Source organism: Chrysemys picta, chromosome 23, assembly GCF_011386835.1.
Source record: "Chrysemys picta bellii isolate R12L10 chromosome 23, ASM1138683v2, whole genome shotgun sequence".
In the NCBI taxonomy this organism is placed as follows: domain Eukaryota; kingdom Metazoa; phylum Chordata; order Testudines; family Emydidae; genus Chrysemys; species Chrysemys picta.
In genome coordinates, this window is record NC_088813.1 from 18,209,731 (window position 1) to 18,498,088 (window position 288,358).

Sequence of the window (288,358 nt, forward strand, 5' to 3'; positions counted from 1 at the left end):
AAGGTGTTTGTCTCCAAATAGAAACTAAGGAAAACTTTCTGTGTTCTCTGCAAGAGATGAAGTGAGTATAGTTCAGTGAACAGAGCAAAGAGACTACAAATCAGGATTGCTCCAGCCTTTGCCACTGATTTTCTATTTCCCCTTCAGCAAGTCATTTAACCTTTTAGTATCTCAATGTCCTCATCTGTAAAATTAGGGTAGAGATATTTGTCTGCCTCACAAGGCTAGTATGAATACTAACTCTTATTCACTAAGCACCTTGAGACCTGAGGTGAAAGACATTGGATAGATACAAAGTATTCTTTTTATTGTGGTTCATTTTTACCATTATTCTTTATTATTAAACATCGATGTGAACTAGCTCATTAGCCGTTGGTGTCAGAATGAAAACAAAAGCCTCTTCGGTCGGGAAGGATCCCTTCCCTCTGTCCATACCCAGAGGACAGTGCATATTTGCTCCACCCCATTCCCCACGCAGAGAAGTCAGCACAAGGCTGGCATTGCTTTTCTTCCAGTGCAGGACTTCTCGGCTGCTGCTGTGTAATGTGAGTTGTATCCCAAAGTCACTTTGCTAACCAACCAAAGCTATTTCAAGACGCATTATGCACAGAGCACATATGTTACTCAAGTGCTGCCAAAGGAATTCTTGTTTACTAACATCTTGCTTCACCTTATTTCCAGAGACTGCTAAATGGCCCCATTGACACCTTTTATCCTAAGTGATATTAAAGCATCGGCTGCTGTATATAAACTCCCCTGCAGACAGCTACGCATTTAAAGGCCTGGTTTTCAGAGAGCGCAAACGCTAATGCCTCCAATGGGAACTACGGGGGCTCAGCACCTCAGATACATCAGGCCCAAACTTGTTAATAGTCTGGAACACGTCTTATCTTGTGGACCCACCTCCTGTCCCACTGGTGTCAGACAGACCACCCCTCCCCCATGAACATCCATGGGGCAGCCACAGCATTGCTCATATGGCCAAAAGTAACATTAAGAACATATTTAATGTGTTTTTAACTTCCAGTGGCTGGAAACAAGGAGGACAGCCAACACCCCTGTGGCCACTGGCATCCAAGTATGTCTTCACAGTCCCCCCCGACCCCTCCTCTCTCCTCCCCGTGCAGATACTGGAGTCAGATCCTGTTTATGTAATATTAATGAATGATTCATGCTGTAAACAGCTGGTGCAAGAATGGCCCCTCCTGGGGCTGTGAGGAATGGGGATGGAGCCATTTTCTTCTGTTCATGTCTCATTAGCGAGATTGCTTCCCTGGAGCAGCCTGATGTGGCAGATCCCTGCAATGGCAGTGCAGTCCTGGGCCTGATGTGAAATTCAAATTTGCCTTCACACCCCATAAATCTCCCCTTGGTGTTGAAGCTGAGCCTCTCGCGAATGGGGAATGGAATCCCGCTGCCTTCCCCACCCCCAGCCTATTCATCAAAACTCGCTTTCATTCGCTTTGCCTTTGAACAGCGTGGCATGTGTTTTGGGGGCAGGACCTGGGCGTGGGTCCCTTCTGCCTTCCCAGTCCCCGCTAGGGTCAGAGAATGTATTACAAACTAGGAGATGACCTACAGAGAAGGAGGGCAGCGTGGGGGCTGTGCCCCAGCTCTGGAAACCCACCTTCCAGTGCCAGCAGGCTGATTTTGGCCCTGGGTCCATGTGTGCTTCAGGAAGTCGATGGTATAAAAGCTTCCAGAGGAGAGGTGAATAACTGAGCTCCTGTCCTCTCTGTCTAGACATTGAGTTTTCGAACAGTTGGAGGCCCCCTGAGTATACACTGAAAGGATGAAATTCTCTCCTGGGCAGAGAGCCAGAACAAGGGCAATGCACCATGTAAATACAAGGACTCACCATCAGAGAGGCCTTGTGCTAGTGCTCTGCATAGGGGACAATTTCAACAACCATGACAATGCATCCAAAGAAGGTCATGTTCATTGCAACTGGCCAGAAAAGTAGCCCGGACACACGTCCAGTGAGCCATTTAGCCCTTCTGTGGTTCTGTAGTGGTATGTAGAGCTCCAATGAGTTCCCACAGGACATAGAGCTTCTGCTCTGCCGTGTTCCAGCTGTTGGCCTGTGGTCCCATCTTCCATCCAGAGACAGCATCATTTCAGTAGTGGATAAACCTGTGTGCACGGGGAGCCATCAGGATGAAAGTTCACTCCCTCAACCCGAGACATTCCTAGTATTGAATACTGGGTCCTGGGCAAGCCTGTTTGTGTGCAGCCTGTACTGGGCTGGGAAGAACTCCAAGAAGGGGAAACAGTCAATAGTAAATTATTATTAAATGAAGCTGTTGGTTTTACCTTGTGGGGTGCTGGATGTCAGGTTGGCATTGAATGATGGGCCTTGTCTGGCCTCCAAGTTCCTGGCTGGCTCTCGCAAAACTGAAAGACAATTTCTCCCGAAAGTGAAAAGGATCAAATTTGACCCCATATCGAATTCGTGACACTCTGGCTGGAGAATCCCAGATTTCACAGGTTGCTGCTTCCAGGGCAGAGGAAGTGGCTGTGCATCGAGGAAAAAGCAGGCCCAGACTTCCCAGAATTGTTGTCCCGGATGAAAGAACAGTTTGACATTAGGAATACTTTAATAAGTAAAAACCAGGATGGCTGCTCTGTCCACAGAGTCCAGACATCCCCTCTAGGGGTGGGAGTTCAGGGAACAGCTGATGGGAGGGGCAGTGCCTATCAATGTAAAGAAAATTCTGCCAGTGCGGCCTGCTTGTATAGATGAGGCTTTGTGGGGTCGAAGGAAGGAATGACGGACTGAGAGGGACTAGCAACAGGCAATCAGGTTAGCCAAGGAGTTAACGGGAAGTTAACTATAAAGCTAGAAATACTTTATGCTGCTGTACTGCAGGAGGGGCCCAGGGAACAAATTCCAGAAGTTTATGTCTTAGCTATTTCAGGTGCTGTCTGCAGCGGGAAGAATCCAAAAATCGTGGGGTGTTGCCATCTTCCTGAACTGCTGTGTTCTAGAAACCTACCTGGGACAGTCGCTAGAATGGCTTTTGTAGCTGGACTCCCGACACCGTCTGGTTACAAACAGGTGTTTAAATATACAAGTCTGGCCTCCTGAGAAGTCTGATATTTCAGCTCCTGGCTCAAATATCCAATTCAGAGGCTGATGGGTAATTTGTTAAAAGGAAATGTCACCAAATGTTCACAAATGTCACAAGCAGATTTGGATTTTGGTTGAGTTGCTAGCAAAGGTGCAGCTCTGTTTTAATTTCATTCAAACTGGTTTGTCCAGGCCAACAAAATTCTGCTCCCTGGAGTTTAGATCTTAACAATTTTGAGTCATGGGACATTTCAGGCCCAAGTCTGTGCTCAAATGGACAACTCCCTGTGACTAAAGAGAAAATTCATCCAGTTTGTCCCTTTTTGCTCCTTTTCCCGTAAGAAGTCCATTGAATGTTCCTCCCCTTTTCATTTACCGTCCCGTTGCAGACAAGTCAGGTCTTGGTCAGTTTTGATCTGAAGACCTCCAGGTAACACAACAGGAAGGGAAGCTATCCAGTGCTTAACGCAAAGGCCTGAGAGCCTGTAGTTCTGCCACCGACGTACCGTGTGGCCTGGTCAAGTCACTTGGCCTGAATTTCCTCATCTTTAAAACAGGAGTTAGATGCTCCATGGGCCAAAGTAACTCCTGGTGTAATATTGTCAGTGAATTCACAGTAGGGATGAATTTAGTCCAACAATATTAAACTACCTTGTAGGTCCTCAAATGCAAGGGATTGTACAAGTACAAAGATACTTTAATTGTTATGCATATTTACAGATAGTTGCACTGTATCTATTACTATCTGTATTTAAATGTAATAAACCACCTCTTGCTGCCTGGCCTCTCAAATGCTCTTCTTACATGAACTAACCTCACTGAATTTTTGACCCTCCCCCCTAGGTTTTCACTGTCTTCCAGAAAACCAGGCACGTTCTGCTGTGTCCGTCAGAGGTTGGTCAAATCCTTCATAACTGAAGAGGGTTTAAAAGCGAGAAAGAACAGGGCAAAACATAACGTGACAGCAGAGAATGACTGAAAATCCAGCTGTCCTTTTGCCCTGCACAGGTATAATGGCACATGCTGAGCAGTGGCAGAACAGGTGGTGCAGGCGGAGATGTGAGGTGGAATCAGATTTTCTGAGCTTCAACATGAGGCAAATACCCTCCCAGACATAGAGACAAACACCTGGATGCTACCTTCGAAAATGAGACTTTGGTTAAATAAATAAATAGGCATTACAAAAAATTGCTTTTCCTCATCCTCTGAAGGGATTTCCAAAGCTTCCTGGTTGAAGAGAGGGAAGTGGGAAGATAGATGGGCAGCTTTACCCCCTCCCCTGTCGTTCCTTTGTTCCCCCCTCTCACTCCCTGGGACTAATTGACACCAAAAGGTAATGAATTTTCCCTTTTTGTGAGTGAAATCTATTGTCAGAGTAATTATTCATGCCTGGCATGATTGGCAGTTTTGAGGTGGCAGGTTCATGGTCAGTGAAAGGTGATTCATTGAATGATAAGGTTAATTGCTGTCCCTCGTTACAGGCCTCCTCCGACTAACGATTTATGTTGACAATTTTTCATATTATTAATGTGGACATGTTTGCGTTGCTGGCTCAGACAAGGTCTGCCTGGCCTAGCCGACTTGTGCTTTTCTAGTAAAGAGAAAACAGCCTCTTCCCTGATGCAACCTACACCATGTGCACGTGGATTTAGCTATCGAACACACCACTCTCATGCTAGGTTATGTAGCAGGAGCCTTGCAAAAACATCTGCTGCTTTCTCCCTTTTTTGATATATTCTCTGCATATTGATCAGAGTTCAGAACATAAAAGTGACTCTCTGCCATCCTCTGACACACTCATCTGGGCACAAATTTCAAGGCTGCTGTTTTCCAGGTGCTGGTAGAGAATGGAAATGAGAGAAATTTCTGAGGATGCCCCTTAAAAATAATTAATATGGAAAGGAATTGTTTGTGCATTTCCAGCGTACAATAAATGAAGGCTTTGTGGGGTTTTTTTTAATGCATATGCATTTAATGCATATGCATTAAAAAAAAACCGTGTGTGCGTAAATTGTTGAACTTATGACCCAAAGAAAACCACTGTGGGTAACATTTTCAAAGGTGTGTAAACAACTTAACAGCCTAAATCCCATTTTCAGTAGTGACCTAGGGCACGCTTGGGCAAGTCCCATTGTCTGCCTATGATCCTCGGGCTCCTGAGAACCTAAGTAACATTTGAAAATGGGACTTAGGCTCCCAAGTCACTTACGTACTTTTGAAAATTGGACCCTATGCCTACTGTCAGGCCTCTACTCATGACAGAGTAGAGCCTTCCTCGGAGAAACGTCTCCGCAGAGAACTTCTCAAGATTGTGGCCTATCTTTTCAAATGCAGCCATTCATCTTATGTGAGCAATTTGAGACCCTTAAGGCCTGACCTTCATAGGAGAGAAGAATGGCCTTGTAGGTAAAGCACTGAACGGGGCCTCAGGAGGTCTGGATTCCACTGCTGACTTTGTTGCATTTATGCCCCAACTAACTTTGCATAAATGACTGACTCGCTCTGTGCCTCAGTTTACCCACCTGTAAATTGGGGTGTTTTTTTTGCATACCCTTTTGTTTTTCTTTTCTCTTTAGACTGTAGGCTCTTTGGGGCAGGGACTGTCTCCCACTCTGTGTTTGTGAAGTGCCTCATACAAGGGGTTCACATCTCAGTTGGAGCCTCTAGGAGTTAATGGAAGTGATAGTAATCTTGCCTCCAATATTCTCCTCAGCCTACACATGCAGGGTTACCTGTGGCACATTTCACTCAAAATGTCAGAACTGAGATGCAATGTACAGATATGAGAGTAGAATTTCCCCCCTTAAATGCTGAAATCTAAGCTCCCTGGCTTAATATAATAAAGCAGAACTGTAAAGAGTTCATACTAATAAACATTGGCCTTTTGAGTCCTTTAAGCCTTTATCAAGCTAAGAAGATTTTTAATTGCCATTAGACTCACATCAAAGAGGGGAAGATGTAAACAGAGGTTTTCTAAGACTTGGAGCCCACGGGGAATCTGTGTGCCTTTCCTAGACTCGGTGAAGCTAGCATCCGTTCAGAATGAAAAGCACAGCTTCAGTCTGAGTGCTATGTAATACAGGGAGCAAATGTTTACAGGCAGTTCCTTGTGAAGCATCAGGACTTTATTACCTACCCTGCATAGCACTTTCTCTAAGGAAGGGGGGTTAGGGCACGTCTTCACTACCCGCCAAATCGGCGGGTAGCAATCGATCTATTGGGGATCGACTTATCGCGTCTAGTGAAGACGTGATAAAATCGATCCCCGATGGCTCTTCCGTCGACTCCAGAAATCCACCGCGGCAAGAGGCAGAAGCGGCGTCGACGGTGGCACGGCAGTGGATACGCTATTCACGTAGCTGAAGTGGCGTATCTTAGGTCGACCCCCTCCTGTAGTGTAGACCTAGCCTTAGACCAGGTATGTCCGATCACCAGTTCATGTCTCACCAAACATAGGGCAAATGTGGGAGTCTTTCCATTGATTTCAGTGGGCTTTGGAAACAGGCCTGGATGTCCAGTTCTCCAGGCTTTTCATCAGAGCACAAACCCCTTTGATAACTCGAAGAAGAATCATAAGGAACGTCCACGGGCTGAATTCAAGCTTTTTATGGCAGGGACCGTGGGTGCTTCTGTTCCTTCTGGAGTCCAAAGCACAGTGCTCCGTGCTTAACATATACGGATCTAAAAGTGCAGCGCAGCACAGCCAGTTGGAAAACACGCAGTATGTTCTATGAAGAACTTCCAAAGAAATACAAAATGTTCCTATTTTGAGGAAACTTTTTGCTGATTTTTTCCCCTGATTATTAACTAAACAAAAACTGCAGGAAAAAAACCCATCTGTTTTCAGTTTCCCCTCTCCCAACCTCCTTCTTTTCCTTATTGGAAAATGGAGAGTAAAAGGAGAGAGAAAAGTGGTTGATTTTTGGGTTTTCATTGAAAAAATTTCAGAAAAATATGGCTGAAATGAAAATGTGCCACTGGAATTTTCATTTCAGGGTAAAAAAGCCATTTTTGGTCCCCCCCCCAATTTTTTTTTTTTTTTGAGGAAATATTTTGACCAGCTCAACTCTGCATCCCCAACCTGCCCACACGTGGCCTGTGCAGGCGTGTCTTCTCGTGCTGTGGCTTTTACCCTTTGGGGTAAAAACGCTGCTTGGGGTGGGTTTTGTTTTTGTTTGTTTCTTTGTTACAGGTTTTTTAACTGGGGGTGGGGGAGAAGAGAGGAGGGAGAACTATCTGTCTAGATGGGGAATAGATTAGAGAAGCCATTAAACAATGTAGTTGCTTTTAAGACCCAGATTCCAGCAAGGCTAAAGAGGCACCTTTAATACAAACAGGCACAAACTTTTTTTCCTAAAAATTATTTTTTATTTAAAATTTAAAACCATATTACCTCATACAGCAAACTGTGCACTTTGATATATCACAGTGTCTTAAAAAGGAAAATAATCAGAATTTTTTTTCTTTTTTTTCCTGGAAATTTTATTTACATCAGCCTAGAATGATCAGCAAGTAACACAGTTACTATGAAACCAAAATTGTTACAAAATGTTTACAAAAAACTATATTCATAGAAATTCTGCATGTCCACAAAGGAAAATCCCCTGAATGTCACAGAGACCAGTTTTTTTGAGAAACATGTCAAAGAAAATTATAGACAGCAAAGGGCATTCTACAACAATGCTCAGAAATCCATATCATCCAGGCAGACTGGCTTTAACTTGCAAGGCCCAGTCATAACTTTCCAGAGCAAGGGAGCTGTGTTGAGTATGTTTCGACCTGGTCTCTCACAGCAGGTTGGCACAAGCACGTGGCTCAACTTTGTGAGATCACGAATGCTGCATAATGACGTCCAGTGCTGGAATTCAGCTGCCAGAACTGCACTGATGTCTGCTATAGGGAGAGATACTGGGGCCCAGACCGGGCAGAAACCTCTACCATGGAAACATACGATAACATTTCTGACCCAACCCCCCCACACCTCTGAGAGAACAATAGAGATCTTGAAACATATTCCCGCCCCCCTTTGCATATTCAGTCTGTTGGCGTCTATGTAGGCTGAGTGTTGGGTGCTGGAAATTTACACTAGAAATTAGCCAAAAACAATTAAAAAATGAACCAACTTTTACCATAGTGAGAGTTTGGAAGATTTTTAACCATAAAAAAACCCAAACCAACCCATCCTCATGTTACTTCATTGGTCTTACAAGAGACTAAGAAGGAAACATTGAATACTGTAAGAGTGACAGTGAACTGAAACAGCAGCATTTTATATCAACCTTTTTTCCCATGCCTCCCCCCCACCCCAAATTTGTGTGATTGATTTCTATGCAGTGGAAGTTAATTATTTTGTGACATGTATTTAAGAAAAATGTATGTGCTGTGAGACAAAATGATTTGCAAAGGATTTTTAGTTTGTATTAAATTTTCTACCCATCCCAAAGTTTCCTTTCAAATGTATGTTTAGCTCCTAGTTCACCACTTCTCCACAATCAGAGACTGCCTGGTGCACACTTTACCTTTGCTAGCCAATCCAAAGACCTGATGCACCTCAAGGATTAGTGGAGGCAAGGGGATAGATTCTGATCTCAGGTATACCAATCAAAGGCAGCATAGCTCGAAAGCAACTTTAGTCAGATTTATACCAGTATAACAGAGATCAGAAATTGTAAGGCCCCATCCCTAAATTTTGGTTGAAATGAACCAATCTAACTGAGGGGACACCCCACCCCTCCGCCACAAATAAAGGCAATGGGTCAGATCCTCAGCTGGTGTAAATTGGTGCTGTTCTTTGAAGTCAATGGAGTGAAGTTGGTTTACACTGGCTGGAAATCTGGACCAATATACGTAGCTCAACGAAGGGAATGGGATTAATCGGTAACAATGAGGTGCAGCCAGGACATTCAGAGGAGCTTGAAGTTGCAAGCTGCTAAACCGATTGGGTTTGTACGGCCACCTGGGACAAGAGCGGTCACCATCCAGACTCCACAAACTGCCTCCAGCCCTACCCGAGGTCCCTTTGTGTTGGGGTGGGCAAGGAGGGTGGAATGGCAGGAGACACAGAGACTTCTAACCTGTCCACTCTTACTGTGGATTTTGTAGATCATTGCTAGATGGCATTAGAAAAATATGATGGCATTCTGATAATATATACAGATAGTATTTAAAAACCTTTGTATGTGTATCATATACTTTTAACAATATATACTTTTAGGCATGTGCGCATGTCTGACTCTCTCTATATATGAATGAGAGCAGAGCGTATGGGATGGTAGTTGCAGTGAGAAGCTGATTGCACAGATGTGGGTGGGTATGAAAGACCTCCACCGCGAGGAAACCTATTTGGCGTTTCTGTAAAGGCCCAGGAGAATCTGCGTTAGAGGCGGCGAACAGCCCGTGAGGAGGTGAGGTCTAAACTGCTGCTGCTCGTGCTGTGGATTACATGAGAGATGTCACCCCCACCTTTCAACAGTTACAGAGTCACTCATCTATAGTGAGTGCCCTCCTCCTGGCTTTGAGCCACCCACATCCCCCTCTGTGCACTCCACACCGCCCCTTTTCTATTTACACTGCTGGATCCATATGCCCCCCTGCTGGGGACACACGCCAGCACCTTTAGGACTTCACATGGGTCTGCTGTCCGTTCTGTCATTAACCTGTATGCCCATGTGTGTCTGGCTTCTGGCTGTTCCCTCTACATTCCAGCAGGACTTTCAGCCCTACAGAACAGGTGCTTGCTGCAGAATACGGAGAAAGTTTTAATACTCAGGATTTTAAACATTTAGAAGCGTGAAATGGGCTATTCTTTCATGGCCAATTTACTGTAATTGTGGAGATACAAGAGAAGGTTAATCTGGTAATTCCACGTGGTCTCCTGTAAATTTGGGACAACAGTGATAGAAACTCACTCGTCGCATTGTTTGTGCTAAGTAAGTGGTGTTGGTTAAATTTTATTCTTTAAAATAATCTTCTAAGGAGTGAAATGGATGCTATTTGTACAGACTTGTTACTACTCACCCTGTTGGAGCATTTAGAGAGAGGGCACTTTTTTTTTTTTTTTTAAGTCCAGCAGGGTTTTGGCTTTGCTTTTAACTTCCCCTTGATTGCGAAATCTATTTCTAAGAGCTTGGAAAGCCCAGAAGAAAGTGTAAAAACTGCCTGTCTGAAATGCCGCCAGATGTGCAAAGAGATGGAGAAGGAACATAATTAGTTTTGGGAGAGGGAGGTACTTTTTTCACCCCACTTTCTGCTCTTGGCACATTTCTTCATGTATTGTTGTTTTAGTGACAGAGATGATGTTGCTGTTGGGATCCAACCCCTTTGGATCAAACACTGAATTTGAAGTTAGCCAGTTTTCTGGAAGACAAACAAAAGAGGTTTAAATTCAGCTTGAGTCAGGCTGGGAATGGAGATAGATATGAGGGTAGGAGGTGGCAGGGGGAAAATGGCTAAGTCACCTACATTGTCACAATTAAAGGGAGTTGCTGTCTATGAGTCAGCAATCGGATTGGTGCCTATTGCTCTTGGGATGGTGTTCCCCCCTCTGAAGGAGGCTGCCACAAAGCCTTGGCCCCACTTACGCCCCACTTCAACCCCATTCTGCCTGGTTTGAGGGCCGAAGAGGGATTTAAGTGGGGTGTGGCCCACTGCACTGGGGTGAATTTCACCCTTGGTCACCAAACTCGGAGGAGTCTGACACCCAAGAGAGTTGGCAAGTTTCACCTCTAACTTGTCATGGCATCTACGAAAAGAAAAGGTGAGAACAGTGGCAAATTCTCTCCCAAATGGCTAATTTTTATCAGGGTCATATGCAAGAAAAGCTACCATTTTATTTCAGGATAAAACATTGCCTTTTTTCATTGTGAGAAGAAACCAAACCAAAGTACGCTCTCTGGTGAAAAACAGCCACAGTTCTCCCTGGAGCAAATGCGTAATTCAGCCCAAACTCCACCACCCTAAAAACTAAAACTGAGCAAAGAAAAGAAAGAGAAGGGGCAAAACTGCAAACGGATTTGTTCCTTTGGGGTCATGCGAAGTCTTTAAAAATGTTTCTAAATAAGAACATGAAAAATTGGATTAGTTTAGCAGCTGACTCCTGCTGTAGCCATAAAATCTTCCTAAACTCACACTATGTAGGGTAAGATTTACCCCGTGAAGAGACCAAGCAGAAGGCATTACTTAAAGCCCTGCTAAAGCCCTCAAAGTAGGACTTAAATGGTGTATAAGCTTCATGTTGGCCCTGTATGTGGGAGGGAACATCAGCCTTGAGGATTAGCCTCTGTTCTGATGGGAGAGAATGGAAGGTGCAGTGAGTCCCTATGGCAGATCTCTAGTGATTTTGCATTAAAGGAGGAAGCTGAGTATCGTTTTCCTCCACACTAAATCCTCCCCATAATCGGGCAGCGTCAAATCCCTGAACTCATTTTTTCAGCACATTCCCCATAACGTTTTAGAAAAGCATCTCTGCATGTTGCAGCCTATCGCTGGTTCTGCAAAGGGCCAGGAAGGAAATGAGCCAGTGAAATGTCACGTTGAACGCTGTTGGGTGATGCTCTCGGGGGGCGGAATGCAAAAAAACCCCCAACAACAACAACAAAACAAACCGTACTCAAAGATAACCCTAAATCAGCTCACACGTCTTTGGTAATTCTGACTGAATGCATCTGCAGGACCAGCCTTATGGGACAAGCAACCCGGGGCGCTGCTGAAAATCTGAGTGCCATTCATGGAGCATGTTTTAAATGGGAGTTTCTTGTTTGTTTGGTGGGTTTTTGGTAGCATAGAATGGCAATACAGTTGTGGGGTAGGGCAGTGAGTGCACTGGGAGAGCAACAGTGAGTGCCACATTCTGGCTCATCCAGGGTGCTGTTTGACCCAAGACTGGTCCTGTCTATTTGGACCAAGATCTTCTTTGCAAGTCTGGGATGTCCCACAACCCCCCCAAAATTAAACATTAACTTTAAACCAGACAAACAACCCGACTCTCCCGGCCTGTCAGGAATATGAAACCAACGCAGCCATAATTCACCGCCATCAAACTTGCTGGAGTTCGTGTGTCTACACTGCAATGTAAGCCCAGGGTTTGAACTCAGGCTTCAAGCCTATCCCCGTTCGGTCTACACACAAATCGCACGAACCCAGGATCCAAGGACCGCATGGAGGTGGAGGGTCCAAGCCTGAGTCAAGCCGGGACCCAGGGTCCAAGCCCTATTGCTCTGCAGTGTAGACGCAGCCCCACTGGACTCGTACTCTGGGAGTCTGCCAGAAATATCCCACAATCCCATAGGCCGACTTTCTTTGTCCTCTGGACAGTCGAGTTTTCCCAAACTGCACTACGAACAAAGGGCTAGAGTGGCTGCGAGGAGGTCTGGGATATGGGTGGTTGGACTCGATCCCACGTAATGCAGTGTAGATTCCGGAGCCCCAGGTTGGGACCCCAGGTTCAACAATTCCTAACCTGGGGTTACAAATGAGTGTAGACACTCAAGCCCTAGGTTAACAAACTTGAATTCTATAAATCCTGGGCTTACATTGCAGTGTAGACTTACCCATTAGCTTCCCAGAAACAGCTCCCTCACTTTCCCTTCATCTTAATGCTGTAGTCCATAGATTTTTCTAAGAGGAACGTGACCTTCCCACAGGCTGTGAAGTAGCTGGTGACCTGAAGATCACAATCCCACCTTGGCATTGCAGGGGGAATTGGCACAGGAGGATTTTGTTTTGTGTTTTCAGATGGCAGCAGTTTCTGGTGCACGACCCTAATCCTATGCCCTGTGTCTGGGGGTCCATTAAAGATCACTTGCCCCTTCTTAGCCAGCTGTCTGACTCCGATGTATTTCCATGTGCCTTTTTGCATCACACGCACACGTGGACTTCGCGCTCTCGGCGACAATAAGCCAGCAAAGCATTGAGGTAAAAGGTCATGGTGGACTGCTTCGAGAGAAGGCAGCAGCTTTGACAATCGTTTTATTTATTTATATTTATTCCCCTTCCCGGTCATTCTATCCTAAATGTGCTGTGTACGTCAGTTCGGAATAGATGCTCACATGGACTGTCATTCACTCCACATCTGTACTGTACTCACAAAATGTTTCTTTTTTATTGCCATGCTAAAGGAAGCCTGGGGTTTCGGGGGGCTCCTCGTTATCCACTGAAGGTCAGTCCGGCTTGATTCTCGCTTGCCTCCATGTGTATTCAATATGTAAACATCAGACTCCTGGATGTGTAGTGTGTTTGGACTCCATGAGGCCTAGAGGATCTAGGCCTTTTTTAAAAAATAAAACCAGGTTACAGTCCATGCTTTGAAGTTCCCGTTCCTGTTCCGGCGACCAATGGAGTTGTGTTAAAGGCCTTGTTCTTGAAACTGAACCAAACCAGGATTTTATTCCTTCCTCCCTAGTGGAGAGAGCATCCGATCCCATCTCCAGCAAGTCCCTCCCTCCGCCCCAACCCCGGTTCCCTATGGAAATACGGGCGTCAGCCCAGTATTGCACGTCATGCTGTCCTTCCCTGGTAGCCGTCGGTCGTTGAACGTGTGCATGTTGATCACAGCGTCCGTCTTCACCATGATGGGTGGCTGGGCTTTGTGTTTGACCCTCCGCTGGCAGGTGAGCGACAGCCGGATCTCGTCGGCCATGGCACTGCAGAAGGAGCGCTGGGGAAGAGTGGAGGCAAAGGATTTTGTTACTCCCAGGAAGGTGTTCTGAGAACTGTCTGTGCAGAGGGCCAGCATGCGGGCAGGGGACTGGACTCAATGACCTCTCGAGGTCCCTTCCAGTCCTAGAATCTATGAATCTATGAATCTATGCTTCCTACGCACCACTCTGCACAGGGCTGTGGAGGCCACTTGTGGGCCCCTATGCACACAGGTGAGATTTCCCCTTCAGGATATTGAGACTGGCTAAAGAAAAAGCCTAGGTTACTATAATAAGGGCAGGGGCATTCCCTGTTCCCTGGGAGTCAGAATGCTGCAGCCTGACCTGGGCTGGCTGGTTTACTGGGTTTTGCTTATGCCAACTTATTTCAGTCTCTGGTTGTAGAAGTTATTCATACACACCATTATTATGTTGTGTGTAACATCGCTGTATACGCAGCACAAGGTAAAAGTGTCTGAGGGGTGTAAACCCTCTTCCATCAAGGGCATAAGGCAACCATGAGAGGTGGCCTGGCCACACTTTCTGTTAAGATTCCATTGATAAATACACCTCTACCTCCATACAACGCTGTCCTCGGGAGCCAAAAAATCTTACCGCGTTATAGGTGAAACCGTGTTATATTGAACTTGCTTTGATCCACCGGAGCGCGCAGCCCCGCCCCCCCCCGGAGCGCTGCTTTACCACGTTCTATCCGAATTCGTGTTATATCGGGTCGCCTTATATCGAGGTAGTGGTGTAGTGTATAAAGGGTTAATAAATGAGGAATAGCGCAGGGAATACTATGCCAGTTCCCTGGTTTCGCCAGACTATTGCCATACCAAGGCAGGACAACGTTTAGTGGCTCCTTTACCGCTCGCGGAGTTGCAGCTCGCCGAGCCCATTTTGGGGACTGGGTGTCTTGTTTCCCTGGGAGATGCATATTGCATTGGCTACAGGGCTGCTCCCTGCAAGTCACTGGCCTTCTCTCCCCCCCCTGTTTTCTGTCCACCTTCTTCAGCACCAGGCCATACCTAGCCTAAGGCAGATACAGTCCGTCATCCCCTCCCTGGAGGCAACGTCCTTCCAGATGGGGGATTTGGTTTGGGCATCCATGGGGAGAGGAGCTGTGAGTCCCACCCTATGGCATCTTCATTTTATCCCTGCTGTGGGCTGCCAGGACTTTTCCCCAGCAGAGCTCAGGGCTCTGACACCGCCAGGGTCCTCCTGAGCATGCTGCAGGTGGCAATGCTTCCAGCAATCCGAGCTGTGTGCGCCCTGAGCGCAACTCCCAGACTCCTGCGAGAGGCCAACCCCAGGATACGAGCTAGGCTCAAAGCCTGCAGGGTGGGGGCTGGGACACCGACGGTGCCAATACCTGCTCACGCTCCGCTGTTTTGCGCAGCTTGTAGACGAACTCGATCATCGCCACGAAGACGGACAGCACCAAGCCTGCTGCTAGGACAATGAAAATCCCACCAATGTTCTGTATCCCCAGAGCGCTGGCCTCTTTGCTCTCCTCCTCAGGGCAGCCGTTCCCCCGCCACCATTTCTCTTTCATTATGTGCAGCTTGTCTTCCTCTTGGAGCTGGAGGATAGCGATGGTGATCTTATCCCGGTACGGTGAACCTGCGGGGGAGGGAGAGCGGCTGCCGTTACACACGCAGCAGGGAAGGAGGACAAAAGCCACCAAGTGCAGGCAGCGTGTCTGTGTAAGCAGGGCTGTGCATCCCCGTTGACCCAGCAGATACTCCTGGGTGTTTTATTCAGAAATATATGGCTGGGAGTGATTAGCTCAATGCCAGCTGTTGTGTTTATGCTAAGCAGCCCCTCTCCAGGCGTGTACACAAACTGCACCATTGTCACTTACCCATGGGAGTTCCAATCCCATAGCCTTTGGAGTCAATCAGCCCCCCAATCTGGGTTAGGTTGCAGTTCCTTTGTGTGATATATTCAATAGTGGTGGACTCCATTAGGAGGGCGTATTCTGCAGTGAGGGCTCGCTGGATTCCTTCCTCGTTATTTTTAACGAGTGCTGATGGCTTGCTGCTCATGAACGCCCACATCTTTTCGAAGGTGGAAATTTTGGATTTCTGGAACAACAATAACAAGCCGTCCCCCCACCAGAAATAAATTAGTCTTTTATTCCTTTGCTGCTAAACACTGTCTGGAAACTTCCAAATTGTCACAAGGATACCAATAAAGTTAAAGCCACAGGAGAGAACCAAAATGTACAAGTATCAGAGGGGTAGCCGTGTTAGTCTGAATCTGTAAAAGCAACAGAGGGTCCTGTGGCACCTTTGAGACTAACAGAAGTACTGGGAGCATAAGCTTTCGTGGGTAAGAACCTCACTTCTTCAGATGCAAGTAATGGAAATCTCCAGAGGCAGGTATATATCAGTGTGGAGATAACGAGGTTAGTTCAATCAGGGAGGGTGAGGTGCTCTGCTAGCAGTTGAGGTGTGGACACCAAGGGAGGAGAAAATGTACAAGAATGTCAGTGGCGGCTTTGGGAAAGCCCATTGGTTAATGTTGCCACCCTTTTTGTTAAAGGAAAACCAGAGTAACTTTGCGGCTGTCTGACTCACCAGATATAATCACAACTATTACTAACAACAATGAGGCTTTGCACTTAATAACATTTTTCATCTGAGGATCTCCAGTTATTGTGCAGTCATTAATTAACAACCATTAGCCCCATGAGTGCCCCCAATGCCTCTTTTACGAAACAGGTAAACCGAGGCACAGATGAGCTAAGTAGTTTTCCCATGTCCTAACTATCAGTATCCTGACTGACACTAACACTACGGGAACGCCCTTGCATTATTTCCCATTTATACTGAGGTAGCGCCCGGGAGTCCCGGTCACAGACCAGGACCCTGTTGTGCCAGGTGTTGCACCAAACACACAACAAATAGAGCATCCTTGCCCCAAAGAGCTTCTCACCTAAGAAGTATAAACATGTATTTGTCCATTTCAACAATGCACAATCACACCTTGCTTTGATGCCTTGCAGAAGTTGCTATTATGATAGACTCCTGTCCCAATATGTCTGTTAAATTATTCTGAAGAATAATAAACTGAATTCTGCTTATCCCTTTCTACACAATGACAGAGGAGAGAGAGTGTTTTAGGGAATATGTTTCACTCTCTCCAACTTTCAAGCACCACAGGCAATCTGTGTTCCTTCTGAGATATGTTTAACTGTCAAACAGGTTTTACATTTTTACCTAAACAGATGCACAGAGACATTAGAGAAGCATCTACTATATTTTGCTATAGCTAAGAAATGGGGACTTTTTTTTTTTTTTACCGTTGGCAGACATTCCACTGGAATGGGGACTACACATTTTCTGGACTGGCATATGATGTGAACTTTTGTCTTCATTTGCTCATTCAAAAATCTGTTAGGATGGAAAGAAGTAATTCTGTTTTCTTTATAACATGATCCCAACTGGCTTAAGATCGCCTTTTGAAGTGTCTTTTACACATGCTGTAACAAAAATTAGTTAAGCATATGCATTGGTTTAGGAAGGTTCCACAGAAACAGATGCACATACGAATCCTCTTAAAACAGTGGGTTGGTTAATCTTCATTTCATGGCCAGGTACTCGGTGCAAGGAATAAATTGCAGCCACGAGTGTGTATTTAAAAGGCAGCCATTTTTTCCATGAATGATGAGCCCTCACTCGGGGATGTCCGAGCTCACCCATTTGTATGCTTAGTGGAGGTGCTAATTAACCCAACGCATCAAACAGCCACTTTGCCAAACGCTTTAGCAAAAGAAATAGAAATATATGACATGCCAAAGCCACATGGGCAGGCCCTTCACTTCAGAAGTATTACAGGAAGTGTCCTGTGATGAGTGCTACTGGAGAAGGAGGGTCTGGGTCAGGTTTCAGGGTTGAATTTAGTCTGGTGGGGCCCCAAGGTGCTCAGAAATACAAGATGAACCAGGTTTCTACCAAACAAACTAGAGCTTTGGCATGTAACACTTGTCTCTTTGCATGTGCATTACAGATCTATTTCCTACACCTCTGGGCTAAGGAAAATTATTCCCCCTTTGTGAATGGATCACCCAAGGACCATAGCTCTTTTAATACTGCAAGGGGCAAGGGATGGGAGGAATCTCCCAAGCTCTCCAATGTGAGTGCTCTTTTGAAGAGGCATGTAAGGGGGCAGTGCTTGCTCAGTCTTGTCATTTATTTTTTCCATGACAAACAGTTGGAGAATCTCTCTCCTCAATCTCCCTTCCATATGTTTGCACAAGATAGCAGCATGCATCATCCAGACAGATACCATCAGCCAAGCAAGAAGGAGCGGATCTGGAGAACACATCACAGGCTCGGTGTGTTTCTTTGATGAAATTTACCATGTGTTGGAGAGGATGAGGATGGAGGGTGTCAAAAAATTCTGTCCTCACGCTGGATGTGACAGGAATATAGATTTGTCTGGCAGACAGCATATGAAGCAAGTCCACAATACAGTTTAAGCCATACCTGGCTTGTTTGTGCTTCGGGCTCCTTGTTGCACGGGATGCATGAGAAGGCCCAGTACTCTGGGACTGAGGAGAAAACGTTGTGCTCACGGTGCCTGAGCATTCTCTCACTATACCCGTAATCTAAATCCTTCCATTACTTAGGCCAGTCCCTGACACCTAGGCAAGGCAGCAGACGTGGGTCTCAGGAAGAGAGGCACAGAAGGGAAGGCAGTGGTGGCTGTGCAATGCGTTCTGAAGTGAAGGGCCTCCCCATGTGGCATTGCCATGTCATATATTTCTATTTCTTTTGCTACAGCATTTGGCAAGGTGACTGTTTGATACGTTGGGTTAATTAGCACCTCCACTAAGCATACAAATGGGTGAGCTCGGACATCCCCGAGTGAGGGCTCATCATTCACGGAAGAAATGGCTGCTTTTAAATACACACTTGTGGCTGCAATTTGTTCCTTGCACCGAGTACCTGGCCATGAAACGAAGATTAACCAACCCACTGTTTTAAGAGGATTCGTATGTGCCCCAAAGCCAATTTCCTCCTATCTTAGGTACCAATGTGGGCCACATTGCCATAAGATGTGAGCACTTCACAGTCTTTGCTGTGCTCATCCGCCCAGCACCCCTGCGAGGAAGGGAAATACCTGCCCTGAGGGAGCCGAGGTAGAGAAAGTCTAAATGACACAGGGATTCCATGGCAGAGGGGGAACTGCACACCTGTCTCCTATGCCCCAGGCTCGCACCCTAACCCATACGTCCTCTCCAGCAAAAGCTGCCCTTTGAGCAATCCTGTTGCAATGGGCCAGATCCTCAACTAACATCGCTCACCACAGGATTCGGTGGAGGTATGGCACTTTACTCCAGCTGAGGATCGGACCCATGCCTGGAAGTACATTTGGGGCAACTATTGGACCTCAAAAAAGCAGCAGGAAATTTAGGCCACCGAAGACTATTAAATATCTGTACATTACAATGCATAAGTGACGTGAATAACACTCTTTCTTCCCCGACAACGACTTGTTTAACACTTACATAGTTCACATCAGAGACCTTTGAGTTCACAAGCATTCCCTTTCTCTCTCTCTCTCTGCATTTACTGCCCCTGGGTGCTGACATGGTGCTCGTTAACAACATCAGTGTTCTCCCAGTTTAAAGCACACAGTGAAGTAAACTGGCAAAAAATCAATCGGCTGCATTTAGAGACGCTAATAGGACTTGCATGAGGCAGTGTAGCTCTTCAGGCAACTTAAATTACATGCGACAAGCCTCTCTTCTACAGCAAAGCCACTTTTCTCCTCTCTCCTCCTCAAATCACTCCCTTTGACTGAATGAAACGTAAGAGTAGTTTGAAATGCCAGGGCAGCCCATTTCCCCCCCACCTTGGTGACCCCGCCCCCCCATGCCCATCACATGATCTCATTTGGTGCAGGGGGGAATGTGTACTAGAGCAGCAGCTCTTCACTTCAAATCGTGAAGTGTGAACCTGGGTCAATAGCAAATGCTCCCTTCTCTTTAGATCACACTTTGATGAGTGCACTTCACTTTGCAACAGCTACTTACAGTCACTCATGCATGCCTAATGCACCAACAGAATTAAAGACCCAGCAACACTTGCTGAGCCACTTAAGAGAGCAAATGTGGCAATAGGTTCCCCCAAACAGAGCCATAGCTTGAAATTCATGAACACAAGCTCCTTCTGCCTCTTCTGTTCTCCTCCAACCCATGCTTTTAGCGACCTCACAATGTGTCAAGGCCAAAATGCCACTAGTCACATTGGCCGTATCTTCACTAGGGTAAAAGGTGTTTTCTTACTGTGTTAGCTAACACCAGGTAACTAGGAGGAGCTAACATGCTGGTGAAAACAAGGCAGAGTTTAATATAAGGTACTGCTACCTTGTATAATATTATCTTTTTTCTAAATAAAAGAGAAAAAAAACCAAAGCTGGCTATCTCTAACTAGCTAGTTACTTGCTTGCACCTGTCCCATCACAGATATAGGCCAATGTAAGAGGGGAAAAATAAGGGCACTGGACTGTAAAACGTCAGTGCAAACTGCAAGTGGTAGCCACTACCCCTCCACTGGTATGCAGTTGCCAGAGGCAGCGAGCATCATTGCAGATGGGGAGGTGTGCAGTCGTGGCCTTCTATTGAAAAGCACTGAGTTCCTGTGAAGATGGTGCTCCCTCATCCTGCAAGGCTGGAGGAATTGTAAAGGTCCAGAGAAAAAACTTTCATGGGCTCATGCTCTTAATCCTCCCTCCCTGTGGCTGAAAAGTCTCCATTCACACTTCAAAGAACGTGTTCCAGTTAGGATTAGATTGTGATTAGAAGCAAATTAACTCCCACTTAAATTGTTATAGCACCTTAGAGAGTGTATTCTTCGTAATCAAAGAGTTCTTGAACATGCACAATAATTGCCTGGTATGAAACTGACAGTCAATAAAGAAAGGAGTTAATTGTGCCTGCTTCAGAGGTAACCGGATATTTGTCACCTATTGATTTAAAGGCTAAATGATTATTATAAAAAAAATTACTGGGATTCATCAACTATGCTAAATGGACGCTTGTAACACAGTGGTTGGATGTTAGTAACATATTCTTACTAATGAATTGCCATTTAATTTTAATAGGATGTTTTGTTCAAATTAATGGAAGTGTCTGAATACAGAGTCAATCTGAAGTGATGTCCATCTGCTACCTTGATATTCAGTCCCACTGGTAACACGCACCATCTGGGCAGGTGGGAATAATGGAGGATTTCTGACACGTGGTGTAGCCCCAATCCCCCAGATCAGACCTGCTGCAACAGGTCAGTGAAGAGAAACTGCTCAGTTGCTTTGGCGTAGTAAGACCTGATATTAAATGACCATCTTCCGGCTGTGAAGTGCCAGGGAACGCTGGATTGTCAGAAATGCCTGACTAGAAAGGCAGGGATCGCCTGCCCTATGGGATCTCTAGGTAAAGAAACACATTGGCCAGACCACACCAAATGTAGCTCTACTTAAATCAGTACAACTACGTCGATTTACACCAGTGGGGTAAACGGGTGTGGCTGTTTCTCAATGGAACCCACCTTGTGTTCTGAACCGAACGTATTTACAATTAGCTGCACAGCAAACACACTGAACGTAGCAAATGCTGTGAACATTGCAAATGACTCTGACTCTGTTCTTTAGAGTCACCGCTCAGGAGCTGCCTGTAATAACCAGTGTTTCAAGACCAGTCACCCAAATACATTAATGGAATAGTGTAGAGGAGCCAAAATAAAGGTGCCTTGCCCGACATGTATGCTTTTTTATCAGTGAAATTGGCAAGAAAGTAACTTTCAGGCTTATGCTTTTCAATTCCAGGCCATATAAAGAAATAAATTGATTTTCACCAACTGAAGATACTTAATCTTGAGAATTTAACATTTCTGTACAAGGAAATATATATGAATGCTGCAAAAGGCACATTAAAACCAGCATTTTTGTTCCGAGAGAGATAGCATCCTTCTTAACACATAACCCAGTATTTCTGGTATTTTCTATAATGGAAACCAGATACTGCTATTAAATTAATTGATTTCTTCCTGGAACCCTCATCTTCCAGCCTATCTGACCTGCATTCCCTGGCAGTAAATGGCTTCTCATAAGTTCTTTCCATGATGAAACCCACCAATGAAGTTAGCAAAACTCTCTCTTTGCTGTACATAGGCAGCAGCTAGCCAGGTTGGCAACAGAACAAGGCCATGGTTGGGACTGACTGATCGAAGCATCACTGACCTGAGTCAATAGGACATCTTTCCAGTGTTTTCAGTGGGCTTTTGAGCAAGCCCTGCAAGAGCTGTGGCCCACATTTTTCAAGCTATTTAGGTATTGCTGTACTCAGTGTCGACTCAAGTGCCTAAATCCCTTTTGGAGATATAAGATTTAGGCTCTTCACTCAATTGGGTGTTACGATGGTGAATGCAGCAACACCTAAAAACCTTTCGAAGTCTGGGCCGATGTCCCCCCGCCTACAGATAGGGACATCAGCTGGCAGGAGGAGGCGTTTGCCTTCCTTTTCTTTATGCTTCCATTTCCTCCACAAGTGACAACACCTTGATCGTGCGCTCCTTGCAGCAGCAGATGTTCCTGTCCTGGCCCTCATCAGCAATTCTCTATGACATTCCTACAGGCTAGAGAAGCTGCAAACCAAAGTGACATATTGTGTCTTCATAATGCAGTTAGCAAACGACAACGCTAGCCGCAGCAAACCGGGCAGCAGAGGAGCTGGGAATACAGATTCCCAGGCTGAGTGGAATTTTTAGAGCTAGTCACGGAGAAGAGGAGGGGTGATAATCTCAGAGGGGGATCTCCTATCAATCAATCATGGGGCATTTTTCCTGCAGCGAGCAGGATGCGATGTCTGGTTCCCTTCAAGGCTGGTATGCCATAAAATAGACATCAGAGGCTGCACTCCTCTGTTTGTCCAGAAGATGTTCTGTATCACACAACTCGCATGCACTTGGTCTCCAGTTGCCCAGGAACTTTGTTCCGCAGGACCCCGTGTCTCGAGAACGGCTGCCACAGCATCATCCCCAGTGAACAGAACCAAGAGCAGGTGTCTTTGCAAACACTGGGGCAGATCCCCAGCTCGCGTACACAGGCATAACTGCACTGACGTCATGGTGGGGGCTGATGAATTACACCAGCCGAGGGTCTGGGCCAGAGTTTGGGGTGGGAGCGTCTGGATGACAATTAAGGAAACTGAACCACATTTCTCTTTCCAGGAACGACAAACACACAGCGTCCCACAGGAGCATTTCGGCTGCTCCAGCAAACAAAGCCCATGTCGGGGGGGAACAGCCCTGAGAATTCATCTCTTTCCAATCGTAACACAGAAAAATAAAATATGTGGTGAAACATAAACAGACTCTGCCAGGTGCATGACAGGAACCAAAGAATGGGTGGGATGGAGACGGCTAAGAAGCTATAAAGATACTGGACACACACACACACACACACACACACACACACACACACACACACACACACACACACACACACACACACACACACACACACTGTTATTTCCACATAGAAATAAACATGAAGGTAACACGATATGGCTGTTCATGCTAAAGAGGAGCTTGCATACGCGGACTCTGCTGCAAAAAGCAGACTGACACCGAGTGGCTGGAGTTTGAAATTCTATGCAATGTTTGTACTGAAAAAAAAAAAAAAATCCTATTTCCTTATGAAGGCACATCTGCTGCCTGTCAAACTAAGCACGGGCTTTGGAAAGTGTAACTTCTGGCCACCATTGTCATAGCCAACAGCAGGCTGTGAATCTGCAGGGAAATGTTCTGCTCTTTCTTCTTGTTAAAATTCAGAGCACCAGCTCCCTTTAATGAGTCTTGGCTATTAAACTGCTGACTGGCTAATCTAAATGCTATTATATTGCACCCATTCAGCATCTTACAGTATTCCAGGCACAACCTGGCTTCTAAGATGTGAAATATTTTGTGACGTTTTGGTCCATGTATTTCCAGCTGAATTGAAATGATAGGAAGGTGTAAAGGGGTTGGGGAAAGGTACATTTCTCACTACTGTTAGCTTGCTAACCAGATCAGAAAAGCAGTCACATTTTCACCATCCAAACCATCATTTCTCTGAATCCTGGCATCTCCCTGCTAGCAGGGAATTCATGGCTTACCCACACAGAGCACTCACCCTTTACCTTACATTTAATGTTTATAGTGAGCAAGTGCAATGAGATCCTTGGATGGAAATCTTTAAACAAGGGCAAAATATAATAATGATAATATTTGTCATTCCCTCTTCAAGGCTATAATTCTGTGCTTGACTATATAAGATCAATCACAAATCTGGTTCTTTGCCACATGGTTTAATCGGCAGCTGCGCAGTATTAAAAACACCTACACCAGAGTAATCCATGCAAATGGTCTGTTATGTGATCGGAACCGGCTGGAGTGCTAGACTGGGACTGAGGAGACCTGGTTGAAATTCCCAGGTCAGCTGTGGACTTTCTACATGAACTTGGGCAAGTCATTTCACCTACGCTGGGCCTCAGGTCCCCCCGCTGTGAAAACGGGGATAGGATTTCCCCACCCGAGGGGGTGTTATGAGGATAACATTCACTAATGATGGCAAGGTATTCAAACATGATAGTAATGGGGGTTCGGTAAGTGTCAGTGTGATCCCAGTGGCTGGATTGGGATCTCCTTTTACACTGGCCACCAGACAGACAGTCATCAGAGCTAACAACTTTCCCTTTCTATGCTCTGATGTGCTTTGGTGAATCGGGGTCTAACATCCCCTCCTGGTTGTGACTGATACCAGTGGCACAGAGTAAAAGCCTACATTCTCCAGTCTCAATCTCTTCCTTGCAAGGGAATATTAAAAAATCATCCTCAAAACATAAAAACCAGGTCATGTTCGCAAAGGAGGCTAATTCCTAGATAAGTTCCTCCCCATTTCCCACTCTCCTTTATCATCTCTCTCTCTCGTTTTTAACACATACTTTTACAACCCAATTGTGGTTTCAAAGACTTTTTTAAATCTCTTAATTAATTTTCATCTTCTAAGCAGCAGTAAAAAGGCAACAGCTCTTTGCATGTTCTCTGCTGTGTCGGACAACTTCTAAAATTAATTTCCTTTTAAATGGAAGGAATTCATGTAATTTGCCTTCCATGACGTGGTTGCAATGTATTGGTGGCATTGCACTGCATGGACTTTCATAGGTGTGGCCTAAAAGCCTTAACATGGAATTGCCAAGAGACAAAGCAGGTATCAGATTCCTTTTCTCTGGTTTGTTTTCTGCTTGGGTTTGTTATTTTGTTTTCTTCCCCTTTCCTTTGCCATGGGTCTTTTTCTCCAAGGCGCTTAGTGCTTGATAAAATATTAACACAGGTTGAATGTATGTCACAGTAGCTAGTTACTCTCTGAGTCCTACCAAAGATGCTATTGTTCTATTATTTCCTGAATGAAGGTATCTGTTGGGTTCCTGTTTCTTTAATATGCTTCATATTAGAGCAGGAAATTACTTACTCTTGCTATCTGTCTGGATTTGAGAGAGAGTGTGATGGAGAGGGTGGAAACCCCAAAGGTCTATTGTTAGGCAGAGTAAAGTTCTTCCATGCCACTTGGACAATGCTTCTCCAGCAAGTTCAACATGTGCTGAACCTTCTGTTTGTGTCCCAACAACTGTTATTTTGACTGAAAACTGGTTGATGTTTGTTCTCCATGGCTTGTGTCCACCCTGTGCCTTTAACATTAGTCTTGGGAACATGATCGTGCTGTCAGTCACACACCAGCTAACTTGTAGACTGGGGTTTAAATGTGCATCGTGAGACACCTTCATGGGGCCTGGTTTTCAGAAAGCGTTGAACACCAACACACTCAGAATCAGGCCCCTTTAAGGTGGTGCTCGTCAGTTACCCCAAATCACTAGTCACACCTGAAAGTTCAGTTCTGGGACAATGAATGGGTCTACATTTGGCATGTTGTATTTCCTTGCTCCTCCAAAACAGGCAGGAAGGAGTGGGCAGAAAATTGCATTAAATTGTTTTCTGAAGACCATGGTGGAATGATCCTGGAAATATTCTTGCTCCTTGTGATTCCTAAATTCCAGCTCCGCAACCCTGTTGACCCTAGCATAGATGAAATATTTGGCCCAATGTATTCAGAGATGGGGGAGGAATAGTGTTATAACAAAAACCTTGTAGCAAGGGAATAACCGGAGACTATACAAGCTTTGTATGTAATAGGCCCAAGGCAGAGATAAGGGTCTTTTACTTATTAGCAGTCCACAAAGTAAGTTTATCTGATGACTTTAATCTCTTTGCGTCTGAAAACATGATTTTCTTGAATTTATTTATGCTGTTTATTCTTATGATTTATTAAAGATGTAACACCATCAGCAGGTGCCCATCCTGTGCTATAAAAGACCTGATAACAACTACAAATGGACAGTTTCATACCGTAACAAGGAACAGACTATTTATTCCAACCTAGGCAACCTACTCAACCCCAACCTAATGCTCTTACGAGTAAATAAAAAATCCTCCTCTGTGCAAACCGCCCCCTCCCTCAGCACCTGTGAGAAAAATGGGCCACAGAAGGTTAGCGGATCTGAGCCTTCTCCTGAACCACTTGTCTGTTCTTCAAAATTATTCCCTGTGCTTTGTTTCATTCTATTTGAGCTGTGTTGGTTAGTTGCGGTTGGTCAGATCAGGCACGAGGTGTTTCTGTTCCTTGCCTGGGCGAATGTAACTCTCAGGTTTCTGGTCTGAAAGTTCCAGAAAGTTTGAAATTTGCTATTTGAGAACATTCATGCTAGTAAGGCATGCTTATGTGAATATTTCAGTGAATGTACATGGGGCAAGAGACGTTGCTTAAAAATGCAAATAAAAAAAAAGGTGGAAAGGTGTTTGCAGCATTTGTCCAGCTCTAGTTTTCATTTTTAATCTCTCTCCTCTTGATTCTGAATTCATCTAGAAGCCTATCAGTTTGTCTTCAAGGGCTTCAGGGCATTCTCATTGAGCCGGAGGAGGAGAGGGACTAGGGGAGTTGTGAAGGTCTGGAAGATGCCTGGGGAAAATAAGACTTTCTGGAGGAGTTTAGTATAAGTTGCACAGAAGCTCTTCCTTGATTTGGGAATACACCTTCCATCTGGAGCGTCTGAGCCAGCATTACCCAGTGTCTTTGTATCTCTGAAGCTGTAAAATCAATGCCATTTAAAATTTCTAACACCAATTAGCATCTGGCAGAAGCGAGCTATGGATGTTTCATAGCCTGGGTGACTTTGAATGGGTGTGGACAAAGTCCTAGCAAAGATGCAAGAGGGAACAACCTTGCATTAAGAGGAGGGGAAATGGACTACGTGATATAACTAGTTTTTCTCTGCTCTTATTCCCTCTGGTCTGAGAACATTGCTTTGGTACCATTCCTTGTGTGTTTGCATTTCTGCCTCGAGGGTGGAATGCATATGTTTGATCTCACCTTGAAGAAGGTCATGGTAGCTCCATCCTTCACAGCTCCATACTCTATTTTCGTTTGCTTTGCCAGATCATCTGCCGAGTCGATGGGGGATTCCATTCTCTCCACAGTCAGGAAGGCAGCAAGGTTGGCTGTGTAGGACGAGATGATGATGAGCGTGAAGAACCACCAGATGCCGCCAATGATCCGTGTAGACAGAGCTTTGGGCATCAGCTCAGACCCTGGGAGAGTAGGAAAAGCAGCTTAAAGGAATTGGAAAATAAAGAGAGAAAAGAAATAAAAAGGAAACAGTACATATTCCAAGCACTAGGTCACATTGCTGAACTGTAACAACTGCACAAATTAAGCCAATTGTTTTTCATGCAAATTACCCAGACGTCTTGCATACAAGGAAATCTGGATTTTTTTCTGTAGCATTTGCAGAATTTTCTCTCTTTATTGCTGACCTTGGGTACAGTGCACAATTTACAGGAAACCTTCAAAACTGAAGTAATTAACTAGGCTGCTTTTATGAGATTTAAACAGCAAGCCATGTATGAACTTTTATGAATGTTTTGCTCTGCCATTTAAAAAGCGCTTTGCTTTTATATGAATTACTTCTCAAAGGCCTCATTCAAGGGGGAGGATTCAAATACACAAGGCTTTAAAAAAATCAAACAGTGCAACAAAGAAATGATCAGGATCCATTACTTTGAATAGCTGCGGGAGGCAGAAAAGTAGGAGACACTCTCCAGCATGAAAGGTGCAACATGTCTGGAATGACTTTGACTGAACGGAGATGAAGGACTAAATGGGCTGTGCTATTTTTGCAATCTCGTGAGACACGGATTAAAAATGGGGAAAGTGGCTGGGTTTGAAACAGCTGCAGTCAGATGACATTTCTGATCTGGAATTTGCATGGAAAGTTGGATTCTGCGAGGCAATTTAAGGAGCGTGGCATTAAAGTGTGGTACATAATGCAGCATTTCCCCCACATTAGGTGCCTGAGGAAGCAAGGTTGTCTCATCAAGAGCTTATTCCTGCTCCATTCCATCTCATCTTTTGGTGCAGCTGAAGGCTTTGAAAACCATTTTTGAATTAGATGTAGAATGGAGTTAAAAGCCACACAGGGGACCTCTAAATTAACTGCATCCAGTAAGGGAATGATTCATCCTGCTACAATGTCTCCCTGGATACTGACCTTGTCCAGCTCTGGGAAGAATCGTTATTAAATGATGCTACAGTGCCGGCGGGGGGGGCACAACAATATTTCTTGTGGGTGTCACTGAACTCATGCTTTGGGTTCTTTTAGTTTCCCTGCTGTGACTATAAGTGGATCTGGGTGAAATAATTCATCATTAATCATGTGCGCGATACATTTCATTTCTCCATTCCGGAATTGTCTGCAACCAGATCACAATTTTCTTGAATTTTATTCCTGACTTAAAAATTACTCACCAAACAAATCCTTGCACTGGGACTCCCTTGTGCCTAGTTCACTGCGTGAATGCCACCTTTGAAATTCACTGTTTTGAGTGAACAGCCAGTTCACATGGTATGTCCTCGTTTGGGCAAGGGTAACTCGGAGGAACAAGCCTCTGGTGTAAATGGTCACGGCTATGAATCCAATCGGAGCCTTTTCATTGGCTCTGATGGGCTTTGGACCAAGTCCTACGTGAAATTAGTTGGTGAGACAAGTTTCAGCTGAGCATGAAGTTTTCTTTCTACAGAAAAGCTGGCAGGGTTTATAGCCCTAGTAAGTCACAGAGCCATCCCTGGCACCTCTCACAATCTGAATCCAGCCACTCCTTTCCCTTTCGAGCTCCAGCCTCTCGCAAACAGACTGTTTGCGCCAATCTGGGCAAATGTTAAAACCAGATGGTGCTTGACAAGCAACTGAAGAGCCCAAATGGAACAGCAGAGGCTGTAAAGGAGCTGGGACCAGCCGAGGGAGCCATACCAGGAAAAACACCTTGCATGGTAACACGTGGGATGGGAGTGAGTTTCCCGGGCTCTCCTAGGGCACCGAGGGCCTGTGGAGCTGTGCCTGCCTGCGCTAGACATGAGCTGCACCCACAGTGTGCAGGGCAGGGAGCAGAGTAGGATTCAGCAATGCAGATACAGCCTTTTGTCAATGGAGGTTCAGGGTCTTGGAAAAAGCACTAGACACTTTCTGTACAAACTTTCTCTTTTCAACTTAAAAACCTGCTTGGAAGAACCTTTTTTTTCCCGAACCCACAAACGTGTGTCTGTCTTCTCTTTCACTTCTCTCACTTACCCCCCACCCCCCAGGTCTCATTCTGACAAATGATCAGATATTGTTCTTCCACTGGCCCAGTGTCACTCTCATTCCTGGATATGCAACCAGACCAATGACACCCAAGTAAGGCAGGGGACCGCTGACTGCTGAGCCCCAAACTCCGCTCTGCACAGACACGTACCTGGGTATTTCTGAACTCATTTCAGTCATCCCTCTCAAACAGCCCCCATTCCAGTCCCAAAGCTCCTTGGCGGCCTCTCACTTGACTGCAGAAAATTATTCACAGCAAAGAATAAAGCATCCTGAGACTGAGGCTATAAACAGAGTTGGTCACACTAAGTGAAGGGATCCTGCCGCTGTTTGTTTCCTGCCTGGGTAATTCTTTTATGTCCCACACTCTGGGTCTCTGCCACGTACTGTGCCCCACTGCTGGGCCTTGGCAGATCATCAGGTCGAGTTTACTTACTTTTAAAGTTTGTTTTTGAAATTTGGAAGACTCTAATTAAAAGAAGTCTCCTGTTGAGCCTCTGCTCTCCTTGAAACAATTCTGCTCTAATCCATCCATCCTGTTTCTAAGGTTCCTGTCACCATGGTATCAAAGAACCCCTCAAACAATCACTCATGCTGATAGCATCAAAGGGCGTTTTGGGAAAGCGCCCTCGTATGTTTTGTCAAATGGTGCACGGCTTCCTCAAGACTGGGACACAGATGGGATGTGGAGAAGACATGTGGGAGAGGAAAGACACTATAGACTGTACTTTCATTATACAGCTCTCCTTAGGTGATGAACATTTACACTGCTAGCTAAGGAAACAGGTGTTTGAAGGTACTTTCAACTGGACTTTATTTAATTGGCAGCTATGGAGTCCATCAAAATGAGTGTTCCAGCAGGAAGCCCTATTACCATCTAGGAGTATTTTATGAATTACCTGTGCCAAGGATCAGTGGATGTGTTTGTAGTTTTTTAACTTCTTCTCATTTCACTGAGCTGAAACCCATCTGATATTTTGGATGCGGTACCTAGTGAATGACCAAAGCCTTACTCAGAGGGTTCTGTTATTTTAGGATCTGTCCATTGTCTGTTCTCCCTTCAGTGCAATGCTAGGATGGAGTAACCACATGGGAAGAAATGTTTATTACACTCTCAGCCACATGCATTGTGTGAGAGCTGATTCTACTAATGACCAGTGAATGGTGTGAAGCAGGTTAGATCTTCCTGAAAGTAAATGAATTGCTTAAATTATGAAAGCTGTGTCACCAGAGAAAGAGAGATGGGGGGCTACTGCCCCACCTAGTGAATTTAAGCAGCTGAGATGGATTGTAACATAATGTATCCTCACACACATATACACACACACACATATAAACACAAAGATGCACCTCCAGCTGATCCTTTAGGGGTATATTTTCAGATTTCCTGTTTCTGACATAGTTTGTGCACCCGTATTGTTGGTTTTTTACATGTGTCAGTAAGTTGCCGGGCTGTCTAAATGCGAGATTCCGCATCCACAATAAACTACAGGCACAAAGATAAGGGGTGCAAAACTTCACTCATACAAAGAGGCTGGGGCCTGGCTGACCCCTAAGATTTAGTAACCCAGTTTATTTATTCTTTATATCGATTTAGGCCTCCTGGTAACTCTACTCCATGCTCTGGGCATAGGGTGACCAGGTGTCCAGTTTTTGATTGGAACACCTGGTCGAAAAGGGACCCTGGCGGCTCCGGTCAGAACCGCCGACTGGGCCGTTAAAGGTCTGGTTGGTGGTGCTGCGGCGCTAAGGCAGGCTAGTCCCTACCCCAAACCCCTGCCCCAGCCCAGTGAAAGTGAGTGAGGGTGGGGGAGAGCGCGCCACCAAGAGAGGGGGACTGTAGTGAGTGGGGGGCGGGGCTTTGGGGAAGGAGAGGGGAAGGGGCCTCAGAGAAGGGGGCGGAGCCTCGGGGAAGGGGCAGGGCTAGGGTGTTCGGTTTTGTGCTATTAGAAAGTTGGCAACCCTACCTGGGCACTCTTGGCAACTGTGTAAAACTCTGATGTCAAGCTCCATGTGACACTGGAATTGCCAAACATAAACCATCCAAAGCAGCAGCAGTAGCTGTATTTCCTTCCCCCTGCCCTACTGAGCATCATCCAGTCACCCATCACAGGACTAGAACAGCTTAACACTGCCACCAGACTTCCCACCGGACCCAAACCTCCTTCGGGCCTACACCAAGGCCGGCTCAGACAGACGGGCTGTGCGACGTGCCCAGGAGGTCAGCAGGTCCAGGCGATTTCAGAACTTGGAGGGTAGGAAGAACATGGCAATGGAAAGGGGGCTTTTTTATAATGAGAAGGATGAAGCTGGAGGTCTCTGCTGACGGCAGATTGGGCAGCATGGCTCTAACTGATAGTCCTCATGGAAGCGCTTATTCCATTCTGCGCTAGCTCAGCCTATCTTACCGCAGGGCAGGCGCTTCCCCAAATAAATTACAGCAACTTCTACAGTGGGAACAATCTCTGTTTTTGATCATTCAGAGCAGGAGGTGAGCACTCTCCTGCCTCCACCGTCATGAGGAAATAAGATGACAAAGAACACGCCGGTCTCTGTTGGGTGAGCAAAGAAGAATCCTCCAGACCCAGCCTCCTGTGACAGATGAGGAACTTTTCAGTCTTTCTGGAGTGTCTCAGTGCCAGTGCCTCAGGCTGAGGCATCTGGATTCATATCTCAGGCTGGGTTAGTTCTTTGCCACACTGGTTTTAATGTCCTTTCTCCCCTATTTCCCGCCAGCTACACAAAGCAGCGAACAGAGTCTACAAACGAAACGAAAATCATTGCAAATGAATTATGCCCTACATAGTCCCCAGGACCTGCCTGAGCTCCAAGTCATGGCTGGTTTCCATTGATCAGATTAATTCCACTTAGGCATTTATCTAATTAACCCCTTTCTGACCTTGTTTGCTCTAGGCTGACTGGCACATGTGCAGCTGGATAACGCAAAGCCCTGGATTGTATACAACACACACAAATCCAACCAACTCTCCGGAGAGTTGCTTCTATCTGAGCGAGCCACATGTGTATGGTACATCTCAATCAGAAAGAGTAACAGGAGAGACAAATATTTCATCCCACGGTGGATACCATGAGCAGTAAAACTGTCAGCGGAGAGCTATCTCCCAGTTCCTGCAGCTAACTGCCTATCCAGCGTGGAGACAAAAAGCCGGTGTTGACAAGCACTTCTGTAATTGTTAAGAGACAAACTCCACAATTTCAAACCCAATGTCTGTGCTTGTCAGCGTGCAATGACATAGCTCGTCTCCATGGCTCCAGCGCTGTGTGACAACCAGGGCCCAGGGCTGCCACATTATTCTTTTTGCTACAGTCGGTTATTTTTGACAAGCACAACTATGTTTTAACTTGCTCCTGTCAAAAACCAGGCACCAAACAAAACCTCTCTTGGTCACAGAAAATAGCAGGGTGTGTATGTGTGGTGGGGGTCAGGGTGAGCCAGCCGTACCTTGCTGCATTAGTGCTCCCATTCCAAACCAGAAGCTGTTGAGCAGGGTGAAGTTATTCTCCACGATGTCTGAGCCCGGGTTGCAGGGGTGAGCGTCATACCACTCGTACGGGCTGAACCTGGGGAAAACAAGATCGTGTTATTTGCGAGGTTGCATGAGAAGGGCCTAATGGGCCGGGAAAGGCAGAGCTGTCATGCACATGGAGCTGCTCCAGGGCGCCCGCTGACCCCTGACATTTCTATATCGGAAACCACGGGAGAAGCGTGGCCAAGAATTTCCAATGTGATTAGTGGTTTGGGGAACTTCAAGTTTGGGAATCCCCAACAATAAAGAGGCCTGCATTTCAGTCGACAGGCACTCAGCACTAGGCCCCTTTATGGCGTCTCAGGTTGGGCCTAGGGTGACCAGATGTCCCGATTTTTGGGTCTTTTTCTTATATAGGCTCCTGTTACCACCCACCCCCGTCCCGATTTTTCACACTTGCTGTCTGGTCACCCTAGTTGGGCCCCCAAAGTCATCAGCCCCTTTTGAAAAGCATGGCAGAGGACTTTCCAGTCATACACAATCAACAGAAGAATGAGGCACAAACACAGGCGCTTCTCTCGCACCTAGTATGAACAAAGGGCTCTTCTGTCTCCACCGAGCAGACTCTGCAACAATTTTTCAGCGTTATCTCATGCAAATTGTAGTATTTCAAAGGACCCTGGGGAGCTTCTTTCCCCTGGAGCACTGGAGGATCTGTTTGTGTTTTAACTGCTGTTGGAAGAGGAACATTTTGCAGAAACACAAGTCTTTTGCAGTGGGCACAACAGCACATTCAGAGGAACCCTGCACAGCCTCACAGTGGAGGTAGGGGGTGACTGCATCTCTCCCACTGGAGTTATCCCTTTTCCCCCTAGAATAACTTTGCTGTCAAGACTTGCCTACGCTACTGAAATATGCCAGGCTAACTGCTGTTGTCCCCCCTAAAGCAATTATAGCACCCCTGGCACCCAAGCACTAGTACAGATGTGCTCACGCTGGTTTGCAAGTCTGCTAATTGCCGTTTGGAGAAGAATATGCTTCACCAGGGTTAAATACTGACTAATTCAGAACTGTTTTCATGCCAGTGGGTGGTAGATGAAACCACTGAACGAGCTGCTGACTCAGTGTCCCACAATGCATCAGTGGCCTTGCAAAATCTCCCAGAATGCTCTGTGTCCGACAGATGTGCTAGGAACTGTGGGATAGGTACTTCAGGCAAGAGTATAAGGAAGGTATATACAAGATGCTCCATTTCAGGCCCTAGCAACCTGGGGAGGTGTAACTCCTCTTCCCTGTCATTGGGTTAGTTCTGCAAAGACTTACTTGCAGCTGAGATGAGCTTAACACAGCAAACACCGGCTGAGCCAGGGGAGGTGCCAGTGGGCTACTTAACAGAAGCACTGTCTACAGCCCCAACAAGTATTGCAGCTTGCAGCTTGGCTCCAGCAAACGCAGACCCGGTGCCGGCAGGTAGGGAATGTAGGAGTCTGTAATTGCACAGGTCTGTTCTCGGGCCCAGCCCATCAGTTGACAAACAAAAATCAACAGCATGTCGCACTGTCGCCTCTCTGCACAGTAGTCACAGCTGAAAGCCCTGCCTAAGATGGATGGGTAAATACAGCTTTTAATGGAACTCACTCAGCCAGGATCCTGAGGGGACTCTCGTCAGGAGAGATGCTAATATTTTTAGAGCTGTTTATTCACTTTGCTAAGAGTCCCAAATTTTGCAGTGATTAAATTAAAGACATAATTGGCATAATTGCTTTTGAACCAGACATATTAATTATTATCAGCTCAGCTTCCTTCAGAAATCCCTGTAGCTTCTGCCTCAAATCCTGCAGCCCAGCGTTTGTATTAGGAGAGGTGTTTTAAAATAACTTGTAGGTCTACACCAGGTACTGTGCTCTTCGGGGAGATGTCCCATTTCGTTTTATTGGGCGTCCTCAATCGGAGAGGGACAGATGTCTTTGGGGGGTTGGGGAGAGGGGAATTCAGACTTTAGGCACTGAAAGGAACCTTATAATGGTGCTTTTGCAGAAAGTGGCACATCTTCACCTTTGCACATATAGAACATTAAATATTAAAATTGGAAAATTAAAAACTAGACTGATCAAAGCACTAGAAAATACCCTGTAGGGCAGTGTTTCCCAAACTTGGGACTCCGCTTGTGCAGGGAAAGCCCCTGGCGGGCTGGGCCGGTTTGTTTACCTGCCGTGTCTGCAGGTCCAGCCGATCGCGGCTCCCACTGGCCGTGGTTCAGTGCTCCATACCAATGGGAACTGCGGGAAGTGGCACGGGCTGAGGGACGTACTGGCCGCCACTTCCAGCAGCTCCCATTGGCCTGGAGCAGCGAACCGCGGCCAGTGGGAGCCACAATTGGCCAAACCTGCGGATGCGGCAGGTAAACAAACCGGCCCAGGCCAACAGGGGCTTTCCCTACACAAGCGGCGTCCCAAGTTTGGGAAACACTGCTGTAGGGAACAATCCTGAATTGCCAGAGGTATGGACTAAATGGGGGCATCACAGGACTTTGTACTTCACAAAATCTTGCAAATTAATTTTGAGTATATTTGTGCCATGTGAGAGATCTGATAGATAAATCCATCCATTCCTCCATGTTGGGAAGTTATTTTTTCCCCCTGTTAATGACCGTTATAGTTTTCATCAGAACATTTTCAGTTAATATCCAAAAATGTTGAAGAAATCTGGCAACTGAAAATGAATGATTTCCCCCCCCCCAATGAAAATCCTCCAAAGATCAATGAAAATGGAATTATTATTATTACTACAGGAACATTTGTTTGGTCAGAAATGTTGTGATGAAGAGCTTTGTCCATCTCTGTTCTCCATGTGCCAGTCAGTGCAATACGTAAATTCCTATTCCGGAGACCACATTCCTTCCTGCATTTTCACTCACATGCACGACTGGCAGCAGCAGTGCAGGTTCCCTGGCTCTGCCCAACTAAAGTGTCTCAATCCCGACCTGCCAGAGCCACCCTTGGGGGGGACATAGATGTCTCCATGACCCATTGAATTGTAGACATCTCTGCTAATACTGCCAACAAAGGTACAAGTGGGAGATTCTTGTGACATGGACCCCAAATTACTTCACACACTGTTACTGCACTCTCAGCTGAGGGGACGGAGGATCTTGACTCTGGAGGTCTGTGTTCAATTCCTGGCTCTGCCACAGAGCTACTGTGTGACCTTGGGCAAGTTACTTCTTTTCTCTGTGCCTCAGTTTCTTATCTGTCAGATGGGGATAATATTCCATCCTTCCTCTCATTGTTTGCTTGGTCTATTTAGATTGTGAGCTCGTTGGGGCAGGGGCTATCTCTTACCAGTGTTTGCACAACACTCAGCACCCTGCTTTGGTTTGAGCAGTACAATAATACTGGTCTGTCTAGGTATTGATTGGTTTATCCCTTTAGCCATCCTTCTGCTTTAAAAAAAAATTAGAAAGGAAGAAAAAATTGTACTGAAATCAAAGTCAGCTTTAAATACTGCCCATTTCTTTAATGGCCTGGGCTCAAGTGTGCCAGTGCTTTAAACTGAGAGTACATAAAATATAGTGAGCAAGCCAGACCTATTGACTGAAGCCAGAGTTGAAAAATTAGATAAAAACTTTCTCCGGCTGCCAACTGAAAGAATATAAAATGGAAGAGGAATTGGGAAGATCAAATAAGCCCAACAAGATGACACGCTGAAGAACTTCAAGGTCTCTGAGTGAGAACCTGGTAGTGCTGCTCAAATTACAGAGAAATATTCAGGAGACTGCAAAGCAGGGGCAGTGACTTCAGTGCTTGAAAAGGCTCATGGGACCATGAAAGCAAAAGACACATAATGAAGGCATTGAGGGGTTCATTCCTGGCCTTCTCTCTCGCTGGAGCCGTAATAAATGGGGGCTGCTAAGGATTCATGAGGGCGCAGGCTTTCCTTCCCCCTCAACCCCCTCCATGTGAGGAACAGGTTTCAAGTGAAATAGTTCATGAGAAAATACAATTTTTTTTGGTCTTTCTTTGCAGGGAGAGTGGGGAAGCATTTCAAAGAAGGCTCAAGTAGAAAGCAAGGATCTATCCCAAAGTACTTTGAGGCTAAATTGCATCTCCAGAGAAGTCTGTCATGGGTGGCATGGCCCTTGTTAGGATTAAAATATTTAAAAACCTCTGTGCATGATTCCCTGATTAGCAGTGATTTGGGGATCATGTCACTGAGAGCAACAGGTGACCATTAGAAGGGAACAGCCAGCTGCACTGCTGGCTTGGATCTTTGTACAAGTGTCACCAGACAAATTACTGCCATGAAGCCGTTCTATATCTCTAGCATTTATGGCTCTCTGGGGAGCAGGGTGGTTGGAGGCAGTGGCCCCATCAAGAAGCAGGAAAGACTGATTAAAAGTGGTGATGGATCAAATACATCCTTCGCCTGCCCCTACATAGTCCCCGAGTCAGTTTTAAGTGTCATTGACCTACGATGATCGCTCCGACAGAGGCCCCTGGTGCCTAGTCTGGGAGGCGCATGTCTTTGAATTACAGTTTGACTATTTTGACTGTTTTTCTTCTGAGACTAGAACTTCCAGAGGCTTTGCGAGGGTCAGGAACAGGTATTGTTTCCATTACTTCTGGAGACCATAAATAAATCCAGCATTTTTCCCGTGATATCTCTCGCTCTCCATCTGCATCTGTTAAAGGATCATTCCTGTACAACTTTAATCACACTGGATGCTAGAAATTCCTTAAAAGGGCACTAGGGCAGAAGAAAATGGCAGAAGCAGAACCTATTATTAGAAAGAGGAGGCAAGACGGAAACTCTACGTGCAAAGGGGCCTCTAAATGATTGCATCCAAAAATGCCATGTTACATTGCAGGCATCATGACGTGACTCAGGCATTAGCTTTGCTACAAATCTGTACATTTTATCAGTGCAAACTAGACCGAAGGAGGCTGGATGGAAAGCTAGGGAACAGCAAGTGATAAATGACATGGAAGCATTGAATGTTAACCCATTTCAATTCCCGGATTTCGGCCATGTAAAGTGAGACCAAACCTGCCACTTCACAATGGGGCCAGGCTTCAAACTTTTCTGGGGCTGAGACCCTCAGCCTGAGGAGATACGGACACTCTGACGGTGGACAGCCAGATTCATTGGAGACTTCAAGAGTTCAAGGTGCTCTGGTACAATCCGGTTGGCAAGCCGAGCTAAATGGAAGGAGTTCCCTCATCATTCTGGCCCGGGATATGCAGTGCACCGTGAAGTGCATTTGAGCATCCAGAGCGTCCCCTTTGGAATCATCAGGTAGAGTTTAAGAAGGAGCAAATTGCAGCTTGAATTGTGAACGTGCGTCGCTCCTGTAATCTCAGCGACCAGACCAGTGACATCTGTCAGCGCTGAATAGAGACGTTACTGGAAATGAAGCAGCACTGATGGCCACGTGCTAATTAACTCTGGTAATTAGGATCCTGATCCTTGCCATTCAGTGATACACGTCGTTATAACATTAATGCAGGACGAGATGACGGGGCGATAGGAATAATATTAACAGCAGCCGGGGCTCTTTCATGTGTAGGTTCAGTTCTGATGGCAGCCCATTCCAGCCAGGAACCAGCCCCTGGATTGCTCCTGGGGGCTGTCTTAGCTCTGTTCAAAAGCAAAACTGTTTCTGTGGGTTCCTGAGACAAAAAGGCACCCCAACCATTTCTCCTCAATGGATAAACCACACCCAGCCACCCCTGCAGCTTTCCAGTCACCCAGCCCAATGTACACAGCCCTATTAGCACTCTGCAGCAACCCTACAATAACAAACCCTACAATAAAACTCAGTCCCACCAGCACTCAAGAGCACCCTTTTAGCCAAGGCAGCTAAGAAATGCTGGGTAAACTTGGCATAGGGCAGGGTAGCACTGTGGGGGGTTCCACTCTCCCACGTGCTCATTCAGCAGGAGATGCCGCAGGTCATTCTAGCCAAGACCTCCAGAAGAGGTTACTCTGCAATGGGGGGTTTGCCCAGGGAACCGAAGGCAGTCATCAAAGCTGTTCTTTTCTCCCATTTGTCAAAGTGTCAGAAAAAAAATAGAGTTAATGCTGCTACCCCCTTTGCAGGATCTCAGACTGCATCACAGACACGCTGTTACCATTTGACACCTCTTGCTCTCGGTATTCATATGGCCCTCTCACTTGCAGTGCCACACCGGCAAAGCGGGCCTGAGAGGTGCAAGTGGCCTGCCCTAGATCCCAAAGCGGAGCCACAGAGAACACAGGTTTCAGAGTAGCAGCCGTGTTAGTCTGTATCCGCAAAAAGAACAGGAATACTTGTGGCACCTTAGGCCTGGTCTACACTAGGCGTTTATGTCGAAGTTAGCGCCGTTAAATCGAATTAACCCTGCACCCGTCCACACTGCGATGCTATTTAGTTCGACATAGAGGTCTCTTTAATTCGACTTCTGTACTCCTCCCCGACGAGGGGAGTAGCGCTAAATTCGACATGGCCATGTCGAATTAGGCTAGGTGTGGATGGAAATCGACGCTAATAGCTCCGGGAGCTATCCCACAGTGCACCACTCTGTTGACGCTCTGGACAGCAGTGCGAGCTCGGATGCTCTGACCAGCCACACAGGAAAAGCCCCGGGAAAATTTGAATTTGAATTCCTTTTCCTGTCTGGCCAGTTTGAATCTCATTTCCTGTCTGGACATCGTGGCGAGCACAGCAGCACTGGCAACGATGCAGAGCTCTCCAGCAGTGATGGCCATGCAGTCTGTGAATAGAAAGAGAGCCCCAGCATGGACTGATCGTGAAGTCTTGGATCTCATCGCTGTGTGGGGCGATGAGTCCGTGCTTTCCGAGCTGCGATCCAAAAGAAGGAATGCAAAGATCTACGAGAAGATCTCTAAAGACATGGCAGAGAGAGGATACAGCCGGGATGCAACGCAGTGCCGCGTGAAAATCAAGGAGCTGAGACAAGGCTACCAGAAGACCAAAGAGGCAAACGGACGCTCCGGATCCCATCCCCAGACATCCCGTTTCTACGAGGCACTGCATTCCATCCTCGGTGCTGCCGCCACCACTACCCCACCAGTGACCGTGGACTCTGAGGATGGGATACTGTCCACGGCCGGTTCCTCAGACATGTTAGGGGACGGGGAAGATGAGGAAGGAGATGAGGAGGGCGAGGCAGTTGGCAGCTCTCACAACGCTGATTTCCCCGACAGCCAGGATCTCTTCATCACCCTTACAGAGATCCCCTACGAAGCGTCCCCAGCCATTACCCCGGACACAGAATCTGGTGAAGGATCAGCCAGTAAGTGTTGTAAACATCTAAACATTTATTTTTAACAAAACAGGAATATTAACAATTAAAAGAATGGGTTGTTCATGATTAGTGTGCCCTAGGCGCTTAACGGTTTAGTAAGGGGCAGTGCAAGTTTTGAAAAGAAATCTAGCAATGTCCGGTTTTCAGTGATTGTCCTGCACAAGCCGCTCTACTGTGTATTCCCTGCTACTGCAGCTACAGTAAAATGCGGTCTATATGTGCGGGGATAGAGCAGTAATCCTCCTGGGACATCTCGATGAAGCTCTCCTGGAGGTAACTTGAAAGCCGTTGCATGAGGTTCTTGGGGAGAGCGGCCTTATTGGGTCCTCCGAAGTACGACACGTTGCCGCGCCACGAGATTATCAGGTACTCGGGGATCATTGCTCTGCACAGCAGGGCGGCATACGGCCCTGGTCTTTGGAGGCTTTCCCGGAGCATTCTCTCTTTGTCGCTCTCGGAGATCCTCATCAGGGTGATGTCGGCCATGGTGACCTGCTTTTAATTAGGTAGGGGAATGTTAGTGTTGGGACTGCTTTCCCGTTCCTTTACAGAACTGTCACCGCTGGTTTGCAGCCACGCGGTGGAGGCGGGAGAGGGGCAGCCGAAAGGGATCGTTCCCGGGGACAGCCGCGAGGGGGTGGGACAGGGGCAGAGTTCCCGCTTGCCGGATTGCTGGCAGCAGGGACTGACATTGATTTAAATGTGAAATGAGGCCAGTGGTAATATAAAAGTTTTAAACTGCCACAAGTGTACGGCTTACCATGTCTGCCTGCAACAGAAATTCCGTTGTGCTGCCTCGCTTCTCAAATGTGCTGTTCAAGACCCCAGGCACAGAATGCGAAGGCCGAGAATTCGACCTTGTGCTGAGTGCGCATGTGAAAGGTGCTGTGCATGGTCTTGTTCACAGAGAAAGACTATGTTCTTTGTTCACAACTACATTTATCTTTCAGAGGAATTCACTCCCTTTTTCCCATTTCCACAGCCCCGTCTGCGACTGTCTCACAACCTAGCCTGGAATCACACTCCCAGAGGCTAGCGCGGATTAGGCGTAGGAAGAAGAGGACACGGGAGGACATGTTCTCTGAGCTTATGGCCTCTTCCCAAGCCCAGGCAGCACAGCAGACCCAGTGGCGGGAGAACTTGACCCGAATGCACCAAGCCAACATGGATCGGGAGGAGAGGTGGCGGCAGGAAGACCAGCAGGCGACTCTAACGCTGCTTGGACTACTGAGGGAGCAAACGGACACACTCCGGCGCCTTGTGGATGTTCTGCAGGAACGGAGGCAGGAGGACAGAGCCCCGCTGCAGTCCATCTCTAACCGCCCTCCCCCGCCACCAAGTCCCATACCCACCTCACCCAAAGTGCAAAGAAGGAGAGGCGGCAGAGTCCCTGCTAACTCTCACTCCACCCCTGCAGAGAGCTCTAGTAGCAGAAGGCTCTCATTTCCCAAAATTTGAAAAGTTCTTTCCTTCCCGCCTGACACAAGCCCACGTCCAAGTTTCACCTCCCAATGCCATGTGTAGTTGATAATAAAAAATTCGTTTCTGTTAACTACTGTTTCAATCATGTTCTTTTGGAGGAGGAGGGGAAAGGGGGTTGGAAATTGGACAGGACAGTCTCCTTTGGCAGGGTACATAGTCGGGGGCAGGCACAGCAGCAGGGCACATACACAGTGCAGTGATGCAGTGACTAGTTGCCCCGGTTAGTCTGGGAGGTTGTTTTGATGTAATGTTGGGGGGGGTGGGTTGCTCTGTGACTTTGTGGCGGGGGAGGGCAGTTACAGATCTTAAGCGCCGGTCCTTAGACAGGATCACAGAGCCACACAGCATGGGATCTGTAACCGTCCTCCCCCTGCCACAAAGTCAAATAGACCTCCCATACACACAGTCCCGATCAGGAGGGGTGACAGGCTCCGTTGAAACAAGCATCCCACCGCAGCGGAGCCTGTCAATCCTTGAGTTTAGAAGCTGCATTCGCATCACAACACTAGACCCGCCCCGCACCACAGTCTGCGTCCCAGTTTTAAAAAATTCCCGCTAAAACAGTATTAAAGAAAACGGTGTGCTTTAACAAAGTAGAACTATTTTTATTTCGACACGTGTGTTGGAGGGGGGGTGAAGGGGGTATGTAACTGGATAGGATAGTCAACATTACCTGGGTAAAGAAACGGGGGCAGGTTTAGCTTCTCAGTACACAAACTATAAAATCACAGGTTACCCTGCTCACTCAGGAACTTTGCTTTCAAAGCCTCCCGGATGCACAGCGCTTCCCGCTGGTCTCTTCTAATCGCCCGGCTGTCTGGCTGTGAGTAATCACCAGCCAGGCTATTTTCCTCAACCTCCCACCCCGCCATAAAGGTCTCCCCCTTGCTCTCACAGAGATTGTGGAGCACACAGCAAGCTGCTATAACAATGGGGATATTGGTTTCGCTGAGATCACAGCGAGTCAGTAAGCTTCTCCATCTCCCCTTGAGACGGCCAAAAGCACACTCCACCACCATTCTGCACTTGCTCAGCCGGTAGTTGAAGAGTTCTTTTTCAGTGTCCAGGGCGCCAGTATAGGGCTTCATGAGCCAGGGCATTAGCGGGTAGGCTGGGTCCCCGAGGATGACTATAGGCATCTCCACATCCCCAACAGTTATTTTGTGGTCCGGGAAGTAAATACCTTGTTGCAGCCGTCTAAACAGACCAGAGTTCCTGAAAACACGAGCGTCATGAACCTTGCCCGGCCATCCCACGTAGATGTTGGTAAAACGTCCCCTGTGGTCCACCAGTGCTTGCAGCACCATGGAAAAGTATCCCTTTCGGTTAATGTACTGGGTGGCCTGGTGGTCCGGTGCCAGGATAGGGATGTGAGTTCCATCTATGGCCCCACCGCAGTTTGGGAATCCCATCGCTGCGAAGCCATCTATGATCGCCTCCACGTTTCCCAGGGTCACTACCTTTGGCAGCAGTACATCAACGATTGCCTTCGCTACTTGCATCACAACAACCCCCACGGTAGATTTGCCCACCCCAAACTGGTTCGCGACTGACCGGTAGCTGTCTGGCGTTGCAAGCTTCCACAGGGCTATGGCCACTCGCTTCTGTACACTCAGTGCAGCTCGCAACCGGGTGTCACTGCGCTTCAGGGCAGGGGACAGCAACTCACAAAGTTCCAGGAAAGTTCCCTTCCGCATGCGAAAGTTTCGCAGCCACTGGGATTCATCCCAGACCTGCAGCACTATGCGGTCCCACCACTCAGTGCTTGTCTCCCGTGCCCAGAATCGCCGTTCCACGGCATCAACATGACCCATTGCCACTGTGATGTCCTCGGCGCTGGGTCGCCTGCTTTCTGACAGGTCTGTGCTACTCTCAGACTTCAGGACATCACCGCGGTGCCGTAGCCTCCTTGCCTGACTTTTCTGCATCTGCCTCAGGGAAACCTTTATGATAAGCTGCGAGACGTTGAGAGCGGCCACAACTGCAGCGATGGTCGCAGCGGGCTCCATGCTCGGAGTACAGTGGCGTCCGCGCTGTCAATGACTGGAAAAGCGCGCGAACTGTTTTCCCGCCGGCGCTTTCAGGGAGGGAGGGCGGGAGTGATGGACGGATGACGACAGTTTCCCAAAAGCACCCTCGACTCATTTTGTTACCCAGAAGGCATTGCCGGCTACACCCAGAATTCCAATGGGCAGAGGGGACTGCGGGAACTGTGGGATAGCTGACCACAGTGCACCGCTTCGAATGTCGACGCTATCACCGTTAGTGTGGACGCACAAAGTCGAATTACTGTCCTTAGTGTGGACACACACGTTCGACTTTGCAATATCGATTACAAAAATTCGATGCAAGTAAAATCGAACTACTCTCGTAGTGTAGACAAGGCCTTAGTCTCTAAAGTGCCACAAGTACTCCTGTTCTTTTTACAGAGAACACAGCTCTTCAGAGTCCCCCTCCCGTGCTCCGGACACAAGCCCCAACAGATCAGAGCATTCAGATCCTTTCCTATCTATACGTGTCAGAAAACAAGAGAGAACTCCCCACTTCGGAGTGTAGACACATGCGTGTTTGTGTGTAGCAGATGCTGCAGCCAAATTCCCCCATCTGGATGGTGAACAATTCCCCCTCTAGTGGCAAGCAGGGGCCAGTGCGTGTCACTGGACAATGGAGATCTCAAACTTTATTCTGTGTGGGACTCCTATCAGCCTTTGTAGCAGACAGCTGCTGAATGCAAACGCCCCTGTGGATAACACAGAGGTTCATCAGTGCATTTGGGTAAGCAGCCCCATCCATTTTACAATACACCATTTGGCCCAGTGCAAGAATCATTCAGAATTTCCTCTTTATAAAGGTCAACTCCCTAATTCCATTCCACCTGTGGGTGAGCTGGCAGTTCATTTCCAGTTTCCTTTGTGCCTTTCGTCACAGTTCATTGAAAAGGTTTTTCTGTTTTAGGTTTAATCAATATCTTTTAAAATGTCTAGAAAGGAAAAACAGGATGAGCTTTAGGGATTTTTTGGTCCCCACTGTGAAGAAGGAAACGTAAACTCATAAATCTAAAAATGTATTAGAATTCTAATTTCAAACCACACAAGAAATCAAACACAGTCATTATGTCAATAGAGTCCATCTAGCAACGTTCCGCATTGTTAGCAGAGACAGAGAGCAGAGATAATGCTATTACTCATCACAGCGACTACTTCGCTAATCATAATTAGCCTGTGTTCATCTTCTCAGATGAACATCTCATTCCCTGCTAAGTGTCTGGTAGCATCTCTCTCTGGCACTGCAAAACTGCTAAGGAGCTGATCCTGCTCTCAGTGGGATCAATGACAAAACACCCACTGACATCAGGAGGTCCAGAAGAGAGCTGCCAAAGCAAAATTCTGCAGATCTCTAGCACGTTTTTCTGTAGTTCTTCAGCCATGCCACCTAGTGCGGTGAGGCTACCAGTTCCCCAAAGCTAAGGACTGAAATGCTTTGGTCTAATTAAAGTCTTTGGGCTCAATGTTAGGGGTATAGAGGTGAAAATTAATAGACTGTGATATACAGGAGGTCAGGCTAGATGATCTAATGGTCGCTTCTGGTCTTAAACTATGAAGCTATAAAAGCACTATTGGTAATTCAGCAGCTGGTGTTCTCTTCTCTGGCTCTACCTCCATAGCTCCCCTGCAGTTTCAATTAGATACAGTACTGAATGGAAGATATTCCTGGAAGTGAATGACTGCTGTGTTGTGTTGCTATGTGATACGTACAAGAATCCCCGTGGTACAAATGATATACAGGGATCCTCATCCTCCCATGATTTGCAGCTACCTATGGGATGAAATTCACCAGCTGTTTATTAATTTTCTAATAGGGACTGGCTCATAACATCACCTTGGGATCTGGACCCAAATTTTGTGGCTGGGTCCATGTCTGAATTGTAAATTCCTTGGGTTATTATTGAGGGTGGATGGCGTTATATAAACGTACAGCCATTATCACTTGTGACCTCCTGGGCAAGGTTCCCATTGAAGTCAACTGCAGCCTAACATGTGGAGTTAGCATGGGAGTAGAAGCCAGAAACTACTGAGTCCTGATCCCACCTCGGTCAACCTGTGCGACCTCGGACAGGTCTGGAAAATGGTTGGAAAATGGCATTCAATTTTCATGAAAAAAATGTGACTCTCCATCCCCACCAAAAATAAATAAATCTGAATTTCATTTTTTTTAAACCAGCTCTGCCTGTTGCCTCATCTGCAAAATGGGGATAAAGCTATGGATAATTATTACCCTTTGTTATTTGCATTGCAGTAACTCTAGGAGTGTCAGTCATAGACCAGAACCCCAATGTGCTAGATGCTGTACAAACAGACAATCCCTTTCCTACAGAGCTATCGTTAATGTCTGCAGAGTGACGGGACACTGTGAAGGGTTAGATACACTCTAAGTACTGTCACTTGCTAGAGATTCATTGGGAGGACTGGTAAGGAGAATAATTCTCATCGTACAACTAAACCTTTTACCTACCCTCCAAGCACCCTGGGCCTAGTTACGTCTTTTGATGTCAGTGGAATTACCCTTGATTTACACAAGTGTAAGAAGAATCAGCTGTTTCACCAGCCCAGATGTTCTGGAGAGAACAAATATTCTGCCTGCTAAGCAGAGTTTACTTTGACAACTGCTTTACGTGTAATTAGGGTATTACATGCTAAACCCAGGTAATCGTTTCTAAATGCTGCAGAGAACCCAGGAGGGCTGCAAACTGCAGCAATGCTGGAACATCGGGGTTAATGGAGTCTGGATACTGCAGTTTGATAATTAATCTCTGCTTTGAATATCTGATTGAAATGTCAGTGGATTAGAGGCAGGCTGCTCGTTTTGAAGGACGCTTTAAGGAAAACACCTTTCCATCCATCCTAGGAAGCAATCAGACACTAAGGCCTCCCCGGAGAGCTGGTGCAGTCCGGGGTGCTAGAGATTTCTCAAGGCACAAATGACAGTGAGGTCCCTAACTCGCAATGGGACTCGGGCACCGAACTGCTATTTGTCTCAGGCTGGTCTCTGGGACACAGATGGTCAATGACTTCCAAAGGAAATGTAGCCCATCAGGATACTATCGAGAGCTCTTCTAGGTACTGGAAAAAAACCCCACAGCAAACTCCAGCCGCATGGCACCAGGCAGAGTGGCACTTCAAAAGCACAGCCACAATGGAGCAGGCTGCTCTCCACGCGCCCAATTTATGAGCTTTGAAATGATAAACAGCAAAGCGTGGCCATAATAGCTCATTTATGTGCTGCATTAAGCACCCCTGAGGACCCCTTCAGACAACCAAAACAAGGCTGTCTCTGTGTCCCATAAATATGGATGAGTGGCAGGCAAAATGGAAGCAAAGCCATTACAAAATGGCTCAATTAAGGATACTAATCAAAAGGCGAGAGAGGGCTAATGGGGACTAGTGCCTCCAAGAGGCACTTCCTGTTGCATGGAAGGCCCACAAGCTTATGTATGGCCCATTGTCCAATGGGAGGGACGCGGACACTTCGCCTGTGCACATTCTGAAGCGGCCCCAGACTGTGCATCTCATCAAACAAAGACTGTATGAAATTAATAACGCATGCAAATGTATGCAAATGTTGCTGCTTTTAAAGATAGGAATGGGTTTTAAACGTGAAGATTAGCGGCATGTTAATTTGTAACCAGGCACAGTGCCAGGGCCATAGCAACAGGCTTCCCAGTGTTGTGCCAGTGTCTAGACAGTTTGGGGGATCGCTTGCAGAGGGTTCGGCGAGAGAAGGTGAAAGTGATTGAGGCTCTGGGGCGATCTGTGCTCGAGAGAGTGGGCCTGGTTAGAGATGAATGAGAGGTGATATGAAAAAGGCCTATTCAGTAATGGACGGCACAGAGAAGATAAATCAGGTGCAACCGTTACACTTCATCTCAACTAGGACACAGTCAATGAAATGGAAAGGCAACAGGCTTCACAATGACAAAAGGAAATACTTACAAACAAACAAACCCAAACCACATCATTGGCCTGGGGAACTCATTGCCACAGCACATCATTGGGGCCACGAGGTTAACGTGATTCAAAAGAGGCTTACACATGAGAACACCCACATCTACTTTTTGCAGGGTAAAAAAAATATCTGAAACGCTATAAACCAGTCTCTATCTGATGTGGGGGGAGTAAAGGGGGTAGAAGGAACTGCTATGGGCAGCTAACCCAACATTTTAACTACAAAGTTTCTGGCACCTCCAAGCAGCTGGAACTGGCCAACTGTTGAGACAAGATATTGAGCTAAATGCGCTGCTCCCCCTGCCAATTCCTGTGTTCCGTGGCTGTTTATTTCCATCGAGAAAAGCAGCAGGCACTGCTAGGGACCCTACAAACAGCAAAGCAAAGAGCACAGCATGATACCACTGCTAAGAAATCCCACCTTAACTGCATAGCATGGTCAGCCCTAACGCTGATAGGACATCTTACTGTATAATAACAAACCACCGTGCCTATGAATGACTGACCCTACAGGAACAAACCAGTGGGTAGAGACGTAATCATCAATCCGACAATAACAAAGCCTGCTTATCTCAGTGAGTGATCCTACAGTAAGTAACTCAACCCCATCTCCCAAACAGCAGACCTGATGATCATTTCACTCACAGAGTAAACCAGGAGTAAATTCATTGATTTAACTGGAGCTGCCATGGTGTGAAACCCGTTTAAGTGAGATCAGAATCAGGCCCTATGAAGTAACCCAACAGTACAATAACAAACCATGTACACTGTCTGAATCATGAGCAGCCCTACAATAATAACCCAGCCCGTCTCTGTGCAATGGAGGAAATGTAATTGAATTAAGGGAAGAACGGGTTCAAGTTGCAGGCTCTTGGGAGTGGGACATCAAGCAGCAAAATGATTCTGAACTCGGCAAAGGGCAGCAAGCGTGATGTGCAGTGGCAGTCTGGAGCCGTGGCATCGGAGCGCCCCTTACCTGGCTATGACAAACAGCACACAGCTGACCCCCAAGTAGGCGAGGAGAATGTACATCCAAATGTCAGGAGACAAGGGGTTGAGGAAGGAAAACACACTGGGATTGGTCCCGTTGGGCTTCCGGTACAGAATGCTGACCCCCAATGTCATGAAAGGCTTGGAGAAGTCTATCGCTTTCTCCCGGACGTGGGTGATCGTGAGAGGAGCAACGGCCAGATCAGCTTTCTGTGCGGCAACACAGAGGGAGAGAGAGACAGAGGGAGAGAGAGAGAGAGAGAAGCCATTAGAAACCAAGGCACTTCCATCCCCAGCTAAGCACACTGCCTCCTCAGACCGGCCGCCCTCCTGGGAGCCTGACTTCACGGCGCTCAGGGCAGGGGAGAAGCCTACCGAATGCAGGGAGCAGCAGCAAGTGTTTGGTAAATTCCCTCTGATGTTTATTCCAACTTGGGGCAGGCCTGGCCTCACCCAAAGCAGAAACACACCAGCCCCTTCTCGGCTTCCCCCTCAATCTGAAGACGACGACGATACCAGGATCTTAGGAAGCAGTTTGGGTCTCGATGGGTGGAGTTTGGGCTAGCGCCACAGAAATCGGTTTATACCAACTGTGGATCGGCCCAAGGGTTGCAGAGTCAGGGACGTATCAGAACTGAGCGGACGCGAAACATTTAGCGATTTGTTCTTCACGCTTTGACTCAGTTCACCACGAAACTCACCCGGGCCAGTCCACAGGGTCCCGCGCCCACCCTGCTCAGTGACACATCCCGGGGGCGAGGGGGGGTTCGGACAAATCACCAGCACTCAAAGCACAGTCGGCCAAAGGGCTCAAGGCTCAGGGCCAGAGCAGGTTTACCTGGCGACAAGGGGGAGAGACGGAAGGGGGGAGGGGGGAGATGGAAAAAAGCACATAGACATATGGCGGAGATGCTCTTTCCCCCAGTTCGTGTACACACGGGCCATTAGTTTATTACTATTCATTTGTATTACAGTAGCACCTGGAGGACCTGACTGACACCAGAGGGAGAGAGAGAGTCCCTGCCCCCAAGGGTATGCAATATAAACAGCCACGGATGGGAGGGGAAACTGAGGCACCAAGCGCAGCAGTGACTTGCCCAGGTTGTCACAGAAGGTCGGTGGGAGAGGCAGGAATAGAGCCCAGGTCTCCCCACCCCAGCCCCGGGCTCTAACCCCCCGACCACACAGCCCCTCAGTTAGGGTCACTTGGGTTTGCAGCACATGTTGCCTGGAGACTAGAACCTAAAGCTTGCTAGCTCCACACCAACCCAACCCTGGGCAGGCTCCTTCTCCCGGGGCATGATCCTGTGTGGTGCTAAGCACTGTCCAATCCTACTGCAGGTGCCATGCTGAACTGGGCCTAAACCACAGGGCCAAATTCTAATCCTGGCCCCTCCGGGCAGATCAGCTCCAGGATTTTCCTCTTCCTTTGCCTGTGGGATCTGTCAGGAGTACGCAGCTGCTGGAGGAAGAGGAGAAATCTGCCCCCCCCGTGCAGCTTTTCACCCTGGGGAGCCTGGCCTGCCCTCCCCTCTGGCTGTGTGTCCGTCTAGCCATCACCTACATCTGTCCTGGTTCTCACACCAGTGCCCAGGGAGGCCACACAGAAATCATCATCCTGAATAATAATGGCCATAGCCACTGGGCATCTGGGTCTTGCAGTGCCCAGCCCTTGGCGCGGCAAGCAGCTCACGCAGAGAGAGGGATTTGTGATGCAGCTTCAACTTATTATGCTTCTATTAATCCCAACAAGGCCACAGGGAACTCCTTCCTTTTAATTATTCAGTTTACCCCTTCCCTCCCCCCAACCCCTGCACTCCCTCCCTGGTTCCTGCTTCTTTCTTCAGCCCATTTGTTTTGCCCCTTGGGAGGTCGAGAACCACCATATTTAGGGAGGGTCTCGGCTCCCATTAATATGGCACGGGGGGGAGAGGGGGCGTACTGCTGCTCAGAAGCCCCCGTGATCCTGCTCAGCTACTGTTTTCCTCCTCGCTGGGTGTAGGCAGGGCTACGATGCTCACAGGATGGCTCGTTATGGCTTCCCTGAGCAGGGTCCCCCCTGAGCCTGCAAAGTGTGTGGGGGTGGACATGGGGGCAGAGATGGGGGGGCTCCACTTATGCTGGTGCCCCATGAGTTGTAAGTCCTTCTAGGGAGTCTAGCTGGCGATGAGATGCTTCCCCAGAAGATATCTGCACCCTGATCTGCATTCAGGGCCTGGGTCAAAGTCCCCTGAAGTCAACGAGATTCCTAGTATCTACAATGGGGTTTGGATCAGGCTTGGACCATACATTAACCATGCAGATCCCAGGGGGCAGGCAGAGGGTGAGGTGGGCAGGTCTTGTGGTAATTATAAATACCTTCCATGGATAAAAAGAAATGCAGTTGGATGGTGCAGAACCTACTTAATGCATTGGGCCAGGGTCTGTATGAGGTGACACTGGTATAAATTCATTACCCTCAAGGAAGTGGCTTCAGATGTACGCCAGCGTATCGGCAGGCAGAATTTGGACCACCTTGTTTAATAATTACAGTCTATAACTTTACTGCGTAGCTCTTCTGTTGATCCTAGGTACATAAACACTGTGCTTACCAGCGGGAGAGGTTCTGTTCTGAGGGGGTTTGACCCAGCTGTGATCTGCCCAGGAATGAGTATGCATTTTTAATAGACTTCATTATAGATCCAGAGACAATGTATTTTAAAATGTCCTAACCCGTGGCTGTGACCTTGCCTCCTGCAGCAACACTTAACAACCAGAGATTTCAGCGTGCTGCAAATGCCATCCTACATAGAAGGCGTATTTTTTGGCCTTCGTTTCAATGTTGCTTCAAGTACAGAATGTCACAGAGGGAGGCCATCCCAGAAATTAAGGAGCAGGAAGTAATATTCTAGCAGCATGAGGTAGAGTGTTCATTTTCTTTCCCCACAGTCGACTTCACGGTGAAACTTGATAGGCTCTCCGTGGACACCCCAGAGAGTCAAAGAAGTACCAGAGCTCTAGGATGCGGGGGGGCGTGTCTCAGTGCTGAGTGTGAATGAAGGAGGGGACATTTTGTACTATGCTTCTGTTCCTCACATCTCATGTCTTACTGCAAACACCCCCAGTGATAGGCTTCTGCTAATTCTGCGTGAAACTCAGAGCACATGGCCTAGGCACCACCTAGTATGTAAGTGGGGCTTCACAGGGGTCACATCTCTTCTGCTGGATTTCTGCACAGAGGGACTTTCACCTGAATGTGGGTACTTATAATTTCAGTGATTGGACAGGCTGGTTTGGCAAAGCCCTAACCTTTTCTATGGGTCTGTTTGGGGTAGCATGCGTTACTCCTTGTACGTGCGTTTAGAGTTCAGGCAGGCACATTTAAAACAAATATAAATAACTACAGTTAAGCCAGTTGGCTGAATGGCCGCTAGGGAATGGCAAATCAGTTCAAATCAAATACAAACCAGCCCTGAAGCTCAAACCAAATGGAAATGGAAGCTTTGTCCAGGGCTCAGAACAGTCTCTTATTGATTTATTTTTGATGCTGTCCACCTCCCTCTTTCCTGGTTTTTGACTTGAAGCAGAAATACCAGTATGCCACACAAATGGCCGTTCATGCGATATCTCCAGCTTGTCTTAGGCCGCAAGCTTTGTGGGCGGGGCCCCTCTCTATATGTATGTATAGCACCTAACATAATGGGGCTCCAGAAGGCCTCTAGGCACTACTGTCATACAAATAATGGTAATAAACAATGAGAAGAGAGATTTTCAGAAGTACCTAAGGGGATCAGGAGCACAAATTGCACTGAATTATAGTCTAGCTCAAGGATCGGCAACCTTTGGCACGCGGCCCATCAGGGAACGCTGCTGGCGGGCTGGGACAGTTTGTTTACCTGCAGCGTCCGCTGGTTCGGCCGATCACAGCTCCCACTGGCCGCGGTTCGCTGCTCCAGGCCAATAGGAGCTGCTGGAAGTAGCGCGGGCCGAGGGATGTGCTGGCCGCCATTTCCCGCAGCCCCCATTAGCCTGGAACAGCGAACCGCGGCCAGTGGGAGCTGTGATCGGCTGAACCTGCAGACGCTGTAAGGAAACAAACCGTCCCGGCCCACCAGTGGTTTTTCCTGATGGGCTGCGTGCCAAGGTTGCCGATCCCTGGTCTAGCTGAGCTCAAAGGTCAGGAGGCCCCGTGGCAAACAGTCCAGCATGAAGCCAGAGAAGTGTTTAGTTCAACATCTCAAAATTCACCAAAACTCTGAACCTGTCACAGTTCTGTTTCCTTTGGACTCCTTTTGTCTCAGCCTCAAAAAGAGGGTGAAGTTTGAAATCTTTATCCATCCACCAAGACCGAGGATGAAACCAGCAAATTCCACCTGCTACTTAAGCAGGATTTGAACTCTGGTCCTGGCAGTTTAAGGAAATCTGTTGCCATGTCAACAACCCAGTTCACTCAACAGAGGTAAATGCATCATGTGCCCAAGATACACACTCGACCTTTTTCTCGTCTAGTCTATCTAGGTTCCTAGACCACACTCATCACCCTAGTATCTGCGCATAGGGAGTCACTAGTGCATCAAGCAACATTACTAACGTCTGTCGCACCAATGTGCAAACTCGGGCACACTGAGGTTGCAACAAGGCACTGCCAGAGCTGCCTCAAAGTGCTGGTGGAACAATCTCCGTTCTCCGACAGGCAGTTTACTTTCCCGGACACGCTTTATAGTAATTTGTAACAGCTGAAAGCAGTGTTTATGTCTGAGTATAAAATATCATGTATCCAACATTTCCACAGCTTCTGACAGAGCTCACCAAAATCCAAAGCTTTTACAACCAATTTTTCATCATGTGCAAAACCGGCTACAACCCCAGCGACACATGTAACCCAGGTCATTTAGGCACACAGGGTCACATCCTTCCTCATCCTTAACACGATTTCTTGATGCAGTCTGGCATTGCCCTGGCTTTTCACTTCTTTTCCCTGTCAGACGGAGTAGGACGGACCCAATGTGCATCTTTAAAACCACTCTCCTGTGCAGCTTTGCTGGCCAGCAATGAACAGGTGCCTGGCAACAAGAAATTCACCCAGCAAGTTTAAGCCCTGCAGGTAGAAACTGCAAAACATTCAGCTGCTCTGGATGACTAATGATAGCATTTCAAGGGTGCGCCAGACACCACAATCCTTGAGGCATCTCTGTCATGTGGAAACTGAGCACATACGCTGCTGTAAAACCCACCAATGGGAAACACAGCTGTCCTGGGGGAGGGAACATGTTCTACCCTACCTCACTGGACACGTGCTTCAGCTCTAACAGACCATCCTGGGCAGCATCCAGTAAAAAGTCTTATAAATGCAATCACAGATCAACTTTGTTTGTATGAATGTAACACTGCACGCTCCTCAGGGAAAGTGCTGTGTCTCTGACTTGACTTCGGTCTTGTTCAATGTCGTGCACACATAAGAGATCCATCTGATTTATTATTTATCCTGTATTTTTTGCCCAGCATTTGCTTTTAGAAATTATGAAACCACATTAACCATTGGAGCAACTTACCTAAGGATGCTGTGGATTTGCCAGCACTGGAAATCTTTCAATCAATGAGGATGTCTATCTGAGCCAGACTTTATGGGCTCAAAGCAGGCGTCACGGGGGGCGGGGGGGTTCTGTGGTCTGTGTTATCAGGAGTTCAGAACAATAATCCCTTCTGGCCTTAAAAGAATCTACGAAAATTCCCAATGAAATCGTTTCAAAGATGGGGATTTAGGGAATTATTTCCCTCTAGGTGGGCAGGGCCGGCTTTAGGAAGTGCGGGGCCCGATTTGAACAGTTTCGACGGGGCTCCGGGAGGGATGACTAAAAAAAAACACGTAAAAAAAAAATCACATGAGGCTTGTACTCACCGGGCCGCGCTCCTAGTCTTTGGCAGCGGGTCCTTCACTCACTCCTGGTCTTTGGCGGCACTGAAGGACTTGCCGCCAAAGTGCCGCCAAAGACCCGGAGCGAGTGAAGGACCCGCCGCCAAAGACCCGGAGCGCCGCCGGGTGAGTAAAAATTAAAAAGGCGCCTCTAGCCAGGGAAGGGATTCTCTACCACTTGCCCCACACTCTGGGTGGCCCTGCCACTGGGTACGGGGCCCTCTTAGGCGCGGGGCCCGATTCGGGGGAATTGGTGGAATTGGCCTAAAGCCGGCCCTGTAGGTGGGGACTCCCTTATGATCCTCTATGGAAATAATCAGGTCCCTGCTCCAAACCACAGAGGTGCTGGAGCTTCTCAACAAAACAGTTGTCAGAATTTTTTAATATGGGAAAAACTACGTATTTCCCCAGCCTTGTTATGGGCAATGGCCGAGCCATTTTTGCTGAAGTGTCCCAAACAATGTCAGCCTGAAGCAGACAACCAGCCTGGAAACGCTAGCTGGTAATGGTGGTCATGGTAATACAGAGCTGCGCTGTGAGATCCTTTCTCATCGATGCAGATTTTTCAGAAGGTGGCTTCTAATTAAGGATTTGCTGATCACAAGGGTCTAAGGCAAAAACTAGCAGGGGCAAAGCTTTCATTTGTCGCGTTCTGACATGACAAACCAGGACGTCACTTACAGCCTCTGAATGTTTCATCCACTCACCCCAGAATTTTGCATTGCTGAATAGCAAAAAGGCTTTTTATTATAGCCTCAGAATTATTGCAAGTACCAGCTGTGCAGGGGCCTTGACTCAGCAAAACCACTTCAACACATTGGGGACTTATGCATCTGCTTAAAGTTAAGCAGATACCTAAGTGCCTTGCTGAATCGGAGCCAAAAGCAGAATTTTGTCCAGCAGACTGAATGCCAAATGAGGAACCTTCCCCCGCCCCCAGTCTTTAAAGGGGTGTGAGTCTGCTCTCCCATACACGGATTTTACCCCACTGTGAGCTCAGTGGAGTTAGTCCTGGTTTATACCAGTGCGAGTGGATGGAGAACCAAACTCTGAGCAGAGATGTTCGGCGCCTATTAAAACCCTTCGGTCCCCTGCAGATCTCTCAGCTGTGCAAGGGAATGGGGTCAGGGCAGCTCCCAAGCAGCCACTGTCCCCTCGCAAGGGTCAGCGTAGCCAATGCTCATTAGTCCAGAGCTGAGGCATGTAGCAGCCATTCACAGCCTGTCTGGCAAACATGGGCCCAAGATACATATTTATTCAGGAAAATAGAACACCTCCATGCTTATTTCACCAACCGGAGCTAGGTATTTGCATAAACTAATTATGTGTGCATTGCCTGAGAGACAGGTAAATAATGCATATTTTATTTAATGAATTAATTGTGCTTTTGGTGCCTGACTGACAATGCCAGAGAGTGCAGCTCTCGATTCTTCCTACCAAGGACACATAAAACACGGCCACTACAATGCTTCATCCTCTCCCACCGCTCTGACCCGGTCACTTCTCTTGCCTGGTTCCATCACTGGCTTCTTCTCTCTTCCCGTGGCAAGCTCGATTTGTGCCTTCCCCATCTGTGCCCTGCCTACATCTCTGACCTAGCTTCCTCTCACACTCCCTTGCTGTCCATGCTGCCCAAAGCCTCCCTCTGTTGCCTCCTTCCTCTCCTGTCTGTTCCTCCATGCTGTCCTGTCTGCTTGGCACCATCTCCTTCCTGCTCTTCCTCCAAAACCTGCTTCTTCCATGGGGGTGATGCACCCCTGAAGACACCTGTCCTGCTCCAAGACTGCACCTGTTGCCAGTGCATTAAGTGCCTGGGTCTGATTCATACCATAAATTCCCTGGGCCAGGGACTGCATCTTCTTCTATTATTTGGTGAGCACCAAAAGCATCAAGGGTCACAACCTGGGCAGTAGCTGCGTAAGTTACTCACCCCTATGCTCCTCCCTGCCAATGAGATACAGCTCTGACATTGGGGAACCAGCCCCATGGGCAAGAGGAGAGTTCTGGCTCTCCCGGCATAGGCTGATCTCACAGGAGGCCCATTATGAACAGGACTAAGACAACCAGCTCATTTCACAGAGGCCACCAAAGAACTGAGAGATGATATGCATGGCTGCAGCCTGGAACTGGAAGAGGTCGTTATGCCTTCGAGCACTCCACTCCCCTGTCGCTAGGGTGACCAGATGTCCCGATTTTATAGGGACAGTCCTGTTTTTTGGGTCTTTTTCGTATACAGGCTCCTATTACCCCCTACCCCCTGTCCTGATTTTTCACACTTGCTGTCTGGTCACCCTACCTGACTGCTCAGCGCAGAGCCCTCTGTGAGCGACTGCTCATTCTGCTTATCTAATCCCTCAGCGCGAGAGCTAATGTTTGAATAGCGGCGAGGTTGTGACCCGAGCCGCCCTGAACGCATTCCACTCCCTGACATCATGTGAGTCTCTGACCCCTCTGGCTCTTAATGGCTGTTCTTACAGCTTCATTTAGACATCGTGTTTGGCCAGTGAACTTATTTAACCTCAGTGGTGAAGCAAACACAGCCAGGGAGGAGCTCAGCTATGTGCTGTACATGGGAAATGAGCATCATCGCATCCTACCGGGTTTCTTGCTACTGCAATGGCTTCCTGCTTCTCTTTCCTTAATGGACATGTCCTGTTCTGCAGAGCGCTATCATTGTTTCTAGGGCAGTACAGCCAAGATTCATCCCCACCTGAGATGAGAGCCACATGGTGCTAGGCGCTGTACACACTTATAGAACGAGACTGTCCCTCCCCTGGAGAGTTTACAATCTAACTAGGCTTTACGGACAAGGGAACCAGAGGCTCAGAGAGGGGAAGAGCCTTGCATAAAGTCCCACAGCAACATGGTGATAGCGGCAGGAATAGAACCTAAGTCTCCAGTCCATAGCCCCATCCACAGGGCCATGCTGCCTTTCCATTGTGTTCACTAGATTTAAAAAGATGAATCCACCTGATTAATGACGCTCCAGCACACACAAAAGGCAGAAGCGCGGTCAGCCAGCTGGAAGCACAGCGTTTCCTCCTATTTTATGCCTTCTCCTTAATGCTGAATCCCTGCAGTGTAGAAATAAATATGAAATACACCTCGGGACCAAACAAATGGGTTCTTTCCATTCCTGAGGCAATGGCTTCCGAATGAATTCCCAGCTAACAGGCACTTGAAATAAACAGCCCCCTGGCACCCCGCGCAAAAGCATTAATCAGAACGTGGCCACGTGGTCATAATATGTAATTCCACCAGAATTTACTGTCAATAAATGTCCATTTATTGTGAAAGTGTTAAATCAACTGTTATAAATCGTCCCTGCGGACAGATATTATGTCTCCACTACACTTATCGGTCAGCAGGAATTTCCATTAGAAACCCTATTATTTTTCATGCCGTTCTATTTCCCACATGAAATTTCACACCAAGTGGAAATTTGGCACTTAGTTTCAGCCCAAGAGAAGTTTTATTTTTTTGTATGTGCGTGTGCAAAATTCCAAGAACAACCCATTTTTCTGCTGCTTTTATGTCCAAACAATGCCATGCCCCACAGTCTAGCAACAAGAGAGTTCAAGCTGCAGTTGTCAGACAGCTTGAGTTTTTAAATGAAATGTTATGGATAACTAATCCATAATGTGGGTTTAATTGCATTAGTTGTTGTTGATGTCTGGAGCGAGAGCGAGCGCATGCGCATTGCTGGCGAAAGGAGGTGGATTTGACAGCCATAAGGTTCTCTGTTTATCCAGAGAACCATGGCACTGAAAGTGTCCACCCCTGCACCATCAGGGCACCCCAAACCTTCCCAAAATGAGCTTTGTTCATGGTCTGAGATCAAGTTCAGTCCCCAGGGGCCAATCCATTCGTGGCTTCTCTGCTGAAGCTGCCAACCACGGGGCAATGGTGGTGGTGCTTTAATGTGATGAGAGTCATGTCCGCTCGGAAATGGTCTCAAGGCCACCAAACGCCTTTCACACAGACCATGCTTTTTGTTGTTAGGAGGGATGAAGATCACAGCAAACCCAGCAGGACAGAATGTACAATTTGCACCTCACTGTCGTAGGCTGTTCGCTACAGAACCACCTCTGGCCTTAAGCACAAGTAACAGCAACAGCAGCCCAAGCGACTCATGGCATGACCCTACCTTCCATCTCCCAGACTAGAACCAAGCCAATTTTACAAAGGTTTTCAGACGAAGCCTTTACCACCTATGGACAGCCCTGTCTGGAGCCGGGATTTCACATAGCTTCAAAAGAAACAACAAGAGACCATCAAGTAAACAGCCCGAGCTCTGTCGTACTCTGGAGTCTGCACCATTGCACTGCAGACTGCTGGGGAAATGACACAATGTGTATAAAGTCCAGACAGACATATAGATAATGACATGACGGTAGCGCGGCTCGTGCACATTCCTTCATTACAGATTTACTGCAGCGAGTGTCCTAACCCCTTCTCCTGAGCATCGCGGGCTCTGGCTGCAGCCCTAGAGGAGCTAATTGCCTCAGTCCCAGTCCTTCCCCTCCTCCCTTCCCTGAATTCCCTGGTCTATTCTAGTATCTGGGCATCTTCCATTAGTGCATTGAGCAACATGACCAACATCTCCCTTCTCCTTGGATACCTTTCACAACACACATGGAAGCTCAGCCGGGATGTGGCTTCTCCCGTGGGCTCTTCCCCAAAACCACACCGGCTGAATCCCGTCTCTCTGCCTCAGACATTTCCAAGGCAACCGCATCTCCCATCAGTCTCAGTCATTCAAGACACTAAACAATTCTTGTAACATTGCAGCCTCACGCCTCAGGAAGGGGGCGATTCGTCCTGTTCAGAGGGGCCAGGCACACCTAAGTCCTTGGCCTAGGCACCACTAACGTCCTACTGAAGCCCTGTGCACCACTTAGAGGCTGCACCAGGACATCAGCCCAAGACCCGTGCGCCCCACGTCTTCTACACGGGGTGAACGTTACCTTGGGTGCTCAGCGCCTCACAGGATCCTATGGTCCTACCTGACTCATGCTTCTCCCTTGATGCGCCCGCTTCACTGAGAAGGAGGTGGATGTCTGAGATGAAGTTGGGCCAATCCAAGCCCAGGTCTCAGAAGCCTTCACCCGATTGGCTTTCAGTGAGCACGGACTCCTAACCTCAGGGTCTCCCCCGGTGCCAATCAACTGCTGTTCCTTCTGTGCGTGATTTGCGGATGCTTCTCTGCTGAAGACAGGCCCCATCTGGTTGCACTCAAACAGTTTCCCTGTTTAATGTTTTACATAAACAGTTCTATAAAACGTAACGACCCGCGGATAAAATAAATAATGGCTTTAGATGGGGTTTGGGTAATACTGATAAATCACTCCAAGACAAGCACCCGCCAACCCAGGCCTGCTAGAAAGGAGGATTCAAAGAGCCAGCGGTGGTGCAGCTAAAACATCCCAGAGACCAGCAGCTTTGCTTTGCTTCCCTTCTATAAGTCTTCCAAACGCCTCTTCCCTTGGGCCCAAGTACTTAATTTAAGGCCTGCCAGGCCATGGGACTACTTAGTAGGAAGAGTGTTGCTCAATGAATCTCATGCAACAGACTTGGGATTTCAAAATGATTCAATGGGATATTTTCCCTTCATTGTGGGGCCGTCTCCGTCAATCATGCAGTGTGGCAGCCTGTATGGTGCAGAAACCCAGAGCGACTGTGTGCCGGGAGAGGGGATGCTAAGGCCGGTCTTCCATTAGAACGGTGCCTGCAGCGTCAGTATCACACAGACACAAACTGGGCCAGTGCAGCCACACAGACTGCGTCTCTTGCTCCTTCCGAGGGAATTATGGGAGCTAGAATGAGGCAGCAGGACATGTCCACACCCGAGACAGCAAAACTCAGATGTCACCAGGAGAATTAATGCTGTGAAAGAAACAGCCAAGAGCAGATGCTCTCCAAGTAGTGCCTGACATGCTCTGTTCTTTATTCAGCCTAGAGGGTCAAGTCTGCATCATTAGGGGAGAGTGGCCACTTATCTTCATGTTTCCTGCCTCTTACCCATCTCCAGCACTCTCCCATCATCACTCTAATGGGATTATGCCTTTAATTATTGTGTTGTTCTGTTTTACAGGGTCTGTTCCAGGAGGTCCCTGAAGTGAAATCAGCATGAAAGACACTTCAGTGAGTTGGCAAATTAGCATGTCAGATTATTGCATTTTTGTTTTTTAGTGGGGGTATCAAAGGCATGAAGTTACAATATTCCAAAGCATTGCACCACTTTCTGCACATTGTGGAGCAGATTAATGAGCTGATGGCTGAAATAAATTATGAATGGTTATGATCCTATTAATAAACACATTGGACCAGGTTTAACTGACCCTATCGGTATGAGTTAATCAAGGTTAACAAGGTCTCCCATATCAGCTCCTATTATTATTATTTATTTGTATTACCACAGGGCCTCAGAGCCTTGGTCAGGCAGTGCCCTCCTGCCCTGAGGCGATCATACTTTCCAAGATAATGATAAAGTCAGTGGTGGAAAAAGACCATTAGCATTGCCTAATATGAACCGAGAGGAAATTGTGTCTAGTGCAGAGTATGAGAGTGGGAATCAGGATTCCTGTGTCCATTTCCTGGCTCTGCCGCACACCTGCTGCGTAACTTTGGGCAAGTCATCTAACGTTTCCATTAAAAGTACCTTGCAGGGACGCTAATTAATGTTTGCATATTTATATACCCCCTTTATCTGAAACGTTCACAGCACTTTAAAAATTGTTATTATTTGCACTTACCAGCAGTGTGTCTAAAAACTCCAGTCAGATTTTAGTCACACTTCCAAACCATATTGTATAAAGTGAGATGTAATACTTTACCCATTACACTTGCAAAAGAAGTGCAGAGTAGGAGCACGTAGGTTGAGGTCCTAATGCCGCAGGAATACTGGAAGATTCTATAAGATTTAACAGAGCAGGTTTCTATCAAACCTGGGTAACAAAATCGTGTTTAGGGAGCACCTAAGTCTCAGTTGCTCTTGGTTCTTCCCTGTACCCCACAATCCAGCCATGCTCCAGCGAAATCCCCTTTCCTGCACTACAGCACAGCAAAGTTTCCTTTAGCTTGATGGGATTTGCTAATGCAGGGTCCCAGACACAGAGAGGGAAAACACAGGGAAATGTGGGGCACAGGGAAAAATATGGGATGGCTAGGACCCCTCCCACATTCCAGTAGATAGAAATGTAGCTTCGGACAGTCTATTCCATATTCATAGATTCTAAAACCAGAAGAGACCATTGTGATCATCTAGTCCAGGGGTTCCCAAACTGGGGGTCACGAGGTTATTACATAGGGGATCGTGAGCTGTCAGCCTCCACTCCAAATCCCACTTTGCCTCCAGCATATATAATGGTGTTAGATATATAAAAAAGTGTTTTCTTAAATGTATAAGGGGGGTTGCACTCAGAGGCTTGCTATGTGAAAGGGGTCACCAGTACAAAAGTTTGAGAATCACTGATCTAGTCTGACCTCCTGCATAGCCCAGGGGAGACTTTCCCTGAATTAGAGCAGATCTTTTAGAAAAAACATCCAATCTTGATTTTAAAACATCCAATGATGGCAAATCTACCATAACCCTTGGTGAGTTGTTCCAATGGTTAATTACCCACCTGGTGAAAAACATCTGCCATGTTTCCAGTCTGAATTTGCCTATCTTCAGCTTCCAGCCCTTGGATCTTCTTATGCCTTGGCTGGGATTTCTCAAAATGACTCCACACCAGACTGAGGGCATCACGGAATTCCAGGCCATAATCACACCCCACGCCCTCCCAGTGCCCAGAGCTCTCTCTAACGTTGGAGCTCTGGGGTATGCAGGAACAGAAATAAGGCTCTTTGCATTGTCAGGAATGGCTTTCTCTGAGGATTGAAAATTAGAGGTGACTAGTTGCTGCTCAGTGACTTCTGCCACTGGATAGATTTGGTTTTCTGGAGGGCCTCAGCTCTTGAGAAGCATTTAAGACCAGATCATGCAGTGGAACTCAGGGCAGGGTTTGACCCCTTACGTTAATTTTCACTTTTAATAGAAAACTCAGAATTGTTGTATGGAGGTCCAAAAGTCACAGTGAGTTTATATTGTGCTTCCAAATCATGTACCTTTACCCTCCCTACACTCAGCATGACTTGGCTTTTCAATCTAACCTTGGACTGATCAGAGCTGAAAAATTCATTACAGCCCTGTAATATCTTCCAGAACAAGGACACGATGTGGTTCAGCTGAGAGGTGGTCTGTCTTCTCTCGGCCAATTCTCTCGTCAATTGTCTCTGTCCGGCTTACTTGTTAAGGGATGTTTAGACCTTGTCTGCACTACAGAAGTGTTCTGTGCTAAGATCCATTGGTCCCCTTGCACATCTGTAATATTGTGCGCACGGACAAAAGTGCTCCACCAGATTACGTGTGCTGCCAACCAAGTAGACCATGAATTTTCAGGGCTAAATCCCTGTTTACTCTGAAGTAGGTTAGTGCCAATTTGGATACACTCTGGCTGAAATGGTTCAAACTAATTTTCCCATTACTGCTGTCCCTTGCAAAACTTCCCAGAATACCCAGCTTCTCAGAGCCGTGCTGCAAATTGTGGGCTACGCATAGCGGGCACTGAAACCCAAAGCACTTAGAATAGTGCTAGTGCAAATGTGCAATGGTCCTTAAACCAGTTCAGCTTCTGGTGCTCAGTCTGGTTGAATACTCTAATGTAGACAAAGTCTTTCAGAGCAGTAACCAGAAGGACCCTGCTGAGAAGACCAAGAACACTTTTTGCCTTGTTGAGTGCCCATGGTCTATGCCTTGTCCTGCCATTATGAGTGTGAATGGCTGATGTGTGTCAATACCTACTGTAGAAAGTCAAGGATGGTCTCTTTCCCTGTTCTCTGTACTGACTTCAGTGGATTCACTCTGGATTTACTCCAGTGTAAGTGAGAGCAGAACCTCTCCCAATGTGCTTCAAGTCAGAATGGTTCCATGTCAATGTTAAGCAGAGCATATACTGAACTTGGAGGCAAACAACACTTCTGCTGTGAAATACAGTGTCAGTAAGCTGTCTGTCCCCAGGGCAACATTCCTCCTTCCTCATAGGAAAGTCACTCTTTACGGTAGGTATATAAACAGACGTGGCTCATAATTAGAACTCCGCATTAGCTCTATTACCCCATCTCTTGGATCCTTGCAGAAGGAAAATTATTTTCAGATCATTTCTGTGAATAGTTTTTCCAAGGGCCCACTAGAATTTTGTCTGGGAAAGGTTGAAGACAATTAGTCAAACCATTTTTTAGTTATGGGTGTTCTCAAGTGACACTTAGTTCTGTATCTAAATATGCTACATATTCAAATTATGTTTCATTATCCAGCCTCCATTATCTCCTGCCCCACGGCCTGACCTTCTCCAGCAACGTATGTAACATTAAAAAAAAGCCTCAGAACACCTGCTCAGCTGTGTGTGTTGCATTTCAAAGACTGAGGTACCAGACAATTCCATTAGGGTATCATGCAGAACATGCAAAGAGGAAAAGGCTACAGAGCTAGACATCTTGGGTTAGGAGGCACAGACGAAAATAATTGCATAAAAGCACGAGGAGCTGGGCACGGTTAGAAAGCCAAGACACTGTCATTTCTTTTCTCAGTTTTTTTGTATTTAAGGAGTTCTCATCTTGCCAGCTGAAACGAAACAGGATTTTAGTTTCTCTAGCAAAATGAGGACTCCGTAATGTAGACTGACTCCGTAATGTAGACTGCCCAGCATACGGAGGCTACTGTAACCTCCCAAAGCACTAGCCACATAGGAAACCATCATAACCGACAAGGGTCACATTTTGTCCTCTGTGGACTTCACAGGGAGCACAAATATGAAGGCCAGATTTGAATCCAAGAGTTAGCTTATTTCCTGGTAAGCAGTGAGGACACATTCCCTACTGCAGCTACCTTGACATGCCCCTGCTCTACTTTTCACCTCTCCAGTGCTTTCCAGCTGAGGCACTTGAAGCACTTTACAAACATTAAGCCTTGTAGCACCTGTGTGAAGTAGGTAATTATTACCATCTCCATTTTACAGATGGGGGAACTGAAGCACAAACCATGTGAATAAGGTCATCCAGGGAGTCTGAGGCCGATCCAGGAACAGAACCCAGGTCTCTTGACTCCCAATCCTGTGATTAACAACAAGGCAATAGCCTATTAGCTATTCATAGAGAAGCTAATTTACTGACGTGAGTCACCCAGCAACTACATTCCGCTCACATAAGCTACAAGAGTACCGCAGCGGCTATACAAGTTATTTTGCTTAGGCAATGATTTCATATTGGCGCCAGGAACTTCAGAGGCAGTCTAGGAGGCTGAATCACTTGAAACAGATGCAAAATAGCTGTGATGCCAAAACCCCAGAGCTGCTTGTCTCGCTCCCCACACGGTGAGAAACTAGACCCCTTTGTCATTGCCACTTCTCCTAGAGACCCGATTCTGGGAATAAAAGCTTCACAAAAACGCAAGATTTCCTCCGCTGTCCGAGCTGGCTGTAGGGATCACAGCATGCACTGGAAGAAACACGTCTCGTTAGGAAGTTGAGGGACCTCTGGCCATGAGTTGAGGTCTCAGACAATTTGCCTTTCTGGCTGCTTTGGGACTCAGTAAAGCTGCCACTGGAAATGCACTAGCGTTTAATGGGCTCTTTTAAATGGCAGTGGAAGCAAGAACGCAGCTGCTCTGGTTGGTGACGTGGTTTCCCCCCCCCCCGCTTTCTGTGAGTCAGATGATTTTAGAAAATAAGCTGAATTTATAAATAAATTAAATTGTCCCCTGCGCACCTGCTCTCACCCTCTGTTCCACTGAAGGGACATTCCATAAAGCATGAGAGCAGATCATTAGAAGCAGGTAATGCCTCTGGGACTCAAGACTAGAGACGAGCCTAATCATTCACAACTGCCTGTTTGTTACACATGCTAGACAGAGCTGTAATACTGTACAGGTTCATCTGTAGCAGACATTTGGCAGCTCTCGCTTGGAGTAGCACTTATTCACCCCAATGAACTCACTGAGCGTTACTCAGAGGAGTGAAGCTTGCAGGATTCTGGGCCCTTTGCTGATGGGCACACGGTACATCAATGGCAGAATCAGAACCCAGTCCAATGCCCCATCCACTAGAGCATAGGGAAGGAAAGCAAAGTCTTCATGCCTCAATTTCCCTGTCTGTAAACAAGGGACAGTAGCCACTGGGGTGATTTGCAGAAGTGTTGTCGTGAATGCTCGTAAAGCAGTTGGAGGCACTGGGAGTAGGTTGCTGGAGAAGTGCTAGATATTATTGTTATATGTTGCAGGAGTGATCATTCCTTCACCTAGGAGGCAGCACAAGGTAGTGCTGCCCGTAAATAAGCATGCCACTAAGCCAGAGACATAGAAGATATCATACTTCTGTGCTCACCAGCAATGAAGGAAACAGCCAGTGAAACAATAAAAATAAATCATGCTGATGTCCTATGGCTTTGGGTCACACATTTAGCTGCCCTGAGCTTTAGTGTGAGGTTCACCTGAGTCAAGCCAGATAAGGTGATCTGTTTCTGTAGTCCCCCACAGGGGTTTATTTACTGCATCAGTTTTCTGAATGTACTGCTGAGGAGCGGGAGGGAAAATGGGTGATAGAGCCCAGCTGGGCTTTTCCAGAGGGCGCTGGCTGCTCAGTTTTAATGGGAGTTGGAAACTTAACTCCTTGCTGCCTCTTTGCAAATCCCAGACAGTGTCTGGACAGTTCCCTGGAGCCTTTCCCGCAGAAGGCTGTGAAGGGTGTAAGAGTGCAGGGGAACCACACACAGGAGTTTAGGATGGGAAGTGAGGCAGAATAGTATCGAAAATGCCCTCTGTGAAGTTAAATAGCAGAACTAGAATCAGGTCAGGACACTGAGGTTAATGCCTCCCCAGTCTTGCAAAAAAGTGCAGTGGAATTTATTTCATGTCTACAAATGGGCCTAAAATTAAGTCTCCTCTGGAAGATAAGATTTAGGAGGAATTTGATTGTTTTCTCTCTTCTGCACTGCTGGGCGGCCTGGCAAACAGTTGTGTGAGAGCGAAAGCATGCCTTGTATCTAACAATTTCCCACCCTATTACCATGCAAGCACACACACATACACAATTATTAATTACCCATTGGCAGAGCCCCCATCACCCTGATCACAAGCATGGAAGAGGCCTCTTTGTATTAAGACTGATGACTACAGCATCACAATCACATTACAGGATTTTCTCCAGGAGCTGTGATCAACTAAGACTTTCAAATTACTGGCAGCAGCACAAGGACAACTGTGGCGGATTCTGAGTGACAGGAACGCTGGGTGGAAAAAAACATCTAGGAAAGTTTAGGAGGTATAATCAAAGATTAAAGCAGGCTGAATGGACACCCTTCTGCTTAATAGCTGGTGGCATGGTCAGCGCAGCCAGTCGTGTGTAGTGCTTTAGTGAAGGGCAAATCGTTTGCTTGGGATCTTTCAGGCAGGGGTGAGAAAAGGGATCAGAGCTCAGTCGCATTGTTTGTTTCTCAACTGATGCAGCAAAGCACTTCAGGGTGTGTTAACTGTAGGCGCATGCCTGAGTCCCATTGAAGTCTGTGGGATAGAAGCATACGCTCACTGATAAACATGTCCTTGCTAAGCCAGGGCCAGTGATCCCACAGCTGTAGGGCAGGCACAGGAGACGATGGTGGGGGTGTTGCACACCACCAGCCCGGGGCATTCTGTGGCACATAACGAAGCAGGTCTCTGCATAAGGGGATTAGCCTTCTTTGGGATCGTGCTTTTTGCACCCTTTCAGACTCAGCATGGTTAAATGATGGAGCCAAGCGTGCAACACGCTTGTCCGCGCTACCCCAGGCTGGCGAAACACTGCCCCTGCACTGGGGATCATCTGCCCAGTTGGTTGATTGCTGTACATTTGTTAGCCCAGAGGACAGGCACCCGGGAAGGGAATAGCTCCATGTCATACTGTCATCAGCAGATGATATTTCAGAACTGAAGACACCAGGTGTTGTGGCCTACTCCCCTCAGCACCGGTGCTTGAGGTCAGGGTGTCATCGGGGGCTTGGCCAAATAACAATAAGGAGAGGGAGGGAAAAGGGATGTAGCCACTGACTGTGCAGAGAGGAACCCAGCAAATGAACTCCTCTCAGGAGACAGTCGCAAGGCAGGCTCCACTCAGCTGTGACTAAATACCAGGAAAGGCTGCATGCCCGCTCGCTGAGGCAGGTGCACTTAATCCTGCCTTAGCATGGGCAGGGGTTGGACCAGAGGACCTCGTAAGGTTCCTTCCAGTCCTATGACTCCCTCTCCTTGGTAAGAACATTTTCTGGGACACACATTTAAATTCGCTTGGCCAGAATTCCCCTCCCATTCAAACACAACTTTACACCGGACACTGAGGACGAAATGTATGTGAATGTAAGGCTGAGGTTCCGATTTTCATCCCCTAGAAGTGACGGTATCTCCTGGGAACCCTATTGCCCACATAGGGGGCTTACCGCTCCTCGCACTGACGTTGGTGGCAAAGCTCCCCTTTAGTTCAATGGGAGAAGGACAGGACCCTGTTCTGTTCTTCCACACCTCCACAGAGCTCTCCTTAACTCCAGCTGGGGTGGCTGTGCATACCCAAGGGAGGGACTTGGACCGTCGTGTATAATGATGATATTTAATAGCATGACGTGTATCCAAAATACTTGATAACCACGATCCTCAGGTCTGCTCGGGCTGTGCTTTGTGCAAGACTGAGGGCACAGGGTCTAAGGCAGCTGGTTGTACCCCGGCCTGTCCCCATCCACCCCCCAGGCCCAGGAGCTGCGGAGGGATGCTTCCACCCCAGGTGTGACTTGACAGCCACCAGGAGTTTCAGCAGCACTGAGGCAAGTAACAGCCCCATGGGTCATGACGTTGGTCAGTGATGTCCAGGGCATTGCTGCACTCTGGCAAAGCCCCCGGCACTGGGCATGCCCCCAACATGTCCCCTGTGCCAGCAGCTGGAACTAGAAGGGGTGGTTTAGAGCCAGGATGTTACCCGGCTGGGGCAATAGTGCCCCTGGTCCTACACTGACGCAAAGGAAGAAATCTGTTGGTGGGGCTAATTGATTTCTTCTCTCAATGACCCTGGAAAAGCTGGGAGAGGCTCCTGGCAATGATCAAGAATATTTGTACTATAGAGTATGTTCAGTATACACCGGGGAAGATACAGAGCTCTGGGATGCCAGAGCAGGGGGGATGTCAGCCCACTCCAGGTGTCCTGACCCACAGTTCAGGCTGCAGCATGGTTTATCCCCTAGTTACCAGTAGCTTTACACACACGTGTCTTACTCACATGGTCAATGAGTTCCTTCATCATGCCGTTCCACTGCCCCTTCTCATCCTGTGCGCCATACTTCCCGTCCTCCACCAGCCGGATATCATAGGTAAAGCCCAGGATGTGTGATAGCTCCTTCAGAAGGTCAATGCAGTAACCTTCGAAGCGGTCGTTCCCGAAGAGGGCTGTGTCTGACTTCCGAAACATGACGAAGGGCTCTTCCTGCGCAGCCGGGAGAGAGCGGAGCAAAGAGCCACGGTTAAGGGCAGGCTGCCAGTCCCATTGCCAGCAGAAAAGCGATGAAAGCAGGTGGCTGTTCCTGCAGGTAACCCTGCGCAATGTGACACGCATTATGCAGGCAAGGTTGGCACCACAACATGTTCGGAATAAATTAACTTTGCATGGTGCATCAGCTAATTAGTAACCTTGTTTACCCCACTAAATTTAATTTTGTCTCTTCTGAGCAGCCAACTGTTTTCCATTCAGTGAGATTTCAGAGAGAGAGAGAGAGAGAGAGAAAATAACCATTTCATACTCTGCAAATGAAAACAAGGGCACTGAAAAATAAAAATACATAGAGGGAAAAAATTCAGCCACAAATCCCAGGCACTAGAAACACAAATGAACCGATCCCTGGGGATTGTTGTGGACTCAGCACCATCAGGGTTCTTAAGAGCATTTGAGTTGGGGGTCTTGCCAGGACACCATGCGTGGCTAGTGGCCGGTATAGGGTTGGCTTTATTTCTTTATGCCCCCGGGATAGGTGAACAAGACAAGACAAAGAATGAGGCAGGGATTCTAGTGCTGGCCAGAGGTAAGTCAAAAGGAGACCAGCATGTGTCTTAGACCTTTTCCTTTGTAACACACCAGCACCCACACCCATAGCAGGTGCTCCTGAGAGCACAGGTCTGTACTGAGAGGAGGAGGTGCCTAAAAGCCGAACCCGAACCCTAAGCAGGTTTCCTGCGAGCTGTTCCAAAGGGCAGGTGATCCACAAACACCTGGATCTGATCATGCCCTAGAGTATGCCAGGAACATCCCCTCCAGTTCTGACCCACAGCTTGATTCTGGCCATAAGGCAGCGGAACTGACTGGCAGAGGAATTGCCCTGTTCACTAGCCTAGTGCCCAATATAGCCCCACCCCCACTTTGGCTGTCGGTGCAGAGGGCATGCCCAAGAGTTAGGGGGTGCTCTGCCACTGGGGTCAGAGGAGCAGGCATAATTTACAGCAGCTCCAGGATGGCTCTAACTTATGCTAGCCAGCAGCGGTACTGGTGGCTTTTGGCATCTTTTCCCACTCCCATGTTGCACTGAGATCAGCTCAGCCGCAGCCCAGGATCGGGGCCCAGGACTTTTCAATAACCAGGCATCACCCTGGCCTCTCAAGCAACAAACCTGTGGTTCCAACCCTGGACACTTGCAGTTAGTGTGCGGTAGATGCCCATGCACTGTGGGCATATTGCATGGAGCGGATGGTTTCTAGCAAGCTATGGCATATTACTTCAGGAAGGGCACAGCAAGCTAGGCTAAGTACCCCCGCCATGCTATCTTGGGGCCTTCTCTCCCCCTCCTGAACTGTTCTCATTACTTTTGTATTTGGAAAAGCCTCTGAAAATTTAACAAGCTGCAGCAAAGTGCTGCCTTATTAGCTAGCAGACTGCAGGCAGCGCCAGGAAGCATTGTAAGTTATAGCACATCTAAAAGGAATGTTCCACGGTGAACTTTCTGAAACACTCAGAGGGCTGCTCTCCTCTGAGTCCAAATGATTGCACTTCCGCTAATGCTCAAAAATAGCCATTCTTTTTAGTTTAAAGATGTCCAGCTTGGATGCCTTGAAAGGTTCAGAGATATCAGGCTGATAACCCAGCTCCTGAATCCAGAACGGGCCATTACTTTTCTGAGAAAATCATGTCCAGATGCAGAAAGCAAACTATGGTTTTTTAATCGATTATTACTATTCCATTCCACACTGAAGCATTGATTAATGCCCAAGATATATGGCACACCAGGAGATTCCAGAACCACTGTTTATTACAATAATCAAATTGTCTCATTGTTACCTTGTTCTCCCTTTCTTTGCTCCAACTAGTATCTCTCATCCTACTCTTAGACGGTGAGTTTTGGGGCCAGGACCCTCTTTTCATTATCTGTGGGTACAATGCCCAGCACAATGAGGCCTTGAAACAGGCCTCCAGGTACTACCACAATTCAAATAATAATGTACTGATATTAGCAGCCCTATAACAGGCTTCTACACAGGAACGTTCCATCTTTCTTCTCATCTCTTGTGATGAATGAGGTCATCATATGCCAGTGAAGACAATAAAGTGTGCAATAAAAATCATAGCCTTTCACAAAGCAACACGTTTGGGCTGTCAGTCATGGCAACAGAAAGGGACCAGGAAGATGTGGGAATGGCTGGAGAGAAGAGATACGTAAGGGGAGTGCTGAGAAACTCAAGGGACACTATCCAACAGGTGAGCGCTAGGAGACAAGGGCGGGACAGGAGACGGACCTGAGGAAAAGACTATTTATTAGACTGAACCATTGGATAACGTTACGCACAAGGCTACAGTCCTAGCTTGGAGGTGCCCCAGACCTCGCCCTAGTGCGTGGAGGCTTTGCTGGAATTCCAGCAACATCCCTGCCTGTGCCTCCTGCCTTGAGGGATCCACGCTCCTCCAGCACCCACCGTGGACAAACCTAGGCCATTCGCGTATGGCTGTGCAGAAGGCAGTCCGTCCTGCTCTGGGTGTTGGTGGGGAGTGGATGAGAGAGAGCACCTGGGTCTGGGTCTGCTGGATGAGAAACCAAGGCTGACAACGTCATGCCTATGGCGTTAGTGTGGTGCATGCAAGCCCATTAAACTCCCTCTCTCTCCAGTCTCCTCGGCAGCCCTCTCCCCTGGAATTAGTGCTTTGTTTGTGAACCAGCTGAGTCTACGGATCTTGGTATAAATACACCAGCTCCAAAGCAGCCATAAAATGCTATTAATTTTGGGAAGCACTATAGGGATAACATACATATTTAACAGCCAAAGCGCTGAACATTAGGATGCCACTCGCTCCGTAATGTATCTCCTGGTCTCAAACGTTTCCTAGGGGGTAATTCTGATCTCTATGAACCACTTATTCACAGACTATTTCACAATTTATTACTGAAAATGGCCAGACATCCAATTCACAAGCTCCCTCGGCTTGCTAATCGATTTCTCAGTGAAGGTGCCCTCAATTTCATAACTTCACAGTTCTTGTATTGCTCAGGGAGAGTGGCGCTGGCTGCTGGGGTAATATTTCTCTTCCAACAAGTCACCGCAATATGAGCAAAAGGCAGCGGGGGGGATGGGGAGGAGAGGGGTGAACAACCTTTCCTGCTTTTCCTTTTAAAGATCCCTCCTCTGGCTTTTCTACTGTCATTTACACCTACGGAGAAGACACAAAGGGCAGCAGCAAACGTCAATAAAGTTCAGGGTTGTATTTTACTTCTTAGGAGCCAATTTATGAAAAATGCATTTATTGCACAACTCAGTGTGCCAATCCCATCGTGTCCCTCACGCCGTGAGTCACAAGGCTGCAGGTGGCTTTGCATTAGGCATGCACGCGCCCTTCCAGCACACACAGCCGAGCAATTAGAGGGTGGTGATTTGCTCTATTGACGCTTTCGAACTGGAATGTGAGCAGAAAGCTTCGGGATCTTCGCGGCAGTAGAACTGCTAGAGCGGAGAGATTCAAGTGCTGGCTAGAAACCGGCTTCCTCGCTCTGCGGATGCACCTCACTCCTGCCTTGCGCCACTCCCACTACAGCAGGGGTTCAAACTGGGGGTCAGGACCCCGCAGGGGGTCATGAGGTTATTACATGGGGGGGGCGTGAGCTGTCAGCCTCAATCCCAAGCCCCGCTTTGCCTCCAGCATTTCTAATGGTGTTAAATATATAAAGAAGTGTGTTTAATTTATAAGGGGGGTCGCACTCAGAGGCTTGCTGTGTGAAAGGGGTCACCAGTACAAAGGTTTGAGATATTCCAGATCCAGACCTTGGCTCAGCTCTACCAATATGTCTCGCTTCTGAGCTGACGTATCTCCTCCTCCAGCATTCCTCAGTCCTGCCCCTGCAGCTCTCACTGCTGCTCCAGCCTTCAGCCTCACACACCTGGGCTGGTGCATCATTTCAGTAATACCAGCTACCCCCATCCAATAATTTCCCCTAGTGGCACCGCGCTACGTTTTAATTAGATACAGATGGACGAGGGCAGGGCGGGAATGAGTCTCTCCTCAATCTCTTGAGAGTTGAAATAACCTCGGGTAATTCCCCCACCGCTGACCCCTGGCCTCCACCTAGGGTTCATATCACTGTGCATGGCATTTATTTTGTATTATTCACCCAGCTCTATCTCCCACTTACAGGGACTGGCTCCAGCTCACATAACCTTGCAGTCTTTCTGCTGGGCCTGATTCAAATTCCTCAGACCAAAATTTTCAGAACAAGCAAAAAAAAAAATGTAAATTCAAAAGAATAAAAATAAAACAAAACAGATGCCCCCCGCCCACCCGATGGCCGGAGGTATCCCTGCAGCACCCTGCCTCTACCTCTCCTGAAAAACTACACGGTTCATAGCATTTCAGACATAACCCTTCTAGGGTCCAATTTATTCAGGCCTGAGTTCAACACACGAGTTCAGTGTCTTTCTCCCCCGTCCTTCTTCCCTGAGCTGGGTCCAGGTCAAGTCACTCCCAGGCTTGCCCGGACTGGAATTCAGCCTCCTGGCTCTGACTTCTCAATTCCCCTCTGTCAGATTCTTCCCTGCAGGAGCTTTTTTCACCCCTGAATTTCCCTCCTCCCTACAGCTTCCTGCTGCCCTTTATAGGGGAATGAGCCGTGCTCCATCAGACCCCGTCGAGTCTCGTGGCACGGGTGGGCCAGAGCCATTCGGGCAGTAATGGGGCTTTTCTGCCTGAGGCCTCCAGCCCATAAGGCCAAAGCCACCCTGTTACATTGTGCAAAAACTGACCCTGCTCCAGGAGCCTGAGTGAGCGGGAACTGCCAAAGTGCCTTTTGTTCCAGCATTTCCCCATAGGCAGTGGTGGGCAACCTGCAGCCCGTCAGGGGAATCCACTGGCGGGCTGCCAGACATGGTTTACATTGGCACGGCTGCCCGCAGCTCCCAGTGGCCATGGTTCGCCGTTCCTGGCCAATGGGAGCTGCGGGCGGCCGTGCCTGCGGGCCCCCAATGTAAACACTGTCTCGCGGCCCGGCAGCGGATTCCCCTGAGGGGCTGCAGGTTGCCCACTACTGCCCTAAGGGCTCTGCAGTAGCTTCTGACGGGACCATGCTTTTGAACAACTGTAGCCAGTGGGATCCGTTGTTGTTGCTCCTGATGCTGATGCAAATGGCACCAGGGTGCTTTATCTGTGCAGAGATATCTCTGCGGGGGGGAGGGGAGTGTGTGTGTGTGTGTGTGTGCGCGCATGCACTCCTGGAATCAGTACAGTATGACACTTCCGAACAGCGTGGGGGATGGGGGGGGGGATAAGAGGAGAAAATGACCATCTATTTTCACTCTGCAGTCTTCCTTGCAAAGCCAGGCATGAAAGCAGCATGGTATGGGCTAAAATAAGACAACCAGAGGCTCCTGCAGCACATTCACACCCGGGCGTTTGAGCAGAGCCACTCAGCTGAGAAAACGTGTTGTGCCAACGAGCACAGGGAAGATGGAGCCGCTGTGTGCCAGGTGTGGGTTATTTTGATGCTGGGTGGTGGTTTCATTTTAGGAAGTCAGGCCTCATTACCCAAGTGGTCCATCTAATTCCATTACCCAGCCTCTTAACATGCCAGACCAGACCATTGCTCTGTCAAGTCCAGTATCTCCCATCCTTTCTGCTGCAGTGGATCAGGTTACAGAGCGACCTTGTCCAGCCTGTCGGGAGATGTGATTACACAGGGGTGTTACTGGATAGCAGTGTCACAGCACGAGTGCATCATTTGCAAGATAACGATGGAACAAATGTTTTTTAATGACTACCTTCCTTAGTTTTTATCACTCTTGGAAGGAGAGGGCTATCCCCCAAGCAGAGCAAAAGTCAAACATGAAGAACCCCAAATGATGTGTTGTGCCTTGGTCAGAATGATGTTTCAGGGACTGGAATAGCAGGAGCTGCAGGCTGGGAGCGAGGTGCATTGGCAGAGCTGTGTGTGAGCTAGACCTGGAATGGGAAGGGGTTCTTCAGGTGAGGCTCGAGGTGCATGAACAAAGAGATGGGCAGAGGATACATTTCACACTGCTTGTAACATGGCACTGGGACAAACACTTGTCCTTCTCTTTTATGAATACCCAGTTCACATGCACACATTCTTTTAGGAACCCTAGACAATATGTCGTAAAAGACGATACTCGCTAAACCCTACATGACCTAGCAGTTCTTTCCCATCTCTAACATCCATGATTCTTTGATAGAAGAGGCTCCTTGAAGGCACTGCATGGAAATTGGCCAGGAAAAATTATTGGCATAAACAGAATTTCAAACCTGATCTACGCAACCTGCCCAAGTTTCGTTATAGTTTATTTGTTCTAGGTACTGCGTTATTTCCTGTTGCTGCCGATTGGCATGGCATGACCCAGCATTGTGTAACACAGCCAAATACAAACCAATGCGACTAGTCATCATTCATTAGATGTTAAATAAAAATTCATTCTGATCTGATGCCTGCTATCAAATCCAATAGTGAAGGCGAGAATTAAATACAGTGTGACAGTTGGAGACAGAGAAGATCGGTTAAGTATCCATGGTTTGCTGGATAACTCAATTACTTTTGGCTAGGTTGTCACATACGTAGTTATGAGGGGAAAGAAACACAAGCGCTGCAGTTATAACCCGTGTGTATAAATGAATTCCGGGATAGTGAGAAGTGACAGATCGGCAGCGCTGGAGCATGAAGTACCCGCAGAGCGGGTACAACACAGGCAGTGGCGGGACAAGGACCCCGGTGGTACCCACCCCACCTCCTGGCACGGAGCTTCAACTCTGACCTTGAAGGGCCTCATCTAGAAGCAAGAGGAGGGTTCAGTCTCTAAGGCCCATGAAGCCACTGGTCTCTCTGCTAAGATTGACAGCAGGGCGGCTAATTTGGGGCTTTTGTGCCTTTGGAGTTATGGGGGCATCTGTCCAATAGAAAATCTGCTGAGACTGACAAGTCACTTCATAGATGGCCACTGAGTAGCCACCTGATGCTAAGGGCAATGTGCAACAGAATGTGCCCCTCCTTAGATCAGTGACAGAAAGAGGAAGAGACCCTCTAGCCCCTTCTTAATCCCCCGAGCCACCAAGGCCCCAGAAGGGAGGATACTGAGGCATGTGTTTGCTCTTATTTTTTTGCTGTAACGAGAATAGTTACATCTGAAGCAGACACCCGCCCCTCTCCACTGCCTCTCCTGCTAGTCAGTCAGGCCCTTGCACAGCCTGTGCGGTATGCTAGTTAAGAGCCTTTCTTGCGCCCAGTGCATGCAGCCCCTCGCTGGGCCTTCAGCACGCACCGGGTCAGAGAACATACCTGAGATTCAGCACAAGAGTTGACGTGGAGGTTAAGAAATGTGCAGCAGGAACAAGAAGCAGCCTCGTGGCTACTGGAAGTGTGGTGGCGTCTAGCCAGCAACACACTGAATCACTTAGTTGTTTGGCACGTGTGGACAAGGAGCAGCTGTTTCTCGGGAGTGTGGGAACAGCAGGAGATGCTGCAACTTAGCACCTTACATATGCATTGGCAGAGCTGTACGTGGGAGTTTGTGCAGCACCTGCTTGCGCCCTGTCTCAGCCCAGCCAGCACGCTCGCACTCTCTCTGGGCACCAAATTCCCTCTCCTCCTCGTCTTCCTCGTCCTTTGAGTTCCATTGCCTAGATACACAGGTATTGAAACGCCTCTGGGTGCAGACAGAATCGCCATTCATTCCGCACCGTGTACATCATTTCTAGACAGTACCAGCTAGCTCCCACAAGTGCTCTGTTCAGTCACGACAGCAAGGAAGTGCCCAAGTTGTGGAGTGACAATGGTGCCATAAACCCAGGCCTGCCTGCCAGGCAATGAAAGCAGGTATCTCCACCAGGTCTGCTGTGTGCCTGGCTGTCTGGGTAAGCATTCAGTGGGCCAGATTTTCTCTTGGTCTAAATCATGCTGCTGCATTGATGTCAATGGTACCATTTTATACCGACCAGATTGACTCAATATCTTTTATTTTGACCACTCATGCAAACCCCGCCCCCAGCGGTGAATTCTAACACCGATGAAAATAGTGCAGGATAGTCACCCTTTATAGTGGGCTCTGCTGCCTCAGAGCCATTGTTCAGCATATCCACCAGCCTTGGCTTCTCTTCAGGTGGCTAACGTGCCCAGAGCAGCAGTCCCTGCATTAAATGATCGCCCCAGCACACTCCTCAAGGCTTGATTTCCAAAACTCCAACCCCAGACAAACCAGCTCAAACTACTGGCTACAAAGCACCCGGGGTCTATCCCGCTCCAGCCAGGTGGGAGGAGAGAGAACACACCTTTTCTCCATGGTAGCCTCCTCTGCACTAGCTTCCCCTTCTCTTTTATAACCCCACCCAGATCAGCCATGTGCTAGCAGGTGCCTGGGGGCCATCACACCTTCTCATGGGGCAGCCACGGGAGGTAAAATGTTGCTAACTAGTAGAGGGTAATTGGTCACCATGAATGAGCCAATATTTGCCAACCGTGTGCACGTGACAGTACCTAGGGCACTGAAATCTCAGTGACTCTTTTCTCTCGTTATCTTAAGTAAAGCGAAGAGCTGTGGTGTCTCAGGTACTGCTGTGTGGCAACTGTTGGTGCCTTGTTGGTGACCAGCGCAGGTTTCTGACCTCGCCAATAGCACAGGGAGCTAGGAGAGAGCCCCGAAACATAAGGCCAAAAGCAAAGGGACTGGCAAAACTACTGCGGCATTGTAAAGCACCAGAGAAGTCACACATTTCCAGCCATTTATATACGGATGAGAAATACAAGCCTGCAGCCTCCTACCAGGACAGTGGTGACAATAAGAGATCTGTTGGTTAGTGAGTCTGTGACGTTGGGTCCTCGCCCCTTGGAAATTTCCGTGATGTTCAAACCATCAGAAGGGTTCCACACTCCAACCTGAAATGAAGCAAAGAAACAAATTACTAGACACTTGACGTGTTGTTCAGTCTCTTCCAGGATCCCACAGGCCTGGCTGAAGGGAAGATAGTTCTGTCTTCTGCTGCACAGGCAAGCGAAGCTGAACAGACCGTGTTGGCCAACCTAAACAGAAGAGAAAGTGACACTAATCCTGCACTTGCAGACCACTCCAACAGTCACCCATGCAGAGCAGACATTACAAATACCTAACGCTTTTCCTTTTTGCTGCCCTCTAAATGGGGGCACTGATACCTGTGGACAAATATGGAGGTCCATGATGTCTAGAATTCAGGAATTCATTCAACAGTGGACAATAGCGCCATGCAGTACAGGCGCTCAGAATACACTGAACAGTGAACTTTGGCCAAACCTCACAGTGATTAGAGATATTCCTGAATCAAAGATTCCCCAATGCAAGTGTCTTTGGTGAACAGCAGAAACCCCAGATTCTAACACTTCCAAACTTATGAAGAGTTAAAAAATTAGATCATAATTTTGCAGCTTGGGCCCATCTCCTGTAGGAACCAAAAAGAGGTCATGGGATGTATTCAAACAACATGCAGGCTTTGGCTGCACACAAGGGATGTGTTCAGACAGTATTTAGAGTCATTTGTGTTGGAAGGAGTCTTGTGGGTCATATAGACTAGAGGACAGGGGCTGCGGTCTCGATCACTCGATCCTTCCCATATTGTTAAATGGGAGAGCATTGCAGCTAGGTGGGAGGAAAATTCTGGTATGGAAAAGGTTGACAACACAGCTGGCTGGAAAATGGTATTTCTGATGAAACTTTTAAAAAAAAAGAAAACATTTTGGGGGTAGTTGCTGGAATTTGGGGGGTTTTAACAAAAAACGGAGAAACATAATAACCTTGGTTGGTTTCCGTTTTCAGAAGTCTAAAAGTGTTTTCATTGAAAAAACAGCAAGTTTCAAAAGAAATAAAGAATTTCCATGAAAACTTGTGTTTCTTTAAAAAAATAAAAAACACAGCCAAATGGGATCGAAGTTTGCAGTGCCACTGCCCTGGTTGTACCTATTTTGTGGGCAGCATCTCCTAGGCTTTCAATCTGGCACCTTCTCTGCAGCACTGGACTCATAGGTGCAGGAAATAGGGGTACCGGGGGTGTTCCAGCACCCCTGACGAGACTTAGAGGGACATGGAATATCTGTGACTTGCATCACAATTCATAGTGTAGCCTATGTATTTCCTATCTGTTATGGTGTGAAAAATGTGTCTGGTGAAGTCGGGCTCTACCATACACACTAATAGGGAAACTATAACTTTATGAAATCTCCTGTCTGGTTTGCATGGCAGGGTTGCTATCGTTAGTCAATTCCCCCATGGATGGAGCACTCATTTCCGCCAATGGAGAGAATATTGTCCCTGGATCTAGCGCACAACATGAATGTGAGAGGAGGAATTTACTCCGGTAATTAATTAAGATTTCTCCATTCAAATAATTTTGTCCTAGGTGAGAGGGTTTGATTTCCCTGGGAGATCACAGTAGCCTTGCAGAGAGAAGTGCTGAGAGGTACTGGTATTAGAGAGAGAGTTCAGAAATATGAACTCCTGTAATACCCTGGATGTGGGCAGATTCCACATTCCACCAGTTCCACTCAGGGCAACTGCATCGAAGTCCCTGGAGGTCCAGACAAAGGGCATAACATTAGTGTCATGGAGTGGAGACCAAGCCCATCTGCATTTCATTTAGCTCCATTTTGCACCAACTTGAAAACTAGTAACATTGGGAATGAATATGAGCTGGACACAAAGCAACCGGCCAGGAACTCCCGGCTATCCACTTCTAACGGGGGACGATTACCCTACAACTGCCCATCAGGGAGTTCTTGCACCTTCCTCTGGAGCAGCTGGTCACTGTCAGAGACAGGATCCTGGAGTACATGGACCATGCGTCTGATCCTATCTGGGAATTCCTACGTTCCTTTATAAAGTGTCACAAACAGGGGCCAAGTGTTCATTTTAATCAGTTCTCTTCTGCTGAGAGATAGAGGGCCAGATCTTTAGCTGAGGTAAAATGTCACCATCTCTTTAAAACCAGGGGAGCTAGGACGATTTACACCAGCTGTGGAACTGGTCCAGCGTCATCACTGATATTTGGTCCAATCCCCTTTTAAACCAATGCAAACACACATGGCCTGCCTGCCCTCCAGCTGCAGGAATAGATGCGGCATGGGAGGATACAATTCAGCTCCCCTTTCTGTCCAGCCACTATCTATATTTTACTGTTGTTAAAAGCCTTTTAACAGCCCGACTGCAAATGCGAAAAAATAAGGCAAAGAGCCTTATTGGCAAGGAAACGCTTTCAGTAAAGCGCTATGTTTAACATCTGAACGCATGTTCCTTCACTTTCATGGATATAACTAGGTAACAACATGTTTGCCGTATTATTATTTATATTACAGTGGCGTGTAGCAGCCCTGTAGCACTAGGCGTTCTGGAAACAAAGTGTGAGACAGCCTCTTACCTGAGGAGCTCACAGTCCAAAAAAAACCCACAACAACACAGACAAAGGTGGAAGGGGAAGCCAAGGCCGTGAATTACCCATCATCACAGAGAAGCTTAACAGCACAGCTGGGACTAGACTCCAAATCTCCTGGATCCTGATCTAGTGCCCTATCCACTCTACCACACTGCCTCCCAATTTTAGACCCGACTGATCTTTTGTAGAGTCTTTCATACCGGGAGGGATCTCACACCACTTGACCAACGCTAACCATTGTCCGGTGAGACAGCATTTTACCACTGGGCAAGCTGAAGCTCTGGGAGGGGAAAAGGCTGGCGATAGCCACGCAGAGTGCCCCCGGAAGAGTTTGACTCCTGGGCCTACCTGGCATAAAGAACCGCTCCAGTGACGCCATTGTGCTGCGCACATTTACATCTAAAGATGATCTGGCCCCTCGTCGTCCGGCTGCAACTGCTACTCCGCACTCTCTCCCAGACCTCGAGAATGCAGGTTTAAAATCTCCTGGCATATTCAAACCTTGTGGCTGGTTGTCTAATGCTGCCCCTTTGAGGCTTGTTATGCCCCCAAATAGACAGAGACAGAGACACACCAAATAGGAACCACAGAATATACAGGTCGATCCATCTACGAGGCCACATGAGTAATGGAAACTTGAAAATAGAAAGTCCACAGACCAATCCCATTGCGGGGCTAGGAGCTTCAGATTATTTATTTAGTTATGTTTTTGTTTCCTTGATTGTTTTTCTTTTCTTTTCTATTTTTTTTTTAAATAATTCAATCTCCCCAGCAACCTCTGGCGAGAACCTGGTTTTACTGCATTCACAGAAAGGGTTTTTGAACAATGAATGCTGTTTGGCATGAACAGTATAAATTTTAAAAGAGTTTGCGTGAACTTTCTGAGAATCCCTAAATATTTTACAAAAGCCAGGCATTCCTCCATCCTTCCTTCCAATCACGCCGCAGTTAAAATGTCAGAAGATTATTACTGTTATAGGGAAGAGAAGCAATAAGATAAAGAGCCTTTGGCAGTGCTACCTACTCAGCTAAGAATCCCTTGATAAGTTTTCCTTAAGAAAAATGAAATACAGGGAACTCAAGTCTGCATTAATTAATTTAAAAATTAAAATAAAGAAAAAAATGCAAATATTCCATTAAGAGAACTGGGCAAGTCGGATAGTCAAACAACATGTAATTATGTTTGGGTAATACTGCTTTAATCCTCAGAACATCCAGGAGGTAGCAGGATCAGAAGCACAATCCTAAAGCTCAACAAATATAAGCTATTATACATAATGCAAAGTACATATTGGGCTTCACTCCGTTTGGCATTTCATTATTTCAGATTAGCTATTAACAGAATCTTAGTGTCCACAGAGATTTGACATCGATACTTTAAAACCTTTCCAGAGTAGACAAAAAGCTTTTGTTTTACAAAAAAAAAAAAAGCAGAGAGCTACAAAATCTCGTGACTAGATGGAGATTAAACATAAAAGCTGAACATCCTTGAGGAATATGCTTCAGGGTTTGGCAGTTTCCTGTGAGCATTATGTGCCACACAGTAGTAATAAATACCACTAGGGTCAGCAATTCTATCATACAGCTGAGGAGTACTACGTTGACTGAGAGGTATTTTGGCAGTACTTTAAGGTTCAGATTCACATGGTATCCAAAATGTCTGTCATTTTTGCCTATTACTCTTCCGGGATCATTACTGGTAAGCAGTCCACTGGCACAGGGAGCTGGGTGCGCCGATGTTACCAGTGGCACCAATCCTAGCAACCCACTTTGCAAGGTGTCAGTCGGCAACCCCCTAAGGGGAAAGAGCAATGAATCAGTCCCCAGGGTTTCTCCCATCCCTAAGTTTGAAGGCTCTCTAACCGTGGATAACTAGCTCACGGCACTATCCGCAGCCTGCTTTGAGCACAGCCCATGCGAATAGGTGACTCTTGGTATGCATTGTCCACGGTGCAGATCTTTGTTCTATTCAGGCAACTTGCTGCTCTGTTTTGTCCACTGAATGAACTGCTCTCCCCTTGAAAATGATGTTCTAGGAGTTTTAATGCTTTGAGTATTCTTTGTTTTTTTAAGCGGTCCATGAAACAGGAATGAAATCCCCATGAGCACCTGAGAATCAGACCTGCACTTCAGTGGCATTATATCCTTGTATCCAGCAGGGATCTGTGCTAATTACAAGGATTCTACACGGTTGTGTTTGTGCAGCTACCTTGCGTCCCCAGCAGCAGGATTGCTGCTGCAAAGACTCCACATCCAAATGGGAAATTTCCAATCAGGCCAGGAAACTAACCTGTCCTCATTTTTTTCATACCCTCTTCTCAGATATCAAAAAACAACAAAAAACATACATTATCATCTCCTCCAAAACTCAGGCTGCAAGTGGGCCAATCAGGGCTGTAACAAACATGGGATAGTTCCAGGCCTTAGGCAATTTTCATAGCAGGAGATCACACCGAGAGGGGGGCTTTAAAGAGCTGCTGTCGCCTCCGGGAAAACACTTCATAAACAAACTGTAGCATGTAGGCAGCACTTGGGTTGGGCTTTTTTCCCTCCCGTCATTGGCATGGAAACAAAAAACAGACCCCTGACTGCTCAGGAAGTTTCTTCTGCTTCTGCAGCTCCACCATTTCCCATGTGTGTTACCACAACAATCTTACATGGCAACTAATTGTGACAACTTGGGCTGCGGGTTCAGGTGTGCGAATGAGTGTGTGTGTGTGTACATCAGGAAACAGGAGCAGAACAATTCCAAGGCAGCAAATATCCTTACGTCGAACACAGAGGCAAATAGAGGAGCTATGAGGCTGATGCACCGTTTTCCAGGGGGCCTGAGTGGCTCTTTTGAAGGTTTCATAAACTCTTTAGCTAGCAGGAAGGACAAACTTTACTGACCTTTTCGAGACCATCTTCTTTGAGGCTGATGATGTCCAAGTCAAAATCTGTCCTTAATCCACTGGTTTTGTTGAAGACAATACGCCCAGTTAATCCTTCCCATTGGGCCTGTGGAAGGGAGAGAAGTCAGCACAGCAGTTACTGGGCTTCATAAATCATCATTTGCTACTGCTGTACAGTGCTTCATTTTAATTACTCCTCACACTGATACTCTCTCCCCGACGAGCATGATTAATTAATAATCACCTCCATCATTGCTCATGCTGCAGCGCGGGCTGGAGCATTCCATAAATTCTATTATACTCCTTGCCCTGATTTACATTTGCACCTTTTGTGCACAACATCGATCTCAGGACGTGTCCCTGGCACGCTGGGTCGGTGCAAAACTAGCTGTGTTTCTGCTCGTGTCTTTGCAGCTCTGACAACGTCTGCGGGAGTGGGAGGGGGGGGCGTCTTTCAGCATTGGACAATGCCACTGGAACACATGAACAAATCTCCCTCACCTGCCTCCATGCCGGGGTAGCGCAATGTTTATTTACCCTTTGCAAGGTGCTTTAGAGTTGAAAAGGGCTAAGTTTTTTCGCCTCTGTTTTTCAGATGGGGAAAGTGAAGCGCAAAGAGGCGAAGACCTGCTCGATGCTTGGAAGTTTGGGGCTGAATGCTCAGAAGGAGTTGGGCACCTATGTTCCAGGGCTGGGGCCACTGCAATGCATAAAACTCCAGCTGAAACCGGGCAGGCATCTCAACGCGCTCCATGCTTCAGTTTTTGCAGTAAAAAGCACGTCTCTCCCTCCCTTGGGCCAGTGAATGGCTGCAGAGCCTGGGGATTTGAGCACTCGCCCAGCATGGGGAGATCTAGGATCCAGTCCCTCTGCTTCAATAGCTCATTACTTATCCACAGTGCAACATCTTCAACAGGAGAGACTGCAGGACTCCCCTCATCAGAATATCCCACAGCTCTCACCTGAGAGGAGGCAGATCCCCGTTTAAATCTTTTTCCCCCTTCAGATGGATTTTGGGATCTTTTTCTTATATAGGCTCCTATAACCCTCCACCCCCGTCCCGATGTTTCACATTTGCTGTCTGGTCACTCTAATTAGACCTCACTTCCTCCTGGCTTCCAATCCTGTGCTCAGACCATTTGAATATATTTTTCTCTGAAGCCTGTTGATGGTAGCACCAGCCAAATGCATCATTAAATAACACCATTACAAAACCCAGCAACAACAGAACCCTCTCACTGCTTCCCACAAACTGTTTATTTCTTCTTTTAAAAAATAAACATAAATAACTTCAGATTCTTTGGACTTGGGAAGTCAGTCACGGAACTTCTCGGCCCCAGCTCAGAAGTCCTTCCCTGTTCAGCAAAGCACGTGAGCACACGCATAAGGGTTTGCACTGGCCCCCTGGGCACGCAGCTGTCTTGAACTGCAGCCCCCTTCTGGGGCGGAGGGATAGTCCGGCATGGTGGGGCAGGGAGATCTGCAAATGGATATGGAGCCAATCCCACTTTGATGAAAAGTGCAATGCGATTGTCACTGCCTTTCTGTCTCAGAGCGACTCTCCTGGTGTTTTAATAAACAGCAGCACAGAAATTAACCTCCCTGGTTTAAGGGGCAGGGTCTGAAGAATGGCTGCTGCTCCTGTAGGCTAAGTGGTGATTAATGTCACCGCAGTGTGCAGTGCTGGCCCTGGAACGTCTAGGGACAGTAAGGGGCAATTCTTCTGCTGTTTCTTGTGACATTTCCCTGAATGCAGGACACCCGGATACCATCCTCCCATACACACCCAGTGAAGTATGCTTGCCACGCTCTGAACTTTAGGCTGGTATTTCCCTGTTCCCTTTCCGAAATGCCAGACTGTTCGCATGCTTTCCTGGTTTGACTCATTCCACTTGCGGAGTTCATCTGCAGCATGCTCTTCTCTAACAAGTGTATGTCCCTGGGGGGATGAGCCAGAAATAGCCCCTGATGATGAAGGTGGCACAAGCTGGGGGGATGACTGGCATGTTTCCCAGATCAAACCCTTTCCACTCTCCCCCGGGACACGCCTGGTTAATTCCTGAAGGAATGCTGCTCCCCACCTCCCAGGCCTATTGCCCTGTGTGTTCGGGGCCGGCTGCACTCAATTTGCCGAGTTGAGCATGCAGGTGGGAACTACAGCTGGGACATTCTCTGGGACCCAGTGAACACACACGGTGTTCGAAGTACTGAGTCGGAAACAAACACAGATGTGTATTGAACGCGTCACCTCCTCGCTGAGGCTCTAACTCTCCTGCTTCGCCCAACGCCGGCAGTTGATGGAGCTGGCAGAGCAGGGAGGCGTCGCATTAATGCAATGGCACAAGGGAAACGGAGCGCAGGCAGGGGCAGCTAGAGGCAAGGAGAGCTCCCCTCCTTTCCCTGGCAGCCGTAGGCAGCGCTCCCCCACATCGCCCCCTCTTCCTCAGTCTGCTTTACCCCTGAGCCCAGAGACACGGCACCTGCCTGTCACCCAGGAGGGTCTGTCTCCCCTTTGCTTTCTCATTTCCAAAATAAATTGGGACAAGGAAGGGTCGGCTCAGCCGCTTCCCTCACCTCCCCTCCCCAGAGCGCCGACCGGGTTCTCCTGCCCTCTGCAGGGCAGGTTGTTCTGAAGCTCATTCGCGTTAAATCTCTCGCTGGTGCTGGCCTCAGGATGCCCTGTGCTTGGGAGGCCCTCCCATTTCTGGAGCCGTAGAGGGGGTCCAATGGGGTGGCACGGAGAAGGGAGGCCAAGGGAATATCGGCCTCACCTCCCTCTGCCTTGCCCATTGGTCCTGGCTTCCTGCTCCCCTACGAGACTCTGGTAGGTGATAGCAGCCTGCTAGCCAACGAGGCGACCCGCCTGGCTTCCTCTGATACGTCAGCAGGATGCTGAACTGCCCAGTCTCATCCCCGTGTCCTGTTCGGCTGCTGCTGCAGTGAGAGGTGCCCAAACCATGCCCAAACCATTCTCAGGGCGGCAGTTCCCACGCAGGACGGGATGCCCTTGACGAATGATAACAAGCCAGGCGATGCCCCTGGCGAATCACAGCTCTGAAAAAATGGTCTCTGCAGCAGGACATCCCTCTGCATTTGCTGTTTTGTCCTCAGAGAGCACAGTTATTATGTGTTTTGGCTGCAGCGGAGGAAGCTTATCCCTGCAACTAGCTGACAGAGTGCCAGGAAGGGGAACAACAGGCGGGCACTGGAGTGGAGGGCTCAGAGTAGTTTGCAAAAGGAGGCAACAAATGAAATTATTCAACACTCTCTTCTGGCAGCCAGCAGGAGCAGCTCCTTGCAGAAGGGAACAAACCGAGAGAGAGAAGAGGAGATTTTCAGAGCCTGCAAACTGGCAGTTCAATGTCCCAGTAAAATGGGGATAATCTTTCCTTTCTCCCGCCCTTGGTCTGTCTTGTCTATTTAGATTGTAAACGCGTCGGGGCAGGGACTTTCTCCCATTCTGTGTATGTACAGGCCCTAGCACAGAGGGACCCCGATGGGCCCGTAGGCACTACCACAATACAAATAAGAAATACACAATAAATAATGATCTTTTAATTGACTTTTCTGCCACAGAAACAAGAGAATTTAGTTTAACCATTGCAAAGCCTGGGAAGAAGAGAGAGAATTATTTCCACGGCTCCAATAATAGCATAAAATACTGTGGCCTGATTATACTAGTCCCATGTTAAAAGGCGCAGCCAGAGCAGTGTAAAGGGGCCTTTGTGTAAGTGAGAATCCAGCCCTTAATCCCAAAGATGCTTGCACCTATCTACTGGCAGGAGCACATCCCAGCCCCCCAATGTGCCCTTTGCACAGCACTAGGGAACTGCCGCTCACCCCTCACTCTTCGTTAGTGTTTTCAGGCTAGGATCGTCTCCCAGGGAGGTGAGCTACGTTACACTGGCAGGAGCCGAAACACAGCAAGTAAGCAGAGGACAGGCCTGGTAAGAAAGTAGCTCCCTGAAACATGCCCTGCACGGCTGCTCTCACAGGTGCGCTCCTGGCCACGTCTCGTTCCAGCCTCCCCGCAGGGCTGTGATTTGGTAAACTTGCTGCTCGCAATCACCAATGTTCCGCTGCTGCTTGCATGCGTAAGCCAAGCAAACAGTTACCTGGGCTGAACCCAGGGAATTTATAATTACACAAAACAGAGGAAATGAAGTTCCCACTTCACTTCCCGGACTCCCATCTTACTAAATCCACCGCTCTGCCAAAACTGGGCAATCAGCACATGGGCAGAAATGCAAGACACTGCCAGTTTTGCCACCAGACCTGTGTCAAGTGCTTTTTGTGGACACCAACCAACTGTTCCTGCAAAAGGCAAACAGCTCTCGCTCTGCTAGGCAACCGCCTTGTAAGGAGATCAGCCCAGAGCAGGCACAGGTGAGCGTCTGTAACAGCACTGGAGATTTTAGCTCATTTCTCATGTCTTGCTGTGACCCCACTGAAACTATTCTGAGGCTGTAAGTGAGATGTAAGTGGTGCATAAGCCTCATGCAAGCCTTTTGCACGGGGTGAAGATCAACCATCTGCAAACATTTAACAAGAATTGTAACTCACAGTGGTTTACACTATCAGTTTTTAGATCAACAAATGCACTTTTACAATTGGCTACTGAGAGGCCCCAATCCAGGCCTGGACTCTCATTCACAGACACACTTGGGGTAATGCTCTAAAATGCCTCCTGTAAAAATATTCCAGTGCACCCAAGAGCTCCGGCTGTGCTCCTGTTAGGAGTGGAGTTTTCACACTCTATTCAGCTGTATCAGGGATTTTTTTTTTTATACCAGGCCTCAACATGCACAGATCAAAGCAGCCCACCGATGGATGGGGCACCAGGCATCTCCAGCTTCAAATGGGGCCGACAACATGTGTGTGAGGACATTCAAACAGTGACAGCAGTGGCTGGAGACAAGACAGGCAAAGGGTACAAGCGCAGGGTCACACCTGAACTAGGAAGAGAAGTTGGGGTTCTTGCTTCCCAGTCCAGGATCCTATCTACTGGACCACTGTGACTGGTCAGGTTTAGCCCTGCTTTCTCTCCACCAAAGTCAGGGGTGTTTCACCAGGATTCAGGTTAGCCCAGCAATGTAAAGACTCAGGTTATTGGCCTTTATCAGATGAAAGCTACAAACGATCTGACTCCTGGATCCTTGCTCCCATCCATCTCTGCAAGGGTTGTCTGTAGTGCTCGTAAGTGCGTTGTCTAGCCACTGTGCAGCTCCTAATTCTGGGCTCTGAACAGCTGCTCCCCACCCCCACGTCGCCGACAGAAGGTTCGCATCAATAGGAAGGAAGCTTTTACCTCTTTTATAAAATTCATAAAGCGGCCCCCGAACCTCCAGGCTTTGTGTCGATGGCATTGCAGGGAGTTAACAGTCATCTGTGGGGCTCGCTGGTAGCACACTGAGACGATGTGAACTGCGTCGTACAACAGGGCAGCATCTGTCTAAAATAAAGGGGAACAGCATTTGGGTTGATAACAGTTCCAAAGCAAAGAGGCACTCATGCAGCAGAGGCAGCAACGAGTCCTGTGGCACCTTAGAGACTAACAGACGTATTGGAGCATTGGTGAATACCCACTTCGTCGGATGCATGTTATGCATGCATGCATCCGAAGAAGTGGGTATTCACCCACGAAAGCTCATGCTCCAATATGTCTGTTAGTCTATAAGGTGCCACAGGACTCTTTGCTGCTTTTACAGATCCAGACTAACACGGCTACCCCTCTGATACTTAATGCAGCAGAGTGATTTGGTGCTGGTTCCGTTTGGAAAACCCATGATCCATCTCACGCAAAGCTGCAAAAGCTTCTCTAAATTGTCCCCCGGTCGCCTCTGTCTTCTCACCTGCATCCTGACATCTTTCCTCCCTGGCGTCTGAAACACAATTGCACACGGCTTCCCTGGGGGCAGGGCTTTCGGCACTGAGGGGTTGCATCCTGCCGGCGGATCAGCCCGATGCTGCTGATCGGTTTGGGAGCTGCGGGCCAGGCACCCTCCAGCACACGCACAGTTGCCAGCAGCAGGGGGCTGAGAGCGTTTATGGGGAAGGCCTGGGTACAATGGTTTCATTGGAGAGCAGATTGATGGGACAGTTGGCACCACTGGTAAAACGGGGATAAATAAAAAGCAAAGCCCAACGCAAGAACAGGCTGACCACTGCAAGGACACTTACAGTCACACTGACTCCTGACTAATTGAGGGATCTAATCGTTCAGCCCTAGATGAGTGTAATCAAAGGCCTCATATCCGGCTCCCATTGAAGTCAACTGTAAAACTCCCATGGACTGAAAGGGAGCAGAACGTAGCCATATTCTCTAGATCGTTACAATGGTGAGCTCAACGAACTTCTAGAGAGTCATAGGTTTCAAGGTCAGATCACCTAGTCTGACCTCCTGTATGACACAGGCCATGGGAAACCTTGCTCCATGAGTCCTGCATGAAGCCCATAACGTCTGTTTGATCTATAGCGTATCTTGGAAAAACCCTGCATTATAACCAGACAAACAGGTCCTCAATTCCCCTCTGGAGGGTAGATTTGGAACAGTCCATTCTTTATCCAAACAAGAGATGATCTAAAAAAAGTAATAATGTTTCATGACTCTGTCCAAATCCAGAAATAATTCAGGAATAATTCCAAATGAAACAAAAAATCTCCCGCCTTCTCTGACCCTCCCTCCGCACAAAAAGGTTTTGGATAACATTTTTTGTTTTGAAATTTTTCATTTCATTTTGGTGGGGGAAAATCCCACTCCACATTTGTATGTTTTTGTTTCAAAATTGTGGAAGAAAACCCACCTTCTCACACTTTTTTATTCTTCCCTCCACCAGAGTTAAAAAAAGAAAAGAGTAATCATAACTGGTGGTGAGGCGAATTTCCCCCCTAATTTAAAAACTAAAAAAGTTGTCAAAAATTAAAAATTTTGGTTTAAAATCATTTTTTGTGAAACCCCTTTAAAAAAGGCAGAAAAAAATTCAACCACTCCTAACCCTTGTCCATCAGGACAGAAAATATGTCTTTGGCTGAAATTTCAGACTTCAACAGAACTTTGAAATAGCTACAGAACAGCAAATAGGTTTGCTTTTTGGGCAGAACTTGTGTTTTTGTTCTTTTCGTTTTGTAAATGGGTAATTGTTATGTACACAACAAAGAAATTCTTCAGAACAGGAGTTTTTTTCCAATATGTGTTAGGTTACATTAAAAGGCCATAGTCATCTTTGTAAATCACAGACTACGAGAATGCCATCTCTCTATCTACGTCTTTTTTAGGTATCTCTAATGCATCTACCAGTGTACTGTCTACATGTCACACAGAAAAGATTGCTAGTCCTTTTTAATGAAATGTCAGACAAATAGGGGATATAAAAAGGTTTTTTTTTTACTGTAGCCCGTTTTCTTTGAGGATCTCAAAGCACTAGCACCGAAAAATAGTGGTACACCTCTACCCCAATATAATGCTGTCCTCAGGAACCGAAAAATCTTACCACGTTATAGGTGAAACCACGTTATATTGAACTTGCTTTGATCCGCCAGAGCGTGCAGCCCCACCCCCGTGGAGCACCGCTTTACATCCGAATTCGTGTTATATTGGGTCGCGTTATATTGGGGTAGAGGTGTATCTCTATTTTATAGATGGGTAAAATGAGGAACAGAAAAGTTAAGTGACCAAAGTCATGCAGCAAGTCAAGTGCAGAACTCTGTTCTCCTGACTCTTAGTCCCTGTTAGAACCACTAAACAACATGGAGAAGTCAGAGCTTCCCTCACGAGAAAACAAGAGCAAAGCATCCCCATTTCAAGATGAAATTTCAAGATGAGGAGTTGGGCTCTGAGTAAAAATCCCCCACCACCCTGGTAGGTTTTCTTGGGCACTGGTGCCATGAAATCTTCACCCATGTGGCGATTCCTGACAGTCCTGCTTCCATGAAATATCCATGATGAAACTGGGAAATTTCAGGCAGTGGGGACAGGGGGCTATTTCTGTTCAAAGTGACTGCGAGTGGGGGTGGTGGTGTGGTTTGGAATGGCTTTGTGACACCGCACCCCACCTCCAGACACTGACAAAGTGGCATTTTTTTTCACTTCTAAAAGAGGGATGGGTCTTTGGCATCTCCTTTTGAAAATCCCACTAGTGAAAAACACATTCCTCGCTGGTTTCACAAAAGGAGATGCCAAAGACCCAAGAATAGCAGCCACATGTAAAAAATCAAACAACGTAGCAAACTACAGAGCAAATCTAACAGTGGAGAAAATGCTCTGTCCCGGCCTGGCAATCACTCCCATGACCTTATTCCTCCCAAGCGTGACGAGCAGGAGCCTGGCCTACATCCTGCTAGCGTAATTTGACAGCACTAAGGGACAGGATACTGGGTCTTGTAAGTCTGGGGGATACTGGAACACGTTTAAGCACACAGATGGTGTATAATTATTATTTGTTTTATGGTGGCCTGTTCGGGCCCCCGCTGAGAGTCCATTGTGTTAGACACTCTACAAACACATAGGGAGAGACAGGCCCTATCTCCAAGAGCAAAACAGACAAGAGAGGCATAGGGCAGGAGAGAAACAGCCACAGATCAGGAAAGAGACTTGCCCAAGCTCCCACTGTAGGTCCCTGGCAGAGCTGGGAAGAAAGCTGGTGCTCTCCCCACTAGACCAGGCTGCCTTTCTGTTCTATCGCATTGTCCTGGAATACTGGAGAGGAGTAGGAGACAGCACAATATTCTACTCCGAGCGAGCAGGGCAAGTTCACAGATACCTACAGCTAATGTGCATTAGTCATGAATTCTCATGTGGAGCCCTCTAGGGCAGTCCAGTCACCAAACCACACTAGCATGGAGAGCGCAGTGTAAGCCAACCCAAAGGTCACCAGCGGTAAAGAACCTACATTCCAAGAAAGGATTAAAGGATCTGGGCTTTGTTCTCATAGGAGAGGAGTGAGCCTCCAGGTGCCGTGGTAGAGGTTTCCAAAATTACAAAGGCAGAGCCAGGGTGGCTGGGGATAAACTCCCCGCAAAGCTGAGGGGTGTTTCAAAAGCAAAGGGCCAGAACGGCAGGTTCGGTGCTAGCCTCGGATTTTGCAGTCATGGTTTTCCACCTGCGAATAGCGCCTGCACTCAGAGTTTCATGCCTGTGATGGGTTATACCCACAAATCTGGGGCTGGGAGTTCAGCATCTGGATGCTACCTCATGTGCCTCTGATGATGCAAACTCAGTGAGCAAATTAAGGCGTAGCTGAAAACCAGACCCACCATCCAAACTGTATGTGGGAGTATAAGGAAATCAGGCAGCACATAGCCTGCAATAAGCTACCAGAGATGGGACCGAGTTTGAAAGACACCTGACTTAGCTGCTGGAGGAGAGGCTGGAAGGACATGATTCTGAAGCATGAAGGTCGGGTGAACAGCAGTTCAGACAGGGCTGGCTCGTTAAACCCCGTGGCCTCTGCATACTCCTAAAACGGCTTCTGTTCTTATCATCCACCACTACGGCAGATATTGCAGAGACGCAGTGTGCATTTGAGTAGAGTGCAGCATGCCCCAGTATGCTCGGGTAGCTATGGAAGATAGTGCACCCATTGCATAATCTAAAGATTGTTTAAAACAAAGAGGAAGCTCTTAAATCCCCAATGCTAGTATTCTGGAAGGTCATATTTGGTAGGGAGGAAGGACCCTAAAACCGGAGGTCAGAGAGCTTTGTGACCTTGTTATGGAGAAGAGATGGCAAACAACCAAATCTTAGTGCCCACATAACAAAGGGTTCTACTAACTGAGGTCTTGTCCTACATTCAGGGCAATAGTCTCTCTCCGGGGTCAGGCGAAGCTAGGGGTACGTGCCGTATATAAAAACAAAATAATTTAGAAGATATTTCTCGGTTTAGTAAGTGCTAACGATGCAGGAGGTGGGGGAAGGGAGGGTGTAGTGGGGCGGCTGCCCCACTCCCTGAATTTGGACTGCAGCAGGCCAGTGGGCCTGCGCAGACAGGGAGCCAATCAGGGAAGGCCTTACAGGGAGCCAATCAGGGCCCAGATTAGAGGGAGCCAATCAGGGCCAGGCTCAGCCCTATAAGAAGGCTGCTCAGGAAAGGAGCAGTCAGTCTGTCCCAGGCCTTTGACAGGGGAAGGTCTGTCTCCAGGCAGGGAGACTAGCACCCGGGACAGTGCAGTGCTGGGCAGGCCTGGGGGAGCAGAAGGTAACTCCAGCCCGGAGTCTGTCAGGCTGCAGGCCCTGAAGGGAAGAGCCTAGCCGGTGCTAGGGGCCGAAGGGGAAGTGGCCCAGGGACGTGGACAGATGGAGGGAGAGAAGGAGGGCAGGACGGCTGCCACTAGAGGGTCCCTGGGTTGGGACCCAGAGTAGTGGGCAGGCCTGGGTCCCCCCCTTTCCCCCTTGCCTTACACCCAGCCGACGGAGCGGCCATCTAGAGCTGCACCAACCCCCTGCCAAGAGGGGAGTGACTTTGAGGGTGCAGTTGGCCACATCGGCCAGGATGCAGAGAGGCAGCTGATTGACCCCCTCTGGAAGGGGGTGAGGATGGACTAAGGGGCACTGACGGAGGGCAGTGGCTCGAAGAGGACGCCGCGATTGTGGGAGCAACGTGGGTCCGGATATGCCAACCGAGGGCGAGATGACGGACGGGACACCACCAAAAGGGGGCACTCCACTGGACAGAGCTAATTCCCGAGACAACCAGTAGGAGGTGCCAGGTGGTGAGTCCCAACCCCGTCACAGAGGGTTCTGATGTCTTGGGCCGAGATGTCTGATGTTAGAAGGATGCTGCTCTTAGCTGCAGAGAGAAACTTTCAGCTCTGCTGGAAGGAGGCTTTCTAAAAAATTTATTAGAAAGCACACAGCATGCTGGTTCAGTCCTTGCTGGCGAGGAGAGAGGCTGGAAATCACAGCCAGCGTGCAGGCATCACTGCAGAGTAGCATTTTATCATAATGCCCCATATGTGACAGGCAGAGCAGGAGATTAACAAGCCATATTGAGGAGGGGGAAGGTCATGCCAGTGCCTCTGGTTATTTCCAACTGTCTTGCTGCAACGGTAGAAGTGCTGCTGCTGTCCTCATTTCTGCCAGCCGCCAGGCCGCGGGCTCCACTGTTGCCCCAGATGCTTGGCTCCTGATGTGCAGAGAGAGAGAGAAGTGTCTCACGAGGAGATGGGGCTAAGGAAGCAGACTCCTTATGGTCAGAAATTAAGGCCTGGTCCTAATGCATCCTTCCCTCGAGTGTTGGGAAATCCTCCAAACCAGCCACCAGACGTCTGATCCACCCTTGCTGGCTATTTCTCTCTGACACCCTGAGCAGACATGGACAGGGCGCTCCGGGGGGGATTTCTCACACTGCCTTTTTCTCACTGTCACTCCCCTGGAGGGCTCCATATGCAGAAATCGGCGTCTCTCCATTTTTCTCACCCTTCCTTGATGCACATGCTGAGTAATATGACCCAAGCTATGAAACGAGCCGTCTCTGGGTGCCCCTTAGAACACTGGAGCACTTCCTCCTCTGCTTGCCCATCCCTAACGAGTAGCACCATCCTGAAATGCACACTGTGAATGAGGCACCTTCTAGTCCCTCTGGAGTCTTGGGGCCCCAGAGGAATTGGAAGCCCAGAATGTGTCCAGTTGGGGATGTTGCTTGCTAGGGGCCGAAGGAGAATGGTGGAAGCCTCCACTCAGAAGAAACCCTCGGTGACAGGCGGGAGGCACTTCAAGGAGGAAAGGTCGCTAATGCACTGGTGAAAAGATCCTGGTAGGCGTGAAGAGGCAGGCCAGAAGGAAGCCAGGCAGCACTTATGGGGTGAGGCATCCTCCCAGTAGTAACTATTGGGAACGGAGCTGCAGGGAACCCTGGCTCCCAACACAAGCATGTCAACTCTGCTCCTATTCTCCAGATCACTCGCTCCAAACTGCAGGCCTTATCCTGCCAGGTACTGAGCTCCCAGGGAAGTCTGTGGAAGGCAGGGGTGCTGGTGAACCTCCCAGGAGGCATTCAGCATCTTATAGACTGAAAGACTCCTAGACTGTAAAGGTCAGAAGGGACCATTCTGATCATCTAGTCTGACCTCCTGCACAACACATCTTGCAGGATTGTGTCCTGTGAAATATCACACCACTGTCCTGAATCCAGCCCAACCCTCTGGGGAGTTCCGTGCAAGAGCTTGTCACAGCGGCAGGCACGTCCCTGGTGACGTGGCTCACACTGAATGGCACGAGCATTCCGAATTCCCAGTGCCTGTTCTCAGGAGCAGGCGCCCGCCTGCCCCAACCTGAAACACAGCTTGTGCAGAGCAATGAGGAGAGAGTTCCCTCCTTAGCCTGGGAGCGCCAGGGTTTGTAGCACATGCATCATGTACCTTTCCAGTTCAGCGAGCACTGTGCATCGGGCCGGCGCAGAGAAATCCAGGCATGTTCCAACAAGAAATACAGTATCGATCGGATTAAAGAAACAACTGCCTTCCTTTGCCTCTCGTTCCCAGCACATACTGTGTGGGGTTTACACTGCATCTAGTCGTGGTCACTGCATGGCCCAGCCATGCGGCAGCCTGAACTAACAGCTTCTAATCAGTCGATGTGCATCCAGATTTTGTGGAGGAGACATGAAAGGGGGGTTGCACCATTAAGATAAGTCAAATAGCTGCATGGAAGCTGTGGCCCCCGGGCATACTGGCCAACCCAGAGGGACTGTAATAAGAGTGGTACCGTACTGGGACTGAAGAGGTTAAACCATGGGAGCTTTGTTGTATTTAAGAGGCAATTTCAAGAGAGGGCAACTAAGTACAGGAGGAAGGATCCCTGGGATGGGGTGTCTTGGGACAAGTTGGCTCAGATATGAACCAATGAGTCTTTTATGTATGTTTGTACAGCACCCACTGGAGCCTCTGGGTGCTAGAGAAAGGCAAAGAATTACTGTTATTCATAAGAAATAATCACAAGAACAATAAGAACAATTAGAGCTGGTCAAAATGTTTCCAAATTTCAGAATTAAAAACAAAAAAGGAACAATTTTCTTGACATTTCCACAGTTTTCTTCCAGTTTTTTCTCCAAATTATAGGGCTGGTGGAAATTTTTACAATTTGAAAATATTGACACAAATGTTTGTGGGGGTTTTCCTGACTGGCTCCAATACCAATAAATAATGCTCAGAGCCATTAATGGACTTCTGCATGTTCAGCATAGGCTTCCAGGGGACTTATCTGCAGCAGGGGCAGCTGCAAAACCCTCAAGACACCAAATGTGCATTTCTCTTGTACTCAAATCCTTGTCTGTGGTAGCTTTGCACTGCTCACACACCCGCTGGCCAATAACTACCTTCAGATCTAGCTCCTGCAGGGGAGACCACGTTTAGCAAAATGAAAGTGCATGGAGGCTTTTTTGATTTTTAAAGTTGTATGAAACCTAAAAAGAGTTTTTTTTCCCCAATGGATCACCTATCCATCCGCTTTTGGGTTTTAATTAAACGCTGCAGCAATCAGCACTCAACTGCTGTATTTACGAAGATCAGCAGCTATCTTCACACATCAGCCTTTTATGGATGATGGGCCAAGGAGATGTAGCTCCCCTGCGATTGATACACATGCTGATACTCCAGGGTGAATATGGCCCGATGCATCTATGACAGGGATGCCCAGCTATGATCCTTCATTAAGTTTCAAAAGCAGAGAAATAATCAGCAGGAAATAAATGCCAATTATTCAGTAAAGTCCTAGAGAAATCCCTCCCTCCCCAGAGCCCATGCAGAAGCCAGAGCAGATATAACGGGAGTGGCGTCTGTGTCAGGGCAGGGACAACACACCCCATGTCAAAGGGATTTTAAAGTGACCATCGTACCATCATGACCCCATCGAGCAGGCCCGACTCCGTCCTGGGCGCGGCCTGCAGCCGCTCCATGGACCATTTCTCAGTGATGGCAGACACGTGAGGGTTCTCCACGTTGAGGATCCGGAAGCCAGTCAGGTTCACTCCAGAGTAGCGGTATGGCTCTAGGTCTAGTGCATAAAGATCCTTAAAAGAGAGAAATCGGTTTTAACATTTTGTGACTTTCTTTTCTTTGTCTCATTTCCTCTGTTTAATGTGGTGTCTTTGTGCTAAGCTGGAGAGTTCAGGGTTCACAGAAAGTGGGATACAGGATGCTGCCGTACTGAATGGAGGGTGTAGAGCTCCGTCCATATCATATTAGGATAGTACCCAATGGAATCAGGGCCCCATGGTGCTACATACATCTAGGAAAAGCCAATCTCCTTTCTAAAGATGTCACAATCTAAACACACAAGACAAACAACGAAAAACAACAACAACATGTTTTGTTCAACCCAAAATGAAATGTCTAATTTTCACATTTTTTTTAACTCAAAAGACAAAATCGTTTTGAATTGAAAAATCTTTTTTTTTCAAAATATTGAAATGAAACATTTCCATTTTGTTATGATTTTTGTTATTTGGCAAATTCAATAAGAATTTGCAAAATGGTTTGGTTGACCCAAATCTGAACTTTTCAGTGAAAAACGTTGACTGAAAAATTTCATCCAACCCTCGCCCTGAGACTGGCACCTGGCCACTACACCCTGCAGAACGAGGTCTTAAAAGGCATTGTTTCTGCATTTGAGTTTAATCCTATAAAAGTTCCCTACGGTTTTTCCTGGAGAATTTGCTTTGAGTGCTGAGTCCTGGACGGTGCCGTGGATGACAGAATAACTCCAAATTTGGAATGTCAATTTGCAGATCACTATAGAAGAGGAGCTAAGATGAATTTCTTGACATTAGGACCAGTCTACACAGTCTGCAAATGAATGAGTGTGCCCTTTATACAATAAAAAAAGAGAGAGGCAGAGAAGCCAGGCAGCCTTTAGCTCCACTGGCAACCCGCCCAAAGCTGTCACTTGGCAGGCAGGGAGAGAGGGGGTATTTGCAGTCCTTCGTTAGTGCACTTCCTTAATGCATCTCTTGGCTCTGCCACATCTGAATATTAACTTCAGTACAGGGAGGTCTGTAGCTCAAACCTCAGAAACAAATCGGAATGGGTTTTGGATCCGAGACACGCCAGGCACACACCACAGCTGTTCAGCTCGGCAAAAAACAAGAACAGCTCACCCAAGGGAACTGGAAGCTGCCTGGATGATGAAGCTGAACAAGGTTTCCTGGGAGTTCACAAATGAGGGAACCGTGAATGAGCGCGGCAGAGAACGGCAATCAGGAGGGGGCTTCGGTCCTGGAATAATCTGCTTAATGAGTCGCTTTAACCATATTTTATTTTGAACCGTTTCTGCAACTGTTATTGATTTTGTAATCCCAGGTCATCCCATTCCTACCATCTCTCTGTTGATTCATTCTCTAAAACAGATGAGAGGCAATAAAAAAGTAGTTTGCATGCAACCCATTCTCCTGGGCCAAATTCTAGGAAGTGCTGAGTTTCTGTTTTGACTTTTTGTTTCAAAATGACATTGTTTAGAAATTAAACTAGATTAACTAAAAACACCACAAAACGTGATGAAAAACACCCCAAAATGAAACAAAATGGTTTATTTTGTCCCAGTCATGAATTGTACACTCTTTGGGGTTGGGGCGTGTCTCTTTGTTCTGTGTTTGTACAGCGCCTTGCACAACAGGGTCCTGGGACAGGACTCGGCCTCCTAGGTGCTACTGCAATACATATCCATTGGCTTCCCTGCCGGATTCGATTTTACCCTGATATTGTCTCATCAAAGTCAGTGTTTAACTACCACAGTGTGCCACAGCGCTCGACCTGTCAGGGACCAGACCTGGGGTGAAATGTGAGCCGTGAAAAGGGTCCCTGCTGGGAAGTTAAAATGCCGCGGGGTTCCTTCCTTTATGGAAAATGACACTTTCTGGAACCTCAGCCCCATGATTCTTTATTACTGACTGCACCAGGGCAGCTCGTCCCTGAGGGCTGCAGAGCTGAGGCCAGCCAACCCCGCCTACTGACGAGGCACGCCTGGGTGGGGCCCTGGGTCTCCGGGTAGAGAGCAGTAGGGTGAAGCAGCGCACTGGGACAGAGGAAGAGCTCAGTGTGCGGCCAACTAAACCAGGCTGGGTATGAACTTTTGTGTTACGGGTACGGGGTTCCCTCTGGGGTCTCTCGGGGGATTGTTTGAACCATTTTGGTTATTAAGAATCCTCAGGCTTGTTTGAATCATTTCTGTTATTAAACCGTCCCCGGGTGGGGGTGCTGTTAGCCACAAGACTGACTGCACTGGAGTTCTCAAAGGGCCTGCAAGAGAAGGCTAACAGGGGCAGGCCGCATGCAAAATGACCCCTGGCCTTGAGAGGGGTCAGCTACACTGATGTAAATATAAGGTGACCGGATGTCCTGATCTTATAGGGACAGTCCTGATATTCGGGGTTTTGTATTATATAGGCACCTATTACCCCCCACACCTGCCCCGATTTTTCACACTTGCTGTCTGGTCACCCTATGTAAATAGTCTTTAACAGTACAAGTGAGGGGACCCCCAAGTTGTGTGGAAGGCAGGGAACTTTGCAATGACATGAGGTGAAGTCCCTAGATCTATGGGACATGTGCGAGGTGTGTTGATTTAGGGATTTACAAAACCCTACAAGATTAGATGAACAGCTTGGCTGACCCCCAAAGCTAACCCAACAGGTGTCTGGTTCTTTGTTCAGTGTCAAAAACCCAAAGTGCAAATTGGGGATGAGTTTGACACTAGGCTGTAATTTGGGAAGTATGTTCATCTCCATCACATTCAGTCATTCTCTGCCGCGTTATTCACACCGTATTCACGTGCAAAGCCCACTGCAGTATTTAGGGAAGATGGCAATTTTCAAATGCCTGCTCGACGAAAACTCCACGCACCTTTATCCCACCTAGCGTACTGTACCCCCTTCTGTGCCCAGATCGAATGGAGGAGTTTGTCAAAGGAAGTAGCCAAGTCACAGAATAAATCTTGCTCTGTGTCCCAGCAGAGCAGCGCCCGCTGCTTCCCACAAGCACGTGGTCCGACCTGCTTCAGGGCCAGCTGCTACTGCAGCAGGGGGTTCACATAAGCCGCTTAGAGAGCTCCCTGCTGAGTCCATAGTACAGTTGAGGGTGTGTCGCCTGACCTACAAAGGCCTCCATGGGAAGCGCTCTAGCTGCCTGTGGTTGCCTCTCCGTCCATGACAGCTATAATCCCGCACAACGGTGCAGCTCTACACCAATGGGGGAGACCCATGGGTGCAGGGGACCAGATGTTCCCAGGCTATGGAGCTCACCGCCCAGAGAAAGAACCTGGGATCCAGCCACTCTCAGGCCTAGAGACAAGACTCAGTTCTTCAACTTCAACAGTTTCTGCACGTACACTGTCTCCTGCACACGTACACAACTCACACATGCAAACACAGGGAGCCCTAGGAACTCAGCAAGCCATTTCTCTTTCCAGCTGGGAAGGGAGAAAGGGAGAGACTGTTGTTGTCATTTCTCCTCGTAAACCCTCTCTTATCGCTGTGGTGACAGGGGCTGTCTAAGGAGAGAGCATTTCTGGAATGTGGAGTGAATGGCTGTTCATGGGGGAATTTCCACCCTATTAATCCCAGCCTCAGTGTCCACCCACACGGGCCAGTGCCTTGTTTTCTGGCAAAGCTTTGTTATTGTGGGTAGTAATGAGGTCTCCCTGCTATGGCTCAAAGGGGCTGAAGCGATAAGGATGGGTATACGTTTATTGTTCCCAGAAGGGATTTTGAAAAGTTGGGTTATATTTTAACCGTTAATCGATCCCCTGCTGGTGAAGTCTCGTTTTTCTGTCTGATAGTCTCTGGCAGTCCCTGTGTGAGTCATCTGGCCCAGATTGCTTGTGCAATGAGGCAGGGATCACTGGGTGCACGTCTCAATACAGGAGAGAGATGGTCCATACAATATACCACTTCAGCCACACAATTCCATTCTGCCCAAGGGTGAGTTAAAGAATAGACCATCATGTTTCCTGCATTGGCCAGTGTGCCGGTATAGGCAGCATACTGCAAACACACAGACGCAGTTTGGGAGATTACTGGGCGATGTTAATAGCACACGTAGCAATTTGCTGGATTTTGTTAGCTGTTCAAGAGCAGCACTGGGAAGAGTTAGCGAGGCCAGAGCGCTGTCTGGTAAGGAAGCTTTGCCCAAGCAGGTATCGAGTTTAGGAATAGGCTTGGCAACTCCTTAAGGGGATTCATCCAGGAGACAACAGGGAATCTCTCAATGAGGAAGCAAGGACTGGAGATCTTTGTGCATCTTACTGGCGGGACACTGATCTCTCCTGACACCCAACAGGAACCAGTTTAGCTATGCAAATGTGGTTTTTGGTGAAGTCACAGGCAGGAGCAGCGCAAGGGTTTTTGCCGCCCTAGGCGGGGGGTCCTTCCGCGCTCCCGGTCTTCAGCGGCAATTCTGCAGCGGGGGGGGGGGTCCTTCCGCGCTCCCAGTCTTCGGGACACTTCGGCGGCGGGTCCCGGAGCGAGTGAAGGACCCGCCGCAGAATTGCTGCCGAAGACCCGGAGCGCGGAAGGACCCCCCGCCGCAGAATTGCCACCCTCCAAATCCTGATGCCCTAGGCGACTGCCTAGGTCACCTAAATGGAAGCACCGGCCCTGGTCACAGGCTGACCCTGTGTAATGACCCTGATGGCGCACTCTCCCGCTTGCAGAATTTGTAATTTATGGAACAGCTGACAGAGCATTGGCCCCAAATGCAGAACCGTAATCAGTGTGTGATAAAACCAGTGCATTCCAGACCTCTATGACTGCACGCTCAGTAGAAGAACTGGGAATTGTTGCAGCTTTTGGGCCTTAATAAGCCTTTAGGGCCTGCTTTTATTTTTAAATGCTGGCCTCCTATTTTGCACCCTCAAAGTGCACAGCTGATGCCATGTAGATGTTTGCAGGTCCAGTCACCAATCACACCCACAAAGAATTGCATTGTCCATTTTTCACCTGCAACATTTTAGGTAGAAAACCAGAGATCTAGTTAAAAAGCAGGCTGAAAATCAGACTTGAGCGTCCTCTCGTAAATGATGCCAGGTGACTGAACTCAGAGTGCGGATGTTTAATCGCAGCAGGGTTTGGATGGTTAAGATCATCTTTATCTCAGACTATGGGTTTATTAGTCTATTGCTCGACCCCAGGGGAACAGTTTTCGTATTCCTCATTCTTCCAGCAATCAGAATTTTTAGGCATAGAGTATCTGTTAGTGCTTCGGGAAAAGGTGATGAATTCATTTCTGAGGCAGCAGATTCACTTCCACAGCTTTAATTGTACATGACAAAGTCCATCCAGCTATCTCCAACTGACCTCCATGACCTCCTATCTCTCTGTTCCCCTCTATGCCATGCCTCCAGCACGGACCTCCTTTCTCACCCTGCCCATACTCTGGGTGTGACTATCTCCTGTTCTGCGTCTCTTGTAGCCCTTCACTTCTCCAAGGACCTGATTTCGCAACCATGGAAGCTAACTTGAGTCTTTTCACTCTCCTCCAGCCCATTTGAAATCTCAGCTGAAATCTGACTCTCCAGCTTCTAGAGACAAAAGGACAATTAAGAATTCAAACTGAGTTGCAAAAATTGCAAGGGAAAAAAATCACCGTATTAGTTCCTCCCAGACCTTCTGCTCCTGCCTCTCCTATATCTGCAACTTGGAGCATCTGTTTCCATTTTCCAGTTCATCTCCCTTTTCCTTCCATCACAGACTCTGGTGCTTCAGATTCATCCCCGCCCCCCTTCTCTGGAACATTGCTTTTCAGAGTTACTGAGCTGCTTTTACACCCCTGACATTTCCCAGCTAAAAGTTCCTAGCGGAAGCTCCACCTTCCACGACAGACATTGCTTCTTGAGAGTCTACACTAGCAGAGATCAGGGATCTATTGTGTTAGCAGCTCTGCAGACACACAGAAAGGGGCGGGGACTTGCTATGGTCCAAATCCAGCAACAACTGCACTGACAACCCCCATTTGACTTCAGCAGAGCTCTTTGGCTTTGGATGTCACCTAGCACCACGGGGCCCTGATCTTGGCTTAGGCCTCCAGATGCTACTGTAATAATAAGAAAGTCAGGCACCTGATTCCCTGTTTCAACACAACTAACTGATTTACATCAAAGTGACCTGTTTCAGAGTAGCAGCCGTGTTAGTCTGTATCCGCAAAAAAGAACAGGAGTCCTTGTGGCACCTTAGAAACTAACACATTTATTTGAGCATTAGCCCATGAAAGCTTCATGCCCAAATAAATGTGTTAGTCTTTAAGGTGCCACAAGGACTCCTGTTCTTTTTATCGAAGTGACCTGCCTCCCTGATGTGCTGAGTTTCACAGGAGTAGGGTGAGCTCAGCACCAGCTGAAAGCCAGTCCAGTTTAATTTAAATGCCTAATAATCAGGTCTGCCCCAAGTCTTCCGCTGTGCAATTTCCCACTCAGGCTCAGAGTAAGAGTCCTCCAGGTACTGAACTCACCCTTCGCAGTACACACGGCTACAGATTGCATCAGCGTGAAGCCTTAGCCCTCTTCCGAGCCGCGCAATGTGCAGCGGAGATCTTGAGCTCAGCTGGACGAGTGGAGTACACAGCAGAACGTCAGCCCTCTTCCCCCTTTATTCTAGCTCCTCTCCTGGTGCATGCGCCTACCTGAGACGCTGCCCTGCGCACGTTCTTTCACTCTGAGCTTGGTGCACAGATTCTAAGGACACTCCGTAGCTTGAGTCCCCAGCTTTCCTGAACTACCCTCAAACAGCTGCGTTAGGGAGACGTCTCTTTGTACGGGCGCTGCACAATCCTACAAGCTGCGGAGCCACTTCTAGAGGTGCCACGTCCCGCTGACCCCAACGGGAGCTGAGGGTGCTGAGCCCCGCGCAGGATCAAACCCTAACTCATATGGAAGCAGGGGCTATGCTTGACACCAGACAATGGCCTCGCGGGGCATCTTGCCGGCTCCCGGCTCCCATCTCTGTTAGACGGAAGATCAAGAGGGGGCCCGACATGTTGAACTCAGGTTGGCTGTTCGTCACAGTGGTGAAGCTGTCCATGCTAAATGGTGATCCAGTGCATTCAGCACTGATTAGGGACCTTTCAGAAACATTCCCTGTAACATAATAGACTAATTCATTAGCGCCCCATGGGTCTAGTACGGTCGAAGCTGGAGAATGCGCATTGTAAGCTAGGAAAACACTGCCTTCAGGAATAATAGATTAAAACGTTTCTCCCATGGTATAACTGTTATTTCAGGAAAGTGGCATTAATTGTGATTGCTTATCTATTAATTTATTATCATTTCCCCCCCCCCCCTCCAGGCTTTACCTACACATGAGATGTACTATAAGCTCAGCTGGGACTGATTAATAGGAGGTTATCTGGGAACTGCTTAAAGCTGCCTGGAATAGATAATGGCAGTAGGAGTAATTAAAATGTCTTTTGTATTTGAAAAATAAGTTTTGCAAATTTTAAGGGTTAGTTTATTATGTTTCTTTCCTAAAGGGGAAAGATACATGAGTCTTTTTAGCATCATGCCAAATTCAGGAGAGTCCCAGACAATAACACCCTAAATTAAAACAAAAACAAAACACATGCCAAGAAAAATGCCTCCTGGAGTCAGAGGGGAACTAGCCCATGTTTAACGAGACTGAAGATAATTTCAAGCTGAATTCTTCTCATGCAAAATAAACCTGCCGTGTCGAAATATCTACCAGAGCAAGGAGGGTTAGGAGGCGGTTCTCAAAAGAGCCTCAGCAGAGAGGTTCCCAACATCTGTTGAATTTCAGCACCCACAAATCCCATCCACAATGGCTAAGGCCCTTTGCTCACACACTGAAAGCTGAGCATGTGAACGTCGCACCGAGACCAAAATGATGGGAGGAAAAGAAGTTGAATAAATAGTGCGGGACTGATTCTCTTCTTGCCGCCCCTGGTGTATATGTGGAGTAACTCCGGACAAGTAAACGCAGTTACACTGATGAAAAGCAGCGTGCGTGAGAGGGGAACCAGCGTGTCTGTTAACATGAACGGTTATGTGATGCTTCAATGAGAAGGCCGGTTTAAATGAAAAAATAAATGATTTTAGACCAAAGCTAAGTGAAACCTCCTAGTCACTGTTCTGTTAATACAGGTCCACCCTGCCCCTCCAGGGTCCAGGAGCTGTATGACACACCCAGAAAAAAGCATTCCGTACGGCTCGCTGACTACATGCAGCACCTGCTCACATTTCATTCCCGGTGCATGGGGACAGGAAAAGGAGTTGCATTGATTTGATACTTTACCAGAGTAGTGAAGATGAAGTGGTAGTATTCCGTCATCATTCCCATTGCCATAGCCTTAAGAAGAGTGGGGGGAAAAGAGGGTTAGCCAGATGTCTGGTAAAACTGTCTAGAAGAAACAGTGAAAGAAAAACACCTGAAGGGCTGATACATGCAGAGAGATGAAACAGGAAACACATTTGGATTCTGGACTGATTCAGCAAAGTGCTTAAGCATGCGCTTAACTTTAAGTTCCTGGGACATAAGCATATGCTTACATGCTTTGCTGAATCAAGGCCTACAACCCCTGTGGCCTGTTTTAAACAGGTACTGAGCACATTCAGATCCCATTGACTTCAGTGGGGCGTGGCGCTCCAGCAGTGAGAAAAATCCGGAGATTTTACTACAACACCTGGGCATCAGGGCCGTAGCAACAAAGAACATGGCCCCCTCCGAATGGTGGCCCCCTCCGAACATATGTCCGGGTGGGGCCCCTTACAATGCAGAAACTGGAATGCGGTATTTATTCTGCCACTTTTAGGGGCCCCCTTCCTTGCGGGGCCCCCTCTGGTCGGAGGGTACGGAGGGTGCTCGCTACGCCGCTGCTGGGCATCCCCACATGTCCTATACCAGTGAAATCCCAACACTGACAATCAGCTGGCTGCTGCTGGCCTGGCTGGGACAGAGGGAGAAAGATATGGCTCTGTTTACTTCTTGAGGAAGGTCGTCCGGATACCATGGTGATGGGCAACATTATAGGAACCTAGGCAGACAAGCAGCCCACCACCTGAGTAATGCTGCCTTGTGTTGATCTTAAAAGGTGAAGTGTAAAGCTTTTTATTCCTTAAATTTGTATTGGCGTTGCTGTGTATTTCCATCTGTCGCGGCTAGTGTGGGTCTTTGGTGCCTACCACATTCATACAACTCATTTTTTAAAAACGGCTGTTCCCCTTTTTTTCTGAACATAATCAACGGAGGATTATAATTAGCATTTGGGACTCTAATTAGAAATATTTTGGGGGTCAGAAAAAGTCCAGGGGGGGAGGAGAATGGAGGGAAGCCACTCAGCCGTTCAGTATTATTCTATCAATGAAGTCAAATCAATTAGTATACATTTAAAACTGCTTGATGGGCTGAAAGGACTGCTCCAGAAATAGTCAGAGCAAAATCTGGCACCCGGGGCAATGTTTACTATTTCCAAGAAGCATTGCAGTAGATCTTAATAGTTGGCTGGAATGAAGGGCGAGACAGTTTCTGGCAGGAAGCAGGAGCTGCAGATGTCCAGAGAAACAAATAGCTATTTTTTTTCATAGCTGCCTTAGCTCCTTTAGTCTGGAGGAAATAGCATGTCAGCATCTTTGAAGCACAGGGTGTAAAGCAGTGTCCAGTTAATGGATGCAATATTTTAGTGTTTCCTTCTACAGCTAATCTTTGAGATGCAAAAGGGATCAGGGTAGACCAAGAAGCAGGAGTCCATATAAACAATGACTCCCACACATCATTGCCGTGATGGATATTAATGAAACTAGACTGAATGAATAATTCTACGATACATATCACTGAATCTTTTGGACCAGAAAGAGCCTGGAGTAAATCACCAAATCCAGTCCCCTTGCAACAGGGCACAGCCCTAATGTATCTAGGAAAGGAATCCTCCTGGAAATGTTTTCAAACAGAAGGGAGGTTTGGGTTTTTGACCTTGGGGGATGTTTGCTTCTCTCTGCTTTCTGTTTGGTTCTGCTACAATTACTAGGGCAGAGTTTAGCTCAGAGGAAGAGAAGGACAGTTTGAAAAGAAGCAGGGGGTTAGGAAACATGGGGAGGACGGGCCAATCCAGATCGCAGGGCCTAGAAACCCAGAATCCAAAGTTTTCCCTTAATTCCATTCCTTGACCTGGATGTCTTTAAAAAACATGATCCTATTAATGCAAAAATAACCAGGTCTCTGGTATCAGCAGAAGATTTCGACCCAGAGCAATGAGGCTGTAATTCTCTGAGTCATCCCTGATGATAAATGTTAATGTGCTGGGGCCCAATCCTGCCATCATATGCTGGTGTGATGCATGAGTCTGAAGGCAGAAAATGCCTCTGCTTTTATAAAGAAATAAAGCAAAAAACAACCCGCAGAACGGTAGAGAGGCTATCAACAAACACCAGGAGGAGAGAGAGTGGGAGCTGTAGTAAAAGTAGAACTGTGCAGAATAGGAGTTCCGCAATCCATTCACAGACAGCGGCAAAGGAGGAGGAGAGAGAAAGTTGGGAGTTCAGAGAACAGATGTGATTGTAAACTCGTGACCAGAAAGACTGAGACCAGACATACCTGGCAACAAAGCCTTTTGTCAAGTGAAATTATAGTGCAAGAGGATAAAACAGCAAATACTTTAACTCCCTGGTGCTATCCCAAGAAACTCCACACCTGCTTCCCGCGAATGGGATCGTTTTATATGTGCTATCTGTGTTATTGAAGCTGTTGGGATAGTCCTTCGTGGGTTAGTGGGGTTTAAAAGGATTGCCCAGGGTGACTATGAGTTGCCTTGATGCCATAATCGCTATGAGGACATTTTTAATGACTGTGTTAAATAGACTGGGACCCAGATTTTCAAATGTGACTCGTAATCCAGGGTGCCCAATTTGGGCCACCTCCGAGGGGCCTGAGTTGAAGAGAGCAGGTGTTCAGCACTTTCTGAAAATCAGACGGTGTTAAGGCATCTCACACTGGACACCCAAAAATCAGGAGTCACTTTTGGAAAACGTGTCCTATATCTATGTTATTTAATGGGGCAGCTTGGCAGGATTCCTCTCCTGCTTTGCATGCCAAATGTGTCCAGTGCAATAGGTGAACTCAGAGCAAAAGCTGTAGGCCAGGCTTGCGTGTGGTTTAATTGGCATGTTTGCTAAAGTCTCCCAGAAGGGAATAATACAGAAAAGTTGCTATTGTTTAACAGAAAGTGTCTGGTTCTGAATCATATCCCTTTTGCACAAACGTGTGACGCGTGATGCGCTGTTCCTGTATCTTGCACAGTCTTCTTCCCCTCCCGCCCCACTAATTCAAAGTGGGAACAGAACCCTACCGTTCTAATCTGGTGGAAATTGACAGTCACTCTGCACTGGTGCAAAGGCCTGCAGAAGTTGCAGGGGACGAGCAGATTGGACTCACGGTCTCCATAACCCTTCCTACAGAGAGCAAGGCTCCATTTCACCAGTATCGTGCCAGATTCAGACTTGCTGCCAGTCAGAAAAGATGCAGGAAAAAATTGGAGCTATCACCACTCCTCAATCCACCCCCCTGCCCCCCAGATATGAGCACTGACTGTGGCAGACGCCATGGGGAGAGCTTGGTACACAGCAGGGGGCTTTGCCAGTATTAAATAAGTGCTCTGCAAAAACACACAGATGCCAATTGAGGTGTGGGTGGAGAGGGGTTGTAACATTTCTCCAGAGCTCTTAAGGTCATTTGGTGCTCGATCCTGGACAACCAGCAATTCTCGTTGGCAGTGTTTCTCAAGGCCAATCAGCACACAGCTGCAGCCCATGTGACATCCTCAGGGCCACACAGGTAATATATATTATTATGCGGATGCAACCCCCATAACACATAGAGAGCTGCATATGCAGCCCACAATGGTAAATAGGTTGAGAACCACTGGTCTATGGATTATAAGTAAATACCCCTGTTTTTTGTTTCCTAAAAAACCCCACATACAAGAAACCTTTCATGCCCCCGTCCCCCAACCTCCCATTATTCTTTACCCACACTGATGAGGAGAGCAGATGGCACAATAAACTATCAAAAATTGCATAATAAGTGAACAGCACCAAATACAGCCAGCCTGTTAAGATAATAGACAGGAGATGAGGATTCCTTTCATTGCTTCGTTAAATAATCCCTCCCTGGCTTTCTGATCTCTGGACACTTCCCCTCATTTTGTAGTAGCACAGAATTCCCTCTTCGGTGTGCTGGGCTGCTTAGTCCTTCAAGGGCAGAACGTTTATTTAAACAATATGTTGGGTCTCCCTGGGCTGGGATAAAAAAAAATCAGCAAATACAAGTGTGATTTAACTCTCCTAGAGCAGACATTTCTTACCCTAATGGCATGTACCTAAGGGGGAGAGGAAGGGGTGAAATCCAGGCCTGCTGGCATGTGAGAGACACAAATCAAGGAGTAGAAAAAAAGCTGGTCAATGGGAAATCACTGACATCTAGGCTCACACTTGGAGAATTACCCAACATAGCAATAAAAAGACCCAGAAATGTGGCAATCTTGGACTTTCCATTGTGACCAAATTTGTGGTTTCGTGTGTGTGTGTGTGTGTGTGTGTGCATGCGCACACGCGAATATCACAGATCTTATCCAAAATGTAGCTTTCTACAGAATGTTCTTAGCTGTGTGTGTACATGCGTACCTCGTAGCAGTTCTTACCAAAATGTAGCATCTCGTGTAATGTCCCCGTGTGTGCGTGCTCACGGGGCCTGCGGCAGGACAGATGGGAGAGATGACATGAAACCAGGAAGTAGTACAACATTTGTGCAGGGACGGGGCTAAATGAACAGTGACAGAAGTGGCCAAGAGCAGAATTCGATTTGATACATTGGCTGACAAAGGGAGAAACAAGTGCTGCACTCACGCACTGAGGGCTGGAGAGCCGCTTGCGTGGCACAGAGGAAATGGTATGTGATCATATAGTTAAAGACTGAAGCCAAAGCAGCTGCACCCACTAATACCAGCTGAGGATCTGGCCTTGTATCCTAACTAGAGCTGGTTGGATTTTTTTCCCTCCCTGAAGTGGATAACTTTTACTTTTCATTATTTTGGGGTTTTTTTCCCAAAGAAAAGTTGAAATTTCCTGCAGAAATCAGACACTTTCCTGAAAATTTTCATTTAGTCAAAAAACTAATTTTGCAACAAAAAAGTGTTGACAGCAATTGTGTGGCCAGCCTTAATTTTAATACCAATGCACAAGGGAGCCGAGTTGGGGTTACCAATGGAGCCCTAACTTTGGTGTTCTCTGTGTGCTCTGCACTGCAACCTGACCCTTGTAGCATAGTTCTTTGTACAAAACCTGTATTCTCAGATGTAAAAACCATGTGTAGGGGAAGTCGCTTTAACTATAGCCTCAGAACATTGCCCAAAAGAGCCTAAGCAAAGCATTTGCCACTGCAAAAGTCCCATATTTATTGTAAAGGACGTTACCTGCAGGGGTACACCACAGATGTCTCAGCTGAATTATCATCCTTGCATGAGCATGAATTCCCAGGGGCTTCCCACCTTCCAAAGGACCCCTCCTGCGGCAGCCCCTCCGGAGCTCACCTGTTTGAGAATCTGAGCTGCCATCAAGTGGTTGCAGTCGAAGATGATGCGGAATTCCCGGCCTCTCTTCATCTCCTTCAGCAGGGGCCTGGCATCCTCCGTGTCGATGGGCAGCTGGCGGATCTTCAGCCGGATGTTGTACCTTGATGGGGCCATGATAAGCTCCTGCAGCCGTATCAGGCCTTAGAGAGCAGCATTTCAAAAAGACAAAACCCACAGCATTATCAGGGCGGGCTGCTCTTGCCAGCAGCGGGTCCCTTCCACATCCACTGGGCTCCGGGTTCCTCCACACACTTTTACTGGGCAACTGTTAATTTTCATTCACAATTTGATTTCACAAAATAATTTCCCTTCCCCCCTCCACCCCCCAATATTTAGCATTTTTTAAATGTCTACCGAAATAAAGGATGCAGCTGGGCTGCGGTTTTAAATTTCAACCACATCTACGGCAATTGTTTTCCAACTTTTACTGTATCAGAAACCCCATTCCTAATAACCCACCTTCCATCTAGCTGAGATCTAACCAGGATGCGCCCTTCCCCCTACCATTTGGCCATGTGGCATTAGCAGGACAGTCATGACCCCCTACAGCTTTGGGGTCATGCCCCTGCAAATTAAGAGCCTGTGTTCCAGGGAAAAGAGAGAGCTTGACAACCAGCCAGCCAACAACTCCAAAATCTGTTTCATTTACTGTGTATAGATTAAAAAAGAAAAAAAAGTCCAATTAACTGAGACTTGGGTCAAACCGAGTCTTTAGGGGCAATTAATTCCAACCTGAAGAGAAGAATCTTGTCTCTATCATATTATATTACGGCCATAACTGTGGGCAGAAAAAGAAAATAATCGGAGACTTTCTTTCTACCCATGCACTCATTTCTTTCCTCTGGAGAAAGCACAGCGCCGTGCGGGCCACAGCTGGTTAAAGTTAGTGGGATCTAGCGGTGCAAGAAGAAACCCAATAGAAGGCCGTTGCAAAGGAGGGAGAGACAATGACAAGTGTCCTCGTGCAAAATGGAAGACGTGCATTTGAACATGTCACGGAGGGGAATATACAGGGAGCCACATTAGTCAACAGCAATGTCACACGGCATTCTTCTCAGCACTTCCCCTAAGGAAACTAGCTGGTTTCGTGAAATTGTCTTGAACAAGCGACCCAACATGATTTTATCTTTAGAACAGGTGCTTTGCTGGGCTTTGTTCCCCTATCATCAGCTCCCTCTACCTGCAAACGTCTGAAAGGTGCATTCTATGGTATGAGCCAGACAACAAAGGCTTTGTAGGCTCAGTTATGCCATTGGCGGGAGCTTTGTGCCCTCAGTGGCAAAACTACCTGCCAAATTCTCTGCTCATGTAAATTGACACTGCGCCGCTGCCTTCAGTGAAGTGGCACCAGTTTACACTGGCAGAGAACTTCATCCTTCATCTGGCCCTCGTCAGCAGCCGTGGTGATGAAGGCTAGCCCCATTGACAAGTCTGTAAAAGCTTTAGACATATTCCAAATAACCCTGTGCGCTTCTGCTGTGAGTTCATGAGGAATTCGGATCTGTCCGTGAGGACTCGTCTCACTGCACATAACACGATTTTACTCCACCAGGGCACATGGGAAAAGTCCCGAAACCGAACCCACAATAAATGAGCTGCTTCGCTCCCCCTTCACCTACCTGTACTGTCATCATAAACAACGGTAGCTGACCTCCATTTCAAATACTGTACAAGGTCCAGAATGGCCTGGCTGAGAGAAGCATAGTCGGGGTAAAGGTTGACATAGAAAGTGTCCTTGTTATCCAAAGGGTGATGCTTCCACCGAAGTTGTATATGGGGGACTTCCAGTGCATTGCAAATAGACTGAACAGCATTGGTGCAGGAGCCTTGAGAAGGCCCGAATATTGCTACAACCCCCAGGGCGAGCTGGTCACAGGCTGGAATAGAAAGGGATCGAGGCTGTCAATACACCAGACAATATCCCTCCTGGGACTGATTAACACTGGGGGAGGCAAGCCCATGCAGAGCGTGTCACTAATTCAGTCCTGTCACAAACAGCAAAACTCTGGTGCTCTGTCTTGGCACATGGAGAGAGATAGAGCGGCATGTATGGGGATGGATGGACAGACAGACAGAAGCCTCTGGGTACCAACCAAAATATAAATATTAAAAAAGAAAGGAACAGAGAGGAGAGGCAGAGAGGCAGGTAAGGTTCCATAGACAGACGAGAGATGACAGGTCAGGTTCTAGATCAAGGAATGATTATCCAAGCCTGATACAGCTGAGGGAATGTACAAAGTCTTGAGATTTTCGGGATTTTTTCCTTACGCACAAATCTTTCATTTTTTAATCCCAGCTCTGCATGGTAATAACATTGACTGGTCTTTAGTTAATGGCACTATCCTATCAACAGCGCTGGGTCACAGAGCCCTCTCCTATCTCATAAAGAGTGACCATAAAGCCAAGCTCCAGCGATGAGACATTCTCCGAGGCCTGACTGCCACCTTCACCTACTCCAAGCAGCCCTTAGCAAGGAGTTCCGTTGATCTTTGCAGAATTACTTGCAGGAGTAATTACTACATAAGGCGATTGAGAACAGAATTAGGCCCTGCAGTGATGGTCACTTGGGCAGCGACTGGTATAAATATAGAGCTGGGCAAAAAATTCCCACTGAATTGTCTTGAAAATGAAAATTGGCTTTTTGACAAAACTGAAATTTTCATTAAAAACGTCAATTTTCTTCTAAATTTTGCATTAAAAAAATTGAAAACCTAAGATATGGGAGTTTGGGGTTTGGGATTTTTAAAGAAAAACCTGAAATTTTCACAGAAAAAGAAACCACTTATTTCCCAATCAGCTCAATATGAAAAAGGATTGATTCCTATTTGCATGATAAACAATGCCCGTTTTTCCAGGCTCCCTACTGGTTTGAATCCCATGCGACTGAAACTTACCATAGCCATTGGCGGTCTGGAAGCATCTCCCCCACACCTCTCTTTCCATACAAAAATGATCTGTGATTTATTCAATATATTTTCAGTGGCCAGAAAACAGGGGTGGATGGCTGGTGAGATTTTTGGATTTTGGTTTGTAGGTTTCATTTAGTTTACTGTGAATGCATGGTTTAAGCTTAAAACCCAGATATTTTGCAGATGCTTAGCATAGACTGGGGCTTTGACGCCATCGTTACATTAAATAACACGCAAATTATTTCATTCTGAAATGCATACAGCAATTACTTTTTAAAAATAAAATATATTTATCTGTGTCAAGCTCAGCAGTGACCATGGTTTAGACTGAGAGACTTACTAACACTTACAGGATTAACCCTCTAGCCCTTACACACGTGAACAGCCCCTTTCTATTGGGATGCCAGCTGACACGGAGCTCAGCGAGGCCAGTCACCCCGCCGGAATATCAGGCCCTTGCTTGCATGCTTTGCTGCATGGGGACTGGATTGAGGATTGAGCCCCATAGCAAGGTATTGTACTCCTCCATCCTGCTCTGCTCCGAGAGTTATCAGATATATGGTGACATCCTGACTCCACTGAAGCCAGAAAGTTTTGCCACAATGGGGCCAGAAATTCAATCATATTTGGTATGGAAGTGACACCAGGGGTCACCAGAGGGGACAGAACTCCAAATCTTCAGTACAAAAAGCATAAGGCTCAAAGGACTAGGTCTGCTAGCCGTTGGCAGTACTAGGTTCTTATCCTCTGTGTAGGGAAACCACTAGATAAATTACCAAATGAAATAAGCTGGCCTTTATGGGCCTGGTCCAGTACGAGCATCTCAGACAAAAGGCTCTCGGAAGTCAGTGGAAGTTCTCTCTGGTGTAATGATTGGGGTGCTAATGAACTGAACGTCATCACCTGTGTTATAAACATCGCACCGAGACTGTGCAGAAGCTTGCATCTTGTGGTGTACAAGCTACATTCCATTTGGTAAGGCAGAAACCACACTGCTTCCTGCCAGGTAGGGAGTGTGCGCACATACATGGTCACTTGCACACTCACGTATGCACGCGCACAAGTGCCCCTCCTTGGTTCCTGTGTGGTTTAACATCCAGCAAAAAATTAATGCTTCAGTGAAGATAAACATGATACTTACACTTCAGCCTAGCACAGTGCAGGGGTCACAAAACCTAGGGGAACTTCCAAGATAAAACCCCCTGAAAAAAGCAAATATCAGCCTTGATTCCTGGTAGACTCTGTGACAATCAGTTACCAGCTTTGTCTATTGATGCCGCTCTGGTCTGTGAATTCGGACAGAGTCATACTTTTGCTGAGCAGGTTTCCCCCACCCCAACCCCCCCCCAGCTGAAGCTAATCCATCACCTTCACAAGCTGACAGGTCAAACACAACCAGAGCACTTGCTGTGCCATTCAATTTCTCCCTCCCGCCCTCCGGACCTCACTCCCTCGCAGCTCAAATCAACTGGCATCCAATAACCAGAACGACTTGCGGCGGTGGGGCGAAGGGAGGTGCAATCCCACTATACTAGAAATAGGTGGTGGGCAGACCAACTCTTCCATGTTTATCCAATTTCTAAGCTTTTAGGGTCCGCCATTACTATTCCACACTTCTGTGCTTTTAAAAAGTTCACCAAACCGTCACCTCCAACATTATAGCACATCCACACAAACCACAACAGGCAAGCAGCATTTAATAACGGCACAACCCATCATTTCAATGCTCATGGTTTACCCTTCTTTTTGTGTGTGTGTGGGGGGGTGGGAGGATAGGGGGACTCTGTTTCATTGGATAGAGTTCTCAGTCTTTACCTAGCAATGCAAATGCACCAGGAAGTGGCATATTAATTAAACATGAAGGAGAGGCTTAAAAACATAACTTTATTTACTTGTCATAGTCCATTAATATCACGTCTAAGTGGAGCTGCTCAAGAGCCTTGCAAACTTTCGAGTTGGAAGAGAAATAGGTTAGCTGCCTAGGGTTAGCGGGTGGAGGAGTTGTACAGTCTAGTGACCGGCCTAGAATAAGGAGCTGGGAGATGCATGGCTGAGCGTCTGATTTACAAGGCTTTTGATCTGGAATTCACTTGACCGCTTGGTGCCTCAGTCAACTCAGCTGTAGAAACAGGCAATGGACCTGCACATACTGGGTGCTACAATGGTCCTGAGGATTCTAGGAAAAGATATTCATAAAATCCAGTAAAGTGGTGGCCACTTTCCACCTGAAGTGGGAGAATCCCGACGAGTGAGAGTCAGGATTATTTTAGTTTCTGCCATCAACACCTTTGGTGGCATCTTGGAATTTCCTATTGCAGGAAGTTCAAGTACATGGAAACATCTGCATGAAAAATACAGTGGGCTTCAACACCTGTTCCTTTGTGTGTTTGTTTTAATAAAGAAACTAGTGCACAGGCTACAGAAGACAAGGAAGCTCGAGTCTGGCTGGCTTGAGGCTCCTGAAACTGTCCACCTTTTCTCACTGTGGTCAGGTTATTTCAAAAATATGGACCTGTGTGTAAGCCCCAATTCAGAGAAAGCAATGTGAGCAGCTCTGAATGCAGTGATTACTCAGATTCCTCTGGGAGATGCAGGGCCAAGATTTTATGGGGTCTACCTGTATCAGTGGAACCCAGTGTTGTTAACCTTTGGCACACTGTTATAGCATTCCAGGTAGGTTCTAATCTCCCTCCCTGCCATGCACACCAGGTCATGTACTTCCAGGAAGGATGCTGCCAAAGGTGGCATCCAAGTGGGTATATGCATGATGTCTCCAGCAGTGCCTTGTTACCATCGCTGATCGCAGTACTCGTAAGAGATTTATTTTTGCCACATGCATATATCAGTCACTTGTAGGTGATCTGAACCTTAGCAGCTTCAGCTGACATGGAGTAAAATGAAAATGGGTAGAAGAGATGACATTTTTAAAATAAATAATTAAATAAAGCCGTTAAAGACCTTCAAGCTCCTGGCTACATGTTCAACAGGTGAGCAGAGAGCAGTTGGCCTCTGCTCCAGCCAATTCTTCACCAGATGGAGAAACATGCTATCTACTTACCTTTCTTAGTGGCTTCAAAGCTGTCGTGGAAGTGTATCCTCTGAATGTCATAGGTTAATGTTGTGTTAGGCAACAAAGTTCTATTTCTATTGATAATATTGGCAGAAAATCTAAAGGCTTGCTCCTCGGCACTCATAACCTGGGCGTTGGGGCCATCTGCATACTCGAAAATTCCTCCTGCAAGACAGGACCAAAATAGTTACCAACAACATGAAGGTTCAGGAGCACCCTCTTCCACAGCGTGTCCAGAGACAAACTCCTGGGAAAAGCCGACACATTTCAAAGCTACATTAGGGCTACCGCCAGTGGTAAAAAAAGAAATAGGTAAACTAATCTCCCTTTACCCGCATTTATGCTCAACTACACTACTGGCTACAGCCATGTCTCCCCTGGATTTATCAGCGAGTGGGAACTTCCATATCTTCCAAACTGCATGGGGGGGCCTCTCTCAATTTCCCTAGGAAGCTCAGGGGAGTTTGGGAGCCCAGCCGCCCACTGCTGTGTGCATGATTGTGCACATTCTGTTTTGACTTGAGCACCCAGCCCAGAGACGGCAGGCAGGGAAGCCAAGTCAGATTCTGGCGACACCTAAAAACAAGAAACGGGGCCTCTCTGGGAAGGAGGGTTTCCCTGGTTCCCCTTTTACTGCTGGGGAGATGCTGGTGGCTTATGTTGGGGCTGAAACCAGGAATGCTCCGAGATAGTAACAATTCTGGAAATATTTTGTCGTAAGTTTCTCTCTCCCTATCCCGCCCTGTTTTGCCATCCCCCACTTTCCTTCCCCTTCCCCTTCCCCTGACTAGCTGAGAGGTTGAAATTTTTTTTCCATTTAAACAAAAGGCATTTTGACTACTATAAATATTTTTGTTGGACATTTTTGATTTGGTCAAAATATTTGTTTTTTCATGAAAAACTGGAAACTGCAACATTTTCAGTAATTTTTTTCAGTTTTTGATTTAAATGTTTGGTTTTCACAATCAAACAATTACAATTTTAATACATTTTTTGTTTGTGATTTTGGTTTTCAAAATCTGCTGAAAATTGAAACATTTTCAAATGAAATTAAGAAAAACACATTTAAGAAACCGTCCCATCAAACAGAATTGATATTTTCCAACCAGCTGTTGCTAGGAGGATAAGTGGGTGTGGAGCATAAGGAGAGCTGGTCAGGAATTTTCCAACAACATTTTTTTCTGCTGGAAAACACCAATTTGTCAAAACCAAAACTGTTCAAAGGAAAGGGTCAGTTTCACTGAATCTCCAAATTTGAAAAAAAAAAAAAAAAAAAAAAAAAGTTTCAAAGTCATCAAAATGGGAAATTTTGACATTTTAAAAAATAATTTTTTGCTTTTCAAGTTGTTTTGAAACAACATTTTGTTTTGAAATTTTAGCTAATTTATACTAAACAAGAGTAAACTTTTTTTAAAAAGGTCAAAATTAAACCAAAATGAAATTTTGTTCACCTTATTGGTTCACAATTTTTTTTCCTTTTAAGATTTTGAATTTTTGTCCCCATTTGGAACAGAATTTTTTTTTTTCTCCTGAAGCAGTTAAATCGTTTCCCACCCTGCTCTAGTGCAGAGTTCTGGGAACAAAGTCTGGAGCCTTTAAATTCTAAGTCACCAATTTGAACATGGTTCAAGTTGACAGTGACCAGGAATTGCTGCCTTGGCTTCCCCTTCTGGGCCCTATCTCCTGCCATGCTGTGATGTCTTATGTCTTAGATTCTCCACCAATGAAGCAATCAGTGTGTTGACTTTTACCATACACCGTTATTGTGAATAATGCAGAATTATAATTAATATAAGAATTGGGAGTGAAATCTCCAGCTGCTTTCTGCTCATCCTTAAGTTCCCTCTTTGTCATTCCTTATTTTTAGTTTCCTCTGCCCCATCTTTTTTTGTCCTCGTTGAATTTGGCTCTCCAAGTCCTTAGTTCAGACAAGCAGAAACTTCTGAGTTTGCCTACAACTACAGCCTGCACTGCTCAATAATGCACGGCTTGAACGCATGCTCTTCCATGTTTGGAAATTGTTAATGCCATTACATTTCCCCAACGGCAGCGAGCTCATGTCATGGTATCGCTTGCTTTCTTGGCTCTGCATTTGTAAGTCTTGTCCTCAATTCCCCACTGGCAGCCTCTCTAATTGAAGTGACTGAGTGAGGGCGTAAATTATGTAATTGTATATCCTTGTCTCAGCAATGTAGGAACAATCTTTTGCCCCTAAAGAGCCCTGGTAAGACACACAAACCTGACTCTGTGTGATAACACGCAAATCAAAACACTTAATGAATGAATGAGCTCCGCAAATGCAGCTGGTAACAGATGGTCTCCAGGTTCAATAGCTGGAAGCAAGCCTTCCTCTTTGATTTAGGAAAGCCTTTACAATGTTTCGTTATAGATGGCAGACACCTTATCAGCTCTATTGGTATTTAAGAAACTACATGCCTCCTCCTTCCAGGTCCAAACCACACTGTCTATACATGTTTATATTAATTTGGTGCTGGTCAAGAGTGCCAGGCTGATGGCAGCTGGGACTGAAGCCCCTAGGAAGATGTATATACAGCAAGTAAACAGCCCCTTAGCCTGAGTCAGCAGACACAGGCCAGCCCCGGGTGTTTAATTGCAGTGTAGACATTCCCTAATTCATCCACAGGCCAGTAACTTAACAGGTCAAACTTCCCCCACACCATGTTTAAAATGGATCAAGGGAAAGATTTTTCTGCACAATATACTGTGACAGACCCAGACCAGTGGGGTACAGGAGTCTGGTAGAGGCAAATATACTGGTCACTGGATAAGTAGTTTTCTGTTCCCTGAGTGACCAGAGCAGGGGCTGCACTAGAGTAATCAGGAACCTGCTAGAACCAGTTAAGGCAGGCAGGCTAATTAGGACACCTGGAGCCAATTAAGAAGAAGCCTCTAGAATCAATTAAGGCAGGCTAATCAGGGCACCTGGGCTTTAAAAAGGAGCTCACTTCAGTTTGTGGTGTGAGTGGGAGGAGCTGGGAGCAAGAAGTGCAAGGAGGACTGAGGAGCACAAGTGTTATCAGACACCAGGAGCAAGGTCCTGTGGTGAGAATAAGGAAGGTCTTTGGAGGAGGCCATGGGGAAGTAGCCCAGGGAGTTGTAGCTGTCATGCAGCAGTTATAGGAGGCACTATAGACAGCTGCAGTCCACAGGGCCCTGGGCTGGAACCCGGAGTAGAGGGCAGGCCTGGGTTCCCCCCAAACCTCCCAATTGACCTGGACTGTGGGCCATCCCAGAGGGGAAGGTCTCTGGGCTGTTCCCCAACCCACATGGTGAATCTCTGAGGCAAGAAAATCTGCCAATAAGTGCAGGACCCACCAAGATAGAGGAGGAACTTTGTCACAATACATTCAGCTTGTGAACATCATGGCCACAAGATGTCACTGAGGCTAAGAGCTTAGCGGGATGCAAAAAAAAAAATAAAAAAAATGGAGCATTTATATGAATAGCAATAATGTCCAGAGTTGATATAGCAAGGATTCAAAAAACAAACACACGCTTCACCCAGTTTTGGAAGGGCTCTTAACTCTCCTGCTTCAGGGCATAACCAGCTTCTAAAGATTGGAGGACAGGAAGGAAATTACTCTAAGGGCAGGTTATCAGTTTCTTATACCCTCCTCTTTGACAGTGGGCAGCACCAGCTGCTAGAGACAGGACACTGAACTAGGTGGACGCATGATTTTATTGAATTTAGGGCAGATAATTCTTATGTTTTACAGATGACATAAAAATTGGTACCAAGTATCAGAGGATTAGTCATGTTAGTCAGTATCCACAAAAACAACGAGGAATCTGGTGGCACCTTAAAGACTAACAGATTTTTTGGGCATAAGCTTTCGTGGAAAAAAAACCCACTTCGACGCCATGCATCTGAAGAAGTGGGTTTTTTTACCCACGAAAGCTTATGCCCAAATAAATCTGTTAGTCTTTAAGGTACCATAAAAATTGGGGTAGTGGTCAACAATGAAGAGGACTAGTCAGCACTTCAGAACGATCTGGATCGCTTGGTAAACTGGGCGCAAGCCAACGATATGCCTTTTAATACAGCTAAATGTAATGTACTCATCTAGGAACACAGAATGCAGGCCGTGCTTACAGAATGGGAGACTCTATCCTGGGGAGCAGAGACACTGAAAAAGATCTGGGCATTGTGGTAGATAATCAGCTGAATACAAGCTCCCAATGTGACACTGTGGCCAAAAGAGCTAATGCAATCTTGGGATGCAGAAAACAGGGGAACATCGAGTAGCAGCAGAGAGGTTATTTTACCTCCATATATGACACTGGTGCGACCACTGCTGGAGTCCTGTGTCCAGTTCTGGAGCCCCCAATTCAAGAAGGATGTTGATCAATGGGAGAGGGTTCAGAGAAGAGCCACGAGAATGATTAAAGGGTTAGAAAACCTGCCTTATAGTGATAGACTGAAAAAGTTCAATCTACTTCTCTTAACAAAGAGAAGACTAAGGGGTGACTCGATTACACAGCTCTTCAGTCTAAGCAGAGAAAGAAATAACATGATCCCATGGCCAGAGGGTGAAGCTAGACAAATTCAGACTGGAAATAAGGCATAAATTTTTAACAATGAGGGTAATTAACCATTAAAACCATTTGCCAAGGGCTGTGGGGGATTCTCCATCACTGGCAATTTTTAAAATCAAGATGGGATGTTTTTCTAAGAGCTCTGCTCTAGGAATTATGTCGGAGATGTTCTCTGGCCTGTGCTATATAGGAGGTCCGTCTAGATGATCACAATGGACCTTTCTGGCCTTGAAATCTATCAATCTATGAATGTTCCTACCACCCCCAACCATCAACAGCCCATCTCTAGAGGTGTTCAGTCTCCCTGGCTAATTCAGTCCTTTGCTTCTGTTGACATCATGGTGATGATGATTGTGAATACATGGTCATTAGGGCCTGCTCTGGGACGTTTCCCTGTGAAATAGAAGCACAACCCTCTGGCAATAACCTCTGGTCACTGCCAACTGGGGACAGGTGCAACCAAGTGACCTTGGAAACGCTATCCACAGTCCTCAATGCTGTACGGTCCCCTTATTCTGAATTTCCTGACCCCTAGATCCTTGTCCTCTAGCAGTGCTTGCTCCTCTTGTATCTCAGACAGGAATATCGGCAGCATGTGGCCGTTTTAATGTACTGTTCTGCTCAGCCAGCAAAGGGTGTCCCTTCCCCAACCCAAGGGAGGCTCCCGTGAGCCTACACGCCAGACTGCTGCTTGGAGTTCTCCCTCTCGTTCCCTTTTTATCCTGTGAAATATTTATAGGGCCACAGAGCCCTTCTCCATCCCAGCAAAAGCGAAACTCCACCTCATTGACATTAATTATTCAGTATCTATCGTCAGGAGTATCTCTCATTCAAACATCACATTAAAAATACCCAGCTACGAAAACCCTTCACTCTGCGAGATGGCATCCCATCTGCTCCCTTGGCCCAGCCAGCCAGGCCAAGCAACCTAGTGAGACCAGCTCAGCCTCGCACTGCCACAGCAGCTTGGAAGTCAAACGGGGAACAGCTTGTCAGGGCGCTGATCTGACCAAGTAAACAATTACAGAGCGCTCTGAATGAAGGGGCAGCCAGGGGCCAGATACTGGGGTGGGGCAGCAGGAGCAGGAGAGGTGCATGGTGGAAGGGCAGGGGGGACATTGATGCTTAGTTATTTATGCCATTACAAACAGCAGAGAACAGCAAATGTGCAGAGGGGAAGGGATGAGGCTCACCAATGGCTTTGTCACTCACTCGCTCTCTGCTCTTGGGCAGCTCATTTTCTTGGCCCTCTTCGTGCCTCAGTTTCCCCATGTTGCACATGGGGATAGTGACACTTTGTATGTACATATAGGAGGATCCCAGAAACTGTTCATACACGAGTGGATCATTCAAGTATGCAAAGTTACTCCCAGGCATAAGCATTTGCAGGATTGGGGCCTTAATTTGTGCTTCTGAAGGCAAGGACTTACCTTTATCCAAGTCTGCACTGCGCCAAAAGCACAGATATTACTGTAGAAATAATGAACAATAATAAAAATAAAACCCATTGGTGTGGCTCATCCCTGCCCCTTCGCACAAAGGTTTTCAACCCAGCACGTTTCAGCAGCAGGATTTTGTTCTCTAGCATTATGCTGAAGTGAACTGGCTTCATGTTGCATTGATTAGCAAATGGCTGACGTTGTGTTTTCGCCCAGCTCAGAGCTTTCAGAGTTGGTTCTGAGTGTGTCTTATTGTGATAGAATACAGTAGGATTCGGTATGCGGATTTTCAGTGTTTGATCCCAAATAAATTAACACTCCAGACATCCATTTGGATAGAAGAGGCTTTACTTCAAGAAAGGATTCTCTGTGCAACCACCCAGCAACTTGAATTTAGTGCCAGGCGATGAGAGAGGAGACAGGCACAGCTAATATATTTCTGATTACAGTGCTGGCTGAAGAACGCATTGGGACAGAGGCAATGTGAAATATACCTGCATTTGCTAAGGTGTTAGAGAGAGCCAACAGGTAGCAATATATGACCGAATAATCTTTTACACAGAGACCTGGGGCGGGGGGGAGGGGTGAACAACTGGCGACAAATCTCTTCAGTCTAATCAAATGTGCCGAAAAGAACAACTACTGTACATCCATTTGGAAATTCCCTGTTGCCTTTTCCCCTGGATTGGCGTGGTTTCCTCTCTTAGCTCCTGTGTCTTTTCTTCACATACGTTCTTCACAATCATTACTTACAGAGCCTAATAACTAGCTTGGGAAGGGTTGATTAATGTATAATCTTCATCGTGATTACACAGTGTAATTGGCATTAATTTGGAGAGCCAGCTAATTATGAAAATAATTGTCACAGCTTTTCCATTTTAATAAAATGGGGAAATGGGCTTGCACTATTGAGAGAAGTGGGGATACAGTAATAGCGTGTGGAGCCCAGGGTTTGTTCCATGGACACCTGGCACTTGAGGTGAGTCGGGGCAAAGACAATCTTTCAGGGTTGCAATAAGAAAAACTAGCATCCGAAAAGAAATAACCTTAGGAAAATATCCTGAAAACCAACCTCCGCTCACCGTTCCCCTGAGTAACAAACCACAGTGAGGTCAGTCTCAGCTCAGCCACCCTCAGAACAAACACTCGTTAATATTTCAAAGCAGAGTTTTCCCCCTTGTTCACGTTGTGTGAAACAATCCTTCTCACCACCAGTGAAGCAGTGAGAACTGAGGCTCTCAGAAGTGCCCAGAAAAGCCAAACAGTTTTCATTCCTGACCTCGCTGTGATTTTATTTTTAAAAGTAAACAAACAAGGCTGGTGGGGGTGGGGGAAAGGAAGGAGGTACGCACCGGTTTTTCTTTCCCTGAAGATGGATATTTGCCAATTTTGCAGTAAATAACACTAACACATGGAGGACAAATTTGGCATTTTTACTCAAAAGTCAGTAAAAATGGTGAAATGCTGCTTGGTGAGATGCACATTTGCACATGAAAATATCAGCTTGTGCACGTGAATACTCTAGGAGAGTTAATTAGCATGTTCACGTGGTGCTAGCGTTAATTGCATTGGCCAGACCTAGCTCTCGGCGTGGTCTAAATCCTGATCTCTGTAATAGCTAGTGCAACACAATTCGCTTTATTATTATGTATGTGTACTCCAGTAGTACCTATAGGCTTCAGTTGAGATCAGGGCCCCACGGTGGAAGAAGTTGCACAGACACATAGTAAGAAACAGATTCTGCCTCAAGTTGCTAGTGATATAAGTAGTAACACAGACAATGAGTGAAAGTCAGCTGTCTGTGTTTCCCCTAGGTTTCACGTGGGTGTCCTTCCTGGTCTTTTGACAAGAACTTCACCATGACTTTGCTCAGATGAAGAAAAAAATTGAAGTCAATGGACTGTAAAAGAATCAGCAATAAAAAGGTATCCGCTTTTATGGATTGACTATAAATACACGTCATATGAAACACCAAAACTAAGGGTCCTTTAGTGGTGATGTATTTCTCTACAGCATTTCCCACCGCCACCCTATTTTAAAAAGTGTTCGAGATGTCTTGGAGATTAATTGAGTTACTGTTCACTTGATTTACTGCTAACAGCCTTTTCACAGTGTTACCTCCTTGTCTATTCAGATCACAGCTGCTCATCTTCCCCCTTCCTTTGCCTCCTATGGCTTTGCAGGCAGATAAAAGATGGCTGTGCTGAGGTCTCTCACCCACTCAGCTCGATTTCAGGCTTACAGGGATGCTTTGCAACATCTTCCTGATAAGCATGACAGTATTGGCTGCCTACCTGATCCCAGAAGGGACCATGCCATTGCCCTGGGTGGTCAGTGATGCTCACAGATCTCACGCCGCAATGCAATGGATTGGTTCACATTTATGAAGGTTGAACGGCCACAGGCACAGAGTGTTTGCAATTCTACTTGTAAGCAATTTTGAGGTAGGGGCCCTCTTTTAGTTCTGTTTGTACTGCGCTTAGCACACGGAGGTTCTGGCTGGAACTCCTGGGCATCACAAGACTACAGATAATAATAGTAATAACAACTCTCTTCTGAGGCACAGTACAGTGCTGAACACGCTTTTCCACCCTGGTGACCCTGGCTCAAATCCCATTGCCAGTGAGCATTCAGTAAAATCACACCAGGCTTTGCGGACACTTGTTCTGATCACCAAACCTACACCAGTCTCTGCCCAAGAAAGGCCCAGAGTTAGGCTAGCCAGGGTAAGGACTGGGGGGTGTATTTGCAGCAGGGGTGAATAAAGGGTAGGTGGTTTTGGCTTTGAAAAACATAATAAGTTCAGTTTTTCCTTTACTAAAGCTGAGGTTCTGGGTGGTTTGAATGCAAAGCTCCAGAGAGAGGAATGGTCCATGTCCTGTGACCAACGCCAGCTCCAGTTCTGCTTCATCTCAATTTCAAAGGAACAAACTATTTTAAGCCAAGAGAGGATGGATTTAGTTCTTTTGCCAAAATGTAGCCAGGCATGTTTTGGTGATCAGCTAAACTACTGAGCATGTGGGCAAGACTCACCAGCCAGACATCCAGGAAAGAATTCTCTGTAGTAACTCAGATCCCACCCCATCTAACATCCCAGCACAGACCATTGGGCATTTTTACCGCTAATAGACAAAGATCAATTAATTACCAAAATTAGGCTATCCCATCATACCATCCCCTCCATAAACTTATCAAGCTTAGTCTTGAAGCCAGATATGTCTTTTGCCCCCACTGCTCTCCTTGGAAGGTTGTTCCAGAACTTCACTCCTCTGATGTTTAGAAACCTTTGTCTAATTTCAAGTCTAAACTTCCTGATGGCCAGTTTATATCCATTTGTTCTTGTGTCCACATTGGTACTGAGTTAAATAATTCCTTTCCCTCCCTGGTATTTATCCCTCTGATATATTTATAGAGAGCAATCCTATCTCCCCTCAGCCTTCTTTTGGTTAGACTAAACAAGCCAAGCTCTTTGAGTCTCCTTTAATAAGACAGGATTTCCATTCCTCGGATCATGCTAGTAGCCCTTCTCTGTACCTGTTCCAGTTTGAATTCATCCTTTTTAAACATGGGAGTCCAGAACTGCACGCAGTATTCCAGATGAGGTCTCACCAGCGCCTTGTATAACGGTACAAACACCTCCTTATCTCTACTGCATACTACATATGGCCAGGCAGACTGCAAGTATGCAGGCAGACAACTACTGCAGATTGTTATTCCGGAAAGCTGATGTATCTCATTGTATTTAGGAACTTCAGATAGCCACGCGCCACCTATTAGAACAGGCTACTGCTGCCTAAGGATTCAACAGCCTGCGGCTGAACTGCTGATGTTTCTAAACACAAATGAATATAGTCAAAGTTGTCCCCAAAAAGGATATTACATGCTGGAGAAAATGACTTTACAGTACTCAGAAGGCCATGCATTTAATGTCTTTCAGTGCACAATCATGCATCCTGTATCCCATACCAAAAAAGTATGCCTCACTACTCTGTGTCAACAGCTAGTAAGCAAATCATCATATTCCTAGTTAATTCCACTAGGCAACTGGAGAGAATCTGTTATTTGGATGGTAAGTCTATGACGTGTGAGACTGTTCGAATTCATACTCGTTACCAAACTTAGGGAAATATCGAGACTCCAGTGTTACCTGATGAATAATTGTGCCAATAGCGGCAACAGTTTTCCTCCAAGTCACTGCTGGATATGATCCACTCCGTGTTCTTCAAACAGAAATGTCAAGGCATAAAAGCAACTGCATTTGCTAAAATATGTGGTTGGGAGGAAGGAGAACCTAGATCATCAAATATTAATGATGGGAAACAATGTATTTTGTGCCTTATTACATCTGTCTTTGTGTATTTTAAATATCAATCACCAGGCAGGTTAAATACTTAATCAGTTTGTAGGGTTGTTTTTTTGTTTGTTTGTTTGTTTTTGTTTTTTTTTGGGGGGGGGGGGGTTGTGCTTTAAAAGCAGGCTAATTGCTCTCCAGAGAGTGTCAATCTGCAAATGAGAAAATTCAAACTCAACTTCCCTTCTTTTTTTATTTGTCTTATTTTCTGACTATTGAAAGTGTTGCTGGAATTGGGAAGTTTCAAAGGTGAAAAAACTGAAAATGAGATACAAAAATTAATGTTTAAAACTCCTGTTTAAAATCTTGGCTCAAAAGGGATGGATGGAGCAGGTATTTCACAGGGACAGGGAGCTGGCATTAGACACACAGGGAGGTTTGGATGCAAGGAATTGGCAGGTTGTAGCTCTAGCTAAGTTATAGAATCTCAGGGTTGGAAGGGACCCCAGGAGGTCATCTAGTCCAACCCCCTGCTCAAAGCAGGACCAATCCCCAGACCCCTAAATGGCCCCCTTGAGGATTGAACTCTCAACCCTGGGTTTAGCAGGCCAATGCTCAAACCACTGAACTATCCCATCCCCTGAAAACCAGTCCCTCCTTTCAGAGCAAAATCCAGATCCCATGAAACAGCAAAGTCCCGCTGCATCAAAAAGGGCAGTATTGGGCCCAGACACAGCTGGCATGACCGATTCCATTCCCCCCATTCTCTGGCTCATGACAAGACCCACACAACCTCAAAACAGACCAAGCGTCCAGTCAGAATGTGGCTACGGACAACCCAGATGGGATTTAAGAAGGCCCAAGTGAATTAAGTACCCAACTCCCATTGACAAAGGCCATACACTAATACAAAGCAAAAAGATCTTGTTAGCAGCTTGCAGTGCTCTACAGAATGTCTCTCTACACCATTGATTACACCGACGTGCCTTATACATATCATTTCTCTTATACGGATGTCTCAGGACAGGACCCTGTTAACCATATAGGTGTGAGCTGCTTTATGTCTCCCAGGTTAAAACTCGTTTTCTGTGCTTTCTATCCCACCAGTTTAATTCTTGTCTAGTCAAAATCTGGCAGACAAGTTTTCTGGCCCAAAGCCATTTTCCTTAAACGGCTGGTTATTTTTAGCTTCACAGCAGCTAAATGTACAAGAAAGTCAAAGTGTTTCAGGTGTTTTCCAATTTAACAAAACAAACCAGCTTCGTTCTAGGAAAGGGAATTTCAGCAGCCCTTAGTCTGTCGTGTAATCACATACCTTTTTCTCTTTATAAAATCACGGTGTTATTTAGCTTTGAGAAACAGCTGCATTTGATCACACTTTCCCCTCCCCTGCTGACAGTGTTGCTAACACACTTAGACAGTGTCCTGACAGTCCCCTCCATTGATGGCATTCTGGAACAAGCCCTTGTTTTGAAAAAGATCTTCCTGAGGATGCAGAGAGCATTACTTTCTGCAGAGACAACATGGGATGCACCCTGAAGCATTTCCTACACCTCCCATCTACCCTTCAGCCCCAGACTGTGTGTGTTCTCTCAAACGTAGGGCCCGTGGGATTTCCTTCCCTTGCAATTGTTTTCTTTCCTTCTGAGTGCAGGGCTGCTTGTTTTGTCCTTTTCAGCCTGGTTCTATTTTTGTGGTGAAACTGGCAAAAAATTGGCCCTGGGACAACATTCTGATGAGATTGAGTGGGGAAAATGTCTGTTTTCTATGTCAGGGGTTCTCAACCTTTTTCTTTCTGAGCCCGTCTCATCCCCCCCCCCCCCAACATGCTATAAAAACTCCACGCCCCCCCTGTGCCACAATAACTGGTTTTCTGCATATAAAAGCCAGGGCTGGCGTTAGGGGGTAGCAAGCCGGGCAATTACCTGGGGTCCCACGCCACATGGGGCCCTGTGAAGCTACATTGCTCAGGCTTCGGCTTCAGCCTCAGGTGGCCGAGCTCAGGGCCTTGGACATCAGCCCCATGCGGGGGAGGCTTCGGCTTTCTGCCCTGGGCCCCAGCAAGTCTAATGCTGGCCCTGCTTGGCGGTCCCCCTGAAACCTGCCTGCGGCCCCAAAGGGAGCCCCGGACCCCTGGTTGAGAATCACTGCTCTATATGACAAACTGGCAAAACGAGTCTCCAGAATTTAATTTCTCCTAATCCCTTCCTCCAGAATGGCTGCCAGAGAGTCACAGAGCAGCCAACTGGGAAACCGAGTGAAGCCACCAGAGGCTTTGACTCCCCACCCCTCAGTGCTCAGAAGGCAGCAAGGCAGGGATGGGTGCGGCAGTGCTCAGACCGAGGCAGTGCTCTGTATGGCCCCTGGGAAAGGAAGATAATGCTGTTGTGTCCACTCTCAGGGATGGTTTTGAAGATTCACACCTGCAAACCGACCGAGTGACTCAGCAGAAAGAAAATCCCTGTGGTCCACAAGTCCTTCCCTGAGAGTGGAAACAACAGCATTATCTTGGAAGTGAAAATATGAAATAAATGCAGTGACATCAACCCCATCCAAAAGGGAATGAATACACAGATAAGAGAGAAAGAGGCACAATGACTGATCTACTCAAGAATGGCTTTCTCTCCCATCTCTGTGCTCCAAACAGCCATTAGTGTATAACGGGGCCCTGAGCTTAAGTGCCAGGTGAGCTGGAGCTCACCAGTCCCTGCACCCTCATGGCAGCGCAATCGGGTGTCTTCCAAAAGTCACACCGAGCGATTCTGTGGAAGACTCTTTATGAAGCAAGAGGGGAAGATAAAGTCCAGAAGAAGCTGGAAACTCCATCCTACAATTCACCTTTTACTGAGGAGTCCTTTGTGCTGTGTGGGAATTACAAGCACACAGAAGATGCACAAAGGGATCCTTTCCCTGCCCCTCACGCTCAGCCCCACAGCTCACACCTCCTGCACCAACGCATAGGATAGAAGTAAGACCCCTGCAGTAAAACTAACCCAGACTTTACTTCCTGGGGCAGCGGCAGAGATCTGCTCAGCAGCAGCGAAGATCCAGGCTCTTCTATAGGCAATAACTGGAACTTGCTCGTTTTAATTCCTCCACGGCAGAAATTGGAAATGATTCTTAAGGGCATAGATTGGTTTCTTGCTCTGACAGAACAGCAAAGGAACTGAATTCCTGCCCCCTGTACACTTTTAGTGATGATGCATTGGCCCTGTCACGTCAGCTTGGCAGAGCCTAATGTGATGCAACGTGGTCATGTAGCTGATGCAATTTGAGGCTACAAAGGCATGGACTGAATGAAACAGAAACCTGGGGGATCAGCTGCCTGTTACTTACAGGACTGAGCTCTCCGAAGGGGATTCTCCGTGTGAATATTAACGGCTCCCAAGCAGCCCCTGCGTCCGAGACTGGCTTTGCAGGGCTGTGTCACGACTGTAACATCATCGGCACAGTTCTGGTCAGTGTTTTCTTTCTTTTCTAAAGGAAAAAAGATGGGACTTGGGCCTTTCCTGGGGCAGCCCTACATTCTTCTCTCAGAGGGGTGTCTTCTGTCACCTCTACCTGCATTTTCTAAGGGACCAGGGCTTCTTTCCATTAGGACCCCTTCGTGCCACATCAAGGAAGCCAGGGAGGAACGCAGCAGGTCTGGCCACCTTGGACTTTCCCCTGCACAAGGGGAATCCTTGAGTGACATAGACCCAGCCATCACCCCACTGCGTGGGGCCATGAGCAACTGGGTGTATTTGGGAGCAGCCCTGAGGCTCCTGGACAGCCCCCAAGTACGGAGTAAATCTCCTCCCTCCTCAGCTCGCATCCTACCACTGAGCACAACTCAGCTGGAGCGAAGGGACAGACCTGACATGCTTTATTTCTCTTTCCCCAATAGCCTGGCTTGAAAAGAGCTGTGCTGACTAGTGTCCTACTGCTTGGCAAGCATGTGTGGCAGAGAGTGCCTGGAAAATCTACTGGAGACCTGGAGGGAGCGAGTCCAGGGACAGACTCGACAGCTTGCCGTACATCTCACCTGCCCATCACGGGTCCCTGGGCCCTAGCCCCATGAAACCATGTGTTGAAAAGCAGCGGCAGGCTCATGGGATTGGAATGGGAAACCTTCAGGTCCAAGGAAACTGCTCGGGTTCTCCAGCATTCCACGTACCGTACCACAGCTCCCAAGCTGCACGGGCTCTATAAATACACATCAGCATACGGGGCTATCATGTCCTAACCATCGATATACAACCAGTGCCTCGAACTGGGAACCTAGCAGACCGGCTTTATCCTGGATTATGTGAACAGTAGCCAAGGAGGAGTAAATAAGCTGCTTGGGGAAACTACAGAGGACCAGCGCTGCTCACCAAAAACCAACCCCTCGTTGTAAATCCTGGACGCAGGCTCCTGGAAGTAATCTCCAGTCTGGGCTGTTCAGGAGGGAGAAACCTTAAACCCCTCTGCCTGGGGCTGGAGGAAGCCCTCAGATGCTAAGCTCTGTAATATGGGTTCAGGTTTGGTGTGCAGATGGGTACAGCAGAGGCAAACAGACGTGGCCTGTGTCTCCTCACAGCTTTGTGAAACTGGTGCGACGCCCCTGAGGCAGAGAGGCGGGCTGGCCTTGTGGTTAAGGCAGCGGACTGGGACTCAAGAGGCAGGGTTCAGAGTCTGGCTCTGCCACAGACTGTCTTTGAAACTTTGGGCAAATCACCTCATCTCTTTTCTCCTCTCGGTTCACCATCTGAGGCTAAAACCTCAGAGTGGGGGTTCTGAGTGTGAAATAAACCATGCTCTGTGAAGCACTTCGAGTTAAACATTTTATTAAAGCTAATGTTCAAAAAAATTATATAATAAACAGGCTGAGAAAAGAGTGTCTGTCCACCTGGCTATAGTGCTTAGATTATCCACAAATACAAAGTTTGCTTTAAAAGATACATAATCAGCAATAACCCAAATTTAGGTGAATAAATGTAACAATACAGTTTAGATCTACAGTGCTACAGTGATGAAGTGGTCTTCAGTGGAGTCACTTCCCAGTTTTAGATCCTAATCAGGCCTGTTAGCATGCGCTGGTTTCCTGTCTGTCTCAGGCCCTTGGCGAGCCCTCGTCACCTCTGAGCACATCAATCTAACGCATTTTTCCCCACTGAGGCAGGGCAGGGCTGTTCTCCTGCCCCGACGGTGAACTGAGGCTCTGAGACACAAAATAACCTGCACAAGTCCACACAAAGTGTCTGTGAGGGAGCTCGGAAATAAACCCAGGTGTCTCAAGCTCCAGGCTAGCGCCCTACCCTCTGGACCATTCTTCTTCTCTAAACCTTCCTGAATGGAGGATTTTTGTAGCATTTTATTGCCAAGGCAGATTTCTCTAGTCTGGGAGGGGGGTTGGAGAGGAAACGCCGTGGGAACCATCTGCACCAGCAGCATCGGTATTTCACACCCAGCATGTCACTGGGCTCGGGTTCCTTACACCAGTTGGTTTATCCAGAATGCAAGTTGAAAGCCAGAGCACGAGAGCCTGTCTCAAATCATGCTGGCCATTGTGACCGAAAGGTCGGGGAAGCATCGTGGGATAGGACATGCCCAGCCAGCTTCCGCCTCTCTCTAGTTAGCACGATGAACGATTCGTTTCACTTCTGTTCAGCTTGTCCTCCGACCTTGTAACTGTGGGGAAAACACGAGATTGTGTCTGGGCTCCAATCCCAAGTGCACTTAGAAGTGTCAGACTGAAAACCAAATCTTCAATGCTAACAAACCATCTCCCTCCAAGAAGGAGAAGTGAAGTGCTTGTTGCTGGAAACCCTCTCCTCGGCTCGGAGCATAATATCTCCAAGTATCCTCGCGGTGGGTGCATTTTTAAAAGCCTTTCCATGTAAGAGTAAAGTTCAGCACAACACTGAAGATCCGGCAGGCCAGAGAGGTGTTAGCAGCATGACTAAGAGGGTCAGGCAGAGTTACTGTGGATCTCGCCGTCCTTGGGGAAAAGTCTCCATTTATCAGGTGCTGCTTTGCTTCCACACAAGGCCGACCGGAGGAAGGAGAAATCTCGTCCCTCAGGGGGTGCAGCGTTTTCCCTTCCCGGGCCAGGGGGTGACATCAAGGCTGTTGCACAGTGGGATGCATCTCATCACTGCTGCCCGTAGCTCCAAGGAATGGAAAGGTAAGATTGTGATCGCAAACTACAAAATCCCAGGCATTCCCAGCCCCAGGCTCCCGTTCCGTGCTCAGACTCCCTGGGGCAGAGCCGGGAGAGGCCAGGACAACAGCTCCCTGCTAGGCTTCAGTACAAACTGCCACAACTTGCAAATGCAGGTGGCTAAAACGGGGACTTAACTCCCAATTTGGGCACAGAAATAAGTGGGCTGATTTCCAGAGGTGCTGAGCAACGGCAGCTCCCCATTGACTTCAGTAGGCTCTGCTCCTCTGCAACTCGGGTCTCCTGCCCACGTCTGCATTTAAGGTGCCTGACTTTAAAAAAATCAGCCCAACGGATGTTGCTGAATTCACCAGCTAAAAATGAATGAGAAGCACTGAGAAGGAAGTTACTGCTGCATATAGGCATGAGGACCACATGCCACTAAAGTCCTGCGTCAGCCCGATTTTGAGGCTCGATGAAGAACTCAGTTGGTACACAGGCCTCTCTTGCTGGCCTTCTGCACAGCATGAATTTCACCCATTGAGTGCAGCTCAGTTCTCAACTCAGTGCTCAGTGCTCTCCGGCTTCCAGCACCTCCCATTATACCTTGGTGAGGCTTCATGGATGGAGCTGAAGCTGGGAAGTTCACCTCACGGAGACCCAGACTTAACCATGTCTTGCAACATAACAAAAATGTGCTGAGAAATGCCAAGAAACTGAATCCAAGCGGAAAATGAAGTACAGAAAATGCGTGTCCTTTCTGGAAGGATTTGCTTGGCTGCTAGGAAAGACAAGTCCTTTGCAGTGGTTTTATTCATCCCGTAATACCAGTTCCCAGGAGACAGTATCTTCCTCTTTGTTCATTTTGGCATTAAACATGCAAAATCTTATTCCATTCGCACTGTATTAGATACTTCATGTCACAGGGGGTGACATTATTCTCCCATGTATAAGCTGTTTAACAGATGAGCAGTCAAGGGGCAAAAAAATACATTATTAATGTTTCTGGTTAAATTAACTGATTAAAAACACCCTGGGTAAAATGTACGTATCAGCGTTTTACACACACGAAATGAGAAACTAATGGAATATGGTGGCTTGTTTTTTAATGAAAAACAGATAGGGAGAGTCTGAAAAGGTGAGCCACCTTTAATGGAAATTGCACGTTATGGATAGTAGAATCCATCAGATAAGAAGGTGGGGGGTTGATAATGGATTGGAGGATTCTCAGAGTCTTCTGCGCTCATTACGGTCTTTGGTTTCCTGCCTACGTTTCCTGGAGGTGGCTTTGAAGTGATGCCGCCTAGTTCTATTGGGCTTTGCCTGGGTAGGGGACTTGCTTTCAGGTTGGTAGTTGTTTGGGATTGCAGGCTTGATTCAACAGTACAGGGATTTGGGGTCAAGGTCACCTACGAAAGACACTTGCTCTACGGGGACCTCCCAGCCGGTACCGTCTCTATAATCCTCTGAGCCTTTAACGATATGCTGTTTCTCATGTGCCACCGTACATACCATCTCATCGACCAAGATGTAACTCAGGCACTGTGGCTAGCGCTCCATCACCGCCCTTGGGGACTGGGCAAGTTACTGCCTCCATAGTGCCCTGGATACCCACTGAGTCTGGCGAGGTCGAGCTGTCATCCCCCTGGAGAACTACCTAGCCTAGGGGGAAGCTGCAGCCATCTCCAGGAGAAGCCAGCTGTCACCTTAGTGTATTAAACTTACTTAAGACCAGAAGATCTGTGCTCCCTGCTGACTGGCTGGCATGTCCCTGTGGCTTTCCTATGGTTTCCTGGATGCACTGCCCGGCTCTGGTCCCTTCCCAGCAAGGTCACCGTCTCCCTGGGGATCTGCTGCCCCCTGCCTAACAGAGAGGGCCAGTCACCAGTAACTTCCCAATTTCCGGGAGTTAGGCTGGTATAATACTGGTGTAAGTGAGAACAGACACTGGCCCCTCCTTGGAGTCAGTAATTAAACTTTTCCGTGGATTTCAGTGCAGTTACTCCTGATTTACCATCAGTGCGGTTCCATTGCATGAGATAGTAAGATAGACATTCCCAGACTGGATCACACCCATGGTCCATCCAGTTGAATACCCTGTTTATGTCAATGGACAGCACCAAACACAGCAGAGGAAAGTACATGGAAACCCCCAAGGCACATGTGGGATAATCTAACCCCTATGAAAGTCTGATCTGAGCCCTCACCTTAACTCATGGGCGTTACTTCTGATGTGCATTGTGACAGGAGGAGAATCAGGCCAAAGGCTTTTTCCCCAGCACTTTGCCAGCTGCCCTACAAGGCTTGCCACCCAAATGCTCGAACTGCTTTTCTACAAAGCCACTTGGCTGCATTTTATATCCTGCTAAACTAACCAGCAGCCCTAGATAAAGATCAGGCTTTGTCGGGGATTAAATCCAGGTGCTGCAGTAAATCCAGGTGCTGCACAGAAACAAACAAACTGGCCAAATCTCTCCGCTCTGGCTGCGTTTTCCTGACCCAGCCTTCTGGCGGGCATCCAGGCATGAGGCCGGTGGTTCTTAACTCTCCCTCCCATCTCTCTTCCACCAGCTATTCAGCTCAGCAGCAGCTGCGCTGGCCTGGCACACAGATGCATGTTCGTTGAGTGCCACTCCCACACACCGGACAGATTCCCCGGGGACACAGGGACATGCCATAAGGCCCATCAGTGCCACTTGACAGAGGGGAAAATGCATGTTCCTCAGCCGGTCTCTCCTGCTCCCTCCCTAGCTCTGGCCCGTTGTGCTAATCGGATTAATAACCTCTGACCTTGCCAGCTGAGAGCCGCGGTTGAGTAGCAGTGGGTGAGGGGGAGAGTTGGGGAAGAGGCAGCCCCAAACACAGGGCCAGAGCTGGGAAGTGAACAGTGGGTATTGGAGAGCATTACTTCCCCCCCCCCCCCTAACCAAATGTTAGAATCTTGTAAGTCACTAACTTCAGACTGGTTTCAGCGGGGTAGCTGTGTTAGTCTGTATCAGCAAAAAGAACCAAGAGTCCTTGTGGCACCTCAGAGACTAACAAACCACAAAAGCTTATGCTCAAATAAATTTGTTAGTCTTTAAGGTGCCACAAGGATTCCTCGTTCTTTTAATTTAAGACTATTGGCCCAGTCCTCAACTGGGCATAAACTGGCCTGGCTCCAAAGACTTCAATGGAGGAGTACCAATTTATATCAGCTGGGAATCTCTTGCTGGCAGTTAACTTTCAGTCGTTTGCACCTCATGTTTGTGCAGTCTAATTGGCAATGTTTATTGTGATATTTCTTTGAACGATCCATTCGGATATTATTTTTTTTTACATCTAAGAATGAGCAACTACTACAAACAGCATGTGCATAACCCTGATCAAGGGAGCAGATCAAAGCACTAATTTGAGATCAAAGGCCTTCAACAGTGCTACAGCAGAAACAAATTAAGTTAGCAACAGATTTCTTCATGATATTTACATTTCTAATTTGCATAAAACATGATTAAAATGAAACAGGCTTTTTTTTTTTAGCATGCTCTATTAATTACAAAAAGAACCACAAGCTCCTGGGAATAGGGCACTATCAAGATAAGGGCAATGAAAATGCCAAGAAACTTTTAATTTACCAGATAAGCAGACTTTAGAACAGTCAAGATTTCCAAAACTGATCAGGGAGTTTGGAAGTGTCTGTTACTGGTTGTTCAGACACCTTAAAGGGATCTAGTTTTGAGAAAGTACAGTGCACTCACGTGGGTCAAGAGGGGCTCCCAGAAACTGAGATTCTCAAAATTACTTTGAAAACTCTGGCCTACTTGTTTAAAACAAAACATCTTTAAAGCTTTGAGTAACTCCAGTGTGAGTGGTAACTAACTAGAGGTTCTCTTGAGCTTACGCTGGTTGGTTTAATTACAAACCCAAGTTTTTTCTTACACTGGTTTCCATCGGAGTGGCATTGGAACACACTATTTGTCCGTCTCCCCTTTAGCTCATGCTGCTGGAGTGTGAGCTGGGTTTAATTGTATTCATCCAGCCAGATAGGTTCTGATTCCAGAACCTGTGGTGCTGGTGGGGCCCACACATATTAGAATGAGCTCAATTTCATATCCACACATGAGGCTGATCTGGAAAAACTAAAAAAAAAAAAAAAAAAAAAAAGGTATTTTGACTTGTGTAAATTCAGCATATTTACCCTGGAAATTCACTGATGGGAGAATAAATCAGGCACACAGACGTGTCATTGTTATAGCCATTCTTTGGACCATAAGCATGCTTTAAACTGTAATGCACGGTAGAAAAAAAAAAAGGAAATGTCTGAAAGTTTGAAATTCTTAAGGATCTACAATACCGTTTTTAGGCAACATGGCCATCAATAAAACATACTAAAAATATATTTGTCTGGGCTGAAGTCTTGTATTATATGTGTTGTCCAGCTGGTGCACAGTCCACCCAAAATCTGGAGCAGAAAAACAATGCAACAACTGAAATAAATCCAGGCTGGTGTGTGTGATTGACTGGGCTTGTAACAAAGACTGCAGCATAGTAAAATTACTTTGTATTTGTCTTTATTATGGGTTACAAAGCTCAATATTAGCACTAGATTTCCCAGTACACCTGCTGCTATCCGATTAACATGGCCATTAAACTGCACACCTGCAATGGTTTTAAGCACAGGCCGTTGCACTCTGGCCACCAGCCCCTCTCCATTACAGGAGATCTGACTCTCCTCTCACTTCTGCCCATGTAAATCAGGTGGGACTTTGTTTAAGTCAATGAAGTTACACTAGTAGAAATCCATTGGAAGAATAAGAGGTGGTTAAAAATCATGAACATCTTTTGCAGAGACTTAGGATGGCCCAGTGGTTAGGGTGCTGGCCTGGGACATGGGAATCCTAAATCCAATCCCCTGCTCTGCCATCGATTTCCTGTGTGACCCTGGGCAAGTCCCTTAGCCCCTCTCTGCCTCAGTTCCCCATCTGTAGAATGCACTGCCTGACCTCACGGGGTATTGTGAGGATAATTATGTCAACGACTGTGAAGTGCTCACATACTATAGTGGTGGGGCCATATAAATACCATAGACGGACCGAATTCAGCACACTAAACAGGTGGAAGAAGGAAAGTCATGGGACTTTCTTTAAAAAAGCGTAAATAGGCAATGTAGATAAACTCAGTGTAAATAAAAAGACATTATGAAAAGCCCACTTGTTTTACTCTCAGCAACGGCTGATCCTTCAGATGCTGACTTCAGAGTTACCGGCTTCACCGCAGTTGTATCCAGTAGGTAGCATGCACTGGAAAGAGTTTGAAAAAGTTTCACAGCTCTCTTTTCTATAAAAAATTGACTTATTTAGAAAAAATTGTATTCATTTAAGTCAAAATGTGTATTGAAAACACCAAATGTTGTCAAAATAGTTATTAAACATTTTTGTTCCCTTGTTTGTTTGCCAAAAGACAGGTGTTCAGTCAACAAACGTTTTCTGTACACTTTTAAGAAAGTTCTCAGTACACATTTGGAAAAGAAATGGATCAATCAGGAACCCTTTGAGATCGAGCATTGTTGGTGAAAGTTGTTTTTCTCTTCTTGATCATGTCCGGAGTCAGGGCGGGGGAAGAAAGCCCTGCCGGGGAACTGAACGCTGTCTAGGAGGGATAGATAGCGTTTCACGTGCTCAGATCCAGCCTGGAATGGAAAAGGCCAAAGGTTGTAAACCTCTGGTCGTTGTTTGTGTGAGCCTGTGATGCCAGGATGATACCATCCCAGTCCAGTCCTATCGAGTGCCTGTATCCCCAGCAACTGTCAGCAACCAACACCCTTGTTAGTAGCATGGGCAGAGAAGGCAAGGTCTGAAGGGGCATTGGGAATGACCAGTTCTCTCATCTTTAGAGACGGTGCCACCCCACCCCCGTTTGGATGGAGACAGATTAGCAAAGGGACGATGTATCGGAGAACCTTCTACTGCCACTGCCTCTTCTCTCCCTGCTCTCCAGGACTGGAGCCAGCACACGGGCTGTGTGTTACTTAACCCCATTTAAGCCATTTGGAGCAGAGCCTTTCCATGGACTTCAATGGGCTTTGTACCAGACCTTTTGTGACTCAACCCTGGTATTCACTGGCAACGGTGTGCAGGGTCTGGCTCGCTGCACATGGCTTTGAAAGGCTCTGGCAGTGCGAAAGCAGCCGGGAAAAGCTTCAGCAGCTCCCGGGTGTTGGAGCCTTTCACTGTGGTGAAGAACAACTCAGGCAGCAGGACACTGCTGTGCTAAAAATAGCCATGTAGACGTGGGAGGCAGTGCTTGGGTGTGCAGAGACCCTGCAGGGTGTATACCCTAAGGTTCTGGCATGTCTTTACTCCTCTCACCTAAGCAGTGTCTCACTATCTAAACTGCTATTTATACCTGAGCTGGGGGGGGCGGAGATGCATTTTATGTACTCCACGCTCTGCCAGAGGTATAGACGTAACGTAAGTCTAGTGGCCTTATGCCAGCCTTCTGCACATGGGTGAATTTTTCCTACATGAACAAAAACTTGCAGTCTCCCATACCATTCACACGGCTACCCCTCTGATACTTGATACCATTCACAAGCACTCAAATGCCAAAGAGAACTACTTTCCAGGTCTGACCCTGAATGGCAATAAAATAAAAAGATGCCATATATGAAAATTCAAATGGAGTGCAAATAAGGATTCTACCTACATTAAATTAGAATTATTGTATGTGAATTGAATGCCTATTCATTATGCATTGCTAAACCTCTGTTAATTAAAATTAATATCCACCTGGTATTTAGCATGCAATATTAGTTTTATGAAGTCTAAATTAAATCACACACTCATAACCAAATACTGGCAGTCAACTGATTTGTTTTTTATTCTTCTGTTGCTGCCTGCAGAAGTCAGGGCTTTAAGTGAGACGATGCATCAAACAGCAAATGCAATTCAACAAATATTATGACATGCTGTTCATCATCTGCCCTAAATATTTAACAGTTCAGCTTTATGTGATTTTGATGCCACATGCTTTGAATTTGCTCTTAATAGATGCTGAATTTTCAAGCTGACTCTGTTTCACCATTTATAAAATGAATACAATGAATTCCACTCAAGAGCTAATGACCCCAAAACTCAGCCTGGTTGGGCCTTTTTTTATAAGTGTTCTTCTTGTCACATGAAGGTTTCTTTAAAAAGGAAAGAAAGAGAGAGAGAAAAGAAAGCCCCATGGAAAAATTGTTTCTGTTTAATGCTATCCACTCTCTCCGGAATGCCCTTTATGTAGGAAAAGATCAAAGGTCTGTAATAGATTTCAAGAGGTTTCAAAGGGCCATGTGGTGTAGACTCCAATGCCTGGTGCTGGGTGAGTGATTAAATGGCTCTGTGCTGCTGCTAAGGGGCAGGTGAAAGACATAATTGGGAAATTTAGAGACCTACTTTAGCCTCCTTATCTTCCATTCTCCTGGAGTTAAAAGGGGGCGGGGCCATCCTAGAATCTGGGGTGTGGGTACCTGTGCAAAAGGGGGAAACGTGCCAGCTGAAGGAGGAAGCCATGCCAAGTGCACAAAGGGGGAAAACGTGCTGTGAATGCCACGAGGAGACAAACGTTTATGGGGCTAGGCTGCAATCTGCCCTGAGTGTGTGACAGCCGCTTTGCGCCTGGAGCGGCCAGAAAATGAGTTGCTGCTCAGACAGTCATGCTTGCCGCCTGCTCTGGGCAGGGAGGAAGTTAGTTCAGCCCGTTCCTAGCACAGTTCACGTTCTCCTCTGGCCAGGAAACCTGCCCCTCCATTGCAATTCCCTGGCAGCAGCAGTACAGGGTGAGCGGCCCCTGCTCTCCCCATCACAGCCAAAGCAACAGGCTGCGCAGGGAAGTCAGGTGGAGCCTCCTCCTGCCTGTGGACGAGAAAAGGGGCTTGACTTTTTCAATGAACACCATTTTTCATCAAAATGTAATTTTTTTTAATAAAACTTCTTTTTATGTTTTTGCCAACCCGTCCCGCTGAGAGTCTGGCTAGGCACTAGAGAATCTTGTTTTCAAAAGTTTTCAGTGGAAACTGGTAAGGAATTTTTTTTTCTTTAGCCTTTATACTCTCCCCTCTTCTCCCCTCTTCTCCCCCCCCCCCACCCCCATTGCTCATTTGGACTGTTCAGCATAGTTACACCGGGGGGGCTTCCCCCACCCTAAAAGTGACCATTTTTAAAAAAGGCAGAAAATTTGGAAAAATGACAAATTGGGGTAAGAAGCCAAAATTCCCAGGACCCTTTTTCTGTTTTTCCACCATCTTCATGTTCAAGCCTATGGAGGTGGGACTCTGCTAAACCCAGAGAAAGGAGCAGGCAGGACAGCACTGGAAGAAGCTCATGTTCAAAGCAACTGCAGCTAAAACTAAAGGAGGAATTGACCCAGATGAGCAAGTTCTTCCTTCAAAAACATTCTGATCTCTTGTACAAATGTGACACTTGAGAGAGCAACTCACAGGGAGCTGTAGACTGTGCAACTGGCACAATGCACGAGTCTCCGTGGGTCTTAGTGACCTTGGCAGTGATACAGGGTCTTATTCACACTGATGAACAATTTACCCAGGTCATGAATCATTCCTTCAGGTGCTTTGCAGACCTGCTAGTCCGGTCTGCCTCCCTGCTGGCCCCATTTCATGCCCCTAGCACAGCTCACACGAGGAGCCTTCCAGGCCAGGAGGGTGGGGAAAATGAAAACTGGATGCAAGGAGGCAGCTGCAGTGGACAGTTGATGGTTTGCCACAGCTGTAGGCTTGATTTTTGGCTGCAAGGAGTCCCGATTTTAGGACTACTAAATGGGCACGAGGCCTTAGTGTGCCCTCATTCACACCCGAGCAACCCTGCACAGGGACTTGCACGTATGTAAACAAAGCTGGGATTTGGCCCATGTTGTTTGTGAGTAGAAAGACACTCCCTGAGGTCACTGTGAGTTTGGATCAGGCTCTCGCTCTCTGTTGGGTCAAGAGAGACTTTAGCTGACTAATACCACAAGGGAGACCGTTATCTGTAAGACTGACTAGTCGCTCAGGGTGAAATCCATCCCAGCATAGGAGGCCAGTGCATCACTGATCGCCTTCAAAGGAGGCTCACGTGGCCCATCAGTGTGACCTAACCCTTTGCTGGCCCAGTGCACAGGGCGGCTTTCACGGGGAATGAATGAATCCCATAAGGACAGTGCAAGAGAGGGGGAGAAACAAAGGGGTTGGAAATTGCATGTGGCTCTAGTGAAGAGTCCAGAATTTGTTAATGGAGTGAAGAACTGAGCCGACACCAGAAAGGGACCTGGGCGCCTACCCCTCCCTAAAGGCTGAGAAACCGATTTCTAGTTTACTATGCAACAGTCAACTCTACAGCAGGGCTTGCAGTGGGGCAGGACGCCCTGGAGAACCGAAACAGGGACAGAAAACATCCTCCGAGTTGTCTGAGCAGCCAGTTGCTCTGCACACGTCTGTGTCAGAGGCAGGTCAAAGGTATGTTAGAGGGCAGCATCCCCATATCAACCCTGCTACCCCCTTTTGGAAGTCAGGTGAGTGAGTGACTAACCACCACTACACGGGGCTTTAAAGAAAAACGCCTCCTTTTCTGAGGAGCGATCGCTAATGTAAAGCTAATGGAACTGACTACATTTAAATATGAATTGAACCCAATACATGCTAATGAAGCTGCACATTCATTCTGTTGTGAGTAAAGCAAACCAAGTACCAGTCAGGAAATAAAGTGGGTAAATTACTAGTTTGGCAACTCAAAGAGTTGGAAAATCTCTAGCACCATTCCAATTACAGGGGGGACCGAGAGGGAAACTTATTAATCGGTTCCAATCCAATGGAAGTGGTTCTACAGGGTGATACATCTCCCAATCACTTAGGATTTAGATGCAGGAATCTTACCTCCAGCAATGAACTGAACTCCTATCCCTCGCACAGGGAAACCTGAGGAAACGTCAAAATTCTGACCCCCCAGGAGAGATTAGAAGGTAAAACCCCATTGCGGCAGAGCTGGTTTCTCTTTTCCTCCTCCCAACGGCTGGGCTGGGAGGTGCTGCACTATTTGTGGCTGGCTGAGAGAGTCCACTTAGGATCGGGTGGAGGGGGCTGAGTGGCCAGAAGCTATTAGGGGTGGTGCTAGGGGACTATAAAACTGGCCTCTAGGCCCCCATTTCCTATTCTGCTTTGGGAGCTCAGTGTAGATGGAAATCTACTCCAACTCTGAGACACCGGTTTGTGGGGTGGGGTTAGCTCAGCTCAGCTCAGTAGTCTATTTCTGGCTGGGAACGTGGCACAGCTCAGAAACTTGATGTAGACTGGAATTTAATTCTGTTCAGGAGCTTATGCTAGTGTCAGCAATGGGAGCCTATGCCAGTTTCAGAGGCGCATCACGGGTTAAGAATTCAGCCCAAAGTATGACCTAGCGCTGGTAGGCTTCAGACAGAAACTTATTTACCGTAATGAGACGTGTTTAAAAAGGATTGTTCATTGTCTCAGGAGCTGCTACCCGGATTTTGGAAAATCTGTTTCCTCTGGGATCTTCAATTTAGTCCCTTATTTTCTTCTTCTTTTTTTTAATGGACTCCTGATTCCCTTTGCACTTGGCATCGTTGTCTGTACCCACGGTGTGATAGCTACACAATAGGGGGTGAAGTGGGAGTGGCAAACGGACAATGTTGCCATCCAACAAACCATTTGAAACTCTCCCTGGTGTAAAGTGCAGCTAAACATACACCTACCACAACTACTTGTACTAGCGAGGCTCAGTTGGTGGAGTACTTGTGGCTAGTGGTCATGAAAGGGGCTGTGAACACCACTGCATCCACTTTTCTCCTCCTAGAATCCCGGGCTCTGGCTAGGAGAGAAAAGGGGGAAAATCTCATGGATAGAGTGATCTCTTTACCGTCTTCCTTGTAAATCCAGGAATCTGGGGTTGAAAATCACCCTCCTCTTTGTGACGCACACAGAGAGCCTGAGCAAATGGGTTGGGTGTGAGTAACCAGACCAGGTTATGGGGCAGAACCCTTTCCCCTAATCCATGGGCAGGATATTGGGTTGCTCTTCAGTGGCTAATACTGCGGTGCCTGGCTAGAATAGGTGCTGCTGGGCTCTGCACAGCTCTTGTGGGTTCTAGGTCTATCATGTAGTACCCCCAAATGGGGGGTGGGGCCTACATGGCTCTTAATATACAATTGTGAATTTCACCCTCATTGATCACATATTCATGAGGATATAGAGAAAAGTCCACAGACCACAGGGAGAAACCGGAGATGCTCCGGGTGGCCTTACTGAGATCAAGGCTGCATTGTGCGGGGGGGCTGTATGTACGGATGCTAAGACAGTTTCCACCCAAGTGATCATGTGCAAGACAGACAAGTGCTATTCTCGGCATTTAACAGATGTGGGGACTGGGGCACAGAGAGAGGAAATGATTTTTCTCAAGGAAGTCTGTGGTAGAACTGGAAACTGACCCCAGCCCACTGCCTTACACAGAAGGCCTTCCTCCCTGGTAAGTCCTGCAGAGGTAATTCCTCAGTTAGTAGATCAGGCAAAAGTCACAGCTGATTTAACAGTGGGGTAAAGATCACAGCTCTGCATCTGAGGACAATAGCTCCAAGTCATCTTCTGAGTTAAGAGAGAGGGCAGGTTTATTAGAGGTGAATTCTAGCAATGCCTTCAGCTACAAAGAGCCATGCGAGAAATCACTAGATGCAGGAACAGCTCCTCTGAAAGCGAACTGTAGAGAATATTACAGCAATACAGACTGATATCACTCCAAGCATCTGGTTTATGCATTGCTTTGTCCTCAACACTAGTAATAACAGTTCAATATATTTCAAGGCTACTTATGAAAGGCGTTGTTGGCATCTCCGATTGGTGCTCATTGGGAATCTCTACTGGATAATAGCCATGGAGCAGCCAACGACGGAGAATGTGAATTACAGCCATTCAGAATGTGGCATCAAATGCACCAGACACCTTTTGCATATGCATTATTCCTGGCCAAGAACAACAGGTCTGGGGGACTGAGATCTGCGGGAGGAGGTCTGATCCAGCTCTAGAACTGTGGAGTGATTTGTAAAACAACAAACCAAGCCAAACAGTTATACTCTAAGGTTGGGATGGATTGATAAGAGGATCGATGCTCTCTTAGAGACACCGATGCAAGTGCCCCTTGCCAGATGCACCGATATGGCTGTGTGTCATAATGTAGTCTTAGCGATGCTGGGCCCCATTGTGCCTCAGAAGCACTTGCTTGGGGGGCTGCATGGAGACGCAGGCCCTGGGAGAGCTCTGGGAATGGTGGTGACTCCAGGAGGTTCCTCCATTCCTGGAGCTGCAGGAAGTATGGCTTTTGCAGTATGATCACCGCTGCTGGGCTGGCTGGCTAGCAGGCCAGTCCAGGAGGAGCACAGGGCTCTCCAACTCCTCTCCACTCCCATCTGGGTGGTGTGTGTCCCATGGAGAAATAAGAGGGAGCAATTCGTATGCTTAGCTTGCTCCTTGTGACCTTCTCTTCTGCGCATGTTCTCCAGGGCCAGACTTGCATGTGGGGCTCCAGGACTGGACAGGACTGTGGCTCAAGACTGAGGCAGATTTGTGTGGAAGCCCAGGAATGCATTAGCAGACGACAGTTGCCAGCTTCCCTTTGAAAATAATTCTAGCATTCAATAATAGTCTTTGGAAACTAGCATTAAACTCAGCTGCACTCCAAGCAGCGAATGTACTGTGTGCTGCAATGAATTGATTTAATTAAAAAGTCGCTAATTCATACAAATATCTAAGGGCCATAATAATTAAAATATATGACTTTGGTGTTGAAAATCAATAAGAATTCCTTCTGGTTACACTGTGAGCTTTGCGATTTCCGTGCAGCCGCAGCACAGCACCAAAGGCTCGGCATGGAATCTGTCCCCAGCTGCATAAGAGATTTTAAGTCAACTTTACAGTGAAGTTACAAGAGTTAATTATAAAGTGTAAATCCTTTGCTGCATGCTGGGAACGGATTATGGGAAGAAGTTGCCATTCCGGGTGATATTTCACAGCTAATGTGCACATCTGAACTGGCCAGATCCCCAAGCACATGCCAGAAAACCCACTGTCTGCCTCTTCTTTATAAGCCACCGCACTCCAAATGTGATAGAACTTAAACTCCTTTCTGTTACTATATCCTGGTATTCTATCCCAAGAGTAAATATGTGATTGGGGGGGGGTTAATTAAAAAAATCATCTGAAAATTGTTTAATCCCCTCCCCCCCGCCACCACCCATGTAGAATGAGTTTGTTAGAGCTGTTTCTTTATCCTTCCTGTGATGAAAGCGTGGCTCTGTTTGGCCAGACCCGTTCGATCTGTGTAGACTCGTCTCAGTCCAGCGCTGTCCCTGCTCCTTAGTAACATGTAGGCTGCTTACCCCCCACTGTGTAGTGCGTCTCATTCATTGCTTGGCCTGACTGCATTATACCATCTTAAATTTGCTGCCTGCTTCCTAAGGGATGACTTTCCAGGGCTAGCATGTCGGGGCTGCTGTTTATTCCAGAGAAGGGCCTGCTTCTACCGCGAGCACCTTCCTACTTTGATGAAACCAATTTTCTCCAGACTGGAATGAAAAACCTCCCAAGAAATAAAGTGAGCTCTAAGATTTCTCTGTGCGGGTTCCCCCCATTTTCAGTCACACTCTCCCATGCCACTGGAAGATCAGGGGTTGCTCTTTCCTCGCCTTTGCCGCTGGTGCCTTATTGGGAGTGGCTAATCTCTGCAGGAGAATAGGGAGGCAGCCACTAGAGATGGGTTCAGAGCCTCAACATTTGGATCCAGACCTCAGCTTCCCCCAGTCTGGCTGTATTTAGACCTATGGGCTTTGGTCTGGGCCTATCTCAAGCAGTAACTTGCAGGAAAAGTGGCTCCTGTCATGATTTCACTTTTAAAATATCACTTATAAAAACACTGCCTGGAATGACCTCAATTACAACTCTCCAGATTGCTCCTGGGCTCATATTTTCCAAATCCCTTATTAAGACAATGAATATACATAACCCTGTTTAAGTAAGCCTATTGCTCATCATTATACCCATGGTAGATTAACTTCCACTGAAGAGACATGCCCTCTTCAGCAGAACGAATATATTGTTATCCAATTAGTATTTAACCAATATTTCATGCACATTGGCAGACCCAGGCTTACGGAAAAAGCCGTCATCCCCCTCTCCCCCCCGCCCCGGCCCCCAGTATCTAATTTTGGGCAGCTCCCCTCGTAGCTCTGAGGCTGTAGCGAAAAGCCCGGTCTTTAGAAACAATCACTCCTGCTAAGCGAACGCTTGGGGTCAGCCACAGGCCTTCTAAATCAATGTCTGCTGGCCCCTTGCTGCCAGACCATGAAAATGGCCACCAGATGGGGTGCAGCTGATAGGAACCATTCAGCCTGCGTACATAAAGAGGAAGCAGAGTGGGGAACTATTTTTATTTGCTTTATGGCCCTCCTAGAGACCCCAACAGAGACCAGGGCCCCGTAGTGCCAGGCACTGTGTGTACGTACGTACATGGACATGGACACACCACCTGCCCTGAAGAGTTAACCATGTAAATAGACGAGACAGACAAAGGGGGGAAGGAACGGGAAATTATCATCTCTCTCTGACAGACAGGGGAATTGAGGGCAAGAGAGATGAAGGGACTTGCCCCAGGTCACCTAGGGAGTCTGTGGCAGAGCTGGGAATTGAATCCAAATCTCCCAAGCCGGTTCAGTACTTTAACCACATGACCATCTTCTCTCTGAACCGTCCTTCCTAGCACCTGCCCAGAGCAAAGGCTGAGACCTTGACACTCAGCACAGCAAGCGCTCTGCAGTGCACCTACACTTCCCCCTGTGCGAGCTGGCGTCACACGCTGCCATCCTGACCTGGGCGCTGTTCCCACCCACGCTGCCAGCTGTAAATGTGAACACAAGTTGCAAGGCAGTGTGAGAATCGGGCTCTCTCCTTCCAGGGTAGCGTCTCCAGTCATCCGGTCACCGCATCTGCCTGCCCTGGTTGCAGGGTCCCTGCACCGCGCTGCCTCTGGCCTCCCCACCCTCCACAGCGGCTGTTTCAAATGGCCATGATGTGGAATGCCAGATGCGTTCTACGCACCACAGCATGTGGCAGGTGTGCTGAGGCTTACCCGGGCCCCTTCAGCCCATGAGGGAGATAAAACCGGAGATCAGCTCAGAGATGGATATGACAACCGTCTCCCACTATTTGGAAGGCATCAGCTCCTGTTTATGTCGGTGTAGGATGGGAAAGCTCGTCAGCCACAAGGGCGATTCGGCGGGGACAGCAGCCTCCAAAGGGAAGTGGTGGAATTCCCCATCGCTGGAATGAAACTTGCTCCTATGCAGAGACCCAGCCCCAGGCCTCTGCACGGCTCATCCCTGGTGCTGGCGCGCTGCCGAGGGGGGTTTCAGAAATGTTCTGCAGAGAACGATCCCGTGCTGGACAGGAAAAGACACGGCTACAACGGCACTGCACAGGAAAAGCCTAGCAATCTAATGGAGTTCTGCAGGAGCTGCAGCCTCCACATTCCTGCAGAAGTCCCTGGGAGTTCTAGGCAGTGTTAGGCCCATAAACCCCGTCCTATGCTCCATCTCTTCCCACCAGCTTCTCTTTTAGGTCTCCTTTTGTGGTGTGCTCTCTCACCGCCTGCCTTGTGAACTGACCTGTGAAGTGAAGTGTGGATGCTTCCAGTTTTAGCTGCTTGCCAAGCTGGGTCGCCCTGCGGCCTTGTCACCCTCACCCTGTGCCTACTCCCAGACTCCTCCATTGCTGGCACTTCATGTCTTCCAGCATAAACGGCGCTGTCCTACGCATGTGTCCAAGCACTGGCGATACCCTGTGGGCCCTGGGTGTATGTGCAGAACTGGCAGTGAGGGAGTAGGGGAAGGTACTTCCTATTGTGTCTCAAGTTCTCTGCTGCATCCTCTCCTCCCTGATCTGGATCTGATCTCTCCTCTCTCCCCCTGTGCTAATGAGCCATCAGAACCAGCAGCATCTTCCCGTTAGATCTGCGGTACCCACAGGCAGCACCTGCAGTTCCTTGCAGTCAGTGTCCGTATCACTGAACCTGCCCCCAACCGCCATTGCCAGCTGCAGATGCGTTGATGTGCAGGATCCCTCTGATTCCTGCTCCGAGAAGGGAGCCTGCTCCACTCGTTTTCATCCTGTGCATCAGCGCAGCGGAGAGCTCCCTGGTAATTAGTGAGGTTGCAGACAGGGCTCTGCCGGATGCATAGTGAGACTAGCAAGGCTTTCTGCCTTGGCCCCACCAGCTTCCATTGTGCCATTTCCCCCCAGGCTGAGAAGAGGCAGGTTTGGGGATACTTCCCAGAACAAAAAACTCCCACTTCATCAATATGGGGGGGAGGGGAATCCTCATTTTACATTTCAAAAAGAAAAGAAATGATATGGTGAAACCACCCCTGAAAAGCTGGCAGAGCAGCTAATAAAGATACAGACACGGATTACGCAGGGGGTCAGATTAGATGGCCCGAGTGGTCCCTTTTGACCTTAAAAGGAATGATGATCACATGTGTGGCCCTTTGCTACCCAGGAAAGGGCTGGAAGATCGATTGTTCTTTCACCAGAGAGGGGCTCTGAGGAAAAGTCTTGCGAGAGGGCCTGGACACACCTGGAACCGGCATTTCACCACCCCAGGGAGTCGCTTGACTTGTGAAAATGTGGGGGAGCAAAGTCACAAATTTACTCTTTGGGGTTTCTGAATTTTACACACGACTCCTGAATATGGGCAGGAGCTTCTGACACGCACAGCCCTGTTCTCCCACTGTGAAAGCTAGTCCCATCCACCTGAGTAATTACATGGTTCTCCTCGCTGCATTATCTGAACACCTTTCCTGTGAGCCTGCCTGCGTAACACACAAGAGCGTGTGTGAGTTCCCTCCAGCTGCTTTAGGAGAGGTTTGCTCGCTGGAGCTGCTCTGCCCAGAGATGTGCTCGCTGCAGTTCCTCACAAGGGGATGTGGCACCTTCGTTAGCAGATTGCAGCTGTTTGATCAGGGGAGAGATGTAGTGGAAGTGTTCTCCAGGATGACAAGAGCAGCGAAGTGGAGAGATTCTCAGCTATAATTGCTTTTCTCAGATAAAACAGCAATGGAATCTGGGAACAAAATTGGTGCCGTGTTAACAGATTCAGCAGGGGGTGGGTGGGGGATCTCTCCACACTCAGAGGACAGAGCAAGACATTGCAGGGGCCTTTCCCCTGGCTGTGTGGGAAAAGCTTTCAGTTCTCTCAGCCCCCTGAGGACAGCCCTGGCCAAGGGAGAATCTGCAAGCCTGCCTCACTCCAACACAGTTATTTTTAGCTGGCCGTTTCTTTCAATGGTTCAGTGCTCTGCAGACATGTCTTACTTTTGAGGCCCAATGGTGGGGGAGGGGAAGGCTGTGCTTCATGTGAGCAGCGCAGCAGAGATGGTATTTGGGGTGGAGATGCAGTTAGAAGGCACCTGAGCTTATGAGCGAGAAGGGAGACCATCTGTGTAAAGCAAAGAGCAGACAGAACCTTCACTGGGTGGGCCCGCGCACCCATCCCCATGCACACCTGCGCTCGCTCGCTCGGTCTCATAGCAGACTGGTTTGGAGGCTTGGAAAAGTTCACTTTCTTTTAATAGACAGTTTCCAAACACTTGTGCGGTCCATGGCCTGGAACCAGATGCAGCCAGGCGAATCCTGCCATCACCTTGTGACATTTAATAAATAAACAGGGCAAAGAGCCCCGGCCGCACGCTGGGAGCTTACAGCATATAAAGGCTTCATGCGCTGATGTGTTTATTGTCAGACAGAGGCTAAAACACCGACTGCACTGGAAAATCCCGGGGGCAGGGGGGTCTCCGTGGATGGGATGCACTTCTGAAGGGTATTGCTGAAGATGGGGCGCTAACAGGGATTGGGATGAAGCAAGGCTGGTGGTCTGGTGAATTGGGAGACGTATTCTACAGCACCTAGATATTGTGCTGATAGATGCTTTTGCAATGCCAACGTGATGGCGGTATAAGCACGCTGCCAGGCTCCAGGAGTAAGTAGAAAGGTGTCTGGTTTCCATCACCAGCTTCAGAAAAAGCGTCAGATTTCGTATTTGGAGGCTCATCCAAACTGAAATCCGGAGTCGGAGATCCAGAGGAGATGCACAAGGCTGTGCAAGTTTAGACCCCCTTGCACTCACCGACTCCCTTAGGCCTCCTGTCACCTCTCTAGCCATGTGCACGCTAGTCTATGTTGATGTAACCTACCTGGCGAGGAGCTAGGAGCCGGTATCAGTTAAAGCAGAGTCAGGCCTGCAGTCTAGTGCCATGCAATCCCATGATGCTATTTCCTATGTTCATGTAGTACAGGTCTGCTCTCCTCACCCAGAGCCTGCGCTCTGTCGAGCAGCTCCCATCCCCCCATGGCTCTCACTCCTAGCTGGTCATTACTTGATGCATCTGCCAAGCAGCTGCAGAGCTGAATGCCGCAGCTGGAATCCTGATGCATGACGGCTCCAGCTTTCCTCCCTCCTCTTCCTACCCCAGACCTGGATGCAATAAATAACTCACAACCCCCCCGCGAAAAGCATTCAGCATCCATGACCCTAGGCTCTCACGCTCCCTTCAAAGGCTTTTAATTGCCATAATCCCTTTCAGCGATGCAATAAAAACATTCTTATTTCCATAATAAACATGAATTCATGTGGCCGTGTGCAAGCCCTGCGTTGAGTATTCAGATTTGGGAGGCACTTCCCAAAGCATTCATGTTGAACTAACACGTCTTTATTAATGCTCTCAAATCTAAAGGAACTCCTGCCTAATGGAAATGAAGATGAGGTGTTATCTAGACAGCAGGCTCGGTCAGACCAAAAAGCTCCACTGGTCCAACCGCTACCCGGCCTGCATTGTGTAGCTGAGCCTTAATGCAATTAGGATATTGCAATATCCTATCAGAGATGAATATGGAAACCTAAACGGGATTAGCACGCTGAACTCTCATTCAACTGCTTATTCCTGCTGAGGTTATCTGAGCTCACAGTGGTGTGGCTGAACTTTAGTCGTTAATGCACCATCAAAGCACGTGCACAGAGCTTAGCCAAAATGGGGGCTTGGGTTTTTTCCCTCCGAACACCTGACTGTTTAGTTCTCCCCCGTCTAGCAGTCCAGAGACAATTATGCAGAGTTCCAACCTTGTGTCTGCAGCATCTGGAGCAGGAACACAAACAGTGGCTGAGGTCACAGAGCGGGGGGAACATACTGGGGGATTCACTGACACCCCCTTGGAATCTTAAACAGATGCTGCAGCCGGGGAGATTCCAGCGTCCAATCAGCAATTTCCCACTCAGCTGTCTTGAGAAGGTTGCTGGGTAATGTTGCTGCTGGCACAGCTGCAAGTGTCACTCACTTTTCTGGATCTCTTGGTCAGGGTGTCTTTCCTCAGCACTGAGAGCCCCTCCACTAATATTCCACTCGGGCGGCAGAAATCACCAAGTGATCTTTTTACCCAACTTACCCACAGGCAGTTTTGGCATCTCCCTATGATCACCTTTCTGCATTACAGTAGTGCCTAGAGATCACAGCCAAGATCAAAGGCCCCATTGTGCAAGGTGCTGTACAAATACATAAGTCAGTCCCTGCCCCGAAGAGCTTACAGTGTGAACAGACAACACAAAAAAGGCTAGGAGAAATGTCGGATTGCTAGCCCCATTTTACAGATGGCAAACTGAGGTGCAGAGAGATTGTGACTTGGCCCCGGTCATCACCTGTTAAAGTTGGGGGAGTGGTAAGTAGTGAAGAGGAATCAGGTCACTGATTCTGAGTGATCTGAATGGTTTGGTGAACTGGGCGCAAGCAAACACTATGCATTTTAATATGGCTCAGTGTAAATGTATGTATCTAGGAACAAAGAACGTAGGCTATACACACAGGACGAGGGACTCTGTCTTGGGAAGCAGGGACTCTGGAAAGGATTTGGGGGTTGTGGTGGATAATCAGCTGAATGTGAGCTCCCAGTGTGACGCTGTGGCCAAAAAAGTTAATAGGATGGGTATACGGGAATCTCGAGCAGGAGTAGAGAGGTTATTTCACAGTGAGTCTATGGCAGAGGCAGGATTGGAACCCAGATCTCCTGAGTCCAATCTGGTGCCTTAGTCACCAGACCCTCCTTCTGCTAACCAGCAGTCTTTAACTCTCCTCACCGGTGTTAGCAGCAGCACTACCCTCCACCACTAGAGTTAGAGCATTCGCTTTGTACACCTGTGCACATGTGGGGGCACTTTGCTCCTGGCGTGCACAACTGTTGGAACTAGAGCCAAGCTTTTCGAAAAACAAGTATCATTGCAGGGGACTTTTCTGGCCTGTGTTATCCAGGAGGGCACACTCGATGATCACAGTGGTCCCCTTTGGCCTAGGAATCTATGAAATGGCTAATCTCTTGTATGGGAACCGATGGCAGAAAGTGCCAACACTTCCCGCTCTGCATTCTAGTAGGGAGATAATAGCTCTGCATCCATACTTTTGTAACAGGAAGAGTATGAACATATTGGCGGCACGCATTGGTGTCTGTAACAAGCCCAGAGCTCCGAGGGTCCAGCCAATAGGAGGCATTGTTCATTCATCATTAAGCAAATGGCCCATAATGGCTAGCAATCCGTGCCACAGAAGAACGTGTTGCTATTATAACTTGGTTTTAATCAAAGTATTGAAGGGCCTCTCTCTAATTCACAGATTTCAAAGGGGCACATTTCTCTTGATGTGGCAACTTTAATGGACTCACTTGATTTCGAAATAAACACCAGCATAATGACCCTTAGCTACCTGGGCAGGCAGCAAAGAGGATTTCAGTGCAGAATGCAACATATGCTAAAAAGGGGCTCCACATGGGGCAGGCTTCTCGCTGTCTCCCACCCTTCTCCTGCTGGCTCATCCAGGGACCCCTCCCATTTGGCTCCGGTGGACAGGGACGGTTTCCGTTTTAAACCTGCAATGTGCCTCACACCCCCATAGCTGAGTGGGGGGCTCTGTCAGTAGGGCATGCGAGGTTGCGTAAAAGCATGGCCACCAGGTGGTGACATGCCATGCTGCACTGGGTTGGGCTCTGGTGAAACTGAATCCTGGACCATGGTCCACATTGCAGTGATGGGCAGCAAAGAAACGCCAATCAACATGAATTGTCTAGTCCTATCAGCCAGATTCACCCCGCTGGAGCAGGGGGGCATGAAGACTGGTCAGTTCTGCTCCCACAGGGAATTTGTACCCACACCCCTTCTCCCCATGCAGGATATCAGGGTTGTCACTCCCACCTCCACCCCCCACGGGTACTGCCACATGAGAGCAGTGTTAAAGCAGTGGCCGGGTTTCTGCAGGAGGCTGTGCAGGATATGGGCTGGCCAGATGTACTGAGACAGCCCGGCTCACTGTGGGCCATGGAGCGGAGCCAGGTTCATGATCCCTGCTGCAAGCCCACCCCACCCCCCAACTAGCCACTCTCTGCTGCCCACAGCCCGGTATCCGCAGCAGGCTAAGAAAGAACATTCCAGATGACTCACAGAAACTTCCCCGGGCCACAGAGGGAGTTTGTAGATCAGAGAGAGCCCGGATGTTCCAGCTCCCAGGGCCAGGCCCTACCCACGCACCTGCCTTTCTCCACCCCGGCGGGGCTAGGGAGGGACTCCAAAGGGAATCGGGCACCACCAAAGAAAGACGGTTTGTGTTGGGAACCGAACGCATAGTTATCTGAAACAGTCCGTGCTGCCTGCATCATATTGTCAAGGAGCCAGTCTGCCAATGGGACGCCCAGCAGTCGCCTGGGGTACAGGGATACAGCCCTCGGTTACAGCTGCAGCAGCGAGTGACCCAGCCCTGCCCGGGACATCTGAGTTCTGCAGTGCATGAAGGGGCATGAATCCTTCCCCCACCCCAAGGCCCTCGTTCCCCAGCACATTGGCACAGCAGCCGCAGAGCATGACGCCATCCTAGACCTGCTGTAACTGGCTAATCCGCCACAGCCCTGGGGCAGGGGAGGCCCCATATCCCTGCGCCTACACTGCAGCCTACACTGCATTAGGAGGGTGCCTGCTGCGCCTCTTTTGAGTCTCAGTAAGGTGCACTCCACTCTGAGATTCCCCCACCCTCACCTGCCAGGCCCCTGCCTGTCTCGTGTGGGCAGCCTGGCTCAGGTACCATTCACGCTGCTGGCTCCCCCGAGGAGTTAAGGCAGGGCATCGCTCGCACCCTGTATTCACCATTTGATTTAGGCTGCTCCATTCAGGAATGCCAGTGCAAAGACATAAATAAAGCACAATACAGTCAATAATGACTATTTGTTCTAGCAAATTGCAAGATGAATGCTGCACCATCTGTGCAACCAGCTCTGCTTCCCCCAACACCAAGACATGAGCTATCAGGTGCAGCTCTGTGCACCAGCTGGACACCTCATCAAAAAGTGTCAGCAGGTGAGGAAGCTAGCCAGAACCTTCTTTCCAACTGAGCTATCTCAAATGGGGACGGGAGGGGGGGTCATTTAAAATAATTGCTTCATGCAGGTGAGTCCCACGCTAAGGCCAGCTACAGTTCTGCTCACCAGACGTCCAGCTCAGCTTTGAAGAGGGGATGGTGCCTTTTGTCACAGGTCTGGAGAAGCCCTGTGGGACGCTTGTGGGACGCTCACCAGATTGCTGGGAAGGGATCCAGCAGCTGGAACTTGTTTTAAGCCTTCCGACCCTGAACAGAGTCCAGGCATTGCCACTGCCTTGGGGGTCCCTAGGCACACTCTCAGGGTGCAGATCCTCTGTCCGGCACCCTCCGCATTGAGACCTGCGACCACATGAGCCATTCCCCGGCCCTGGCCCCAGCCCCTCAGACTCCTCCCAGAGCTTAAACAGGCCCTCTCCCAGAACTCCAGCCGTGGGGGTATTCTGGGCCCACAGTTTCTCTTCAAGGGGCATATGGCAGGGGTCACATATATCACACATACAGTTACTTTACAGAGGATACTAAAATACCATTGCTCTTTACTCAATCATGAGAAATGCAGAGAGAGCTACGCAGAGTGGAAAACAACAAATAGCCTGAATGCAGTGCCCCTCACTTTAGTCCCGTCCCTTGGGAGTCCATGGGGGACCATCTGTGTTCAGGTAGGCAGGGTTTCTCTGCTGCCTTATCAGACTCCTGGCCAAAGACAATGAATAGATCAGTTCCTGCCATTTTATAACTTTCCAGTCCCTCTGTTGGCCTCATCTGGTGATCCCAGACTCCTACCAGGTGATCTCTCTGCTTACAAACCAGTTTTCTTGGAGGGGAGAGCCGGTCTATCATCTAGGGTGTTTCTATTAGAATGGAGGACCATCCCAAGTTAACAAAGCTCTATTGTCGGCCTTGTATCACTCCCCCATGGAATGTCAGTCCAACGTGGAGATGAAAGCACAACAGCTTGGTAGAGATACACACAGAGAGTTCATCATCTCACAGAAAACTCATAAGTTGTGTAGACAGATTCCCCACATCATCACCCCCTTCACCAATGTCTCCTTGTGAGATACAAGAGGAATATAAAGAGAGACATTGCAGCAGCACCACTGACAACAGTATGTGTCAGGGTTCCCTCCCCACTCTGAACTCTGGGGTCCACATGTGGGGACCCACATGAAAGACCCCCTAAGCTTATTTCTACCAGTTTAGGTTAAAAACTTTCCCAAGACACAAATTCTTCCTTGTCCTTGGACGGTATCGCTGCCACCACCAAGTAAGTTAGACAAAGATTCAGGAAAAGGACCACTTGGAGTTCCTGTTTCCCCAGAATATCTCCCCAAGCTACTTCACTCCCTTTCCTGGGGCGGCTTGAGAATAATATACTAACCAAATAAGTAAACAAGGTGAGCACAGACCAGACATTTGGGTTTTTAGGACACTAAAAACCAATCAGGTTCTTAAGAGCAGAACTTTATTATAAAGAAAAAAAGTAAAAGAAGCACCTCTGGAAAATCAGGATGGAAGGTAATTTTACAGGGTAATAAGATTTAAAACACAGAGGATTCTCCTCTAGGCAAAACTTTAAAGTTACAAAAAAATAGGAATAAACCTCCCTCTTAGCATAGGGAAAATTTCACAAGCTAAAACAAAAGATAATCTAACGCAATTCCTTGCTTGCTTACTTACAATTTTTGTAATCTTAGATGCTCATTTCAGGTAGGGGTTTAGGAGATGTTTTTTTCCTGCCCTGGTCCCTCTCTGGCCGGGATTGAACAACAAAGAGAGCACAAACAAAAACCTCCCCCCCCCCCAGATTTGAAAGGATCTTCTCCCCTTATTGGTCCTTTTGGACAGGTGCCAACCAAGTTATTTGAGCTTCTTAACCCCTTATAGGTAAAGGAGGGATTTTATGCTACCCTTAGCTGTAAGTTTATGACCGCATGTCTTTGGATTAATGGCCGCCCTTGCTCTGTAGTCCTGCGGCTAAAAAACCCTTCTTGCCATGGACGCACTTCCCAATGCAGCGAGTGCACCGGAAGCCAGGACAAGAGTGAAATGGAATTAAATAAAGACATTCCCAAACCCCACGCGCCTAATTCAGAACCAGCTCAACCCTAGGAAACGAATGTAGGTGAGTGTCGACGAGGGCCAGTCACATGACTTTTCAGAAGCAGAAGTGCTTTGTGCTTAGACAATATCCTTCACAAACCTTGACAACAATTAGGCAGCTCATGTGCTGATACCACTGCCTCTCATGTTCACCAATTGTTTTGTGTCATTGTTTCTTTATGCTACCCCTTCTGTCTGTCTGTCTGTCTCCACTGAGTCATAGACACTGATTGCAAGATTTTTGGTGCAAGGACTATCTTTGTTATGTGTTTGTAGCTAGCACAGTGAGGTCTTGGTCCATGATTTGAGCTTCTAGCTGCTACAGTAATACACGTAATTAATAATAAGTATCTTTTAAAAGGATGGATTGATCCACTCTTGGCAAGAGTTGGATGTCAAGGTGCCAGATTCCATCCACCAGCATTTAGGAGCAAATCATGTGAATTCACGAATTTCATCCTGAATGAAATCTCACCATTTCTACTAGTGAAGATGGCTTTGCGTGAAGAGGGGTTCTACCAACCGCTTTGTGAATTTGTTCCTGGTGAAAGTGCACTATACTAGATGTGGAATCAGCTTTTCTCACCAAAACAATTTTCCTTTTTCAAAACCAGCTTTTTTTTTTTTTTGCTACTCCCCCTTGCTCCAGCACTTGCATGAAAACTGCTTGTAAATGGGGATTTTTTGCTCACAGTTTTGTTAGTGAAGATACATTTGTGGTGGTGTGTGTGAAGTTCTAAGGCCATCCTACAGAAAGACACATGAGGCTGTGTGTGTGTGTGTGTGTACATACAACACATTGCTTGTCTCTCCCATGCTCAAAGCTCATTCAATCTTGGCTCCCATTGCATAGGCTCAAGATTTCAAGCAAATAGGTATTTTATCCTTTTTTTAATGTATCTCACTAGCAAGTCAGTAATAAACCCACATTAGGGCGAGCATGCTCTGTATGCATGCAGCAAACTTGTTGTCTCCTCAACACCAAAAGAAGCCATGGTTCAAGAGCTCTTCAAAGGACCTTGGTGAATGGGTGAGTCAAAAGCAAAGACAGTACAAACCGCGACGCCAGCAGGAGAAATGGGAGTTAGAGGAACACAGGGGAGCCAATAGGAGGACTGTATAAGGAGCTAAGGGGGCAGATAAAAGGGAGAGGACTGTATTCAGATGGTCTGAACTTTTGGATGCTTCTTCTAATGGACCCTTTCTTCCTCTTGATGCTCACCGATCGTTAATGGAAATAATGTTTCCTTAATAAGCCAACAAAGAGAAGAACCTTTCCCCTTCTATGTACTGGACTCCTGCTTTCTGAATCTGTTTCAGTGCGGGGCTGCCACGCCCAAGGAGTCACAAGAATGTCTGTCTAGTGGGCCAAAGGAAAGGAAAGTTGCTTGTTTCACAGTAACTAAAGGAGTCAGAATGCTTGTCTGATGGAAAAGTGCTGTCGCTGTGAGAACAGCTTTCTGTGGAAACCGGCCCACATTTCTCCTTTTCTCTTTGTTCTGTGAACAGTTAATATACAAGCACTGTGAAAAATCAAACCAGAGTGTTAGGCCTATTTTACGTGAATTATTTATTCCCTGACAGTAAAATGTAATATTTTAGAATAGATCTTTCAAAATCTTAGACATATAAATGAGGGCCTGAGTATATATACACCCCTCCCCAATATATATGTATGCATATGTATAGATAACCAATCTGATTTCTAATTTTTGGAGAAGTACTCAGATGCTAATTAAGCAAAGCCTCTTTCTGAGTTAATAATGTGGCATTCAGGTCATCTCTTCCCTGTGTCAAAAGATGCATTAGAATCTACTTAAAGCACCAAATAACTCTCCAGGTTTTCTGGTGACCTTTGCAGTCTGCGCTGAGACACAATTTGTATAAATTGGCTAAAACAATATTGAAGGACGGAGCTTCCTTCAGTGCAATAACAAAAAGGGCTTTCTGAAAACAAACACGGTAACTGCGTGTGGAAAGGTCAGGACATTGAAAGTCAAGTACCAGCCACTAAGAGCCTGATATTTAAAACCCTGTGTCCCTGCATGTGGCTGTGGGCGTATTCCTTTTGGAAGAGGAAACAAGGACACGAACCGAACCATATATATATATATAAAACAGGCAGCTACATTTATGCTGACAAATCACCCCCTATAATTATCTGCAAGTGCAAACAGGGGAGGTCAGATTAAAGGCCCCTTTTTAAAAAAAATCAGGGCTCGAGGGCTGAAGAGTTCAAGGTGCCTGCGGGAATGCCTGGGACAAGTGCTTTGCCCCGTTGGTGTGCATGAGTCTTTTCAGTTTGCATCCCCTGCTCAGACACCAGCTCTGCTGCGATAAAAATTCTTCCCCCTTTTTGTTGTGGGAGTGCTGCTGTTCCTAAGTGGGATGGCTTGTCTGTCTATCTAACTAATGCATTTATAAAATGTCCATCACCACGGTATCTAGGCCTGATATCTACTTAAATATGATTACCCAGGATGCTTTGCCAGCTGGCCGATATTGCACAGCGGTGCTGGGTGTACTAGCTCTGTGAAAAGATTGAAAGATTTGGGTTCAGACTTCCACACATGCATCAAATTCCTTTCAGGGTCTTGGGCAAATAAGAGCAACTTCTGAGTGTTTCCCACTTTTCATCTCCAGCTATTTACTAAATCCCAGACCCTACGGGGTGCTGAGAGATGCTGAGGAAGAAGGGATGTTTCTGTGGTTATAGCAACGACCTGTCCCTCAGGAAATCTGGGTTCCACCCTCAGCTCTGCTATCGCCTGTGACCGTGGGTAAGTCAATCTCTCTGTGTTCCCAGCCCGAGCCCAGATGTCTACACAGCAGTGAAACAGCCCCACAGCCCAAGCCGGCTGGCAGGGGCCAGTCATGGGAGTCTAGTTACTTTGTAGACAGATCCATGGTGTTACCACAATACAAAGAATAAATAACAAGTTTGGGGGGTTAATACAGAGATACTCTCCAAAGGGAAACAAATCTCTATTTCTTTGTTTCAAAGTTTGTAGAACAGTGCAAAGTTCTACTTAATGGCATTTTTTCAGATGTCAGTTAACCAGCTGTACAAAGTAAACTAGCAAAACTTCAAGGTTCCTTCCACCATCTGGATGGCTAATATACCCCAGAGTGGACCTGGACAGTGTGTCACAAACCAAGACACCCTTAGCTCCACTTCAGCATCGCTTTTGTCCTACTTATGCCATGGCTGCATATGTGCCTCTCACACAGATTAATGAGAGGTGTTTTCGGGCACAGCATTAGGGACCTGCTTAATCTCCACGTTACAAGTTCTTTAAGTCTAAATTGACTTTATTTCCACCCTCCTCCCATTTCCCAAACATAGATACAACACCACGCAACAATGCAGAGTTCTAATGGTTTCTCTAATAATCTGCAGGAGCTTCATCTACTGATTGGAACGAAGGGCAGAGGTGATTACGTTGTGTGCTAGTGTAGTATAAGAAGCACATGGTCCCTCCTTCTGTATTTCTGTGGTGCAAAAGACATTGTTCAGAGGGATAAATCCAGATATAAAAACATCATCACATCACACAACTCAATGACAAGGTATTGTCTAATTATGGAAACCACAAAGACACCTGCAAGCTACACATAAAGCGGAATTGCAGCTCTAACAATGGCTCCCAAGATAAGTCCCAAAGAGAATAGGAGAGGAAAATAAACCTTGATTTGCTGAAGAGAAAGGAGACCTGAGCAAATTCAAACAGAAGATTGGAAAATGGGGGACTTCTGGGTAACTAACCAGGAAACAGCCAAAACTACACACTAAAAGGGAAACATAAAACTGAAAATGAGCTAATAAATCTCTAACCCATTAAAAGAAAATACAGTTCTACAGAAAAATACAAAACCTAACATTCTGGAACACAACCGAGTGGAATTTATACCCTAATTGAACATGCACACCTGAAAAACCAATACCTACAGTGAGACATGGAGGGAGAAAAGGACAGCTGAAGGGAGAAAGGCAGTTGGAAAATGCCAGGGAAGAATCAAAAAGAAGGACTGAATGAGCAATGACTTAACTATATCTCTTGCCCTTTAACATCTGCATGTCAGATCCTCAGCTGGTTGGTGTAGCTCTGTTGACTCCAGTGGAGTGAGGCCATCTGACCCACGTGGAGGGGCTGGCCCAGGCTCTCCAGGTCAAAGCTGAGGCTCATGGCATGTACAGTTGCAGAGCACGGGGTTTTGCTAGTGTCATCCCTGTTGCGTGGATACACAGAATGACCCATTTCCAGAGACTAATGTGCCACATAGAACAGAACTCAGTATTTGTTCTGTGCAGGCTGCATTCAAGAGAGCGTGTTACTTGGAATATTTAAAAAAGAGAGATCTGAAGGATGTTTGCATCGGGGCAGAAAGCGAGTTTGCTTTCACTTGAGCATTAAATAGTTGGTGGTAGTTATTACAGCTGCTTGGGAAACACCTTTTGTTCCCGTGACGTTTCAATGAAAACCAAGGATTTTTTGTTTTAATTTTTTTCTCCAAACATGGGGTGTGTTTTTGTTTTGTTTTGATGAAAACTAAACAAATATTTCCGCTGAAAATATCTATTTTGATGGGGAAAATTGTCAACCCCTCTCCCCACACACACATTTTGAACCAAAACTAGATGTTACATAGTGGTCGTCATGTATCTACTGCAGTAATTCTTTTTCCATACCAGGGCCCTCCAGCCATGGAAGTCCCATGGAACTTCTCAGGTGCTTAAAGCTAAGCATGTGCTTAAGTTCTGATTTGGATCAGAACCCTAGCCAGGATGTACCTAGAAACCCCCTGCCCCCTATTCATCAGTATGGGAAGGGCAGGGTGATCATGACACTTGCTTGCAACCCTCATGAGGTCTTGTGTCTCACCAGATATTTCTGTTCTTGGTTATCTGGGTTGCGCTCTCCACATACTCTGAATGCATACACACATCTTCGTGTGCATGTCAACTATCCATGCTGTGCACACATCCTCAGTTAGGATTTGTAGCCACGTGCCTGTGATTTTAAACCTACAAAGTCTAACAGTAATGTGTTGGAGACAATATTGAACACAGGATGGAGGCTTATTCGAGCAGTAGCACCTGCCAGAGAAGCTATGACATGACGTAAGATTTGGGATGTTACCTCTGCCCATAGAGACCAGACAGCATAACTAATCTCATGGGGGAATTGCTGGCTGGTGTATTCCCAGACCTTCCTCTCTCAAATGATCCATACAGATGCCAGAGAGAGAGAAAGTCCCTACCTGGCAGAAAAGTGCTTCAATGGAAAATAAAATAAAATTCATGCATCCATGGTGAAGGGGAAAGGAAAAGCAAACACTATTATTATCACGAATGCCATTGAAACACACTGGGCAGCCTTTACATGAACAACAAAAGCCGGGCGAGCAGCACAGGCCGTCTGGAGCTCCCCGTGGGAATTTGATAAAGTTCTTCAAGTTGCATTGGACATTTTCTTGACTCATTTCAGTGCAGAGTTCGGAGATGCACTGTTTCCAGGTTGGACACTGCTTGTCACTTCAGCTCTGTGCCAACATGTTACCCTTCTGGCTTCAAATCTTTAATTTCCTTCCTGATGCCAGGTTTTTACACTGAAGTTGTGGGAGCCTGGACACCCAGCACCATGGGGGCTCAGCACAGATGTGGCCAACTGCCACTGCCCTTGTGTCCTGTAGACACAGCAGCCCCCACCTGGATTTCCTTAAAAAAACATGCTTTGGTTTTATGCAAGTCAGAGAAACAGGGCCGAGGGGTGTCAGAGAGAACAAGCAGTAGCTGCTTAGCAGTTAGGAAGTAGCTCTCTCTGACATATTTCTCTGCACAGCAATGACTACAGACTTAGACACAGATGCGGGCTAGAACATTAGCTGCAATGATGCACCAACACCAAGTATTTCAAGGCGCCTCTAGGAACCTAGGCACCTTCTAGCTAATGGCATCACAGCCTCCCTAAGGACACAAGAAGGAGAAATCCAACATCTTAGTCCATGTAGACATGCACTCTAACTAATAACGTAGGCAGCCCGGGGCTCAGACTCAGCCATGAGGCGCAGAGCATGACCAGCTGGGGCTGGAAGGGCTAGTGGACTATCTAGCCTGGGAGACGGGTAAAGGATTCAGCAGTGGGAATGAGACAGGAGTTATCCAGTGGGGCTGGGAAGAAAAGCAAGTCTGGTGATGGGGATAGAAGTGAGAGGACACAATTGGTAGGTCCATGCTCAGTTTAGCCCTGATCATCCTGGTGCTTGTCAAAGACACTGGTCTAGCAAACCTGGAGCCTGGAGTCCTCTGTTTGTCACAAGGGTGGGAATGGGGGTGGATGAGGACATGTCTCCTCACTGCCATGCTGTGTTTGAACAGCCAGGACTGCCAACAAGGGAGTTAACTTGTGAGGGTGGACATGCCCACCTGCTCTGTCACTGCCCAGCTGGGCTGGGTTTGAAGCAGTGGCCTTGGGTGAAAAGGTGTGTATCCTATTAGCCCCCCAGCCAGGTTCCACATTCTCCACTCTTTTCACTGGGCAGACCCTACATATCTCTTGCTGTTAAGTATTGTGACTGGAGACCAGTGCCAACTCAGGGCATTTCAACCTAGGACAAGCTACTGCCCAAGTACCAGTCTGACCCTTTCGTGAGTTCACCTCCCTCCAGCAAAATCCTCCAGAGTTTCTTTTGAGAATGATGGGATTTGAGGCCATTCTCTTTAGGGATTTAGCTTTCCTCTGTTTTTCCCATGTAGAAAACAGATTTCATGGAAAATTAGAAGCCACCATGGTGCTAGGAGTCTTTGAGGTTCATAGGTAAGTAGGTGGAGAAAGAGAAAACAGGATTCAGCTGTTCGCTCCTTCCCTTCATTTGAAATTAGATTGCTATATTTTTATAAAGCACTTCTTCCACACTCCAGTTCCAGAACAGCTCTGATCATGCTGCAATGCAGACGATGGTGCCAGCAGCAACAGCTGGTAACCATGTTTTTATCTGTCTGCTGCTTATCAGGAGTCGAGCCACAGACTTTCCACACTCCAGCAGTGAATTATGATATAAAAAATAAGCATAGACCTGATTATTGGCTCTTTGTCTGCTTTTTGCAAACAGATGCTCCATTGTTTGCTAAGCTTGTTCACTCAATCCACTGACATGTATACAGTACGTGCTATTTGGATTGGGAGGTACTGTCTTGTATCTTAATTCTTAACATGCACACTAAGAAAAATGCCTGACAGTTGTATCTGAGGTATCATTTCCTCTCTAACATGACTCCCTTCAACATCTCATGTCTTCCAAGCAGTCTACAAAGGAAGATACAGTCTATCTAGCAGCTTGCCAAGTTGAGAAGACCTTTGTTTATACACTCCATTAAAAAAATAATCCAGCCCTGGGCTGGATGCGAAGAAAAAAAATCTATCACCGGCTTCTACCTTGGAAGCTGAATTGACTGATGCTTTTATAGGAAGGAGTAACTCAAGATTTGCTACATTGGAGCTGACCCCAGGCTCATATCATCTGCTCTCCATCTTTTGGACAAGACATAAAACATGATGAGGTCCTGCCCACTCTTAATCCCTAATGGCTTTGTCACGTGAGGTGTGCAGAGCCAGGAACTCCATCGGGAGTGTGGGCACTTGGAGCCTCACCGCTTGGAAGAGACTGGATGAGCACTTCTGGCACCAATGCTCACATGGTGGTGCTCAAAAGTCAGTTTCTGTCGAATATAGGTGCTGATGAGAGTGAAATTAGCTTCAAAAATTCATTGCAATAAAACTCCTTCAGTCTTTATGTATTTGCAGGACGTGAACACACAAAAGGGCTGAGTGGATTCATTTAAAAATCCAAACAAGTATACACAGTGTTCTTTGTGCAGGCGACACATCAAAGAGGAATGGCTTTTGGCTGCTCATGGTATGAAATCTTAAAATCCTATTCCTGCTCTGTTTCATGAGCTTAGAGAAGTGTTAGGTTTGGGGGAGCTGTGCATTACTCAGCAGATTTTGTTCCCATGGATACATATGAGCAATTTTTCCTCTTGCACCCCTTGTCATTAAAAGTCTCAGCTTTGAATGCACCCCAAAAACTCAAGGCAAAACTCAGCCCAAACCAACACGTTTTGCTCTTTTTAAGGCAAAACAATACAAAACTTCTGACTTCCACTTGACACTTTATCTAGTGTTACGTATGCTAAATACATGGTCCCTGGACCAGTCAAAACCCAGCCTGGAATCATCCAAAACTCAGAGAACCTTTCTGCAAATTTGGTCTGAGTTTCAGATTTGCAACCAAAGCTGATTTGAGATGGGGACTCCTGGGTGCAGGGCCCTGCTGGTGCCAATGCTGCACCCTTCTGGTTTTAAGGACTGGTTGTTCTGCGCAACATTTTCTTTTAGGCTTTCAAGAGTCTGAGCTTTGACGTGCTCAGCTTTCTGTATCATTCTGAGAAGCTGTCAGAAAGGGTCAGCGATGGTAGTTTTTGAAATAGAATTGCCCAAGTACTGTACATGACTGTACCTGTCACCTTTTCAGTCACACGCCGGAGAGGCGACTGTCTCTTTCATAGTTGCTTTGGGGCTGTTGATTAAAGCTTTCAGGCCTGAGAGGCTCTCCAGTGACTGCCTACCCCCCACATAGACCCTGTCCGCTCTAATCCAGCGCTGATCCTGAGTGAGACTGAGACTAAATCCTACCTCTCAAGATTATTTTTTTCCAGAGTGTCCTAAACAGAACAACGGTGTTCTAGTAAAAAGTCGACATGTGCATTCAGCCAGCTGGGCTGTGAATATCCAAGACACTTCAGTTCTCCAAGGACACTCCAGAAGAGGCAACAATTATTTATTACTCTGGGTCTAGATTTTCAACACTGGCCAGTAAGTATGGGTGCCCCTGTGTTTAGATGCCCTGTTTGGTACACCTTAGAGATGCTGATTTTCTGAGGGGGGTACTGAGCGATAATTTATTATGTGTGTTACGATTGAGCCTAGATGCTCCAACTGAAATCGGGGCCCAGCAGCCTAGGAGCTGTACGTACCTGTATTAAGAGACAGTCCCTGCACCAAAGAGCTTACAATCTAAGTAGTCCAGGCAGATAAAAGAAATATTAACATGCACCATAAACTGTGTAGATGGCACAAAATCTGGGATTATTCCTTTTCTAAATGCATTTTCCAGTCTGTCACAAACACAGCAAAGGTTTTGAACATCCTGACCACCGGCCTCTCCTGATTTCTTCAGAGGAAAAGGCCCTTGCACCTCACTGATGGCACTCAGGCCGAATCACAACAGTGCCACTCATTTTCACTTAACACCAGACTCTACCAAGTGGACGATTGCATGTCAGCATATTTCATCAGTGTGCAGGGTTGGCAGAGAAGCAAACCTCAAATGCACTGTCCTCAGAAAGCTTAAAAACACAACAAAGAAGCTTTTCGCGTCTACTCATCTGTGCGCTTCTCCACTTAACATTTCAAGACACTGCCTTTATTTTGTTGAACGCAGAGACGGCAATGAGCACAGCAAAGTATAGAACATGCAAGAGATGAGCTCTTTGCTCTGTGAAGATCTAATAGCATGGGCTCTTATGTACCAAGTGGAAAGTCTAGAGAGAACTGACAGGCCTGGGTGAGTAGTTCACAGGAGCGAGAATAAAACCGCTTTAGAGAAGGATCCAGACAAGTGCTAGCTGCACCATTTAGAATATCCAGAGAAGCAGGGTTCAATAGAATGCGATCTCATATACCACAAGTGATGGTTTGGTATATTCTTTGTTCACACATCCCACATGCATAGCCTGAATCTAGTTGTAAGTCCGTAACACATCAATCTTGCTGCTGGTTTCTGATGGCACAAGTCTTTGTAAATGTGATTTCAATGGAGCTATGTTCATTTACCCCAGCTAAGGATCTGCCCATAGCTTTTCAGCTACATTCAATATATTTATTTTCCCTTTTCCCACCTGATTATTATTCATCATTTTGAACTGTGCCCAAGATGCTCATAGGGCAAAATCTGACAAGATCATGCCCTAGAGAGCTTACACTCTGGAATTCAGACATGATAATCCAGGGAGGGATGGAGCAGGGGTGGATGGGGCATAGATCAGGACAGGGGGGCTCAAGACAAGAATCTGAGGTGACTCAGGTACCCTGTGTGCATCTCAAATGTAAATGCTGTCTGGAGTTCCAAGCCTTCCCTATAACTCTATGCCTGGGCTCCTGCTTTCTGATGGTTCTGTCAAACTCTGGAGCAGTCAGAAAGTTCACTCTATCATCTGTGTCCTTAAAAATTGCAGCAGTGTTGCCTAAGGTCTGCTCTACAGGAGGCTACCGCTGATCTTGTATTTTGCAGACACCCTTCAAGTCAGGGCAGGCTGCTACGTCATTCTGCATCTGAGCATGAGCTCCGGCCTTCAGGAAGTCACACGGCAACAACTCTCAGCCCCTCTTCGCCTCCTCCCCTTTAACTGACAGGGAGTATTGCAAAGTCCATTTGTTTTAAATATGACCTATTTCTGCTCCCCATGGTCGTCTCCTGTGTCCAAGATATATGAGCCTTGGTGAAGGTCATTTTTCTGAACCCTTGTTGTTGTTATAAAAATTTAGCAGACTCTGTGCTTGACTTTCACACTTGGGCACTTGCATTTGGGACCCCAGTTCTGCATGTGGGTGCTCACACTGGCAGCTGGTCACCTGCAGGATGTTTTAGATCACCTAAGGAGAAATGAAAACGAAAATCTAATAGAGATTGAGAAGCGAGAGAGAAGGTTGTGTAATGTCACTGACTTTATTCAACATTTATAGCAAATGTTTGTCTGAAGTTAATTAAAGAAACAGAATACGGTATTAAGATGTATGGAAAATAGGTGAATAACATTTGCTATGCAGGTTTCAGAGTAGCAGCCGTGTTAGTCTGTATCCGCAAAAAGAACAGGAGTACTTGTGGCACCTTAGAGACTAACAAATTTATTAGAGCATAAGCTTTCGTGGACTATGCATCCGAAGAAGTGGGCTGTAGTCCACGAAAGCTTATGCTCTAATAAATTTGTTAGTCTCTAAGGTGCCACAAGTACTCCTGTTCTATTTGCTATGCAGATGACACAGTGCTATTGGCGGCTTTAGAAGGTGTCATGAAGTTATTGGAGATTATTTATAAATATGGCAAAGAGTACGCGCTAGAGTTGAATGTGGAAAAGACAAAAACTATGGTACGCAAGGATCCTGGGGAAACATTTAAGATTCCAGTGAACAACGCAGCTGTACAGTAAGTGAGAAATTATTGCTACTTAGGAAACATTATTATGGAAGATGGAAGATCAGATACTGCAGTCAGCATCAGAATAGCCAGAACGAAAGAGATATTCTGTAAGAATAAACTTCTGATGAGAAAGAACATAAATCTGAAGACTAAATCCCGATTCTTAAAAATGTGTATTTGGCCTGTGTTAAATTATGGCTGTCAAACATGGACATTCAAACAACTGATAATAAGGAAAGTACAATCCTTCAAATGATGGTGTTATAGAAGAACTCTTCTATATGATGGCTAGATTGTGTGAGCAACAAAAATGTATTGAAGATTATTAGAGCTCAGCAAATACTCATTAAAGATCTTACCAAAAGAGACCTTTGGTTTGCAGGGCACATTCTATAAGGCTCAGTGGGCAATGCATGTCTATGGGTACTGGAGGCAAAAGTTGATGGCAAAAGAACACAAGGCAGAAAAAGAAAGTCCTTTTGATCCACCCAGGAGACCACTTCATCCATCCAAGATTATCTGTCCACAAAGAGATTTGCAGAGGACCATACCGAATGGGCTACCATGGTGGCAAAAGGAACGGAGATATAACATAAGGAGAAAATGAAGGTGAAATGAATTACTCAAAGTCACACTGTGACTCAGTAAAAGAACCCAAGAGTCCTGACTCCAGCTTCCCAGCTTTAACCAGTACATGCTAATCCATTCATCAAGCGGTTATGCTTTCAGTTCTATCCAGTAAAACTCACTTGTCAATGATCACCCACTTTTGTAAAATGTTGGGCAAATAATACAAGAGAGCGAGAGAGAGAGATTTCTCAGCAACAAAGACTTCCTCCTGGCCATTTAGCATCAAAATCTTCCTAGGTCCAATTCTTGGTAAGTTCTCTAGGCACTAAGTTCTCTAGGGTAGCATAACTTCAAATAGTCTGTGTCCCTCTACTGGGGTTCACCAGGTGCCATGTTTTGGAACACATCAGAAATCAGTTAGAGCAGCAATATGTTTATAACTAGGCCTTGCATCTTTGTGTACAGTTAGTAAATGTGATTCTTTGGACCCAACTGCACATGTGATTTGTTCATATTGTTAAATAAACGAGCAAAAGACACAGCATCTGGCAACAAGGATGGGATCACTACCCTGTGAGGCTTCAAAGCAGGTGCTTCATCATAATCTAATTTTAATGAGGCTTCTTTTAAATGTATCCATGCTATTATTCTCCAGCCTAGCCAGAACAATACTGTATCTGAGTTCAGATATTTGGTTCTAGTGTCTGAAAGCTACACGGTGGTCTCAAAAAATCATAATTAGAACTGGTTGAAAAATCCCCATTTATTGCAGTGACATTTCAAACAATTCCACAAAACAGTTCTAAATGAAACAAACTTTTGTTTAGAAATTCTTCCAACTGAAAATCCAAACTTTTTCAGAAAAATCAAACTTTTTTTACCCAAAGCATTTGTGAATTTGACAAAACTGCATTTTTCAATGGAAAATGTTAACCATCTCTGATGATGTTGCATTTTTCTAATGCTATTGCAAACTGTAGAAATGCAGGTTGGAACTGCCCCAGCACAAGGCCTAATCTGAGGCCTTAAGTGATGCACAGACCTGGTGCTGTCCTTGAGCACAGGGGTGAATTTTGCCCACGGAAAGTGCAAGAGGGACTAAATTCATTCTCAGGTTGGAAAGTTATTAACTGTTAGAGTTGGGGAACAGGCACCACAAAGCAGAATATCTCTGGCTTCCCCAAACAGAAATAAATCAGTAGTGACATTGCAGCCTTTTGTTGCTTTTGGTAGCCAGCAAATCTCCCTTGTCAATACAAACTCAATGGAGACTAAAGTTTGGGAGTCACCTACTAGATTTACGTTGTGGAAAAGCACGTAAAGCAAAATAACCTTTATTGAGTGTCCCTACAAAGAGAATTCATGTGGCTGATCCAACTGGAAATAATACTTTCAAAACCAGGATGCATCTTTCCTCACATTCCCTAATGAAATGATTTAGTGTCTGACAATTATACAGCTAGAAGATAGAAGATCCACTAGAAGATAAAAATGACACAGAGAATTGATTGGCGTGCAGGAAGGAGGTAGTGTACAATACAAGAGATAACCGAAGTGGCGCTGCTGTACACTTACACATTTATACAAGCTTCTGTTTATAGCGGAATAATTAACCGCTTCCAAAATGTGCAGTGTTCTGGTTTTTTGCAGTTAGAGGTGGCAAGTCCCTATTGCTTTTCATTCAAGAACATACAAAACGTGTTCATTTCTACTGAAGATTTAAACACATTAAAAGACACAGTGGGGAGAGAAAGAGAGAGGGGAAGAAAGAAAGAACAAAGCAAACTAACTACAGTCGAAAAAATAACCATTCATACCATTGCTTTGTACCAAGAATGCAATTCTTATGCTCAAATTCATTGGCCAAGGATTTTAAAAAGTATTTAATATCAAAGTTAGGAGACTTTTCCACTCAAATTACGTGTGTGTGCTTTGCGGGATCCAGCCCCCCGTTCTGTAGGTATGACCGGCATTCCTTGTCCCCACCGCTATAACTCTGCATTTGTCTGCGTTTAAATGCACTTTATTTGAATGGGCCCAAAGCAATCCAGTCCCAATCACTCCATATGACTGATCTATCCTCATCCTTATTTACCATTCTGCCAATCTATGTGTCAGCAGTGATTTTACATCTGCTTCCAGATCACTTTAAATTGTTGAAGAGCGTTGGGCCCAGGGAACACCCTGCAGAACGACATTGGAAACACTGACATTGGATGACAATTCCCCATTAATGATGTCTTTTGTGATCTGTCACTTAGTCAGTTCTTAATCCATTTAATATGTGCTCTATTGATATTATATAGTGCTACTGTTTTAATCAGAATGTTTCGTGGTACTAAGTCCCATGCCATGCAAAACTCTAAGGATATTATGTCTATGCACTGACCTTTATCAACCAAACGTGTCATCTCATCACAGAGTGAAATCAGGTTGTCTGACAAGACCTAGTTCCAATAAAACCCGTGCTGACTAACATTGACTATATTCCTTTCATTTTATTCTTTAGTAATTAAATCCAGTATCAGCTTTTCATTCTTTTGCCAGGACTGATGTCTGGCTCCACTGGTTTATAGTAACCCCGGTCATCCCGCTTGCCCTTTCTGAACATTGGCACATTAGCACTCTTCCAGTCTCCTGGAATTTCCCCAGTATTCCAAGATTTATTAAAAATCAACATCAGTGAGCCAGAGATCTCCCCAGCAACCTCGTTTTAGGATTCATGGGTGCAAGTTATCTGGGGCTGCTGATTTCAAAATGTTTATCCCTAGTAGATATTGTAAAACCCCCTCCTGGGTTATTAATGGACTAGAAAGTACTTCATCATCCTCAAGTACATAATTCTGCTTCTTTCCAAATTCAGAACAGAAATATTTATGGAATACGTCTGCCTTTTCTACCTCATTATTAACAGTTCTACCCTCTCCATCTGATAATGGGCCTATATCATTATAGGAATTTCTTTTGTTCCTAATATACTGAAAAACCTCTTGTGTTGTTCATTGTCCTGACAGCTATGGATTTTCCCCTGAAGTCTTTCGCTTCCCTTATCATTTTTCTATATTTCATAACTTCTGATTTATATGCATTACTTCCTATTTCCCCTTTTTCCATCTTATATATAAAATATACTCTAATTACTGCTTTTGCTTTCCCACTGAGCCAGGATGGGCTTTTACCCAAAGTTGTCCCCTTTCTTGATTGTGGAATAGTGGCTGTTTGGCCATCTAATAAACTCTTCTTGAACTCCCAATTTTCATTCACATTCTTCTGCCTTAATTTTTCACCCCGGTCAATGTCACTCATAATTTTCCTCAGCTTTGGGAAATTAGACTTTCCGAGGCACCAAGTGTGTATTTTATGTATGTATGTATATATATTACTGGTTGGGACAGTCCTCAGTCTGCCAGCCAGAGATATATGAGAGCATCCTGTTCTTAGATTCAGAGTTGATGCCAATGCTGTGTAAGCAGAGGCCCAGAACAGGAAAGTTACTTAGAGAGATTAAATGACTCAATGTCCAGCATCTCAGCCACGCTAATTTAAATGACTTAGAGTCTCAGTTGTGAAACAACTACATTTTAAATGGACAGACTCCCAAATGCTGCACTTCAATGAAGTGATTTCACTCCTCCTGGGACAGATCTTTGACAAAAGAGGCAATTCACTCTCCTTAACTCCACAGACCCAGGGCAGCTTGGGGAGGGGGTAATGCACCTAGAGAAGGACGTTCCCTTGGTAACGTGTAAATCTAAAGGGAACTTGATCCAGTGGCTTTCCAACCTTTTGAGGGAACTATTCCATTACCAGGCTAAGACCTCAGCTGAGCCAGCTAACTCCAGCTCTCGTGGGTTCTCTAAGCAGCAAGGCGCCAAATCCCGGTCTTGCCTACGATAATGCTCACACGTTACATTTATCTCAGGGAGTGGGGCACTGCAGCACCCCAGGACTGGAGCGCAGAGGCTTGTTCTAAATCAGGGAGTTGGAAACTAGCACAACTGTTATATGACTCTTGCGCCTGGTGACCAGGCTGGAGTGGGGAGCACCGGTTGGCAGCCACAGCACTCAGACGCCTTCCCGCCAGTTGGTATAAAGCTGCTCCTTGCTGATGGAAATTACTAAAACCACAGGGCCGTCTGCAGTGCCCAGGAGGTGAAATCGAGCCAGAGAGAAGCCCGCTCCCACCCATTCCAGCACTGGGAGAGCTCCTGCCGTCATCAAGGAGCGCACGGCGGCGGCAGCCGAGAGCCTAGGAACAGGGGACTGAGCTGTTGAGTGCAGGGTGACTAGGGGGAAGTCATTTCACCTCTCTGTGCTGTTCTCAGGATCCTGAGGCAGGATCTATGTGGGAGGCTGCAGCTTCACAGTCTCAGGCTACGTCTCTGCTATCGCAGCCCAGCCATGGCACTGCTGCTGTGCCATTGTAGTGCCAAAGTGTAGACACTTGCTAAAGCCACAGATGGGCTTTCTCCATCGGTCTGGTTAATCTGGCTCTCTGAGAGCCAGGAGCGAGGTGGATGGAAGAATTCTTCCCTCCACCCACTGGTGCCGACACTGGATTTAGGTTGGATTAGCCATTGATGGACCTTTCCTCCATCAGTTATTAGCCAGCATGGGCAGGGATGGTGTCCCTAGCCTCTGTTTGTCAGAAGCTGGGAATGGGCGACAGGGGATGGATCACTTGATGATTCCCTGTTCTGTTCATTCCCTCTGGGGCACCTGGCATTGGCCATTGTCGGAAGACAGGACACTGGGCTAGATGGACCTTTGGTCTGACCCAGTGTGGCCATTCTTATGTTCTTAACTATGTCTCTTAGGGGTGTGATTTTTTCTTATTGCTGAGAGAAGTAGAAATGTCAACCTAAATTTTAGGTGTAGACCAGGCCTCAGAATATATAGTGTTCATGTCAGCACACCTGAAGCCAGCAGCAGCACTTTATTTAACAACCTGTGAGCCTCTATACAGGACCAAGGGGCACATTCAGAGCTAAGGCCAGACAGAGATCCACTTACAGCACCAGCGCAGGAACCGTTTCCACTTCCTGGCCTCTCCGGGACATAGACTCAGTGGTGTTGCTTGCTGACCAGATGGCAGGGTGCTCACAAGAGTGATGTGTCCCCACTGGGTAATTCTATCAGGACTGCTGCTTTTCACAATGGGCTCTGGGCATGGAAGGTGTGAACCTGAGCGATGCCGAACCCTTGCGTTATCTTGAATAGGGTCTTCAAGATCTGGTCCTGAGTCAACAGAAGCAGCTCAGAAATCTAAATCTAGACGTGGTGCATCCAATGAGTCTCCATAATATGCTCAGAGACATCCCCCGTTCCTCTCTTCTAAACTTCCACAAAGACCCCAGCGATATTTGCTGTGGATTATTGTGAGCTGTGGGGAGCAGTTCACCAGTCAGCCAAGGTGCATTCACAGCACCTGTGACCGCGCCGGGGTTCTGGGGGTTCTGAAGGATACAAAGGCCAGCCGCCAGGTGTACCTTTCAGCATCTTCCTGAGAGAAGCCCCTGCTTTCTCTGCTCTCCCACAAGTCCACTCCAATGGTGCTGTTTGAGTTACATGTCTTCAGCCGCTTCTGAGCATCTAAGGCACGGCCCGAGACTGCAATCTTTTAAAAACATACTGAGCCGGGGTAATTTCCCCAGCCTCCCTGCAATCTTTGTCACGGAGGAGGTATTTTGTGCAATTTTCAGTTCTAACTATAATCTTGCTCCCAAAGATGATTCTGGACAATTGAATTGCTTGGGATCCCGTGACTCCAGCTCTGCTTTGGCCCTCCCAAGTGGAGGAAAGAAAAAGTGACTATAACTATATAGGTCCCGTCTCCAGCTATACTTATCCAGATATAGAGCACACACCTTCAGAATACACTGCATGTAATCTAGGCAAAATCTGGTTCAGTAGCAAGTATTGAATCCTTATGAGTGAGATGAAAAGCTGTAGAGATTTCAGCAAATAGAACAAGACGTGAGTGAAACCCTTAAATGTGTTACCGCATAGAACATATGTCCTGTGAAAGGGTCACTGGCAGGTCCCTGGAGACATATACTGTGGTCTGTCATTTTTCTGCAGTGTTGTCACTTCAGGGGAACAAAAATCCACAGCACTGAAGTGTTGAGTCGTCATATTAATTGTGCTGGGATTAATTGCTATTGGGTGGAAAGGAACAAAAAGTTCACATACTGTCCAATACATTAACACTCAGAAAAGCTGATGGGGCTGGGAAAAGTTCTTTGAATAAGAGGGAATTGTGCCACTCACTCTGGTTGTACAGGATTCAGGGAAGTCAGAGATAGAGGCAGCAGGATAATGGGGGCTATGGGCCACAGGGATTTATGTTGCCCAGTCAGAAGAGGGAAGGTGGAGCTCAGACACTGGATTATTCACTAACTGGCCAGATGGTTCCAGCTCTGGACCCAGGGGCTGGGCGAGTATAGAGTTATCAAGCTGCCTGCCCAGGGTATTTCCCGAATGCGATAGTTCAATTCTTGCAGTCCGGGCTCGGCCATCAAGAGAAAACTCCGATTGACTTGAATGGAAGTCATGCCTGAGTGGCAACTGAGCCAGGACGGCTGGATCTGGCTTCACCTTTACCTGTGGAATCACCACCACCAGCAGGATGGAGCCATCTTTTTATTCTGTGTTTGTTCAGGGCGCAGCACTATGGCCCCCTGGCCCATGACTGGGACTCCCAGGCCCTGCCACAATGCCAATCAAAATATGACTCTCTTGGTGCCACTGGCTAAGGAAAGAGGTAACTGCAGAGGTGGTACTGGCCACAGCTGCAAGTGAGCCGCAATTGCTAATCGCAGGGATGCACTTTGTAGACAGGCTCGAGGGCCAGTATTCAGATCTGACCTACTCCAGAGTGGTTCCAAAGTCAGTTACGAGGTCCCAGTAACCTACACAAAAGGCCTCCACCACAGTTCAATCAGAGGGGCAGGTTTGGCCAACTCTTTAGTGCAATACATAGTGGGAACTCGCTGTATGGGATTATGCATTATTATTAAAACCTACATAACACATTTCATCTTCCAAGGGACGTACAGACAGAAAGGTCTACACAGCAACAGGACTTCAGGACAGACCATGGACCTGTCTGGTCTGGCATTCTGGCTTTCCCAGTGGCTAATGCAGGATGTGTCAGGAGATATGTGTGTTTGAGGTTTGTATGTTACCCTGAGCTGAGCTATCCCATCTCTCAGTGGCGGACGTTCTGGCTGACCCCAGCTAGCGATAAGCTCATGGCCTTCAACAGGAGGGTTGTAATCTCTGCAATTGTATCCCAGCGACTGTAACAGTGGGTGTTGCTGTTAATCCTAGCACAGCCTATGTTCCCTTTATCGTATCCATTGGGGTGGGGCCAGGGCTGGTGCTACCATTAAGGTGAACTAGGCGGTTGCCTAGGGCGCCAAGATTTGGGGGTGCCAAAAAGCGGTGTCCTCAATTTTTTTTTTACAGCGTTCCTCCCCGAGCTCGCGGTTGCCGCTCCACTTCTCCTGCCTACCAGGCTTGCAGCGCCAATCAGCTGTTTAGCGCCACAAGCCTGGGAGGGGAGGAGAATTAGAGCGGGGGTGGCGTGCTCGGGGAGGAGGCGGAGCAGAGGTGAGCTGGGGTGCTGCCGCACAGCTCCCTGGGGGGGGGGAGCTGCCGCAGGGGAGGCGCCTTAGGGCGGGGGGGGGAGCTGCCGCGGGGGGGCGCCTCAGGGCGGGGGGGGAGGCGGGGAGCTGCCGCAGGACTTGGTGGGGGGGGAGTGCAAGGTGGAAGTTTCATCTAGGGCGCAAAACTTCCTTGCACCAGCCCTGGATGGGGAACTGAAAGGCCCATAGCTCCTGGAGGAGGGTTGGAAAGGGTTGTATGGCTGGGAATCCAGCTAAACGGTACCAGTAGCATTTGCTCCCCACACTCAGCTGCCTCTCTCCATCTCTTTGGCCACTGCAATGGGATCTGGTTCCACAGGGCCAAGGGGGAGGCCAGGGAGACAGGAAGGTGTCAAGGGAACTGTCAGGGTTCTCTCCCCACTCTGAACTCTGGGGTACGATGTAGAGACCTGCATGAAAGACCCCCTAAGCTTATTTCTACCAGCTTAGGTTAAAACTCCCCAAGGCACAAATCCTTTCCTTCTCCTTGGACGGTACTGCTGCCACCACCAAGTGATTTAGACAAACATCCAGGAAAAAGGGCCACTTGGAGTCCCTGTTTCCCCAAAATATTCCCCCAAGATCTTTCACCCCCTTTTCTGGGGAGGCTTGATAATAATATCCTCACCAATTGGTACAATGTGAGCACAGACCAAACCCCTGGGTTTTTAGGACACTGAAAACCAATCAGGTTCTTAAAAGAAGAATTTTCAAAAAAAAAAAAAAAAAAAAAAAAAGGAAAAGAATTACACCTGCAAAATCAGGATGGAAGGTAACTTTACAGGGTAAATAAAAAGATTTAAAACACAGAGGTTTCCCCTCTAGGCTTAGCTTCAAAGTTACAAAAAACAAGAATAAAACTCCTTCTTAGCATAGGGAAAATTCACAAGCTAAAACAAAAGATAATCTAGTGTATTTCCTTGCCATTACTTACAATTTTTGTAATCTTAGATACTCATTTCAGGTAGGTTTTTAGGAGATGTTTTCTCCTGCCTGGTCCCTCTCTCGTCCAGAGAGAGAACAAACAAAGACAGCACAAACAAACCTCCCCCCTCACCCCCGATTTGAAAGTATCTTTTCTTATTGGCCCTTTTGGTCAGGTGCCAGCCAGGTTATTTGAGCTTCTTAACCCGTTACAGGTAAAGGAGGGATTTTATGCTACCCTTAGCTGTATGTTTATGACAGGAACCCCTTAGCTGTGCAGCCTGGCCTGTGGGCAGGGCACAGCATTCGAGCTGCTGGAGGCAGCAGGGCTCCCCCTCCACAACTGTGCCTGGCCACACAGATTCTGTGCACAGCAAGAGGCCTGGTGTTGCAGGAGGCGATGCTGCAGGGATCTGGGACATGAACTGGAGAGCGCTGGAAGGATTAAGTAGCTAACGTCTGAATATGCTGCGCCCTAGGTACGTGCTAAGTATTATGAACAGGCTGGCATTTCCAACAGCTGCTCTTTATCTGGACAGCTCCCAGCAGTTAGACTGGTTGAAATGAGCTCCATCTACTGACCCAGCAGCGCAGCACTGCTCTGTTATACAATCAAGGGCAAGACTCTCCAAATGGATTGTACCAGATGAGTGGCTGCACGGAGGGGCAGCATTAAATGGCACTGCCAGGCCCTATAATGCTCTTATCGGAGCAGCTGATGGAGGAGAAGTGCAAAGTTGTGTTAGCAGCAAAATGGAACAGAAAAATCTGGGCAACGCAGCCTCCACTGTGCTCATAAAATAAAAAAGTGCCTCTTGCGCTACATGCCAGAAGCTATTATCCAGAAAGCAAATCATCCGCAGGAAGGGATGTGACCAGAGCGCGGCTCGCAGACACAGAGGCCTGCAGCAGCTAATCTACAATCATTCACTTAAGCAGAATGCCTGTGTCACAGACAGCCCCACTGTCTCATGTGTGTTTGGGGCATCAGGCTTTGGAAATACATTTGCAGGCTGGAGAATGCAAACAAGCCTTAATGCTCAATCAGAGGATGCCAGAGACGGAAAACAGAAATGAACATGTCAAACCAGTTAAGCTTTGGAACACTTTCCCTAGAAGATGGGCAGAGTGGACTCTGGGAGGTTGTTTAAAAATAGAAGCGAGAGAGAAATCGCTTTCCTATTGGTGATATTCTGATGCTGATACGCTGTTGGGGGACTTTTCACTTTGCTTTTTATAGAATACACTAGAGAAAAGCAAATTCATGTTTCCTACATTTCAAACCCACTCACATTTCAGGGGTTCAAAAGACTGACTTAATCCACTATTGAATTTGTGTCCCAGCTGCGAGGGTCTGTGAATAGAGGGGCAGAGAGAGGGTGGGGGAGAGATCCTAACGAAAGGGGAAATACGGAGCCTGCTTATTGCCTGGTGTCGTCGCCGCATACATCTGTGTGAAAGGAGGTGAACTATTCTCCCCTCAGAATGGAAAAATGTTGCATCCACTTTGAAGACTGTCTGCCCACGTGTAAATCGCCAGCCGAAGTTCAAGGCAGGGCAGAATCAACCCCACAGTCTCTATCCTGTATTTATGGCGCTACTCATGCTTGGAGGCCTTCTCCTATATTAAGGCTGAGAATAAGCTAGAAAACGCGTAGTTGTTTAAAACTGAAGCACCTTTGGGTTTGAGTTATATAGGGAAGGAGGGGGTAATTTCAAAAAGTAAATTACCCTCCCCCATCCCATTAGTACAGAGTGTGGCTACTGCCTTTCCCCTCCCTCCCCCCGAAAACTGCATGCCAGTGGTGCTGTATTGATGTAATTTATGAGCTGCTTTGGGACAACAGGTGCTGGATAGATGTACAATATTATGTCCAGTGGTATCTCTTCTGAATGGGCACCATGTGTCCGAGAGGCAGCGAAAGTTAATGATCCATATTTCACCCAACTTGTTCCAATCAAAGCACATGTTATGCTACACGTAATTCAGCTTTTTTCCCCTTTAGGAAAGGCACAGGGGGTATTATTCTCACTTTCATGGGCAGAATAAGCTTTTTCTCACTTGTGCTGTTATCATTTGTATGTAGCCTTTTGAGTTTTACTCTCCTGGAGTGGGTGACAGCAGGGCTAAAAAAACTCTGCAGTAAAAAAAGGACACAGCAAAAGAAAGTGGGTAATGCAAAGGGAGATTGATTCTCCACTCCCTGCACTTTGCACCAGTGTAACTCTGCTGACCTCAAGGGAATTGCTCCTGATTTACACCACCGGCGGCGAACAGAGGATCGGGCCCAGGATATCGAGTGCTAGCCTCACTCCACACCAGGAATTCCTACACTTATTTTATCACCAAAATCTAATTATCATTGTGTGCCAAGGCGCCGTTTGGCAGGGCTCTGTCTGAAAGTTCTGCCAAGAGATCTCTGGCAAACCCAGTATTGATTCATTCACAGAACAGATATCGGATACACAATATGGCCTAGGACAGACAGTCGGCAAACAAACCACTGTGCCCACAAGCTTCTCCTCAGCTCACTGATTTGTTCTTCCCACCCTCCTACCCGGTCTCTGCAGCTTGGGAGGGGCCTTTTGCTTCATGGTATTATGAATAGCCTGGAACAAACAATGAACTTGGGTCTGACTTAAGCTGCCTCCTGTATCAATTCCCCGGCTGCCTCCCTGTATCATTCTTCATCTTTGAAACCTGCTGCAAGACAACAAAGCCTTCCTGGATGGCCAGGAGTGTACAAGTGAAGGAGAGGAGCCTGTCACACAAGTTCTAGGGAATGGACCCAGCGAAGAGACGCTGGGCAGTGCATGGGAGTGATGTCTGACTGGTGGAGGCTGGGGGGCTGAGTCACCTCTCTATTACGCTGGGGTCAAGCAGGAGTAGCTGCTGCAGTTAGTGGCATTACACCAGTGAAATACTGGTGTACATGAGAAGTGAATCAGCCCTTTTCCCTTGTTCTAGTGGAGCATTTATTCGGCAGTCTCCGAGGTAGCCCGGGCACACCTTGGCATGCTCTCTTCTGCAGAAAGATGTGCTCGCGTGGCTGTACTCTTCTGGGGGAAGTGCTGCCTGGCCTCCTTCCATTTTCCTCAGTGACCACACACACCCCTTCCAGGGGAGGAGGGCTGAGCTCTGCTTCCTCTAGCGCACTTCAGCCCAGCAACATGGGGCATTTCCCTCCCCCTCTAGCTGAGCATGTGGCCTCAACAGCACTAGGGCAGTGGTACAGCACGTTCACAAGCTGTCTGTTTAAATCCAGCAGGCCCAATGGCATTTCCTGGGCACTACAGGAGAGAATTTCATTTGACTGCATTTTCGATGGTTATCAAGATTCCCCCTTGGCCGCAACTGCAGAACGACTTGTTCTAGGTGTACGAACATACAAACATTTCACCTGATGCATTTTCCTTCTTGCCTGGGGGAAGGCCAACCTACTTGCATCATTAGAGCTGCAAAGTGACTTAGCAACCACAGGCCGATGTACTGCAATGGTCTATTATAGGATGAGATGGATGAATGTACAAGAGAACCCTGGTCACTGCCGGGGAATCTCGTGTAGGATGGGAGGGTCTGTTCCCTCTGTACTTGGCACTGGTGTGGCTGCTACTGGAATCCTGTGCCCAGTTCTGGCGTCCGCAGTTCAAGAAGGACGTTGATAAAATGGAGAGGGTTCAAAGAAGAGCCAGGAGACTGATTAAAGGATTGAGAACCATGCCTTGTAGCGATAACTCAAGGAGCCCAATCTATTTGTTTTATCAAAGGAAAGGTTAAGGGGTGACAAGGTCACAGTCTATAAGTACCGACATGGGGCACAGAAATTGGATAATAAAGGGTTCTTCAATCTAGCAGAGAAAGGTAGAACAAGATTGAGTGGCTAAAAGTTGAAGCCAAACTAAGTCAGACTAGAAATAAGGGGCACATTTTTTTATTGGGAGGATACTGACTTGAGATTGACTGTTTCAGATCTGCTCCAGCACAAATACAGCTATTGATTTGAAGCAGGAATTAATTCAGGGAAGTCTAATGGCGTGTGTTGTACAGGAGGTCGGACTAGACAATCACAATGGTCCCTCTGGCCTGGGAATGTTTGGCTCCATGAACCTGTGACCAGGAGCAGCCCCTTTCATGTCTAAGGGGATAGCTGGAATGGACGTAGTATGTTAAAAGTAAAAGAGCGAGAGGAATCATGGGCTTGGGGCCTCACGAGACCTGCGTTCAATTCCCAGTTCCAACACGGGCGACTTGTGTGATCTTGGTCAAATCCCTTGGTCATTCTCAGCCTCAGTGGGCCATCTGCAAAATGGGAATAATAATCCTTCCTTCCTCCCACCCACTGCCTATCTCGTCTATCTAGACCATGGGCCCTTTATAGCAGAGACCATCCTTTGCCACGTGTTTGTACCCTCCCTAATGCTGGTTGAGCCTTTAGTGTAGTACTGTAATGATAATCCAGTGTCACTGGCTAAGCAGCATTTCCCTGAGCAGTGCAGGTACAGGTGAGCAGCCCCATTGTATAGCTGCTCCCTCATCTCCCTTCCCTGAAGTATCCCATCTTTGCTTTGCATCGGTGACATTCCCATAGGAGAATGCTGCAAGCCGCAGCACCTGGTGTACACAGCAAATGGAATCTGAAACGAGACTGGAGGAGCTAAACCTGAAGAATATAAAGGGCAAGGCAAAAAATTATTAAGCCTCGGATCCAGAGATTCAGGTCTAAGATGACAAAACATGAGCAGCCCCCTGGTGCCTGTAAATGAATTACAATTCAGTAGCCAGGCTAGCGGAGCTGACGGGAAGAATCATCCTTCTCTTATCATTTCAATTACCTGCTGAAAAGTGGATCTCACAAAGACAGCGGAAGAGTCACAGGCCCTGTAATATAAAGAGACCAGCTGTCCCTTTACTCAGAAAAGGTGAGGGATAAAGACTAAACTTGCAGGCTCTCTGAACACAAATCAACTCCCGTGGTATTATTGATTGTTCTCCTATTTCAAGGAGGGTGGGAGAGAATAAGCTACATTGCTTTACACCAATGTCACCCTGTCAAATACGGACTTTTCTGCCTTGATGCACTTGGCTTTATGCAGACATAGGACTGTCTCCAAAGCAATGGAGTCAGTAGCTCCATGGTGTGATCAACACATGCATTGTTGCCATTATACAAAGGAAAAATTAATGCACAAGTGGGGATGGCGTCATCGGAGTTGGTTCCATGCTGCCTTTGCAAGGAAAATAAGCCCAGACTGAATGCAATATATTGAGCCAAGCCAATGCTCTGAGTTTGGGCCTGGGGTAGCACACAGAGTCTGGGGTCAGATGAAGAGCACTCTCCTTTTGCAGGAATCCGAGAGAGGTGAATTCCCTCATTCCCCACCCCATGATAAGCTTTGGACTCCGAAATTATCACACCCAGCTTTTTTTGACCATGGTAGGTTAAGATCTGTGAGGCCTGCAGGGAGTAGGAAGGAGTTAGGAGAAGGGGAAGAGGGAAATGAAAGGACTCCAGAGGAGGAAATTCCTCACTAATTAAAATAAAATAAATGTCATGACGCTTATTTTTATTTTACAAAAGCTGTGAGGTTAGCAATTTATAGGGGAAAAACACAATTCATTTTCAAATTTACAGGTGATAATGCATGATTTAGGACCCTGTCTACTTTCTGTATAGACTGCGCTATAATTTAAAGGACAATAAAGTTTGGGACCATAATACCATTGCCACAATAAATTAAACACGGCTATCGCTACTCAGAACAGAAATTATTATTCTGTGTTCCTAACGAGATGCCTGCATATTGCTTATTTTAGCTGTTTATGCAACCAGCTGAGATAGCACTTTTCCCCTCCCCTTAGTATTTTTTTACTTTTGCAATGAAATACTTTCTGCTCCTGCCAAAGGGGCATCTATTATCCAATATATATGGGGGTAGTGTAGTGGGCTGTGCAGACAAACCATTCTAATACCAGGATACAACTTGACAGCATGCCACTGAACTATTAATGTCTAGGCTGTCCTCGGCAAGGCGTGCACTAACTCCTTCCCCGCTGGCCCCCTGCAGCCTGCAGCGAAGGCAAAGTGACAGGAGGGGTTCATGTGCTTCTGAAAAAGGATACTGCACTGGAAGACCGCATTAGCTCCAGCCTGACGTGCTGGTCACTTTGTCACTGTTCTGTGACATCTTCCTCTTTCATACGGAGCCCAGAACCACTTCTGGCTCCCCAGTGCTCTTGAAGTCTCACTGACTCCTTGGATACCTCTTTCCCCCGATGGACCCTGGCCAAGAGCCGCCTGCTCTGTAGAGCCAGGAGAACCTGATTTCCTGGCCTCTGCTCCCACCGTCTGGATAGCTGACCCCACACTCCCTGCCCGCTCGGGGACCTGTGCTGCCCCACCCCCAGATTCTCTGTGCTAAATCCACAGCCCATCTGGGAGCACGAGAAGGCAGATCCAGGAGGGAGGCACACTTCACAGAGGATCCATATGGGAATGACCCTCAGGAAGTTATTATTTAAACACACACACACTTGTCAAAGTACATAACAGGGAGAGAGGAACAGACTGGAATAAACCTCAAATCAGGGGAGTGAGATCTCTGGAAGCCTAGCAGAAGTTTCCAATGCATTGCTGGAAAGGACAGCTGCTTGGATATTAGTGGGATCTTGGGCTTTAAACAGGATTAGGGTCCAGATTTATAAAGGTATTTAGGTGCCTAAATAGATCAATAAATAGGCACTTGCTGGGATTAGAAAAGCACCTGAGTGAGTCAGGCCCCTGGTTTCCACTGAAATCAATGTCAATTGGGTGTCTAACCAGTTTAGGTGCTATTGTAATCCAGTAGGTGCCTATAAGCACTGAAATACCTTTGTAAATCTGGCCTTGGTTAGTTAAACATAGAGCCTCTCTCCCCCCCACCAACTGCTTTCCAAGTCTGGGGTCAGGCAGGAAGTAAACAAGGGAGTTCAATACAGGTCTGTCTCATCTTACGCAGGGATCCGTTCCGCGGTTAGTGCGTAAAGCGAAAACCGCAGATAGCCAAAATTCCATTGAGTTCAATGGCGGGCGAAATCGCCTACACTACAGGTATAGTATTAAAATTGTTATTTTTCTCTTTTTTTTGTTTTTGTTTTTGCTGACCGCATAAAGTTGAAATCACACATGTTAAATGCGCGTAAGATGCGACAGACCTGTATACTCATGGCACTTCCTGAGATCAGGATAGATACCGAGTCCGGAACATAGACTGGAATAGAGGTTTTGAAATGATATTAATGTTCTCCCTTTTCTATTTACATTTCTCAAATGAAACCCAAGTCTCATTAAAATTCCTTGACTATGTAACCTCAGATGTATTCATTGCTCCTCTCTCTCTATTCCATTAGCATCTTATATTCTTCTGAACACCATGACCACTCTGTGTTCACTCAACCAACTTCACGTTCTCATGAAAGTATCCACAGACAGAGGCAGCCCTGATGGAAATAAGGCATCTAAATCGCCACAGAAACCATAAAGTTAATGGCAGCAACCCCAAATTTATTAACATTCTACCCATTTCTCAGCAGGCTCAAAATCTGTTTCCCAGTGGTGTCAGCAACGCTGGTAATTACTGAATTACAAGGAGACATCCTCCAAACGTCTTTGTTTTGTATTTCTTTGCCCTTTTATCCTTTTACTTCCTTTCCTGGATACTAGAAATGTGAAGACTCTTCTCTGAGAGAGCTGACTATTACAAGTTTGTATTTGCTGAGGCAGTATTACATCTGATTTTTTTAAAAGTGGATGTTATACGCTGAATGAGTCCCTCTTTCCCACACAGAATACAATATGATAAATGCCTACAACACAAGAAGTATCCTTCAGATTTCAAGAGGTCAGTAAACCAATGACAAAGCCCTCACTAGAATTATATATTGACACAATCTCAATTTGCAGAGTAGCTCGTGGGGCCTTAAAGAGATACTGTTAAATGAAAATTCATTTTTTTTAAAATAGTCTTTACATGCATTACTGATCATTTCAATTTTTAACAATCTTCAGCTTTTACTAATCTAACTTAATTTTAATCATTTATATTGATTGAAAATAGAGATGGTAAAAAATAGACACAAATATTTGCAGGAATTTGGACAAATTCAAAAGTAGCTTTTATCTCACTGTGTTTCGCAGTGGTCTGAAATGTCATTTTCTGCCATTTTTGCTGAATGAATCAAATGTTTTTGAAAACCAAACTTCCGTTTTGAAAAAACACACCATTGACTTGAATTGACCAAATCAAAAGCAGCCATTCAGAAAAATTTAAAAAAAAAGTTTCTAAAGCAGGAAACTTTAAAAAAGATGGCCAATGTGGACACATTTTTTTTGTTCAAAAAATGACGACCAGCTCTATTTGCACTGGATTCAGCTACAGTCCTGAGTTTAACTTAGTGGGCATGGTGCAGCTCTGTCGGGCACAGCATCTCCTCCATCTGCCTCCCCACTCCAGCTTGCACCAATTAAGTCTCAAGAATTTATTTATTTTCACTATATTTCATCTTCAGGTCAATTAGCCCATTTTACAATCTGAGATGTGGGTACTTCTTGCTCCTGGTTGGGCACCAAAATGAGCATTCTCACAGAATTTGGGTGCTTCTGTTCCCTGACTAACCTGGGATCATGCAGTGCGAAGGGAAATGAAAGCGTGAGTGCATGTGGAGGGGGTAATAATCCAATGTTGATCTTTAATAAAAGGGTCCACTTCAAGCACTAAGTGAGGGTTCTGCAGCTTTCTGCATCTTTGGTTTTATTTGGCGACACCTCCAGAAATCGCTTTTGGCAATTGTGCTGCCAACCCAATGCAATGAAGTTGCCAGAGGAAATTTCCCAGGCTTTCCTGCCTGGTTTCAAAAAAGGTGGAAAATACTCTGAGAACGATTCCGCCACAGGAAATTCAGGCTTTGGTTTCTGGTTCTACCTGAAAACCATGAGCTATGGGCTCAGCAAGAAAACTGAAATCAAACAAGCCTTTGGAACCTCATAGAAATGTCCATGCAGGGTTCAAATTTGGGGTGAAGTTTTGGGCCAGTTTCAGTCCCTGGTTACATGTGTGAATATTATACAGGCTCTCTAATGTCACTGTCTGCTCCGTCCATCATCATTTTATAATACCTCTTGCAATGTTTTCCAGCAAAAGGTCAACGTAGGTGCGTGGTAACCCTTGGTAAATATTGCCTTTTTTTAATAGTGACAACCATAGGTCATCTGAGAATCGCTTTGTAAATTAGAATAAACCCAGTGGGTTTGACAATGCAGATTACTGACACCCACTTCAGCCAGAAGGAGATTAAGGGAGATCAACGTATCCGAGAGTTCTGACCAATCCCCTTCTTGTGACTCGAATGTAAACTTGTGGCTGAAACCCTATCAGTATCTCAACGATTCGGGTGGGGGAAAGGGGTCTGATTCTTTGCTAGTGCTATAGATTTTGCATGGAGGGTGCCCAGTTGTTACAAAGATGGGCCCAGTATAAAACCCACAGATAGATATGAGAATCAAAGTCCCTAATAGACTTCATATAGTCAAAAGAACGAGGAGTACTTGTGGCACCTTAGAGACTCTGGCTCGTCTCCCTTTTCAGAGTAAAAACTCTGCTTGTGGGAAGGGTTGGGGGGGGGTCTGATTTTTAAGATCTTATTTTTATTTGTTTGTTTTCGGTTGATTTGTTTCTGGGGTTTTTATTCTATTATTTTTTGGCAGCAGAGGCTGTCAGCGTTGTGGCAGAAAGGTATGTTTGAAGAGCAAGGTGTGTCCTCTGTAACAAGCTTAGCCTGGCTTTGGACGTACTGATCTGGCAGACAACTTCGGTGGTCCCAGTTTTTTAACTATAGGGGAGAGCATCCCAGAGAACGAAGAGTCAGCAGTGTGTTTCCCAGGAACTGATGCAATTGTCTTGGCGGGGCTGCTGCCAAGAAGGCACATGATCATTTTCTGATTATGGTTTGACAGTCAACGATTTGAGCAAATAGAGTGATTCATCCCAAGTCCCAACAGCAAGGCTGAGACTTTTCAATTTCCTCCCCTTGGGACAGCAACTAATTAAGTTTACTAGTCTATTATTCCATGCTGAAGTCAGACACTGTTCACATGCCCCACTTGCTCTTGAAAAGCTAGCGAGATTAATATCACCACAAATGTCACCCTTTCTCTTTGTAAAATCGTAATTATGGCTGGGAATTTCTTCATCACTCCCGATTCATGTTCCATGCACACACAAAACACTTTCAAAAGAGCATGCACGAAGCAGAGTAACTTTCTGCAGTTCTTTTCCAGTTTAATTCTCTAACATTTCCTTTCCCCCAAGTGCAGGATCGTTCACCTTTATTCTGGTGTAATGAAGGGAGTGGAAGACAGTGACGTTTCCCAGGTGAGTGATGGCCTGGAGGTGGGAAGTTTTATCACTACAGATGGATTGCGCGCTCTTCCTTTTGTTAAGCCAAAGCAGCCTCTCCTCTTTCTTTATTTAGTTTACTTCTGAAGCTCCAACAGTTGGCCACTGCCTAGATCGGAAGCCATGTTTGGAAGGAATAAGAACTATCGGGAATCTCAGCCGACTCCCAAATCTTGTTCTTTTTAACTGGCTAAAGCTGAGAGCAGCAATGTCCATTTTTGGCCTTTGACTCTCCCTACCCCCAGTAAACTCCCTCTCCCTGATCAGCAAGAGCCTTCTGCTTTAGCCAGACTCCCTCCTATGATCTCAGGACATCAGAGAGTCTCCAAACCTCATCCACTTGGGGGCCATCCATGGATTAAGGAGCAGGTTCAATGTATTTTGGACCATGCCTGGTCTTCGGACACCATTGCCAACCCTAAACATTTAAAAATTGTGAGTCAGGCTCCCCAGATATCACAAGGTTGGCTTAAAAATCATGAGTATTTAAACTAATACATTTCAGGCTATTCTCATTAGACCTTATGAGGGGGTTGTGTTTTCCAGATTCTCTCTGTAAACACAGTGGCTAGAAACATACCAAAAAAAAAAAAAAAGTTGAGATTCTCAAGTAACCACAGGACTCTGGGAGCTAAGGCTTTAAGAAAAACACCAAATATTGTGGGCCCCACTTTACAGAGAGCTCTGAAACCATGCGATTCCATTCGAACAGTTGGCCAGGCCCCAGGAAATAAAGCACAATTTGTTATTCCTATTAGGTGAATAATATACATGGCCTTTGAAAACTCTCAGAGAAAACTGCATGTTGTATCTCAAGCGCAGGACACACACCTGTGTACATACAACGATATGATACATTCAACACTGAAATTCTCCTCAGGACTAGTCCCATCTGCTGTTAGCTTTCCCCTTTCATGCTAATTGCTAAATCTATCAGAATGGGAATAAATTACTGAATTTAAAAAAGCAGGAACGATAGCTCAGTGGACACCAGCAATTTCTTTTGTAGTTGCAATAATCCTAATGTCTCCTGAGTTAAACAGCTTCTTTTCTGTCTTTGGCATAACCAGGCCCATGTGCTCTGCATGCTGATTCGGAGCTATTTATGGAATGGATGAAATACGTACAGAGTGCTGAGTTCACTGTAACTCCAGGGCTCACAACGCACTTGCCAATAGTAATGGGCTGGATGAATTCAGATACCAGGTATCCAGCCGCTGCCAGGAGAGTGACGGGGGCTCAGTGGAATACCAGAGGTTTGGAATTAGCAGGCTCTTTTGCTTGTGAAACCATTCTCCCTGCAACCAGGTCCCTGAGAGCCGTCCTGGTTCTTGCGTTAGTTCCCTTTTCTCTCTCAGATTGGTAACCAAGACCACCAGCTACCTAAATACATTCGGATTTCTTTATTTGCAAGCAAAATAAAAGACACTGGTCTGCTTTCAGAGAACCCATCTCATCAGCCAGTTTTAGGTCAGTCCCATTGCTTAGGTCCTGTCTTGCCTATTCAATTACTCTGCACTCCTAGTAGCAAACATGAGCCCCACTGGGGATGAGGGAAAGATTCAGGACTATGCAGAAACATGCTACAGTAAGTGGAATTTGCCGGACTACTTGCAACTTGTCCTCTGCAGCAAGTTTTATTGTCTCTTGATCGGACCAAATACATCACTGGTGTAATTCCATTTGGCCCATGGTCTGCAAACACAGGCTCAGCAAATACCCAACATTTTCTGTTCTCTGGTTGCCTGCAAAGTACGTTCCCCAGCTCTCCTAGGCACAATGGGACAAATTCCCCCACGGTTCAGTGAAATCAATGGAGTTTCACCAGGGTTGAATCTGGCCTGATGAATGACAGGTTTCACATTGCGAGATCACAACAAAGCTCCCTCCCCAATAGCAGTCTGGCCCGGCCATGCCCACTGGGCTCTAGTCTCTGTCCATTTCTACTCTACAGCTAAGCAACTCCCACTCCCCTCTCTGATGAAGATGAAACGTCACGTGCCGGATACGTACAGCTGTGTGGGCCGTCTAGCACAGCGGAGTCATTTCTAATGCCTGGATCAAGAGAACTGTCAGGGTTGGCTGGGATTCATTTAATTGATCTTGGAGAATTTCAGTTGCCTCTAAGATTTATTCAGCCAGTGCCCCAGCAAACTGTGATTGGAAAATTCCAAATTATTTTCATCCTGCCACCTCTTTTGTAAAGTGAGTCCCCACCTTCATTGGATTGTACTGCTGAAAAAGCATCTTTAGGAGTAAATGGAATAGAGGATAAAACACATGGATTGGACCCATAATACCAAGTGCTCTGCTGGTGAATAAACTGCACAGGGAAACCAATGGATGTTACTAGCTAATCCCATTTAGATTGTAAACCTTTAAATGCAGGGATCCGGTATTCTTAAGTTTTCTGTGCAGTGCCTAACTCACTTCTGAAGCTACAAAACAACATCCCATACGCATGTACCAAGCTTCTACCCAGGTATTTGCATGGTTCCCATCCCTGCTCTCAGAGTGGTTCTAAATGATTTAGGGCTTTATCCTCATGCAGGGAAGTATCATCCCTGTTTTACAGGTGGGGAAATAGAAGTACAGAGAACATGAGAGACTTGTCCAAGGAGTCTCTGGGAGAGCTGGGAATTGAAGCCAACATCTCCTGAGTTTAGTGTCCAGCCCCTGACCCACCAGACAATCCTGTCTCTAGAAAATAGCTCAAAACAAACTTACTCTAGACTTAAAATGTAAAAGCGCATTGTACAGCATAAGTGACCCAACAGCAGAGTTACAGGATGTTACGTCATGCGCAGCTACAGAAAACAATGGCCACTATAGTAGAAGAAGGTAAAAAAGGGTGTTTTCTTGGCAAAATGATGAGTGACAAATGTCTGAAAATGTTGCTAATTTGCCTCAGTGGAGGGGGAAAGAGAATAATCTTCTGAACCAATGCTCAGGGCACAAACTGGGGTGAAGGGGTTTGTTCTCAGGACTTTGGTGCTACTTTCTGTTTTGTAAACGAAGATCATTCAGGATATGTATAAAAGCTCCTGTACCGTCTATCACTTGTAAGAAGCCAAGGATATCAGTAATTAACCATCTCCCTATTGTAATGATGGTGTCAGTGTCGTACTGTAACACAAGGCGTTAACAAGATATAAAAACAACAAGGAGTCCGGTGGCACCTTAAAGACTAACAGATTTATTTGGGCATAAGCTTTCATGGGTAAAAACCTCACTTCTTCGGATGCATAGCTTTAAGATGCCACCAGACTCCTTGTTGTTTTTGTAGATACAGACTAACACGGCTACCCCCTGAAACAAGATATAGAGCACAGTGACAGCATCAGGTAATTGTGCCTCTTATTAGTAGAAGCACATAGGGCCCTGATATTGCAGATCGCTGGAGCATTGTTAAAGTTACACATATTGCAAGGGGACGTAGAAAGAAATCTGTTACCATAAATTACATTTCAAATTCCTTATTGCCAGTTAGAATAAGAAAGTCAAACATGCTGGGGCATTTGTGAATAGCTTTTCATAAAAACACTTTTATTGTTAAAATAATATTTGAGAGAGAGAGAGAGAGCTGTTTAATCATTTCCTTCACTGTTTTGACTAGGAAACATATAGGTGCGTATGTGTTGGCTAATACAAAGGTTTCCTGGTCCGCTGAAGGTTTCCTTGGTGAACATGGAGTGTCAAGTGCTGTCTCTGTCGCTGCTGTACCCAGCTAGAGAAGAGTGTGCACCTTCCTTTTGAGATTAGGACTCTTATTTGAGAATGAAGAAAGTGGAGAGGGCTGGTTGCCACAATACGAAGACCCGTGTTGGTGTCAAATGCCTTTTCATTACTCACCAGTGAGGGTTAACACTCAGCAAGGAGTAAGATGGACACACACACGGACACACACACAGACACACAATCCTGCTGCGTGAGCTTTGAGCTCTTCAGTGCCTCGAGAAGTACATGTGCCTGGCATAACAGGACTTTCTCCTAAGCATGCCAGATACTCACCCTGCCTCCCCCGGAATCTTTATCAGCCACTCAGAAATGGCCAACGTATCTCAGTCCTATTTCTGGCTTAGTTCCTCCATACACACAGCGAATCTTGTCTTGAGCGACTACTCCAGGAAGACGCACTCGGTGGTTGCTTAACAGAGAGGTGGGCTTTCAGGTGGCATGGAATCGTACCCAGCAAGTTGGAGGACACTTTGGGGTGCCCTTATGTACAGCTTCAGGGGCACAGGAGGAAAATCCGTCGACCAAATGCTGGGTAGCCGCACTCCCTGCAATCCCTGTCCAGGCAGGGCGGTTGCACACAGAGAAATTCTGGGCCCATTTTGCGGAGTAGATTTAAGGTTTGCTTTTGTTTTTAGTGGGCAGAAAATCACTTATGGGAAATCTAATAGAAACCCCATAACTTTTCTATAGGGTTTTTAAAACAAATCTACAGACTTCTATAAAGAGGATATAATGCTCTGCAAAAGGTGTGGGGGGGATGGATACGCATGACAGGATGGCTTAAAAATTCCATACAAAGGACATCATACTCTGGCTGATGTACGTCTCATTGGTTTCCTTCTTATCCATTCCATAGCAATTTTCCAAAAAAGAATAGCAAATGCCAAACACCAGGATGAGGAAAAGTGCATTGTAATTAAGTTGACTCGTCCTTCCATCCTTCCGGATGTGAATAAAGTGAACTCCAGGCACACAGTTTGCTGTAAAGGAGGCTTTCAAATGCGGTCTTAAAATGCCAGTGGCCTGTGAATTCCTCACAGAAACGGCAGGGCTGGTAGCCCTGTTTGGGAGACTCTGCTTTAGCCCCTGTTCCCTGGACAAGTTTCCTCCCTTCTCTGTTCTTTAGCCTGCTGGCTGCTGTTCCTGATGTAGAGGTGGAGGCTTTTCAGTGCTGCTGGATGTCAGCAACGCGTTTGAAATGCTTTGGGATCTTCAGCAGGAAAGGTGCATGTGTACGATTGATCCTATTCGGTTCTCATTTGGGTCACGATGGAGCTAGAACTTTTTTTCTCTAAGGCAGGAATTTTTTATTCCCTCTCACATCTGTTTCCCCCAATTAGAGCGGAGCAATAATGGAATTAGCGTACAGAATGACTCAGAATGCTTTCAACCGTCCTTTTCAAGAGATTCAGCTCCGTCCCTTTCAATTAGCTTTTCAGTTTTCTCTAAGTTAATTGTGAAGTTGTTAGCCTGGCAGTGTTGTAAAAACGAAGAAAGAAAAGAATGAGGCAGAAGCCAAAGCATGTAAATTATTCGGGATGCTGCACATGTCTATAGGGAACCCAGGAGACAGCTGTTAACATCCAAGAACTTGGGACCCAGAGAAAACTTTGGAGTAAATTCAAACCCAGCCTAATTCTCACAAATTCTGGTCACATCCTCTTAACTCCAGATTCCTCCTCGTTCCGGCCCCAGCCTGCATGTTCATAATCTACCATAGCATTCTAGCAATCAGGGCCAGCTCAGAAATGGTTCCAATGTTCCCCTTCCGTCTCTCGCTCACCCTTCTCCCAATCCCAGGGGATCTTCCTCCCCTCCCCACACCCACTGTTTTACTTAGTCCCTTCCCTTCCCACAGACCCTCCCCAAATCCATTTCCCGCACACCTCCCGGCTCCCAACAGGGCCTGCCGACACCGTACCAGGATACGTCAGGCCCCGTCCTCTCTCTCCTCAGTTCTGGCCATCTGCTCTGTTGGAATCTAACCTACTCTGACCCAGCAGAGAGTTGTGAAGTCTGAAGGCAGCAGTGGCTAGTTCCCAAGACAAAATTCAGCAGAGATGAATGAGTGATGCAGGAGGAAGAGGGAGAAGCTAATTAATCAAATGGTTTCAAACCCAATAATTGGGGTTTGGGTTCAGTTATCACTACAGGAGCACCCCACTTTGCTATTCTTTATACAAACAGCAAGAGACAATCTCTGCACTCCAAACAGCTTCAAACCAACAAGCTCTCCTGGGTCCCACAGGAGATCACTGGCAGAGCTGGGATTAGAACCCAACTCTTGTACCTCACACTCCTACACTACACCACTCCCAGCTGGAGAGATGAGCTGTTCTTTGGGCCACGCGTTAACTGACTAAGCCGTTCTTAGTGAGCAAGTCACAGAAATGTCTAATGGAAAGGATTCAAAGCATTTTTCGATCCTGATAGACTGATAATTTAGTAAAGCAAAACAACTAACAGATCAAATAGCCCCTCCTGGAAAGTGAGGGGAAGGCAGCACAGAGGTGAGGGTGAGACACAGAAAGGCAGTTTGAGATTAATCGCTCCACATTGCAGCAGCTAGGAAAATGAAAACGACGATACTGGGTCAGACCAATGGTCCATTTAGCTGAGTGCCCTGCCTCTGACAGTGGCTAGTCCCAGAACTTGAGGGGGAGAATACAGAACAGGGCACTTGGAATGATCCACTCCTATCTTCCCCTCCCGGTTTCCGGCAGTCAGAAATTTAGGGTCACCCTGAGCATGAGGTTGCCTCCCTGATCATCTTGGCTAATAGTCACTGATGGACCTGTCCTCCCATGAACTTATCTTGTTCTTTTTTAAAACCAGTTATATTTTGGCCTTCACAACATCCTCTGGCAATGAGTTCCACAGATTAGTTGTGTGTCATGTGGAAAAGTACTTCCTCTTGTTTCTATTACACCTGCTGCCTATTAATTTCATCAGGTGACCCCTGGTTTTTATTGTGTGGGAAAGGGTAAATAACACTTCTCGAGTAACTTTTCCATGCCATTCATGATTTTATAGACCTTTGTAATATCCCATCCTTAACTGTCTCTTTTCTAAGCTGAACAACTCTAATCTTTTTAGTCTCTCCTTGTATGGAAGCTGTTCCATACTCTTGAACATCTTTGTTGCCCTTCTCTGAACCTTTTCCAGTTCTACTATATCCTTTTTGAGATGGGGGGATCAAAACTAGACACGGTAGTCAAGCTGCAGGAGCACCAAGGATTTACGTAGTGATATTTTCTGTCTTATTTTCTATCCCTTTCCTAAGTTGCCAACATTCTGTTCGTCTTTTGGACGCAGCTACGCACTGAGCTGAAGTTTTCAGAGAACTATCCATGGTGATGGGAGAACTCTCTAGCCCTCTATCCTTTACGGGTCACCTGATTAAGCGACTGTATGGCAGTGTTCCCTATTATAGCATAAACTAATGCATTATGTCTTTGTTATGTTAATGTCATACCACTGCACAATTTAAATAGCACTTCCAGAAAAATTAAGTATGTTCATTGACACAATGAAATGTTTTCACCCTCCATGTAACCTTCACAGTTTCTGTACAAAATCTATCAGTCAGTAAACTATTCATCTGCGAATGCTTACCAATTATTATGCTAATGCATTACAATACATTACAGTGAATTCTTTTTAAATGCCAGGAAATGCAGCTGTCTGGCAATCTACCTCACCATATTATGGAGCTATCAATAAACAACATAATATTTGCAACTGGATTTTGACTGCATTGTTAGAGTTATGCAGATTTTTTTTATCATTTGATATTATGAAGTAGTCTGGAAACTAAAGCAGCACAGTATATTCTTCATACACAGGAAACAAGACAGATATCGACATGCAAAGTACAGTAAGCATTGTCATAGGGGACTTCATTGTGAATGTGTAGCATAGTGTACCATACGAAGGGTATTGTGTATCTGTATGAATACACACAAACACACCTGCGCAATACATGACAAATCACCTTTATGGAATTGGATGATACCAAGTCTTAGCTGTTATTTCCCACTGGATATAGGCTATAAGCCCAGAGAACCATCTTAACTATGCTATAGAGAATATCAATAGCTCAGACTAATGAGATTCCTTACACAAAACACCAGGATAGCTTCCAGCTATAAAAAGGGACCATCTATTTTATCATTTGTTTTAGGAGGTGCTTGGTATTCATATGATTTTTGTTATACCATATGTAGTTGGATAATGAGATTGAAAACTGGTTAATTATCGAGAATTAATATTTTTGGTTGGGGACAAAGAATGGCTGAATCCAAATATTTTGAATTTGAGTGGATTGTTAGTAAATCGTCTCTAAGGGGAAGATTCGCCACATCCTAAATACCTACAAATGTTTAAATATACTAGGCAGATTTCATGAGCAGTGTACCTGTGTCTGTGCACAGACTCACAACACCTCACAGCTACACACAGATATACTCGCTTGTAGTTTACATAAATTTACATACAGTTAGATATTTTTAAACATTTGCAGCTGCACAATACTTCATTGAATCCATTTATTCCCCTGTAGCATGGTGCAGAATATAGAAAAGAATATATGCATACATTAGAGCTGCAGTGAGCCACTCAGCCCCCAGGAAAACTTTGACAGTCACAAAGCTGGGCCTTTTCCCGCGGATCTGTTCGCTACACTTGCTCTTCTCCACAGGCCTGGCCGAACACAGGGCACTGGGCATGTGGCAAATATATAAAAACAAAAGTACTTGTGGCACCGTAGAGACTAACAAATTTATTTTAGCATAAGCAAGAAGTGGGCTGTAGCCCACGAAAGCTTATGCTCTAATACATTTGTTAGTCTGTATCCGCAAAAAGAACAGGAGTCCTTGTAGCACCTTAGAGACTAACACGGCTGCTACTCTGAAACATATAAAAACAAAAAAGCCCACCCCTGAAGCAAAGGAAAATGCCAATGTCTCAAAGGAGGTTATGCCGAGGGCTGGACCATGATACCATCATAGCACTGGGCACTCAGGAATCGAAGTTGGTGACCAACACAGAGGGGAAGACTGTCAATTCAGTACTGAAGTGGCACATTTTAAGCATCACAAACATTGGGGATGGGGAAACGTGAAGTGAGGTACCTCAAAGCACATTTCACCAGTTATGTTAAAACAAATAAATGATTCCAGAGACAGAGATGGCAGATTTGAGGGTACGTGATCTCTGATGGATGCTTCAGCATTACTGCAGTACAATAAATAATCAATCAAGTGCCCCTCCTGTGGCCCACCACTAGGACGGGTGGGAAAAATGGTTTCCCCATCATGAGCAAATTTTCAACACTTCAAAAACTTTTCCCATCTCAAATCAGGACAAAAAGTCAAAATGTCAGATTTTTATAAACTGAAAATAAAAAGGTTCAGATCAATGTTTCATTTTGATTTTGAGCTCTTCCCTCCCCCCCCCCCCATGTAATCTTTTTCATTGTAAATTTCCTAAAATTTCCAAACAAAATATGCTGACTTTTTCAACAAAGCTTCTATTTCAACAATCCCGAAACATTTTTACCCTTTTTATAACTTTTTTACTACATTTTTTTGAGCTGGGTATTCCATGAACAATGTGGGAGTTTTTTCAGCAAAAACTTTTCATCGAAAGATTCACAACCAGCTCTATCCACTGCGTACCCCTCAGCTTCTTGCAGCTCTGCCACCCCTCTCTCCTGGGGCCTTCCCAAACGTTCAAACTACGGTGGGTTTTCCCAACACCCATTGTTGCAGATTTTTTATAAAAAGATGCACGAGTGCAACTGGGGGTCTTCCCAGGTGCTCTCTTGTGATGTGGTGTGGTCCTGCAGTGGCTCTGCTTCTGTTTCCCTCTTGGTCTTCCATGAATCCATCCAGCCTCCAACACTTTCCTGGGTGAAGTGACTTGCCACTGGCTAGGTCATACCAGAGTTTCTGCCCTCACAGGGTGCCCAAAGTCCAACATAAATACCAAGAGACATAAACTCCTCCTCCTGTCCAGGGCACAGTCCTTGGCAGACTCTCTGCCCCTTCCAGGCTTCTCAACATGCCAAGAAAACTCTTCCACCCTGTCTGGGCTTATCTGAAGTTGTCCGTCAGCAGCAACCAAACCAGGCCAGGCCAGGTCAGGCCAGGACAACCTGCCCTCAGGGAGGCTCTGACTGGCAGCAGGCTTCCTCGGTTCCTGACCTCAGCCTGCCACCAGCTGAGCAGGGCTCTCCTCTTTGAGCTCCCCCTCAAAGTCTGACACCTGCTTCCGGTATCTCTGGGTGGGGCTGATTGGCCCCCAATAGCCCACCAACCATTTCCTGACTTGTGTGGGGTTTGCACACCCCATCACAAGGAGACCAATAGATGCATCCAAGTCATCCCTCAGAGCTTGTCTGGTCTATATTTTCCTTTTCTTGGACATTAGCATGCATGAATTTGCTTATTAGAGCCATAGTTATAATTAGAGTATTAAATGAAATAATTATCACTTGTGATTAATCCTGGCCACGGCAGATATGTCTGGGAGTCTGGAAGGCTTGTTTCAATGAGTTCTAAATTATGAATGTTTAATTCAAGTTAACAAGCACAATAGCTAGAGGTGAAGACACTGGAGAACAGGAGGGTTTCCAGCAAACACTGGGCCTTTTCATGCCTGTTTCTTCCCATAACTGGCCTTATGGGCCAAATTCTCAGCTGATATAAATCCTGTGACTCCAGCGGAGAATTCGGCCCAATCTTTGGAAAGCATGAGCTGTTCAAAACAGCGATGCTGAATCAGTTGCTGGCCCGTCACTGCAGATCCCATGCCCTAGCGCTACATTAGTGCTGGAAATGCTTCTCACACAGCCCATTGCACTTTGCACACACGCACTAGAGTGGGACTCAGTCTTCTGGCCAAATTCCAACTCCAGTAAGTGTACATCCTGCCAGCCTGTATTTCCCTCGCAGTTCCCACTCTCCTGGCAGCAGCTCGCACGCTGGGGCCAGAGGACTAGCCGTGGTGAGCTCAGCACTTGCTGATGTCTATATCTGGTCATGGGAGGCTTGCTCCTCTTCCTTGTTCCCAGCTGCCAAATCACATTAAAGGAAGCTAAAAGTGCTTCAAATACTTAATTGTGCCCTGGAAGCAATTGCTCTTTGTAGCCATGGGGATGTATTATAAAATCACAAAGGAGAGAGGCGAGGCTGCCCGTGACAATCTCTCTTAAGATGTGCTCTGCACTGTAAAAACATGGGTGCACCCTGACCTACGGCATTCTTTGCTTTCTGACCTAAACGGCTGTGAAGCATTGTTATACTAGATAACTTAATCCGGCCTTGAGTGCAGGGGACTGGACTAGAAGTGACCCCTTCCAGTCCTAGGATTCTATGCTTTGTTAAGCAGCAACTGAATTTCACCCCAGAAGTGGCTAAATTTCAATGGTGGATGAAGTGATTCGCCATTCCCACCTAGGTGCTGGGGCTTCATTAATTTGTAAATAACGTTACGTTTATATTGCACACTTCCTCCGAGGGTCCCCAAGTACAATAATAATGCCCATAATGACAGGATGCCATTCACAGAAGGTGCTGAGATCACGGCCTACTGACAAAAGGCTACATGAGTTTTGGACTTCCACATTTCACATAAATCCATGCGTCTGTAAGCAGATTTCTTCACTGGCACCATCACCCCGCATCCTCCAGCTTTAATGATTGTTCTGTGTGACATATTTTCCTGTGAAGATTACAAGCGCTCTAGGGCAAAGACCTCGTCTTCTGTGTTCTGTAAAGTGCCATGTCGCTCTGTAACATAGACACTAGAGGTGGGGCTGAGCTGGGAAGTTTGTATTCAGGTCCTCACCAAAGGTCTGGTGATGCCTGAGTCTGGAGTTCTCATTAGTCCATACTACAGACATGCAGAAGGCCACAAAATTCAGCTCCAGCTTCACACGCATATACCCACCCGCCCTCAAACTTTGGGGAGCTCAGCTTTAGGGACTGTATTTCTCTCTCTCTCTCTCTCTCTCTCTCTCTCTCTCTCTCTCTCTCACACACACACACACACACACACACACACACACACACACACACACACACACACACAAACAGAAGAACATTTGGACAAGGTCTGACTATGCGACTGACACGATCCTATCCAGGCAAACAGCTCTGAGCTTTATAAAGTGGCGTTTCTATAAGGCAGGAGATTCCAATGGTGTTGAACACCCCAAATCAAAGAGCCATAGATACAGGCACTCCACAAGCTCTGATATGGTCTGTAAACAGATCTTGGCACAATGTGTGTCAGTAACAAACACAAACAAAAAGAGCAGGTAGAGAAGCCATGTCTGCACATTGTTCCATGTTCTTTAACAATTACCGTAACTAATCATCAGGGACTCTCAATCCAGCCTCTATAGGTCCAAAGCAAACACTTTCATCATCTTTTCTCTTTACATATAAAAGTTATGAGCTGCAGAAGGTAGCCTGTCAGGTTCAGGAATTATGTGTTAGCTCCTGACTTCTCTGTCCATCTATCGACATAAGTACTGGTCACTCCGCTAAAATATAAAATGAGGTTCTCACCTGACAAAAGTGGAGTCTTTTGAGTCAATTGAAAGATTGTGAGCAAGAGAAATACAAATCTCTTTATACTACACTTCACTGCACGGAGTTATTTTTGCAGCCTCTGCATTTCCTTCACTACAACAGTCAGCCTTAAAAAACAAACCAAAACAAACCAGGAGACTTACGGTGAGTGTTCAGATCTGATTCCTACTGAGGATGTACAAATCTCTTTGAATGAAGAAAGATCCATTATGAGCCTCCTTAACCCAATACCCAAATCAAAGCATTCTGGAGGTCAAAGTTTTTTGAGGCTCATGACACAAAACTTTTACAAGAAATAGGCCTGGACTTACTGCCACAAGAGAGAACAACCATGGATCTTACAGAACTAACTTCAAAACTCATTTTTTCACCCTAGCTTCAATAATTTTTTACACACGCACACACAACTAACAGCTTCCGGCTGCAAAGGAAGAAAGCGAGATTACTATTTCTATTTTTAAATTCTTTGGAGGCACTCAGTTCCCATAGTGATGGGAGTCATCAACCAATGGATAGATTGAATTAGATTAGATAGAAGAATCTGCCAGACAACATGAATACTTTTCACGAGAGTGTACAGGACTGATCCAAGACAGAATGTCACACTATCTGAAAGTTGAAATGTTGCCAAAAATGTGAGAATATGCTACGTTACAATAGGGGGTCATACGACTGTTTTTATTTCAATGTGAAATTGGTGAAAAGAGTATCGTTTAAAGAAAAAATATTGCACCAGCAATGAAATGTTGCTGAAGATGAAAATAAGTGGCAAAATGTAAAGGTGGTAATTGAGAAAGCTTCCCTTGTGTACAGAAAGGTAGACGGAAATCTGTTTTCATCTTTTCTTAATTATGATTACCACAGCTCCCCAAAACGTCGCTTTGTGACCTTTATTGCCGACTCAGCTTCCTTTGCCCTGGAGAGAGATACAGTACGTAATGTACAGAGCAAATGATCTGTGTTGCGACTGTAACAAAACCAGTAGCCAGGCTGTATTCAGAGAGCAAGGGTTCGTCTAGCAAAATAAGGAGTTAGAGGGGCTAACTACAGCCCAGCCAAAACTGAGGAGATTTGCAGCTTCCACAAAGGAAAGAGCGTCTCGTGTTGGCCCTATATCTTCGTGCTGAATCAAGCTACAATGGAAGAGATAACAGCATGATGAAGTGGGACTGTTCTTAATGTTTCCTCTGAATACTGTGTGGGTGCCTCAGTTTCCCCTATGCATTTCTTAAGTCTCTAGGTGGTGGGATAAAGGCCAGTGTGCATAAATCACTGACACTCTGTCTCCTGGCAACAGATGGCCGGGGCCCTTCCCCCCTGCAAGGGGATAGCTAAAGGTGAACAAAGAGATCAGGTGACCTCCTGGCCCAGGAAAGAGACAAATGCCAGAAAGGAGGGGCTGGAGCGGGTTTCAGTTTGGAACTGGCTGGGGCCGAGGAGTGAGAGCAGACGTGGATGTCTGGCTCGCTGGGCCCCAGAATGGACCCGACTGAGGGATCCCGTTCTCTGTACCTACAAGCTCTGTTTTAGACCATGTTCCTGTCATCTAATAAACCTCTGTTTTACTGGCTGGCTAAGAGTCACGTCTGACTGCAAAGTGGGGGTGCAGAACCCTGTGGCTTCCCCAGGACCCCGCCTGGGCGGACTCGCTGTGGGAAGCGCACGGAGGGGCAGATGCTGAATGCTCCAAGGTCAGACCCAGGAAGGTGAAGCCGTGTGAGCTTCTTGCCCTGAAGACAGTCTGCTCCAAGGGAGAGGAGGCTCCCCAAAGTCCTGACTGGCTTTGTGGGGAGCAGTCCCAGAGCATCGCCCGGGGACTCCGTGACAAACAGCTCAAAGACACTATGTCCAGGTGAAGAAAACCATAGAGTATATGGGATAAAAAGCAGGAATCTTAGAGAACAAAAATGAAGGGCATGTAGAGCTGGCAACTTCCACTGATGAAACTAGGGCCTGATCCACACTAAGCCCCCAGTTCGAGCTAAGATACGCAACTTCAGCTACGTGAATAACGTAGCTGAAGCCGAAGTATCTTAGTTCGAACTTAAAGGTACTTACCGCGGGTCCACACGCGGCAGGCAGGCTCCCCCGTCGACTCCGCCTACTCCTCGCGCGGAGCAGGATTACCGGCGTCGACGGCGAGCATTTCCGGGATCAATTTATCGCATCTAGACAAGACGCGATAAATCGATCCCAGAAGATCGATTGCTGGCCGCCGAACCAGCGGGTAAGTATAGACGTACCCTAAGACATAAAGTAAGAGTCTAGAGCCCTTGTTTCTATTTAATCGATCTAGCAATTCAGAATTAGTGAAAGCAGCTGGGGCCTGGGAAAGACTGGGAGGCAATTATGGACTTTCCTTGTCCCTGCTCCTGAAAAAAAGCTCGTGGTTACTCAGTGACTGCTCTGAATCAAGGAGCCTCTGCACTCTAGCAGGTTGGCGGAGGTCTGCTGGAGAACTCATGCCCCACATCTGACTGTCTATGCCATTTGCCAGTCCCACTCCATTTTAACCCCAGATGTGTGCAGCAACAGATGTGGATCTCATTTCTCCTTTCCACAGGCACCGTTGGAGAAGTAGCAGCAGGCATACATTAGAAGAGGAAGAGGCCTCGTGCTGAGAGTTTCTCCTGCTTTCCTCTTTGAATTGGGATGCATATCCAAACAAGGATTCCAGCCATGCAGCTATACGGTGGCCTTATATGGTCAAAAGTAGCAGCTGAATCCCATGGCGAAGTCCATTTGGGTGAAACATCCGATCTCCTGTCTCGGAGCTGCAGAAATGCTGTGAAGAATCCAGGAGGCAAGGCCAGTTGGAGGCAGTAGCTGTTCCCTTAGAAAGTCCACTTTGTCGTAGTCCTGCACGCTGGCAGAGGCCTGCCATCTTCTCAGATGCAACACCTCGGGGTGAGGGGTGGGCCATATGCTAATTGCCAGCAGCAACAGAAAATATAAACACCCTTAGACTGTGTGAGTATCGGGCACAGAGCGTTCAGATCCTTCCAGCAACCAGTGCCCACTTGGCTGTTTCTACCCTGATTTGATTGATAGTGTCACTGACTTCACAGCAACATGAGCCCCTTTTACAGAGCAGTGAATATCATTAAAGCCAGGACAAGCCCCCTCTCTTTGATTTTGGCAGCCATTTATTCATTTCCAAGATGGCAGGTGGTTTTAATTCGGGGGGGGGGGGGAGGGAGGGAATAATACAGCAACATTCTCCTAGGACGATACCGTAAAACGTTCTCCTAAGAGAAAGTGGCAAATTAATGGTGAGAAAGCAGCATCTATGGCAGGTTACCAGAACCCAAGCTTGAAGTAGTGACTATTAATACTTGATCAACTTTTTCAAAAGATCGTTTTTTTAAAAAGCATCAGTGACAATGTTCTAAGAATCTGTTTGATAAAGGATCTAATTCTGCGGAGGAACACTAGACAGGTAGGTAGGTAGATATAGGCACAGAAACATTTCTGAAGTGTTTGAAGTATTGCTTTTATTGCAATGCACTTTTCTGCTACAAAGTGAAACTCAATAAAATGCAGGGCAACAGAAAATGCAGAGATCCTCTGCACATGGAATAATGTGGCAATAAAACCCAACTATAAAGTTAAATAATTTACCATAAATATCTAAAGCTCTTGAATTATTCCCTACATTAACTGCCTATGTTTAAAATGATCTTTGCATTCACTATGTCACAGATGGCAACATCAGACAAGAGAGTCCTTGACAAAATCTAGCTGTAATTATTCCTTCCACAGCTGCAGTTATTTTAATGCCTTTTCAGTTGAACTGAAAGGGATGCACGCATTTTATAAATAAGGGCTTTTAGCCAGTTTGACAATGAAGCATTTGAAATGTACAGAAAACCCCCCACCAACTTTCCTTACATTCTGAAACCTAGACAAGCGCCTGCACACAAACACATGCAGACACAGAGTAGCAAGAAACTATTCTAGAGCAACATTTAGCAATTAAAGCTAAAGTGATACTGACTGTAATGGCATTCGAGGATTGTTACCAGTGGCTTTCTGAGTGGCAGAGACGCAGTCTAATAATTGCTCTTATTTTGGTGACCAGCTGAAGAGTTATGCCTGTGCTTAGAAGTTGCCCTTAGAAGTCTCTTGGAGACTAACTTACAGGAGAAAAGTAGTGCTTAAATGGGCTCCAGGCGAGACGGCTCAGAGTATTCAGCTGAAATCAGAGGGTTATTTTTAATTGTTTCATTATCACTGAGACAAGTGAAGCCCTTGTTAAAGAATAAACTCACCCACCACAAGCATGACTGATGGGCTTCCAGCTTGGTAATAGTTACCAGTGCACTATATGCCCAAAGCCTGTCAACTGCACATGTGTCATCTCTGGCCTAAGAAGTCTGAGTCAGAGGATGTGGACGAGAATCTAATCCGGAGTCACCTCCCCACTCCCAGACACACGCTGCACCTAGAATTATTATTTGTATCACAGTGGCACCTAGAGGACACAGCTATGTGCAGGGTCCACTGTGCACATGCACAGGAAGCGAGAGTCCCTGCTCCAGAGTTTACCATCGAAATGAGCGGGAAGCACAACCAGGGTAAATTGACTTGCTGAAGATCATCTGGGGATAGAACTTCCGTCTCCCCGCCCAATCCCTATCCCCTAGACCGCACTGTCCCCCATCTTCTTAGAGACTCCCTTAGAGTATGTACATCAACCAGCTTGTGAGTATGTAATGCTGGGTACCACTTTACTCCACGGCTAGTTCTATTCATGTTAATGGGATTACTCATGCAGTGAGGTGCTATTCTGCATGAGTGAGGGCCCTTTGGCTCTCTGAGACTCACCCTCTTTGCTCATTTTGTCTCTGAGTCAAGGTACTCCGTCCTTCTCTGAGCCTTTGCACTGAAGGAAGCTTTACCTCTCCTGTGATACCATGTTTAAAAATAACTTCAGGAAGCTCTGCAAGAACTCAGCACTATGCAGCCTTTATTTCCCTGCCTCATTTAAGCCTTTTGTGGCTTTAACCAGGTTATCAAGGCTCCTTCAAAATGGGTGTCTATGTCCATGTCCTTGATAGGCTAGTCTTTAAGGAACTGATTGTTCACAGCTGGGGCTTTAATCGCGCTTCTAGAGATGCCAGAGGAAGAATGCAAGGCTATTCTGAGCAGAAGTTACACTACATGCATGCTAGTCACTTTGGTCCTGGTGGACGATGAAGCCAGTACCACACCCCGAACAAGCTGTTTCTCAGATCACATGAATGCTGACTCAGGATTGTAAAAATGCCGTTTGTTGACTTGAGAGATCATCCCATGATTTAGGACCTGGAGTGCTCTATCAGTCTGTATTTACATGACTATCTGAATACAAATTAGAGCCGTGACAATAAAGATACAATAGAAAACATTCTAAAAGTAGGCTTGGTGGATTATATTATCTGTAAATGTTGGTAAACATCCATTTCATGACACACACACACACACACACACACCAATGAAAAAATATTTCCATTGACAATAATCAAAATTTACAGATAGGCAATGTAAGAAAAATGCTGCCTGAGAATCTATTAGAGAAAAAAATCCAGTGATCTAGGCTTTAGAATTAGGCTTGTTACAAATGAGCTAGCGAATGAATAGCGAAAATAAGTAAGATTTGATTTAAGGATATTTACTTTCTATATTCTGAAATGTGATGTTGACAATTTGTATTTTAATGGTTTATAAAGCTTTAACTTTTTGAACCTCAATGTCTACTATTTAATAACTATCGACGCCAGCTATAATTCCCACAACTGTGAAAAATTACACCAGTAAAAATTTAAAAAGCTTAAAAATAAACATCGATAGCTTACAAAATTATTTAAAAAAATTGAGTTCTGCCAACCCTCTCTAAAATCAATTGCCATTTTTTAAAAAATGGCAAGAATAGCAGACAAGTCCTGGGGTAGTTTCTATGCTCTTATATACTTCAAAACAGCAAACTCTGTTATTTAAGGTGCATTTCCAAACCTGCATGCCCAAAATTAGGTTCCTAACGCCATCTTTAGGCACCTAAATAAAAGTGGTCCTTGGGTTTCAAAGACTCTGTGCACCTGGAGCTCCCCTCAAAGTCTGTGTGATCTCTGGGTGTCGAGCATCTCTGAAATCCAGCCACTTTCGTTTAGGTGCCAGTAGATGGATGAAGAACTTGACGTTAGGATCCTAAAGTTAGGGCACTTCTGAGAATCAACTCCAAGAACCCAAGGGACTTAAAAGCAGAATTCCCATTGACCTTCAATGGGTCTTGTGCTTCTAAACCCATTAGGCACCTTTGAAAATCTCCCCCCTAAATTCATATGTTAGGCTTCTGAATAAATGGCCTGATTTTTAAAACGACTGAGTGCCCAGCAGCTCTATTTCAGTCAAAAAGGGGAACGTTTTCTAAAACATCCAAGTGACACAGGAACCTCATTGAAAGTGACTCAGGCACTTTTGGGAATTTTACCCAGAGTGGGCTGCTCTTCTCAGTTACAAAGAAGGCTAATTTAGGATCCTAATTTTGAAAATCTCAGCCCTAGAATTAGAAATAAATGAAGTTCAATCCCCTTTAAGTGGAGCCCTTTCACACCAAGTTTCAGCTCAATGCGAACACAGCGGTGCACAACCTAAAAGATTGCAGTACCAGGAGGTACTTTAAACAAAACAAATACAATTCAAAGAATGGGGGCTCAACTGAAGGATTTTCAAAGTGGAATTCCTAGCAAGCTTTGGCACCCAAAGAAGACATCATGGTCCCAGATGCTCACAAACTAGAGAGGGCTGATTAATGAAGGTTATTGTTGGGGCAGCCTGGCTTTCATGGATAACATTGAAAGGCACCAGCCCTCAAAGTGTTCGGTGCCACACAATAACAGATTGTGTGCAGTTAGCCTTAGCAAACAAATGTGCTCTCTCTTACATAAGATTACGGAGCATCCATCACTAGCCAGCATTAAATAACAGAAAACACAACTGTGCATAATTCTAAAAAGCACATGAAATCTAAACAATGAAATGGCAGCTGTGTTTTATGGGGGCTGGGGTAAAGTGTTTTCATTTTTTTCCCTTCAAAGCACTTTCCCCCCCATCTTTTACTCTTCTCCCCTAAACAAGGTGCTATTCTCCAGCCAATGGATGTCTTAGCTCAGACAATCCGGCACTCGGCTACATCACTTTGGGAAAGTGGTTTTGTAATTGAAGCTAACGTTTTGCCTGGTTTCTCTCTCAAATCTCTGCAGCCCTCACTTTGCTGGGCTAAAGGAGTGCAGCCGTTTTGACTCCCCACTCCCAGGACTAGAAAAGGCTCTTCTGCCAAGATCTACGCTGAGCTTCTGATCAGATTTAGACTGTAAATGAAATGTAACTGTAGCGCTGAAATGGGGAAAACAGGATTTTTATAAGATACTGTATGCATTATGGTAATGGGCTGCTCAGAAACCACTGCTTGCCGTACAATCCTCTGCAAAATCCAAGGAGCTGCTACATCACAGAGCTGTGCTTATTTTTATTTGCCTACCCAAGGAAAGAAGGACATCCATTGCCTTTTGGAAAACTGACACTGCATTTGTAAATCCATTTGGTTTGTTCTGCAATTCACTACCACTGAGCAACTGCAACAAATCGAAAACAGAGGTATCCAGATACTGACTTGGGAAAGCAGTCTGTGCCGTGTTAGACCTGGGAATGGCACATAGACCATTTCACAGGGCCCTGTTTAGGGGATCACTTCTGAGACAAGTTGCTGCAGTCCAAGTAAGTCCTTTCCTCTCTGCAGCAAAGTTCCCCTCAGTTACACCAGTGCCACTGCAATGCAGTGACTTCAGAGGGGTTACCCGGGGGGGGGGGCATATGTTTTATTTGCCCTGGCAAGTTCCTTTGCTCCCCAGAACAGTTTTGTGGAGCGTGATGAGTAGCTCATTAGACAAAAAATCAGGTTAAAAATGTCACTTTTCCCACCTTGTTGTTGTTTGTTATTACAGTATTGCCGAGAGGCCCCAGCCAAGGTCCAGGCTCCATTGTGCCGGGTGCTGCACATACACAACGTAAGAGAGTCTCTGCGTGGTAGAGTGTGTAACCTAAATAAATGGGACAGACTAACAATGGGGAGAAAGGGAGTATTGTTAGCCCCATTTTACAGCTGGAAGGACTGATGCTCAGAGAGATCCAATGGCCGCTGAAGTCAGTGGGAGTCTTTCCATTCAATTCAATGGGCTTTGGAGCAGACTCTTTAACCTGTTCCCCCAGCTGTAACATGGGAATATGAATTCTCCCGAAGTGCCAGGCCCATGGTCACACAGGGAGTCTGTTTCAGAGCTGGGAAGTGAACTCAGATCTCCTGGATCCCAGCCCAGTGCCTTAACCCTCTCACTTTTCCCCCCAAAAGTATTTATATAAACAAATGGTTGTATTTTAAACATGCAAATAAACTTCTTGGAATGTCTGTCAAGGAGTCTCTCTCTCCCCCGACTCTCCCCCCAGTGCCTGAATTTTGAATCTCAGGCTGAAAATCAATGAAGAAGCTTCACTAACATGAATTAAAAACTCTGGCGCATTGTGAGACTAAGAGCCTAATGTGAAAGCTTTTGCCATTTTAAAACGTGCTTACATTAAATTAAAGTTTAAAGAGGAAAAGTCCCCGGGAGCAGCTGGCCTCACACACGTGCCCCCAAGGGTCCCATTCAGCCTGTCGGCGGAAGGCTGGCAGAAGACACAGTAATCATGCCAAGGTCCCATTGGTATAATCATTAACTGAAGGAGCGACCTGTGCAGAGTGCTGCACGGCAGCCGGGACTGGAGATGGTGATGTGGGTTCAGTAGTCTCAAGTCTCCCCCATTTGACATGCAGGATTTTGGCCCTGATTCCAACCTCCTCTGTGGCCCCTTTGCACCCATTACTACTGGCACAAAGGGCTGCACAGCTGTGCGAGAACCCCTTTGGGAAATGGCCTTACCCACCCTCCGATCAGAGCCTCAGCACAGCAGCACGCCCAGGGCGCTGACCCAGACAAGCACCGGAGTCTGCGCCCCACCTGGGGACCTCTAGAATTTGGAAGGTGTCAAGTAGCAGGAAGCACACCTGGCCACCCACTCCATCCCCAGTTCCTCATCTGAGTTCAGCTCTCCCAGAACCAAACACTGGGCCTGAGTAGCTCCCTGCTGAGGACAATGCGAGCACACATTCTCATCAGATACGCCAGAGTTGTGTTGACTGGAAGAAAATCTCCCTGTAATATCACAGCACAAAAGCCCAAAGCCCTGATTAAAAACCAAGCCGTAATGTAGTAATATATTAGCTATATGCTGCCTCGGTATGATAGTAACAAACGTGCAGCGCGGTACAGATAGATCAGGGGGATTTGACTAGGAAGGTAAATGCTCTGCAGCTTATTATAGTCACCTTTTTAATTAAGTGTCTCAAATAGGGATTTAATTGGGATATAATAAAGACACTATTGTTTGTTAGTTAAATACCAAGGGATTATTAAGAGCATATTTTTAAGGTTTTATAGCCCTGCGTCTCGTACGCAGTTGTTCAATCTCAGTAAATACCCCTGAAAATCGAAATTAAATATGCAGTTAAGTATATTTAAGGCACTTGATTCTCAAAATGCCTGTAGCCAAAGCATCTTGGGGTGTAAACTCAATGTCTCCCTGGTTTAACAGGTGGCTACCGAAGGTAGTTGTATGGCCTCTACCACCGTAGGATCTGAGCCCCTCAATATGTTTAATGCATTTGTTCTCACACCACCCCGTCCGGTAGGACACTGCCATTATCCCCATTACACAGACAGGGAAGTAAAGCACTGAGGGTATGTCTACACAGCCCACAGCGGCGAGCCTCTCAGCGCAAGTCCACAGACTCGAGCTTGCAGGGCGCATGAGGCAGCAAGGGCTGGAGCTCAGGGCTGAATCCTAGAGAGGGGTGCGCATCAGAACCCCAGCTCTGGCCCTTGCCACAGCTTAAAAGCACGGTCTACACAGCTGTTTTTAGCACAGTAGCATGAGCCCAAGTCTGTCGACCTCTGCTGGCAGGCTGGCTGCTGCATGGTGCCACATGCTGTGTAGATGCACTGAGAGAGACTAAGTGACTTGCCCAAGGTCCCAGGGAATCTGTGGCAGAGCTGCGAGTGGAATCCAGGAAAGGTCGGAAAGTACTTTTAAATAAAGTCACGGTTTAGAAGGAAAGAGGGACATACAAAGCAGAGACAGCAGGAACAAATTGTAACATTACTCTGACAGAAAACTCCATTGACTAATTAATCCTCTGTTGGTTCTAGCTAAGGCACTAGCTATTGATACACCAGTGGCCCAGAATTCCTCCCAAATTTAATGAACACTTAGAAGCATTTGTCTCTTGCATTCAGCAAACCACAAGAAAGGAGCCCATGACCCCAGGAAGGGGTGGGATTAGCTGAGCTGCCATCAGGTTCTGGACCTCCAGAAAGGCAGCTCTCGCCTGCATCTCAGCTGGGAGGGGTTTTGCAAGGTGGCACTTGGAGAACAACAAGCCGGATGGATGCTGGTAACCATGACAATGAATAATTTAGGAACCACTTAACCTTTCTGTTAAGGTTGATCTGAGCTGCCTACTGTTTACTGAAACCATGGACTTATTTCAGAGTGATCGTCCTGCCCTGGAAACCCCCACCCCCACTGATGGGGTAAGGCTGACTGCATTTGCTCCCCAGAGACCTATGACTCCAGCAAGGATGGGCCCAGTTCAGAGAGGAAAACAATGAGAGGGCTCTGCAAAGGCAGGGGCAAGCCAATGGGGAAGATTTTGATACATGCCCTTTCTAGTCCAGCTGCTCACAGTCCATGAAGGAAAGAGCATGTGCATGACAGCTCATTCGGCTCAAATGGGCATGTGCCCCCTTGTCCTGTTCAGGATGGAGTCCCACACAATACACCAAGGAAGGGGTCCAAATTACACCCTCTCATTACAGCTGGAATAGGGTAGGAATTGTGCTAGGTGAAAGTCATTGGCAGGAAGGGGCAGTTTGCAGAGATTACAGAACTAGGGCTAATCCCTAGTCATGGAACAGGGGGTACCCAAGATTCTCTCTCAATCCACCCACCCCTTCTCCTATGCCATGCGAGCTGCAATCGATGTGTGCATGCATGCGCTAGAGGAAGTCTGGATGGAGATTCCCAATCAGACAGGAGGGCGGAGGCATCTGTGACAGGTTGCAAGCAGAGCTGTGAGAAAGGGAAAGCTCTCCCAAGGCTCCCAAGTCCCGTCCCGTCCCGTCCCGTCCCCCCCCCGCCCATCACTTGATGCAATTCACACACCATCTTCCAGGGCTGGGCAGCATAGTGCATGTAACCTGATACTCAATGCATGTTACATTCAACAGAGGATGCATTTATGTGACAGCAGGAATTGAACCAGGAGCATTGGCAGCTAAAAGCTTGTATCTGTAAAGCCTGGTTTGTATAGCATCAGCTGGGTTGCGTTGCTGGGGCTGGAACAAGCACAGACAGGTGGCATAACGCGCACACTGACCAGTGGGCTACAGTCACACTATCAAGCACTGATAGAGCCTTCTGAGCTGGGCCTGCGTAGAACTGACGCCCTGTGACTGGAATAATCCATTCCAAGAATCCAGGCAATTCAAGGGAAAAAATGCAAATAGTTTTCAGTTTCTGCTGGGAGGGAAAGCAGAGACTAAAAGCCTTTAAATTCTAGCACACGCATCTCTCTGACTCCTCCTAAATGGTACTGCCCATCATTTGCATGCGCTCTCTTCTGTATGAAAGGATCCACAGGTAATTTCAAAGGGCATTCTATTATTAACTTATATTTGTCTGTGACATGCATAATTATGTCTGGGAGACTGCCACCATGTCGCACCTCTACAAACAATTTAATGGAAAATTCAATTTGCAGAAATACAGTAAATGTGACATTTTGGGGGGAGCTCACCCTGAGCTATTTTGCTTGCCAGGCTTGCTCCCATCATGGCTGAGAAGGGAGCGCCTGAGCCGTTCAGCCGAAAGGGGAAGATTAGGGAAGCCAGCTGAGCTTAGAATCCAGGGCTGCTTCGGGCAGCCTTTTCACACGCTTTCTGTTCTTTGCAAAATCGTATGCAAGCTGGCAGCAAGAGCTGCAGGTTTCTGGGGACAGCTCTTAGCGTGGCAGGCCCCAGTGGAGTGAGGGCCCGTGAGGAAGGGTCAGGCCCTCCAAACGCTCTTGTATGTAACCAGAAGCAACGTAAAGCAGGCGAGACACGGTCCCAACCCACGGGCTCCACTTCAGGACACATCCTGTTCTAGTCTCATTAGATTCCAATTCCCATCGCTTTAGTCTGTCGGCTCCCACAAACTCTTCCAATGCTTTGTCTCCGCCCTGGACGCCGAGCCTGTGTTCTCACCAGATAAGTTGACTCCATTCTTGACTTTCCTAATTATTATTTATTTGTATTACAGCAGCATCTTGAGCCCTCGTGCTAGGCATTGTTCAGTCACATAGTAAGAGACCGTCCCTGCCCTGGACCTCTTAGTCTAAGTAGATCAGAGAGACGAAGGGTGGGAAGAGTATAAGGTTGTTATGCCTGCAGTATGGATGGACAAAGACAGACTAAGGGATTTTCTCAGGGCCACGTGGGGATTCAGATGTAGACCTGGGACTTGAACGAGATCACCTGAGCCCTAGTCTAGCGTATTGACCTTGTGCCCGACCCTCCTCCTGTCATTGCTCTCTTCTATTCATAGGTCATGATTTCCTTGCCCTGCTTCGGGTTCTCAGCACCTCCAAGGGCCCAATCCAAAGTGCCACGGCCCAGCCATGCACCCAAATGCATCATCCAACAGAGAAGTGCAGAAATGTGAGACTTTTAGGTTCCATCTTGAGCTAACAAGAAAACAGCACCAAGTCTGATGACCGCATTCAAAAGCCAGCCGGAGAAAAAACCATTGCTGGACTTTCCAAAGTTCCTTCTATCCCTTCATTAAAAAAATTAATCAGCCCAGCAAATCTGCTCAACTGCATTATTTGGCAAGTAATGCTAGTAAAGAAACTCAGAAATCTGACCCTGCAGCATCCAGTAATGCTGTAAAATTAATGAGAAAGTGTTTAGGAACATGAATAATCAGTGTTCTCCATTAGAGTCAGTAAGCAGCAGTTATTGCTGCTTAAGGAAAAACTGCACACACGCCCCCAGCTATCATCCCTTGGAAATGAGTCATTGCTAATGTCCAGTTTTTGTCAATTGAAAGCCCAGAGCGGTTAACCCTTTAACATACTGATTGTTCTCCATAATAATGACTGATTTAGAAGTAATTATTGCTATTATAAATTGAATATAATGGTATATATCAGCCATAAAAATGTGAAAAAAAACTCTCAAATAGCATGGGCTGCAGAGGAAAAATTGTTAGTTCCTTAGTGAGTTTACAAGTAATTTGCAACCAATAAAAATGCAAAACCACATTTTGTTGGGTAATAATCATAAATAATCCTTGGGCAAGAAATTTTTCCAAGACTCACAAGTCCACTCCCTTGATGGCAAGGTTTATTACCCTGGTTTCTCTGCGTTTCCTTTCAAAATGCAGCTGTCGTAACAATTTATGAATTACAGTCCTATTGGCATAAACATTCATTATTCATATGGAAATAGGTTTCCCACCAACACTCACAAGGCACAAAAAGCCATCTAGCCACACAAAGTGACCTTAATAATAATGCAGTCAAAAAATATATATCAAACCAGTGGGCAAACACTAAATATAGATGGTCAAACTGTTTGGGGGGAGGGGGGAAATAACCCAAGCCAAATCTATTTGAGAGGCAGGTAGGTGTATTTTATGCTGTGTAGCCAACATGGCATTGTTTTAAAATGATTACTAGTCTCGTCCAAACTGAAGTGACCTTCTGAGTTATTTAAAATACAAGGAAACCTACTAACTGCTTTGCTTCCCAACACCAGCTACAGGGGAGCGATGCACAGAAAAGCCAGAGGGAAGGAGGCACTTGAGGTCAGACATTTTAGTGGTTTTGGTGAGAATTAAGTTGTTTAAAAATAGCAAAGATCTCTGGCCATTTCAGGCATGATAGTAACTCTGCCATGCATGTGTGCAAAGGACTGCAGCCTCTCAAAAAACAACACTGGCCTCTTGAAACTCACATCAAGGTCAAAATGAAAGGCGTATTTGCGAGGAATTTTACAACTGAAAGCTGGCTAAATAAACCTGTGTTATAGTGCTAGCGCAGCCCATCAGCCTGCCTTTCAGCCCCACTGAGTCCCTCCTGTCTGTTATAGAACAGCTTGTCTAATTCCTGTTCTTTACCTTGGGGCCAGAGCCCTGGAGGGTTCCCACAGATAACACTCCCACTGAAGATATGTGCGTTTCCTCTGCATGAGCAGTGCAGGATTTCAGTTGGCCTGCTTGCTAAATATGTCTGGTAGTAATTAATGGATTTTTCTCACCCATCTCTATTTCTAAGAGTGAGATTTATCCTACTTAGAGTTAGTTGAAAAATTTTGTGAATTACTTTGGAAACTGTTCACAAAAAATGTCTCTGCTGTTTTTCAACCATCTAGAGCAGTCAAGGGCTTTTTTTTTTAATTTAAAATTTCAATACATTTTTTGTGAAACTTTTTCCTGCAATTTCTAAAAAGCCCAGTTTTCTCCCATATATGCTGTGCCCCAGGAACTATGTCTCAACATTAAACATGTTCTATGTTTAGAGGCCAGAATAACAGGCACTTACTTCAGTGCCAAGGATAGATAAATTGATAGATAATTTAATACATGTACAGAATGGGGCCAAAATGGATAGAGTGGTCTACATTAGGGAACTTTTCATTGATGTACTTATACTGATGCATTATATGGTCACAAACCATTCATGCAGATGCATGTGGATTTATACAAAACCCTTGTTAATTACCCTTTCTGCACTGGTGTAGTACACTCGGTTAAGTTACCCACTTTGCATTAGTGCAACACACTAGTAAATGATTGATTTTGCACTACTACAGCACATCCACATTAGGTGTTTGGATTGGTGTAGCTCCAACAAAGGAGGAACAGCAGATAAGTCCTTTTTCCTGCGGATTCCCATCAAGCATCATGCCAGATAATTCACTTGGGTAAAAGGGCTGGCTGTTCCCACCCCACCCCAACCCCTGAAACCAGGGCCGTGCACAGTGACAGCCCCTAGCATCAGAGCTCATGAAAACTGAAAATCATAGCCAGGGATACTTGTCATTTACTACTGTCCATGGTGCTGACCAGTCCTACTGCTTATCAAAACCAGTGCTCTATTGTACAGGCTGGTAGAGTGATTAGAGACATTGCTTTGTATTAGTGATCTCCTGAAGAAATGTGATCTCATATATCATGCATTGTCATCTCCATTCTTTGCACTCACAGCATTGATAACTGACATTGCAATAATTAGCCCAGTTCTTGCCCATGTTAGTTGCTTGTCTTTTGAGAAAACAGTAATACTGTATCAACACGGCTACTTTTAAGCCTATTCTACTTGGCCTGCATCTATGAACAAAAATCTTGACCAGCTGCTAAGAAAGCAAATGGATCCAATTTATTCTTTCAACAGGAAAAAGGAGAGATTGCCCGAGACTTAAGCTATATTAATTTCTTCTCTCTACTTTTGAGGCGTGAGGTTGACAAATAGAGTTTGGGTAATTTGCAAAATGAGGATTTGAGTGGATGGCATTTGGGGAATTATAGTGGAAGCAAAGTGAGGCTAATATTTAAGCAAGACTAAACGGCAAACCACATCTGCCAAGACTTAAATCCCAACAACTGTCATGTGGCTTTCCTGTGGCTCAGCTGTTGTCTCAAGCAGGAAGGGAAAAAGTGTCAGATTCTTGGAGAAAAAGAGAGAGAAATTTAATTAGGTTAGAATTGCCTCCAAAAAGTACTAAAATTAAATGTGAATTCATAATGTAAAGCATTATGGATAATGATATGCAAATCGGGTTGGGTTAGAGATTTTACTAGGCTATTGCTCTCCCTCTAATTGGGAGAAATAGATCCAGCCCCAGAAGCCTCAGCAGTCAAAATGTAAAATAGTATTGCAGAAAAGAAAGTATTTCAAGTTCCTCCACTCCAAACTCAAACAACCAACATTACATTAATATTTAAAAAGTAAAATATTGAGCTTATTTTAACTAATCATCAACCAAACAGTATATAAATTAATGGGCATGTGTACAAAACCAATGTTGCCTAATGAGAAATATCATTGGGAAAGAATTCCACGGAGGACAGAGGAATGCTGAGAAGAGGGATTCTGTTTGGGATTTTTATTTATAATTCCCCTTAATTTAAAGGGCAAGTGAGATCTGACAGTTCATCAACTACATCTTCATCTGAGATCCTAATCCCCTGTTTGGATGACATTCATCCCAAGCAGAGGGTCAGCAAAAATCATAATTTGAGAGTTTACATGGTATTAAAGAGGTTCATAGGTTTGGTTCTGGCCCCCTGCCCAGGGGTGAATTTTACCTTTCTGAGACATTATGGTCCTTTCCATTGCAATGAACTATGATGTCACAAGCAGAGGATTCAGCTTCAGGTGCGGGATAAGCACCGGAATACTAAACGAAACAAAACATCCTATTTCCATTCAAATATTTATGGGCTAAATCTTGGAGCCTTCCTCAAGCAAAATGCCTACTGATCTCATCTGGAGTTTTGTCAAACTAAGCCCTGCAGGATTTAGTCTTACAGAAATAAATTATGTTGGAAGGGGAATACAGAAAATATGGTGGAGGGAATTAAACTAGCCTCTACTTTCCCTGTGAGGCACAAATGGGTTTTTGAGGATATGTAGTGCCGCTAGCAGGATGTGTGTGCATGCAAGGGAGACTGGGGGATATCATATACAGCCAACACATAATTCATAAAGCTTCAAAGTTTCTAAGAACAGGGAACATCTTTAACAGATTTGAAGAATTAATATGAAGAATGAAACGTTGCTGCCCATAGAGAGCAAGATTTCACTTGCATTTAAATACACTACAGCCCTACAGTGCCTTTAAAGGGACTCTCATGGCAGGAGGAGAGGGTTTTGAATAATTATTGTGATTTGTATTATGGTAGTTCCTAGGAGCTCCAGGCATAGCACAATGGCAACTTGATCTAGGTGTTCTACAGACACCGAACACAGAGATGGTCCCTGCCCCAATGAGCTTACATGATACTAGCTGGCTGGAGCCCACCAAGGAGCTGCAGGAAGTGCTGTTGGTGACTATGGAGATGTTGTTCTCTCCTCCCCGTTCACCGTACAATTGAAGCAGTGTCTTAGCCAGGTGCTAGGGGGCACTGTACATGGTGAAGTCCTTTGGATTAAACATAAATTTGAGGCCTTGCCCACTTGGGCTCATTAAATCCACCTAGCTTGATTGCAAGCACTTGAAAGCAGAATTCATTCAGGTCCCCCAAGAGGGCAATATTCTTGCAAGTGTTTCTAAACCAACTCCAATCCCAAGCCCAGCTGACATCAGCCACTTTTGTGTCCTCATGCACTGCTTCCACAGTGTCTCCTCCTCCTGCTTGGATTTAGAACTGGCCATCTTGCCCTTTCCATCAGTGGGCTTGTTTTTTTGAAGCCTATAGAAATATACAGGGAAAAGGAGAAGCACTCAAGCCTTTACCAAGCATTGGGTTGGCCACTGTTCCCACACTGATTACATTGGGCAATAATACAGTGTCCTGCTGCCCAAACAGAACTGAGAGTTTGGGGGCATTAGAGCAATGAACACACAGCTTCAGAAATCTTCATGCTCTACACATCTGTGCTGGCCTGCAGGGTTCCAGGAGACTCATTTTCTACCTGAGTCCCTGATGCATTCATCTCGCTTTGCTGGAAGGGGTTATGTCCTGTGTGTGTTTGCACAAGAGTTGGGGAGATACTCAGGAAATAGCATATATAGTATTTTCCCCTCTTAAAAGACATAAAATGGGATTCATGGACTGGCATCCTCTATTACATGTACGTACCCTTTTCAGAAATGAATCTTTGTCAGTAACACTCCTGAGCTAATAGGTCCTGAACTACGCCCCTGAAATTACCTTGCCACCCTCAGGCCATCCAGCACTGGAAGGCTCAGAGTTTAACAAATCATCCAACCCATCTGAAGCACTAAGGATGGAAGAGAGGAATAACGGTCCAGTGGTTAGAGAGCTAGCCTGGGCCACAGCAGCCCTGGGTTAAATTCCCTGCTCTGCCACAGACTTCCTTGGGGGGATCCTGGGCAAGTCCCGTAAGGCAAGATTTACAAAGGTATTTTGGAGCCTAAAGATGCAGATAGGTGCCTAGTGGGATTACACAAGCACCTAAGTAGGTTAAGCACCTAACTCGCATTGAGTTCAATCTTTAGGTGCCTAAATACCTTTGTAAATCTGTCCCATAGTCTCTCAGTGCCTCAATTCCCCATCTGTACAATGGGATAGCAACATTGCCCTGCTTCAGAGGAGGTGGTGAGGATAAACATGAGGTGTTCGGTTACTATAGTTCTGGAGGCCTTTTGAATCCCTAAGGTAGATGGTATCCTGCCCCTGTTGAAGCCAATGGGAGTTTTGTCAATTGGCCAAGATTTCACCTGAAAACTCGACCTAGGCTCAGAGTGCGCTATTCTCTTGGAATACACAAACTTCTACTTCACTTGTCCCCTCTAAGCAGAGTGCATTCTCCTGGGTGATGCTTTTAATTATGGGTGTGAAAAATGAATATTTGTTTGTCCCTCTGCCTGAGGATGTTGGAAAATTAAAAAGTGGCAATTCTGCTGGGTTTTCAAATTAAGAAAAGGTGCAAAAGAGAACAAAATACACATCCTGTGGATGGGTCCAATCTGCTGCAGGGAGTTTCGCTCTACGGAGAGCATCTACTTTTAAGTTTTAATCAGGTTCTGACAAGAAAGAAGAATGTTTCCAATTGCATTTGGCAAAAATAAATACTAGACCGTGCCAGTAATTCTTAGCATTTATATAGTGCTTTGCATTTTTCAAGGCACTCTATGAATCTGAGTTCATCCCCAAAGGAGCGGAACGCGAGAGGCTGTGTGGCTTAGTGCAGTGGGTGCTGGCTTGGTAGTCAGCAGACCTGGGTTGTTCTATTCCTGGCTCTGACCCGCCGTGGGACCTTGGACAAGTCCTTTCCTCTGGCTTGCCTATTTAGACTGTAAGTTCTTTCGGGGCAAGGACTCTCTTACTACGCCCAGCACAATGGTGCCTCAAATCCCCACAGTTGTGCAAATAAACAATCAAGCCCTCTTGGGAGGTAGAGTCCCTGTTTTGTTAGTAGGAAAATGGAGACACAAGGGAGGTTAAGTGCCTTGCCCAAGGACACCTACCAGGTGAGTGACAGAGGTGGGATTAGAAACGAGAAACCCGTACGTGTGGGCCAGTGTTCAGTTCACTGCACTAGAACATGCTGTCTCTGCGCTCAGCCATGCAAACGACCTGGTCCCCTCACACTGCATGGAATCTGGTACAAATGAACGTATGCAACTACAAAGCCACTGCTGTTCAGCCAGCTCTCAAAGCAGGAAGAAATAAGTGTGGCTTCCAGCAATGAAGCAGCATAGATGAAACCCAGGCTACAGAGTGTTTTCTAACGAGCATGAACTAGAATCCCAGCTGCAGACAAGCTTGAACTTGAGGAGCATTTGCATCCTACCTCCATTCTGATCAAACCCACCCCTCGGTTCTTCCCTTCCCCTCTTTCTTTGCAAGCTTCACTCTTTTTGCCTCTTCCCATGGTTCATTCTCTTGATTCCCCCTTTCCTTAGACACAGGGAACCAGGCTGTCTTTACCCATAAAAGTCCTAGGAGGCCTCTCCTGCTAAAGAAGCAGGTCAGTTCCTGTCCACTGACTGCAATCACAGGCTTAGGCAAGACCTAGTCACCCCCTAAGTGGTGTGGAATTGTGGTAGCCCTTTTGCACAGGGGTGAATTCTACGCACTCTGAGCACATGGCATAGCAGACCTGCTGGAGAACAGGATAAGATGCCAGGGCAGAGGACACCAGTCAGGCAAAGAAAAATGTATCTGGCCCAGAATACAAAGCAGATTCAGAGAGTGCAGCTGAGTGACCTGGAGCATGAGTTAGACCAAATATCTTCTCTCTCCATAAACAGGAATGACACCTGGGGATGGTAATCTGCCTAGATTTATCTCCGTACCTTCCTGTGTACCCTTCTGTGTTTAAGAATGTCTCGCTGCCCTTTGCATTATAGCATTGCCCTTTATATTCATACTGCATAAACCTCTCCTGCCCTGTAAAACTTGTAAGGTATAATATAACATCATGATGTTCCTTTATGCACCATAAACAAAACCCATAGGGGGAAAAAAGGAATAACATGAAAATGAAAACTTCATTTGCCCTGACAAAGATACACCAAGACACACAGGACAAACACACACACACACACACACACTCACAGGCTAGATTGATTATCTGGCATTGATGGATTGCTTCAAAGTATTAGGTAGATAAGGAAATTGATTATTCAATAAATCATTGTCTACACTAAGAATCCAGTGAGTTTTTTTAAAAAAAGAGAAGGAGAAAAATATTACAAATCTGTCCTGGGGCTTGTCTACACTTGAAATGCTACAGCAGCATGGCTGCAGTGTGTTCTCCAATCAGCCTCGGGAATTACCTCCTCAAGGTCAGTGAAAGAATTCCTCCATTGACCTTGCATTGTCTACACCAGGCATTAGGTCGGCTTAACTACGCCGCTTCCCTGAGTGACATAGCTGGGCCATCCTCTGTGCTGTTGGAGCTGTGTTGGTCCCAGGATATAAGAGAGACAAGGTAGGTGAGGCAATATCTTTTATGGGACCAACTTCTGTTAATGGAAGGTACACGTTTTTGAGCTACACAGAGCTCTCCTTCAGATCGGGGGAAGGAAGTCACTGTCTTAGGCAGGCAAGGAAAAGCCTCAGCTTATAAGGTTAATCGTTCTGTATCGTTTGCTACGTGTCCAATGGATGAATACCACCTTGGAGCTCTGCAGTGTCAAGTCACCTTCCTGAAGCTGTGTGGGCCAGCGGAGGCATTTCAGGCACTTGTGTGGCAGGTGCCTGGTTACACAGATGCTGCTCTGTCATTGCACAGGAAGGGCATCAGAGTCACGGAGGCTGGAATCCGGGGTCTCTAGTCAGGACTCCGTGCTGCAGCACTTCCCAGCCTCAGAGGCCTGGTCCAGCCCAGGGAGGTCAGAGAAGAGCACCGAGGACACCCAAAGCTGCGTGGCCCCAGGTCTATCCTGCTTCCCGCAGCAACTGTGACACTGCAGAGGGCCTGATCCGCAGCCCATTGAAGCCACTGGAGAGCCCTGGATGCCTCCTGGGAAGGATTGCATGGCAGAGGCCCCAGGCTCTCACAGGACTCAGCTAGGAGAATGTACTTGGCCCGGGCACCGATGAGCCCCGAATGACAGCCCACCCAGGGGCACGTAGCCCTGCAACAAGGAATGGGGGCAGGGTAGCGAACAGCAAGAGCAGCAGCGAAAAAAGGCTCAGCAAATCGGTACCAGGAACTACAGCACTTGGCTACCGCTCAAGTCTCCAGGTCACATCCCATCCCCCTTCAAGCCAAGGGAAGAATCTCTGTTGACTTCAGGCCCAGCCCAGGAATTGGCCCAGTTCTACCCATTTTCGCTGTGACTGAAAACAATTGCCATGTGTTGTCTGCTCTGGTGCCCTGTGTGAAATGAGACTGTGGTCACCTCAGCCCAGTTCTTCAAGGCTGTCACTGTCCCAACTAGCTGCCTTGTTTGAAGCCTCAGCAGAACAGCAGAGGGAAGAACAGATGAAGGACACAATGGCCATGGACACTCAACTCTTTTATTCTCAGGGTGGTCCCCTGGTGAGGCCACACCTGGAGTATTGTGTCCAGTTTTGGTCCCCCCACTACAGAAAGGATATGGACAAATTGGAGAGAGTTCAGCGGAGGGCAAAAAAAAATGATTAGCGGGTTGGAGCACATGACTTATGAAGAGAGGGTGAGGGAACTGGGGTTATTTAATCTGCAGAAGAGAAGAGTGAAGGGGGATTTGATAGCAGCCTTCGACTACCTGAAGGGGGGTTCCAAAAAGGATGGAGCTCGGCTGTTCTCAGTGGTGGCAGATGACATAATAAGGAGCAATGGTCTCAAGTTGCAGTGGGGGAGGTCTAGGTTGGATATTAGGAAACACTATTTCATTAGGAGGGTGGTGAAGCACTGGAATGAGTTACCTAGGGAGGTGGTGGAATCTCCTTCCTTAGAGGTTTTTAAGGCCCGGCTTGACAAAGCTCTGGCTGGGATGATTTAGTTGGGGTTGGTCCTGCTTTGAGCAGGGGATTGGACTAGATGACCTCCTGCAGTCCCTTCCAACCCTGATATTCTATGATTCTACAGGTCATGCTGTACATACTGGAAGGGGGTGAAGGCATGGGGTGAGCCTATAAGAGACTGACTGAGGCTGTACTGTCATGGGGGGTAATTATTCCTTCATTCTCCTGTGGAACTCCTTGCCAGAGGATGTTGTGAAGGCCAAGACTATAACAGGGTTCAAAAAAGAACTAGATAAATTCATGGAGGATAGGTCCATCAATTACTACTAGCCAGGATGAGCAGGGATGGTGTCCCTAGCCTCTGTTTGCCAGAAGCTGGGAATGGGCGACAGGGGATGGATCACTTGATGATCACCTGCTCTGTTCATTCCCTCTGGGGCACCTGGCATTGGCCATTGTCAGAAGACAGGATACTGGGCTAGATGGATCTTTGATCTGACCCAATATGGCCGTTCTTATGTTCTCCACAGCAAAAAATATGGAACCTTTCACCTGCACACATATTAGAATATTAACCAAAAAACTTCTTTCAGTGTCTTGCTGCATTTTCCAAAAATGCTCTCAAGTTACATACTAGACACAGATAGTTCTAGAAACAAGAATAGATTTCTTCTGGTTTAATATGCATTGGAGGAGTTACCAGCCTGGCTTTCTACAGGGCATATAAGGGGTGAATAATTTACCCCCACATGAGACTTGAACCAAAGACATTCCAATTTCACAGTAGCACCTGTGCAACTTACAAGAGAAGCTTTTTCTGGCAGTGGGGAGACTTACATCTCCCCTTTCAAATACCACAGAGAGAGGCACATGTTGCCCTTGTCTGGCTGAGTTAAAAGCCAAATTTTCAAAAGGCCAGTTTCCCTTTTGCAAGGACAGTTTTACACCAGCAATGGAGAGAAATCAGTCAGCTAGAGCGGAAAGTTACTCTGTTTTGCACCTGAGATTCATTTTGCAAATGCAAAAATGCAGGTGCAAATTTTCCACGTGCAACATGCACTTGCAGAAAGAGAAGCTGGGCCTCAGCCTTTTTGAAAATCGACTCTGAAATCCTTTGCTGAACATGTGCTCTGAGCATTCCTTCCATTCATCAGCAAATCAGCCCAGTTCATAACGTGCTACTTCTGTTACAGCCATTGGAAAAATTACATAAGATACGTACCCAAACAGCTGTAGTTTCTAGCAGGGGAAGTTTCTATTTCACAACCAGATGGTGGATTTTAAAACTACTACTCTGACTTACTTCTGAGTGTTCTGAATTTACTGCAAAAAGTAACCGACAAGTATAACGCTCAATCCCAACAGACACTATAACTCAGCTAAATTTGTGGGTTGTTCCATATTTTACTTACTGTTTCATTGTAAGAGACATGTAAGAAATGACGGTCATTTAACAACTTGCAACAGACGTTTGTTCTCTCATCCTGCTGCACTCCTGGGGCTTTAAAAATGTTTGGGTTTTGTTCTACAACTGGCGTTTTTAGAATGACACATTCCTGTGTATCTCAGTACTGGCTGGCTCAGAGAGCTGGGCCTTTCATCTCTAAGGGCTGGTCCACACTAACCCCCCAGTTCGAACTAAGATACGCAACTTCAGCTACGTGAAGAATGTAGCTGAAGTCAAAGTATCTTAGTTCGAACTACGAGGTACTTACCGCGGGTCCACACGCAGCAGGCAGGCTCCCCCGTCGACTCCGCGTACTCCTCTCGCAGAGCAGGAGTACCGGTGTCGACGGCGAGCATTTCCGGGATCGATTTATCGCGTCTAGACAAGATCCCAGAAGATCGATTGCTTACTGCCGAACCCGGAGGTAAGTATAGACGTACCCTAAGTCTCATGTTTGATACAGGCCATGCTGTAGTGAGCAAATGTCATTACCACCCAAGGACCAGCCAATACCCCAATACAGCCTGAATCCAGTTCTTATTGGACATCACAAACCACCATCATAGCATGAATTGACATTCTTGTATTCAGGCTGAGCGGTTATCCAGGACTGAAGGCTCATTCCGGCTGATCAGTCTCCACCAGCATTTGCGATGTGCCTGGCACCACTGTACATCAGGAGACTGGACAGCCCTAAAGGGTTCATCCAGGCATGCTCGGTAGTTAGATCCCATAGCGCTGAGTGGAATATACATCCCAGATTCAGGAAACCACATAAGCAAATGCTTGAAATTAGATAAGTACATAAGTTCCATTGATTTCCGGTGGGTTGAGCATGTGTTAAAATGGGGATGTTTTCCTGAATCAGAGCTTAAATAACTAGAAGAGAAGATTTCAGAGTAGCAGCCGTGTTAGTCTGTATCCGCAAAAAGAACAGGAGTACTTGTGGCACCTTAGAGTAACAAATTTATTTGAGCATAAGCTTTCGTGGGCTACATCCCACTTCTTCGGATGCATAGAAGAGAAGAGAAGCGAATAAAGCTAAAGTATGTTGCCCGCAGGCAGAGACACCACGCCATCCCCCTCTGCGGGAGCTGGACCTGTTCTGAAAGTGCGCAGAGGGCCTCTGTCTCCAGGGTCAATAACCTGGCACTTTTCACTAGCAATAAATTAACTTCTACAAATATTTTTCACGCCCACCTAATCCAAGATGCAAATATCCCGTGTTTGGTGCTGGGGTGAATCAGTCTGGCGCAGGCAGGCAGGAGACAGCCTCTACCCACAAAACTTTTTAAAGGGGCCTATTTTTATTTGGGGGGGGGGTTGTTCGGTGGTTGGTTGGTTTTTGTTTCAAGTGTTCATTGTGATACCAAATCATCACAGCAGAGATAAAATTGAATTAATGCATCTCAAGAGAAAAGCATACGCCTCTTTGGAGCTGATATAACCGCTGGTTTGACAAACCTTCCTGTTTGTTAGACCATAAAAAAAAGACACAAGTTTGTAATAGGTAATGGCCTAGATTCTTTTCCTGATCTAATGAGCTAGCGTGTACTGCACTGCTGCCAGACAGTGACATCTTCTTTCCCCCATAAAGGAGTTACATGACGATGATCCTCAAACCACTAGGAATACAAACAAGGAGAGGCTGTGTGAAGCCCATTTGGCTTTGCCCTCTCTAATTTCACATAGCATTTCTTCAAGCAAGTTATTCTGAACTAGTGATATCACAGCTGTGCCCAGATGCCCCAGGTGGGATCAGGGCCCCATTGTTCTAGGGGCTGTATGAGCACATTGGAAAACATGGTCCCTGCTCTAAAATGCTCACAGTCTAGGAATATTCTTCAGTCTCCATTTTTTAGCCCTGTGCTGGGTCCAGCATCTGCCCCACTGAGTTTCCTTCAGACCTGTATATTGTTATTTAGATAACCAGGTGACTGGAGCCTTATGAATCTGTGGGTTAGATTCCTCAGTGAATCGCCGATAAATCCTCCCCATCTAGATCTCAAAGTGAAAGAAGTAGACTGAGGGCCTGCCACTGTCTAAATCAGTGGGGACAAGAGCAAGGACTAGATTCTGGGCGGTGGCTCTCAGGAGACACGGCCCAGCAGAGTTGGGGGCTAAAGGAACTTTAACCACCTCTGGGCCTGGTGGAGGGGGGTGGCCGGAGCCCCCGGGGCTGCTGTCCTTTACACCTGCTTCAGACAACCAGAATAGCCAAAGTGCAAAGCACCCTGGCTGTAGGGTTGCCAGCCCTCCAGGATTGGCCTGGAGTCTCCCGGAATCAGCATGGATCTCCCAGTGACTATTGAAAGCACTCCGGGAGATTTTAATAGGCTATTTTAAGAAAATGACATGATGTCATGTTGGGGAAAAAAAATCTCCCCGAATAGCTTCAGTCAGAGTTGGCAACCCTACATGGCTCTACCCCCTCTCAGTTCCAACTACCCACCTCCTGTCCCCAGCCACACGCTTCCCCTGGGGGCTAACATAGAGCCATTCACACCATCATTACACTGGCTGGGGGAGCATTCCCCAGGGCTATCCCTGCCAGCCATCTGCCCCCTTGATGCTCCTGGAGTAAAGGGAACGAATCATAACTGGGAACCAGAGTCCAGGTTTCTCCAGCTTTTCTGTGTAACAAAGATTGTTGCAGCTTTTCTCAATTGTGCTGCCCCTTCACCTTCGCTCGCGTGGTCTTTTCAACTCTGCAGTCACTTTACAGTCGGCTCTTTTATAATGCCAGACGACATCGCCTCCCACTCATTGGGAACCTCTATTCAGGCAGCCAGGCATCTTGTATCTTCCGCCTTTTCTTTTACTTTAGCTCGATTAAGCATTGTGCCAACGGCTTCAGAATTTCATCCACCACTCCCACAGGAGCCCTCTCCAGCTCATTATTTTAAACTGTATGATCACCAGGGGGACATTCTCTTCCCATGCTTTTGCCCACAGCCTCATTACCTGACAGTTCTCTGAACAGAACTGCATAAACCTCTCATCTGCCCTGTGCTCAGAGTCTCCCCAGTCCTTTCAGAATGACTCTCCCCCACCCCCACCCCTTTGTGTTTTTTTAGCATTCTCAGCAAGTTTTATTCCCCCCTACCTCCTCCCCTCAGCTGAGCACCCCCCTGCCAGGTGCCCTGATTCCCATGGGATGGTAGAAAGCAATTCAATAAAGTTCAGTAACTGACAGGCTTCCAGTATCAGGCACCAGATAAAAGATTCCAGGTGAATTAACATAATCCCAATTTTCCATTTAAAATCAGAAAGCTCTCGGATGTGAACTGTGCATCCTTAATGCGTAATAATTCATCTGTAATGTGACTCGCAGAAGTATTCTGTGAGGATGGCCTACAGTATAATATATATAGTAGTGTATGACTAATATTGTAGATCATAGCATTTTCCCACTGCAGATCTCAAAGCACTTTATAAAGGAGGTCAGTATCATTATCCCTGTTTTACAGATGGGGAAACTGAGTCACGGAGCCATGAAGCAACTTGCCCAAGGTCACTCAGTGGCAAAGCCAAGTATTGAATGCAGGTCTCCTGAGCTAAAGTCTAGTGCCCTATCCATTGCGCAACGCTGCCTCCCCGAATGTTCAAAATCAAATGAACAAAGCCTTAAGCAACTACCGAAAAACTTTGCTTTCCCCCTTTGTAACTCCAGATTCTGATGTAATTTCAGGGATTCAGAGGCATATTTTCTTTAGAGTGGTGGGGGCCTGTGAGTGGAGTAGAAAGGTCCAGTTGCCCAGGAAGACTGGAATAAATGTTCACAAGCCCTTTGCAACTAAAGCACAAACACTTTAACCCAGCACGAACACACGGGTCTCATTCTTGCCGCTAGCAGAATGGATATGGGGTGAAATTATTCACCCCAGGCACAAGATCTAGGCACGACTTCAGCCCTCAAGACGGCAGGGGGAACTAGCTGGTGTTTGAAGCCTTATGCTGGCACCCATCCAGGAGGAGTAAGATCCCTTTACCAACTTTATTTTCCCAGCAATACCAGCCAGGAGATAGAGAATGAGGAAACTTCAGGCCAGCAAGAAGCTCAAGGTATTCCTGTGCGGCTTTGCATCACAAGTAAATGGTGCATTCCGTGTGTGCTGCCGTTCACGGGGTCAGGCAAAAGGAGCGAGAGGACAATGCTCAGAGCAGGCGCATGGAGGTGGTCAGTCAAAGGGAAGTAGATAAATGCCACTGGATAAATGGCACAGACTGGAAAGGAACTGCTGGAGGGAAGTCTAACAGCCTTGTGCTGCAGTGGCTGCATTTGAATGTCACCGTGAACTAAAGAACAAAGGGGGAGGGTTGTTCTCTGTGCCGTGTGCTGTGCCTCAGGGCCTGTTCTTCCCTCCATATGTGATATGAACTAAAGAAGCCTCTGTCTTCGCATGGCATTCAGATCCCAGACAGGTTCTGCATCACTAAACACAGGAACGCGGGAGTCGCCTGACGGGACCGACACAGGCCTCCATCTCATGCAGGATCCTGTCTTTGACGGTGGCCAACACCAGCTGCTACAGAGGAAGTCGCAGGAAACTGAAACCCCACCGTAGCTGTTATGGGATAATCTGCTCCTCAGAGGAGTGCCGTCCTGATCCCCTTAGTTAAAAGTTGGCTCATACTCTGAAGCAGGAGAGTTTATGGCACTTCCAAAACTTGTCGCTATCTTTGTCACTCATGCTTGGTTGGCACTCTAGCCTTTGGAAGCGCTAGAAAAGAGACTTGTGACTGTAAACTCTTTGGGGCAGTGAGCGTATCTTTATGTGTGTACAGTGCTTAGCACTATAGGACCCTGATCCTGACTGGGGCATATGAGTGCTAGTGTAATAGACGTGTCTAATAACGATATGGTGGTGTAGCCTTTTATCACTGCTAATTGCTGTTTGCTTTAGTAGCTCTTTAAATTATATTTCAAAGGAAGAACAATTGGGCATATCTGTAGAGAAAATCTGAGCTGAGTCATGGAATTATTCATGCCACAGCTCTATTAGGCAATGTGTGAAAATCCTGCATTTTATTTATCACAGCCACCTTCTCGCCTTGTCGGAACAAACCAGCTCTGTCCATGGCAATATATTCGTGCCGTAAAATTATCAAGTTGTAGCAGAATATATAGTGTCTCCCTGGGCCTGAGAATTTCAATGCACCAGAGATGATTAAACATCTCAGGTTACACTTGGCATGTGAAACTTCCCTGTCTGCAATGAAAGCTAAAGAAAGAAAATTGTAATGTAAAGGAGAATAGTTCCTAGCTTCACGGTGTAGTGTGCTGACATGTGACTTAAGTGGTGACTGTTGCACATAAATAGGGAGGACAGAGGGTTTGGAAAGTGGGTTAGAACAGAACATCCCAAGTAGAATGAATGCAGAATGCTGTCATCAGAATAAAGATGCCGTACAGAACTGGGCCTACCCCATGCTTAAAGCTCTCCTGACTGTAATGTCACTTTTGGATTTGATTTAATGTTCAGACTAACAAATACCCTCTCATTGTTATTACTAAACATTGCAGTCCCATCAGGCCAGGGCTCTATTGTGGCACGTGCTGCACAAACATTATAAAAGGCAGTCCTTGCTCAAAGAGCTAACACTCTTGTGTGTTTTAAGACAGAGAGCACCCCAAAATCCCTCAAAGGCAGCACAAGCAGATGTATCCGCAGAGTCTCGGCGAACTTAGATACAAATAGCTTTAGGACCAAACTCAGCCTATCTGCTTCAGCAAAAATCCCTTATTCCTGACTCCACATTTATTCCATTTGGCAACACTGCCAGTAGCACAAATTTTTAACCTTGTTTTCAGCTGCTGAATTCCTCCTGGGTTTGTCTGTTTTTTTTTAAAGTAGGCTCTGATGCTTTCTAGCTGTTATCTGTGTTGCACAGAAATTCTGACCAGTCCATGTTCTGAGAATGCAAAGAAAAAAAGCTGTCTAGACTGCATTACATTAAACCGTTAGCCAAGAAGAGAGAGCGAGAGGAATGTACAGCATTATAGGAGAGGGGAAATGCAGTGCATTGGATTAGTAGACTTAACACTCACAACCAACGATCTGTGCAATCTGGGGGTTTATTTCCTATTATGTTTCCATCAGAGACACTAGTAGTTTAGCTAGGTTGGCAAACCCCTTCCTTGCAAATGGTTGTAAAATAGCTATGATGGCTAATATGAAGGAGCTACATTCAACAGCTAGAAGGAGAGAAGTGGCTGAAAATATGATTTTCCCTATACCTACAAAGCACTTGAATTGTAAATGAAAAACACTGCCCTCTGCTGAAATGAGAGAATAAGCACTCCACAAACATTAGCTCTCTTTAAATGCCGGCTTTTCAGTTTCTTGGCAATATTGCAACAACAGATTATCATGGGGCAAGCCCACATTTTATTTAGCATGGTTAATTTAATGCAATTCCTTATCCATATTAAAGAAGTGCTCAGTTTACAAAAAGAAGAGAGAGACAGCTTTGCTGTAGATTGGTTGAGTTTTACTATTGCTCTGTGCATTATAGAATCAAAAAGGCTTTTGAAAGTCTTCTCAGAAGCAGGCTGAAGGTTTAAAAATCAATCCTCGTTTAGCTCTTTAAACAGAAAGGGTCCAGAGAAGGAGAAATCAAGATAAGAAGGAGGGGTTTACACAGCAGGTAGAAAACAGTAGGTGGCAAGGCACGAAATTAACAATCCAGCCTTTATTACAGGGCATTCATGACGGACCATATGGAACCTGGTACCAGAGTTAATGGCCCCATTACCATTAAGGATTGAGTGGTGAAACTCACCCCATGCAGAGTCCATCCAAGGCCTATGCATCATTTCAGTTCTACATAAACCGACTGAATTTCACTTTGTGCAAAGGTGTCTATGGATCAGTGCACACAGTCTTGAGAAAGTGTCTGTTTCATTCAAGGAAGCAGCAGCAGCTGCTGCACACAAGCGGTTATATTTATTTCAGTTGTATTCCTATTCCTGTGTTTAACTGGGCTCAGTTTTCAAGTTTCATCTTAACATCCTATGTGAGTTTCTCAAGAAGAAGCTGAGATCAAACAATTAGACTTCTCTGCAATAAAGAAGTAATGTTGTTATTCAAATACATTGAGAACTAATATGCCACCAACAGTTTATTCTGCTACCTGTACAGTCTGCTGAAATCACTAAAATATGCTATCTGACACAAAGGATCTTGTGACCTGAAATAACATTTTCAGTTATAAAAAGCTGGAGCAATGGGTGCATGGTGTTGGAAATACAGAAAGAGCCACAAAAGCAGAAAAGTGATTTTAAAAAACAAAAGAAGTTTTAACTTGCAAAAATGCAACATGCAAACAAGCAGAGACTCCCAAGGAAATCAATTTCCCTGTGGGGGCTTGTGTCTCCCATTGATACAAGAGGGGACCAGATTCTGATCTCATTTACCCCTTTGTAAATTGGAAGTAACTCCACTGACTTCTAAAGAGTCACTCCAGATTTACACCAGTTGTGTAAATGGGTCAGAATCTGGGGCAAGGTGCATTTTGCAGTCAGGCTGGCATTGACACTAACTCATGCTAACTCAGCCCAGTGGAATTCAAGTTTCAGTTCTTTCTGTTTACACCTCCCGTTAAAGAATAAAATGGCTGGAATTTGTGCAGTCAGCTTGGCTGGAAGGGAAGATTCCTCAAGTTAATGTTTTCTAAGTCTGTATGATGATCCCAGGTGGCAGGAAGCCACTTGTCTAAAGCTATTTGCTTCCGGGGGGGGGACATATTGATCTTCATTCAGCTTGTGTCTGCTCCTACACACCAATGTTTCATCGCATCACCAGTCACTGAAAGAAATTTCTCATTGTTTTACAGTCAGTGATTCCCAAATTCAAAGACAAGTGTTAGGCCCATTCGGCTGTAGTGACACACAAAGGACTCGGGAGAGTTGCTGCAAACTGCGTGGCATTGAGTCTGATCTCACTCACACCAGTGTAAATCCGGCACCACTGAAGCCAGCGGGGCTCCACTGGCAGAAAACTGGAGTTAATTGGAGTCTGGCCCTCTGTCTGTGTGTGTAGGATTAGGAGAGGCTTATACAAAATAACTATGTAAATAAGATGTTTTCATAATAGAAGGATGAATAGGGTTGGTCTCTATCCCATATACACCCTGGATTAAGGGCAAAGAACTCCCCTGAACACAAACCATTAAACCGTTACCTACTGGCTTGGGGCCAGCAGCTACACTATTTACCAAAAGGCAGGCAAAACTTAGCAACCCCTCACACCTGTGAACTCCTGTTCTACAGCCCTGCAATAATTCAGTCCAGCCCTTCCCTCACTCTCTCACTGAAACAAGAATTTCTCCAAACTATTAATCAAGCCTGAGCTGAATAGAATAATACTTGACCAGCCTTTCTGAGAATTACCTCCTGCAGCCTTCACAAATCCCATAGCATTCAATGCAGATCCCTGCTGGAAGACATCTCTCTCGCCTCGGGAAATCTGGGTTTTTAAAAAATAAAACTTCCTTTGCTGAAACTAGAAATCTGGTTTTAAAAATATCCCAGACACACAGTAATAAGCCCTGAAAAAGCTGATCTCACAGGGAAGGATAATTATTCTCCAAATTTATTTTCTACGTATTTGTATAAAATAATCAATGATCATTTTCCCCTGCCGACTACAATCCAATTGTCTCTCTCTCCTGCATTACTTGCAAATCACCCAAACAATCGATGCCCTGACCTCTTCCCTTACCCGACACAATTTAAAAAGAGAAAATAAGAGACAAAGCCCTATAATTCAGCTATCTAAGATCGTTTCTTTAAAAGTTCGGTCAGGGCCCAATCCTGTTATTAGTGACGTAGATGACAAAATTCCCATTGACTTCAGTGACACAGGATGGGGCCCTTCTATCACGCTTGAAATATAACAATCTATGGAAATAAATAAAAAGAAAACTGTAATCTTAGTAACAACAACAAAATGTAAAGCTGAAGAAAAATGAAGGGGAAAGTGAATCCTTTCAAATATTCAGAAAACACAGTGAAATTCGCTCCAGACAATAGCTCCCTTGTATGCAGAGAGGAGGACGTGGTATGTATGTACTGAGGGTTCTGGTGACAATATAAGAAATGAAAACACAAGTTCAAGTAATTTGCACCTACATATCACTGAGCACTTCAGAGAAAGGTATAGTCCTGCAGCCCTTATTCCCTGCAGTAATCCACTAAAGCCGGCAGGATAACCCATCTACATTAAGGCAGTTGGATTGGGCTCAGGACATGTATAGTGCAGGTGCTACATAATAACAAAAGACCAGACAACCAAAAATTGCCAACATTAAAATAGTGGATTAAATTCTACCACTCACTCTCCTCTTGTATATTATTATTTATTATTAGTCTTGTGTTCATATTGGCTGGTTCATATCTACGTAGGTTTTGCTTTCTGGTCTTGCATTGACATATTTCTGAGTAGTTTCTGAAGCAACTAAAATTCATTTGTTAAAAACAGTACATGCTTGAAATCTTAAGTGTGACGTCATCTCCAGTAATGACACTTCGCATCGTTACGGTTAGTAACTTCAGACATTACAAGATGGCATCACGCTCTCATGTATCACTCATGAAGAGTGCTGCTGCTGCTTTTTTAATCTAAAAGAAAGGCCAGATAAATACGCTGTTTAAAATAGCTTAATCATATTATACACATTCAGAGCAGCAGCTTTTACTACATATTGGGCATGATGCTGCAAATACTTATTAGCAAGTGCAGCACTTACTACCAGGAGTAATTCCATTGATTACATTCACATCCAGTGTCTGACTATCACAAACCACTGAGGGCTAAATTCTCTTCAGTCGCATGGGTGTAAATCTGGAGTAATTCCACTTAAGTCAGTGGAGTTACTCTGCATTTACCCCAGTATGACTGGGAGCTGAATCCAGCCACTTGACTGTATAGAAGATCTATTCCGAGGTTTCTGTGTAATATTTGAAAATATTTGATGGATCACATAAAATTCAAATAGATATTGAAAATGCTGGGGAAAACTCCCATTTAATAATTTTTAAAAGGCATGTATTTTCTGCATTACCGATCTCTTCCCTCCCTCCTTTCCCCCATTATGAGGATCTGAGAGAGAGAGAATGCACTTTCTGGCTCTTCCCTTCCTTGTCCTGGATGCCTTCCCTAGAATTCAAATGGCACATATTCAATTGTCAGTTTTGTTTGAAACCAAACTAGCCTTTAAAACTTGACTGTTTTTAAAGCACAAAGGCTACCTCTTCAGGTTTCCATGTCCCAGTGTGCTCTATTCATTAAAAGCGGGATTTGGAATGGGTGTAGCTATGGACAAACTGAAAGGCAAATTAATGCAGAGAGAAAAATCTGCATTTTTCAACTGAACCCAAGGGGAGGAAAATATGATGCCAATTTTAAACAAATGGCGCTACGGCATTTGTAGCTTTCTTTACACCCTCAGTCACCTGTCTGCATTTGAACTTTCTTATTTCATTGACCAAAACCAAGTTATGCTCTGCCAGAGGCAGGCGTTTGGCTTTTTTAAGTTTAGAAATTAAAAGCAGCCCTTTCCGATCAACCCTTACCAACACTGATGGGAGCTGTGGGCAGGGGTGCTTGCAGGGAAGGAAGGCCAGACTGCCCACTGTGGCGTCATTTATGCCAGGCTAGTATGAGAGTAAAACCCTGCCCGTCTGAATGGCAGCATTCGGCACTGGTATAGGGGAGGGCAAGGCAACGGCAAATCAGACCTACAGTGTCTCCGCCAGTGAGACTGATCCAGGGGGAAGGTTCATGATTATTTTTTTTAGTAGCACCTGAATGTGAAATGTCCCTTTCTTCTCTGCTCTTGCAGCAAGTGCCTGGAGCCTTTTCAAGCTCCAGCAGAAAATACTTTTCTTGGGTGGTTGAAGCCGCTCGGCCTTGGAGTCTATTGCTGAATGATTCCATTGAGCAACAGCGAGGTCCCAAGAAGATGGGCCTAATCCTCTGTGGCGCTGAGCACCCTCCCCTCCCAGTGACTCCAATAAGCTCCCCTGCAAGTGTCTGCTTGAGTATCTCAGAAGGCCGGGCAAATCAGGGAGCAGCTTGCAGCTCTGATGAGCGAGGCAGATGACAGTGCAAAGCATTGTGGGTCAAGTGACCGAGCCTGATTCTCCACTGCCCTACACCTTGTGCAGTCCTTAAATCGCTACCAGCATCTGACAGCCCCTTTGTTCAGGACAACATGGCTGCACCGGGTGCCTGGTAGTGGAGAAAGTTGGATCACAAGTTGCAACTCCCAATGCCCATCCAGCGGCAGGACTGGAACCCGAGACGCCTGTCCCCTTTCAGATGAAACTTCCATGGACTTTGGTGGGAATTTAGCCTGAGTAAGGACTGTCGGGCGAGCTACAGTGGGGTTCTGCCCCACAGAGCTGACGGAAACGCGCAGAATCATGGAGCCCAGGCAGGGGTCTGCACCCTCCCCGTGCTACAGAGTTTCCACCACCCTGGTAGGGAGGGGCATTTCAGAGCCGGGGATCTGGATTTAGGAAGCTGCAAAGGCCCCTGGCCCTGCCGCTGGATCCAGGCAGGCGTCTCCTGAGCCTTCCCCCTCCATCCATGATGGTCTGCACAGGAGCCGGCCTCTGTGGAGACAACTGCAACATCAGGCCTCAGGGCCACAGTCTCCTATTCCCAGACCCAGCAGGCCCTCCGCCTCCCGGCCTCAGGACATCAGTCCCCAGGGCAGGCTAGGTCATTCCATGGGGGGAGAGATTGCATCTGGGGAAGTAACTGCCTCTCGAGACAACGGCAGGATTTTATTTGTGGTCCAACTCCGTTGTTTTCCGCTGACAGACATTGGTGAGGGCTGCTGGCAAGTTGCATTTGGGTAACTAAGGCCCTGTTCCGCTCTGTTTTCCTCCCCACAGCCCTGCCATTGACAACGATTCAGCCACAGCCCAGAGGGTCCCTTTGTAAAACTCCAAGGACAGTTGTGTCACGTGGCAGAGAGCAAACCCCTGGCTTTGTGCACCAAAAACACACAACCAAAAACCGCAGGGGCTGCCTGTATCTGGCCTCGAGCCCTTCCCTAAACCAGAGACTTCAGAACCGCATCTTTAAGTAAAGAGCGCTTGGGACTCGCTCCGGCATGCCCGGCTGTGCCATCACTTTAGGTAACATTATTAAACCTCCCGGTAACCTCAGTTATTCCACAGACCAAACTTGGCAGCCAGGAACCGCTGTCTGGCGTTAGCTGCCAGGGGCGGAGAGTCAGCGGGAGTCGCGGCATTTGATCCCTCGCCTTTTAGGGCTGTAGCCCCCCCGCCCCCTTCACACCTCAGCCTCCAGAAAATCAAACTACGAGCAGCTCCATTCAATCCGGTGCCTCGGGGCGCTGCTGCACCCCCAGCTCCTCACCACGCCCCGCTGAGCGCTTGGGACCCGCCAGAGCCAAGGGCGTGAACCCAGGACCCCGCGAGCGCCCCCTCCTCTTCCTGTAGCTTAACCCCCCCCCCGCGTGCACACAGCCCCTCTCCTGCTCTGGGGCCCCCCAGGCCAGCACCCCGCCTCCAAAACACCGAGCCGAGGAGAAGCCGCCGCCCAAACTTTCCCTTCTGCAAAGCCCCTTCCCGGGCCGGGCCGCTGCCTGGGACCCCCGCTGGGCCCTGGGACCCCCCTTCGGAGAGAGAGGGGGCACTGGGGGCGGCTCTGCCTCTTCGCCACAGTCCCCGACAAGCCCGCAGCTGGTGTCTCGCCCTGCGCCTTCGATACCTGAAGTGTCCTGCAGCCCCTGCGCGCTCCCCGCCCCATCGCTGCGGGCAGTGAGACCCCCTGGACACATCGCCTTGTGCGCCCGCAGCAGCCCAGCGCCCCCCGCCTCCTGGAGCAGCCCAACCAGTCTGTGCGTCTCGGACCCTCCCCACCGAACCGGCCCCGCAGCCGCCTGTCCTCTGGCTCGGCTCGGCACTTCCTCCTGGAAAGTGCACTTGGCTCGCCAGGGAGACGCCGAAACCCCAGCAAAGCCGGGGCAAGCCCCGTCCACGCAAGCAGCCCCCCGGGGGGCGAACGCAGCACCCGCCGCCCTTACCTATCCGGATGACATGGGGCATCCCATGCGAAGACTGCATCCAAAAACTGCCCACCAGGAGCCCGACCCAGTATTCCACAAGCACACTCCGCAGAGCGAGCCAGAAATGGGGCATCGTTGGGGGAAAACGCCTCCCGGCAAGTGGAGCGTGGGGGGTCCCCTCGCGACCCTACGACTTGAGGGCGAGCTGGGTGTCCTGGCGGTGCCCGGGGTCTAGGCGGAGCTGGCAGGCCGGGGCGAGGGGAGGCTGCCCATGGCACATCTTACTGGACTCCGCAGCCTGGGCTGTAAGTCCCCCAGAAGCCCGCGGGCTGGTGCCTGGGCCGAGCGGGGCTTCACCTGCAGAAAAGCTCTGACTGCTCCGTCTCAGCCTGCCGGAGTCTCTCTGTCCCCTCCTACCACTGATGCTATCGCTGGTGAGCACAAAGCCCTGGAGTGGAGTCTTGCACACGCACACGCACACACACACACACTACACGGGGGAGGGGGCAGAGTTTGGAGGGGAATGAAAACCCCCAAAGCGCAGCCCCCAGGGGAGGCGGGCTGGGAAGGGGCAGGCGGGCGTCTCAGCTTCTCGGGGGACAATCAGAGGCAATTGCTCAGGCCCCCGGGAGCTGCCCGTCGGGGGGGCGCAGGACTCGTCCCGGCCCGCTCAGGTACCGGGACACGCGCAGCCCTGCGCCCGGGCGCAGCGGTACGCGCTGGGGAGGGGGGGGGCTATTCCGCGGCTGCGGAGCCCGCACAGCCTGGGACCCGCGGGAGGGGGCGCGAGCCTGGGGGGCTGCTCCCGGCCGCGTGCGAGCCTGTCACCCTCCCTCGAGCCCTGGGCTGAGTTGGGGGGGGCGCAGCAGTGGGGTGCCCGGGGAGGGGTGTCCCTGCAGGAGGGCTGGGTGGGGGCACAGGCGGGAGAGGGAGCCCCCCTCAGGCAGCCCGGACAGTGACCGTGGGAAACTTCTCCAGGGGACCGCGAGCTCGCTCCGGGCCGGGATGGAGCTGCCTTGCAGGGAGGGGGCGGGGGGTGCAGCCTCTCTCCGCCTCGCAGCATCACTTCAGCCTGGAGCAGGGAGACCCGTCTGGGCAGCGCCTCCTGGCTACTGGCCTGGCTCGCCTCTTGCTTAGGGCATTGCATGAGGCTAGAGGTAAGGGAAAGGGCAGAGACTGGGCAGCCTGAGTTTATTTGCAGGGAGGAGCTGGCAGGTAAAGGGGATGGGGCTGAGGACCATAATACTATCTACAAAATAAGCTCATCTGGTGGGAGGTGACAGGAATCCCAGAGCTGCAGGGAGAGGCGCTGCGAAGCAGCCCGGAGTTCTGCAGTTAGAGGAGTTTAATGACCTCCGTGACAGACACAAAGGGCTGGAAATTCACTAGATACGCGGGCGTTTATTTCTCTCTTTTAAATAGTTTGATCTAGTCCATCATCCCCAATCGCTCTCATTTGCCAGCTGTCTGCAACTGCATTGCCTGGCACATCTGAGGAGCAAATCTTTAATTTTCTTACAAACGTACTAATAGTCTGTAACTATTCATCCTTTTCATTTTCCTTGTCTTTTCAGTTCCTCAGTGGTAGGCTCACAACCCCCTAGCATTGTAGGGAATGCTAATATCTCTGGCCTATCGCTGAGCAATTAACACAGTACTAGCCCTCGTGAACCCCCCATTTATCATTCATATCCTTAAAGAAAGTGAGGAAAAGCCACCCCCAACCCTGTCAGCCTTAAGTACAGAAGGAAAGATTCTAATTTTTATGTTTTGCAGCAATTAGTGAGCACATCTGTGTAGCACAGCAGGTTAGCCCGGTATCCATATGTGCCCACCACCGGGGTATCTGATCACCTGTATGTGTCTCTAGACTATAGAATTAGTAACTGGTGGGGACAGCAGCTAGAATATATTGCTTGGGCTACAGACAAATTACCAAAATTATGACATAGGCTTTGGGCCTAATTTCACAAGGGAAGTGACTTTTTCTCAGTCTGGCCCCATTGAGTGATTAGGTCAATTACTAAGCAGTGGGGGCAGGGCTCTCCAGCTGTCATTTGCACAGGTGTTAAATCCTAGAGAAATGCTAATAGCTGATAGCACTGTGGGTATGCAGAGGCTCTGAGCTCCTGGGGGATTTCATTACCTACATCGTGGGTATACATGTAGGTGTTTCAAGCAAAGACCATTTCTATGTCTCCTGACAGTGCTTTGATGGTACCTAGACGGTTAAAGTTTCAGGGAAAGGGCATGGAGGAAAAGTCTCCCTGCTAATAGCTGATATGAGGGACAACTCTAGCTCTTTATAAAGGGCATGAGCTGGGGGCTACTTGTACTGAAACACAAGACAGATGTGTTTGGGGGAAGGAAGAGAGGCAGCTAGTCCTTGTTGCTGTCACTCTGGGCAGGTTGTAGAGAAGGGGGGTTGATTTTATTTAAGTCAGGCCAGTGGGTTCTGTCTCTATCTTAGGTGTAAAAGCCAGTTGCAGGTGGATGTGTTGGGTTAGTTTGTTACTGGGTAAGGATTGTCTCTTAGTGCTGGGTGCTGCACGTACACAGAGTATGGGCCCCTGATCCTGACTGGGGCCTATGGATAGGTGCAGTGTAATATAAATATTAATCACAGAGCATGCGTGTAGTTTATCTTTTTCTGCTTGATTGGAGTTGGATAGGGTGACCAGCTAGCAAGTGTGACAAATCAGGATGGGAGGGGGATAATAAGGGCCTATATAAGAAAAAGCCCCAAATATGGGGTCTGTCCCTATCAAATTGGGACATCTGGTCACCTTAGGGTTGGATGGTATGCAGTGGCCATGGATGGTGCAAGCTTTCATGGAGAGAGCTCTGCATTATTAGTTGAGGCAGAGAGGAGAGAGAGAGAGAGCTGGAAACAACAGCAAAAATGTAACCCAGGCAAACAAAAATGTCTGCAATGTCTAGCAGCAGAAACTGTGGTATATAGAGGCTTTCTGGGTTCATATCTCCTGCCCATCCATATAGAAGCTGAGAGTCTTGCAAGGTGAAAAATTGAAGAGGGTGGCCATTCCTTGATCTAGTTTCCTTCCCATCCTCCCTTTTATTCCTGAAGCCCCACCCTGGCTCTCTCACTGGTTGGCCTACTCTCCGCACCCTTCTCTCTTGCATAGGCAACTTAATAGCGTCATTCTTTTCTGGCCTATGCTCCCACCAGAGAAAATTCCACTCTCACGCCAAATGTCAGCCTGGGATTGTTCTATGTCATGATCAATAACAAAACAGTTTGAAACCCCAGCTCAGAGTCCTTGTCCTAATCACATCAGAATGTTTTTAGGAAGAGAGCATGTAACTCTACATATGTCTTTTTACATACAAATTCCCACTGAAACATGCTGCAATAGATGTATTTAACACACCTGTGTGGAATGACCTACTGATAATGGGCCAGATTCATACATTGACTGCAGTGGAGATACACCAACGATGAATTATTCTATAGCTGTGGCAATAACATAACAATTGTAAACATTATGAAAACTGCTCTGTGAAATGCAGAATTAATGTTGCACATCCCAGTTAACTGAATTTCAACAAAACATAATTATTTACACAGTGCATGTAAGGTGCTGTACAAAATAAAAAAAAAAATCCAAAACAACTCATTCCTTGTCTTGAAGACCTTCCTGTCTGTCTAAGCCCACAATACAAATTGACCTGGGAAACTCAAAAGAGAATGAAGTGGTATCATCACATGTTGTTAGAACACCTTACAGAAATCTGATTGTTCCATTGGCCTTCACTAGAATAGCATAACATTGTTGTTTTACAATTCTTATGTGGTTTCCATTGATTGTGGTAAAATCTATTTGCATAATGCACAAATCTAGTGAAAATAGTTTTATGGCAGTAATTCATTATTTCACAGTATATCCATAACCAATGAATGCAAATTATATACTGTATTTACAGTGCATAAACATAGAATACTTTTTATTTGTATGAATTAGGAAGTTGTGTGCTCACAAGTAGCTTAAGGTGTCGTGGCATTTTTTTAGACTCTTTTTTACTACATGTTTTTGCAGTGGTTACGCATAGTAGTTCATGCTGTATTTGTTATACTGATAGGACTATGACACTCATGAACATGTTACATTGATTGTATACGTAAGAACCTTAATGTTCTCTCACCCACAGGCAAGTCGGAAGATTTATGGAAGTTCTAAATGTCATTAATTTTAATGAAAGGTTTCAGAGTAGCAGCCGTGTTAGTCTGTATCCGCAAAAAGAAGAACAGGAGGACTTGTGGCACCTTAGAGACTAACAAATTTGGTGCCACAAGTCCTCCTGTTCTTCTTTTTTCATTAATTTTAATGCAAAGCTTTTTCTCTTCAAGTATAAAAGGAACTGCTTACAAAAGAGGACAAAATGTTGAAACATTTTATTAATATCTAGAAAAAAACTGCTGATCAGTGAAGGACACTTTCAAATAAGATTAATGTTTCAGACAACCTAAGAAGGATGAAACTCACACAAAGAGACATGATATAAGCACTTCTACCTTCAGGACATTTTTCTATACTGTAGAAGGGAAAAAAAGACCATTTAAAAAAACAAACAAACCCCAAAACAATGGTTGTCTAAACTGGTTCATTTGAATTAGCCACGTGCATGTGAATTTTGTTTAGATTTATATGTATTGGGTATAATATAACCACAATCAATGTGAGATATGAGGCCCAGTGCTCACATTACTGAGATTCATGTGCTAAAGTCTTATAAAATACTACAGAGTAAATATGCAGGATTTGGCAAGTACAGATTCCTAGGTCTTGAGTGCCCTCTACTGAAATATTTTCAGCTATCCTTTCAGTTTGACAGTTAGCAGCTTGATTGATAGGTTGGGTAAATTAAATTCACTTTAATGGTTCACAGGTTCACCCATTACGGAAGATTCTTCTTTCCTTTCTCACACCCCAATTAAACACTTTTTTTTTACCCCCTATCTGTTTTCCATTCTAACCTCTCCCCCAGCTTCCTATATGCCACAATACAGGCGGTGGAGAGAGCCCTTTGGCCAGGGGGAGGGAGTGTGGGTTTGGAGACAATCTGGGAATTGTTATTGCATTGATTAGTATCAGGAGGGCTCCATTATGGTAGACACTCTGCAAACCTGTGAGAGAGAGTCCTTGCCCCAAAGAACTTTAATACGAATAATAGAGTATTTTAACATTTATGTTATGGTAGCATTTAGAAGACAGACCGAATCAACTGAGGTCGGGGCACTGTAAGAACACATAAGAGAAAGAGCTTACAATCTAGATTTGTTCTGCATTGTATGTTGTTGATTCAGAGAGAGAAAAGGACAGAGGGGGAAAAATCCACTCATGTCTCAACACATCATCTATAATGGGAAAAACATTTTTTTTCATGCATCACTACGAGCCTGAACAGGAGTTTATTTGACTGTCTCTTATAAACCATAGTGATACTGTATACACCACAAGATTCAGAGCAGTCAATGCTTTCATCAGCTAGTACATCTTACAAAGGATTCCTTCCCCCACACACACAGACAACAGAGTTAAAGACTTCTGGAAATGCCATAAACCTCTCATATATTTGTGAAGGGTTGCAAGATAGTGAATGTACTTCCAGCTCCATTAGAAAATCACATAGGCAGTATCATTTGAAAGTCAAAAGGAGACTTCCCTGCATGTTAGATTTTTGTCAAGTTTATTCTCACTAGACACATTCCTGTAGATTTGCCAGGAAAGCATGTTTTGCAGCTAAACCTACTGTATAAAGTCATGACGGTGCAGCTAGATAGACAAATAGACTAGACACTAAAGTGAGAGGCGAAATATGATTTTACTGCAATCTGTTTTACAGTAGTCCAGGATAAACTACTAGAAGAAATGTTGCTACACTACCCGGTGTACATTTCTGTCTGTACATACTGTAATGTAATGAGTCTGAAATGTATCCACTTCTGTGGAATGCATTATTGCGAAAATAAGGCAAACACATGGAAAGAATGGAAGTTACTGTCAAACGGGAGAGCGAACTCCTCTGTGAAGGTTGTGAAGACTTGAAGGATGTTCATACCTCCTGCTGTACTCCCGTTCATTTTACATGAATATTTCTGTGGGCGGGGTGGCAATGCTACCAGGGAAGAACTCTTATCAGAGCCTTGTGTGTGGCCCATGTGTCTAAATGGATCAAAAAGGATCTCCCCTTTCATTCCATGGAACAGTTTGCACCATCTGCCTTTGTGAGAACTACCTTCTAGCAACATGCTGTTGATTTGACTAAGGCAGTTGTGGCAGGAATTGAAAGTCAGGGAGCCTGCGTGATCTCACTTTACACCAGAGCAGATTGGGGGGAATTCCAGTGCAGCCAGTGGCTTTGCAGCAATGCAAACCCGGGGTGAGTGAATTGAGAGTCTGGCCCAGAGCATTTTGACTGAGGCTGGCAGAATCCTAGGAACCGGGTCCTCATCTTGGTGTCATTCGTTTTAAGACACATCCTCTGCTACCATCCTGCTGGTTCCCCAACCCCGCACCATGGGCCATCTGGGAACAGAGCTAGAGACACCTGCTGCACCCAAAGCTGCAAAAACCCAAATGACAAGCGATGATCACATTAGGAAACTTTGCCAGACTTTCACGCCTGGGGCTGGCTTAATTAAAGCCAATGAAGAATTTTAGAGTGAGGAAATAATTAGGGCAACAAGGAAAAATGTCTTTTTTGTTTGTTTGTTTATTAATTATGCCACAGCTTGCCTCTCCCGTGGATCCCTTTCCAAACTCATGCCTAGCGTGAAACAACTGGCAGGTGGCATGCTGGGCTGATGGAGCGGCAGCCGCACATGTTCACCTGTGAATATCTGGCATGCAGGGATCCCTTTGTTTCAGTCCGGGAGGCAGGCAGGCAGCCCCCTAGATATTCAATAGGTGCAGCTTTGGGGAAGAGAGGCAGGGTGTAGGAAGCAGAGCAATGATGCAGAGCTAATTTCGGAAGCGGTTCTGCCACATAACTGTTACGATGCGTGCATTGGAGTCATGACCCACTGGAGAGTGAATCACAGCTTATTTTAGGGTATGACTGTGTTCTTTGTGCTCACCTCTTCCAGCTGCCACTCACCAAACGTGGGAGACAGAAACTGTCATTAAACATTGCCCTGCCCCGTCAATATTTAAAATGCTGGAAAGTGGATCTACTCCAGCCTCGGAAAAGCCATCCCTTATAAACCCTCTGCTACGCCACTGGGCAAGCGGAAAGAGCAGAGTGTCATGATGATTACTATAATCATTCAGTCCTTGGCCACTCTGCATAAACTGCAATTTCTTGAGCTGGGAACACCTAGTCCCTGTTCCACTCTGGTTCTTATATCAAACCCATCACCATGGTATCTGTCCTCTATAAAGTAGACTGAAGCCACTCACTGTTTTTAAATAAGCTACTAACCAGCAATTAGGTGCCAACTGCTTTCTACTATTCCTGCTCTGAACTGGAATGGGAGCAGCTATGTGAAGGTGAAAGGCTGACCCCATTAGCAATCCCTTTGGTACGTGCAAAAACAACGAGGAGTCCTTGTGCACCTTAGAGACTAACAAATTTATTTGCGCATAAGCTTTCATGGGCTAAAACCTACTTCATCAGACGCAGGGAGTGAAAAATACAGTAAGCAGGTATAAATATACAGCACAGGAAAAGACTGGAGTTACCTTACCAAGTGGGGGGTCAGTGCTAACGAGGCCAATTCAATTAAGGTGGAAGTGGCCTATTCTCAACAGTTGACAAGAAGGGGTGAATGTCAACAGAGGGAAAATTACTTTTGTAATGCTAACGAGGCCAATGCAATCAAGGTGGATGTCGCCCATTTCCAACAGTTGACAAGAAGGTGTGAATATCAGCAGAGGGAAAATTGCTGGCACATTATGGCATAGATCACATTGGTAGACGAGCCACTGATGGTGTGGCTGCCCCTCTGCCATGTACATTGGCCAAACCAGACAGTCTCTACGCAAAAGAATGAATGGACACAAATCAGACATCAAGAATTGTAACATTCAAAAACCAGTAGAAGAACACTTCAGTCTCCCTGGACACTCAATAACAGACTTAAAAGTGGCAATTCTTCAACAAAAAACTTCAAAACCAGACTTCAATGAGAAACTGCAGAATTGGAATTGATGTGCAAACTGGACACCATCAAATTAGGCCTGAATAAAGACTGGGAATGGATGGGTCACTACAAAAAGAAATTTCCCCTCTGCTGATACTCACACCTTCTTGTCAACTGTTAGAAATGGGCGATGTCCCCCTTGATTGCATTGGCCTCGTTAGCACTACAAAAGTAATTTTCCCTCTTGTCAACTGTTGAGAATAGGCCACCTTAATTGAATTGGCCTCGTTAGCACTGACCCCTGACTTCATAAGACAACTCCCATCTTTTCATGTGCTGTAATATATATACTGCTTAATTTATTTTCACTCCATGCTTCTGATGAAGTGGGTTTTAGCCCACAAAAGCTTATGCCCAAATAAATTTATTATTTTCTAAGGTGCCACAAGGACGACTCATTGTTTTTGCTGATACAGACTAACACGGCTACCGCTCCAAAACCTTTGGTATGTGAAGCCTTATCTTGCAGACCTCCTGGGTCCTCTACTCAGCATAAACTAGTGAAGTGGAGATGGGGCACCCTTCAGAAGAATCCATTTCCAAGGTTCACTGAACTACCTTGGGGTGATCTGGGTTTGAACTTAGTTCTTCAAGGTGAAAGTATTGGCAGGTCCAGGTTTGAGAAAATGGGCCATTCTCTCCACTAGTGTAAAGTCATGCAACTCCACCAAAGTGCCCAGAGTTGCACCAGTTTATACCAGCAGAGAATTTGTCCCAGCATTTGCACACATTGGCTGGAATTTGTCCGTCCTTTTATCTGATATGGATGTACATCGCTAACAAGCAAGGAACAAAAGTAGATAATCTTAGCACCCAGAGAGTCAAAGTGTCAGGCTTCGTATGCAAAACAGGTCGGTTGTGTGCCATGTGTCAGCTAATCAATGGTATACAACAGCAGGCGAACTTGTAAAATTGTAGCATGTCTTGTACTCTGAAAAGGGCAACAGGGAGCAAATGAGTAAGTAAGGCCAGCTTAAATTATTATCTTTATCACAGCACATGTTTGTCATCTGACAAGTGAAACCATTTTGGCCAATCAGTTCCATCCTGTGTTCCCTTTCCTGTGCTACGCTATAATCTTTTGAGCTTGACAGGGAGGGGAACGAGGAGTGGAGTCACACAGGCTTTACAAACATTGTCACTCCCTTTCTGCCGCGATAGGAAGCCATCTTTCTTCCTTTTAAAAAAAAAAATTCAAGCCACTTCCACCCTTGGGATTGGTGGGATAAGCTGTTTGCAGCTGATGGGTAAACTATGCCTGCATTGTCAGGCAAGAAAATTAGAGGCTATGGAATTAGACTCTGCTTGCAATTGTCTTTACATGGAACCAGTTTACAAAAATATTTGGGCTGCTTCTTGGCTTTTTGATAACCTCTCAAGTACTTTGTTTTCTCCCATCAGCTACAAAGCATGATCCATTGTGTGAAACCCAGAAAGGGAGTTCTTATTCCTGGAGCAATGCACCAAATGGCTGAGCAGAAGGTTGGGCACCTGCCAACCTGTAGATACACAGGGCAATTTACTACCCACATGGCTAATTACCCATGCAAAGACTTGGCATGAGTCTTTCATACCTATTTTTGTCCACACACAAAGGGCAAGCAAAGAGCACGTTATTTCAGATGCTTGTTAAACTCGGACTTCAGTGGAATTATACCACAGATTAATTTGGTCAGCTTCATTTTATGGTTCTTTTATATCACCTCTCAGACTCAGCCCTACTTCCATTTATGGGTAAATCCCCCATTGATCTGACTGGTGTGGGACCAGCCCCTTGCAGAGAGGGTATAATATAATGTTATGTGGGGAGGATGTGACAATGGCTGTTCTGCATAATTGTTACACAAAAAGGCTTGGACTGTGGGACCCGAGGCAACCCGGTATTCACACCCTACATGCTTTGTGATGATTTCTGTACAAACTGTACTTTGCAAGGTATCATCTGAAAACTAATGACACACTGGTCAATAATATCACTGTAAAATATGTGACAAAACGCTGTCTGTGAAATCAGGGATACTCATTCATGTCATGCTTTGCCGACTGTGACTAAAAGGTGTTTAAACCAGGCATGGCATGGGAGGTTTTCTCCAGACAAAGGAAAGATGTGGACTTCTCACAGCAGGTGTGGCCCACATTCAACGGGCGATTCGTTATGTATCCAGGGGTTGCAGCAGGAAATGATCATTTGCATTGTAGCACCTACTGCCAGGTAGGGGTCGGGAGGAACCAGTATGGAGCTTTAATTTGCAGACTTCCTGGCTCCTCTACTCAGCACAGACGGGGGCACCCTTCAGAAGAATCCATTTCCAAGGTTCACTGAACTAGAAAGAGAGGGGGAGCAAACTCCTAAGTTATCCTTCACTTTAAGGAGACTAAGAAACCCAGTGATTTGATCTCTGGATGGATCCTGGCCAGGCCAGCCAGCGAAAAGCTGGAAAGGAGACTGTGGGTGAGAGAAAAACCATTTTGAACAAAGACGGTGTCTTGCCACACAAAGTTTTAGGCTATGTCTACACTGCGCACCTCACAACAGCGCAGTTGTGCCGCTACAGCCATGCCGTTGTAAGGTGCACCATGTAGCTGCTCTTTATCACCCCCTGAACAATCAACGTTTTAACAACGAATGTGCCAGGGTAGACATTGCCTTAGACTGGTAGATGTGTGTTTTCACTCTTATTTGCTTGTCACTATCCCTCCCTATCTTTTTCACTTGTTATCACTTAATCCAGGATCTTTTATTAAAAAACTTGCTTTGCTTTCATTATACATCCTCAGTGCTGGGTAAGTTCAGTGCAATGCGTGTGTCTAGTAGGCTGGCTGGTCGGAGTGTTTCACTGTCTCTGGAGAGGCAGCAAACTTAATACTTTTTCTATGAGGTCCAGTGAGAGCGGCTGGGCCCTGCGGAAAATGACTTTGGGCTGAAGTTAGGGCTGGAAGGGTCCCAAAGTCAGCCAGTCAGGAATTACCAAAATGTAGGGGGCGGGGAGGGAATTCCCACAAGTGTATTAAACCAGTGGAGAGAGATGGACTCAAAAATACCAGGGTGAAAACTTAGATGCTAATCCTACAAATATTTATGGGATGGATGTACTTTACTCACCGAAGAAATCTGATTGTGCTACATGAGTAAAGTTACATGAGTAAAGGTGTGTGCGTGTTTACAGGGCACATGCCTAAAATTGTGCTTTAGAAAAGAAGTTCTTGGAGCTCGGGACTGTCCCTTACTCTGTATTTTATCGAACACAAACGGGCTCCCAATCCTGACTGAGGCTTCTGGCTGCTACCACAATAAAATAACAATACAACAGCACAACTGATACAGTGGCATTAAAAAAGATCTTTCAGTGAACTACATGCACCGATTCCCACTGGCACACATCTTCCCTCCCCCAAGACACCCGTACATCCTCCTTGTCAAAAGCCGAGACTAGGGTGAAACCAGTCTGAAAAATGAAATGTTCCCCGCAGAAATATTTCAGCAGAGCCTGGTTTTCACTCTTTTCCTAGGTAATGGATTAAGATAATTTTACAAATACATACATTGTTCTTATCACACCCCTCCCCTTGTTGTTGTGGGGTCTGAAAAACCAGCTGCTCTTCCTACTCTGCGTGAGGTATGTCTCTTTCTGGGTACCAGGGTACCTGGCTCTTAAATACTCTGGTGACGGGAGTGAGACCTGGAATTACCTAGAATGATGGATATCACTGCTATAAAAAGTCGGCATGATTTTCAAAAGTACTGAGCATCCGGCTACTCCTTGATTCAGTCAAACCTGGGTGCTCAGTCCTCCTGAAAATCTGACCACCCTGCCTGGAAATCTGAACACACACATACATACAATCCGAGAGGGACATTTCTTGTGGCAGTTTCTGTTGGTATCACTTGTTTTGCAACTTAGATGTCTAGCGGCAAGGAGATTCATCTACACCAAGCCTCTTAGCTAAAGATTTCACGTTGTTTTATTCTGACTTGATCTAGTATTCCTTTTTAAGCTGGTGCTAACCAGAGCATTGCACCACTTAAATACTTGTTATTCATACCTATCAGTGCCAGGGCACAAGGTTAATTTGAGTGCTTTTCAGCTTTGCGAGCAATAAACAATTTGATGTTTTATCCTGTTGAAAAAGAATCATACGGCATGTAGTGTTCATAGATTGAAAGGCGAGGTGTGGGAGGGAGGCTGCATGCATGTATTGCAATTCCATTGCACAGGGAGACAGGGAGACTTTTCTTTTCTTTTTTTGGTTAATTGACATATTTTTAATCTGGTTTTATTTGATATTTCAAAAGTGCTAAAAGGAAAAGTTGGAAGTGAAATTTTAACAGCGAGAAAAATAATTATTTTTGAAGCTGAACATATATCCTGTCTCCCTAATTCTTGTGAATACTCCAATGGGCCTAGTAACAGGACTTGTCATGCACAAATCAGACAAGACTCCCATCTCGTATAGGACCCTGTCTCTCACCAGCTGTTTTAGGAGAAGGAGTCACAATCACCGAAAATTGCCCCCCATGGGGTCCCCCAGGGTAAGCAGTTTAGCATTGGAAGTTGCTAGCGCTTGTATATGTAGTGAAGTGTATTGTGGGAAGGGTTGAAGGTGTGAGTGTGGAGTGAAAGATTCCTTTGCAGGTTGCAAGAGGCCAAAGGGGGAGGAAGGGAGAAGGGAACAGGTTAACTCGATGCTCCAGCTGGGTCCGAAGATAAAACCCTGACTCCAGCCCAAGGCCACAGCATACAACCGACTCTCAGCTGCCTGCCAAGAAAGACGGGGGCCTGGATTCCAACCCCGACCAGCCGTGAGAAAGGAGGATTTAGCTGAACAGAACTGCAGGGGCTGCGAAAAATAGTGAGACAGTGAAGGCCAGTAAGGCGGAAAACAACAGTTTTGCGTCCCTGAAGCCGGTGTGTTTTGGGAAAGCTGAGGAAGCCACGGAAGGCCGGTTTGGACTGGTACAAAGAGCACAGGGGACAGAGATCCCTGAACGAAACACCCCCAAAAGACCCCAGGACTTAAAACTCTCCTGAGAGCTGAATCAAATTGGAGATCAACAGTGGACCCTGGACGGTCTGTGCACAGGCATAACTCTCGTCCACTCTTCCCCCTCGTCTTCTTCGTCTTGGCCAGCCTTGGGTCGTGCGTGTGTGAGTATGAAAGTGGGTTAGGGCGCGGGCGTTAAAGATTTCTTTCTTCCTCTGAGTGACGTGGGGAGCACCCAGCACTCACCACTGTTATTTTATTAATAAAGCTTTAAAATTTAGTCACTTGGTGTGTTCCTTCATCTCCTCCCCTAATGATCCTGCGGCCTCAGCCTGATCACCTGACACCTCACGCATATTGGTAACATAAATCTGTCACAAAGGTACAAGAAATAATGAATTAGGCAGTTATGGAATCACCTGCCTATAGGGAAGCGCATTTTCAATCCACTCAGATAGAGGTTGGTTAGGTTCTGAAGTGTAAGCAGTGTGGGATGTGGCCAAGGCTTTGAAATCTTTGCAATATGCAATTTTATAAAGTGACACCAACTGGGGGAATGCCTGGCTTAGCAGACGGATTCAGTGGCCCGTTGAAATGAATTAATTGTTGGGTCTCCATGCAATTGCCAGGTGGAAAAGTGTCCACATCACAAACAAACAAAAAATCTAAGAAACCCCCACCACAGCAGCTGGCACCATTGCTGTCTTGGGAAAGAGGCCAAGAATTGAATGTGATCACAGGGTATAAACTTGCCTCTTGCTCCCACAGAGAACAATATGCTTGCTCCCAGTTTCCAGGGACTCCAAGTCACCAACTTTCCCCAATGCCAACTCCACCTTAAAAGAGATGTAAACCTGGTTGTGTCTTGGCTAGTCCTCATTTGTCTTTCCTCCTGCAGTTAAGACTAGTGTAGTTATGAACCAGTGGTTCTGCTTTTGCTAAAACTGATCTGTTACCTTCTTGGAAAATATCCCTGGATATAAATAGCCTCTGTGTTTACCTATGCACATCGCTGCTATTGGTAACACTGACTGGTGTTATGGAACACGGGGGCGTTAAAAGGCCATGCTGCGGCCTAGTGCATAGACTGTCCTGGGATTGAGGCTAGCCACTCACTGCTCTTTGGTACTTCGGGGTTGTTCCTGGATTTGTGGGTGGGAAGCTAAAAGATGGGGCCATGTAAACTACCACCACGCGTAGGTTGCGCCCAAAGTTTTCCAGATAATTGAGGCCTATCTCTACCAAGGACACTGAAATTAATAATGATAATAAATAATAGTAATTAATAAACTGTGAATGAAAGCAGACAGTCAACTGTAACTCATGCTTCCTTTGCAGGTGGACAGAGTCCCCTCTCCCCCCCCCAGCATCTACTGAACAAACATAAGGGCAACTGACTCCTTTGAATACATTTACATTTTTGATCCAAGTCCCTTTCTTATACCTAATGCCTGTGGGGAGAAAAATCCAGATAAAACCCCATCTGCTTTATTTACTGGAATCCCCAGGACAGATCCCATTCAACAGAGCAGATGGGAAACTGCATAGATATTTTTGTGGGTGATTATGTATTTTTGTAACTAGTTGAGCTAATAGAACTCCAAAAATGAAAATGGTACAGGAGAAAAGGTCACGAAGTCTTTTGTGAATTTTCAACTTGTTTGATTTCCTGGACACCTGTTCCCATCTCAGGCTGGACCCCAGCTGCTCAAGTGGTGGCTTGTAGAGAAAAAGATGACTTCTGCCTTAGCTATTTACCTTTTCAGTTAGACATAGAGAGAGGCTCAAACTCATATGCCTTACTGGGGGGAAGTTTAGGTTTAAATTTGGATCTGGCCCCATTTCTGCTATTTGCCCATAACACTTTAAGCTTTGAGCTGGGGCACAAAAATTCTGGCTGAAAATAGGTCAAAGCACCAGATACCTAATGTGGATTTAGTGTGTGTGTTGTGCTGGGGAATCAGCCAACATGCTAATTCCTTAAAGCTAGCTAGAAAATGCCAATTAGTTTTAAGGGGAATTTTTTTAAAAAGTTGGGTTTTTACTAATGTACCATGAAAAAAATGCGTGTTTTGTTTGATGAAAAACCAATCAGAAAACTGTTTTTGGTAAACCCTTTCAGTTTTAGGTAAATGTTTTTGAAAAATAAAACCAAACTTTTTCAGGTGAAACTGATTTTTTCCCCACTGACCACTGAATGTTTTTACTGAAAAATGTAGTTTCCTACTTTTTGTATTTAAAAAAAATACCTGAAAAATCTACCAAAATGAAACGTTTCTGACAAATGAAAATTTTCTGACAAACTTTCATTTTGGTTAAAAAGCCATTTTTTGTCAAAGTATTTCAGTAAAAAATAATATTTAACTACCTCTGTTCACACCTATATTGTTCCCAGTATGTGTGGCCATTGACTGCTGCTGTACATGCTGTTGTATTATTGCTTTTATTAGCAAAAACCTAAGAGCTCATAAAGTCAATCCGTTAACCTCCAGCTACAAGTTCTATGTAACAGTGGTGGGGTCAAGTGGCTTTTGGTTTTGATGGGAAGTGGACATGTACTTAGTCCCGACAGTTATTCCAATGCTAATGCAATAGCCTTGCACATGTTTCAGAAAGAGACAGTATGGAAATGAGAAGAGAGAGAGAGAAATGTTATCACTATCTCACCAAAACCTATTCCATTTAGTCTGTGCACAGCACCGAATGATGTGACTATGGAGGAGACACAATTACAGAGGCTCATGTTTAACAGTTTAAAGACCAAGTAAGGAGCAGTTTGACTAGAGATTAAACATAAAGATACTCATTTATGTATTTAAAAAAAATCCTCTGAGTAGATTAAAGCCTTACAGAACTGACTAATAAATCAACTGCTGGCAAAGTGTGACAGCCTCATCTGCCACTGTGAAACTGCTAAGGCCAAGTTTAATAACGTTTTACAATTCAGAAGCTAAATGAAGAGCAAGTGAAGAGAGAGTAGCCCACCCATGAACACTGCACCGCTGATCAAAAGCGAGTCAGAGCCCGCAGCCAATGTGGTCTAATGGTTACAGCAAAGGACTGGCAATAAGAAGAGTCTCGTTCGAATCTTGTCTTAATCACTTATGAGTCTGCTGTGGCTCCGTCATATCTGTAGTGAGCTTACAGGATGTGTTGTATCTAAGCTGAGGTCTCCAGCGTGAAGAAAGAATGTGCCACAGGATGTTAGAAGTCAGGAGAAAACTCTGTCTGGTGATTTGTATTGCAGTAATGTTTGTGGGGCCCGACCACAGCCCCACTGTGCTAGGTGCTGAATGTGTATAGAACACCTCCCAGAGCTTGCCCTCTGAGGATAAGATGAGAGACAGCAGGTGTGTACAATGGACTAACGGGGGAACTGGAACCAGGGCGACAAAGCCGTTGTAGGCATCTGGGTTGCTTCAGACAGCAATGCCAAACCTTTTAGATTTAAGTTCTTTATTTGAGACTGTGGGCTCTTTAGGGCAGGCACTGTGCTTCCGTGGTACGTATGTGCAGCACCTACCACAGTGAGATTTTGATCCCTCTAAGTGCAACTGCAATGGAAACCTTAAATAATGCTAATATCTTCTGTCAGGGACCACAACATTTCTCAGGATCAGTGAGTCACATCAGGAGTCACCAGAAATACGCTGTGGACCCTTACTCAGAAATACCTTCACTGTTTGCTTATTGAGCTGCGAGCACCACAGCAGCCCAGTGCTTATTGACAGAAGATATTAGCAGGTGGCAGGGGGTACCCTGTAGCTCCCAGCCCCCCTGGGTGATGGGGGGACCCTGCAGATTCCTGCCACTGTGGGATGAAGTCACAGAGGTCGCTGGAAGTCATGGATTCCGTGACTTCTGTGACCTCTGTGAAAAAATCATAGCCTTAATAATAACCTTTCCTCTGTCCCACCCTTTGTCTGTCTTGTTTCATTTAGATTTTGTGAGCTCCTGGGGCAGGAACCGTCTCTCACTACATGTTTGTAGAATGCCCAGCACAATGGAGCCTCAAGCTGAGTCAGGCCTCTAGGCACTATGTGGGAGATTGGAGATGTGTGCTCCTAAATCCTTTGGGCTCTTTTGAAAACCCCATCCGGTTAGTGCAAACAGTAATGGTGAATAACGCATGCGATACCACTGGTCTGCAAGTGAAGAAACTGCTGGCTCACTGCGCTACCTTGACCACTTTACTAACAAGTGCTGTCTGTGCGGCCAGCCCGGAACTCAACTCTCATGGGTGCAGAAAATCGGGAGTTTGCTGCCAGGAAACCGCCTTTCCTTGCATTTTCCCTGAGTCATGAGAGCAGGAATTCACCCCAGTAATTATATCAACATTTGCAAGCAGATAAGTATCAAGCAGGAAGAGCATTTACCTCTTAAGTCTTAAACTCCTGGTGGTTCCCCCATTTTTTTGGAGCTGAATCAGTGCAGCCCCATGTCACCGAGAGGGTAAATCTGTCTTGGGTTATTGTACCTTTGTTCTCCATGACCATTTACATGTACGAATTACAGCTGAACTCTAGACTGGGAGGCTTTCAGTTAAGTGTACATTTCAAAGCGATGTCATTAGAGTGAATGCTAGTCTCACGAATGCCAAAGTAATTCACCATTGTGATGAGCCACTTAGAACAAAGTGTTGCCCCTTTCCTCTCGGAGAGGCTAATTCTAAATATGTTGAAGGCACTGGGCCAATTTGGAAAAGGCCATCCTGCAAATTTTCATCATATTTTCTGCAATGTACTAGTTTGGGGTTAAAGTAACTCTTGCGGCATTGGTGCCTATAAGAATCATTCCACGTGGGGAAGGGTTCTGCTGATCAAGTACATGTTCTATTTTCCGCTATGGCAAAAGGCATCTATCTGCCTGGAGACCCTCGTCCATTGTGAAGGGTTTCTTGGCTCCTGCCTCTCTTACTCGTCGCCTCGTGTCAGAACAGGATCCGCTGTTTATGTCACCGTCCCTAGCTACGGAAAATATTAGACTGTCCCAAGCAGAAGATTATGATTTAGCTGTACGTGGGGAATAAGCTGCAGGCGCAAATTTACTCATAAGAAAGGAGAAATCACAAGGGCTCCGGCAAACTCTCTGTGTGTTTGTGTGTGCGTGGAGGGCTGTTAGAAAGAGCTTTAAAAAGAGGGCCAGATTTTGGACTCAATTCCACCAGTGCAAACCTGACTAACCCTGTCAAGCTGTCTGCAGCGACTCACGAACGTGGGTGCCAGCCTCAGGGCACAAACCCCAAACTGGTTGTGTGTTCTGTACAGGGCCGGCTCCAGGCACCAGCTTAACAAGCAGGTGCTTGGGGTGGCCAAGGGAGAGGGGCGGCACCTGCGGCAATTCGGGGGTGGCAGGTCCCTCACTCCCTCTAGGAGCGAAGGACCTGCCACTGAACTGCCACCACCGATCGCGGCTTTTTCTTTTAATTTTTTTCCAATTGCCGCCGCCGATCACGATCGCGGCTTTTTTTTTTTTTTTTTGCTTGGGGCGGCAGAAATGCTGGAGCCGGCCCTGGTTCTGTAATTAGATTTCACCAACAAGCATCAAGTGTGAACCCCTCAGCCTCTAACAGCCTTAACATGAAGCCACGGACAGTCCCCTGGAGCACGCCAGTCTGTCTCACCACCCCGGGAAGCCTGCCTTTGTGATGAGTGGTCTCTCATACCAAAAATCACAGCAATATTCAGGTTACTCCCAGGGAACTGAATGCAGCTCTCCTGGCTGCTAGGACTTTCATTAACTATGCTCTCCCATTTCACACCGGGTACTTGGGCTTCTTGTGCCCACCGGTCCAACACTGCACTGAATGTGTCCAGAGTGAGACGCAGACACAAATCAGTTATCTCTATAATATGCTCCCAGAACAAAGCTCCGGACCAGTGCACAGGACAAGTGAAATCTTTCAATGGCTCAGAAGCTCATGTTATCAGCATTGCTTGATCCAAATTTTAAGGGGAAAACTGAAGCCATAATTCACCAGGTCAACGCACTGATTTCTAGTAAAATAGCATTTGTAATAACCTCGGTGAGAATGTGTCATCCTCTTTCTACTCCATCCTAGGCTCATCCGATAGGTCAATCCCCAGAGCTGCTCACAATAGCATAGATGACTTCAAGGAAACTCTCAAGTCCCTACCCTGCTTACCATTAGATGTACCGGCTCACAGGGCACTACTGAAGAGGAATGTCAAGGATCCTGCTTCCTTAAAAGGACTCAATGTCAATTCAACTCAATGAGATTTTATTGTCCGGACAAAAAGAGCAAATGCTGACGCAGAAAAAGACTGACTCCTCGGGTGGGTATCTGTCAGAGGGGGTTATGACCCAGCTGGCCAGCGTTACACACTCTGTTTGGGGTTTGATCCCTTGTGACAATTTGTCCTTCCTGACCATTCCTGGGCACATGTCAGGCTGCTACTTCCTAGCGTGACGCAGTCTCTTTCCATCTCCCAGGGTCAGGCCTGGCTTTTCCTTGTCCCATCTTGGGGAGGTGTCTTTGATGTTTCCTGGTTATTTGAGGAAATCGCTTTCTTCCTCTCCTTTGTATTTGGCACATTGCAGTGGCAAGTGTTTCTCTGTCTCAGTCTCTCTTGTGTTTCCCTCTTGGTTTTGTTGGTAGAAGAGTTGGGTGCCCAGGTTGGCAAAGCTTGAAGGGCCAGATTCTGCCTCTCTGTCTCAGGGAGAGTATTTATTCCTTTGATTTCCTTTCGATTTATAAACAACAACAAGAGCCTTGCACAAGCTCTGAGCACCCAGCCAATTATCTGAAATTACAAATCACATCCACAGAGTTCAATCAGCTCATGCCATTTACCTGACAGCAGTCCCTCTTCAAGGGCCAGGGGAACCAAATTCCAACAAAGAGTGGTACCTTGCTTTGCAGAAAAGTCCAGCAGGACTCCTTGCACAATAAGGGCCTACTCAATGTGAGTAAAGGTGGCCCTAAGTGGTCAGACTTTGTACTGCTGAAAAGCCCACTAGCTCAGCTTTAAGGGGACTGAGAAAGCCATAAAGGAGCCCGCCAACACCTCTGAATAGGGCAGTGGTGGTCAGAGAGAGATGCAGGAGCACACATCACTTAATTCTGACCACATTTTCATCAGCAAATTCATCCTTTCCACTCACCCTTTAGGGAATAATGAATGATCCCATGATTTGGGTAACAATAAGAAATATTTAGGGATGTCTCAAACCCAAGAGGGAAAATAACTAATGCTAGACTGCTCAAAGCGTAATTCCCTGCAGTGCTTAGATATGCACTGCAGGAAATTTAACTAAATGAGAATTACACTGTTTTTTTTTCTTTTTCTCCTTTCGCCAGGTGATACATAACGACCACATTAAATATTGGTAAATTGCACTGGAAATGGCTGTTTGTAATTTGGAGGTTTAGAAATTGGTTTTGAATTAGGCCATAGTGAGCTTTGTGTAGTGTGTTCAGAGGGATTGTGGGCACGGACGTACTATTTGCACTACACGTTCATATAGCTCCCATTAACATCTAGGGGAGTGACTCTGACAAAACCGAGCCCTTTTATGGGGTCCAGTCCTGCAAGATGAGCCCGCTGGACTTGAGCCAGCAAGACGCTTATGCATGTGTTTAACTTTCACATTGATTGCAGTGAGACTACAGTGTGGAAGAGGAAGACCAGATAGTCCATTTTTCAAATTAGGTATTTTTCACGGTTGATTTTCTTTGATTCATTTTTTCCCAGCGATTTTAAGCCCAACAGAATCATTCTGATCATAGAATCATAGGACTGGAAGGGACCTCGAGTGGTCTCTAGCCCAGTCCCCTGCACTCAAGGCAGAACTAAGTATTATCTAGACCATCCCTGACAGGTGTTTGTCCAACCTGCTCTTTAAAATCTCCAGTCATCTACTCTGACCTCCTGCATCACACAGGACAGAAACCCTCCCCCAGTGATTCCTGCACCTAGTAGTTGCTTGCTGCCCTAAAATGTATATACATTTCATTTCATTAGTCTTTAACTTCCCCTTAAACACCCAAGACTGTGTAAATATAAGACAAACTCTGAGGGAAAACCTTGTTTAATACTGACAGAATGGTTATAATCCAGTCTGTCATGTTCTAAGAGAAGGATGTTTATTACATCATATTTACCAACTAAAATAAAAATAAAATCTGTTTGAGAACAGAAATGCATGTTGTCAGTTTTATCTGGTCCGATCTGCAGTACTAGGAAGCAGTGATTAAACTCGAAAATGGTTGACGCTCCTCTTAATTCAGTATCATCTTTAATCATTTCAACGTGAAGGCAAAAGCGTGCTTTGTTAGGGTCATTCCTGTTAAGCGACTGTGTTATGTAACAGATTTGTATTTCATAAGAAATAGCATTTATTATTAGCAAGCAAACTACATTTAGTGGTATTTTAAGGTTGCTGCAGGACACATCCCATCCGTTCAAAACATTAAAAGCAAGGAAATACATTAAGGGAGGAAACTTGTGCCTTTGTTTTCACCTTCCTCCTGCCTACAACGCTCTTGAAAACCCACTCCAGTGCTCCAAAGGCTTTCGCTTCTATCTCTTGAACATACCCATAAGCCAAATGTACCCCAGCTTCAGCAAGCGTCTACTCTAGCACAAAACCTTACCAGTGACCCAATATGGTTTTTATATCAACACATCTGTGCTACCTGTGGCTTTGAGAAGTTATTCTGCCTGAACACTGTGGAGGTCACTTGTTAAGATTTTGTATTCTCATGCATGTTTGAGAAAGGAAGTATTATATCCATTCGACAGTTGCAGAACTAAGGCACAGGGAGATTATCCGGAGCCCATTGAAGACAGTGGAAATCTTTCCATTGACTTTACTGGGTTTGGATCAGGCCCTAAGTGATATTCCTGAGGTCCCAAAGTGAGATGCCAGCCATGCTTTTCCAATGCCATGGGCAGGAGAAAGGCCAAAAGGCTTCTGGTACCGCAGTGACCTGAAAGAGTCTGATAGGATGTCCGTGAGATTCAGAGCTAGTTGAGAAACGCCTTGTATTTCTCTAAGGCATGGAAGGAAAAGAGCTGGCACAATGCAAACAAAGGCTGAAAGAGAGGATTTCATGATTTGAAAAAAATCAAATCATATTTAAAGAAGCACTTAAAAGACAGATTTGTCCCCATTACCCACAATAGGATGTTATTGTGTTGGAATTACATTATCATCTCTTGGTGTTCTAAAAATCAAGTCTTCCCTCCTGATGACAGGAGTTCTGAAAAGTGCCGTGTGTTCCCTTGAATACACAATACCACAAGGATGGATTTTTTGATCAATGGGGCTCATAGCTAATGGATCAGAAAAGTTTAGAAGCCAATTTCAAACTGAAGGCATTAATAACTGTTGCATTCAGTCGACGAAATTGATCAGCAACTTCTGTTTATTTCTGACCGATCATTGTGGCAAAGTGGAAAGCAAGCCAATATTTAAAAACGTACCTGCAAGCAATAACACATGATTGCAGGCTGTGGGAGGCTGGGTCGCAGGAGATTGGCTGGATGAGATAACTGATCACTCATAATTGTCAGTCCGATTGCACTGTTGGTATTGAGCTTAAAAATGAACAATAAGAAGCATTTCTTATATTGTTTCTAACATAACAAAATCAATAAAGCTGCTCTATAGAACTGGGAACAGACTGCAATTGATTCTGTTTCCTTTTGAACAACTTCCAGTGGAATTTGAGATCTGATTTTAATTTAGGTAGGGTTTATTAATGCTTTTTTTCCCCTCTTCACTCCCTCTCTCTCCCCCCTCGCTGGAGGTTATGAGGAATGAAAGTTGAAATGAAAACTTGAGTCTTTATGCCAGGAGGTGAACATAGTCTGTGAAGTTGAGCTCCTTTGCAGACACACTAGAGAGCAAAGGAGAATCCAAGCCTCAGTTTGAATTTTATAGGGGCAGCTTTACCTATTTTGGGCAGAGCTGCAGGAAGTTCCATCACCAGCTTCCCCACCCCTCGTCAATGAAATGATGGACTTCTATCACACTCACTATGCCACCGCCCTCTGAAATGAGCGTGTTATCCAGGTATCTTTGCAGTGTGCTGGGCTAGCTCCACACTTCGAACTCTGTCCGGATGGAGGGTTAGGTTCCTAAGGCCTTATTTAGGCTCCAAAGTGACCGGATTTTCAGAGGTACTGAGCATCAGCAGTTCCCACTGACCTCGTGGAATCTGTCACTGCTCAACATCTCTGAAAACCAGGATGCTTCTTTCACTGCCTGACGATGGACTTTGGGGCCTGGCTTTAGGAAGCTGAGTTTGAATGTTGGGCTTGATCAATTTCCTCCAAGACCCTTAAACCCTCTTTCCCTGTCTCACTGAAAGAGCCTGGCCCAAGGAACCGAAACACATGGGCGCAACTCCTGTCATCTGGTAAATCCTCCTCCCTGGTACCCCATAATTTATCCTGCTCAGAGAGCTGTGACTGACCACAGGTGCAGAATTCATGAGGATAACTCCCTCCACTTGGTTGCTATGGTACTCACGTAAGCACCACCTGAGGCTGATTCGTCTCTGGACTGCAGCCTTATTTGCATTAAAGAACCGTTTGCAGCATGAGGCAAATCTCAGGGCGGGGGACTTGGTGGATAAGTGACTGAAGAGCATTTGGGGATTAGCTCCCACAGCAGAACCAAGCCAAACAGGATAGTTCAAAACAAAGCAATACATCCTGTGCCGAAGCTCCACCTCCTTATCCCTTCGAACCTCAGCTCCTGCCTCTGTGGTCCCACCCCTCAGCTCCATCCCAGCTCTGCCTCCTCCCGCTGATCTCCAGCAAGCCTGGGAAGATGCCTTCCTGCCCAGCAGATGTCATGTCCGGCAGCAGCTCACCACTGGCAAACTCTTCAGCACAGGGCTGAAGGAAGGAAGAAGGATGGTCTAGTGGTTAGAGCATTGGAAGACCCAGGTTCAATGCCGTGCTCTGCCACAGATGGCCTGCCTGAGTTTGGCGCAGGCCGGGTCTGCACTAGGAAATTAGGTGAAAAATCCACCCCCCGAGTGACGCAGTTAAGCCGACCCAACCCCCAGGGCAGGCGGCGCTAAGTTGACGGGAGAAATCTCTCTTCGACCGCGCTACCTCCTCTCGGGGAGGGGGAGTCCCTTTGCCAACAAGAGAACCCCTCCCATCCGGGGAGGTAGTGTCTACACTGAAGCGGTACAGCAGCAGAGCTGCAGCGTTTGCCATGCAGACAAGCCCTGCATCCCTGGGAATGTCTGCACAGCCGTCGAGGGGTGGGGGTGACCGCGGCACCTGGAGAATACCTAAGCTAGTTTTGATCTATCTAGCGTGGGCAGTGGCGTGGGCTAGCCCCACCCAGCCTGAACCCTGGGCATGTGCTCCAGTGCCCATGCTGTAATCACACTTCCCAGATGCAGTGTAGACGTACCCATGTGGTCAGTGAGAGGCTCAGAGCACTGAGCCTTCCATTATGTGAGGCATCTCTGATTTGGAGAAGAAAATTGCTGCAGCTATTGATTTAGTTTTGTAATTTCTGTTTTTCGTTAGACCTCATCTACAGCAGGTTTCACTACCATGATGGCAGAAACCGTTCCAGCGACAGCACACCTGTGTGCTCCAGAGCCCCCCCCCTCTCCCTGTGCACACACCTGCGCCAGTGGCAGCACCGGGGGAAATGTTTTGGCTAGATTCCCGGGGCGCCGGGGGAGGAGAGGCTTATTCACTTTAAAATTAAAACGTAGAGAAATGATGCTCATCCTTACGCTCCGGGATTGTCTTAAAGTCCTGACGGTGGGTGTGCTTAGGACCTCATGCGTCATGGACTGGAAAGAATTGTTAAGATGTCGGGTACTCTGGGATGACATCCCCCCCTTCACAGATGCGGGCTGCACTGATGCACCCCTAAGCCCTGTTTTGAGAACTTAGATGGGGTGGGACTTAAGTTGTTTATAATTCTTGTTCTGGTCCTGAGAACAGGGAGAAACTTCACGCTGAAAGAATCAAACCCAGCTTTAAACTCCGAAGTTTTTGAATTAGATGGAGATTTCCCTCTGCTTTGCATCCAGACAAATGCCTGTGTTCTAATAAGACTGTTATTGCTTCCATTTGTATCCGAGTCATTTCACATGCCTCCCTTCTAAACATATCTATTTGTTTGCTTCCTTCCACTGCCAGATAATAACAAATATACAACACCTCACCCATGAAGGGGACACATTTATGTCCCCACCCCCAAATGAGAAGCCCGTAAGACCCATCATTATTTAAGGTCTTTCTTACATGTGAAAGAAATGTAATCACCCTTCATGGGTGAGAGATTCTATGGGGATTCATTTCACATTATTCTAAATTAAACTGGTTCACTTTCAATTTCGAGTGCCTCTGTTAAAAAAGGGGTGGCTGACAAGAAGGAGCAAGAGTTACTGAACTATTCCTGCACGCTAGTGTGATCTGATTTCTGTTTGGGATACTTCTGGACATTGGCTGTGGATAGAGAGAAGCTGATTTTCACACCCCGCAGAATGACCCTGCTGAGTTACTGTTGCTAGTTAGATGTAAATGATCTCACTAAGGTTTTGTAATAGAAGTCTGGCAAAGTCAGGCACAGGTCATTTTCCTGAATGGTTTCAACCCATCATCTGCACAATCCCTGTCCATGAAACGGATCGGTAGGATGGACGTTAACATGACTAATGCTTTTTTCAATCTGCTACAGAGGCCTGCTCGGGTCCTCGTCCAAAGCCTACTGGAGTCAGTGGAAAGACTCCCCATCACTTCAGCGGACTTTGGATCAGACCCTGACTGTACGTCCAGAGTGACATCAGTGGAGTCCCAGCAGTGCCAATGCGGGTGAGTGAGAACAGTCAGGCCCAGCAGCGTCTCTGCAGGAGGGATGAACGGATGCATTATCTGCGGCATTACATGCCTTAGGTATTCCTCCATATGGATCATGTGTGGTCCCCAGCAGTGATCCTGCATGCGGGATTGACCTCACCTGGCTGAGCTGCAGTACAGAAGGACATGTCAGCCTGTCAGATCAGAAAGCACTAATTAGTTGGGACCCAGTGTCTGATCATGGATTCTCCCAGACTTTTGTAGAAGTTTTACCCCGATCTTGAATTGAGTCTCAACTTGGAACCAGATACGGACTTTGTAGCTACACAGAGCACATGGATGATGAAGGCATCAAGTCAGGCATTGACAGGTGGAGACTTACTCGTTACTGTTTGGAAGAGAAGATGGTGTGTTGTGCTGTAAGTAGCCAATGTTCTCTGAATAAGAGAAGCCAGATCCAAGAGGCCAAATGTAACCCGGAGAGGTTAAGAAGGAGAATAAAAGGCCCAATCAGGGTGTGATAACCACTAATAGGAACCGCTAAAGAGGAATGGGTGTAAAGGAAACGTCTGCTGAACACAATCAGTGACCAGGTACTGACCAGCTTTTTCCTGAGAAGTTACCTCTTGCCTTCCAGAGCAATGGAGAAATTAACAGAGGAAGGAGAAACAGCTCTTCTGCACCTCTGGCCGTGTATGCCAGGTTGGTCTTTGAGCAGACAGAAGAATCCCAAGTCTCCCAAGTGTCACCCTCCCACTCCCCATCTCCGAACACAAGATAAAGCCTTGCAAGGAACATTTGAATGTTTTTTAAATATCACCTGGAACCTGGCTTGCCCAGCATTGTGCTGTGTATTCAGATTTGACTGACCTAAAAAGAGCTGGCGATGGCCATTTCAAAGACGAAAACTAAGGACCAATTCTCCATTGACTTACACTGGTGTAAATCTAGGGTAACTCCACTGACTTCAGTCCAGTTATTCTGGATTTGTACTGTTGTAAATCAGCAGAATTTGGCCTTAAAGATCTGATGAATGTATTTATTTGAGTGCAAACACATACAAGACATAAAACCCACCAGTCCTAGCTCTAGAATCCCTAGTAAATAATTAAAACCACAGGCAAACGTTTTCAAACTTGTCTGCCCAATTTGATGCCCCTGAATCCATATTTGGGCCACACACAAAAAGATTTTTCAGAGAGTGTCTACAGCTCCTGTTGAAGTCACTGAGTGCTCATGTTCATTCACGTGCTCAGCACTTCTTAAAAACAGGCCACTTATTTAGACATCGAACATTCAGCACCAGGTTTGAAAATCTTGATCCAAAATCAGGATCCGTCACTTGTAATCAGAGCTGGTTAAAGAATGCCACACACAAAAATTGCACAAGAATTTCGAAACTTTTTTTAACGTCTTTTTAAAAAATTAGAATTTAGTGAAAGATATTGATGACTCTGCAAAGTAGCAAAAGGCACAAAGCAGTTTCATGAGAATTTTTTGCAAAAACTTTTTAAATTTTTAAAATTTTACCAAATTTTGGTTGATCTCTAGTTGGACTGGGCATTGCGCACCACAACTCTTCCACTTCTGACTGTGTCTGGACATTGGTAGGGTGAACACTTCTATTCCATCCAGGGTCGGCTCCAGGGTTTTGGCCGCCCCAAGCAGCCAAAAAAAAAAAAAAAGCCGGGATCGCGATCTGCGGCGGCAATTCGGCGGGAGGTCCTTTGCTCCCAGGCGGAGTGAGGGACCGTCGGCCGAATTGCTGCCGAATACCTGGACGTGCCGCCCCTCTCCGGAGTGGCCGCCCCAAGCACCTGCTTGCCAGGCTGGTGCCTGGAGCCGGCCCTGATTCCATCCAGTCTGTTTGGTGGCTCCTACCTTAAACCTATTGCAATTGCTTAGTTTATCTGAGACCATGACTCAGGCTAGGAAGGGGTAGGGACGGTTTTATGGCCTGCAGCATGCAGGGGGTCAGACCAGATGATCATAATGGTCCCTTCTGACCTTAAAGTCTATGAGTCTATGAGTCTACACTACCCGCCTGAATCGGCGGGTAGAAATCGACCTCTCGGGGATCGATTTATCGCGTCTCGTTGGGACACGACAATTGATCCCCGAATCGACATTCTTACTCCGCCAGTGGAGGTGGGAGTAAGCGCCGTCGATGGGGAGCCGCAGAGGTCGATTTTGCCGCCTTCCTCACAGCGGGGTAAGTCGGCTCCGATAGGTCGGATCTTAAATCGACCCTTCCCTGTAGTGAAGACCTGCCCTCAGATAAACTAAAACCCCTCCACACAAAGACTAACCAGTGCAATGATTTTAGCCTCACTTTTAAAATGTTTGTTTTAGCCTTATAAATTGTTTATCTGCATCCTGGAAGCAGGATGTTAAACCAGACATTCTGCTGCCCCCGGCATTGCCTGAAGAATGGTTTGGCCACAGTTAAGGGAAATCAGAGGGCATCAGTCATAATGTTCTTGTTTCAACAATTTGAGGGAGCTATTTTTATCTGATGATAAATGCTGTATTTGGAATAACCCTTAGCAATAGAGGGGCTATGGCAAGTCACAGAAGCACAGCAGTCTATTTGTCTAAGCTAAGAAGAAAGGCCTCTGGAAAGTGGATTACAGAGTAAAAAGGATTATGAATTTGGAGATATACATCTGCATAAAGCAGACCAGCTAGTGATACCCGGGGCGGGGGATCTGAAGAGCAATAATGGAATATGAAATCCTCACTTCCTTCACTACGACTTCAGGGGTTTTCCCATCAAATATTAATGGCAGGAGATCAAACATTATCCCCTACATTTTCAAAAGGATTGAATGGAGTTTTAGCTGCTTAATTTCCATTGGCTTCCCTACTTCGAAAACACGCCTGGACCTTCCTTCGGAATAGAATAAGTTTGTTGTTCAGCACAGTTTATTCCTTCTGCCATTTTAAAGTTGGTAGCATCTACCTGGGTTTTTATCACGTAGTCTGCTGTCCTAGCTGATAGAAAACAGCCGATATCAGGAAGGCTTGTATGAAAGAGACACCGTGACCAGTCCCTGCCAGCAGATGGAATGAGAACTTCTGTTGCAGTTTAGGCAGAAGACAGTTTCTGGGACTAGGCCATGGCAGACTGCAATCGCTTTGCTATGCAAGTCACCTAGCTGGCCTGAGAGTGGGTGCAGCTTAACGCCAGCCTGGTCCCATGCAGCTCTCCACTACTCTCCAGCAGCAGCCTTGGGAGCAAGTGGCTGCTCCCACACACAGTGCCCCTCGGTGCTCAGAGGGGAAGGTCACATGATGGTAGCAGGGAGGAATAGACCTGAGGGGAGACAGCTGCACGGCATGTAGGCACTTTGCAGAAGAGCATGTGGTTAAGACACGGAGCTGTTACTCAGGATTCAATTCCTCACTCTGCCACACACTCTCTGCGTGACCTTGGCCACGTCACTTAACCTCTGTGTCTCACTTCTCCAATTGCAAAGTGGAATAAGAATCCTTCCTTGCTCCCACCTGCTGTCTGGTCTGTTTAGATTGAAAGCTCTCTGAGGCAGGGAGAGACTGTTTCTCATTTTGTGTCTGTCCAGCACCCAGCACTATGGGGCTCTAGGGCTAAGTCATGCAGACAATAAGGTAAAACCATAATTGCAGCTCATCCCTGTTTTCATGCTCTTCAGCCCCTCAGAGGAGAGGTTTGTTTAAAGCACTGTTGTATGCCTGGCTTTTGTTATTCAGAGCCTCACGTTAAGTTACCAGTAAAGATTCAAAATTGCAAAATAATTGCGGTATTAAAATTATTCCCAAACATTTCAAGGCCTGGAGCTGCTGCAGACTGGCCAGGTTTAGGTATATCATAAGGCTAAATAATTCAAGCTAAACAGATTAACTTGCTCCTGACAGAAATGGTCCTTGAACGTTCCATTGCCGAGCACTGGGGCAATTATGAAAGCACAATGTCCTTGTTTGTTTCTCAGCTGACAGTGACATTCGAGTGACAATGAAAGCAGAAAAGCACCTGGAGGAGTGGGGGTTGCTTCTATAGATACAAAGAAAAATTAAAGATGTCAGACTCTCAAGATGAGCCAAGGAAGTGAGCGCAAAGACAAGCGCACCTGTGTTTTCAGGCTTAATTTTTCTGACTTTAGGAATCAGCAAGGGATGCTCAGGCAGTTATCGTATCTTGTTCTCAATCTGACATTAGCAGATTAGTGGGATTTGCTGACTCAAGTTCCACAGGTCTCTTTGGGGATGGATGTACAGTGGCGATTAAATGATAACGATTGTGCTGCGTGATTTACTCAGACTTTCAAAAAAAAATCACCTTTTGCTGCTTAGGGGCTGATATCGAATGTCAAAAGCTGCCCATTGCAAAGCGTAAGAGCAGCCCAGTGCTGTTGTCTTTATAACATACACGATGAGGCAAGTGGCTCCAGGCCTCAGACAGCATTTGCCTTGGCATTTTTTGCTTGATACACCTCTACCCCGATAGAACGCTGTCCTCGGGAGCCAAAAAATCTTACCGCGTTATAGGTGACACCGCGTTATATCGAACTTGCTTTGATCCGCCGGAGTGCGCAGCCCCGCCCCCCCGGAGCGCTGCTTTACCACGTTATATCCAAATTCGTGTTCTATCGGGTCGCGTTATATCGGGGTAGAGGTGTATCTGGTGAGTTTCCGTGCTGGTGAAGGTACCTGAGTGACCTCTATTGATCCACAAACAGGTGCCAGTCAGAGAGCAATCGGGAAGGGAGATTCCACAGCCAAGCTTTTAGTTTTGTTCCTCTCCCTCCTCAACAATCACAGAGACAGCTGGGGGATGCTGGGATGGGGCCCTCATGCCCCCATCTCCCTCCAGCGGCAGCTGAGGCGGCTCTTGAAATAGAGGAAGAGAAAAACTACAAAGATGGCGAGAGCAAGCTGGGAAGCTGCTGAGTGCTGCACGTGCTGATTGCTGTCCCCAGCATGGGGCACTCAGCTCCCTGCTCCCTGCCATGCTCCTCTCCTGGCAGCACTTAGCTCTGCCGCCCGGAGGCAGGGAAAGAACGCAGGGGCTCGGAGTGCAACCCCATCACACTCAGCCCCCTCTGTCCAGGCTGGGTGAATTTTCCACTCTGAGGATGTTGAAGGGTCTTAAATGGCAAAATATATATAACAACCCCAGCCAGCTCATCAGTGGAGACAGAATTCTGATTCTCTAGCTCTGAAGTGCTGGCCTTGACCATTTGATCTAAAGGAGTAACTCCCTCAGCTAGAAGCAATAGTAGGCTCTGATCTTTCTATGAGGACCAGCCAATAGCAGGGTGCATGATATGCTTGGCCAGTGTGTTACAAACATATTTTTTAAAGACCCAGGCTGGTCATTCCCACACCTTACGCCTCCACGCGGGACTGGTGAGTTTAAATTGCAGAGCAGCTACACTTTAACTTGGACCCTTTTTATTCTGTTTTTTGGAAGGGGACACGAGCTTGTGTCAGTATCTTTAGACTAAGGTAAACACATGACAGCAGTTTGTGAGGTGCTCAGGCACTCTGGCAGTGGGGGCCAGATAAATACCATAGAGAGGAATTAACTCAGTATTTGATTCTCTGTGAATTATAGCATAATAGACACTGAATCTAAAGAGACAAATCTTGGTTCCATTGAAACCAATGGCAAAATTCACCAAAGGCAGCATTGTTTATTTTTCTGATAATGCAGATACATTCAAACGAAGGACCTAAGGGCCTTACTTATTGGGGACATATTCCATACCCTTTTGTGACCTGTCCCTGCTAGGAATAATTAGGAGGAAAAGGGATCTGTTTCCTTTTCTCTTCTTAACTGTTCCAATTGCCATTAAAATAAAGCATACCAAGGGGCTAAGTGGTGGAGGGATTAATGTATTAGACTCCCCTTTTGAGCAGAGACTTTATTCCAAGATAAAACTCACTGCACAGGTTAAAGTGAAATAAATTTGATGAACTGATCAACATCAGGGACCACCACTCAGTCTGGCATGACTGGTGATGGTGGATCAGGACAGGAACAGCAAGGAAAAGGCAAGGCCTGGTCTGTGACAACAAACTTGACTAATGTGGCTAATCTCCAATAGATACAATTGTGGCAGTAACTTGGTTGTGGAGCAGGGCTGTAATCTCATCAGTTTCCACTGACCAAGCGTAGTTTAGGTCCATCCATCATGCTGATGGACAACATCATTTACTGCAAGGGCTTGAGACGGGATGAGACTAGTTAATATGAATGATGAGTGGGTCCAACATTAGAGATCAGGGTAGCAAGTGATAATGTGCAGCAGTTGTTTCTTTTTCCCTAAATAAAATCAAATTACTTGTACAGTACATTCAAAGTTAAAAATAAGCAAACAGTAACTTTCAGGAGCAACCAAGTTTAGACTCCAAAACTTCTCCCGGCTGTTTGTCTTTGCATCTGAAAACCCAGCCTTTCCCTAGAACAAGCAAGTTATTTTTGTACAGTCTTGTCCCCCTCCATTACTTTTCTTCCATATGCTCAGGCACAGAGAAGGGAAGATCAATGCTTTTTGTGTCAAAGTGAGACAATATCTGTGTATTGTTGCAGTGATATTGGCAGCTTGGTTTCTTTTCTTGTATCCTCCATACTTCATTTGTGAAAAGCACTGTAATTATCCCCTAGTAGTCATTTGAGAAACGGTGTGCAAATTGAAAAGGAATCAAAATGCGTACACCTGATTGCAAGGAAAAGACTTTAAATATTGAACAATTCTTCTAGAGGTCTAAATTTTCCATTTGCCTTGGCACTTAGCATTTGTACTGCAGACTCTGGGCTGTATTGCATTTGTAGAGCTTTCCAATGAACATTTGACACACAGGGCATCCAGATGAATAGAATTGAAGTTTGATTATTTTTTCCTTCCCTAACTCCTTTGCATCTCTCTTCCATGTACTGCCAGGCAATTAATAAAGCCCTTAGATCTATTCCCCCCTCCCCACGAATCCACTCAGACTTCCCTAATCGAATTGTCAGGCAATCTTGTTTATTAAGCTTACTGTAGACTTTTGATCACTTCTGTGGAAGGGCTTTTGGGTTTAGCATTCGAACAAACCAGTCCCCTGTTTACAAGACGTACATCAAAATACAGTTGCTGGAAAAGAAAATCCTGTTTAGCAAAATAAAAATTGTGCAAAGCCCCTAGAGAACTAATTCATATGCATTTCAGGAAAGGCGGGGAGTAGCATAAGGAAGACTGGCTTAGCTTTGGGGAGATGTGATGGCTATGCAGATATTTCCACCTTAAAGTCGCAGGTGGAGTTACCCAAAGTGATAACTATCTGACTATTTGGTGATCCTATGTGACATGAGATGGGGGCCTTTGTTCCATTCTTAGTAGACAGCCGTCCACATAACTATCCATGGCACCTTACTAGGAGTTTTAGTAGAGCAGCTAAAGATTAAATTTGCCAAGGAGTCTGAGCTCCTTTCTCATCCCCCTCAGGGCAGTGTGAAGGCACATTAATTGGGGAATCCTACACAGCTGCTGCCCAGTGCTGTAGCTGTCCTGCTGATAAATGAAGGACATCTCTCTCCAGACCTGTCGCTCTGTTTCCTTTCAATTTGGCTAACGTCCTTTTAAAAGGATCTGCTGCATTCAAGAACATTTATCTAGAAAGAGGTCTTTAAAAAAGCTTGGCGGTGCAATTCTGTGCTTTTGTGCAGACTTCTCCTATCTGTCATATATCTCTCCCGGGTTAACCAGGCTCAGAACCTTTATTAGAATAATCTACAGGGTCGGTCCTTAAGCCATCCTTTACCTATTAATGCATGTGCACACACATTCCATTCCCTGCTTGGAGGTGAAACTGTGTTCTCGATGAACGAGAAGGTAATAGGGGAATGAAATTATGTGCTGCATTCTCCAATACCGCACTCCAGCAAAATGTTAGCCACCCCTCCTTAAATAAGGTTCTATCTGTAAAGAAGAGAGCTGCTGAAATATTCATTAACTAAATTATTCAGTGCAAAACGTCTATTTGCTGAATAACGTGGTCATCTACTAGCATCTGACTGGCTCTAGTTCCCCGTTCCTCTTTATTATTATAATTACTACAAGTTACAAGAGCGCCCAGAGACGCCAATGTGCTACATGCTTTGCAGACACACTGTAAAGAGACAGTCCCTGCCCCGAAGGGTTTAGAGTCCAAATAGGCAAGGCCGGCAGTATGGGGAAAGGAGATATTAGCCTTATTTTACAGCAGGGGAGCTGAGAGAGACGGAGATTAGGTGAGAGGGAGCCTGCGCAGAACAGGGCATTCAACTCAGGTCTCTCAAGTCCCCAACTGGTGCCCTAATGCTGGGGCCATCCTTAATCCCAGGAGATTTATCGGGAGTCTGTAGTGGAGTCAGGAATTGAACCCAGCTCTCTCGGGTTCCAGTCCAGATTCGTCTGCTCTCCTTGCAGACGGAGCTGGCCCCCAGTGGCGTAAGATGAGACACGCGTGTTTGTATGAGAACCCCAGCACCTTATGGTGTAAATCTTATCGACTCAGAATGCAGGGTAAATCCTAGCAAGGAGTGTTTGTTTTCCTATTAGACAGCAGCAAACCCCAGAAACCTCCAGGATCAAATTCCCCCCTGCACAGGGAGCCAGCACAAGGGCTGGGCACCACTTCCAGGCTCCAAGTACCGGGTAAGTGGGAGTTTCATGGTGCCTAGGCCTTGTGCCATTAAGTGATCTGCGGGGGAATTGCCTGTAAAGCTACAGCTACGCTTGGAGCTGAGGGTGTGATTCCCAGCTCACACTCACATCCTCGCACAAGCACTCATCGAGAGAGAGTGCTGACCACGGTAGTGAGCTGGGGTAGAGCGTGCAGCAACAAGTGGTGGCATGGGCTGCCTCCCCAAGTACATACCTGCCTGGACCCTGTGGGCAGCTCACCCAGGCCGCTCTTTGCCACTGCCCATGCCACCACAGCGACGCTGCTATTTTTAGAGAGCTAGGAAGGGTATGCCTAGGTGAGCCGGGAATCATACCCCCAGCTCCAAGGGTAGCCGTTGCCTTCGTGAGAAATTAGCAGGTAATTCTGTGCACTATTTTAATGTAAATCTAGGACCAGGGTGAACTCTTTTCACGCTCCATGATAACACTCTGATATGCCTTTGCCTCCACGCCCCTTAGCTTCATGCAAACACTCAATAGCTTTTGTAAAGAAAACCACTTAGCAGCTACAACAGCTGATGAAACAACTCTTCTGGTTAATTAAAAAGTATAGTGGCTTGTACAGTAACTTGGCTCCAACTGAAGACATTCGTAGCTAATTGGGAAGTCAATCCAGATCTAATCCTACAGAACATATTAATGAAAACATAAAATAACTGCTTTAGTCAGGGTAGTTTTTATTTAATTTCCAGTGCCTTATTTTGACTTACTAAGTCAGGTCTTCTTGAAGTATCAAAACACTCCATATGCAGCTGTGTAACAGGGAACATAAATATGCCATTAAAAATGAACCCAGCTTGATCTTGATGCTGGCAAGGCATCTTCAAAAGAATCCAAATCATTTGTTTTGGGGGAAAGGAGCCACATTCTCTCAGGGAGGGAATGAGGCTTGAAGAATCCTCCATAAAATGAAACATCAAAAGAGATCTGAGTTAGGATTTTCCAAAAACCTGTAAATAACCCATAAGCGCAGCACCAAAACTCACACGGCCCAAAGCAAAGAGAGTGAACATCTATCAGCAAAAAGGAAAGAACATAGGTTGTAATACATACCATTGTGCCTTCCAGCAAGAGGGAATCTTGTGAAATAATACAAGGCAGGCCCAGTCTGCAGTGTCGCTCAGAAACCCAAGTTAGCCTCCCAGTCGTGGACTCGGAGATTATCTAGTCTGACCTCCTGTGCAACACCGGCCATGGAATTTCCCCTCATGCCTACACTTATGAGAGAGAAGAGAGAGCCTGTGGCACTAAGCAGTAATCTTCTCCACCTGACGAAGGGGTTGCCGTGGCGAGGGTCTGCACTGGGGATGGAGGACGGGGGCTGGCTTTGTTGCCGAAGGGAGTTAGACAAACTGGCTGTAACGTAGGAGGTGAATCCAGGTGGTCCTGAGCAGGGGAAGCCCACATCATGCCGTCCAGACCCAGAGCTCTTGAGGGGGTTGAAAACGGCAAGTAACTTTGGCGTTTATTTATTTATTTTCATTCTCTGCATCTTTCCAAGTCAAAATGGCAACGTCCTGTACCACCGACCAACTCAGGGGGGGACCCTTTGACTTCAGCAGGGCTCATGGACTTGAGTGGCACTCCTCTGCAGAGGAAGGCCAGCCCAATGGAAATTATTTTCAACCAGGCTAATCCAGGAAATCTCTCATGGGCGAGCCCTATTCTCATTGGATTTCTGGTGAGAAGAGTTTAAATAACTTTAGATGAAGCTTTTAGACTCTGGGATACTTGCCCACATGCTGTCCATTATCCTAGACATCAGGGTAGCTATGAATTTACTCTCTCTCCCACCAACCAACTTTTTTCAAAGTTAGAAACTACCCACTATTGCCTTATTTCCATGAATAAACACTTCTCGGTTTTAGGATTTAGGCAGTAAAAGCAGGACAGCTTGAAATGCTTTGTAGGTTAATAGTATCTTCATTTATGAACAAGTGGAGAAAAATCCCAGAGGCTTGCAAATCAATAAGGCATCTGTATTTTCCCCCCTTTTTTTAGAATTTCAGAGACCTAGTCTGGATCAATCATAAAGGCGTGTGCAGTTTTCCCAGAGGGTCCCTGTGCACCGAGCATGCAGCAACATCTCCATTCCTGCTCAGCTTAAAAAAATAAAATAAAGAGTATTTCCCCTTTGCATGCAATAGTTAAGAAACGGAGAGCAGAGAGTCATAAAGTTCCCTTTTATAGCTGTGGAAGACAGCAGCAGAGTGTGCTAAAGCGAGCGAGGAAAACCCAAGGTGACATTTAATTTTAGCAATAATAAGCTATGGCAAAATTCCTCTTATTAAAGACCTAAGGCAAAAATGTTCAGCTGGTGTATTCCAGAAGAGAGACATTGCAAGGAGCAGAGGAAGACAGGATAAGACACCTTCAGCAAGATGAGAAGAGCCAGGCAATAATTTTAGGGAGGAGGAATTTGAACATCTTTACATAAGCAAGAAACGGCTAATGTCCATTACAGTGAGACAAGCAGTTTCTTTACCTCTTCTTACTCTCCCAGCTCTGACACCCAGGGACTTTCTTCAGTGGATCTATATCTATATAGGCCTAGGGTATGCCAGAGAGACCCAGGCAGGAGTGGGGCAACAGAGAGTCGCAGCTCCTCCAAGGACTAGGGAAGGAAGGATGCATCTTTCAGCCCACCAAAATGGCCCTCCCATGTGTCAGCATCAAGGAGACAAGGTGGGGAAAGTGGCCGAGCCACATTTGGGGTGATATTCGGCCATGAGGGACACATGGAAGGAGCAGACTATGCATCTGCATGACAAAGCAGAGGGCAGACACCCGCTGAGGAAGCTATGTGCCACTCCCGAGGCAGAATTGGGTCTGCAAAGCACGATCCGGTTCAGTATGTTCTGTGGGGGTGGGGGGGTATAAATCCTTCACTCTTCGGCTTAATGCTTCAGAGCCCATAATTGTGGGCGCTAAGGTGAATTAAGGGATGTGGGGTGGTAAGCTGGGAGGTTATGGGGTGAAATTCTTCTCTGTGCAGAAGGTCAGAACCATGTCCCACTTATTTTGGGAAGTGCCTTTGAATCCTAAACTAGAGGGCTTCCGGGTCAAGTGGGGTGAGTGGAAAGATGAAGCCGTTTTTCATTCAACAGCATAATAGCAAAGCCACCCTTTGTTTGCCATAAGATTCCTCTGCCGAGTCTCACCAGGTGTGATTGCTGCGCAGAGGCAAAGTTTGTGGGAGCACCTATGAATTACAGCCTGCTCTTAAAGTGCTTCTGCCAGCCTTCGTTCTGCTCCTCTGCAGCCCCTCCCTGGATTCATTGCTCTTGTTGGAAATTCTCACGACTGAATTCTTTCAAGGAGATGAGGATTTTTTTTCTCGATAGGCCCTTTTGCCGATGTTTATTTCATGTGGCAGCTATGTCTGCAGATAATTCGCAACATCTATTTTGGCAGCAGTTTCTGGAAAATCTAATAAGCCACTTGGTAAATCATGCACTTCCACAAGTTGGCTGCACACATAAGCCACTAACATAACACAGTATTAAATGTCACTCTGTTTTCTGAAAGGACTCGCCCCTGAGAGCAGCACAAGCAGGAGAACGCAAGTGTGAGCTTTGCAATGCCTCAGACCACCCGCCCATGAGCTGCACTCCAGCCCCAGACATTGTGCAGAGAGAGGGCCCGGAGCAACTTCTCACTACCAAGGCTTCTCTATATTACGCAACACAGATTTTTCATAGATTTATAGATTTTAAGGCCAACAGGGTCCACGGGGATCATCTCCTCTGCCCTTCGGCATAGTCCAGGCCAGAGACCTTCCCTGAATTAACTCCTGCTCCATGGGGAGCTCGTGTTCCGCTGATTATGCACCACGACCCCCAAATCTTTTTCAGAGACGCTGCTGTCCAGGATTAAGAGTCCCCCATCCCGGCCTACATGCTTTGTTCCTAGATGCATAAGCTTACATTTGGCTGTACTGAAACTCATATTTTTTTCCTGCACCCTGCTTACCAAATGATCCAGGCTGTTCTTTATCCGTGACCTGTTCTCTTCATTGTTTACTACTCCCCCCAGTCTTTGTGTCATCCGCAAACTTTATCAGGGATGATTTATCTCTTTTCCCACGTCATTGACAAAAAGGTTCAATACATTTCTTCGGTTACCTGTAAAATAGATCCAAATCGTACAAAATGTCCGCCCTCTGGAAAGGCAAGTATTGGTTCTATCTATCCCGTCTGTCCATCTGTTTGGAATCTGCCCCTGACTGGTGGTCAGGCGCAATATAATAAACTAAAACAGCAGCAGAATTTCTCCTCCCCATTTCCTGGTGGTCCTCCTTTCCCAGCATGAGACCTTCCTCCCAGTCCTCTCTGCTAATACAACAGGATGCAGAGTGCAGCAGAAGTGCAGAATACAGTGCATGCTGCAGGATTCGAGAGGCCTCTCTTTGTCAGAGGGCAACAAGGCTTGAGTTGAGAGGGAAGCTGGCATGGTGGGGAAGACACGGCACTGAGATAGAAAAGGGCTGGGGTCTATTTCCAGCTCTTCCACAGACTTCCTGTGTGACAATGGGCAAATCAATCAATGTCCCACTGTAAAACGGAGATAATGACCCTTCCCTGGTCTGGCTATTTAGATTGAAAGGTCTTTGAGTCAGGGCCTGTCTCTCACTATGTGTCTATGCAGCGCCTAGCGCAATGGGCACTGATTATGGCTGGAGCCACTTGATGAGACCATTAGGGTGACCAGATGTCCCAATTTTATAGGGACACTCCCGATTTTTGGGTCTTTTTCTTATATAGGCTCCTATTACCTCCCACCCCCTGTCCTGATTTTTCACACTTGCTGTCTGGCCACCCTAAATACCATAATACTATAATTTTGGCTTTCAGCATCTCCAGCTGGGATCAGTGCCAAGTCAATGCAGGCCTTAGGTTGAGATTTCAAACTGAGGTCCCTTCTGACTGACCTGTCGGACTCTCCAGGTAATTAAGAATCTCACAGCACTCTTCAGAAAAGGGTGAGGAAAGCGGGTGTCTCTCCCAATAAGGCAGTTTGCTAACGTGCAAGCCTGTGTATATTGCTGAGCACAAAACAGCTTCTCCCTTTACCTCCATAGTTTTTCCCATCCAGAGATCGGACTCATTGCTATGCGAAGCACTTTGGGAGACACAGAGAATGAAACGTGCGGTATAAAACGCACAGGCTAGCCCATCTGGTTCTTTTGCATCATCTAACTCCATTGCTGTAGGCAACTAATGGCATCAACTGACACCAACTAGCAGAAGTCACCAGCTTCTGGGAATTTCAATTGTTCCTTCTCGTGTTGGCCCTGGAAGACCCAGCATGTAGGCCCATATGCTCACGTTCCATTGCCTGGAGGTATGGAGTGACCCCAGCAGCTCGAATGAGAAGGCTGCCTCTGTTACTGGTGCAACTAATGACTCCCTCCTCTGTATGAGACATTGGCAGATGCAGCTTTTTAGGAGCAGGTGAAGTGCAGCCTGTGTTGAGGTGTTAAAAGAAAGAGAAACCAATGGCCTAGATCTGAGATTTTGGCTTCACTAGAAATGTGCTAGGATGCCACATGGCACCCATGCTGACTGGACATGATTTGGGGGATGGGGAGGAGTGTGTTATAAGGTACCTGCAATGGGCCAGAACAATAGCCCACTTTTCAGAGTGGAAAAATACGTGCAAAAGGAAAGATGCCCCCTGTGATTAAGGGAGGGGAGTAGCCCAGCCCAGCACATGCACCTGGCCAAATTGACTGAAAATGGGAAGCAGGTAAACCCTCTAAGAGACGAATCAGGTGTTACAGCCCCTTTGGTCTATTCTTTCTACCTTGCATCAATTTCATTCCATCCTGGGCTGGGATCCAGGAGTAGGTGCAAGTGTTAGGAAAGGTTCCTTTTCCTTTGCATCCAGATGGCAGGGAGGTTCCTATGCCCAGTTAATTAGACAAGGTAGAAAATAGGCAACGGCATGTGATTAACACCCTTCTCCTGCTCCTTCCAGTAGGCATCCATCCATACCTTTTCACTCCCTAGGACCCGCTGTCGGGGCCTCTTGGAATGTTACATGGGAGCTGACTAGAGGGGAATACTGGAGAGGAACAGAGAGAGAAGATTAGGGAACACCGAAGTTTGGATGAGCATCAGATGCCTCAGAATATGGTTACTCCCGGGGTGGTCAAACCAGGGATCCATCTAGCACAAGCTCTGGTTTCTGACAGTGGCTAAAGGCAACTGCTTTCCAGGAAGGTGCAAGAAAGCCCATGGAAGGCAATTGTGGGATGGCCTTGTCGCACGGAAGTTTCTTCTTAACCCTTGGCCTCTTGTAGCCCCAAACCTTTATCGAGCCACATAGAAGTGGGTATAGAATGATAAACAGCATTACAAGGTGAGCACTCTATACTGCAGGTCAGCTCTGGTGGAGTCTCAGAAATCCCAATAAGGATGATGGGCATTTGAAATGACATTTACAGAATGAAGCTAACAGCAAAAAATTGCTGCCACATTAACATAATTCCTGCCGTAAAATGAAGCAGGCCGTTCTGCCAGCATAGGGACCTGCACTGATGAGTTCAGCCAACGGCAGCCTCTCTAATGTATTGTGTATTTGTTGTTTCCTTTCACTGCGGTGCTACGGCTCTGCAGACGGATGCCTTGTCTGCCGGAGGATAGGGGCATAGCTCAGCTGACAAAATGTCCCTGTGCTTTGTAGAATTAGATCTCAGGTCAACGTTGTTTTCTGCCTGCATATTGCACCACTCGGCGCACCCGGCTTGGTTGTCAGAGAGAGAATCCAGGAGTCTAATTCACTACCACTCACCGCACTGACGCAGAACAATAGAGGCCATACAGTATTTGTCAATAATTCCCCAGGAGGAGGTGGGAAAAAGCCATTTTGTAAAATGCTCCCATTTAGTATATAATATTCATCTGGCTCTTTAATTCAGAATGGCCATTGCATTGAAAAGCCAACACCCAAGCTTGCTCCGTCCATGCAGTCTAAAATTCACAGAGGAATGGAAACTTTTGTCCAGGATTCTTCTGCCCGCACAGAGACATGAGATTTTTATCTAGGGATAAATGTAGCTGTGGCTATATGCACAAAAGGAAGCGTCTCCATGTGGTTAAAGCACCTGACTGGGATTTGGGAAACTGGGATCTAATTCCTGCCTCTGGCACAGACCCTCTCTTCGGCTTTGAGCCTGAATCTCTCTGTGTCTCAGTCCCCCCATCTGTAAACTGGGGATAATAAATCTGTTTTGATGATGCCGATTATAAACTCTTTGGGGCAGGGACTGTCTCTCACGAGGTACGTGTATAGCACCCAGCATAATGGAGTCGTGATACAAATAATCCATCCATGGATGCCCTGGGTGTGAACTGGTGTGGCTTCACTGAGGTTAATCGAGCTACGCTTATTTACACTGGATGAAGACCTGCTCCAGATATCTGTATAATGTCAGAGGCTTTCATGGCCATTTATTTGTTTAAGTATGAACATTTAGGAAGATTCAAGCAGCCACTTAAGTAATGAACGGCTTAATTTATTGCCATCTTGAGATATTTATTCAACTGTTATATACATTTTTTTTCCTTTCTTCTTTTAGTGACAAGAAGAAAGGTCTTGGGTCAGGAGACGTTCAGTCTATATTACTGAGACATTTCAGTGTCTGTCAAGTGATCGTTGTAAATGACTTCATTAGTCTGTCCTCACCAACCTCTCCATAATCTATTAGACTAAAGCGTTACTTACAAACCGCCACATGGGAAGCTTTGCATATCGCTGCATAGCGACACTCGGTTTAACATTCATGGATTTCTTTGGAAGTAGATCCTTTACAAACGGTGGGACTCGCAAGCTGTCATGTTAGAGGGCACCAGTCGTGTAGCAGAAATCCCCTTGGACAGAGGAGAAAATGAAATGTTGCTCATATTGTGAAGATCTGAGTGGCTCAGGCCATTAGAAATATATTCTTGGAGGTGAAGTGGTCCATAGTCTGTCTGCATTTGAGCTGGGAGGTGTGATTCCCTGCCCATGTAGACATTCCCACTCCAGCTGTGCTCGGCCGAGCCCTTAAATTAGCAGTGTGTCTGTAGCAGCAGGGGCAATGGCTCAGGCCAGCTACCCGCAGATGTGCCCAAGGAGTCGGGCAGGATAGTACTCAGGGCAGCTAACCTGAGCAGCCATGGCGACACGTCTGTTTTAGGTGCGATCTTGAGCCCAGCTAGTGCGGGTACGTCTATGCAAGGTGGGAATCACAGCCCCCAGCTCCCTAAGCCACTGATGGGAATTAGTCCTGGCCATCTGACAACTGTTCAGTGCAGACTGTGCACTTTTCTAGTGGCCCCAGTCAAGTGACAATCAGATTTGTTTGGGTTTTTTTAATTTCTGTGTTTGTTTCAAATGGGTGAAGATGTGAGAGTCGGGTGGGGGGTCAGGTGAGAACCTGAGCTGTGACCCAGACTCTCTAAGGGGAAGGGATCCCGCCAAGGAACTGCAAAGGAGACGCTAGGGGGTTAAGAAGCCCCATATTCAGTGCATGATCTCATGGCCAGGGAGCCGAGGAAACCTGAGAGGAAGGACAGTCTGCTGGTTCGGGCACTTGCCTGGGACTTGGGACACCAAAGTGCAGTTCCCTGCTCTGCTTCAGACTTTGTGTGACCTTGGGCAAGTCACTTAGCCTCTTTGTGCCTCCGTTCTGTACCAGGGAATAACGGCCCTTCCCTACATCACAGGAGTGTTGTGAGGATAATTACATTAAAAATGGGAGGTGCTGAGACAATCCAGTAGTGGGAGCTACATAAGTATCTACTCCAGATATACAGAGTCACGAGTCCTGCCCACTGAGCAGCACCGACAGTTAGTCTGGGCCAGACTCTGCCGTCCTTTGTTGAGCAAATCTCTCTGGACATTTTCTGTAATTAAGATTAAGTGAGCCACTGATTTGAAAGAAGATCCTGCATTCAGGCATGGGGGAGGAGGAACTAAGAGAATGAATTGGGCCAATACATCCATCTGGTTTTCATGCATTTTGCTCATTAGATTCAGGTCTCTCCTCCTACTCCACTCCGAATCATGTAAACCAACCAGATTTCACCCTCAGTGGGCCAGATCCTCATCCACTGTAAATCAATGTTGCCAATTGACTTTGGTGCCATGTGTGTATATTGACTTCCATGGAGCTCTGCCGATTTACACCAGCTGAGCTCTGGCCCCTGCATATCTTTGACTAACTCAGGGGTTGATCTAGAGCCCTGAGCCAGAGGCTGGCATGGCATTTCCTGGGTATAGGCTGGGAGGTGCTGTGATTACAGGGCACAGTCTATTAAAGAAGCACTAGAGATTGCTGGTAGGGCACTGATGTGAGCTCTGGGCCCTGGGGGTCATGCCAGTGAGGTTCTGCGGTTTGGGAAGAGTTAACATTCCCAGCATCACTTTCCTGACATTTTCTGAAAGTTTGTCACTAATATAATCGCTGAATAATTCAGTTCCTAAAAACTGCCTCTGGGCCCAACCCTGCATGTAAACAGTTTGCAAACTGCTGCTGCTGCTGACATTAGCCTCATAACAGTCCCAAACAGAGAGTTCCAGGCAGCCCCGGCCCCAGTGTTGCTGGTGAGCTACAGAGGGTTTTGTTGGAAATTGCAGCATCTCACAGATGTCTTCTGGAGGCTTTGCCTCAAGCCATTTTTGCTAACAGTAAGGGGAGAATGTTTTTCTGAATCTAATATCCTAAGGCCCTTTAATGTTACAGTTAAACTGAGTTATTAAAGTTGTCAGACCGGTGTAAGTAAAGCAAACCTTTGTAGCATGTTTAGATGCACATGCAAAAAGCAGTCATTCTGATGGCTGTTCGAAGGGTCTGAAAGGAGAACAGACAACGAAGAACCTTGTGCACTTCAAATACTCAAGGTCTTTTATCACTCCAAGCTGCATATTTAATGAGTGTCGGGTGCTTGGAACCCACTAGGAATACAATGTATGTATAAAGTGCAGCTAACAATAACTACAACGAGGGAACGTGCTGCGTGTTTGAGAATAGCTTGTTTCCCACTCTGTCTGTCCTGTGTATTAGGCTAGGTCTACACTACCCGCCTGAATCAGAGGGTAGAAATCGATCTCTCGGGGATCGAATTATCGCGTCTCGTCGGGACGCGACAATCGATCCCCGAATCGACGCTCTTACTCCACCAGCGGAGATGGGAGTAAACGCCATCGACGGGGAGCCGCGGAGGTCGATTTTGCCGCCGTCCTCAGAGCGGGGTAAGTCAGCTCCGATAGGTCGAATTCAGCTACACTATTCGCATAGCTGAATTTGCATATCTTAAATCGACCCCCCCCCCCAGTGAAAACCTGCCCTTCAGTTCTTTCAGGCAGGGCTGCCGCTATCAGTCTGTACAGCACCCAGCGCAATGGGGCTCTGACCCTGGCTGGGGCCTGGAGCGGTCACCATAACTATAATCAGGGTCAGAAAGCCACAACATTATTGAGGCCACCCTCAAAGAATGGGCTTTCTTTTCTCCAAAACAAATGTTATAATAAAGCAGTGATTAAACAACGTCAGTGTAGTGGTGTGGGCACATGCAAATAGCCCTACTACATGTCAAAGCTCACTGAGATGTGACTCCCCCCCCCCCTTTTTTTTTTTTTAATGTGAGTGTTACCAGCCTTCAAACAGCAAAACAGCCATGCCTGGAAATATTTTCAGTGAAAAACGACCCATTTTCAAGTGAAGTGAATTTGCAGTGGAAAGTAGGCCAAACCCCTCTCCCCCCGCCTGAAAAACCCCAACAACAACAACAAAACACCCAACATTTTTCACATGCTTTCTATATGGCAAGAGCAATTCTGGAAAACATCTGTGGCAAGTGAAAAATGTGGAGGCACGAAATTGTGCAGAACAGCAAAAGCCGCCCCAAAGCCGAGCAGAATTTATCGAGCTAACTGCTCAGGTAGTGGATACAGTTATTTGTGAATGAATTATTTACAAATGAAAGAAAAACAACAACATGAATAATTTATTTGACAAATGTTCTTTGATTCATACAACTCTATTGATGGACAGTGGAAAAATAGATTTACAAATGAATTTTTCTCTCAGTTGATAGACAAAACTAATTGAATAAACAATTCATTACTATGATTCAGCCAGCCCAATATGAAATCCATCCCAGAATGGAGGGTCACAGGAGATGCAGGCCACGTATAATTCCCACTTCATCCCTACAAGGACTATGTAGCACCAAACTTCTACTAAACCCCTGCTGGCTCATGATGCAGAGGGTTTTTGCTGGATTTCTGCCTGGGGTGAATTTCAGCCTTTATGATTGTCACACACCCCTAGACATTTCTTTTTGGTCCCGTAGCAGACCCTTCTAGTGCACTACCCTAAGCAATGGGCATTAGTAGTCCTATAAGTACAGGATGTCACTAGAGGAAGATCCCAACTGGGGCAGAACTTTACTGCCTTCTTTATGATCAATATTTGCGTTCATTGCACCATTGGTGTGTATGGCACTTTACTAGACAAGTGTGAAGACAAGGGCCCTTCCCTAAGGAGTTTATAATCTAAGTGAGAGAGATAACAACATGAGAAATACTATGGGGCTGAGGGCAGGGCTCAGAGATGACTTACAGCTCCTTGCTAGCTAGCTTCAGGCAGGGAATAACCTCATTTCTCTCTCTCTCTCTCTCTCTCTCAAAGCAACAAGGAGGTTTATGACTCTCACTCGGGGGAAATCATGGGAAGATTCAGGTGGCTGAACTTGACAGGCTCTCAGGGAAGCCATCTTGTGTCTCTGTGCTGGTGTGACAGAGCAGAGTCAACCCTGTGTCCAACCCAAATCTCTCTCGTTGTAGTTAGGTTGCTCCAGCTTCTATCAAACCAGGGCAGAGAAGGCTGGTTCTGTGGTTAAGTCATCTGACAGCAATTCAGGAGGCCTCGATTCCATCTCCATCTCTGCTACAGCTTCCCTTTGTGCCCTGGGGCAAGTCACTTAATCTGTCTGGGCCTCCGCTTTTCATCTGTAAAATGACAATAATAATACTCGTTTTATTTCTCTTTGGGGCGGGGACTGGCTTCCTATGGTGTATTTGCCATCCTCAGGCCTGGTCTCGATTGGGGCTTCGCAGCACTACCGTAATACGAATGAAAGGCAAAATGATCTGGCCTCACAAAGAATCATGGGGGTCAGAGTTTGGGTGAAAATTCCTGTTGGCTTGTATCAAAGCCAAACTGGCTACACTCATACATCAGCCTCACACAGACCCAGAGGATCTCAGGATATTCTCTTGACCATCCTGATGCCCTTTGAGATAAAACTCAGAATCCAGCCCCAGTGTATTTGGGCAGCATCTGGGACTCGGTCAAGACTTACTTTGCTGTGACTCCTTGCTGCATTTCCATACTCTACAGTGGCTGCAGATGCAGCCTGTGCCACTGGATACTAGTTCTGTATGATGGGAAACAAATTACTTTATTCTCATCCACTTTAAATTACACAACACGTCTGCAGCTGCCTAACATGACCTGCCTGAAGGAAAATGGTCCGCAAGATAAAGTGGCATGGCACTAAAAGGAAAAGGAAGCTCCAGAAACCATTGTTGTTTGGTTGTCAGTGGGGAGGTCCTCCAGAAATCCTGCAGCAGAAGCAGAAAGGAAAATTGGACACTGTGTTGCGGGATGGGAGCGCCCAATGAAAATTGCCACCTTGAAACAGAACTTGGCCATCTTGTTGTGAATGGAATTGAGAAACTGGCAACCCATAGCTCCCACCATGACAGAAGGAAGGCCATTTAAAATTGCTATGCAGGATGGATGCAACTGGAATATTACTATATTACTATTTGCAAGATGATGGATCAAATTCTCTGCTGCCAGATCTCCACTGACTTCCCTGGAGTTATTGCAGCTGAGGGATTTGACCTTTTGCCAATCCAATTGTACCTTGTGCAGAAATACAGGATTGGCTGGACATGATATTCTCTACATCAGGGGTAGGCAACCTATGGCACGTGTGCCGAAGGCGGTACGCGAGCTGATTTTCAGTGGCACTCACACTGCCCGGGTCCTGGCCACCGGTCCGGGGGGGCTCTGCATTTTAATTTAGTTTTAAATGAAGCTTCTTAAACATTTTAAAAACCTTATTTACTTTACATACAACAATAGTTTAGTTATATATTACAGACTTATAGAAAGAGACCTTCTAAAAACATTAAAATGTATTACTGGCACACGAAACCTTAAATTAGAGTGAATAAATGAAGACTCGGCACACCACTTCTGAAAGGTTGCCGACCCCTGTGCTACATGGTTTCCACATGTAGTGACAAGCAGTAGCTGGAACTTGAAATGACACCTATGTAGGTTATTATACAAAGATGGTCAACAGTCCGTTGTGGAGAAAAGAGATGCAGTGCATTATGGGAAAAATACATACCCTTGACTGTAGTTTAACCCTGGAAAGCTTTCATTTAAATGAAAACAATAATAAAATAATTGCTGTAGGTGTGTGGGTTTATTTGGCCTGTTGAGGCTCCTCGGAGTTGCTCAATGCATGCTCTGAACCAATTATCTGTGAAGCGTATGGTTTGGGGTCTGAAGATCCAGTGAGATGGAAGCCATTCAACTGTTTCTGCGCCAGTCCGAGGCCAATTCCACCTGTACTGCCAGAGATCAAAAGCACTAGGACTGAAAGCCCACACTGCCAAAACTGTCTGGAAGCATTATGCCTCCATCTGTGACCAGGCAAGGAGGAAGCTCTATCTGTAGATGCAAATGACACATATCGGACATATACAGTATTAACAATGAACACAGCAGAACCTTGTGTGCGTGAATTGCAACCGGTCAGCTACTGTAGCACCGGAAAAGGACTTTACGCCTATCCTTCCAAGGGGAATCTCCATGGTGCGCCATTTACAAATGATCTTCTTTTACCGCACTGTTATCACAACCTGTATCTCTCCCAAAGGCTGCCAAGGGGAGGGAGTTGTTTTTCAAGAACGCTAGGGGGGGTCTGATTTTCAGAGTTGATGAGCATCGCCAGCTGCCAATCATCACAAGTGCTAGGTACTCAGCACCAATGAAAATCATGCCCTAAATAGTGTAGTAGTCCCCTGGCTTCTATGCTAGGGGGGCTACTTCTGTGCCTTGCCTCCATCAGAGAAGGCAGCTTTGCTAGAGTCCTCCTCAACATTGGTTTTTCATAACAACCCATGCAAAGCAAGCAGTGATCAGTGTCTTGGGGAAGTCCACTAGTTAAAGGTTTTAACCAACCAGGAGGAAGATTTTAACCAACATTTATTCTTCCCAGACTGTTTTGATGCTGCTTTGTCCAATGCTCTTTTCAGAATCCATTGCAATGAGGCTCTCTAGACAAAGGGACTATTGGCTTTGGCTGCTAGACACTGAAATCTGTCAGGGCTGAAAATGTCAATATTGGTCCCATTTAACTTTGACTCGGGCTTCCTCTGAGCCAGAGTCAGGCCAGCAACCACAGCTGGAAACTGTTCACACTGAAGAAGAACCTGTGGGTCTGGAATGATGGAGAAACAAGTTCAAGACAATTTTAGTCTTTGTGGGTTTGAAATGTCCTCTTAGGGCACTGCATTCTTACCAACATATCGTACCTAAGAATAGAGGCCCTGATGCAGCAAAATGCTTAGCCATGAGCTTACTTTAAAGAACATGGGTAGTTCCTGTCAATGGGACGACTCCTGCTTAGAATTAAGGCTGTGTTTAAAGGGGAAAGGGAGAAGTACTTTCTAGTGCTCTTTGAGAGCCTGACCCAGCCCAGTAAGGTGAATGGGAGTCTTTCCATTGACTGCCATGTCTGTAGATCAGTCCTCCAGTGACGGTCACCAGGCCAAATCTAGTCCAGAAGGTCCAATTCCTGTGAAGCTAACAGAACTGTGCCTGCTCCTCTCTGGAGACAGCAAAGTGAATAATGGAGAATGTTATGCCACCTCTCAAACATGCATAAGCAGCTTCAGAGGAAGGTCCGGTTGTGGACGGGAGACCTTGCTAACTGGCAGCTAAGCAGCCAGAGCGACCCAGTGAATCTGGCCCCCTGTGTCTGTCTTGGTTTTGGTTTCTTTAATATACTGTATGAAAAGATTCTAGACTACACTTTGCCATAGAGTCGAATCCACTCCAAAATCTCCACGGTGTGTCACTGATGCATCTTTACAAAAGTGTTTGGAAGAAAACAAAAATAGACTAATCAATAGAACGGAAGGAATTTCACATCCACAACTATCAGGATGATAATAACAATGGTGCCAATAACGTCAATGGCTTGTCATCAACGGAGAAGGGCAAGGACATTGGAAACACTGATGTCTGATCCATTGAAGTCAAAACTCTCACTGATTTCAAAGGGACTAGGGTTTCTCTCCAAGTCTTCTTCAGAAACAAGTAATTAGGCTGTGAGGACATGAAACTGAAGCCAGACCAAGTTGAAAGAAACGCAGCTCCATTAATTCAAATGGAGTTACACTTACTTACACCAGGTGTGACTTTGTCCCATACTATCTACCAGGTGAAACCAATGTACTTTGTAACTACAAAATGTAGACATAATATTTGTGTCTTGTAAAATAAGGCGATGACAAAATAAAACATTGGACTCACATTTCATTGATCTGCCTCCATTACTGTAAAAAAAAAACTTCCTCATCCTTCAGAATGAAATAGGAACACATCATGTTTAGGTGTCATGTAGCTTTAAACTACTGTACAATGCATTTTATCCCTATCACACTCATCATGTTGAAGTGGCTAGGGAACTAGGAGAACAAACACTTTTCAAAAAACAAAGGTGTTT

General features: G+C 46.5%; 2 protein-coding genes across 3 annotated transcripts; one reads left to right on the forward strand and one right to left on the reverse strand.

Annotated features, from left to right (window-relative positions):
* Positions 1-7,415: 7,415 nt before the first annotated feature.
* GRIK3 (glutamate ionotropic receptor kainate type subunit 3) lies at positions 7,416-238,391 on the reverse strand. 2 transcript variants are annotated; one of them, XM_008167098.4, is made up of 17 exons: positions 237,931-238,391; positions 116,989-117,165; positions 112,641-112,898; positions 110,980-111,161; positions 105,696-105,749; positions 97,299-97,472; positions 88,778-88,921; positions 83,468-83,575; positions 77,943-78,056; positions 68,939-69,142; positions 48,702-48,925; positions 32,910-33,028; positions 27,181-27,398; positions 15,572-15,794; positions 15,080-15,330; positions 12,619-13,724; positions 7,416-10,426 (listed from the first exon to the last, which is right to left on the reverse strand). In XM_008167098.4, exons 1-16 carry the CDS (start codon positions 238,043-238,045, stop codon positions 13,530-13,532), a joined length of 2,760 nt encoding a protein of 919 aa, XP_008165320.2. In that variant the 5' UTR covers positions 238,046-238,391; the 3' UTR covers positions 7,416-10,426; positions 12,619-13,529. The 2 variants fall into 2 exon arrangements, with proteins under 2 accessions (XP_008165320.2, XP_065433276.1); XM_065577204.1 differs by lacking the exons at positions 7,416-10,426; positions 48,702-48,925 and having other exon boundaries at positions 12,986-13,724.
* LOC135977273 (uncharacterized) lies at positions 39,528-41,793 on the forward strand. The gene is made up of 2 exons (XM_065577205.1): positions 39,528-40,229; positions 41,224-41,793. Exons 1-2 carry the CDS (start codon positions 39,653-39,655, stop codon positions 41,697-41,699), a joined length of 1,053 nt encoding a protein of 350 aa, XP_065433277.1. The 5' UTR covers positions 39,528-39,652; the 3' UTR covers positions 41,700-41,793.
* Positions 238,392-288,358: the final 49,967 nt, after the last annotated feature.

Coding starts and splice junctions, on each gene's coding strand:
- LOC135977273 (XM_065577205.1), top strand. CDS start 39,653: ATGCAGAGCTCTCCAGCAGTGATGGCCATGCAGTCTGTGAATAGAAAG. Junction 40,230..41,223: donor ATCTGGTGAAGGATCAGCCA/GTAAGTGTTGTA, acceptor CCATTTCCACAG/CCCCGTCTGCGACTGTCTCA.
- GRIK3 (XM_008167098.4), bottom strand. CDS start 238,045: ATGCCCCATTTCTGGCTCGCTCTGCGGAGTGTGCTTGTGGAATACTGG. Junction 83,576..88,777: donor TTATGAATTTTATAAAAGAG/GTAAAAGCTTCC, acceptor TCCCTTCCACAG/GCCCAATGGGAAGGATTAAC. Junction 15,795..27,180: donor CTACCATGACCTTCTTCAAG/GTGAGATCAAAC, acceptor TTGTTGTTCCAG/AAATCCAAAATTTCCACCTT.